This window comes from Monocercomonoides exilis (assembly GCF_001643675.1).
Source record: "Monocercomonoides exilis strain PA203 chromosome Unknown scaffold3-2548433, whole genome shotgun sequence".
Classification (NCBI taxonomy): domain Eukaryota; phylum Preaxostyla; order Oxymonadida; family Polymastigidae; genus Monocercomonoides; species Monocercomonoides exilis.
In genome coordinates, this window is record NW_027150548.1 from 1,942,010 (window position 1) to 2,215,664 (window position 273,655).

Sequence of the window (273,655 nt, forward strand, 5' to 3'; positions counted from 1 at the left end):
TTCACATTGTTTCGACTTTTTTGGAAAAGAAATAAAAAAAGAAAAACCGTTTGATGAACGGGATGAATGAAATGAAAAACACAAGATGATAATTTAAGAAATTGAAGAAAAAAAAAGGAAATAGAAAAAGAAGAATTGCATTTGGAGAAAAAAGTGAAAAGGATATTCAGAAAAATTAAGAATGATGACGATGAAACAAGTGATGAATTTGACACCTTTGAACGTGAAAATGGAAAAAGAAAAGTGAGAAGAGTTATTGATTTGAGTTTTGTTTTTTTTTTTTGATGTGTTTTTTACTTTTTTTCATTTCAAAAAAATTTTTATTAGCAAATAAAAATAAGATTATAATCAATATTTTATTTGAATGAGCGTAGTGAAACAAAAAAGGGAAATTGGATTTACAAAATTGAGAGATTTGATGAAATCTTTCCAGTATCATCAAATCAAAAATCGATTAGTTCGCATTGTTACAATTTTTGCTGATGGAAAATGCCATGTTTCCTACGATGTTAATCGAAATGAATTCTCTCGTTCATCGATAAACCGAGCCGTTCCTATTGTTGAAAAGTGCAGAACCGTGGGAAAAGTTGGTCAACCAGAGCTTTTCACAAAAGAAGAAATAGAAGTGATAACCGGAGTGATCAGAATTGAATGCATGACAGGAGTGAGTTATTCTGTTCATCAAACGAAACAACTGGTTTGCATAAATTTTTTTTTATCAAAATATTTTTTTCTAATAGCAATTGAAGATAGAGTCATTTCTATCTGATAGAAAAATTCGAAGTGGAGAGGAAGAAGATCAAAAAGTTAATATTTCAAAATCAACTCCGTATTCCTTTATCAAACGCAATCCAGATCTCAAAACATCCATTCCTCATAACGTTGACATTCAACGTTTATCAGTGTCTCACAAACAGTCTCTTCAACCTTTCTTCTCTCAACTTCAATCACTTCATAACCCTCACAAATACTCTCCTTCTCTCATCTTCAACACCTACGAATCCTCTTTTCGTCTCTTCGACTCCACAAAACAACTAGCCATTCATCTTTCAAACGTTTGAGTTGGGTTTTCAAAAGCTTTAATCAACATGCCAAACTTCACTTTTGTGGTTGCAGCTGCTGCAGACAGTTATTCTTTGATAAGTATCGTTTTATAGCCTTCAAAGAAAATTCTAGCCGAAATGCGTATGATGCTCAGCTCAACAATAAATATTTTGGTAGATAACGATGGATGAATGACCGAACAATATAAAGAAGATATGCATAAGAAGTTCTCCTTCCGGGAATCGTGGAAAGACGAACTTTTTTGAACAAAGATGAAGAAAAATGCCTTTTTCTGCTGGACTCTTATTCATCGAGAGCTCAGCCCGACATTTGGTGGAAATTCGCTGATGCTTCCACAGACGTGGTAACTTTCATCCCTCACAGCACACGCCTCACTCAGCCTCTCGACAGGGGAGTATTTACCGTCTTCAAAAAATGTTATAACACAAAATACGTCGTTACTTCTTCTTTATCTGTCTCTCTTCGAAGAAAAGCAATTGCAGATGCACTTTCTCAGGCTCTACAAACAGCATTATTGCCTGGAGCAATTGTTTCATCGTTTATTAAAAGTGGTGTGTTATCAAATCAATAGAATGCTATTCTTTCCACATTGCATGATGAGCCTTCTGTCACACTTAAGAAAAAGAACCACAGATTTGATTTTCATGGGAAAATTACAACCGACAAAGATTTTTGGACAAATGGAGAAATCAGAAGAAAATGAAAGAAGAGAAGATAATAAATGATGATTATGAAAAAATTGTGGAAAAAAAATAGTTTGAGGATGAAAAACCAATGAAAAGGAAAATTCCACAAAAAATAGTGTTTAATGATGATAATTCTGGAGATGAAAGAAAACAAGAAAATTTCAGAAAAATCATCAAGAGAGAGTTGATTGACAATATTTATTACTAGTGTCCTTTTTCTGAAAAATAGCAAACATGCTTTCATGAATGAAGAATTTTTTATTTTACCATTCCCATAAAAAAAAATATCGGGATAAAAAAACTACCCTATCATATTGATTTCTGTTTCTAATGATTGATATTTCAGTTTCTTTTCATCAAATGATACTAATCATAATAGGTCTGAAGTATCATAACAAAAGAAGCCCATTCTGTAATATTAAAGGAAATTTTCGTTTGAACAAATGATTTTTTAGAAGATAAAACTGAAGATTGTTTGACAACAAAATTGGAAAAAATAAATGATTTTCCAATTCTTTGCAGGAATAGAAAGGATGATAATTCTAAAAAATTTGAAAAAAAAAGAGAAATAAATATTGATGAATACTTGTGAACAAAGAAATTTCTTTGAAAACTGTTTGGTTTAAATATCTGATAATCTCAACATAATATTCAAATAAATGTTGAAAATCCTCTTCTCAAATAATTTTCATATTTTGAAGCAAATTTCTGAAATATTTCAATTGCAAGATTCATTCTCTTTCTCTCCATTCACTCATCTCTCTTTCTTCTCTACCCCCAACAACCTATCCACTTCTCTCTTTGCCTTCAACACATCTTTTCTTCACCAAACACGCTCTTCCTCAAATGATCCTGTGAAGGAAATTGGAAATGAAACTCACAGAAAATCACCTGGAAGGTTGACTTCTTTTGACATGAACAGCCATCGCTTTGAATGGTGCGAATGGAATGATTCAAATGGTGGAAGTGATTTTGGTGGAGCACTTAAAGTGAATCGCACAAATGCCAATCTCACAATCACTTCTTGTTCTTTCAACAAATGCTCGACAACGAAGGAAGGATCAGCGTTGTTTTGTAATGCTTTGTTAAAAATTGATATTTCAAAATCTAATTTCACAAGCTGCTCAGCTGCTCATGGAGGAGCTGCGAGATTAGATAATCCACAATCATCTTCTGTTTGGACTTTCTCAGAAAACAGAGTTGAAAGTTGTTCAATAACTGATTGGTGTGGAACTGGTTGGTATTTTGCTCTAAATTATAATCAGTTAAATTTTCAATTCCTGTTCACCAAATGCAAGTGCATCGCAAATTCTGGTGGCGATTCTGCTGGTTCTTTAACATTCAATGATCCTCCAACCAATAAGCCAAACCAATTTTTAGTTAATGAGTGCCAATTTATAAACAACAAATTGACAAGTTCAACTTCAACTCTTGGTGGTGCAGGTATTTATTTGGATGTCACTTATTCCTGGATGAATAGTATGAAATTCATAACTTTCTGCTTCTTCGATGGCAACACTGCCACTAATGGCAGAGGAAATGATGTATTCTTCAGTGGTAATGCCATCACTCAATCTCCGTTTGAAAATTGTGGTTCAACAACTCCATCAAAAAGAGTGTGGAATCAAGGAACAGCTGATAACCCTGCGTATAATGGCTGGCTCCCTCTCGTTGCCCAGAACAAAATCGTTTCTAACAGCGGAACTGATGTCGATGTCTGTGGCAGGCCCCAGCAGACCCCATGTGCCACCATCGAGTATGCCCTCACTGGCTTCATTTCCCTCCTCCAAGACGCCTCCCTCACCCTCCTCTCCTCAACATTTGTTCCAACTCAAACACTCACTTTCAGCGCTGTCGACACTAAAATCACAGGAAATGGCACAACTACCACCACCATCGCCTCCAGTGGCATTCCTCAACCACCAAACTCACATTCCCAGTCATCACAATCAACATCATCATTTTCATCATTTTCATCATTTTCATCTGCATCTTCTTCGCCAGATCCATCTGCCTCGTCTGCCCTCTTCCAACAGACCCAGGGCTCCCTCACAGTCTCTGCCCTTGCCATCGCCCACAACTCCTCAAACCAAATCACCCCCATCCTCTTCCACCTCTCCCAAAACTCCCCTTCCCTCAACCTCAACACAACCACCATCACCGGAACAACCTCCACACCAATCAAAACACCCCTCTTCTTCCTCACTGCTGGCTCCCTCTCCCTCAACCACACAGCAATCACCAGTCTCACCCTCAACAGCCAAAGCATCTTCCACCTCACCTCCCTCACAAATCCCCTCACCCTCAATTCCTCCAACATCACTCACATCACCTCCACAGCCACCCCTACCAGCTGTGTCCTCTCCTCTGCTTCCTCCCCTGCCCTCTCCCTCTCCCTCGCCAACTGCACCATCACCAGTATCAACTCAGAACAGTTGAGCCAACAAACTGCCACCAATGGCGGGTGCATCTCATTCGCCTCATCTTCCACTGCCAACACATTTTCTGCGAGGAACTCCACCTTCTCCAGCTGCTCTGTGAGCGAGGATACAAGTTCTGGAGGAAGAGGCGGCGCTCTCATGATCGAGTACAAGGATGATTCAGAAGTGTCATCCACAACCTTTTCCATCACCAATATCGTGTTTTCAGCCAACAAGGCCAGTGTCGGAAGAGATGTGTATTTTGTGTGTGAATCTCTTGTCGCTTCTGTGAAAGAGCCCTTGTTTGCCTTCATGAGAAGCATCGATCAACAAGACAACTCGGTTGTTGGACACGACAGAACAGAAGCATTCGGAGATTGGAATGTCAATTTGTTTATATTTCTCAACGGGCATACAGCTGACAATGAATATGCGAATGATCATCTTGGTATCAAAGCAATGAATTGCTGGCTATCAAAGATGCCCTGCAAGAGGACACAAAATGCGATGTGTCTTCTGGAGAAGGTGCAGATCATAAGGCAGAAATCATTTCATCAGCTGACTTGTCGGTGAATTTATGTGCAAATGAGGACAAAGTCGAAGAAATTTGAAGAGAAGGCACAAACACAAAAAATAAGAAATTGCCTCTAAAACACTTTTGATGGATTAATCATCACATGGCTGCTGTAAATTCTGTTATTTCATAGAAATTTTCTTTGAACATGTCTTTCCTTGAAATCGCTTTCCTTCATCGTCTCATCTTTGATTGTTTGTAGAAGGCTCGCAACAATGTTAAAATCTGAAGAAGAACATCCAACATGGTCAAAAGGCCTCCTTTTTTATTGAACGCCATCTGATAGACTTTTCTAGGCTAAATATTGAATCATTTCGTTGCTGTGTTAGGTCTGGCTGAAATTCTACACAAGAATGAATTTTCATTTTGCGATTATGAATAGAAAATTGATGGCAATGTTTGACTTCGAATTCCACGGGAGTTGCATCAGAAGAAAATTGTAACATTTTTGTTGTTCCTTGAAGAAGGCGTTGAAGATGAACAGAACAAGAATGAAAAGACTGATTTTGGCCCAAATAGACTTTTTATCACAAATAACTTGAATGGAAATATAAATTATACAGTTTTTGATATGTTGAAAGGAAGAAATGCAAATGAAACAATTTTTGGCTCATGTGGTATTTCTGCTCACGGAAAATACATAAATATTTCCGAATGAGGATGCTCTGCCAAAATGTCAAGCGAGAGGGAGCGGCAAAATAGTCAAAGATCGATGAATAAGACGAAGAAGATGAATAAGACGAAGAAGGCGAAGAAGAAAGTACAGAAAGGAAAATAAAAATGGAAACAGAGAAATCTTTGAATGATCAGATGATTTTTTTGAAGAAGAATATGAGAAGGCTCCATATGACATTGTCGACTGAATATAATATCTTATTTAACAAGTTGACTTCACAAGGAGATAATAATCCAAATTGCAATATTTATGATTGATACTTTCAAGTCAACAAACTTAATAATATTCCCTCAAAGCCAATTGACTCCCTTTTTGTGATATTCCTGCCTTTCCCTTCGCAAACTGAAAATGATGCTGTTCTGTCAACGCTAAAAGTTCAAATGAATCAAAATCCTAATGATGATGTCAGCAAAGAAGAAGGTGAAGAAGAAGAAGAAGAAGAAGAAGAAGAAGAAGAAGAAGAAGAAGAAGAAGAAGAAGAAGAAGAAGAAGAAGAAGCAGGAGGAGGAGGAGAAGGAGAAGAAGGAGAAGGTGAAGAAGAAGGAGAAGAAGAAGAAGAAGAAGACGAAAAAGAAGATGCAGTTGAGAAATGCGAAAACAGTCGAACGATATTTATGATGTTGAGAATAATTTGTATGAAGTCGTTGATTGGCCAAAACGGCTCGCTTGCTGTATAAATTTCAGATTGGTTCGAAAAACTCAATCACAATATTTGTGACAAACAGATTGTGGAAATCAATCTTGCTGTATTTCTTCAAAGGCAATAAACTTTCTTTTTGCGATTTCCTCTCCTTTCCCCTCAAAAATAGAAAATGAAGATATATCTCAATTTCCATTCCTTTCCAATTTTCCTCTTCCATTCAGCTCGCAAAATCATCAAAAAATATCAATCCCTTCCTTTTCTTCATCTTTCCCATCCTCTTCCATAAAATCTTCTCCTCTCAAAAAATATCCCTCTTCTAATCGAATATTTCACAATTGTCATCTTCTCTGTTTCGCTTTTGCCCTTTTTTCTTTCTTTTCAAAATCCATTTCTCCCATCAACAATAAACACCTTCCTCATCATCCTCAACCACTTCTCTATATATTTACTACATTTTCTTCTCCAAATCTCCACTTGCTCTTCTCCACCTTTTTGTCTCAGAATTTCTTCCTTTCAAAAATCTCTCTCGAAATATTAACATTCCAAAAAAACATTCAACTCCCACCCCCTGCCACAAATAATCCTCTTCCATCTCTTCTCTGCCCCATATCCCTCATGTTCATGTTATTGACAAGATAAACGAGATATATTTCTTTTGGTGGTTGAGAATATTATTAAAGGAGATGATCATGCCAAAAACAGAAAAAAACACCTCTGCACATCCACCACAATGTGTACGGGCTGAAAAGGCCCTCCAGTGAGATATTCAATGTATTTTGTGGAGAAGGATGCAATGCTGTATTCAACCATTCTGAGACTGAAATGAAGAGATTGATTTTTTGAATGATGATGGCTGTGGAAATGAAGCTGTTTGGCAAAATACAGTCGAAGAGCAGTTTGGTCTTTATTTATTTTTATTTATATGAATATTTATCTGTTGAATGTTTTTGTGTTTCTTTCAGGGCGGGAGGTGGAAATGAATGAAAATGAACGAAATGTTTATATCTCGTTATGCAGGGTGAACATCGAGTTGGGAGAGCGAATTCATATGGAAAGTGCCCAGGGTGAAGGGATTGGGGAGGGAATTGGAGATGATATTTTCAGACGAAAAACAGGACATTTTTCAATGATGAGAGTGGAATTTGAGCCAAATATATAAATTTCACATTTTCAGAAGGACCAGAAATCGATGCACTTGATGGAGAAACAACTGATGGAAAGGACGATTTGCGAATCAGATGATGAAACATTCGAAAAAGGAAGGAATTATGAATTTTTATTGGAGGGAAACAGTTGCCAATTGGATAAAATAGAGTTATTGACTTGAGCATTGGTTCTGAAGGTTTGATATTGTTATTTTTTGAAGTAATTATTATTTTGTTTTAAGAATGCTGAAAGAATGAAGGATTGCATGACCTTGAAGAAGAAGAAAAGTTGGGAAGAAAAATGAAATGAAGATTGATGAAATTAAAGATTAATAGAAGATGCCTGACATTGGGCTTTGGCGAAGAATTATTTTTGAGGAAAGAAGATTTTTTTGAGAAAGAGGGGAAGTGAAAGAAGAAAAGATGGAATGAAAAAGAGATTGACCTATGTTTCCAATTTTTTGTTGGAAAGAGAGAAAGAATCAAATTGAAATTGTTATGAATTCAAAGGATATAAAACGCCAGAAGAAGACAAAAACCTGAAGAAGAGAATTTCAATGAATTTCTCCGTTGACATTAATTGGCTCTCATCTTCTCAATTTTCAACAATTAATAATCTCATTCAATTCATTCATCATCATTACCATCTTCTTCTTCTTCTTCTTCAAACACATCAACAACATATAATACAACAAATTCCTCAACATGTACTTCATCTGATTGGATTTCTTCACGATCTGTTTCATCATCAGGGATCATGAATGAAATGAAGAAGAAGAAAGAAATATATTGATGAAGGAAAACATAACAAATAAAAATGAGAAAAAGAAGAATGAAAGAAGAGGAGAAAGAGAAAGAGAAAGCGAGTGAAGAGATTATTTTGAGAGGGGATTCAGAAAGAAAATGGAATTGAGAAAATGAAAGAGGGTTTTTTGAATGAAAGGAAGAAGATGAATGAATTTCAAATATGAGTTGGAAATTAAATTTGAGAAGAGAAGGAAGGTTGAACAGCACAAAAGAGATTATTTTAATCAGAAAAGGAAGATGCTTGAGAAGCGGGAAAAATTGAAAATCAGAACAACAAAGAAGACAATACGATGAATTAAAGGAGAAATCAAAAGTTATGAAAAAAGAGAGAAAAGAAGGAAAGAGATGAGAGGAGATGATAGAGAAAGAAAAAAATAAGAGATGGAAGAATGAAAAACATTTAATTGAAAAAATTAGGAGAGAAAAGCCAAAACCTGTAGTTTTTATCAGTGTCATCATCCGTGTTTTTATTTCACACTCTTTTTGCTGGTGTTGTTGAACCGCAATTCTCAAACGGAGATTGAGCGATTGCATTGCCACTGAAGAACACGTCGTTTCCCCTTCCATTTGTTGCGGAATTACCATCGAAGAAACAATAAGTGATGAATTTCATACTATTCATCCATGAATATGGTGGAAGGAAGCAAATTGCAGCTCCTCCATAATTGGCAGAGGCAGTCAGATTGTTGTTAATAAACTGACAATCATTGATTAAAAATTGACTTGGCTTGTTTCCTGGAGGATTATAAAATGTTAAAGAACCAGCAGAATCGTTACCAGAATTTGAGATGCACTTGCATTTGGAAAACAGAAATTGAAAATTTAACTGATTATAATTTAGAGCAAAATACCAACCAGTTCCACACCAATCAGTTATTGAACAACTTTCCACTCTATTTTCTGAGAATGAATAAACAGAATTTGTTTGAGGATACCATATTGCAGCTGCTCCTCCATGAAGCGCAGAACAATTTGTGAAATTGGATTTTGTGATATCTATATTTAGCAAATATGCACATAATAACGCTCCGCCTTGGCCATTCCCTGTGCATGAACATTTATTGAATGAACAGGAAATGATTGAGAGATTTGCATTTGTGCAAATAACTTTAAGTGCGCCTCCGTCACTTGATCCACTGCTTGAATCTTTCCATTCGCACCATTCAAATTTATGGCTGTTTAGATCAAAAGAAGCCTGTCTTCCAGGTGATTTTCTGTGAGTTTCATTTCCAACATGTACAACAGCATCATTTGGTGAAGAGCGTGTTTGGTGGAGAAAAGAAGTGTTGAAGGCAGAGAGAGAAGTGGCAGGGCTGTTGAGGTTGGGGAGAATGACTCCATCGATGGGGTTGTGGGTGTGTTTGAAGATGGTTGAGTGGATGGAGAGAGATGAGTGAAGGGAGAAGGAGGGGATTGAATTGATGTTGGTGTTGGTGGAAGTGGAAGAAGTGGATAAGGTGGTTGAGATAAAAGGATTGAGTGAGTGTGAATGAAGGGATGGAAGTGATAGAGGGGATTGGGGAGATGAGATGTTGGAGAAGAGGGTGTTTGAGAGATGGAGATTGAGGTGGATTTGGAGGTGGGGATGGGATTGGTGATGGATATGGAGAGGGGAAGGGGAAGAGAAAGAGGAAATGGAAGGGGAAAGGGAAGGGGAAGGGGAAGAAAAAGAAGATGATGAGGATGAGAAAGATGAAGGAGAAGGGGAAAGGGAAGGAGATGGAGAAGGGGATGGGGAAGAGAGGGAAGAAGGAGAAAAAAGGAAGGGCTGGACGAGGGAGACGAATGAGGAGAATGAGGAGTGGGAGATGGAGAAGGAGGCAGGGATTGGGGAGTGGGGATCTGGGAGGAGATTGTTTGGGGTGGAGAAGAGAGGGAAGGAGAAGATGGCAGGTTGGTGGGTGATGAGGGAGAAGTTTGTGAGGGCGATGGAGGCATGGGCAGAGAGGAAGAGGGGGCAGTGGTGGTGGTGGTTGTTGTTGGTGAGGGAAGGTGGGTGGATGGTGCAAGTGGAGGAGGAGATGGAGGCAGCGGAGTGGTGTTGGGCAGTGAGGAGTGGACAACCAGCGAGGGGGATGAGGTTGAGATGGGTCACACACAAGGAGGTGTTGATGAGGGCGAGGCTTGTCTGAGCACCACAGATGTGATTTCCCGACGCATATTCCACCTTGTCTGGGTGAGCGCCTCTGATGATGCTGTTTGCGATGTCTTCTCCATGAACGAGATTTATGGTGAGGAATGCAGCGAGTATTTGAGCTAATGCTGTGATCCTAATCATTTTCAAACTGCAGTGCAATTTCATATCTCCTCGCAAATAACCATAATTCTTTATGGTTTTATTTCTTTTGAAGTATTTTGAACGTTGTCAAGCAACAATTTAATTCACAATAATTTCAATAAGCAGAATTGGATGGATGATAAAATCATGATTTTTCATTTTAATTAAATAATTTTTTTGAGAAGTGAGGTGTTAATTCATTGTTCAAAAACAGCTTGAAAATCGATATTTTTCATTTTCACATAATGAACATTTGTGAAGTCGAAGAACCAGTTATTTCAACAGCGTTAATTGGATCTGAAAAAGTAAGAAAGATAATGTTTCAGTTAAAAATATCTGAAATCTCATCTTAGACTTTTGTGTTTAACATTTGCCACATAGCCATCATTGTGTTCGTTTGGAGGAAAAAAAAATTGTACAGTGATTTTTGAGTTTATCAAAAAAGATATTATACTATCAGTGTATAACAATCACCATTCAAGGAAAATGAATAATTGCTTTTTGAATAGATTTTGTATTTGATTAAAGAATGTCTCTTCATTTTGTGCAAATTACAAATTTGATAACTTTTGTTCAACTATTTTTTCTTAAAAGGGTAATTTATAAAAAAATCCTTTTTTTTCTGTTTTTTGTTTTTTGATATTTCAGAAATATTTTTTTTTTCCAAAAAATCATTATCATAATAACATTTTATCACAATTGCAAAAAAAGCGAACGTTATAGATGAATTCATTGAAACTCTGAAATAATCAAAATCCATTTCACTCAATTATTTGTTATTATAACCATCTTGAAAGGAACAGAAACTTCTTTTTGTTCAACATTTAGTATTTTGATTGAAACATCAAAAACGAAAACATTATCCTTTTAAATCTTTTTATCAATATTTTTTGTTTAAGGTTTTTCAATCGAAATACAAAAACATGGAAGAATAAATATTGCTTAAAGCTTTCAGATTAAAAAAGCTTTTTCTTCATTGAATGTGGATGAGCATTTCAAAAATAAAATGTCAAGTGTTCTTGTTATTGTTCAAGTGCTGGAACACACACACATTATTTCTTAAAAACGACAATCTATTATCTTTTTTCATTTGAGTGATATTATGAAATCAAATACACATAATATTATTCAATTTCGAAAGAAATTAATTCAATTTCGGAATTAATAATTCAAAATCGAAAATATATAATTCGAATTGGAAAATGAAAAAAAAAATACAAAAAATTGATTTATTGATTGTTTCAATTTAAAAAAAAACAGTTTTCTTTGAGTTATAATACTTGAAAAAGAAGAAAATAACATGAAATTTTCTGAAATCCATTCTCGAGATAAATTAAAAAATTCCGTCAAAAATGAAATTCGAAATTGAAATGTTATTTTTCGAAATCGAATTAATAAATTGAGAAATTGATTTATTAATTTTCGATTTTGAAATATTAATTCCGAAATTGAATTTTCAAATTTCGAAAATGAATTATTTTTTTCAAATAAGAATTATTTTTGGTGTTTATGGTTCGTATATTATTTTTGCATTCTCGATAATGGACATCGAGAAGTGATTGCACTTTTTGTTAAATAAAATTACATAAATGCATCTTTAACGTTCATTTTCATGTAAATTGCAAAACATAAAATATGGAAATGAAAATATTCCATGTATTAACAAAAGATAATTATGAATTTAACACTCCGGAAAATGTGATGATTTTAATAATTATCATACACATTTGGCTAATTTTTGTTTTGAAAAGTTCCTTTTGATTAATATTCAGATAAAAAAATTTTTAACATTTTCATCAATTTTCTGTTCCTGCTTACAGATATCGCACAAAGTACTGGACTAGATCGATTTCACAATAACTACAAGAGGAATAATTCTGACAATTTTCCTCAAAATACATCTCATGAATGCAAAGTAAATTGATAATCAGACTTTTATTGACTTATCGATTGAATGCAATTAATAAGAATTTTTTAAATCTCGGAGAAATAGGATTTTGAGTTTCTCCGAGATTTTAATTATCATTTTTTTCTGAGCATAAATGAAGCTTCTTCGAAGGTTTTGTATATCAGATGAGTTTGTATTGTTGAGATGTATTTTGAGGAAAATTGTCAGAATTTTACCTCTTGTGGTTATTGTGAAATCGATCTTGTCCGGTATTTTGTGCGATGTCAGGTATTTTATGCGATATCTGTTCGTTACTTTTCTGAAATGGAAAAAGTGGCATTGTCAAGTTTTTATTTTCATGATAGCGAAATTTGGTGAGCAGGAACAAAAATTTGATCAAAATATGAAATCTTTATTCTATTTGAGAATTGAACAAAATGAATTTTTCAAAAAAATTTTGAAACATGCAATTAACATTTGGTGGAAAATACCGTCTATCAAGCTATTTAGCTCAACGAATGAAAGAAAAGTTTCACTCATATCTTTGTTTGACTTTTTCTGATTTCAATATATTTTGGATTTATATCTTTGAAACACATATTATTGATATTCTTCAAAAATGCTTATTTTCCTCACATGCATATAAAAAAAAACACATTTTTCACATTTTTCTAATCATAGTGAGTTTATCGAAAGCACATTATATTTCAATGAAAATGCTTGAAGTCACAAAAATTTCACATTCACAAAAAAGGAAATTGTTCTTTTTTCTTTTCTTATCATTTCTTTCCTTATCATTTCTTTTTTTTTTTCTTTTCTTTTTCTTTTCTTTTCTTTTCTTTTCTTTCGTTTTTTTAACTTCTGAATTTATCTCATTATTATTTTTAAATGTTTATTTTTCATTTTCATTTCATTAATTTTTTCACATGTCATTCTTCTGTGATTCTGCTTTGCTCATCTTTTCTCTCTTTCTCTTTCTCTTTCTCTTTCTCTCTCTCCCTCTCTCCCTCCTTTTTTTTTTTTTTTTTTTTTTTTGTCATTGTTGAATCTTTGTCCAAATTCAACTAGCACTGCAAATTACATGGATGATCTTTTTAAATAATAGAATTCATTCAAAGTTTTTAATAATTACTTTTTTCTTTATTAGACTTATAAAAAATTGAGCTGCAACGGTTGATGCAAACTGTTTATGATGCTGAAATAAAAGAGATACATTTTTATAATAATTAACTTTGAGACGAAAACCAATGATCAGAATTTGAATGAAAGAGTGATTTCAAAAAGGATCAGCCAGTTACTGATCCTTTTTGAAATCAGACTTTCGTTCGAGTTTTAATCAAAAAATCTTTCTTTAAAGGGATTTTGAAAAAAATGAGTTGAAATTGATAACACTTATTGTTTATGAAGTTGTTATTGCAATAACAGGTAAATGCAGAAAATAGGGGTACCTAAATTTTTTCATTGTTTTGTTATATATAGAAATAAAAATCTAATTCACATTCATTCATGTGCTGCATATAAGTGACACATCAAATAAGAAAATTATGAAGGAAAAATGAAACAAACAATATCATATTCAAATTTATTTTCTAGTTTTTTTTATGTTATGTTCCAAAAAATAAATTTTTAAAAAAGGAAAATTTGAATTATTACCGTCAAATACCTAGAAACAGGACGTTCTATCATGCTTTTCAGTGGTGTGACATTTTAAGAATATTTTGAAGTTGTGGATAACCGTGATGCTTCAAAATTATTTTTTTGTTAATATTCTGGGTTTCTTTTTTTCATGATTTATTCATTGATGCACACTAATTTTTCTCCAAACCTAAAAAATCGTTATTATTTATCTTTTAAATAGCATGTGGCTCGATTATTATGCAGGATGAATGATTAGCTTTAAGATTTTTAGGTACCCCTATCTTCTGCTCTTACACAATAACAAATTTTTCCACAAATCCCATTGAGTTTATATTTTTGATCAAAACTCGAACGAAAGTATGATTTCAAAAAGTATCAGCCAACTTTTTGAATTATTGTTCCTAAATAGTTTCCCAAATGCAACTTTTTTCTTTTTAAATTTTCTTTACAGTTTTCCCCCGTATTGTGTTATTGAAAAGTATTCTTCCACAAATTTTAATTTCAAGAATTTTTTTTAGCTAAATTTTTAAAAAGAAAATATATACATGACTAAATTTCCTTTAACAGTCGTTGTAAAACAAATAATAATTAGCCATGCTTCCACAAGACCCATACTGACATTGAATCTATTCCATCCAATTCGCTGATTCTATTCTCAAGAGGGAAAAAAGGGCTGATTTGTTTTTCTTGATCAGACGTAAATTTTGAAATATTCTTTGACTTGGAGCAATTTTCAGTATGCGAAAGTCTCTGTCCTTTTTCACCAAAAACAAAAATTTCATCTTGCAATGAAGTTGATATTGGTGTTTGCCATCTTTCCTTTGCGGCTGGCTCTGAGTCAATTTTCAGGCATATCAGCTTTTCCAGCAAAGGAGGAATGACAATATGATACTGCTCTAAAGAGCTCAAGTTAACTTCACAATCCAGCTGAAAGCCACAAAATGGAATAACTTTTAGCAACTCGTCTATTCCTTCATCGCACCCTGTATTTTCAATTAGTTTTTTTTCTTTTCCCCTTTTGAAGCTTTCAGATGATTCATGCTCTTCGATTGACTTAGCAGATTTTAACTCTCTTTCTTCTCCTGACGAATCGCTTAGATCATCTTCAGCAGCTTCTCTTGTTCCTGTTTTCTCTTCCTTTTCGCTGTCATTGAAGTCCTTTTGCTTCTTTTGTTTGCCTTCTGCATTTCCTTCTTTTTCGCACAAGATTCCTCCAACGTCCACAAAATGCTCTCTGAAATAGTTGAAAGCAGGATCAGTGGCAGAAAGAGAAGCAAAATCAAAGCAGATTCTCTTCTCCAGCGATAATACGAGGATGTCCGTGTTAACTTTCATCGATGAACTTAAAATTGAAACGTATTCAATTTTGGAGTTGTTCAAGAAAAAGATAACAAGGAATAAAGAAATAAAAACAGGCAAAGAAATTTGAAAATCATTTTCATTTTCTCACTTTTCAGTTTTTATTAATTTAACTTTTGCAAACTTCAAAAACTGGAATAATTGATCAGTCAAAGCATTGTCGTACACCACATCGCATGCAACATACAAAACTGGATTATTGTGGAGATAATCAACATCATTCTGATTCCAGTTTAAAGAATTAATGTCGCCTTCCGGATGCTCACATAAATTTACTGAATAATTCATTTGTCAAAAAAGGTTTTAATAAAAATTAAATTTACGTTATATTATCAAAACTATAAACATTCAAACTTCCTTTGTTCCAATCCAACTCTTTCACAAAAATATGATCCTTCTTCACAAATGGTTTACCTGAATTATGCCGGACATTTTCCACAATTATTGGCAAGCACTCTTCAACAACTTCTATAATACGATGCAAATGAACAAAAGTAATTATATTTCAAAATTATTTATCCACAAACCAGTTGCATAGACACGGTTACAAAAAGATGATAGAAATAACGATGGAATTCCAACTCCACATCCAAGTTCAACTGCACACGGAATGCTAAAACAAGGATTGTTTTTTTGTATTGAGTTTATAATGCAAAAAATCCAATCAACGCAATAAAGGCTGCCTCTCCAAATCTGAAGTCCAACTTTTGAAAGTGGAGTAGATCCGCAATGGAGAATTATATATCTCTCATTTCCAGTAAAAGTTTTTTGTTCTTTTCCTTTTCTATTTCTTCTTGATGTTATTATATCTTTTTACAAAAAATAAAAGTTTAATATTTTGACAATGAAAATCATACCCCCATCCTCATCTACAAGAAGATTTTCACCATCTTGATGCTCACGCAAAGGAATTTTGATATTTATTTCTGTTGATAAAATATCAAAACCTTTTGATTCGTGCTTTTGAAAAGCAATTGGAGCAATATCACGATGAACCTCTAAAAAAATAAAACATCAAGTTATTAAACAATGAAAAGTTAACATCCATACCAGATAGTACATATTCTGCTTTGATATTAGAGCTAGGAAGCGTACACATGTTATCAATTCACATATTTCAATTCATTGATCTTTCAATTAATTAATTTTTTGTTGGGCGAAGATTATTTGATCCTGCTATTGCAATTTGAATGGCTGAGTTTGACCACACTACCGCACTAGCGATGCTGCGGCAATCAATATCAGACCTGGCAACTAATTATAAACCTCCAGAAGAATGGAAAACAACACTTTCTTTGTTAAGTCAATTAAATAAACTCATTATTGATTCACTGTTTGTTTACATTTCTTAACAACATAGAGTTGCTAATTTCGTAATTTAATTCCAGTTCGATCAAACAATTAGACGATCTCACGCTTAATATTTGGATTGATTTTTTACATAATTTGAATAGCCTTGTTTCTTTGGTAAACATTCAAACATTTTCGCAATCATTCACTTACCATTTGTTTATTTATTTATAGATTACTGCACAGGAGAATTGTGGAGTCATTGGCTCACTCGTTTTAACAACAGAAATTACACTCAAACTTTTATATCATGCAGCTCGCTTTGTATGCTATTATTCTAACTATATCCTTCGTAATCTTAAAATACTATGTGCATGATCTATTATATGTTGCTTTTTAGATGGGGCAAAGTTCCATGAACATGGTTAAACACAGTCGAGAAATTGCAAATTTGGTCACGTTTCTCGATTCGCTGAAAGAAACTTCAGGGCGTTGCACAAACATTCTTGTTGAAAAATCTGAAGATCCAAGGTCTGAAAATTGTTATTATATTTAACTTCACGCTTTTTAAAATAAATGTTTAAAAATTCAATTCTTTCAAATTCTTCACACCTGAAAGGGTTCCTCCATCTGTAGCTGGAATGATCATAACATCTATTTCAAATGTCATCCGATCGAATCCGAAAATGACTATTTCTGTTATGATGCTTCCTCTACTCCAGACTCTGGTTTGCAAACACAATAACTTAATTTAATATTTCATTCAAATTTTGATATAACTTTTTTAATATTTTTTTTTTAATATTTTTTTTCTGAAATTTATCAAAAATAAATAAATAAATCTTCTGTTAATTGCACATCACATTCAATTTTGCATTGAAATGCTAATTTTTTATTTTTTTCATTTCTAAAGGTTAAACGACATCCTTCAAGAGAGCCTGATTCTGCCTCCTATTTTTTTGATCTTCGCCTGTGCTTTTATCATTTTTCAAAGTATGTTAATTTATTTCATAGAAAACAACGTATTTTTTTTCAAATTTGTTTTTGCTTATCTTTTTTACAAAATGAAAAATAATATTTTTATTTTTTAAAACGTAATTTATTTTTTCCTTTTTGATCAATCCTATATATATTTATTTACATCCTCCCCACACCCTCCTTCTCCAATCCTTCTTCTCCTCTCTCCCTCTTTTTCTCTAACCTTCTCTATTCTTCTTCTCTCTCTCTCTCTCTCTCTTTCTCTTTCTCTCTTCCTCTCTTCCTCTCCCTCTCTCTTATTTATTTATTTATTTATTTAATTTTTCTCTTTCTCTTTAACTTTCTTTCTCTCTCCCTTCTTTCTTTCTTTCTTTCTTTCTCATTCAACCAGACTCGAAGAAACCAAGCAGATAGCACACCAGTCCCAGCCGTATTATCAGGCAGTGATGGCAGCCAAAGTGATGGCAGGAGACAAAATGGCTCAGTCAATCCCGCTCATTCAGCCTGTCCATACGAATCAAGCGCAATTGCCAGCTTCTCAACAATCACAGCAACAACAAGAGAAGGAGAAAGAGGAGAAAGAGGAGAAAGAGAAAGAAAAGGAGAAAGAGAAAGAGAAACAAGAGAAACAAGAACAAATGAATTCAAATTCTTCTTCTTCTTCTTCTTCTTCAATCAGAATGGAAGTAGAACCAACATCAACAATCGATGATTCGATGAAGCAGTCATCATCTGAATATCCACAAAGGGAGAATATGAAGGGAAATGCGATGGAAATAGAAGAAGGAGGAGGAAGAGAAGGAGAAAGAGAAGAAGAAACAGCAATCTCTAAAAAGAAAGCAGACATTGAGGCGAAAGTACTGCTGAAGAGGATTTTGAGGGAAGTGAGTGCAAACACAGTGGCTGAGATCTTGGCAAGGGAAGAAGAAGAAGAAGAAGGTGAAGAAGGAGAAGGAGAAAAGGAAGAAAAGGAAGGAAAAGAAGGAAGAAGGAGAAGCAGAAGAAGAAAAGATAAACCATCATCATCATCTTCTTCTTCTTCAACAGCAGAGCAAAAAGAGAATTTTGTGTATTTGATGAAGCTTCTGATGAAAAGAGAAGAAAACAAAGGAAGTGGTAATTCAATGCGAAATGATGATTTTTCAATGAAAGATGGGGCGAACGAAGAGAAAACAGGGTTTGATGAAGAAGTCGTGAAACAAGCTATTTCTGCATTGAAAGATTGCTCTCTTTCTTCTTCTTCTTCTTCTCTTTCTTCTTCTCTTTCTTCATTAAATTCTTCTTCTTCTGTTTCTTCTTCTATTTCTTCATCTTCAACAAATCTAAGGAAGATGTTATTGTCTCAATATACATCATCATCATCTTCTTCTTCTTCACCTTCTTCTTCAATTTCATCTTCAGCTTTATCTTCAGAAGAAGAGAAAGAAAAAGGAGAAAAAGAAAAAACCGAAAAAGAAGAGCAAAAAGCACAAATGCTTCGAATTTGGGGTGTTTTGATGAAATTGAAAGGGATTCTCAATGAAAATGCAGAAGAAGCAGAGAAAGTGAGGAAGAAGAGAGAGAGGTGGAAGAGGCAGCTGAAAGAGAGGAAACAAACAATGAGAAGGAAAGAAGAAACTTTTGGGTTGTTTTTGGAGGAAGAAGGAGAAGAGGGAGAAGGAGAAGGAGAAGGAGAGGAAGGAGAAGGAAAGGAGAAAGAAGAGAAGGAGAAGAAGATAGGAAGAGAAGAAGAAGAAGAAGAAGAAGAAGGGAAGAAGAGAAAGAGAGAAAGAAAAGAGGAGGAGGAGGAAGAAGAAGAAGAGGAAGAGGAAGAAGAAGATGATGATGAAGCAGATGATGAAGATCTTTCGTTGGATGAGGCAGAGAATGAGCTGGTGGAAGAATTAGAGAGAGAAATGACAGGAGAAGTTAAAGCAACATTCAAAAGGAGAAAAATAGATGAGATGGAGAAAGAAGAAGAAGAGGAGGAAGAAGAAGAAGAAGAAAAGAAGAAAAAGAAGAGGAAAATGGAAGAAGAAGAAGAAGAAGAAGAAGAAGAAGAAGAAGAAGAAGAAGAAGAAGAAGAAGAAGAAGGAAGAAGAAAAGAGAAGGAAGAGAAAAGACTTGTTGATATGCAGGAGAGAGAGAAAGAGAAAGAGAAAGAGAAAGAGAAAGAAGAAGAAGAAGAAGAAGAAGAAGAGAAAGTGAAGAAACAAGAAGCAGCGTTGAAGGCAATTGAAGAAGAGAAAGAGAAAATAAAAGAAAAAGAAAAAGAAAAAGAGAAAGAAAAAACAAGTTATGAAGAGAAGCTGAAGAGAGAAGAAATAAAAAGAGAGAGAAAGAAGCTAAAAGAGAACGAGATGGAGACGCACATTTTGCTTCGGATGGTTTATTCTTACTTCAACATCAAATACATTTATGAACCTTTTTCTCAACCTCATCCTCTTCCTCTTCCTCATTCTCTTTCTCTTTCTCTCCAAAACGACTTCACTTTCTTGTCTACATTTTCGTTTGCTTCTTCTTCTCCTGCTTTTCCTCATCCCGTTGTTGCTTTACCTCCTCTTCCTCCTCCGCCTTCTTCTTCTTTTTCTTCTTCCTCTTCCTCTTCTTCTGCTCCTCCTTCTCTCTTCCCTATCATCTCTTCCCTCTCTTCTTCTTCTTCTTCTTCTTCCTCACTTAATTCTTTCTCCAACCTCACCACCTCCCCGTTTCTCTCTGCTTCTGATGCTTCTTCTCTCCCTTCCTCCTCCCTCACTCACGCCTCCTTCCCTTCTTCTTCTTCCTCTTCTTCCTCTTCTTCCTCTTCTTCCTCTTCTTCCTCTTCTTCCTCTTCTTCCTCTTCCTCCTCTCCTTTCTCCTTCTTCTTCCCCTTCTCCTTCACCGAGCCCTCTGACCGCCTCCTCCTCCTCAATGAGCGTGTCAGCTCTGCCATCGTCCGCAGCGCCGTCTCTCTCCCACTCGATTCTCCATTCAACATGGAGCTCCTTTCCCTCATCATTTGTGGGTTTTCTCATCCGCTTCTGGGGATAGATGAAGAGAAAGAGAGGCAGAAAGAGAGAGAAAGAGAGAAAGAGAGGGAGAGGGAGAAGATGAGGAAGATGTTGGAGTTGGCGCAGATGAAGAGAGGAGGAGGAGGAGGAGGGAGTGAAGGATCAAATATGTTTATTCCTTCTTTTTCTTCTTCTCTTTCTTCTTCTTCGTCTTCTTCTTCCTCCTCCTCCTCTTCTTCTTCTTCTTCTCTTTCCACCCTCAAGCTTCCACCCGAAGTTGAAGCAAAAGTGGCGTATGAAGCAGAGCAAAGAAGAAGCCTTGCTTTGAAATGGCTGTTTGCCGAGTTTGTGAAAGCAGCCGAAGAGAAAGAGAGAGAAGAAGAGGAAGAGGAAGAGGAAGAAGAGAAGGAGGTGATGATGGTGATGAGGGAGGTGGAGAGGAGGAGGAGGAGGAGGGAGAGGAGGGAGGAGAGGAGAGCTGCTGGAGATGATGATGAGGAGGAGGAGGAGGAAGAAGAAGAGGAAGAAGAAGAAAGTGAAGAAGAAGAAGAAGAAGAAAAGAAGAAGAAGAAGAAGAATAGCTCCAGTGTGAATGAAACAGAAGCAGAGGGAGAAGCGAGAGAAGAGAAGAGAAGAGAAGAAGAAGACGAGCTGGTGAAGGAAATGATGCCGAAGATGCATAAAGACTCTTCTTCTTCTTCAATGAATTCTTCGATTAACCGATTTTTGTCTATGTTTGACAGGAAAAGAGAGGAAGAGGCAGCGAGGGAGACAGTTAGAGAGCTGAAGAGGATGATGGAGGAGAGGAAGAGGAAGAGGGAGGTGAGGAGAAGGAGAAGAGAAAAGATGGTGAGGAAGATGGCAGAGAAGGAGGGAAGAAGTGAAATGGATGAGAAGGAGGAAGAAGAAGAGAAAGAGAAAGAGAAAGAGAAGGAAGAGGAGGAAGAAGATGATGATGATGAAGATTGTTCAATAGATCATGTGTTATATACAGCAAATCTGATGTTAAAAACTCCACTTTCAACAACTCCTTTATCTTCTTCCACTTCATCATCATCTTCTTCTTCTTCTTCTTCTTCTTCTTCATTGACAACTTCTTCACCTTCCTCCTCTCCTTCTTCTCCCTCATCTCTCCCCCCCTCCTCTCTCCGCATCCTCTCCACCGCGCTCTCCCCCTCCCCCTCCTCTTCTTCTCTCACCCGCCACTTCCTCTCCACCCGATTCACCCCTCTCCTCTCCCTCATCCTCCACGGCTGGTCTGTGCAACTTCCTCTTCTGCTCAATGGGAAGATGCAGCAGCCGCACCGAATCTTCCTCTCTCTGCTGACGATGCTGCCGTCTTTGCCCCGGCCAGCGGTGTGTGTGGTGAGGAGGATGCTGATTGGAAGCTATGGGCATGTGGACGATGGGTGTGTGTGTGGGGTGGTGGAAGGGTGGGAGGAGGGGAAGAGGTGGAGAGAGAAGAAGAGGAGGGAGAGGAGGAGGAGGAGGAGGGAGAGGAGGGAGAAGATGAGGAGGTTGGGGATAAGGGGGAGGAATAATGTATATAGATACGGAAGATATAGAGATGAAGAGGAAGAAGAGGAAGAAGAAGAAAATGAAGAAGAAGACAAAGATTTTGACTTGATTCGCAACATCACGTGGTTCAATACGATGCAAGTACACATCCACAACATTCTTTCTGCTTCTCTCCGTTCGCATGGAAATCTCTTCTCTTCCATCCACAAGCACTTCTTCCTCAACAAACCACACAAAAATCTTCTTTCTTCGCTTATGCTTCCTCATTCTTTTTCATCATCATCATCTTCTTCTTCTTCTCTTTCTCCTTCTCTTTCTTCCTCCTCTTCCTCCTCTTCTTCCTCTTCTTCCTCTCTCTCCTCCCACACCACCCTCCTCCTCTCCAACCAGCCCGTCCCTTCACTCGAAGTCTACGGCCTCTTCCTCCTCCGCAGCTTGGTTGAATCACACCCCCTCCACCGCTTCTCCTTCTTCTCGCTCCTCCTCCACTTCGCTTGCCATTCCCCTCTTTCTTTCTCTTTTCTCTTCCATCCGAATTCTTCATTTTACACAGCGCAGCCACTCACACACGAATTCTTTCTGTCTGCTCCTACTGCTGCTACTGCAGTTGTTATGTCTTCTTCTTCTTCTTCTAATTCTTCTTCTTTAAATAATAATAATAATGCTAATGAAGCACAAGGAGCATTAGGATTATCAAAAACATCTTCTTCTTCTTCTTCTTCTCTTTCTTCTCTTTCTTCTTCTTCTTCTTCTCAATCACTTGGCAGAGAAGCAGCACTCAAGGCGATGATGCACAAATTCCTTCCATTGGAGAATTGGAAGGAGCTTGTGGTGAATTTTGTGGTGAACGTGATGGAAGAGATATGTGTGAGGTATGAGGAGGAGAGGAAGGAGAGGGAGAGGAGGAAGGGGGAGAAGGAGAAGGAGAAAGAAAGAGAAAGAGAGAAAGAAAAAGAAATTATCAATGAAAATGAAGGCAATAAGGAAGAAGAACAAGGAGAAGAAGAGGTTGATAATCAAGAAAACAAACAAAGTTTGAATGAAACCGAAATAACTAACGAAAATGGAATGGAAAAAGATACAGTTCAAAAACAAGAATCGGAAAATATCAATTCATCATCATCATCATCATCATCATCACTTCATCCTCATTCATCTTATTCACTTCCTCCTCTTTCTTCTTCTTCTTCTTCTTCTTCTTCTTCTTCTTCTTCTTCTTCTTCTTCTTCTCTCCCTCCTCTCCCTCCTCTCCCTCCTCTCCCCCCCATCTCCGACATCTTCGATGCTCCATTCCACGCCTTCCTCTCTCTCATCGTGGCCGACCCGCCCCGCCTCCCCCTCCTCATCCGCCTCTACCTCCTCTCCTCCCCCCCTCTCCGCTCTGCCATCCTCCTCCATCCTTCCATCAAAGAACTCGCTATTGTCGTTCAGCAGCACATGGAATTCTTCAAAGACACCGTTTCCCGCTCACAGCCCTTGGCTTACCCGCTGCTTCTTCGCTTGACTTCGCTGGTGTACCCGCATCAGAGCGTTCCGTATCTGCTGAGAGAGGCGCTGGAGAAGCTGAGGAAACAGCTGGAGGAGTCGGGAACGGTTATAGATGCATAGAAATGAAGATATAAATAATAAACATTTTGTGATAGATCAAAAAGAACGAAAACTTCAAGTGTCAATAGATATTTTTGAAGCTTCATTGTTTTAAATGAGCATGTTATATGAAGTATTGAAGTCGTAGCGATTCTTCTTTCTTATTTATACGGAACTAATTGCATTTAAAGTATTTATGACAAAAATTTTTAAATTTTGTCATGTTTTAATAATTTTTATTTTTGATCATTTCGCAAAGGGCACTTCAATGTTATTTTCAAATATTACATGAAACTCCGTTAAAAGGATATATGTTTGAATGAAATGTTTTTATGACTTGAAAGTTGTGGACCAAAAATAACAGAATAAAACAGCAAAAATTGAAAAAAACTTGACAAAAGCTAAACATTGCTTTTTTAAATGTAATTAAAATATAGAAAGTCTATGCATTAATAATGAAGTTTAAAAAACGAAATAATTCTAAGTTCATTGAAATATTCGATTAATAGCATTTTGTTAATATCTTATATAATACGCGCTAAATACTTATAAAATTATAAAAATAATAATAGAAAAAATTTGTTTAGTTAAAGAAACATTAATATTTCACATATATAATGATATTTATTAAGAATTTTTAACATGAATTTGTTCAAATATTATAATATATGGGTTAAATAAATTACCGTCTGCGACCATTGATCAGTATCATTCTACAAAAATGGTATACTCCTTCGATAATAAGTTTTTGTTTCTGTAAAATTGTTTGGTTTTATTTTGATGCATGAATTGTAGGCAATTGATTTAGTTGCTGGAGGAAGATCCAAGGTCACAAAGAAGACCCGCACAAACTCAAAAAACCCATACATGGCCATGCTCATTAAGGTTGGAGTTAATATTACAACAATATTTAATATAATTTTAATTTTAATATTTTGCAATTATTCAGTTGTACACATTTCTCGCAAGACGTACTAGATCTAAGTTCAACAAACTTATTCTTCATCGTCTGATTAAATCAAGAACAGTTCGTGCTCCAATGACCGTGAGCAAAATTGCTCGTTTGATGAAGAGACAAAAGAGAAAGACCGCTGTTGTTGTTGCAACTGTCACTGATGATATTCGTCTTCTTGATCTCCCAAGATTGCGTATTGCTGCTCTTCGCTTCACGCAAACAGCACGTGCACGCATCATCAGAGCTGGAGGTATTTGCATGACCATTGACCAACTTGCCATGAAATACCCAACAGGCAAAAACACTGTCCTTCTTCGTGGACCACTCAAGGCACGTAAATCATACAGATACTTCGGACAAGCAGCTGGTCTTCCACACTCACACACAAGACCAAGAACACTCTCGAAGATTTCAGAGAGACAAAGAGGTTTCAAGGGAAGCAAGTAAATGCCTTTATCTTGTCAAACTTTTGCATTTTTTCATCTTTATGGCATTTCATTATGGATCATCCTCGTCATTTAATGTTTCTCAAATAACAGAATAAGCTCTTCAAAATTTTTCTCTATTCTTTGTTGAGGCCATATATAAAAAATAAAATTTAAAAATCAACATATTGTGGGTGTTGATCAATGTGTTCTTGAAAAGCTATGAGTTCGTTTTTATTATTTTGTTTGTCAGGCTTATTGATCGAATATTATTGCGAAAGTTATGATAGATTTCGAGAAAGCGAAATGAACATGAACAATTGTCTCGCAGATAGTGCAGAATTTTCTATTTTGCTGAATTCTTTTATCAACGATGAAAAAGATTTCGTGCAAAGTGAGAAACTGCTTAACAATTCTGCATTATTATGCTTTAAGAAAAACAATGTTTCCTTTTCAAAAAACGAAAAGAAGAGTTCTTCATTTCTTTTTCAATTAGCAAATACGTCTTTCTGTCTTTCTTTATTTACTGTTGAACAACCAAAAAATGGAGCGATTTGTTATGCACACGATGCTTCTTCTTGTTATTTAGATTCGTGTCGTATTATTCTTACTTCAAAAAATCCACCATTAACATCAGCATGCGGAAAAGTTTTGTTATCGAATGTTTCATTGGCAAACGAAATTCTAAAAAATTCACCAAGTGTTTATCCATCTATGGTAAAGGAAATGTTGGTTGCAAATTATTATGAAACGGGTTCTGTGACTATTGAAAAGTCTCAATTTTCCAATTTTGTTGCAAGCTTTTCATCTGCTTTTGCAGCTACTTCACTTTCTTCTGAAGTATCTATTTTATCGTCTCAATTTTCGAACATTTCTGTTGCAAATAAAGCGAGTACAGATGGCTTTGTAGACATTTATCGGGGATGTTACTCGAATCAGGAGGTTGTTCTCGCACATAACACTTTTAATGGAGTAACCAATCCATTTTATGGTACAATTGTCACTGGAATTAAAAAACATCCGTTCTATTTTGAATCGAAGAATAATACGTATTTTTCTTGCGTTCATGCAGATACAAATAATACAATGAATGCTAAATCTGGGATTACGTCTTCAGTTACAACGTTGGGACTACCCGTTATGAATGCATTTGAAATACATTACATAATGACAAGGGCGACCGTCAACACGCGAAATGAGACGCGCGGGCAGGTGCTATTTCAAGATGACGAGTTTGACAATTGCAGAGGCATCGACAAGCATGGTGGTGCCATTTATGTGGATGACTCTGAAACCGTGTTCACAGTTCTGCGCTCAAAGTTTTCCGGGTGCTCCACAAACAAGAGAGGAGGAGGTATTTATTCTATCCTTGTGGCTGAGATGATGATCATGGAATGCCAATTTGCCAACTGTGAAAGCGGAAAAGAAACCAATTCTGTACATACAAGCTCAGGCGGAGGGGTGTATTGCTATTCGCACCAGTCGTCTGCTGTGCTGGAAAGCTGCGTGGTCAGCCAATGCACAGGCAAGTTCGGTGGCGGCTTTGACATTCAGGGAATGGAGGATACGCTGAATGGAGTTACAATAAATAACTGCGAGTTTCTTGGCTGTTCAGCGTCTCCATACAGTTCAGGTGGAGTCGAAGTCGGAAACACGAAGAAAGGAACAAAAATCACGGAATGCACATTTCGGGGTAACACTGCGTATACAAACGGGGGAGGACTGTATGTAAAGACGAGCACGTGGATGAAAGAGGCAACTGATGGACAAACTCCAAAGTTTATTACGTTTTGTTTCTTCCATGAAAATAAAGCCGATGAGAAGGGACACGATATTTTTATCAGAGGAGAGGATGTTACAGCAACGCCTTGCTACTCTTCGTTCTCGACAACAGTCGATGGAACAGGAGAAGGACGTTTTTACATCTTCCGCAGCAAAGCTGACCAGGAGAAGAAAGACGAATGGCTATTGCTTGGCATTCTTTCGAGGTTTGTTGATCCTAATAACGGTGACGACGCTGATCCGATGTGCGGGATTGACAAAGAGACCGCCTGCCAATCCATTTCGGAAACGATTGCTAAGACACACCAAACAGAAGAGCAGAGACTGAAATTGGTGAGCACACAATTTGCACCAAGCGATACGATTGCAATTGGCTCAAAGGTGATAGTGATAAATGGAATGGACAGAGATAATACGATTTTATCTGACGATAACATAACTGCGACTTCTTCTGTGCAGTCAAATGCGGCATCTACTCATCTGCTGTTAACCGTTGATGAAGGATCGCTAACAATAGCAACGCTGAAGATTGAGCACGTGCAGCTTACGGCTTCCATTGTCGCAGTTACAAATGCGAATGGAAGATTGTCCTTTCGAAATGTTGAGATTACTTCACAACAGCAATCGTCTTTATCACTGGAGCGGAACTCTGATGCTTTGCGTTTATCGACGGAGAAATTAATGAGGCATCGGGGAATTAATCCAAGATCTTCGGATGTATTTACAGCACCTTTGTTGGAAGTTTCTGGTGGAAAAATTGTTGTTGAAGATTGTCTCATTCATTCTTTTAATTTGAGAGATACTTCACTTTTCAGTTTTCTGAATCCAACAAATGTTGGAACCGATTTATCTGCTTCGAAGACAAAGGCAAATGCTGTTTCTTTGACTTCATTTACTGTTCAGGGAACAACTTTTACTGATATTCACAGACTTTCTCCAACAACAGATGCAAACGCTGACTCTGCTTCATCTTCAGGCGAAGTTCCTGCAATCTTCCACCTCCAAAACATTAAAGTTCCTATCTCTTTGAAGGATGTCATCATAAAGGAATGCTCATCTTACGTAATTGTTGGCTCTTATGCACTGCTCTCAAATTGTGCATCCGTTACAATAGATCGCTGTCTTTTCAATGGAACTTCGCAGAAATCTGGTGGCAAACTTACAACATCAGAAGAAAACTCAATTAAATCTTCTCATGTGGGAAGTCAAATGTTGCTTGATCCAAAAGAAGAACTTGCCAATGCCGAAGCTGAAGGAAGTGTGCGCGAGGTGTGCGGATGGGAAGGTTCTGTTGTCCTTCTTGTGTCGTGTACAGGGTCTGTCACAAACACAGAAATGACTTTGTGCAAAGACGGGGCTCTGAGCATCAAGGGCGGTTCAGTGGTGCTGAAAGGCAATGATTTCCACGATAACGATCCGGGTGTCGCAAATTATCCGTCTGCCCGAAGGAACGTTGTGTGTTCGGGTGATGCTTCATTTGACCTGCAAAGCGTGGGCGGAGGCGACGGAGCTGGGGAAAGTGTGTCTCATTGGATTCTCGATTTGGGGTGCAATATGAAAGGGATAGCCTCTTCGTGTAATTCGACTCTGTTCGTTCCCGTTTTGAAATCAGTTGAGCGAAAATACAAATCTTCCGGCGCGAATGAACAGAAGTTGAATGAGGAAAATAGGGGCAATGAACTTTTTTCAATGGCATCTACAGGCATCAAGCCTCCTGTTGCTGAAGCGTCACCACGATATGAGCTGACATTCAAGGGCAAAGACTTAGACCCGTGCAACTTGACCTTCAATGTGATTGTTGATGATTTCGAAGACAACGGAGCATCTGCTGTGTATGTGACTGAATTCCAGTTTTTGAAGTTTGTTGGCGAGGAAGAGGCGATCGGTACAATCGACCCTAATTTAATCGACAACAGGCCAGAGCGGGCTGAGATTCGGGCTGAAATTGTGTATGTGAATGCACTTGGTGTGAAGCACTTTACTGACCCGATTGTTCTGATTGCTCGTCCTCCGAAGAAGTCGAAGACGGGACTGATTGTTGGGCTGTCTGTGGGAATTCCTGTGCTTGTGATTGTTGTTGTTGTGTGCATAATAATAACAGTGTGTTGTGTTAAGAAGAAGAAAGCTAAGAAGCACGAAGAAGAAGAAAAGAAGAAGAAGCACCTCGAAATGGTTGCTGAAGCAGAAAGGCAGCCAGCGAATGAGAATAAGCCAGATTCTTCAAGTGAAGGAAGCAGTAGTGCATATGAAAGGCCTGCTTACATGGTGTCAGATTCCATTCCGGCCTCAGAAAAAGTGGATGAAACAGAGAACATTTCTGTCCTTGCGCTTCCTGCTGAGACAGCGCTCCCAGAAGCATCTGCAAATGAGGTTGCAGTTCAGGAAGTGGTGGATTACCTTCCAGCAGAGCCACCGATAGATGTGGATGAACGTTAAAAATAATTGTTAAAAAAAAAAAGAGTGAAAATTAAAGTCTCACTGCTATATTCAGTCCACTTGATTATTCGAATGTTCCTGCTTAGGAATAGCAGGAAATTCTTGGCTGTTCTCATAAATATTGTTTGTTTGTTTGTTTGTTGAAACAACCGCAGTAACTGCTTTGTTTTTTGTGTTGGAAAAAACAGCATAATTTGTATTTCATGTTTTTGTTGTGGATAAAATAATAATTTCTCTTCTGACTTGAATTGCTGAGATTTTTGAGTTTTGAACTTTGCTTTTGTTCTATTTTCTTTTATCAAACGTTTTGTTAATTTTTACAATTCTGCGAATAGTTAACGTTTTTTCCAACAATTTGCGATTGTTTTGTATGTATTGAATGATTTGAGCGATTGACTCATCGTTTTACTTTATTGAACCTCCTTGTATCCGAGCTTGTTTATGCATGGATACTTCTTTGAAAATTTTTGATAGGAAATACTTTCAAAATAATTTTTTCACAATTTTAAACTTTAAATGAAAATAATTCACATAATTATAATTTATCACTTGTGTTATTCTAGAAGAAATGTCCCAAATGACGAAATTTCAGTTTCATTGGAATCAAATATTTAATTTTTATAAATTTTTGCAGTTGATCTGTCAAAAATATCACACAATTTCATGTTTGTATTTAAAAAAAAAATTTATTATGAATTAAAAAAATTGTATTACGGTCAAAATTGACAAATTTATAACGAAATACATGAATAAATGACAACATTCAATGAAATTGAAAATTAAACATTTGCATCTTTTCAAAAAGAATGGTTCATTTGGTGAAAAAAGAAAGATAGAATATTTGTGGGGTGATTATTTTTGAAATCGTAACTTTTTTCTGGGTGTTTATAATCATGAGTATTCATTTGCATTTGTAAAATGATTTTCTTTCTTAAGAAGTCTGTTATCTCTAATTTCAAAAGTCATTGTTTGACTAAAAAAAAAATAGCGCAGTCATTATAAAAAAGATCTTTCTCTTTTCAGAGTTCATATATGAATGCAATCCAAATCAGATATAATCACATCTGTTTTTGCATAACTTTTTGTGACTATATCCGATTGTGATTATACAGATATCGCACAAAATACCGGACATCGCACAAAATACCGGACAAGATCGATATCACGATAACTGCAGGAGGAATAATTCTGATAATTTTCCTCAAAACACATCTCGTCAATACAAACTCATTTGAATAACAAGACTTCACTTCAGCTTTATTTGTGCTCAGAAAAAATTAATTTTTGAAATCTCGGAGAAATAGAATTTTGAGTTTCTCCGAGATTTCAAAAATTAATTTTTTCTGAGCACAAATAAAGCTGAAGTGAAGTCTTGTTATTCAAATGAGTTTGTATTGACGAGATGTGTTTTGAGGAAAATTATCAGAATTATTCCTCCTGCAGTTATCGTGATATCGATCTTGTCCGGTATTTTGTGCGATGTCCGGTATTTTGTGCGATATCTGTATATGATGATGCTCAACACAGAAAAAAATAAAAATTTATTAATTAATTAATAAAATTTGGTTCGTATTTTTAATTTTTGAAAATTTATCATTAAAACGCATTTTTCACTTGCGAAATCAATTTTTTCATTAATACACATTATTTAGACTTTTTTTAACATAATTTTGAAAAATAAAAAATTGAAAATTTTGATCAAAAAATCGATATTACATTGAAAAAAGCACACATGATAATATAAAATGTGATTATTTATATTTAGCCCTGTGATTATATGCGATTGAAAATGAATGAAAAAAAAAAAAACATCGGTGCATTGAAAATTTTGACTAAAACCGATGTTGATTTTATAAGATGAGAATATATCCCGTTAAGACTGTTTTCCACTTTTATATTGTTGATTTTTCTTTTTTGAAGAAAATAAAGTTGCAATTTTTTTATATTTTTCTTTCGAATATTGAAAGACAAAAGATTAGTGACATTGAATCGTAAAAGATAACGCTCTCAAGGCAAAAGTTAAATTTTGTTGTTTCAATAGAAATAATTGTTGATAAAAGAAAATTTTATTCATATAAATTTCAAACAAAGAAAATCAAACACATTGTTGAAATGTTTGTGAAGCTTTTCCATTTCTATTCTTTTAATGCAATTCCAAAAAAACAAAATCATTCATTTCAAATGAATAATTTGTTTTGTTTGCAAGCATGGACATTCCGTTTTTATCAAAATGAAAACGACTTATTTAATTGGTCAGTGCAAACACAATTTCAAACATCAATCAATATTGCAGATGAAGTGTTTTTATGAATTTCAAAGATAATTTTGCAAAATGATAAACAGCAAAATTCTTTCATCAAAAGTCATAAATGAAATGATTTTTCTGGAAGAAATAATAAAGTCATTCTTCAATTCTCTTTCACCAGTTGTATTCTAATGAAGTTGTTCTTTCACAAATAAATGAAATTAAAAAAAAATTCAAAATTTGGAAATACTGAACAAAAAAGAGTCCAAACTGAAAAACGAATATTAATTATCATTTGAACATTTTTCGATTTCTTGTTGAATTTTGCGCTTTCAGTTTCCCCAGAAATATAAAATTTTTGTAAATATGATTTTTTCGCTTTTTGATGAAAACGCGAAAATGAAACAAAATGAAATTTTAATTATTGATTCAAAAATTCATTTCTATAATTTTTTTTTATTTTCATTTTCATTGCAGATAACACAAGGCAATTTCTTTTCATCAAAAAGAATAATTTGAAGGAAAAATGAAACAATTTGAGCAATTTCATTTTCTTAAATATTGCAAACTGCAAAAGCTCTTTCAACAAAATCAATCCATTTCAAAGCATCTTTTTCATTCTTCGATTTCCTTCCGTTTCCATCTCCCACTTCTATTTCTTCCTTCTCACTCACTCAATTCATTCATCTCAACCACCTCTTCCTCTTCTTCCACTTCCACTTTCACCAACATCAACATCAATTTAATCCCCTCTTTCTCCTTTCATTCATCTCTTTCCATCCACTCAACCATCTTCATCCACACCCACAACCCCATCGATGGCGCCATTCTCCCCAACCTCAACAGCCCATCCACTTCTCTCTCTGCCTTCAACACCTCTTTTCTCAGCCAAACACAATCTTCATCAAATGATCTTGAAAAATATATTGGATCCGAAACTCAAAAATTGAAATTAGAAAGAATGTACTCATTCAACCTGAATAGCCATTGTTTTGAGTGGTGTGAATGGAAAGATTCAAATGGTGGAACTGGCCATGGGGGTGCGCTTTATGTTGAATGCACAAATGCAAATCTCACAATCACTTCTTGTTCGTTCAATAATTGTTCAATAGATGGATATTATGGTGGAGCGTTATACAGTTGCGGTTTGCAAAATGAGAATATTGCAAAATCAAATTTCACAAACTGTTCGGCACAAAATGGAGGAGCAATTTGCATTGATGGAAGAGAATCATCTTCCATTTATTCATTTTCTGATAACAGAGTGGAAAGTTGTTCAATAACAAGTACAATTGGAACTGGATGGTATTTTTTTATTGGTGATTTTTCTTCAAACGGTCAATTTTTGTTCACCAAATGCAAGTGCATCTCAAATTCTGGTGGTGATTCTGCTGGTTCACTCACATTTAATGATCCACCAGCTAACAAACCAAACCAGTTTTCAATTAATGAATGTCAGTTCATCAATAATAAATTAACAAGTTCATCAACATCATGGGGAGGTGCTGCAATTTTCTTCTATTCAACTTTTTCCTGGATGAATGGAATGAAATTCATCACATTCTGTTTCTTCGATGGCAACACTGCCACAAATGGCAGGGGAAACGATGTGTTCTTCAGTGGTAATTCCATCACTCAATCTCCATTCCAGCAATGTGGCTCAACGACTCCATCAAAAAGAGTGTGGAATCAAGGAACAGCTGAAAACGCTGAATATAATGGCTGGCTTCCAATCATCAATCAGAACAAAATCGTTTCTAACAGCGGAACTGATGTCGATGCCTGTGGCAAAACACAGCAAAGCCCATGTGCCACTGTGGAGTATGCTCTCGGATGCGTTGCTCCCTTCAGCGATGCATCCCTCTCTCTTCTCGTCTCCACTTTCACTCCCACAAACACTCTCACTTTCAGCGCTGTCGATACTAAATTCACTGTATGCTATACTATTTTTCCAATTCTCAAATAAAATTCTTCTAATTCTGATGGCTTTTCATTTCACTTTGCATTCATGAATTTTCATCTTCTTTTCAACAGGAGCACATATCACCACTTTTCTTTCATTGAGCAAAATCAGCACAGATTATATTATTTCTTCTTTATTTCTTCGACATTTTCCATTTGATTTGGTTTTTCTATCGAATAAAAATAAAGCTCGTTGCTAAATGGAATCATCCGTTTTCCTTTCTTCAAAAATAATTTCTTCAAGCACATTCGAAGGTTTTCCACAAATTATAATTTCCTCACATTTCCTATTCAATTGTCAATCTGTTATTCGTCCCATTTTTTAATAGAATTATCCTTCGATTATTGATTTTCCTAAAACAACTGCTTTCTCTCCTCATTTCATCTTCTGTGATATATTGAAGGGGCATGACGTTGTGAAATCTGCCGAAGACCATTTTGGAACCCATCCATTTCACAAAAGGATTTCTTCAATTCTTTTTCTTTTTCATCTGTGTCTCCTTCATTCACTGAAAAAAGGGGAAAAGCATCCTCCTTTTCTGATTTCGCTCCGTCTGATCGGCTTTTCATGGAAAATTTAGTGCCTCTTCTATTATCATATAACTTCAGCTGATATTCTGTGTAAAATAGATATTTCTTTTTGTGCCTCTGAATTCACATCGATGATGAGGTCTGGCGTTGAACTCGGGGGGAGTTGAATGAATTTGAATAAACATTATTTTTACCGATCATTGAAGAAGGCGTTGAAGAATACGATGAAAATGAAATGAATGAATTTGTTCAAATTGCCTTTTTTTCATCACGAAAATCATGAATGAAACATGAAATGAAGAAATATTTGGTGAACGGTCGTTGAGAGGAAGAAAAGTGAATGAAGCAATTTTCGGTGAAATTTTCTTGTGCTTCCAATTGAACAGTTTAAATGCATCATAAGGTCGATGATCTGATTCAACTCCAAGTGAGTTATTATGGCATTAAAGAAGCAGAAGATAATGGTGAAGATGGCATAGCTGATGGGAAAGAATAAAACGTGGAAGATATTATAGAATTTGAAGAAGATGAAGAAGATGAGAAGATTGAGAGATGAGCAATCAGTCAAACAACTTTTCTGAAGAAGATGATGAAAATGACTTGTATGATGTTGTCAGTTGGTTAAACGTCACATTTGATAAGTTGATTTCAGAAGGAATATAAAACCCCAATCACAAATTATATTGGCCAATTCGAATTTATTTGTCAATGAAAACTGATATCTTCAGTTCATTGGCAAACTTTGTGTGGTTTCATTGTCTTTCTCTCCAAAACCAAAAAATAATGATGTTCGTCCATTGGCTCTGAAAAAATATGAACGATATAAATATCTGTTGAAGATAATTGAAAGAAGAAGAAGAAGAAGGTGAAAAAGAAGAAGATAAAGAAGAAGAAGGTGAAGAAGGTGTAGAAGATGCTGAAGAAGAAGATTGTTTTGCTTGTTTTGATGTTGATGATGATGAATGAGATGACAAAGACGACGAAGACGAAGAAAATGAAAAAGAAGGAGAAGGAGTGTTGTGTGTTGAATATCTCTGTCGGAGAAATGGAAGCTTGGGGATTGCATTTCTCCGAATGAGAATGTTCTCATAAGCTTATTTTGGAATTCGTGGGAAGACGATGATGGGTTGAAGGAACTAAAAGGCAAGGAAAAGAGACAGACATTGAAGGAAGAACACGAAGTTGCAAAAGTAGTTGAAGGAGTCGAAGGAGTTGAAAAAGAAATGATAAGAAAAAGATGAGGAGGAGGAGGAAGAAGAAAATGAAAAAGAAGAAGAAGACGAAGAAGAAGACGAGGAAGAGGAAAAAGAAGAATTGGAAGAAGACGGTGATAATGAATAAATTGATGAGTTGATTGAAGGTTGAGATACGCGAAAATGAACGATAACAAATAAAAACAAAATGTTTCTATGAAATCATTTTTTCTTCATCCATTTTTGTGTGTTCTTCTTGCAAACAAAATCCTTCAACTCATCCCTCTTCATCCACTCATCCCTTTCCATCCATACTCAGAACCCTATCAATGGTGCCATTCTCCCTTCTCTCAACAACCCATTCACTTCTCTCTCTGCATTCAACACTTCCTTTCTCCACCAAACACGATCTTCACCAAATGCTGCTGTTGTTCATGTAGGAACTGAATCTCAAAGAAAAACACTAAAAAGACTGACTGCTTTTGATCTAAACAGCCATCGCTTTGAGTGGTGCGAATGGAATGATTCAACTGGTGGAGAAAGTTATGGTGGCGCGCTTTCTGTTTCTTGTGTAAATGCAAATCTCACAATCACTTCCTGTTCATTCAACAATTGTTCGATCACAGGCGATTATGCTGGTGGAGCGTTATACAGTTACTGTTTGCAAAATGAGAATATTTCAAAATCCAATTTTTCAAACTGTTCTGCTCCTCATGGAGGAGCAAATTGTATTGGTGGGTCACAAACAAATTCTGTTTATTCATTCTCAGATAACAGAGTTGAAAGTTGTTCAATATCTGGCTGGTGTGGAACTGGTTGGTATTTCTATATTGGTGATTTTTCTTCAAACGGTCAATTCTTATTCACCAAATGCAAGTGCATCGCAAATTCAGGTGGCGATTCTGCTGGTTCACTCACATTTAATTATCCTCCAGGCAACAAACCAAGTCAGTTTTTGGTTAATGATTGCCAATTCATAAACAACAAATTGACAAGTTCGTCATCTTCATGGGGAGGAGCTGCTCTATGTTGCACAGCAACTTATTCCTGGATGAATGGAGTAAAATTCATCACATTCTGTTTCTTCGATGGCAACACTGCCACAAATGGCAGAGGAAATGATGTGTTCTTCAATGGCAGCAGCATAACCCAATCTCCATTCGAGAATTGCGGTTCAACAACCTTAACGAAAAGAGTTTGGAATTGTGGAACAGTTGAAAACACAGAGTATGTTGGCAGGTTTTGGCTTTTCCTTCAAAATTCTCCAATGAAATGTCTTTCTAACTTCCGTCTCTTATTTTTCCTTTCTCTATTTTCTCCTCTCCTTGCATTCTTTCTTTTCTCTCAAATTTGATAGTTTATTTCTTGAATCTTGTCATTCACCCTTGTTTGTTATATCACTTCTCAAAATTACCCTCCATTTATCCAAATACTTTTCTTCCCAAATTCAACATTCAACTCGAATCTCCTCTTCGAAACATCTTCTCTCTTTAACCCAAAAATCTCTTCAACCCTCTCAATCTCATTTCCATCAAGCATGAATCCGAGATCAAGAACTTCTTTCTCTTTCTTTTTCTTATTTTTATTTGTAATTTTTTCCTTCATTAATATATTTCCTTGTTTCCTTTTCATTTCTCTCTTAATCTCTGATGATGAAACAGATCATGAAGAAATTCAAAATAGATGATGTGAATGAAGAAGATGAAGAAGTAGCTGTGTGAAATGTTGTTGATGTTTTTGAAGAAGAGGAAGATGATGATAATGAATAAATGACATGAAATGTTTAATTGTTGAAAATTGAGAAGATGAGTGTCAATAAATATCAACGGAGAAATTCATTGAAATTCTCTTCTTCTGGATTTTGTCTTCTTCTGGCAAATAATATCCTTTGAATTCATAGCAATTTCAATTTGATTCTTTCTCTCTTTCCATCTGAAAATAGGAAAGATTGAGCGATCCCTTTTTCATTCCATCTTTTCTCCTTTAACTTCCCTTCTTTCACAAAAAATCATCTTTCCTTAAAAATAATTCTTCGCCAAAGGTTAATGCCAGGCATCTTCGAAATATCTTGAATTTCATCTGTCTGTCTGTATTTTTCCTTCCCAACTTTTCTTTTTCTTCAAAGCCACCTAATCCCTCATCCTTTCAGCATTCTTAAAACAAAATAATAATCACTTCAAAAAAAGAAACAGCAAACCTTCAGAACCAATGCTCAAGTCAATAACTATATTTTATTCAGTTGGCAACTGTTTTCTTCGATTCAATTTCATTATTCCTTCCGTTTTCAAGTGTTTCATCATCTGATTCCCCAACCATCCTTTCCATCAGTTGTTTCTCCATCAAATGCAGCGATTTCTTGCTCTTCTGAAAAATGTGAAATTCATGCATTTTGCTCAAATTCCATTTTCATCATTGAAAAATGTCCTGTTTTTCGTCTGATAATATCATCTCCAATTCCCTCCCCAATCCCTTCATCCTGGGCACTTTCCATATGAATTTGCTGGCTCAACTCCATAGCCACCCTGCACAACGAGATATAAACATTTCATTCATTTTCATTCTTTTCCACTTCCTGCCCTGAAAGAAACACAAAAAACATTCAACAGATAAATATTCATATAAATAAAATAAATAAAGACCAAACTGCCCTTCGACTGTTTTTTGCCAAACAGCTTCATTTCCACAGCCATCATCATTCACAAAATCAATCTCTTCATTTCAGCCTCAGAATGGTCAAATTGCAGCACTGAATGCATCTCCACAAAATACATTGAATATCTCACTGGAGGGTCTTCTCAGCCAGTACACATTGTGTTGCCTGTCAGGATGTGTTTTTTCTGTTTTTGGCATGATCATCTCCTTTAATAATATTCTCAACCACCAAAAGAAGTATTTGATGTCTATCTCACCAACACAATGCATAGGAGAGATAAGGCGCATACAAGTGATGGAAGAATATTTTTTGTGGCAGGAGGTGGGAGTTGGGTATTTTATGGAATGTTAACATTTCGAGAGGGGTTTTTGAATGAAAGAAAATCTGAGACAAAGGGGTGTGGAAGAGCAGGTGGAGATTCGGAGAAGATAATATAGTAAATACATAGAGAAGTGGTTGGAGATGATGAAGAAGGTGATTATTGTTGATGGGAGAAATGGATTTTGAAAAAAAGGAAAAGAGGGCAAAAGCGGGAAAGAAGAGGGAAATTGAGAAATGTTCATATGAAAAGGGGGTAACTTTTATGAGAGGAGAATGTTTTATGGAAGAGGCCGAGAAAGATGAAGAAAAGGAGGGGATCGATATTTTCTGATGATTTTGGGGGTTGAATGGAAGAAGGGAATGGAAAGGAAAGGAAATTGAGAAATATTATCATTTTCTATTTTTGAGAGGAATGGAGAGGAAATTGCAAAAAGAAATTAAATTGCCTTTGGAAAAATACGCAATGTTGATTTCCATAATCTATTCTTCACAAATATTGTGATTGAATTTTTCAAACCAATCTGAAATTTATACAGCAAGCGAGCCATTTTGGCCAATCAACAACATCACGCAAATTATTCTCAACATCATAAATATCGTTCGACTGATTTCACAATTCTCAACCCTTTTTTCTTTTTCCTCTTCTTCTTCTTCGCCTTCTTCCTCATTAACAGACTTTTCAAACTGTGCAGCATCTTCTTCAACGGAATCAACGATTGATGAGCACACGCCAATCAACTTTTTCCCAGAGTCGTTTTTTTCAACTCCTTCGCATCTCAAAGAAACTCCTTTGTCTTCTTCCACTCCATCCACACCTCCTTCAATCATCAACTGAACAACTTTTGTTTCTCCTTCTCCTTCTCCTTCACCTTCTCCTTCTTCTTCTTCACCTTCTTCTTCATCTTCATATTCCTCTCAAAATTTTCTGCTTCATCTTTGTCAATCTGTTTCTTCCTGCTGGGTCAGAGCATCGACTTTCTGATGCATTTCAGTTGTGCAATCAGCAGCTCTGCAAAATTGAACGAAAAATAGCTTCATTCACTTTTCTTCTTCTCAGCGTCCATTCACCACATACTCCATCATTTCATGTTTCATTCATGATTCCTACGAAGAAAAAAAGGCAATTTGAACAAATTCATTCATTTCATTTAAATCAACTTTTTCTTCAACCTCTTCTTCGATGAACGAATTTAAAATATTCCTATTTCCATTTCATTCATATTCCTGTTGAATTCATCAAGAGGCATTAAAATCTGCTCAAATAGGAAACGCAAAAGAAATGTTCATTCTGACATAGAATTTCAGCCGGACATAACACGGTAGTGAAATGGGATATTTTGATGCAGAATAGTCTGTCATTATGCATGCAACAGAAAATAGAGATTGCCTCTGACTTTTTTTCATTTGGAAGTTGAAAGAATTCACCGAAAACTGAAAGAACAGGACAGGATAGGATGTTTGGAGCGAATGATTATGAGGATGACCTTCGACAACTTTCACAACGTCATGTGCCTTCAATGGAACGAGAGGATGATTAAACGAGGAGAACATAATTTATTTGAAAACAAATAATTGAAGGACAAATCTATTAAAAACGTGGAACGAATAACAGATTGACAATTGAATCAGAAAGGTGAGGAAATTATAATTTGTGGAAAACCTTCGAATGTGCTTGAAGAAATTATTTTTGAAGAAAGGAAAACGGATGATTCCATTTAGCAACGAGCTTTATTTTTATTCGATGAAGAAGAAAAATTAGATGAAGAAATTTTGAAGAAATATTTATATTTGAGCCAATAACAGACTTCTCGAAACACAAGTGATGATATGTTCTCGTGTTGAAAAGAAGATGAAACCTCAAGGAGTTTTCGATAACATGGATTATATTCAATATTAATAAATGGAAGAAATTTTAATGAAATTAGAAATAGTCCATAATTTCCTGTGATTTATGTATTTGGGGCACGGAATGTGAGTGTTTGAAGAGGAACAAATATTGAGGTGAGGAGGGTGAGAGAGGCGTCTTGGAGGAGGGAAATGAATCCGGTGAGGGCATACTCGATGGTGGCACATGGGGTCTGTTGGGGCCTGCCACAGATATCAGCATCAGTTCCATTGCTGGCAACGATTTTGTTCTGGGCAACGAGGGGGAGCCAGCCATTATATTCAGCATTGTCAGCTGTGTTGCTGTTCCACACTCTTTGTGTTGGAGTTGTTGAGCCACATTGCTGGAATGGTGATAGGGTTATGCTACTTCCATTAAAGAACACGTCATTTCCTCTGCCATTTGTTGCGGAATTGCCATCGAAGAAACAGAATGTGATGAATTTCATTCCATTCATCCAGGAATATGTGTCTCTGAAAAATATTGCAGCACCTCCCCATGATGTTGATGAACTTGTCAATTTGTTATTTATAAACTGACAATCATTAACCAAAAACTGACTTGGTTTGTTGCCTGGAGGATAATTAAATGTTAGAGAGCCAGCAGAATCTTTTCCAGAATTTGAAATACACTTGCATTTGGAAAATAAGAATTGGCAAGTTGAAGTCATATTATTGAGCCAGAAATACCAACCCGTTCCACACCAATCAGTTATTGAACAATTTTCCACTCTGTTTTCTGAGAAGGACCAATCGGAAGTGGATTGTGGATAAGCAATGCAAGTTGCTCCTCCATGTGCAGCTGTGCAACTTGTGAAATTGGATTTTATAATGTCAATTTTCAGCAGGTTATCGCAACGTATTGCTCCACCACTGTATCCACCTGTGGTTGAACAATTGTTGAAGGAACACGATGTGATTGTGAGATTGGCATTTGTGCAACTAACTTTAAGTGCGCCTCCATGATCACTTCCTCCATTTGAATCATTCCATTCACACCATTCGAAGCGATGGCTATTAACATCAAAAGAAGTCAATCTTCCAGGTGATTTTCTATCAGTTTCATTTCCAATATACACCTTTGCAGCATTTGGTGAAGAGCGTGTTTGATGAAGGAAAGAAGCATTGAAGGCAGAGAGAGAAGTGGATGGGTTGTTGAGGTTGGGGAGGATGGCTCCATCAATGGGGTTGTGGGTGTGGATGAAAATGATTGAGTTTGAGGATATTTTTTGCCGGAAGAACACGCAAAAATAAAAGAAGAAAACCATAAAAAACGATTTTAGCGAAACTTTCTGTTCTTAATTGTTATCATTTGTCTTTATCATTTCCAGCGTGAAAATTTTCATCGATTCATTGCATGTTCTTCAAACTTCTCAAAAACATATCATCCAACTTCTTCATCATCCACTTCATCAGATAAATTTCTTCATGATCTGTTTCATCATCAGAGATCATGAAAGAAATGATGAAGAAACTAAGAAATTTATTTATCAATGAAATATCCAGAAATAAGAATTAGATGAAAAAGTATGAAAGAAGAGCCGAAGTTGAGAGTAATTGAAGGGACTGCATTGAGAGGGGATTCGGAAAGGAAATGGAATTGAGAAGATGGAAGAGATATTTTTGGAAGAAAGAGGAGATCTGGATGGAAGTTGAATTTGCGAAGAGAAGGAAACAGCAACTAATTCAGAGAAAAATATTTGGATTAACAGAGGATAAATTTGAATAAAGAAACAACAACAAGCAAGTCAGGGTGATGCAATTCAGAAGAAATTATAAATATGATTAACGAGAGAAAAGAAGGAATATGAGGAGAAGCGGGGGGAAAAAATAATTGGAAAAGAAAATATAGTGAGAAAAACTTTTTGTTAGAAGAATTAGTTAAGAAAAGATGAGAGAGCCAGCCATTGTACTCGGTATTATCAGCTGTTCCTTGATTCAACACTCTTTTTGTTGGAGTTGTTGAGCCACAATTCTCGAATGGAGATTGGGTGATGGAATTACCATTGAAGAACACATCGTTTCCTCTGCCATTTGTTGCGGTGTTGCCATCGAAAAAGCAGAATGCGATGAATTTATTTCCGCTCATCCAGGAATAAGTTGCTGTGCAACACAGCGCAGCACCACCATAGGAAGTTGAAGTTGATGTCAATTTGTTGTTTATGAACTGGCAATCATTAACCAAAAACTGGTTGGGCTTGGTTCCTGGAGGCCAATGAAATGTGAGAGAACCAGCAGAATCACCACCAGAATTTGAGATGCACTTGCATTTGGAAAACAGGAATTGGCCAGATGCAGACAAGTCATTTAGCAAGAAATACCAGCCAGTTCCGCACCAGTTTGTTATTGAACAACTTTCCACTCTGTTTTCTGAGAATGAATAAACAGAATTTGATTGTGGTAAGCCAACGTAAGCAGCTCCTCCATGAGCAGCTGAACAACTTGTGAAATTGGATTTTGCGATATTCACATTTAACAAATATATACAATATAACGCTCCTCCATGATCGCTTGTTGAACAATTGTTGAATGAGCAAGAAGTGATTGTGAGATTTGCATTCGCGCAATTTACATAAAGTGCACCACCACGACTTGACCCACCAGTTGAATCGTTCCATTCACACCATTCAAAGTGATAGCTATTCAAACTAGAAAAGGACAATCTACTTAAATTCTTTCTTTGAGATTCAGATCCAATATATTCACCAGGATCATTTGATGAAGAACGAGTTTGATGGAGGAAGGATGTGTTGAAGGCAGAGAGGGAAGTGAAGGGGCCATTGAGGTTGGGGAGGATGGTACCATCGATGGGGTTGTGGGTGTGTTTGAAGATGGTTGAGTGGATGGAGAGGGATGAGTGAAGGGAGAAGGAGGGGATTGTATTGATGTTGATGTTGGTGGAAGAGGAAGAAGAGGAAGAAGTGGTTGAGATGAATGAATTGAGTGAGTGTGAGGGAAGAGATGGAAGAGATGGATGGGATTCGGATGAGGAGATGTTTGAAAAGAGAGTATAGGAAGAGTGAAAAGAGAAATTTTAAAAATTCTTTTGTGTATGTTTGTGTTAAAGAAAATGAAATTGCTCAAATTGCTTCATTTTTCCTTTGAATTATTCTTTTTGATGAAATGAAATTGACTTGTGTTTTCTGCAATTAAAATGAAAATAAAAAAAAATTATAGAAATGAATTTTTGAATCAATAATTAAAATTTCATTTTGTTTCATTTTCGCGTTTTCATCAAAAAGCGAAAAAATCATATTTACAAAAATTTTATATTTCTGGGGAAACTGAAAGCGCAAAATTCAACAAGAAATCGAAAAATGTTCAAATGATAATTAATATTCGTTTTTCAGTTTGGACTCTTTTTTGTTCAGTATTTCCAAATTTTGAATTTTTTTTTAATTTCATTTATTTGTGAAAGAACAACTTCATTAGAATACAACTGGTGAAAGAGAATTGAAGAATGACTTTATTATTTCTTCCAGAAAAATCATTTCATTTATGACTTTTGATGAAAGAATTTTGCTGTTTATCATTTTGCAAAATTATCTTTGAAATTCATAAAAACACTTCATCTGCAATATTGATTGATGTTTGAAATTGTGTTTGCACTGACCAATTAAATAAGTCGTTTTCATTTTGATAAAAACGGAATGTCCATGCTTGCAAACAAAACAAATTATTCATTTGAAATTATTAATTTTGTTTTTAATTGATCGTTTATAAAAAGAAAGGAAATGGAAAAACAATGCAAATATTTCAACAATGTGTCAGGCTATTATTGTTTGAAACTCAAATAAAAAAAAATTTATTTATACTATTATTCATTGTTTCACATGAAATTATTCCTTTCCATTGAGAGGATAAATTTCATTTATATTGATATCTCAAACATTTTGTCTTTCAATTTTTCAAAAGAAATATCAAAAGAGTATTTCAACTTTTTTTCCTTTCAAAAAAGAAGTTTAATTAATCTCAAAGAATATTCCCATTCTTTGTTTATTCTTCAACTTTTTGTTTAAAATTTGTCACTTCAAACATTCACATTTCCAGAATCAATGTCTGAAAAACAATTGAAGGATAACACTGAATTATTGATAATTGAAATGATTTCAAAGATAATCACCCAATATTGAACTGTTGTTATCAACAACAAACAACCTTGACAACGGAGAATATCACTCTTTTCGTTCAAAAAGAGAAAAAGATTTTGGCCTTCACAATGGATCATTTGAAGAAGAACACACAAAAAATTATTTCAAAAAGCTTCTAACAAGATTAAAAATGTGATAATGAATATTTGACCCTGTGACTATATTCGATGAAAAGATGGTTCAGAAAAGGTGATGATAAATATTAATTGAATATTCATGAAATGATAACTGGAATGAAAATAATTAATTCATATTTTTTTATTCAGTTGAAAAAAATGATTTGGTGGAAATATCTTCGAATAAACTCATATATCAATCAAAACATCACTGGATTGTTTCGACAGAAAATTGAGAATCCATTATTTTTGAAAATCCATTGTTCATTGCTTTACAAAAAAAGGATTCAAATAATACAGAATTTAAACGAATAAACGAAGAAATTATCAAAATCAGTGAAGTTCTTCAATACCAAAAATTGACATTCAGAATTTCATTATTTTCAGTCAACAACAATGATTTTTAAGAGGAAATAATTTTGAATATCAAGTTATTGTGGAGCTTGGCTTTTAATTCGTTTCAAAATGATAAATTAATAATTGTTTATAATAATCAATTTTTCATTTTCTGGTTGCAAAATAATAATTATTATTAAGGCATTTGAAGAACAAAACAAAAGAAGGCTGTTCACAAATAAAACAGGTGTTTTCGATTGAACAAAAGATTATTCAGAAAACAAAACAGATGATAGCTTGACAATAAATGCGGTTAAAATAAAAAACTTTCTATTTCTTTGTTGGAATAGAAAGAATTTCAATTTTAAAAAGATTTGATAAAATATGAAACAAAAAGAAATTCATATTTGCAATCATAGAAATTTCTTAAAATATTGTTTTGAAAAAATAATTGTAAAACTCAACATTATATGCAAATAAATGCTGAAAATATTCATTTTGATAAAATTTCATATTTTGAAGCAAATTCTCGATATTTTTCAATTGCAAAATTCAATCTCTTTCTCTCCATTCACTTCTCTCCCTTTCTTCTCTTCACTCAACAGCCCATCCACTTCTCTCTCTGCATTCAATACCTCTTTCCTCCACCAAACTCGATCTTTACCAAATGATCCTGTTGTATATGAAGGAAATGAAACTCACAGAAAATCACCTGGAAGGTTGGGTATTTCTGAATTGAACAGTTATCTTTTTGAATGGTGCGAATGGAATTATTCAAACAGCGGATCTTCATCTGGTGGTGCACTTTATGTTAACTGTACATATGCTAACCTCACAATAGCATCTTGTTCATTCAATAATTGTTCTTGCACAGGAAATGGTGAAGGAGGAGCAATATTCTGTCGATACTTGTTGAAAATCAGCATCATAAAATCCAATTTCACAAGTTGCTCGGCTGCACATGCAGGTGCTGCTTTTGTTGGCTGGCCACAATCCAGTTCTGTCTGGGTATTATCAGAAAACCGAGTGGAAAATTGCGAAATAACAAGTTGGTGTGGAACTGGTTGGGAAATAGTGCTTGACAATATGTCATCAAACGGTCAATTCCTGTTTTCGAAATGTGTCAGTATTGCTAATACCGGAGGTGATGCAGCTGGTGCAGTCACATTTAATTATCCTCCACCAGTAATGCCTCTTCAATATTTGCTCAAAGAGTGCCAGTTCATCAACAACAAATTGACAAGCACTTCAACTTCCTATGGTGGTGCTGGTATTCATTGCACCAGAACATCAAATTGGATGAGTGGAGTAAAATTCATCACATTCTGCTTCTTCGATGGAAACACCGCAACAAATGGAAGGGGAAACGATGTGTTCTTCAGTGGTAATGCAATCACCCAATCTCCATTTGAAAATTGTGGATCAACAACCCCAACACAAAGAGTGTGGAATGCAGGAACAGCTGACAATGCTGAATATAATGGCTGGCTCCCCCTCATCGCCCAGAACAAAATCGTTGCCAGCAATGGAACTGATGCTGATGCCTGTGGCAGACCCCAACAAACCCCATGTGCCACCATCGAGTATGCCCTCAACGGCTTCATCTCCCTCCTCTACGACGCCTCCCTCACCCTCCTCTCCTCAACATTTGTTCCAACTCAAACACTCACTTTCAGCGCAGTTGATACAAAATTTACTGGAAAAGATGTATTTTTTCAGGTTCTCATATAAATTCTTTCATTTTCCATATCATAGAAAAATTCATAAGCTATCATAGCTTTTTCAATTGGAGTATATATCATCATTATTTTTTTCAGAAATCCATACCATCAACAAGACATAAATTTTTCTTCGTCATTACCTCATCTAATTTTTCTTCTCCATCAACTACAAATTAAGCTCATGAAAAAAGATTCATTGCTGTCGTATCTTCAAAATACATTTCTTCAAGCATAGCAACAATCTCTTCAAAAATATCTGTTTCTTTTGTTTCACTGATTCCAACTTGCCTGTTGGCTGTCGAAGCTCTTATCTCATTGAATTGTCCTTCAAATATCGATTTTCCAATAAATCGCTTTATCTTTGTTTCATCTTCGATGACTCATTAAAAGTGTATCGCATTGTGAAATCTCTCGAAGATCATCGAAATAATCGTTAATTATAAATGTTGTTTTCTGTCTTGTTCTTTCTGTTTTCTGTAATTCTTTTAATCTCAAAATAAATAATGTAGATTCGATCTTCATGGGTTGTGCACCAGAGGATCAACTTTTCTTGGCTTAATATAGTTCTCTCATTTTCATCCTACTTCAGCTGGCATTCTATGTCAGAATGAACATTTCTTTTGTGTTTCAGAAAAGAAAATAAAAGATAACGCTTGGCCCTGAATTCGAGGGGAGTTGAATGAATTTGAATAAACATTATTTTTACCGATCATTGAAGAAGGCGTTGAAGAATACGATGAAAATGAAATCAAATAAATTCGTTCAAATTGCCTTTTTTCATCATTAGAATCGTGAATGAAAAATGAAAAGAAGGACAATTTTGCGATTGATCTGCCGAGCAGAAGAAAAGAGAAGGAAATAATTTTCGTTTCAATTTTGTGGAGCTGTATATTGGAGCGTATGAACACAATAGAAGGTCGATAGCCTGATCCTACTCGTTGAAAGTGAAAACGTTATTGAAGGAGCTGAAGAAGAAGAAAATGACAAAATTGAAGTTGGAGGAGTTTGGGGGAAAGGACAAGACGCAGAAGAAATAACAGAATTTGAAGAAGATGAAGAAGACGAGAAGATTGAGAGACGAACAATTAGTCAAATAACATTTCCGAAGAAGATGATGAAAATGACTCGTATGATGTTGTCAGTTGGTTAAACGTCACATTTGATAAGTTGACTTCGGAAGAAATATAAAAACTTCGATCATAAAAAATATTGGCCAATTCGCATTTATTTGTCAATGAAAACTGATATCCTCAGTTCATTGGCAAACTTTGTGTGATTTCATTGCCTTTCTCTCCAAAAACAAAAAATTATGATGTTTGTCTGTTGGCTCTGAAAAAATACAAACGATATAAATATCTGATGAAGATATTGACAAAAAAGAAGACGCAGATGAAGAAGCGGCAGAAGAAAAAGAAAACAGAGAAAAATTTGGAGGAAGAGTCAGAATATAATGCAGAAGAAGATTGTTTTGCTTGTTTTGAGATTGATGGTGACGGATCAGTTGATAAAGACAAAGAAGAAGAAGAAGAAGAAGAAGAAGAAGAAGAAGAAGAAGAAGAAGAAGAAGAAGAAGAAGAAGAAGAAGAAGAAGAAGAAGAAGAAGAAGAAGAAGAAGAAGAAGGAGGAGGAGGAGGAGGAGGAGGAGGAGAAGAAGAAGAAGAAGAAGAAGAAGAAGAAGAAGAAGGAGGAGGAGGAGGAGGAGGAGGAGAAGAAGAAGAAGAAGAAGAAGAAGAAGAAGAAGAAGAAGGAGGAGGAGGAGGAGAAGAAGAAGAAGAAGGAGGAGGAGGAGGAGAAGGAGGAGGAGAAGAATAAGAATAAGAAGAAAAAGAAGACGAGGAAGAGGAAATAGAAGAATTGGAAGAAGACGGTGATAATAAATGAATTGATGAGTTGATTGAAGATTGAGAATTGTGACGATTATAAAAATCGAACAACAAAGGAGATGTTCGTAGAAATCGTTAATTTCTGGTTTTTCAACTCAGAGTTCATCTGGCAAACAAAAACTCTCCAAATATTTTTCGCATTCATCTCAACCATCTTCCTCCACACCCACAACCCCATCGATGGTGCCATTCTCCCCAACTTCAACGCCCCTGCCACTTCTCTCTCTGCCTTCAACACCTCTTTTCTTCACCAAACACGTTCTTTGTCAAATGCTCCTGTTGTGCATGTTGGAACTGAATCTCAAAGAGTGAAACTTAAAAGATTGGATTATTTTGATCTGAACAGTCATCGCTTCGAATGGTGCGAATGGAATGATTCTAATAGCGGAAGTGCCTGGGGAGGTGCACTGATAGTTAACTGCACAGACGCAAATCTCACAATAGAATCTTGTTCTTTTCGCAATTGTTCAACGACTGGGGAAGCAGGAGCGTTATACTGTGGGCAACTATTGAAATTAAACATTGAAAAATCCAACTTCACCAGCTGTCAAGCTATGCATGGAGGAGCAGTCACTTCTTGGGCTCCTCAATCAAATTCTGATTGGTCATTCTCAGAAAACAGAGTGGAAAATTGTTCAATAACATACTGGTGCGGTACTGGATGGTTCTTTTACATTGGTGATTTTTCTTCAAACGGTCAATTCCTGTTTTCCAAATGCAAGTGTATCGCAAATTCTGGTGGAGACTCAACGGGTGCTTTAACATTTCAAAATCCGCCAAGCAACAAACCTAGTCAGTTTTCAATTAATGAATGTCAGTTCATCAATAATAAATTGACAAGTTCATCGTATTATGGAGGTGCTGCAATTTTCTTCTATTCAACTTTTTCCTGGATGAATGGAATGAAATTCATCACATTCTGTTTCTTCGATGGCAACACTGCCACAAATGGCAGGGGAAACGATGTGTTCTTCAGTGGAAGCAGCATCACCCAATCTCCATTCCAGCAATGTGGCTCAACGACTCCATCAAAAAGAGTGTGGAATCAAGGAACAGCTGAAAACGCTGAATATAATGGCTGGCTTCCAATCATCAATCAGAACAAAATCGTTTCTAACAGCGGAACTGATGTCGATGCCTGTGGCAAAACACAGCAAAGCCCATGTGCCACTGTGGAGTATGCTCTCGGATGCGTTGCTCCCTTCAGCGATGCATCCCTCTCTCTTCTCGTCTCCACTTTCACTCCCACAAACACTCTCACATTCCGTGCCCCAAATACAAAAATTTATGAAAATGATGAATTTTTTCTGTTTTCATCAGAATTTCTTCCATTTATTAATTTTGAATATTTTCCATATCAGAGAAATATCCTACACCTATCATCTTCTTTTCAATACGAGAACATATCATCGCTTATCTTTCATTGAGCCCAAAATCAGCCCAGATGAAAATATTTCTTCGAAATTTCTTCATCCAATTTCTCCTTTTCATCAAATGAAAATTAAGCTCATGAAAAAAGAATAGTCTATTTCTTCTCTTCAACATGCATTTCTTCGATCATATCAGAAAGTTCTTCAAAAACATTTATTTTCTCAACTTTCCGATTTCAAAATTTTCGTATCAAATAAGAGCAAGAATCTCTATAATTTCTCTTCAAATATGCCTTTTCCTCTCGATTCCTTTTCTTCTTCATTTCATTTTCTGCAATTCGCTGTTGCTTCGTAGCTGTGTAATCAGTCGAAGGCTATTTTCAAACTCATTCATTCCAAACAAAAATTGCTTTTATACCATTTCCTTTTCACTTCATATGCTTGAGTTTAAAAATAATATAAGTCAGAATTGATTCAGTTGTTGATAACGTGCAAACTTTTCTTTGCTTTGTGCAGAATCACTTCCGTGGAAATATAACTTCAGTTGATATTTTGTGAAAGAATGAATAATCATTTGTGCTTCTGAACGAAATGAAAGATGATGCTTGGCCCTGGATTTAACGGGAGTTGAATGAAACGTAAAAATCAACATTATTTTTGTAGATCATCGAAGAAGGAGTTGAAGAAGAAGTTGATTTGAATGAAATGAATGAATTTGTTTAAATCGCCTTTTTTCATCAAGAGAATCGTGAATGAAAAATGAAATGAAAGCATTATTGGTGAACGTTCGTTGAGAGGAAGAAAAGTGAATGAAATAATTGTTAGTTCAATTTGTCTGCGATTCCATTTGCACAGCTTAAATGCAACAGAAGGTCGATGATCTGATCCAATGCAAAGTTAGTGAATATGGCATTGAAGATGTTGGAGATATGGTAAAGATTGCACAGTCTGTGGGAAATGACTAGACGCAGAAGAATTTGAAGAATTTGAAGAAGATGAAGAAGACGAGATGAATGAGAGATGAACAATCAGTCAAATAACATTTCTGAAGAAGATGATGAAAATGACTCGTATGATGTTGTCAGTTGGTTAAACGTCACATTTGATAAGTTGATTTCAGAAGGAATATAAAACCCCAATCACAAATAAAATTGGCCAATTCGCATTAACTTGTCAATGAAAACTGATATCCTCAGCTCATTTCCCAACTTTGAGTGGTTTCATTGTCTTTCTCTTCAAAAACAAAAAATAATGATGTTTGAATACTGGCTCTGAAAATACAAAAGGTATCAAAAGAAGATGAATACGAAGATGAAGAGGAAAAGGAAGAAGTTGAATAAGGTGAAGAATATGTTGCAGAAGAAGATTGTTTTGCTTGTTTTGACGTTGATGGTGATAAATCAGACGATAAAGAAGAAGAAAATGAAGATAATGAAAAAGGAGGGGAAGGAGAAGGAGAAGGAGTGTTGTGTGCAGAATATCTCTGTCGGAGAAATAGAAGCTTAGGGATTGCATTTCTCCGAATGAGAATGTTCTCATTGGTTTATTTTAGAATTCATAGGAAGAAGAAGAAAAATTGGAAGAAGAAGAAGGTGATGATAATGAATGAATTGATGAGTTGATTGAAGGCTGAGATTTGAGAAAATGTATAATTACAAATAAAATCTGAGTGTTTCGATGAAATTTCTATTTTTTCTCTTCTTTTCTTTTGTTTTCTTTTGACAAATAAGATCCTCCACCTTATCCTTCTATATCCGCTCATCCATCTTCCTCCACGCTCACAACCCCATCGATGGAACCATCCTCCCCAACCTCAACAGCATATTCACTTCTCTCTCTGCCTTCAACGCTTCTTTCCTCCACCAAACACGTTCTTCATCAAATGGCCCTATTGTGCATGTTGGAAATGAAACCAACAGAAAGAAACCTGGAAGATTGTTTGATTTTGATCTAAACAGCCATCGCTTTGAGTGGTGCGAATGGAAAGATTCAAATGGAGGAAACGATCATGGAGGCGCACTTAAAGTTAGTTGCACAAATGCAAATCTCACAATCGCTTCTTGCTCATTTCACAATTGTTCAACCACAGGTAATTATAATGGCGGAGCATTGTATTGTAATCGTTCGTTGAAGTTAATTATCATCCAATCCAATTTTACAAGTTGCTCTGCATTACATGGAGGAGCTGCAGAAATAATATATCCTCAAACAAATTCTGTTTGGTTATTCTCAGAAAATAGAGTGGAAAGTTGTTCAATATCTGGCTGGTGTGGAACTGGTTGGTATTTTGCTCTAAATAATAATCAGTTAAATTTTCAATTTCTGTTTTCCAAATGCAAGTGCATCTCAAATTCTGGTGGTGATGCTGCTGGTTCTTTGACATTTGCAAATCCACCAATTAATAAACCAGAGAAATTTTTGGTTGATGATTGCCAATTTATTAACAACGAATTGACTGCTTCTTCCACATATGGCGGCGCTGCAATTTTCTTCTATTCAACTTATTCCTGGATGAATGGAATAAAATTCATCACATTCTGCTTCTTCGATGGCAACACTGCCAAAAATGGCAGGGGCAATGATGTGTTTTTCAGTGGAAGCAGTATCACCCAATCTCCATTTGAGAATTGTGGATCAACAACCCTATCGAAAAGAGTGTTTAATAATGGAACAGCAGACAATGAAACTTTCAATGGCTGGCTCCCCCTCATTGCCCAGAATAAAATTGTTGCCAGCAATGGAACTGATGCTGATGTCTGTGGCAGACCCCAACAGACCCCATGTGCCACCATCGAGTATGCCCTCACCGGCTTCATTTCCCTCCTCCAAGACGCCTCTCTCACCCTCCTCACCTCAACATTTGTTCCTATTCAAACACTCACTTTCAGCGCAGTTGATACAAAAATCACTGGAAATGGCACAACTGCCACCACCATCGCCTCCAGTGGCATTCCCCAACCACAAAACTCACATTCACACTCATCACAATCAACATCATCTCTTTCCTCATTTTCATCATTTTCATCTGCATCTTCTTCACCAGATCCATCTGCCTCGTCTGCCCTCTTCCAACAGACCCAGGGCTCCCTCACAGTCTCTGCTCTCGCCATCGCCCACAACTCCTCAAACCCCATCACCCCCATCCTCTTCCACCTCTCCGGTAACTCCCCTTCCCTCAACCTCAACACAACCACCATCACCGGAACAACCTCCATAACAATCAAAACACCCCTCTTCTTCCTCACTGCTGGCTCCCTCGCCCTCAACCACACAGCAATCACTCATCTCACCCTCTACAGCCAAAGCATCTTCCACCTCACCTCCCTCACCGCTCCCCTCACCCTCAACTCCTCCAACATCACCGGCATCACCTCCACAGCAACTCCCATCAGCTGTGTCCTCTCCTCTGCCACCTCCCCTGCCCTCTCCCTCTCCCTCGCCAACTGCACCATCACCAACATCGACTCAGCTCCACAAAACCAACAGACTGCCACCAATGGCGGGTGCATCTCATTCGCCTCATCTTCCACTGCCAACACATTTTCTGTGAGGAACTCCACCTTCTCCAGCTGCTCTGTGAGCGAGGATACAAGTTCTGGAGGAAAAGGCGGCGCTCTCATGGTTGAGTTCAATGAAGGCTCACAAGTGTCATCCACAACCTTTTCCATCACCAATATCGTGTTTTCAGCCAACAAGGCCAGTGTCGGAAGAGATATGTATTTTGTGTGTGAATCATTTGTCGCTTCTGTGAAAGAGCCCTTGTTCGCCTTCATGAGAAGCATCACTCAGAAAGACAACTCGGCTGTTGGACATGACAGAACAGAAGCATTCGGTGATTGGAATGTCGATTTGTTTATATTTCTCAACGGGCGTACAGCTGACAATGAATGCGTGGATGGTCATCTTGGCATCAAAGCAATGAATTGCTGGCTATCAAAGATGCCCTTCAAAAGCACACAAAATGCGATGGGTTTTCTGAAGAAGGTGCAGATCATAAGGCAGAAATCATTTCATCAGCTGACTTGTCGGTGAATTTATGTGCAAATGAAGGCAAAGTCGAAGAAAGTTGGGGAGATGGCACACAAAATTGAAGAAAACATCTCATATGTGCATTTGATGAAATCAACATTGCTTGTCGGGCATTTATTCTCTTCTTTCATAGAATTATCCATTAAATATGCCTTTTCAAATAAATATGTTTCCCTCATCGTTTCATCTTCTCCGACATATTGAAGGCGTGTGACGTTGTGTAACCTGCCGAACGCTATTTTTGAGCTCATTCATTTCATAAAAGAATTGCTCTAATACTCTTTCTTTTTTATCTGCGCCTCTTTCAGCTTCCAAATAAAAAAAGGCAAAATCGTCCTCCTTTTTCGATTGCAAGTCTGCTGCTCTGCTTTTCTTGATTCGAAATCATATCTATTCTTATTTAATTTCGGCTTACCTTCCATCTTAGAATAAATATTAATCTTGGCTTTCTGAAAAAAGGTTTAGGCAAGTTTTGGACTTAAATTTGAGGAAAGTTGAGCAATTTAAAAATTGCAATATTTTTGTTTCTCCTTGAAGAAGGCGTTGAAGAAGAACAGAACAAGAATTAAAAGACTGATATTGACCCAAATAGACTTTTTATCACAAATAACTTGAATGGAAATATAAATTATACAGTTATTGATATGTCGAGAAGAAGTGAAGAAATTGAAGCTATTTTTGTCTCATGTGGTATTTCTGCTGACTGAAAATGCATAAAATTTTCCAAATGAGGATGCTCCGCCCCAATGCGAAGTGAGATGGAGCGGCAAAATAGTCAAAGATCGATGAATAAGACGAATAAGGCGAATAAGGCGAAGAAGATAGTAAAGAAGGAAAATAAAAATGGAAACAGAGAAATCTATGAATAATCAGATGATTTTTTTTTGTAGAAGAATATGAGAAGGCTCCATATGACGTTGTTGATTGAATATAATATCTTTCTTAACAAGTTGACTTCACAAGAGATAATAATCCAAATTGCAATATTTATGACTGATACTTTCAAGCCTATAAACTTAATAATATTCCCTCAAAGTTAATTGACTCCATTTTCTGTTAGCGAAGGGAAAGGCAGGGATCCCACAAAAAGGATGTTGTTCTGTCAGCGCTAAAAATTCAAATGAATCAAAAGCCTAATAATGATACAACAAAGAAGACGAAGACGAAGACGAAGAAGGGGAAGAAGAAGGGGAAGAAGAAGGTGAAGAAGAAGAAGAAGAAAAAGAAGACGACGACGATGATGAACGAATCAAATACGTTGATTGAAGGTCGAGATTTGCTGAGGAGAATGATAACAAATAAAAACAGAGTGTTTCGATGAAATCATTTTTTCTTCTTCCATTTTCGTTGATCTTTTTGCAAATAAAATCCTCCAATTCCTCCTTCTCCATCCACTCATCCCTCTTCATCCATGCCCACAACCCCATCGATGGAGCCATTCTCCCAAACCTCAACAGCCCATCCACTTCCCTCTCTGCCTTCAACTCTTCTTTTCTTCATCAAACACGTTCTTTACAAAATGATCCTGTAAAGCATATTGGAACAGAATCTCAAAGAGCGAAACCTGGTAGATTGTCCTTTACTGCTTTGAATACCTACCTCTTTGAATGGTGCGAATGGTATAATTCTAACAGTGGATCAAGCGATGGAGGTGCACTTTATGTTATTTGCACAAATGCAAATCTCACAATTACTTCTTGTTCATTCAATAAATGTTCGTGCACTAATGGATACAGTGGTGGGGCATTGTTCGCTCAAAATTTATTAAATGTCAATTTCGCAAAATCCAATTTCACAAGTTGTTCAGCTGTTCATGCAGGAGCTGCTTATGTTGGGTATCCGCAAACAAATTCTGTTTATTCATTCTCAGAAAACAGAGTGGAAAGTTGTTCAATATCTGGCTGGTGTGGAACTGGTTGGTATTTTGCTCTAAATAATAATCAGTTAAATTTTCAATTTCTGTTTTCCAAATGCAAGTGCATCTCAAATTCTGGTGGTGATGCTGCTGGTTCTTTAACATTCAATGCTCCTCCAGGAACCAAACCAAATCAATTTTTGGTTAATGATTGCCAGTTCATCAACAACAAAGTCGAAAATCCAACTTCATATGGTGGTGCTGCGTTGTGTTGCACAAGAACATATGATTGGATGAATGAAGTCAAATTCATCACATTCTGCTTTTTCGATGGCAACACTGCAACTAATGGAAGGGGGAATGATGTGTTCTTCAATGGCAGCAGCATCACCCAATCTCCATTCAATCAGTGTGGATCAACAACCCCAACTAAAAGAGTGTGGAATCAAGGAACGGCTGACAACGTTGAGAAAAATGACAGGTTTTGGCTTTTCTTTTCATATTTCTTCTCTTTTCCTGTTATCTTCTCTTTTCCATCCATTTTTGCTTTTTCTATTTTCTTCTCTTTCGTTAATATATTTTTTGATTTCTTCTGCATTTCATCATCTTCCCTTGTTTCGTGTTTTGAATCTCAAACATCTTCCACTGTTCATCCAAATCCATTTCTTCATATTTCTTTCTCTTTCCATCTCTTCACAAATCCAACTTCCTGCCACATTCTCCTCTTCCTTCCATATTCTTCCTTTCATTCACGCATCTTCTTCCTTTCTTCCAAAAATGTCTTCAACCCTCTCAATCTCATTTCCATCAAGCATGAATCCGAGATCAAGAATTTCTTTCTCTTTCTTTTTCTTATTTTTATTTCTTATTTTTTCCTTCATCAACACATTTCCTTGTTTCCTTTTCATTTCATTCATGATCTCTGATTTCAACGCAGAATGTGAAGAATTTCAATCAGATGAAGTGAATGAAAAAGAAGAAGAAGAAGAAGCTGTGTGAAATGTTGTTGATATATTTGAAGAAGAAGAAGAAGAAGAAGATGGTAATGATGAATGGATTGAATGAGATTATTAATTGTTGAAAATTGAGAAGATGAGAGACAATGAATATCAACGGAGAAATTCATTGAAATTCCTTCTTCTGGATTTCTTCTTCTTCTGCAGAGGAGAAACTTCTGAATCATTTTTCACTTTCAGCTCAATCCTCTTTCTCACCAACAAAAAATACAAAGCACGCGTCAATCCCTTTTTCATTCCATCTCTTCTTCTTTCACAAAAAATCATCTTTCCTCAAAAACTATTCTTCTCCAAAGCCCAATGCCAGGCATCTTCGAAATATCTTGAATTTCATATGTCTGTCTGTATTTTTCCTTCCCTGCTTTTCTTCTTTTTCTTCAAGGTCATGCAATCCTTCGCTCTTTCAACATCCTGAATAAAACAAAATTATAATCACTTCAAAAAAATAACAATATCTAACCTTCCAAACATATTTTAAAGTCAATAACTCTATGTTATCCTATTGGCAACTGTTTCCCTCCAATAAAAATTCATAATTCCTTCCTTTTTCAAGTGTTTCATCATCTGATTCCCCAACCGTCCTTTCCATCAGTTGTTTCTCCATCAAATGCATCGATTTCTGGTCCTTCTGAAAAATGTGAAATTCATGCATTTTGCTCAAATTCCATCTTTCTCATCATTGAAAAATATCATTGTTTTTCCTCTGATAATATCATCTCCAATTCCCTCCCCAATCCCTTCATCCTGGGCACTTTCCATATGAATTCGCTCTCCCAACTCGATGGTCACCCTGCACAACGAGATATCCCGCTTTCATTCATTTTCATTCTTTTCCGCCTCCTGCCATGAAAAAAACACAAAAACATTCAACAGATAAATATTCATATAAAGAAAAATAAATAAAGACCAAACTGAGCTTTGACTGTTTTTTGCCAAGCACACTCATTTCCACAGCCATCATCATTCCAAAAATAAATCAATCTCTTCATTTCAGCCTCAGAATGGTCAAATTGCAGCACGGAATGCATCTCCACAAAATACATTGTATATCTCACTGGAGGGTCTTCTCAGCCCGTACACATTGTGGTGGATGTCCAGAGGGGTTTTTTCTGTTTTTGGCATGATCATCTCCTTTAATAATATTCTCAACCACCAAAAGAAGTATTTGAGGTTTATCTCATCAACACCATGAACATGAGGGATATGGGGCAGAGAAGAGATTGAAGAGGATTATTTGTGGGAGAGGGTGAGAGTTGAGTATATTTTTGAATGTTAATATTTCGAGAGGAGATTTTTGAATGAAAGAAATTCTGAGACAGAGGGATGGAGAAGAGCAGGTGGAAATTCGGAGAAGATAATATAATAAATATTTAGAAAAGTTGCTGAGGATGATAAAGAAGGTGATTATTGTTGATGGGAGATATGGAATTTGAAGAGAAAGAAAAGAGGGCAAAAGCTTGAAAGAAGAAGAAAAATGAGAAATGTTCATATGAAAAGGGGGTAACTTTTATGAGAGGAGAAGAATGTTTTATGGAAGAGAATGGGAAAGATGAAGAAAAGGAGGGGATTGATATTTTCTGATGATTTGGGGGGTTGAATGGAAGAGGAAAAACGGAAAGGAATGGAAATTGAGAAAAATCAACATTCTCTATTTCTGAGGGAATGGAGAGGAAATTGCAAAAAGAAATTCAATTGGCTTTGGAAATATACAGCAATATTGATTTCCGCAATCTGTTCGTTACGCATTTTGTGATTGAATTTTTCAAGCCAATCTGAAGTTTATACATCAAATGAGACGTTTTGGCCAATCAACAATTTCATGCAAATTATTCTCAACTTCATAAATATCGTTCGACTGTTTTCGCATTTCTCAACTGCATCTTCTTCTTCCTCCTCATCGTTTCCTTCTTCTTCTTCTTCGTCGTCTTCTGATAATCCTCCTTCATTCAATCAACCATCTTCCTCATTTCTCGATTTGCAAACACAAAATTCGCCTTCTCACATTTCGCCTGTTTATTCAGCGACAAGCACGCCTGTTATGAATCGCATAGCCAAAAACACGCAAAATCTTCTTCACTCAACCATTTCTTCTTCTTTTTCTTCTTTAACTTCAACCTCTTCCTCTTCTTCGTCTCTTTCATCTCCTTCTTCTTCTTTGACTTCGTTCTTCCTCATTCATGCACACATTTGTACGGCATCTATCTTCATTTCAACAATTGTGATCCTTCTTTTATTCTTCAACATCTTTTTCAACAAGCAACAAAAATGATACTATTTTTTCATTTCGTTCAACTCCCCTCGAATTCAGTGCCAGGCGCCATCTATCATTGCTGTTTGGAAAGATACAAAGAAATACTTATTCAATCAATGAATATCAGCAGAAATTATAGGGCAACGGAAATGATTCTATTTTTAGCCGAGAAAAGCTGATCAGAGGCATGCAATCAGCAAGAAAATCGTTTCTGATTTTTTCATTTGGAGGCTGAAGCATCTGAAGCGAAAATGAAAGGACAATGAGGCTATTATTGTTTGGAATGGCTGGGTTTCAAAAATAGCCTCCGATAGATTTCGTAGGCACGAAGCAACAGCGAATTGAGGAAAGTGAAACGATGAGGAAGAAAAGGAATTTTGAGGAAAAGGCGTATTTGAGGGGAAATTTCAAAGAGGTGGTTGCGATAATCGGATACAAGCATGTTGAAATATGAACGCTGAGGAAAATATAATAATTGAAAAACCTTCGAATATGATTGAAGAAATGCTATTTGAGAGATGAAATAGATGATTCCTTAAGGCTACGAATTTAATATTTATTTGATGAAGAAGGGGAAATGGATGAAGAAATGAAAAAGAAGTGTTTTTTTCTGGGCTGATTTTAGACATCTCGAAAGACAAGCAATGATACATATTTCAGTTGAAAAAGCGATGAAAGCTCAAGGATTTTTCTATGAAATGGAAAATGGAAGAAATTCTGATGAAAACAGAAAAAATACATCTTTTCCAGTGATTTTTGTATTTGGAGAACGGAATGTGAGAGTGTTTGTGGGAATGAAAGTGGAGACGAGAAGAGAGAGGGAGGCATCGCTGAAGGGAGCAACGCATCCGAGAGCATACTCCACAGTGGCACATGGGCTTTGCTGTGTTTTGCCACAGGCATCGGCATCAGTTCCACCATTTGCAACGATTTTGTTTTGGTTGATGATTGGAAGCCAGTCATTATACACAGCATTATCAGCTTGTCCATTATTATACACTCTTTGTGTTGGAGTTGTTGATCCACAATTCTCAAACGGAGATTGGGTGATATCACTTCCGTAAAAGAACACATCATTCCCTCTGCCATTTGTTGCGGAATTGCCATCGAAGAAACAGAATGTGATGAATTTATTTCCACTCATCCAAGTGAAGGTGTTTGTGCAACACAGTCCAGCCCCTCCATAATTTGCAGAAGCAGTCAATTTGTTGTTTCTAAACTGACAATCATTGACTGAAAATTGATTTGGTTTTTCTTTCGGAGGCCAATGAAATGTGAGAGAACCAGCAGCATCGCCACCAGAATTTGAGATACACTTGCATTTGTTGAACAGAAATTGACAGGCTGAGGTCATATTATTGAGCCAAAAATACCAACCGGTTCCGCACCAACTTGTTATTGAACAACTTTCCACTCTGTTTTCTGAGAATGTCCAAACAGAATTTGATCGTGGACTTGTAGCATGGACTGCTCCTCCATGAGCAGCCGAGCAACTTGTGAAATTGGATTTTGTGATATCAATTTTTAACAAACTATTGCAATATAACGCTCCGGCATGATCGCTTGCCGAACATTTGTTGAACGAGCAAGAAGTGATTGTGAGATTGGCATTGACACAATAAACCTTAAGTGCACCTCCATCGCTTGACACACCATTTGAATCATTCCATTCGCACCATTCAAATTTGTGGCTGTTCAGATCAAACGAAGTCAATCTACCAGGTTTCGCTCTTTGAGTTTCGGATCCGTTATATCTTACAGGATCATTTGGTGAAGAGCGTGTTTGGTGAAGGAAAGAAGCGTTGAAGGCAGAGAGGGAAGTAGAAGGGCTGTTGAAGTTGGGGAGAATGGCTCCATCGATGGGGTTGTGGGCATGGATGAAGAGGGATGAGTGGATGGAGAAGGAGGAATTGGAGGATTTTATTTGCAAAAAGATCAACGAAAATGGAAGAAGAAAAAATGATTTCATCGAAACACTCTGTTTTTATTTGTTATTATTCATTTTCGCATATCTCCTTCTTCAATCAACGTATTTGATTCGTTCGTCATCGTCGTCTCCTCCTTCTCCTATTTCTACTTCTTCACCTTCTTCTTCACCTTCTTCTTCACCTTCTTCTTCACCTTCTTCTTCACCTTCTTCTTCACCTTCTTCTTCCCCTTCTTCTTCCCCTTCTTCTTCACCTTCTTCTTCCCCTTCTTCTTCACCTTCTTCTTCACCTTCTTCTTCTTCTTCTTCTTCCCCTTCTTCTTCACCTTCTTCTTCACCTTCTTCTTCACCTTCTTCTTCACCTTCTTCTTCACCATCACCTTCTCCTTCTTCTTCTCCTTATACTCCGTCTTTTTCTTCATCTCCTCCTTCGCTTTCATTATCATCTATGTTATCTTTCTTGTCTTCATCTTCAAATTAGTGTGTGCAATAATATCATCTGCAATTTCCTTATGACAAAGAGAAACCACAGATTAATTTTCATGTCTTTCTCTTCTCTTTCCTTCTCCATCTCCTTCATTTTCATGTGCTTCTTCATTTTCATCATCATCATCTTCTTCTTCAACTCCTCCAACTTTTTCAATGCTATCTTCACTCACTTGGAGTTGAATCGGAATATCACCTATCTGTTGCATTCATACGCTCCAATCAACAGAGACGCAAAATTGAACTAATAATTATTTCACTTGCATTTCTTTGTCTCAACAATCAATCACTGAACTAGTCTTCATTTTTCATTCACAATTTTGATGATGAAAAAAGGTAATTTGAACGAATTGATTTCATTTCATTCAAATCAACTTCTTCTTCAACTCCTTCTTCAACGAGCAGCAAAAATTATGTTTATTCAAATTCATTCAACTCCCATCGAATTCAGCTCCAGACCTTGTCTTTCATTCTTACACAGAAAGACAAAAGAAATATTTATTCAAATAATGAATATCAGCAGAAATTATGATACAACGAAATGGAAGTAACTTTTAGAGGAGAATAGGCTATTAGCAGCGCAAAATAAAAAAAAAGTGAGGTTGATTTTTCCCTTTTTCATTTGGAAGTTGAAAGAATTCACAGAAATTGTAAAGAACAGGACAGGATAGGATATTTGGGGTGAATTGGTTACAAAATAGCCTTCAATTGAATTCACAACTTCAAAACTGGAGCAAATTGTTGAAAATGAAACATGAAGAAAAGCATTTTTGAGGAAAAGGCGTATTTGAAGGGAAATTTCAAAGAGATAGTTGAGCGAATCGGATACAAGCATGTTGAAATATGAACGCTGAGGAAAATATAATAATTGAAAAACCTTCGAATATGATTGAAGAAATACTATATGAAAAGAAGATATAGATGATATAAAGCAACGAGCTTTATTTTCATTGGATGCAGAAACTAAAATAGATGAAGAAATATCGAAGAAATATTTTTATTTGAGCTGATGTTAAGGATTTTGAAAGAAAAGTATTGATATATGATTTAGTTGAAAGTGATATGAAAGCTTAAGAAATTTTCTATGATATGGAAAAAATCACAACAAGATGAAACGTTTGAGGAAATTACAAGGAGATTAGAAAAGCGTCATCATTTCCAGTGATTTTTGTGTCGACTGCTCCGAAGGTGAGTGTTTGAGTTGGGACAAATGTTGAGGAAAGGAGGGTGAGGGAGGCGTCTTGGAGGAGGGAAATGAAGCCAGTGAGGGCATACTCGATGGTGGCGCATGGGGTCTGTTGGGGTCTGCCACAGGCATCAGCATCAGTTCCGCTATTAGAAACGATTTTGTTCTGGGCGATGAGGGGGAGCCAGCCATTGAACACATCGCTTTCAGCTGTATTTTTATTCCACACTCTTTTCGATAGGGTTGTTGAGCCACATTGCTGGAATGGAGATTGGGTGATACTGCTTCCACTGAAGAATACATCGTTTCCTCTGCCATTTGTGGCAGTGTTGCCATTGAAAAAACAAAATGTGATGAATTTTACTCCACTCATCCAAGTGAAGGTATTTGTACAGCACAGCCCAGCTCCACCATATGTGGTTGGATTTTCGACTTTGTTGTTTATAAACTGGCAATCATTGATTGAAAATTGACTTGGTTTGTTGCCTGGAGGAGAATTGAATGTGAGAGAACCAGCAGAATCACCACCAGAATTTGAAATGCACTTGCATTTGGTGAATAAGAATTTACCATTTGATGGAAAATCACCAATCCAGAAATACCAACCAGTTCCACACCAGCCAGATATTGAACAACTTTCCACTGTGTTATCTGAGAATGAATAAACAGAATTTGATTGTGACCCACCAATACAATTTGCTCCTCCATGAGCAGCTGAACAATTTGTGAAATTGGATTTTGTGATATCAATTTTTAACAAATTTCCGCAGAACAATGCTCCTCCTTCCCAGCCACCTGTGCAAGAACAATTGTTGAATGAACAGGAAGTGATTGAAAGATTTGCATTTTCACAAACAACATAAAGTGCACCTCCACGATTTGACCCACCAGTTGTATCATTCCATTCGCACCACTCAAAGAGATAGCTATTCGGGTTGAATGAGTACATTCTTTCTAATTTCAATTTTTGAGTTTCTGATCCGTTATATTTTACAAGATCATTTGGTGAAGAGCGTGTTTGGTGAAGGAAAGAAGAGTTGAAGGCAGAGAGAGAAGTGAATGGGCTATTGATGTTGGGGAGGATGGTGCCATCAATGGGGTTGTGGGTGTGGAGGAAGATGGTTGAGCGGATAGAGAGAGATGAGTGCAGGGAGAATGAGGGAATTGTGTTGAAATTTGTGTTGATGGAAATGGAAGTGGAAGAAGAGGAAGAAGTGGTTGAGATGAAAGGATTGAGTGAGTGAGGGGGAAGGGATGGAAGAGATAGAGAGGATTGGGGAGAGGAGATGTTGGAGAAGAGAGTATATTAAGAGTGAAAAAAGCCATATTAAAAGAGCTTTCGTGTTTGTTTATGTTTGAAGCCAAGTTATTGTTCATGATATAAAAATCATATTAAGTGTTTTCATTCAATTATCGTTCTGTCTGATTGTATTTTCTGTGATGAAAGCTCAAAAATTCAATTGAATTGTTGTTCATTTCTCGTTTCAAATTATTGATTTTGCTTCATTTTCATAAGTATTTTTTTTTTTCATTAATGCATTTGAAAAATAAAAAGACCATATTTTTTTTTTGAAAAATGCACAAATCAAACGATTGATTATCAAAACAAAACAGTTTCATCATTTTATGAAATTTATTTTCATTCATGAAAAGAACATCAAAAAAAGATTTCATTGTTTAGTGAATAAACATTTTGCATTTTCTTTGTATTTTCCAATAAAACTTAACAAATCTGATTCACCTTTGATTGAATTGAACGGTTAAGTTTTTCAAAGATGAATTCAATAATTTCAAAAAAAGAATATTCATTATGAATTGGGTTGTTGATTTTCTGAGGATTTTATTTCATTGAATATGGTTTTTGTAAAAAAAAACACATTTATGAACATTATTTTGGAGAAGGGGAAAAAAAGAAAAATTGATTCTTTGTTTTATAACAGTTGAGCAAATAAATATAGTCTCTCCCTTTCATTTGTTTAGTAATTCAACTTCAAAACCCATTCAACAACAAAAACATTTTCTCGTCAATTCTTGAATGAAATAGTTGCAATGGTTTATCTCTTTCGCACAGAATTATCTTATTTTCTTTTCTTCAAATTTTTTCGTTTTTTCTCTTTTCTCACTTTCAACACCATTCAGTTTTTTTGAATGTTTTTGAATTTAAATATGGGGGATGATATGGGTGATTATTTTGATATGTCCAAAATTTTTTGAAAAGTTCCTTTTGTTTGATTTTCAAATAAATTTAAAATTTCATATTTCGATCAAATTTCTGTTCTCTCTCATGAAACTTCACAAAAATAGAAATAATACCAATGTCAAGATTTTGTTTTTATGATAGCGTAATTTTGTGAGAGGGAACAGAAATTTTTTCAAAATTTGAAACTTTTATTTAATTTGAAAATTAAGTAAATGGAACTTCTCAAATAAATTTTGACATATCATATTTTTTCTATCAAAATTTTTTAGAAAAAAATTTGTATTGCGAATTATTAAATAAATCCCAATATATTAGATGAATTTTGAATAGATTTTTCTTATTCAAATAAACTAGGTTTATTCAAATGAACTCATGTTTATTCGAATAGATCGAGTTTATTTGAATAAACTGAGTTTATTTAAGATAGACTGAGTTCATTCGAGTAACGAAAAAAAAAGATGAAAAACAAAAATTAAAAATGAATAAAAAATTGATAGCAAAAACATTCAAATATTATTTGCACAACAACAATGCAGTTTTGGAAATGTATTTTGTTATTTTAGTCAAATTAATTCAAAGATCAAAAGGATCTAAAAGTTAATAAAACCGTCAAAATCCTTTTGCACTAATAAACGATTCAAAACGCATCAATATTGCATCCTTTGATTGTTGGACCTTCAATGTATGTAATCCACCTGTTTCAGCATGCGTTTAAAATTGAAAAAAAGAAGAATTTCATGAATTATGAAATGTTTAGCATTTTTTTAATTATCGCAAATAATGCTAATTGAAATAATGCTGAATAATGTGTTTGATTGTGTCAATGAATGTGCAAACAACTTTATTTCTGCTCTGCTTGGGCTAATAGCATTAAAAGACTTGAAAAAACAACCGGACAATATTTGTAATTGACATTATTTTTTTATAAAAAATAATTAAATCAAATAAGCTTGTCTTCATTATTTCATTGAATAATGAACAGAGTTCAGCCGCTTTTCTCTTGCTATTTGTCTGCGCTTCTCCAGCAGACATTCCTTTTTGCGTTAGAGGTTTCCCGTTTGAAATATGCGAAATGTTATTCTTCTAGTTTTAATCCATCGAATGTGGAGTCCACGTTCTAACTGCATCACATGAGAGCAGCATTGATTTGACAAATGTTTCAATGAGTAATATGGAACTTATGGGCAAAAGCATTGTGTCTGTGCTGGAGCAGGGCGAATTGCAAGACGAGCCACAGGAATTGAATGCAGGAGAAGACCTAGCAGTGAATCTTAGATGCTGCACACTCCATTCGCTTCTCCAAAATGCTCCATCTGAGCCCTCCATCATCAGCTGCATTGGTAGCGAGCCTTGTAGCGTGTCTGTGCAAAACACATCGATGAAGAACTGTAAAAGCAGCCAAAGTGAAAGCGGTGGAGGAATGATTATGAGTCTAAGCGAAGGAGGTTTTTTTGAGTGCAGTTTTTCAGCTATCTCTGGATGTTTCTGCTCAGCGACCGGCAGAGGAGGCACTATATTCCTGGATTGCTCTTTGATCACAAGAGATGTCCTGCTTCCTTCCCTGTAAAAAAACACCGCATTCATGGAGAACAAAGCATTTGTGGGAAGAGACGTGTATGTGAAATGCGCGAATGCGAAAACTCAAACAGGAGCTGAGCTGTTCGATCTTGATTTCAGAGCGCCGTTTGTCAGGGAGTTTGCGATGTGTGGATGCGCAGCACCTGACTATGCTGATGAGCAAGATCTGTTGCTGCTTGTGGTTGTGTATCAGAGCGAGACAATATTTGCATCTTCAACAACGGACAACGCTTCTGATTCGCAGCAGCGTGGCGCAATGAGCGAACCGTTCATTTCCTTGAATGAAGCTCTGCCCCACATCATTCCTTCAGTTTACAGCAGTTTTCTGATTGACAAAAGCGCTGAGGTGACAGGGGAAGCAAGCGCTTGCGATGTTTGGCTCAAGTCGCTGGATGAAGAAGGAGAAAGAGGGAATGTTGTGCTGAACAGCAGCATCGGAAGCAAGACGAAAAGCCTCGTTTCGTGCTCATCGAGAGTGAAAATGGAATTTCTCACGTTTTTGTTTGGAAGCGCATTTTCTTCTTCTCATTCCAGCTTGTTATTGCTGGCTGATGAAAACTTGTCTATTTCAGACGCAGCATTTTCTCAAGAAGATTCGAATGGAAACTCTGAAATGAAATTGAATTGCTCCATCATTCTCGTTGAGAATGGCAGATTATCGATCAATGGATGCACTTTTTCTTTCTTTAGTCTCAGTTCTTCGTACCTGGCAGCAAGAGGTGTCCAATATTGCTCATATATGAACTTGAACATTTCTGACATGAATTCAAGTGCGTTATTGGACTTCCGCAATCTTGCAAACCTGTTCATGTCTCAGGTGCTTATTTTCAGGTGTATTTTTGATCGATCCCCTCTCGTCCTTCGCAATTACAAAGATTCACAGCTTCAGAACATTCAGATGAAAGGCACTTAGAGCGGATCAAACGTGATTGTGCTTTCCTCAGATAGTTCTGGAGGCCATTCAAACATCCAATACTATCATTCGGAATTCGATGCAATATCTGTGCTGTCTGGTTCTTGGCATTCAATAAAATGCCAAGATTCAGATATTGAGATCATTCTTGGCTATTTCAAACACAATGCTTGGAGAAGGATGTGCAGTGAGCGTGACATAGAATGTTTCGTCATTCCATTTGAAGCAGTCTTCATTTCAAAACGTAACTAGAGATTCGCTTTGTCCGTGTTGCTTGGTTGCTTCATCTTCATCTTTTTTGCTGGAATTGGAAAACTGCTCGAACAAAAAGTGTGTTTCCACATCTGAAAAAGGGAGCATTGAAGCGTTGGCAGATTTGACGGATGTAAACTTATCTTCATGTTCATTTGATGGAGCAACAAGCGCACCAGAGTTGAGAGCGAGCGATGATCGATCAGAAGAGCTGTGCCAGTGGATTAGATCAATGGTTGATCTTCAGAATTGCTCGTGAAGAATATTAGACACGAGCATTGTCAATTCATCTAAAGGAGGGCTGTCTGTATCAGGCGGAAGCATTTCCATCCAATTTGTATTATTCACCAACAACAGACCGAATGTTGCATGCTATCCACACATGAGGAACTTCATCGCCTGCTCTGTCCATGCGCTTCTGAATATTGAAAGTTCGAAAGTCGGGGATGGCTTTCTTCCAAACACCTCGATGTGGATTTCCACCAGTTTGAGAACATTGGAAAAATGGCTTCAGAAAGAGCATCCCGTTCCTCATTCAACAGCTAAATTCAGTGATATCTTTCCAGTAAGGTGACACCCTTGCAGTTGATCTTGCTGGTTCCTTGCTTCTGCATTGCGACTTGGCTCTCCAGGTTGATTCCTTCGATTGAATGGTTCACGAACTCCAGGTGTATCCGCATCTGTCAGAAGAGCTAGCAGGTGAAATAGAGAATCATGAAGCCATTCCTGCATCAATTGTTTCAATGCATCTGAGAAAACAGAAATATCTGCAAAGATCTTGTTTGGAAAGATTGATTCTCTTTCATGACGGAGTCATTCATCCTGAAGAACAGAACTAAATCTGAGCTAAAGGGAGATGGAAAACTTGTTGAAGGAGGGAAAGAAAGAAAAATCATTTTTGCCAATTGTTGAGATTGTGTGTGTTGTATTTGTTGTGCTTCTGCTTGTAATTGTTGCTATTCTGGCTGTTCGATGGAAGAAGGTGAAGAATGAAGCAGATGATCTGAAAGAGATTGTGAATGATAACATCAAAAAGGATCCTAAGGCATTTGAAATGGTAACGATGGAGACATTACTAGTAGAGCAGTGGAGGAGAGCAGTCAAGGAGGTAGAGAAGACTTATTAAGAGAGGTTTGAAAAAAGAAATCTATCAATGAAAATGAAATATGTCCAGTCAATGGAGAAAGTGGCAAAGATGAAAGCTGCATCAACCTGTCGACTCGACTGAGCGCTTCAGAATTATAAACTTAATTTGCTGTAGATCACCCCACGAACATCAAAAGAAACAAATTTTTGTTAAAGATATTTAATTACGTGATGATCACATTTTTTGTTAATGAGAAAAAACAGGACATAAGAATGATAACAAAATGATATTTGCATGCATTTCTATCTCTTTTTATCAAATAAAATCATCTTTAAACATATCTGAAATTTTATTTATGAAAAAGGAAAAATCTCAGTTTTTAAGATTTTTCATTTTTTTGTTGATAAAGTGAAATATGAAACGTATTAATATTATCATAAGTGTTCACTATTTTTTCATGAATTATTTATTTAAGTGTATCGCACTTTATTCAAGTGTCACTTCAACCATTTAAAATAACATGACCTCATTTAAGAAAAACCCAGTTCATTCAAATAAGTTGAATCTATTCAAATGAAAAAAATCTATTCACAATTCATCTATTATCTACCATTTGCTTGAAATTTTGCTATGAACAAATCTCAAACATTGGCAAAATAAAAAAAATTGAAAAACATTTTTCATTTGAAATAAATAATAATATTATTATTATTACGAACAGCCTTTAAAATTTCAATTCCTTTAAAAAAAATTTATGATTTCATAAACAATCACCCATATGTTAATTCAATCTTTTTCATTGAAAAAATTTGATTTAACATATGGGTGATTGTTTATGATAGGAAAATTTAAATGAATTTTGATCATTATTTGAAATACGAGTGAAGCCACAAAACATAATGTTGTGATATAATTGACAACTATTTTTAAACATGAGAATCCTATTTTTTGCAATCGAAGAGAGTTTAGAAAATTGAGAAATATTCAATATTTTTATGATTTGTGCTTTAAAAGCTTAAAAGTCAAAATTTTCCCTCAAATAAACACGTGTCAAACATAGATAATGAAAGATTCATTGTGTTTAAGGTATAATTAAAGTGTTCGTCACATAAACTTTCGAAAAAAAATGAAGTTCTCAACAATAACAGAAAAACAAACAAGTGAGACTTTTCGAAAATATAAATCCTAATGAAAAAAATATTTTTTTTCTCCTTTTAAAAAATTCAATTTCGGTTTTTCTGTTTGGTAAAAATTATAAGAAATTTAAAACTTTGATAAATAAATTTTCAAATGAATAAAAAAAAAAAAACATAATTATAGCTCTTGAAAACAAAAAATTTCCATATTAAGATTTAAAACAAAATAAAATGTCGATTTTTAGTGATCAGAAAATATTTCTTTGAAAAGAATAAACATCAATCTTTTTCTTCTTTTTTTAAACAAATACTTGCACACGTATTAATATATATGAAAAATAAAAAACATAAAAACAAAACAAAACAAAACAATAAAAAAAATTATTCAGTTAAAAAACTGATATGTCGATCTTTTGACGCTCGAGTGCCTCTTCTTCCTGCTGTTCTTCATTCATCGATACAATAGAAGCTTCTGAGTTTTAAATTATTCATTTCAGAATTCAATGAAAAAAAATATAATATAATATAATATAATACAATAAAATAAAATATTTCAAAAAAGAAAAAGTTTCAAAATATTCAATAAAAGATAGTTAACTATAAATGCTTCACACCATCAGAAAAAAAAGAGGATAATTTTACTGGGGTTGCAAGTACTTCATGTTCTGAATCCATTTTTGAAGGATGAAACTTGTCAGAAGGCAAAGGTGATGCCACAGAGGAAACCAAAGAAGAGTCACATTGCTCTGTCTGATTAAATGAATACTGAAGAGGAAAAGAGGAGCTTGTTAAGGGTGATGAAGTCAATTGTGGCGAAGAAAGAGAATTTATCGAATGAATTGGAGAAGAAAGAGCGCTGTGAAAGGACAAAGAAGAAGAAGACGAAGATGAAGAAGACGAAGAAGAATTTGATTGTGAAATGCTGTTATTTTGACGTGAAAAAGAAGAAGGCTGCGATTCCTTTATCGGTGAAAACAGGCAAAAGGAAGAGCTTGACGATGTGGACAAAGGAGTCAAGGGAAGCAAGCTGAGACGAGCTGAAGTGGCTTGTGGCTGTTTGTCAAATGAGGTGAATGGTTCTTGGTGCTCATTTGGCTGACTTAGCAAATTCTTGATGTGAGCTGTGAAAGGCGTGCTTTCAACAGAAGAAGACGGATCTTCAACTTTGGGAAGCATCTGAGAAGATTTGAAAGGAGTTGACAAGACTTCTGCTTTTGGAGCCTCGCCAAGCCACTTCACGCTGTGTTCTTCAGAAACAAGAGAAGAAGCGCTTTTTATTGGGCTCGTAGATTTTTTGTCAAAAGAAGTGGAGGATGAAGAATTTGACGATGAGAGCAAAGAAATGACATTTGTGTTGGTTCCTTCAGCAAGCTGGTCCTTCTTCATCCAACTGGGCATATCCCCTGCCTTTGCCAGAGCTGATGAAGTGTTCCCAATCGAAGAAAAACTGTTTGAATTTGCTGCTGAAGACAAAACATTTGCCGATGAAGTCGAAACAGAAATTGGTGTTTGAATGAATCTATTGCTGCTTGTTTGATCATTCAATTTCAAAGATAATCTTCGTGAAAGAGAAGATTGAAACTTGCTATTTGCGTCATTAGGGGATAAATGATAGACTAAATTGAAATTCACATTGAAAATAGCAATATAAATATTTATTATTGCAAGTTAATTCGAAATTCAAAAAATATAAAAAAAAATAAAAAATTCAAATAAAAAAAAATTAAAATATGCAACTTGCACACGGTGCCGACGAGGGTCATTAAGAGGATAAATTCTTGATATTCTCCGTGTTGAAAACGCGGACTTTGAAATTTGCTTCCACAAGCCATCTATAATACAGTCTGATTCGAAACGTGAGTTTTCATCATTCCTGCGAATAACACGAAAATAAAAAATAATTCAAATGATTCATATTTTCTTTTGTTTTTTTTTAGCAATGAAATAAAATTGTCACACTGCTCGATGTCGGACATTGCCCGCATGATTGCATTTGGAGATGTTAATACTAATCGCTGTTTTTCAGGTGTGTGTGGTTCAACACTCATTTGATTTTTGAGTTGTTGCTTTTTCAATTCTTGCCTTTGCATTGGCAATCTCTTTTCGTTTGGTTTTTTCTGTGTATATTTTGGAATTTTAAAATTATGTAATTTCAGGTTTCGTGATTGATCATGTTTGATTGTAAGATCCTTCTTCTGCTGTTGAATTCTTTCAGAAAGTGCTGGCTTTGATTTTAGAATGGAAAAAGAAGTTTGTTGTGCAGTTTTAGTACCCAAAGACGAATTTTGTTTCTCTTTCCGAATGATTAAATTATTTGTTTGTTTAGAAGAAATGGATCTTCTGTTTGATTGCACAGTATTGTGATTAGTAACCTTTGTTAAAGATATTGGAGGTTGCTTCTTAATTGATTTTGATTGCGTTGGGAGAGTTTTTTGATCCATTTTTTTTATAATTTTGCTCGTATGAATAAATTGTTTAGAAGGAGGCGGTAATAAAGAAACAGATGGTTTGCCAGGAATTGAAGATGGTAATTTTGTGTTGGATTGTAATTTTTTCGATGCTACTTCTGAGTTTTCCAACATTTCTCTTTCAAAATGCAAACAGATGAAAAATTAATAAACATTAATAAAAAACACAATTACATTAATGAAACCTCGAGACATTTCGAGTTTGTGATTTTTCTACCTGCTTTTGCTTGCGCCACAACTCAAGCATTTCTCTTCGCGACAATGTCATGCTCTTTTTCTTCAAATTTGATCCTTTTTCATAAAATGTTATATATTCAAGATCAATATTTTCCAAAAAAAATATAGATTTTCTTTCAAATTTGCATGGGCCATTATAAAGATTGTTTTGCCATTTTTTGTCCTTATTTTTTACAAATATTTTTTGTTTATTTAATGAAAATTTTGCCTTTTTTATCATTTTGCTTCAAAAAGACAAATTCGTTAAGCGCATTGGTCATGGCGCTTTTGGATTTGTATCGCTTGTTAGACATGTTCAGACTAGAAAAAAATATGTTTGGAAAGAAATGCCTTTCGAGAAAAAATCGGAAGTGATTCATATTCGAAAGGAAATGGTTCTTCTTCAAAAACTGAAATCTCCTTTCATTGTAGAATACATTGATTCATTTATTTCTGGATCTTCGTTATTCATTGTTATGGAATATTGCGATAAAGGAGATTTGAAGAGATATATTCGAGATGCCAAAGAAAGAGGATTGAAACTAACGAAAGAGGTTTTCATCAACTTGTTTTTATAAAGAAAGGCTAGTGTTTTTAAAATTTTCAATGTTTGCAGAAACTATGGGATTTTTTGTCACAAATTACCTTGGGCCTTGATTTTCTTCATAGTCATCATATTGTTCATCGTGATTTGAAGCCTGCAAATATCTTTTTGTTTGGGGATTTTAACATCAAACTGGGTTTGTTTCCTTATGCAAGCGTTCTTATTGAAGACTTTTTTTTCGATGGGGAAATATTTATAATGAAAATTGAACAGGTGATTTTGGATTGGCAAAAGAGCTTGAAAGTTCTGATTCTTTGACTCATTCTCGCGCTGGAACACCGTTTGTTAATTTTTTTTCAAATTTGTTCTTGATCTACCTATGTCATATGTTCGTGCGTATATTCTATAATTTGACGTTTGACAGGTACTACATGTCCCCTGAGCAATTTCGAAGAGAAGAGTATTCAACGCCCATCGACATCTGGTCGCTGGGTGTGATTTTGTATGAGCTTGCGACACTTCGTCATCCTTTTCCTGCAGATGACGAAGCATCGCTCGCACGAAAAGTTCTGAATGACCCACTTCCTCCTTTTGACACAGAAGGCGCTTATTCTGAATCCTTTCACAAAGTGCTTATTCAGATGCTAGACAAGGTTTGTAATTCTCCTTTTTGTTTATCTCTTTTATCATTCTCGTGCATTTTCATTATGACCTCTTTACATCTTTTTCTTCATTGATGTTCTCTTTCCCTCTTTTTCTTTCTTTTTCTTTTTCTTTTTCTTTCTTTCTTTTTTTCTTTTTTTCTTTTTTTCTTTTTTTTCCCTCTTTATTTTTATTTCCTCCATTTGTTTATCTGTTTCATATTTGCAACGAACTTCTTTGATCATTACAGGATGCTCAAAAAAGACCAACAACTGGAGACATCTTAACAATCCCAGAGGTACAAGAGCGAGTTGCCTCTTCTCGTGCAAATTTTTCAGTGCGTTCTCATTCAATTTTTGCACATCAACCAAAATTGGGAGGAAACTTAGATGAAATGAAAGTTGATGACAACGAAGGCGAAGAAGACGATGATGATAACGAGGAGGAGGAGGAGGAAGAAGAAGAAGAGGAGGAGGAAGAAGAAGAGAATGAAGAAGAGAATGAAGAGGAGGAAGAAGAAATAGAAGAAGAAACAAATAATAAGGGCTTGAAAAAAGACACTCACAACATAGTGTTCCCATATCCTCAAAAGCCAAAGGTTCGTATTCATCAAAAGCAAAAGAAGATGTCTGGGGATGAATTGTGTGACACATTTGGTGAGCCTGAAAAGTTGCCTGGGTCATTTTGTGAAGAAACTCTGCCTCTTCTACCACCGTTGAGAGAACAGAGGGAAGAAGGTGGGGAAGGGAAGAGAGGAGCAGCAAAACATCGTCTTCTTGGTAGGCATAATGGCATTCGGAATTTTGGGAAAGGGAATGAGAAGGAGAAGAAGGATGATGCTCGTTCATCGCAACCACAATCTCATTTTCCTTCAGATTCCCTCCATTCACCCACTTCTCCTCCTCATTCCTCACCATCTTCTCCTTCATCATCATCATCACCATCATCTGCTTCAAATTCGTTGAATATTGGGAGTCAGCCTCATTTTGAACATCCATGCAGCAGTGCTTCTGTTGTGATTCAACAAGAAGAATGCAAACAAATTCCTCTATCGTCGTCGTCGTCGTCGTCGTCATCATCATCATCATCTTCATCATCATCATCTTCTTCTTCATATTCCTCTTCATATATGATCTCGAATTCGAGTAGTTGTGATTGTGATTGCAATTGTTCATCGGCCAGCCAGCCATCTGCATCGCAGTTGTTTCTGTCTGGCAGCACACAGTTTGAGAGTATCTACCACACGCCGATGCTGTCGAAGATTCCCTTTGGAAGTGCTTGTGAAGGATCTGATTGCTCTTGTGTGCAGATGCCTTTTACGCCTCCACATCCTTCAGACACACTGCCTCTTCCTCCTCTTCCACCTCTTCCACCAACCCTCCCTCAACCTCCTCCGCCACCTGCAATGTTATCATGCATGATGAGGCATCCACTCAGAGGAACAGATTGTTCTGAGACACGTCAATTTTCTTCTTCTTCCGCAACAATTATATCTGCAGATGGTTCTGCTATTTCGAGAGAGAATTCGCTTTCTTCACCCAACACACACCACGCAAACACCCCTTCGTTCACTGTTACATCTCCATCTGTTACTATCCTTCAGCCATCTGTCGGAACTTCCTCGTCTCCTCAATCTGAAAAATCTTCTTCTCTCTCACCTTCTTCGCATTCTTCTCCTTCGTTGCGTTCACCTCCACCTCCTTTTCCTCCTCCTCCTCCACCGCCGCCACCACATCCTCCACATCCACCATCTTCGTCATCGTCGTCACTTCCACCACCTCCTCTTGATCGTCTGAATCAACCACTTTGCATGCCTTCGTTTCGTTCTTCGCAAAATTCTGTTAATTCAACAATTTCAGCAGTTCAAAGCGGATTTTCTTTACTCGAATCTCCAAATGTTTGTTCTTTGCAACAGCGTGGTAATTGCTTATCGTCATGTCCTTCGTCGTCCTCTTCCTCTTCTTCCTCTTTAATTGATGAAGATCCGTTGATTGAGTGCGAATTTTGCCATAACACAGTTCGCTTCAACGATTACATCGAGCATCTCTCACAGTTCCATCCAAACATAGCTGGCATCACCTCCACACTTTCTCATCATTCAACGACCTCATCGTCGTCCTCATCACCTTCTTCTTCTTCATTTTCCTCCTCCTCTCCAAATTCTAATGCAACCAACGCTCTGCATGCTGCTAGCTATTCTCCTTCCACTGGAGACTCGTCTCGTCTGGCACATCTCGCGCCATCCACAACATATCCAACTTACTCACCTTCTTCTCATTCCTCTCTTTCATTTTCTCCTTCTTTGGACTCTCTCAGCCACTTTCACCTTCGCGACCAGCAACGCACTGACTCTTCTTTTTCCTCTTCTTCTCCATCATCCTCATATCCTTCGACATTCTTCTTCAATCCCCTGTCTGAATCTCACGCTCTGCCACAGACGATAAAAGAGCAGATTGGCATTCTGAGGACGGCAAACAGCAGAGTAGGTCTGATTGGCTCGCTGAATGCACTGTTAGAGGAGGTAAGTGTTGCAGGAGAGGAGATACTGAAGCAGGTGGTGGAGGCAGGGATAGTTGCGGACATGGCTGGGGTGCTGCGGAAGTACTCACAGAGGGATAGCATGGACCGGGAGATCTGTGCCATGTGCTGCCGAGTTCTTTCCGTTGTGCTGGAGAGGCAGAAAAGGTCAAGTCAGGCAGCTGTGAAGGGAGAGGTGGTGGAGTCGATGGTGAGGTTGATAGAGGAGAAACTTGGGGGAGATGTTGAGAAGGAGTTTGTGAATGTGCTTTATGTGCTTTCGCGAGTGGGAAGTGGAGTAGCAGAGGAGATGGTTGGTGCGAATGTGTTGCCGTGTCTAGTGGGGTTGTTGAGACAGAGGAACCGAGCGATTGTGCGGAGGAGTGTAACTACGCTTTCGAATGTGATAATCAAAACTGGGTTGCTTGTGGAAGCAAGTGAGCCACATCCTCACCGGGAGGAAGTAGAGGCAGTGGGCGGAGTGGAGGAGTTGATGAGGCTGTTTTCTGGATCTGCAAGCATGCAGGTGAAGGAGTATGCGGCTGAGTGCATCTGCGAGCTGATGCGGGGTGTTGTTCTGGAACAGCGGATGATTCCTGTGGTGGCGTCGCTGAAAGTACTGTGCTTCTCGCAGGAGACGGTGAGTACGAACGACATTGGGGCATTGTGTTCGCTAGCAACTCATCGAGGCTTGTGAAATTGTTTTTTATTTCCCACTGTTTTATTGATAAGTTTCTTAATCATCTTTCAATTTTCTTTTTTTTTTTTTTGTGTGTGTGAACTTTTAATTTGTTTATTGCGACTGTTTTGCATCCACATATCATTCAGGTAATCACGAAGAGCTGCTGAAAGACGATTTCCTCGAGAATCTTATATCTTTTATTGTGTATGCATGCTATTTCTTCTTTTGAAAAGTTGAAATCACATTTTAAAATTTTTTGTCGATTTTTTCTTTTCATTTTTCTTCTGACTGTTTGAAAAGTGTATGCACGAAGCATGAGTTTGTGTGTGCTGCAATTGATTTTGTGATTATGATGTTTAAGAAGGGAGAAAGCAGCACTCGGGGTGCGATAACAAGATTGGCTCCGAACGTGGTGGAGGAGCTGCTTCATAGGGACGATGTGAACATCCAAACACGGTGCATCCTGTTGAAATCGCTTTTTGAGAGCGCAGATTCTGAAGAGATGGGTTGATGCTTTTGCAATGATTCATGGGTTAGCGATTTGTGTGAGGGAAGAAAAAACGTTAAGTTGAAGTGTTTTTCTGGAGCTTTTTGTTTGCGATTGAATTGCTTCAAGAAATTGAATTTGATTTTTGCTTGGGTTTCATATTTTGTGAGAGCAATTTTTGATGTTTGCGTTTTGAGAAACAAAAAAAAAAACAATGTTTTTGCGAAAACGATATTGTGTTTGATATTAGATAACCGATTATTTAGAGCAATGATTTGCGGTTCACTGAATGAATTGCAAACAAAAAAGCTGAATCAAACAATCTTGCTCAATTCAAAAATGGTTTTAAAAATGTAATGTTGTTCAAGCTTTAAAAAAAAAAGAAATCTCCTTCAAAAATTTATTTCTTACATATTTTCCAATGCAGATTCAATAAAGAAGAACGAAATAGAAAAAATATTGAAATGAAGAAAATGAACTCGATAAACCAAAGCGATAATTTTTGAAATCATAAATTGTTCATTATCTATGAAAAATTGAATTAAGAAAAATAATTCCAAAATGAACTTTAAAATTTCACTTGTTGCTATCTGAACAGTTTAGAAAATTCAAACATAAACGAACACTAAATATTCTTTCAAAAGACAAAACGTCAAAATTGCATCCTATTCACCTCACGCTGTGTAATTGAATCGCCCAGAAACAATTATTCAAAGAAAACTGGAAAATGGAATTTAATATTTTTTTAAAATTATTAACTTCTAATCTGTATTCAACTATTATGAAGTCATTGTGAATTCATGCTTCATAAGGAAAATTCAACTTTTTTCTTTTTTCATTATTAATTCACACAACTCACAATCCCATCGATGGAACCATCCTCCCAAACCTCAACAGTCCATTCACTTCTTTCTCTGCCTTCAACTCTTCTTTCCTCCACCAAACACGCTCTTCATCAAATGATCCTGTTGAATATATCGGATCCGAAACTCAAAAAAAGGAATTAAGAAGATTATCCTTTACTGCTTTGAATAGCTATCGCTTTGAGTGGTGCGAATGGAATGATTCAACTGGTGGATCTTCATCTGGCGGTGCACTTTATGTTTATTGTGCAAATGCCAATCTCACAATCACTTCCTGTTCATTCAACAAATGCTCAAGTAACGGATACGGTGGAGCGTTATATTGTAATCTTTCGTTGAAGATTGATATCGCAAAATCCAATTTCACAAGTTGTTCTGCTTTACATGGAGGAGCAAATTGTTTATCTACTCCACAATCAAATTCTGTTTGGACGTTCTCAGATAACAGAGTGGAAAATTGTAAAATAACAGATTGGTGTGGAACTGGTTGGTTTTTTGCCATCAGCACCTTATCTTCAAACGGTCAATTTTTGTTTTCTGAATGCAAGTGCATCTCAAATTCAGGTGGTGATTCTGCAGGCTCTCTCACATTTCATTGGCCTCCGAATAGCAAGCCCAACCTGTTTTCAATCATTGAGTGTCAGTTCATCAATAATATGTTAACTTCATCATCCACTTATGGCGGAGCAGGAATATACTTTGATGGAACTTACTCTTGGATGAATGGAATAAAATTCATCACATTCTGCTTCTTCGATGGCAACACTGCCACAAATGGAAGAGGAAATGACGTGTTCTTCAGTGGTAATGCCATCACCCAATCCCCATTTGAGAATTGTGGCTCAACAACTCCAACTAAAAGAGTGTATAATAATGGACAAGCTGATAATGCTGAATATAATGGCTGGCTTCCAATCATCAACCAGAACAAAATCGTTTCTAACAGCGGAACTGATGTCGATGTCTGTGGCAGGCCCCAACAGACCCCATGCGCCACCATCGAGTATGCCCTCAACGGCTTCATTTCCCTCCTCCACGACGCCTCTCTCACCCTCCTTTCCTCAGCATTTGTTCCTTCTCAAACACTAACTTTCGAAGCGGTTGACACCATAATCACTTTGACAATGAACTTTTTCTAATTTCTATATTATTCCTTACATTTTCTTATTTTCACCATTTTCCATATCATAGAAAAATTCATAATCTTTCAAAGCATTTCATTTGAGGAATATATCATCACTTATCTTTCATAGAGCCCAAAATCAGCACAGATTATATTATTTCTTTGTCATTTTTTCATCCAATTTCGCTTCTTCATCAAATGAAAATAAAACTCGTTGCTAAATGGAATCTTCCCTTTTCCTTTCTTCAAAAATAATTCCTTCAAGCATATTCGAAGGTTTTCCACAATTATAATTTCCTCACCTTTCCTATTCAGATGTCAACCTGATATTCGTCCCATTTTTTATATAGAATTATCCTTCAATTATTTGTTTTCAAATAAATTATGTTCTCCTCGTTTAATCATCCTCTCATTCCATTGAAGGCAAATGACGTTGTGAAATTTGTCGAAGGTCATCCTCGTAATCATTCGCCTCAAACATCCTATCCTGTCCTGTTCTTTATGTTTTCGGTGAATTCTTTCAACTTCCAAATGAAAAATGTCAGATTCGATCTTTATAGATTGTGCGCCCAATGTCGGCTATTCTTGGTTTGATATTGAATCACTTCCATTGACATATAATTTATACAGATATTTCGTTATAGAATAAATAATCCTTTTCCGTTTCAGAAAAGAAAATAAAAGATGAGGTATGGTGCTGCATTTAACAGGAGTTGAATGAATTTGAATAAACATTATTTTTGTTGATCATCGAAGAAGGGGTTGAAGAATACGATGAAAATGAAATGAATGAATTCGTCTTGACGGTTTTTTTTCATCACGAGAATCGTGAATGAAAAGATGGATAATTTTGCGATTGATCTTCCGAGATGAAGAAAAGAAAATGAAACATTTTTTGGTTCAATTTGGTGACTCCTCTGAATTGAATGGTATAAATGCATCAGATGGTTGATTCCTCGATGCAACGCAGCGTGAGTAAAAATTACACAGAAAAATGAAAGGAAGAAGAAGGCAAAGAATTTGAGGAAGAGGATGAAGGAGAAGGAGAACCACTACGATAATGAGGAGCATATGTATTGATGATGATGATGATGCTGATGATGATGATGATGATGAAGATGTTGAAGAAGGTGAAAAAGATGTTGAAGAAGAAGAAGGAGACTACGATGATGAACGAAAAGAATAAGTTGATTAAAGGTTGAGATTTGCTTATGAAAATGATAACAAATGAAAACAGAGTGTTTCGATGAATTTTCTATTTTTTCTCTTCTTTTATTTTTGTGTGTTCATATTACAAACAAAAGTTTCCAACTCCTCCCTTTCCGTCCGCTCAACCATCTTCAAACACACTCAAAACCCCATCGATGGTGCCATCCTCCCCAACCTCAACAACCCATCCACTTCCCTCTCTGCCTTCAACACCTCTTTTCTTCACCAAACACGATCTTCATCAAATGGCCCTATTGTACATGTTGGAACAGAATCTCAAAGAGCGAAACCTGGAAGACTGACTTCGTTTGATCTGAACAGTCATCGCTTTGAATGGTGTGAATGGAATGATTCAAATGGACAAAATGATTATGGTGGTGCTCTTAAAGTTGTTTGCGAAAATGCCAACCTCACAATCACTTCTTGTTCATTCAATAATTGTTCAACAAATGTATCCAATGGTGGAGCGATATACACTTACTGTTTGCAGAATGTGAACATCACAAATTCCAATTTTTCAAACTGTTCTGCCACTCGCGGAGGTGCAATTTGCATTGATGGAAGACAATCATCTTCTGTTTATTCGTTTTTAGACAACAGAGTTGAAGGTTGTAAAATAAATGGTACTGTTGGAACTGGTTGGTATTTTTATATTGAAGATTTTTCATCAAATGGTCAATTCTTGTTCACAAAATGCAAGTGCATCTCAAATATCGGAGGTGATGCAGCTGGCTCATTAACATTTTCTTATCCTCCACAAAATAAACCAAATCAATTTTTAATAAATGATTGTCAGTTTATGAATAATAAATTGACAAGTTCATCAACACGAGGTGGCGCTGCAATGTTTTTCAGAGACACATATTCTTGGATGAATGGAATAAAATTCATCACATTCTGCTTCTTCGATAGCAACACTGCAACTAATGGCAGAGGGAATGATGTATTCTTCAATGGAAGCAGCATCACTCAATCTCCTTTCCAGCAATGCGGTTCAACAACTCCAACAAAAAGAGTGTGGAATGCAGGAACTGCAGATAGCAGTGTGTACAATGGATGGCTTCCAATCATCGACCAGAACAAAATCGTTTCTAACAGCGGAACTGATGCTGATGTCTGTGGCAGACCCCAACAGACCCCATGTGCCACCATCGAGTATGCCCTCACTGGCTTCATTTCCCTCCTCCAAGACGCCTCTCTCACCCTCCTCTCCTCAATATTTGTTCCCACTCAAACACTCACTTTCTATGCAGTTTACACAAAAATCACTGGAAATGATGAACATTTTCTAATTTCATTAAAATTTCTTCCATTTTTCACAAAATAGAAAAATCCTTGAGTTTTCATCCCGTTTTCATTTGAAGAATATATCATCACTTGTTTTTTCATATATCATAAACTCATATCACATAAAAACATTTCTTCGATATTTCCTCTTCGAATTTCTCCTTTTCATCCAATGAAAATAAAGTTCTTTGCTTCAAAGAATCATCCGTTTTCCTCTCTTCGATCATATCAGAAAGTTTTTCAAAAACATCAATTTTCATCAGCTTTCTTATTCCAACTTGTTAGTATCCAATTGGAGCAAGAATCTCATATAATTTCTTTTCAAATAAGCCTTTCCCTCTAAATTCCTTTTCCTCTTCATTTCATTTCCAACAATTTGCTCCAGTTTCGTAGATGTGTAACCTGCCGAAGTCTATTTAGGAACCCAGTCATTCCAAACAAAAATCGCTTCAATGCCCTTTCTGTTTTCACTGCAAATGCTTCAGCTTCCAAATGAAAAAAGTCAAACCTATCTTCCTTTTTTTTTTTTATTTTGCGCTGCTAATAGCCTATTCTCCTCTAAAAATTACTTTCATTTCGTTGTCTCATAATTTCGGCTGTTATTCCGCGATTAAATGAATATTCTTTTTGTGTTTCCAAATTGATGCTGAAGGCGAAGCGTGCTGTAAAGTCTGAGGGTGGTTGAATGAAATGAAAAAATCAAGATTATTTTTGTTTTTCATCGAAGAAGGCATTGAAGAAGAATACGAATTTGAAGATGGTGCACTTGATAGGAAAGGACAAGACGCAGAAGATATTGAAGATGTTGAAGAAGTTGAAGAAGAATACGAAGAAAATGACGAGGAAAATGACGAGGAAAATGACAAATAAGGTGAAGAAGAAGAAGGGGAAGATAAATATTTATGGTGTTTGAGAAATATATAAAAAATGCAAAAATGTTTCCGCAGAAGGAGGATGGTGTTATGTGTGTTGTCAGTTGATTATAAAAAACTTTTTCGATAGGTTGATTTTGGTTGAAAAAGAATTTCATAATCTCCATTATTGTATTGGACAAATTGATGCGACGTATCAAAATCGGTAATCCACGAATCAGTGGTTGATTTTGAGTGATTGTCAAACACTTCTTGGCTCAAACAGGAAATGAAGTTGAATAATTGTCGCTTAAAATACAAACAAAATAAACATCTGATGAAGATATTGGCAAAGAAGAAAATGAACACGAGCACGAAGACGAAGACTAAAAAGAAGAAGAAGAAGAAGAAGAAGGGGAAGAAGAAGGTGAAGAAGAGGGTGAAGAAGACGAGAAGATTGAAAGACGAATAATCAGTCAAATAATATTGTCAAAAAAGATGATGAAAATAATTTGAATGATGTTGTCAGTTGGCAAAATATAACATTTGATAAGTTGATTTCAGAAGGAATATAAAACCCCAATAACAAATAATATTGGCCAATTAGCATTTATTTATCAATGAAAACTGATATCCTCAGTTCATTTGCAAACTTTGTGTGGTTTCATTTCCTTCTCTCCAAAAACAAAAAATTATGATGTTTGTCTGTTGGTTCTGAAAATACAAAAGGCATCAAATGAAGATGAATACGAAGATGAAGAGGAAAAGGAAGAAGTTGAATAAGGTGAAGAATATGATGCAGAAGTATGTTGTATTGCTTGTTTTGAGGTTGGTGTTGATGGATCAGATGATAAAGACGAAGATAAAGACGAAGAAAATGAAAAAAAAGGGTAAGAAGTGTTGTGTATAGAATGTGTCTGTCGGAGTTATAGAAGCTTTCAGATTGCATTTCTCTGAATGAGAATGTTCTCATTGGCTTATTTTGGAATTCATGGGAAAACGATGATGGTTGAAGGAATTAAACAGCAAGGAAAAGAGGAAGAAAATAAAAAAGATGAAAATGAAGAAGACGAAGATGAAGCAGCAGAAGGCGAAGACGACGAAGAGAGTGGAGAAGAAGAAGAGGTTAATGGAGTTGAAGAAGTTGAAGAAGGCGAAGAAGACGAAGAAGAAGCTGTGTGATGTGATGAAAATGAATGAACTGATGAGTTGATTGAAGGTTGAGATTTGCGGAAATGAATATAAATAAAAACTAAGATTTTCGATGAAATCATTTTTTCTTCTTTCATTTTTGTTTGTTTTTCTTGCAAGCAAAATCCTCCAATTCAACCATCTTCCTCCTCACCCACAACCCCATCGATGGTGCCATCCTCCCCAACATCAACAACCCATCCACTTCTCTTTCTGCCTTCAACACTTCCTTTCTCCACCAAACACGTTCTTTATCAAATGATCCCGTTGAATATATTGGTTCTGAGTCTCAAAGAAAGGAATTAAAAAGATTGCCCTTTACTGGTTTGAACAGCTATCTCTTTGAGTGGTGCGAATGGAATGATTCAAGCAGTGGATCAAGTGACTGGGGTGGAGCACTGCATGTTTCTTGCACGAATGCAAATCTCTCAATCAGCTCTTGTTCATTTTTCAACTGTTCGAGCGGCGACGAAGGAGGAGCCTTATTCTGTCAAAATTTGTTGAAAATCTCTCTCACAAAATCCAATTTCTCGAGCTGTTCAGCTGCTCATGGAGGAGCAGTCACCTCATGGTATCCGCAATCAAATTCTGTTTGGACATTCCAAGATAACAGAGTCGAAAGTTGTTCAATAACTGATTGGTGTGGAACTGGCTGGTATTTTAGGCTCGAAAGCATGCCTTCTAATGCTCAATTCCTGTTTTCCAAATGCAAGTGCATTGCTAATTCTGGTAAAGATTCTGCTGGCTCTTTAACATTCAGTTGGCCTCCACAAAATAAACCAAATCAATTTTTAGTTAATGATTGTCAGTTCTTAAACAACAAATTGACATCAACTTCAACTTCATGGGGAGGAGCTGCGCTGTGTTGCACAGCAACTTATTCCTGGATGAATAGTATAAAATTCATCACATTCTGCTTTTTCGATGGAAACACTGCCAAAAATGGCAGAGGGAATGATGTGTTTTTCAATGGTAATTCCATCACTCAATCTCCATTCCAGCAATGTGGCTCAACAACCCAAGCAAAAAGAATGCAGATTAATAAAACTGCAGATTATCAGACTTTCAATAGCTGGCTTACTCTCATTTTTTCTTTCTTTATCATCGCCTCTCATCTCTTTCCTTCTTTTCTCTCTTTTTTCATATTTTTGATTTCTCTTGTAATTCATCGTATTGTCTTCTTTGTTGTTCTGCTTTTCAATTTTTTCGCTTCTCAAGCATCTTCCTTTTCTTATCCAAATAATCTCTTTTGTGCTGTTCAACCTTCCTTCTCTTCTCAAATTTTATTTCCAACTCATATTTGAAATTCATTCATCTTCTTCCTTTCATTCAAAAAACCCCTCTTCCATTTTCTCTATTCTATTTCCTTTCCAGTTCTCCTCTCAAAACACGCTCTTCATTCTCATTCTCTTTCTCTTTCTCCTCTTCTTTCATTCTTCTTCTAACTCTTGTTTTTATTTCTGATTATTTCCTTCAGCCGCAAAATTTCTCCGTTTCTTCATTTCGTTCATGATCTCTGACGATGAAACAGATCATGAAGAAATTCGATCAGATGAAGTGAATGAAGAAGAAGAAGAAGCGTGTGAAATGTTGTTGATATATTTGAAGAAGATGATGATGATGAACGGATTGAATGTGATTATTAATTGTTGAAAATTGAGAAGATGAGCGTCAATTAATGTCAACGGAGAAATTCATTGAAATTCTCTTCTTATGTTCCTTTTTCTTCTTGCAAACAATAGCCTCTGAACATTTTTCACTTTCAGCTCAATCTCTTTCTCTCTTTCCATCTAAAAATATGAAAAATTGAGCGTTCCCTTTTTCATTCCATGCCTTCTTCTTTCACTTCCCTTATTTCACTCAAATTATCTTTCCTCAAAAATAATTATTTGTCAAAGCCCAATGCCAAGCATCTTCGAAATATCTCGCATTTCATCTGTCCTTCTTTATTCTTCCTTCCCAACTTTTCTTCTTCAAAGCCATCTAATCCTTCATTCTTTCAGCATTCTTAAAACAAAATAATAATTACTTCAAAAAATAACAATATCAAACCTTCAGAACCAATGCTCAAGTCAATAACTCTATTTTATCCAATTGGCAACTGTTTCCCCTCAATAAAAATTCATAATTCCTTCCTTTTTCGAATGTTTCATCATCTGATTCGCAAATAATCCTTTCCAGAAGTCATTTCCCCATCAAATGCAGCGATTTCTTGCTCTTCTGAAAATGTGAAATTTTTGATTTCTGCTCAAATTCCATTCTCATCATTGAAAAATGTCCTGTTTTTCGTCGGAAAATATCATCTCCAATTCCCTTCCCAATCCCTTCACCCTGGGCACTTTCCATATGAATTCGCTCTCCCAACTCCATAGCCACCATGCACAACGAGATATCCCGCTTTCATTCATTTTCATTCTTTTCCACTTCCTGCCCTGAAAGAAACACAAAATACATCAAAAGGCAAATATTCATATAAATAAAAATAAATAAATGTCAAACTGAACTTCGACTGTGTTTTGCCAAACACCCTCATTTCCACAACAATCATCATTCAAAAAATAAATCAATCTCTTCATTTCAGTCTCAGAATGATTGAATACAGCACGGAATGCATCTCCACAAAATACATTGTATATCTCACTGGAGGGTCTTCTCAGCCCGTACACATTGTGGTGGATGTCCAGAGGGGTTTTTTCTGTTTTTGGCATGATCATCTCCTTTAATAATATTCTCAACCACCAAAAGAAGTATTTGATGTTTATCTCATCAACACCTTGCACAGGTGGAATATGGGGCAGAGAAGAGATGGAAGAATATTTTTTGTGGCAGGGGGTGGGAGTTGCTTGTTTTTTTGAATGTTTATATTTCAAGAGGGGCTTTTGAATGAAAGAAATTCTGAGACAAAGGGGTGGGGAAGAGCAAGTGGAAATTTGGAGGAAAATGTAGAAAATATGTAGAGAAGTGACTGGGGATGATGAAAGAGGACTGATTGTTGATTGGAGATATGGATTTTGAAAAGAAAGAAAAGGGGTTAAAGTGGAAAAGAGGAGGAATATTCTGAAGTGTTCAAATGGAAAGGGGTGTTTTTTTATGAGAGGAGAAGGTATTTTGGAAGAGATGGGGAAAGATGAAGAAAAGGAGGGGATTGATATTTTTTGATGATTTTGCGAGCTGAATGGAAGAGGAAAATTGGAAAGGAATGGAAATTAAGAAATATTTTCATTATTTGTTTTTGAGGGGAAAGGAGAGGAAATCGCAAAAAGAAAGTGAATTGACTTTGAAGAAATACAGCAAGAGTGATTTCCACAATCTGTTCGTCACAAATATTGTGATTGAATTTTTCAAGCCAATCAGAAGTTTATACATCAAGTGAGACGTTTTGGCCAACCAACGACATCGCACAAAGCGTTCTCATCATCTTTCTCAGTAATGCCAGTTGACTGATTGCACACTTCTCTGTCACATCATTTCTTCTTCCTCCTCATCGTTTCCTTCTTCTTCGTCTTCTTCTTCGTCGTAGTCTTCTGATAATCCTCCTTCATTCAATCGATCATCTTCCTCATTTCTCGATTTACAAACACAAAATTCGCTTTCTCACAATTCACTTGCTTATTCAGCGACAAGCACACCTGTTATGAATCGCATGGCCAAAAACACGCAAAATCTTCTTCAGTCAACCATTTCTTCTTCTTCTTCTTCTTCTTCTTCTTCTTCTTCTTCTTCTTCTTCTTCTTCTTCAACTCCTTCTTCGATGAACATCAAAAATGATACTGTTTTTTTCAGTTCGTTCAACTCCCATCGAATTCAGGGCCAAGCCTCATCTTTCATTCTTACTCAGAAAGACAAAAGGATTATTCATTCTTTCACAGAATAACAGCTGAAGTCATCTGCCAATGGAAGTGATTCTCCACAAAGCAAAAAATAGTTTGCACGTTATCAACAACTGAATCAATTCTGGCTTTTTCATTTGGAAGCTGAAGCATTTGAAGAGAAAGAAAAAGGGCATTGAAGCGATTTTTGTTTGGAATGAATGAGTTTGAAAATAGCCTTCGACTGATTACACAGCTACGAAGCAACAGCGAATTATTGCAAATGAAACGATGAGGAAGAAAAGGAATCGAGAGGAAAAGACTTATTTGAAGGGAAATTTCAAAGAGGTTGTTGCACTAATCGGACGCGAACAAGTTGAAATCGGAATGTTGAGGAAATTAATGTTTTTGAAAAACTTTCTGATAAGATCGAAGAGAGGAAAACGGAAAATTGCTTTCAACAATGAGCTTTATTTGCATTGGATGAAAAGGAGAAATTCGAAGAGGAAATATCGAAGAAGTGTTTTTATCTGGGCTGATTTTAGACTTCTCGAAAGACAAGCGATGATATGTTCTCGTATTGAAAAGAAGATGATAGGTGTTGGATATTTCTCTGATATGGAAAATATTCAAAATTAATAAATGGAAGAAATTCTGATGAAAACAGAAAAAATACATCTTTTCAAGTGATATTTATATTTGGAGAACGGAATGTGAGAGTCTTTGTGGGAGTGAAAGTGGAGACGAGAAGGGTGAGGGAGGCATCGCTGAAGGGAGCAACGCATCCGAGAGCATATTCCACTGTGGCACAGGAGCTTTGCTGTGTTTTGCCGCAGGCATCGACATCACTTCCATTGCTGGCAACGATTTTATTCTGGTTGATGATTGGAAGCCAGTCATTATACACAGCATTATCAGCTTGTCCATTATTATACACTCTTTTTGATGGGGTTGTTGAGCCACAATTCTCAAATGGGGATTGGGTGATGCTGCTTCCATTGAAAAACACATCATTTCCTCTTCCATTTGTAGCCGTATTGCCATCGAAGAAACAAAATGTGATGAATTTTACTCCATTCATCCATGAATATGGTGGAAGGAAGCAAATTGCAGCACCACCATAATTGGCAGAGGCAGTCAATTTGTTGTTTATAAACTGGCAATCATTGATCAAAAACTGACTTGGTTTGTTATTTGGAGGGTAATGAAATGTTAAAGAACCAGCAGCATCACCACCAGAATTTGCGATGCACTTGCAGTTTGTGAACAGGAATTGGCAAGTTGAGGTCATATTATTGAGCCAAAAATACCAACCTGTTCCACACCAGTATGTTATTGAACAACTTTCCACTATATTATCGGAGAATGTCCAGACAGAATTGGATTGAGGATACCTGATGCAATTCGCTCCACCGTGTTCAGCTGAGCAGCCCGTGAAATTTGATTTTGTCATATTGATTTTCAACAAGTAATGGCTGTATAATGCTCCTCCGCCACATTCTTTTCCTGTGCAATAACAATTGTTGAATGAACAAGAAGTGATTGTGAGATTTGCATTGGTGCAAACAACTTGAAGTGCCCCACCAGATGAAGAGCCACCATTTGAATCATTCCATTCACACCACTCAAAATGATGGCTGTTCACATCAAACGAAGTCAGCCTACCTGGTCTCTTTCTATCAGTTTCATTTCCAATATGAACCACAGGATCATTTGATGAAGAGCGAGTTTGATGAAGGAAAGAAGCATTGAAGGCAGAGAGAGAAGTGGCAGGGCTGTTGATGTTGGGGAGGATGGCACCATCGATGGGGTTGTGGGTGTGGAGGAAGATGGTTGAGTGGATGGAGAGGGATGAGTGAAGAGAGAAGGAGGGAATTGTATTGGTGTTGGTGTTGGTGGAAGAGGAAGAAGAGGAAGAAGTGGTTGGGGTGAATGGGTTGAGTGAGTGGGAGGGAAGAGATGGAAGTGATAGAGGGGATTGGGGAGAGGAGATGTTGGAGAAGATGGTGTTTGATGAATGAAAAAAGCCATATTAAAAGAGCTTTTGTGTTTGTTTATGTTTGAAGCCAAATTATTGTTCATGATATAAAAATCATATTTGAAGTGTTTTCATTCAATTTTCATGCAAATCTATTTTGTTTTCTGTGATGAAAGATCAAAAATTCAATTGAATGATTGTTCGTTTCTCGTTACAAATTATTTATTTTGTTTCATTTTCATAAGTATTTTTTTTTTTCATTAATGCATTTGAAAAACAAAAAAACCATATTTTTTTTTGAAAAATGCACAAATCAAACGATTGATTATCAATACAAAACAGTTTCATCATTTTGTGAGATTTATTTTCATTCATGAAAAGAACATCAAAAAAAGATTTCATTGTTTAGTGAATAAACATTTTGCATTTTCTTGGTATTTTCCAATAAAACTTAACAAATCTGATTCACCTTTGATAGAATTGAACATTTGAGTTTTTCAAAGATGAATTCAATAATTTCAAAAAAAGAATATTTATAATGAATTGGGTTGATGATTTTCTGAGGATTTTATTTCATTGAATATGGTTTATGAAAAACACATTAATGAGTATTATTTTTGTAGAAGGGGAAAAAAATTGAAAAATTGATTCTTAGTCCAATAACAGTTGAGCAAATAAATTTTGTCTATCCTTTTTATTTGCTTTGAAATACAACTTCAAAACCCATTCAACAACAAATACATTTTTTCTTCAATTCTTTAATGAAATATTCACAAATTTTTGTCTCTTTCGTACAAGATAATCTTATTTTCTTTTCTTCAATTTTTTTTTCATTTTTTCTCATTTTTCATTTTCAACACCATTCAGTTTATTTGATTGTTTTTGAATTGAAGCAAAAAGACAAATGACAAACGATTGCCAAAAGGGAACGAAAACAGAGAATTTTCAAATTGATTGAAAAACCGATAGATAATTACAATTCAGATTTTCTAAATTATGCAAAATTATTTTTGAATATTCGGCTTGAATGTTATTCAGGTGAAGATAAATAAAGGATATTATTATCGAATTTCTTTTCCAACTCACTTTGCAACTCAAAAATAGATATGAAAAAGAAATTTGAAAATATTCCTGATGTTAATATTCATTTTCGTAATATTTTATGAGTTGGAACTGAAATTTGATTGAAATATTAGGTTTTCATTTTCGAAAGAAAAATTTGAACAAATGGGTTAAACAAATGAAAAATTGGAATTCATTTTGATTTCGTCTGATAAAAGCCAACATGTATTTGAATTTGTGTTGAAATGCTTTCATTAATTAAAAGACATATTGATGATCACGTTTTCATCATAGTTTTCAAAAACTGTGAAATGAGATTATTATAGCGGGGAAAAAATATGGTTTAACTTTAGATGAATTGAAAATAAAAAAAAACTCCTATTCATGTTTCATTATCTTTTCATCAAAAATGGACAAAAAGAACGAGAGTTGGCTCAAAATGAACCAAATATAAATTATTTATTCAAAAGATCTTGTTCATAATCATTGAAGCGTTTGAGCAAAAACAAATAATGTTCAAATGTTTGATTAGAAATATTGACTGGAAAAAATCTGTAATTTGTCATTAACGTATTGTGCCTTAAAATATGAAATGAAAAGTTGTTGATCAATTTTGTGAAACACAACGTTAAACGATAAAACAACAAGAAAAATTTTTTTTTGTTTTTGAAATATCAGCATCATTCAAGATAATATTCAAAAATTGTTCATGAATCAGAATAAAAACTTCATCTTTGAAATCAAATGGATAGTTTGCAGTGTTATCATTTTTTATTTTGATAGCATTTATTCCAATTTGATGATAACAGTCTTTTCCATTTGAAGAATTGAATATTCAGCTTTCCTCATGATATTACACAATTTTCTTTATTAATGAAAAAAAGAATTCATGGTTAAAATAATTCATTAATGCACAAATTCTGTACGAATCAAATTCTTAATGATACAATCATTGTTATAATCCTTTATTTGGGTGATTCTTTTTGAAAAGTCACTAATGTTTAATTTTCTAATACTTCAAAATTTTCATATTTTGCTAAATACTTTGTTAACAAATATCAAACTTCACATTAATAGAATCTATCACTTGATAATGTTATTTCAAACATTCTTGAGGAGATTTGTGAGCTGAAACTGAAATTTGAGCAAAATATGAAATTTTTGAAGCATTTGAAAATTAAACATTTGTGACTTTTCAAAAAGAATCACCTATTTAATTGTAATTTTGTCATAAAGCAAAGTGCGTTTTTCTTTTGAAAAGTCGCAAATATTTAATTATCAGGTTCATTGAAATTTTGCATTTTATCATTAATTCTTTCAATTGAAATGTCATAAAGAACCCTTTAACAAATTGTGATTTAAAAAATTTCCAGTATTTATTAATGTTTATTTCAGTCAACTTAGACAGATCGATTGTTTGAATTCAAGTTGAAAAATCAAATTTCGATTAAATTGAAAATTGAATATTGCCGACTTTTCAAAAAGAATAACACAAATGAGCTTATCAAAACGGACTCGAGAATAAAAAAATACTCGTGAAAAAAAATTGAAAACTCAATTGAAAAACAAATTAATGAAAAACATTTCAAGAACAAAAGAAGTTTAAAAACAATATGATAAAAATGTTTAGTTTTATTATCAAAAAATCTTTGAATATTCAATTCTGCTTTTTTATTTAAAAAGAATTATTTGTGTTTTCAGAAATAGATTTCATCATGTTTAAATATTTTTTTGACTGAAATGTTTTTATTAACGATTTCTGCTGGTTTGTTAAGTTTTGATATTTTGATGATCAATAATAAATCTTCCATGAGTTTTTGGCAAGGTTGAAAAATTAATTTCATTTGGATGTTTTTCAATCAGAAAACACAAGAAAAAATAGAGGCTCAAAGAAAATAAAAAAATACAATTTCACAATAGAATAACTTTTTATAAAAAAAAACTTGAATGAAGACACATTGATGTGGCTGAAAAATAAATGAAAAAATGAAATCAGTTCAAAATTCTGATAATTCGTTTTTGACTCTTGAATGTTTCAGAGTGATAAACTTTGTGATAGAAATAGCTCAAAAAGATTGAAAATGAGTCGATAACAGAGAGATATTTTTGTGTGAAAAAGAAACAAACTATTCAATAAAAATAACATTTTATACCCTATATTATAATTTTTGATTATCTTTTGAAATAACAAATAAAAGAAAAACAGAGAAAAAATGTTTTGAAAGCGAAAAACAAACAAACAAAAAATATTCATGAAACTCTGAAATGTGAAATCAACAAACATATTCAAAGTCATCGGCACAAAATGTTCATTGGAAGATAAGAAAACAAAGTTGTTTTGTTCTTATCATCAATGGAGTTCTTTGTAAGGAAAAAAGGCAATGAGAATGCTTAATGATAATTCATGGATTTGTTCCAATGGATATTTAAAAAAAAATATATTTGTGGTTTCTATCGAATAAAAAATTATTCCTCAAATAACTTACACATTGAAAAACACATCGCACATTTCGCGCTCTCTCCCTCTTTCTTTTCCTATTCCATCGCATGCTCATCCACGTGCAACCTTCCAAAGAAAATAACTCATTGTCGTAACATGTTCTTTGTTTTTCATTTTCAATCTGATTAGAAATATTGAACGAAAAAGTTTGTTCAACTCAAACAAATTTCTGTAATGTATCTGTTATTGCATTCTTTCTCCATCCACTCAACCATCTTCCTCCACACTCCCAACCCCATCGATGGCGCCATTCTCCCTTCCCTCAACAGTCCATCCACTTCTCTCTCTGCCTTCAACACCTCTTTCCTTCACCAAACACGCTCTTCTCCAAATGATCCCGTTGAATATATTGGAAATGAAACTCACAGAGAGAAATTAAAAAGATTGTCCTTTATTGAATTGAACAGCTATCTCTTTGAGTGGTGCGAATGGAATAATTCAAATGGAGGAAATGATTATGGAGGTGCTCTAAAAGTCAACTGCACGAATGCCAATCTCACAATCACTTCTTGTTCATTCAATAATTGTTCAACAAATGGATCCAATGGTGGAGCGTTATACAGTTACTGTTTGCAAAATGAGAACATTGCAAAATCAAATTTCACAAACTGTTCGGCATTGCATGGAGGAGCAATTGCTATAGATGGTCGACAATCATCTTCCGTTTATTCATTTTCAGACAACAGAGTTGAAAGTTGTAAAATCACAAGTACAATTGGAACTGGTTGGTATTTCTATATTGGTGATTTTTCTTCAAACGGTCAATTCCTGTTCACCAAATGCAAGTGCATTGCTAATTCTGGTGGTGATTCTGCTGGTTCTCTCACATTCAATTGGCCTCCACAAAACAAACCAAGTCAATTTTTGATCAATGATTGTCAATTCACAAATAACAAACTGACTGCTTCTTCCATATATGGAGGTGCTGCAATGTGTTTCCTTCCACCATATTCCTGGATGAATGGAGTAAAATTCATCACATTCTGCTTTTTCGATGGCAACACCGCAACAAATGGAAGGGGAAACGATGTGTTCTTCAGTGGTAATGCAATCACCCAATCTCCATTTGAAAATTGTGGATCAACAACCCCAACACAAAGAGTGTGGAATGCAGGAACAGCTGACAATGCTGAATATAATAGCTGGCTCCCCCTCGTTGCCCAGAACAAAATCGTTGCCAGCAATGGAACTGATGTCGATGCCTGTGGCAGACCCCAACAGACCCCATGCGCCACCATCGAGTATGCCCTCAACGGCTTCATTTCCCTCCTCCAAGACGCCTCTCTCACCCTCCTCAGTTCAACATTTGTTCCAACTCAAACACTCACCTTCAGCGCGGTTGACACAAAAATCACTGGAAATGGCACAACTGCCACCACCATCGCCTCCAGTGGCATTCCCCAACCACCAAACTCACATTCACAGTCATCACAATCAACATCATCAAATTCATCCTTGTCATCATCATCAACATCTTCTTCACCAGATCCATCTGCCACTTCTGCCCTCTTCCAACAGACCCAGGGCTCCCTCACAGTCTCTGCCCTCGCCATCGCCCACAACTCCTCAAACCAAATCACCCCCATCCTCTTCCACCTCTCCGGTAACTCCCCTTCCCTCAACCTCAACACAACAACCATCACCGGAACAACCTCCACACCAATCAAAACACCCCTCTTCTTCCTCACTGCTGGCTCCCTCTCCCTCAACCACACAGCAATCACCAGTCTCACCCTCAACAGCCAAAGCATCTTCCACCTCACCTCCCTCACAAATCCCCTCACCCTCAATTCCTCCAACATCACTCACATCACCTCCACAGCCACCCCTACCAGCTGTGTCCTCTCCTCTGCTTCCTCCCCTGCCCTCTCCCTCTCCCTCGCCAACTGCACCATCACCAACATCAACTCAGAACAATTCAGCCAACAGACTGCCACCAATGGCGGGTGCATCTCATTCGCCTCATCTGCCCCTGCCAACACATTTTCTGTGAGTGACACAGCCTTCTCCAGCTGCTCTGTGAGCGAGGATACAAGTTCTGGAGGAAGAGGCGGTGCTCTCATGATCGAGTACAAGGATGATTCAGAAGTGTCAACCACAACCTTTTCCATCACCAATATCGTGTTTTCAGCCAACAAGGCCAGCGTCGGAAGAGATATGTATTTTGTGTGTGAATCCCTTGTCGCTTCTGTGAAGGAACCCTTGTTCGCCTTCATGAGAAGCATCACTCAGAAAGACAACTCGGCTGTTGGACATGACAGAACAGAAGCATTCGGTGATTGGAATGTCGATTAGTTTATATTTCTCAACGGGCACACAGCTGACAATGAATATGTGAATGATCATCCTGGTATCAAAGCAATGAATTGCTGGCTATCAAAGATGTCCTGCAAGAGGACACAAAATGCGATGGATCTTCTGAAAAAGGTGCAGATCATAAGGCAGAAATCATTTCATCAGCTGACTTGTCGGTGAATTTATGTGCAAATGAAGGCAAAGTCGAAGAAAGTTGGGGAGATGGCACACAAAATTGAAGAAAACATCTCATATGTGCATTTGATGAAATCAACATTGCTTGTCGGGCATTTATTCTCTTCTTTCATAGAATTATCCATTAAATATGCCTTTTCAAATAAATATGTTTCCCTCATCGTTTCATCTTCTCCGACATATTGAAGGCGTGTGACGTTGTGTAACCTGCCGAACGCTATTTTTGAGCTCATTCATTTCATAAAAGAATTGCTCTAATACTCTTTCTTTTTTATCTGCGCCTCTTTCAGCTTCCAAATAAAAAAAGGCAAAATCGTCCTCCTTTTTTGATTTCGCTCCGACTGATCAGCTTTTTTCGACTCGAAATCACCTCTATTGCTATTTAAATTTGGCTACATTTTGTAATAGAATGAATAATCCTTTTGTGCTTCCGAAAAGAAAATAAAAGATGACAATTGGCCCTGAATTCGATGGGAGTTGAACGAACTGAAAAAAACAGTATCATTTTTGATGTTCATCGAAGAAGGAGTTGAAGAAGAAGAAGAAGAAGAAGAAGAAGAAGAAGAAGAAGAAGAAGAAGAAGAAGAAGAAATGGTTGACTGAAGAAGATTTTGCGTGTTTTTGGCCATGCGATTCATAACAGGTGTGCTTGTCGCTGAATAAGCAAGTGAATTGTGAGAAAGCGAATTTTGTGTTTGTAAATCGAGAAATGAGGAAGATGATCGATTGAATGAAGGAGGATTATCAGAAGACTACGACGAAGAAGAAGACGAAGAAGAAGGAAACGATGAGGAGGAAGAAGAAATGATGTGACAGAGAAGTGTGCAATCAGTCAACTGGCATTACTGAGAAAGATGATGAGAACGCTTTGTGCGATGTCGTTGGTTGGCCAAAACGTCTCACTTGATGTATAAACTTCTGATTGGCTTGAAAAATTCAATCACAATATTTGTGACGAACAGATTGTGGAAATCACTCTTGCTGTATTTCTTCAAAGTCAATTCACTTTCTTTTTGCGATTTCCTCTCCTTTCCCCTCAAAAACAAATAATGAAAATATTTCTTAATTTCCATTCCTTTCCAATTTTCCTCTTCCATTCAGCTCGCAAAATCATCAAAAATATCAATCCCCTCCTTTTCTTCATCTTTCCCCATCTCTTCCAAAATACCTTCTCCTCTCATAAAAAAACACCCCTTTCCATTTGAACACTTCAGAATATTCCTCCTCTTTTCCACTTTAACCCCTTTTCTTTCTTTTCAAAATCCATATCTCCAATCAACAATCAGTCCTCTTTCATCATCCCCAGTCACTTCTCTACATATTTTCTACATTTTCCTCCAAATTTCCACTTGCTCTTCCCCACCCCTTTGTCTCAGAATTTCTTTCATTCAAAAGCCCCTCTTGAAATATAAACATTCAAAAAAACAAGCAACTCCCACCCCCTGCCACAAAAAATATTCTTCCATCTCTTCTCTGCCCCATATTCCACCTGTGCAAGGTGTTGATGAGATAAACATCAAATACTTCTTTTGGTGGTTGAGAATATTATTAAAGGAGATGATCATGCCAAAAACAGAAAAAACCCCTCTGGACATCCACCACAATGTGTACGGGCTGAGAAGACCCTCCAGTGAGATATACAATGTATTTTGTGGAGATGCATTCCGTGCTGTATTCAATCATTCTGAGACTGAAATGAAGAGATTGATTTATTTTTTGAATGATGATTGTTGTGGAAATGAGGGTGTTTGGCAAAACACAGTCGAAGTTCAGTTTGACATTTATTTATTTTTATTTATATGAATATTTGCCTTTTGATGTATTTTGTGTTTCTTTCAGGGCAGGAAGTGGAAAAGAATGAAAATGAATGAAAGCGGGATATCTCGTTGTGCATGGTGGCTATGGAGTTGGGAGAGCGAATTCATATGGAAAGTGCCCAGGGTGAAGGGATTGGGAAGGGAATTGGAGATGATATTTTCCGACGAAAAACAGGACATTTTTCAATGATGAGAATGGAATTTGAGCAGAAATCAAAAATTTCACATTTTCAGAAGAGCAAGAAATCGCTGCATTTGATGGGGAAATGACTTCTGGAAAGGATTATTTGCGAATCAGATGATGAAACATTCGAAAAAGGAAGGAATTATGAATTTTTATTGAGGGGAAACAGTTGCCAATTGGATAAAATAGAGTTATTGACTTGAGCATTGGTTCTGAAGGTTTGATATTGTTATTTTTTGAAGTAATTATTATTTTGTTTTAAGAATGCTGAAAGAATGAAGGATTAGATGGCTTTGAAGAAGAAAAGTTGGGAAGGAAGAATAAAGAAGGACAGATGAAATGCGAGATATTTCGAAGATGCTTGGCATTGGGCTTTGACAAATAATTATTTTTGAGGAAAGATAATTTGAGTGAAATAAGGGAAGTGAAAGAAGAAGGCATGGAATGAAAAAGGGAACGCTCAATTTTTCATATTTTTAGATGGAAAGAGAGAAAGAGATTGAGCTGAAAGTGAAAAATGTTCAGAGGCTATTGTTTGCAAGAAGAAAAAGGAACATAAGAAGAGAATTTCAATGAATTTCTCCGTTGACATTAATTGACGCTCATCTTCTCAATTTTCAACAATTAATAATCACATTCAATCCGTTCATCATCATCATCTTCTTCAAATATATCAACAACATTTCACACGCTTCTTCTTCTTCTTCATTCACTTCATCTGATCGAATTTCTTCATGATCTGTTTCATCGTCAGAGATCATGAACGAAATGAAGAAACGGAGAAATTTTGCGGCTGAAGGAAATAATCAGAAATAAAAACAAGAGTTAGAAGAAGAATGAAAGAAGAGGAGAAAGAGAAAGAGAATGAGAATGAAGAGCGTGTTTTGAGAGGAGAACTGGAAAGGAAATAGAATAGAGAAAATGGAAGAGGGGTTTTTTGAATGAAAGGAAGAAGATGAATGAATTTCAAATATGAGTTGGAAATAAAATTTGAGAAGAGAAGGAAGGTTGAACAGCACAAAAGAGATTATTTGGATAAGAAAAGGAAGATGCTTGAGAAGCGAAAAAATTGAAAAGCAGAACAACAAAGAAGACAATACGATGAATTACAAGAGAAATCAAAAATATGAAAAAAGAGAGAAAAGAAGGAAAGAGATGAGAGGCGATGATAAAGAAAGAAAAAATGAGAGTAAGCCAGCTATTGAAAGTCTGATAATCTGCAGTTTTATTAATCTGCATTCTTTTTGCTTGGGTTGTTGAGCCACATTGCTGGAATGGAGATTGAGTGATGGAATTACCATTGAAAAACACATCATTCCCTCTGCCATTTTTGGCAGTGTTTCCATCGAAAAAGCAGAATGTGATGAATTTTATACTATTCATCCAGGAATAAGTTGCTGTGCAACACAGCGCAGCTCCTCCCCATGAAGTTGAAGTTGATGTCAATTTGTTGTTTAAGAACTGACAATCATTAACTAAAAATTGATTTGGTTTATTTTGTGGAGGCCAACTGAATGTTAAAGAGCCAGCAGAATCTTTACCAGAATTAGCAATGCACTTGCATTTGGAAAACAGGAATTGAGCATTAGAAGGCATGCTTTCGAGCCTAAAATACCAGCCAGTTCCACACCAATCAGTTATTGAACAACTTTCGACTCTGTTATCTTGGAATGTCCAAACAGAATTTGATTGCGGATACCATGAGGTGACTGCTCCTCCATGAGCAGCTGAACAGCTCGAGAAATTGGATTTTGTGAGAGAGATTTTCAACAAATTTTGACAGAATAAGGCTCCTCCTTCGTCGCCGCTCGAACAGTTGAAAAATGAACAAGAGCTGATTGAGAGATTTGCATTCGTGCAAGAAACATGCAGTGCTCCACCCCAGTCACTTGATCCACTGCTTGAATCATTCCATTCGCACCACTCAAAGAGATAGCTGTTCAAACCAGTAAAGGGCAATCTTTTTAATTCCTTTCTTTGAGACTCAGAACCAATATATTCAACGGGATCATTTGATAAAGAACGTGTTTGGTGGAGAAAGGAAGTGTTGAAGGCAGAAAGAGAAGTGGATGGGTTGTTGATGTTGGGGAGGATGGCACCATCGATGGGGTTGTGGGTGAGGAGGAAGATGGTTGAATTGGAGGATTTTGCTTGCAAGAAAAACAAACAAAAATGAAAGAAGAAAAAATGATTTCATCGAAAATCTTAGTTTTTATTTATATTCATTTCCGCAAATCTCAACCTTCAATCAACTCATCAGTTCATTCATTTTCATCACATCACACAGCTTCTTCTTCGTCTTCTTCGCCTTCTTCAACTTCTTCAACTCCATTAACCTCTTCTTCTTCTCCACTCTCTTCGTCGTCTTCGCCTTCTGCTGCTTCATCTTCGTCTTCTTCATTTTCATCTTTTTTATTTTCTTCCTCTTTTCCTTGCTGTTTAATTCCTTCAACCATCATCGTTTTCCCATGAATTCCAAAATAAGCCAATGAGAACATTCTCATTCAGAGAAATGCAATCTGAAAGCTTCTATTTCTCCGACAAACTTATTCAACATGTTAAAAGTCTTCTCATTCTTTTTCATTTTCGTCGTCTTTATCATCTGATCCATCACCATCAACCTCAAAACATGCAATACAATCTTCTTCTGCAACATATTCTGACACTTCCTTCTAATTTTTTTTCTTCTCCACCTTCTTCGTCGACTTCGCCTTTATCTTCGTCGTAATCATCATCATCTTCTTCTTCACCTTCTTCATTGTTTCCTTCATCACCTTCTTTTTTTTCTTCTACTGCTTCTTTATCTTCGTATTCATCTTCACTTCTATCTTCATCAGATATTTATATCGTTTGTATATTTTCGGGCCAATGGACAAACATCATTATTTTTTGTTTTTGAAGAGAAAGAAGAGGCAACCACACAAAGGCAGTCAATTTACTTGAGAAAATCCAATTTTATAAAGTTGCATCAATATGTCCATCACTATAATGGAGATTATGAAATTCTTTTTCAACCAAAATCAACCTATCGAAAAAGTTTTTTATAATCAACTGACAACACACATAACACCATCCTCCTTCTGCGGAAACATTTTTGCATTTTTTATATATTTCTCAAACACCATAAATATTTATCTTCCCCTTCTTCTTCTTCACCTTATTTGTCATTTTCCTCGTCATTTTCCTCGTCATTTTCTTCGTATTCTTCTTCAACTTCTTCAACATCTTCAATATCTTCTGCGTCTTGTCCTTTCCTATCAAGTGCACCATCTTCAAATTCGTATTCTTCTTCAATGCCTTCTTCGATGAAAAACAAAAATAATCTTGATTTTTTCATTTCATTCAACCACCCTCAGACTTTACAGCACGCTTCGCCTTCAGCATCAATTTGGAAACACAAAAAGAATATTCATTTAATCGCGGAATAACAGCCGAAATTATGAGACAACGAAATGAAAGTAATTTTTAGAGGAGAATAGGCTATTAGCAGCGCAAAATAAAAAAAAAAAAGGAAGATAGGTTTGACTTTTTTCATTTGGAAGCTGAAGCATTTGCAGTGAAAACAGAAAGGGCATTGAAGCGATTTTTGTTTGGAATGACTGGGTTCCTAAATAGACTTCGGCAGGTTACACATCTACGAAACTGGAGCAAATTGTTGGAAATGAAATGAAGAGGAAAAGGAATTTAGAGGGAAAGGCTTATTTGAAAAGAAATTATATGAGATTCTTGCTCCAATTGGATACTAACAAGTTGGAATAAGAAAGCTGATGAAAATTGATGTTTTTGAAAAACTTTCTGATATGATCGAAGAGAGGAAAACGGAATATTGCATTCTACAATGAGATTTATTATCAATCAAAAAAAAAAAAAAAAAAAAGAAAGAAAGAAAGAAAAAGAAAAAGAAAAAAAAAGAAAGAAAGAAATAATAAGATGAGGAAATTGAGAAGAAATATTTTTATATGAGCTAATGTTAAGGATTTTGAAAGAAAAGTATTGATATATGATTTAGTTGAAAAAGCAATGAAAGCTCAAGAAATTTTATATGATATGGAAAAAATCACAACAAGATGAAACGTTTGAGGAAATTACAAGGAGATTAGAAAAGCGTCATCATTTCCAGTGATTTTTGTGTCAACCGCGCTGAAGGTGAGTGTTTGAGTTGGGACAAATGTTGAGGAAAGGAGGGTGAGGGAGGCGTCTTGGAGGAGGGAAATGAAGCCAGTGAGGGCATACTCGATGGTGGCGCATGGGGTCTGTTGGGGCCTGCCACAGACATCAGCATCAGTTCCGCTGTTAGAAACGATTTTGTTCTGGTTGATGATTGGAAGCCAGCCATTATATTCAGCATTATCAGCTTGTCCATTATTATACACTCTTTTAGTTGGAGTTGTTGAGCCACAATTTTCAAACGGAGATTGTGTGATGGCATTACCACTGAAGAACACGTCATTTCCTCTTCCATTTGTGGCAGTGTTTCCATCGAAGAAACAGAATGTGATGAATTTTACTCCACTCATCCAAGTGAAGGTGTTTGTGCAACACAGCGCAGCTCCTCCGCGTGAAGATGATGCACTTGTCAATTTATTATTTATGAATTGGCAATCATTAACCAAAAATTTCTCTGGTTTATTTTGTGGAGGAGTATTGAATGTGAGAGAGCCAGTTGAATCGTTACCAGTATTTGCAATGCACTTGCATTTGGAAAACAGGAATTGGCAAGTTGAAGTCATATTATTGAGCCAGAAATACCAACCAGTTCCACACCAGCTGGATATTGAACAATTTTCCACTCTGTTTTCTGAGAAGGACCAATCGGAAGTGGATTGTGGATAAGCTATTTCAACAGCTCCTCCATGTAAAGCGGAACAATTTGTGATATTGGATGTTGTGATGTTAACGTTTAACAGATAAAAGCAATCTAATGCTCCACCATTGTGTCCTTTTGCCGAACAATTGTTGAACGAACAAGAAGTGACTGTGAGATTTGCATTTGCACAATCGATACAAAGTGCACCTCCACGACTTGTTTCACTTTTTGAATCATTCCATTCGCACCATTCGAAGAGATAGCTATTCAATTCAGTAAAGGATAATCAACTTAATTCTTTTCTTTGAGATTCAGATCCAATGTATTCAACGGGATCATTTGATGAAGAGTGTGTTTGGTGAACAAAAGAAGCATTGAATGCAGAAAGAGAAGTAGATGGGCTGTTGAGGTTGGGGAGGATGGCACCATCGATGGGGTTGTGAGTGTGGATGAAAATGATTGAATTGGAGGATTTCACTTGCAAGAAAAACACACAAAAATGAAAGAAGAAAACCAGAAAAATGATTTCTCCGAAACTCTCTGTTTTTCTTTGTAATCATTTGCCTTCACAATTTTCAACAATTAATCATCTCAGTTGTCTCTTCTTCTTCTTCTTCTTCTTCAAACATATCAACAACATATCACACAATTTCTTCTTCGACTTCATCATTCACTTCCCAATTTTTAATTCTTCATCAATTGCATCAGTGTGAGAGATAAAAAGAAAAATAAAGAAGAAACGAAGAGTATTATTTGAGCAAGAATTTTTTGTTATGAAGATGAAAATGTGTTTTATGTGAGAAAGGGAAATGAAGGCAGGCAAGAAAACTCACACAAAGCCAGAGAAGATATTTATCGTCTGGAGTTAGAGCGAAATTGACTTCAGTTTTTGAGATTGGAGAGGAAAACATTTTGTGGAATCTTTCTGAAGCCGCATGGCTTCTGTGGAATTTTTGCTTTTATCCAACAGAATGGCAAATGACAGCAACTGCAGCATTTTCCATTTTTGAATCGATCTTTTCACATATTCCACATTTTATTCATCTGATGCAAGACAATAACGATTATTCATTCATCATCAGCATAGCTTCTTCTTCATCTTCTCATTTCAACTCAACTTTTTAAGAAACCCTGTTCCATCTGTTTCCATCACTCGAGAACGGCGAGCTTTTGTTGCTGGTTGATCTTTCTGATCCGAATTTGGATGTTGTGTTTGTGGATCCATTGGAGCTGTTGTATGACGCGAAAGCCTATTTCAAAAAGCTTCTTGTGGCCGGGGCAGCGCAGCAGTCGTCTCTTCGCTCGGCACCTTCTTCTTCTTCGTCTTCTTCAACAGGAGCAACACGCCGATCAACTTCGCCATTCCGGAGGCGGAAAAGCGACGAGAAGAAGGCAGCAGGAGATGATCAGCCATCATCTTCATCAGCGCCTGCGATTGACCCTTCGGATGCGTCGGCTGTGGCTGCGTCATACACATCGACAGGAGCGATGGACGATATCGAGAGGCGGCTGCGGATTGTGGTGCCAGAGGCGGCTGGGGTGTATGGGCGGCACATGCCGCTGTCGCTGCAGCTGCTGCTGTCGCCGCGGGCGCTGCAGACGCTGCGGGGATATGTTGTGGCTCGGCGGGCGGTGCTGTATGGGGGTGTTGTATGTGCATACGATGTGGCACTTTCAGCGATGCTTTCGGTTCCGCTGGTGGCTCCGCTTCCTTCGCTTGCAGCGTCGGTGGGCACGAAGTCGGGGAGCAAGCGGATCTTTGCAGCGGCAGATGTGAATGCGTTCCCGTCGATCTACGATCTGTTTGACCCGTCGCTGCTTCCGTCGGCGATAGCGCGGCTGGTGTCGCGATCGCCGCAGTCGAGGCGTGTGGTGGTGAAGCTGGACGACGAAGTGATGGGGCGAGGGATTGCAGTGTGTGAAGTTGGGGGGATTGTAGAGAAAGGGTTGTCGGCAGCGGGGCTGAGGATGGAGGATGTGGTTCTGTCACCAGCAGCGATTGCGCTGGCGGTGCTGGAGGAGCGGGAAGAAGCAGAGGAAGGAGAAAAGGGAGGCAAAGAGGGAGAAGAAAAGGGAGAAGAAAAGGGAGAAGATGGAAGGAGAGAGGGAGATGATGGGAATGAGGAGAAAGGCGGGTATCCGACAGCGCACAGAGAGTTTGTGGAGAAAATCAAAGAGAACCAGGGGAAGCTGGAAGAAGCGATGGCACCGCTGGTTGTGGAGGCGCTTGGGCTGAGTGGGCTGAGGTTTGTGAAGGCAGAGACTGAGGTGGGTGCAGACAAGCAGCATTCAGTTGAACCCGAAGTGCGCAGTTCTTCTCCATCTGATGGCATCCAACAGGAGAACAGGAGAGCAGCAGAAGAAGCAGCAGACGGGTCTTTGGGTTTAGCTTCAGATGGAAGAGAAGAAAATGTGGGGAAAGATGAGGAACAGGTGGAAATGGCTGCGAATGATTTGGGGATGAATGAGGAGTCAGGGAAAGAGGGTGGTTCCATTGATTTGGAGAAGGAAGAGGAGGAAGAAGAAGAAGAGGGGCAGATTCTGGATGTGGAATCGCTGCTGAGTGTTCCTGCGCACCCGGAGTGTGTGACGCTGGTTGACGAGAGTGCGTATGGGAGCTGGCGGGACTATCTGGTGACGATGACGGTGACGGGGGCGCTGGTGGAGCTGTGTGCGGAGCGGGAGCGGATTGTGGGGAAGCCTGTTGTGGAAGGGATGATACAGCCGGACGGGACGATGAGCATCACGTTTATTGGGGAGAGGCTGTTTGGGAGGAGAGAGAAGAGAAGAGAAGGGGGTGTGGGTATAGGTGTGGGTATGGGGGTGGGTGGAGGTGGATGTTTGGCATCGGATGGAGTGTCGTTGCATTTGAGCTCGGACAGGCAGAGAGAGAGGATGGACGAGTTTGTTGCGATAGGGGCGGTTGTGCCGCAGGAAAGTGTGCCGTCGATCGCTCTGCGGGATGCGACGTATGCGATTGGGCAAGTGTGCCACGGGAAAGGGATGATTGGGGTGTTTAGTGTTTCGTATTGTGTGTTTGTGGACGAGTGGGAGTCGCTGCGGATGTGTGCGGTGGATCTTTCGGTGGGCCCGCTGGCAGCGTCGTCGGCGTTCCGGTGGATGTCGTATCTGCTGCAGGGGGGCATCGAGATTGCGTCTGAAACTACCTCCTTCCGCGCCGCGGCGGCACTGCTGCTTTGCATGTGCGTGCTCCGTCCTCTGATTCTGCGCATTCTGCCTGTGCTCGGCCTCAGGGCTGTTCGAGCGGAGCACACAGGTCGACCTCGCCGCGCCAGGTGGCAGGTGTGCAGAGAGTGTCTCCTCAGGCGGTGTGTGGCTCAGCAAGCGCCTCTGCACAGGCGTGTGCCTGCCTCTCTCCAGCGGCGACACGCAGCTTTGTGATAGTGCAGCCGTTCTACCAGCCGGAGCTGTCGCGTGTGCCGCACGGGCAGTTCTTTTCGAACTGCCGGGAGCACAACATCACGTTTGACTTTGAGGGGAAGTGCGGTGTTCTGTTCCAGCTGGCCGGGCATCTCATTGCGGGGGTTGTGGGGTTTGTTGCGTGCGAGCGGTCGGTGGAGCTTGCGGCGCGGACAGCAGCGCGAGCGCTGGAGACGGTGGCAGTGCAGATGCTGCACTGTGCGTTTGTTTCTGCGCTGAGCTGGGAAGAGAAGAAAAGGATGGAAAAGCGGGTGTATGGAGAGAACGGGGCTGTGGCAAGAGGGACGGCGCTGGGGAGGCTGGCTGGGCTTGGGGGTGGGCTTGTGAAAAGCGCGCGAGAGAAAGGAGACTTGGCAAAGGCTGGTCTTAACGACCGGTCGCGCATCGGCGCTGCAGTTCCTCTGAAAGTTCCGTTTGGCCAGCTTCAAGTTTGCTTTCTTTTCTTATTTTTCTTTCTTTCTTTGAAATTGTATTATTATTGTTGTTGTTGTTTATCTTTTTTATTTTTATCTTTTTTTCATTTCCAGAGAGCAATAAATGGAATTTGGCGTTTTCTCGAGATGAAAGATGAAGAGAGAATGAAACAGAGCAATGCCATGCGGAATCAGGAGAGATGAAGGCAAGAAAGCGAACAATTCATACGAATCATTTGTTTTTTTTTTTTACAAAATGTTTCAAAGCCGAATGCGGGGAAATGCATTTCATTTCATGTAATAATTTTTGTGAAATTTCTTTCTATTCATTCATTTCCTTTTTTTTTCATGACATTTCATTTTCAAAATAAATAAATAAATAAAGCGGAAGCGTAACACCTTTGCACAAAAATATTCATATTTTTAGGTGTGTTTCTCATTATGATTTTTTACTAAAAAAAGTTAACGAACCATTGTTTGGATGCTTTGATGAATTAATATTGAAACGAAATTTTTTGCTTTATAAATTTTGTTCCACGCAAAATTTTCTTTTATTTTTCTTAATTTTTTTTTCTTTGTGTCTATTTTTCTTGCATGAGAATGTTAGATTAACAATGATAAGGTTGTGGAAAAAGTTTGGAGCAAATCTTTGTTTTTTTCATAAATGCAAAAATAATGCCCCTATAAATGGGGCAAAATTCGAACATTTATGAATAAAATAACTATTTGATCCAGATTTTTATGTTATCATTTCATTACAAGTCTTTCGCTCTCAGGCTTAAAAACACATAGAAAAATTATGAAATAGAAAAAATAATTAGAAATTATTGAGTGGAACGAAATTCATAAAGCAAAAAAAATTCATCTCAAATGTGTTTGGTTGTGAAACATAATTTCCTCGTTGCCAAAAGAGCAGAAGAGCTTAAAAAAATATAATTTTGAATCTTTTTGAGGCAAATGCGCGAACGAGTCAGAAAGACGTGAATAGATGGAGCATAAACAGTTGAAATGAGCGGAATGCCGTTGAACATCAGAGCAAAAATGGAGCAGTGACATTGGAAGGCAGTGCGCTTAATGGGTACTTGTGGGACGATAGCTCGGAGAGTGTAATTTGTGACTTCTTGAAGAAAGCAGTGCTTTGAGCAGCTTTTTAAAGGATTGTGGATGCAGATTAAAAAGCACATAGCAATGTTGATCTAAGGAACTGTGAAACTGTGGAGCTGTGAAGCAAGGAAAGAAAAAAGGAATATCGACAGAATCCGTCAAAGTGGGAACAAATTGGCGATGTGCTGCCACATCCTATGGTTCGGATGGAATTTTGCCATTTTTCCGGGCAGTATCAGGGTTGATGCGCCGTTCGTTAGTAAGCTCTTACAGCTGAATTTCTCGATTTTGTGCTCCGTTGAAGGAATCTTTCTGGAGACAGCTGCTTGAAATTTGGCATGTTGCATGAGGACAGACATTGGGGAGGAAGGCATAAGTGATGAAAATATAGTTGTAGAGCATGAAGGTTGATCTTTGCTGCATTGTTCTGGATTTTGACATCCAGCAGAAGTTCAGTTTGGAGTTTGGCAAGTCTGATAAGTGGCAAAGAAGAGCAGAAAAAGCATTTTTGATTTATATCAGTTAGGCTGGTTGCGAGATGGGGCATTCAGTTGAAGTGTGAATTCGCATTTACAAATGATTTATTTGTTATATTTATTTATATTTATATTTTTAGTGGCTTGCTCCGCCATCTTCTTTTTCAAAGAAAGACATTCTTGAAGCAGGCCGTGATATTTTTTTGAAGTGCCGAATTCCATGAAGAATGTGTTTCTTGAATGCAAGCGCAAATGGATAACCAATTCCTTGCTTCAGTTTTGAGGAATATGTACCACAAGAAGAAAAGATATAACGCATCGATAAATTATTCAAGAAATTTCAGCAAAAGATGCATATATATGTTTTCATATTGAATTTGACAGTGAATGAGGTTGACAGATCTCAAATAAAGCATGCTGCAGAAATTTTGCATTTGAACAAAATTTAGAAGGCTTATATAAATAATCAATAATAAACGCTACAAATTTATTCATATAATCTTTCAATGGAGAGGAAAATGAGAGGAGGAGGAGGAGGAGAGAAGGGGTGGAATATGATCAAGAGGCAAAAGAGGATAATTGTGAAGGTGAGTGCAGAGACTGTGAGGGAGCCCTGTGTTTGTTGGAAGAGAGCAGACGAGGCAGATGGATCAGGCGAAGAAGATGTTGATGATGATGAGGATGACGATGAAAATGATGATGCTGATTGTGATGACTGGGAATGTGAGTTTGATGGTTGAGGAATGCCACTGGAGGCGATGATGGTGGCAGTTGTGCCATTTCCAGTGATTTTTGTGTCAACCGCGCTGAAGGTGAGTGTTTGAGTTGGAACAAATGTTGAACTGAGGAGGGTGAGAGAGGCGTCTTGGAGGAGGGAAATGAAGCCGTTGAGGGCATACTCGATGGTGGCGCATGGGGTCTGTTGGGGCCTGCCACAGACATCGACATCAGTTCCGCTGTTAGAAACGATTTTGTTCTGGGCAATGAGGGGGAGCCAGCTATTATATTCAGCATTGTCAGCTGTATTGTTATTCCAGACTCTTTTTGTTAAAGTTGTTGATCCACAATTCTCAAATGGGGATTGGGTGATGCTGCTTCCATTGAAAAACACATCATTTCCTCTTCCATTTGTAGCCGTATTGCCATCGAAGAAACAAAATGTGATGAATTTTACTCCATTCATCCATGAATATGGTGGAAGGAAGCAAATTGCAGCACCACCATAATTGGCAGAGGCAGTCAATTTGTTGTTTATAAACTGGCAATCATTGATCAAAAACTGACTTGGTTTGTTATTTGGAGGATTATAAAATGTTAGAGAACCAGCAGAATCACCACCAGAATTTGAGATGCACTTGCATTTGGTGAAAAAGAATTGACCATTTGACGGAAAACCGCCAACATTAAAATACCAACCAGTTCCACACCAATTTGTTATTGAACAACTTTCCACTCTGTTATCTGAGAATGAATAAACAGAATTTGATTGTGGATTGTAAACGAACACTGCTCCTCCATGCTTCGCTTGACAACTTGTGAAATTGGATTTTGAAATATCAATTTTTAACAAAACATTGCAATACAACGCTCCTCCATGATCACTGGTTGAGCAATTGAAAAATGAGCAGGAAGTGATTGAGAGATTAGCATTTGTGCATTCTACATAAAGTGCTCCACCACGACTTGACCCACTGTTTGAATCATTCCATTCGCACCATTCGAATCTGTGGTTGTTCTCATCAAATGAAGTCAGTCTTCCAGGTTTCACTCTTTGAGATTCAGTTCCAACATGCACAACAGCAGCATTTGGTGAAGAGTGTGTTTGGTGGAGGAAAGATGTGTTGAAGGCAGAGAGAGAAGTGACAGGGCTGTTGAGGTTGGGGAGAATGGCACCATCGATGGGATTGTGAGTTGTGTGAATGAGAAAATCAATATGAAAAGGGGAAAGCTATTCTGAAACAACAGCAATGATAATGACATTGCTGATGCTCAATCATGATGGAAAAAACAATTTTTGTTTTGAATTAATTTTTTCGTTTTTCGAGTTTTCTTTTTCGAGAGCCGTTTCTGAATGAATGAGCAATGCAATGGGAGAAAAAGAAAAGGATGCTTATATGATGTTCTGTTTTGCTCGAAGTTCTTTTGCATTTGTTTGTGTTTGGAACGACGAAATTATTCATGGCCTGGAATGTGTCGTTTTTTGTTTTCTATCACTCAGAAAGTTATTTCGTCATTTGCGTTTATCACAATGAAACAAATTGAAGATTGGTGAAGCATGCATTCTATTCTCAAATTTCTTTTTGATCTTTCTTTGGTTCACCGTTGTTTTGTGCTCATTTTTTCTTTTTTAAAAAAGCATATTCTTGTTGAAGATGAGCCGACTTCGCTTGAATGAAACCTGTTCATTTGAATAAAAAGCACCTGTTCGCATTTCATCAAGTGTTGACTGTACATCATTTTCTTATATATTTATAATATTAATTTTTTTTTCAAAGAAAGTTTCACATTTGTTTCTCCAGTGAACTGCAGATCATCAAAAGATAAAATTTTATAAACTATTTTTGAAGAAAGTCATTTCATAATCAAAAAGTTTCACAGTTCTTTTCACTTGATTTTTTCCCCCTGATTTTTATCGCATGACAAAGATGTGAACAATAATTATTTTCAATCACTTTGGTTGAATTGCTGATATACCAGGGGGAAAAAATAATAACTGTGATTTCATCCTTAATAAAATGACAAATACTCGAAAATCAAATGATAAGCCGAATGGAACAGGGCTGGAAAGCAAGAAGATAAGGTATCTTCAAGTTTCAAAGCAATGCTCAACAGCAACATTTATGGGGGGAAAAAAAAGAATGTTATTCCATTCAACTGTTCATTGCCAATTCAGTTTCATAAATAAAGATGAACGAAACTCTTGATTTATTCTTTCAAAAACCATTAAAACATGCAAGTATATTTTTGTATTGACAATTTGCTTCCTTCACTTTTTCTGTCCTCTTCTAAGATCCATTTAATAGGCTGGCTTCGGTGCAGACAAGAGTTGCATTCAACTCAATGCTTTGAAATTTGACATATGTGCGCGTACTTCCAAACTTTTTATCTTTTATATTTCAAAAAAAAAATGCAATAACAGAATGGCCATGTGCATAAATGATCAATATTTACTTACCCAAAGAAATGAAAACATCCAAACATGCATCTGGCAATCCCATCTGTTGTGCTCAAACAAGCTTCGCCCTCATCAACACCTCCTTGTGTGTGACCCGTCTCAACATCATCCCTCTCAGCGGTTGTCCACTCCTCACTGCCCAACACCACTCCGCTGCCTCCATCTCCTCCTCCACTTGCACCATCCACCCACCTTCCCTCACCAACAACAACCACCACCACCACTGCCCCCTCTTCCTCTCTGCCCATGCCTCCGTCATCCTCACAAACTTCTCCCTCACCATCCATCAACCAGCCTTCCTCTCCTTCCCTCTCTTCTCCACCCCAAACAATCTCCTCCATAATGCCCACTCCCCAATCCCTGCCTCCTTCTCCATCTCCCGCTCCTCCTTCTCCTCCTTCATCTCCCTCATCCAGCCTTTCCTTTTTTCTCCTTCTTCCCTCTCTTCCCCATCCCCTTCTCCATCTCCTTCCCTTTCCCCTTCTCCTTCATCTTCCTCATCCTCATCCTCATCCTTATCCTCTTCTTTTTCTTCTCCTTCCCCATCCCTTTCTCCTTCCCTTTCCTCTTCCTCTTCCCCTCTCCATAACCATTACCAATCCCATCCCCACCTCCAAATCCACCTCCATCTCCATCTCTCAAACACCCTCTTCTCCAACATCTCCTCTCCCCAATCCCCTCTATCACTTCCATCTCTTCCTTCACACTCACTCAATCCTTTCATCTCAACCACCTCAACCACTTCCACTTCTACCAATACCAACATCAATTCAATTCCCTCATTCTCCCTTCACTCATCCCTCTCCATCTACTCAACCATCTTTATTCACACTCACAATCCCATCGATGGTGCCATTCTCCCCAACCTCAACAGCCCTGCCACTTCTCTCTCTGCCTTCAACACATCTTTCCTCCACCAAACACGTTCTTCATCAAATGGCCCTATTGTGCATGTTGGAAATGAAACCAACAGAAAGAGACCAGGAAGACTGACTTCATTTGATGCAAACAGCCATAAATTTGAATGGTGCGAATGGAACGATTCAAATGGAGGAAATGATTGGGGTGGAGCACTAAAAGTCAACTGCACTAATGCCAATCTCGCTATCACTTCTTGCTCATTTCACAATTGTTCATGTTCAGGTAATACTGCAGGTGGAGCGTTATGTTGTGATCGTTTGTTGAAAATCTCTCTCACAAAATCCAATTTCACAAGTTGTTCGGCCACTCATGGAGGAGCTGTTGTAATATATACCCCACAATCAAATTCTGTTTATTCATTCTCAGATAACAGAGTGGAAAATTGCTCAATCACAAATTGGTGTGGAACTGGTTGGTATTTTAATGTTGGCGGTTTTCCGTCAAATGGTCAATTCTTTTTCACAAAATGCAAGTGCATCTCAAATTCTGGTGGTGATTCAACAGGTTCACTCACATTTTATTATCCTCCAACCAATAAACCAAATCAATTTTTGGTTAAAGATTGCCAGTTCATAAACAACAAAGTCGAAAATCCATCCTCCTACGGTGGTGCTGCGTTGTGCTGCACAAGAACGTCAAATTGGATGAGCGGAAATAAATTCATCTCGTTTTGTTTCTTCGATGGCAACTCCGCCACAAATGGCAGAGGAAACGATGTGTTTTTCAATGGCAGTTCTATAGCCCAATCTCCATTCCAGCAATGCGGATCAACAACTCCAACACAAAGAGTGTGGAATGCAGGAACAGTTGAAAACACAGAGTATGTTGGCAGGTTTTGGCTTTTCCTTCAAAATTCTCCAATGAAATGTCTTTCTAACTTCCGTCTCTTATTTTTGCTTTCTCTATTTTCTCCTCTCCTTGCATTCTTTCTTTTCTCTCAAATTTGATAGTTATTTTTTTCTGAATCTTGTCATTCACCCTTGTTTGTTATATCGCTTCTCAAAATTACCCTCCGTTTATCCAAATACTTTTCTTCCCAAATTCAACATTCAACTCGAATCTCCTCTTCGAAACATCTTCTCTCTTTAATCCAAAAATCTCTTCAACCCTCTCAATCTCTTTTCCATTTATCAAATATCCAAAAACAGGATCTTATTTTTTCTTTCTCTTTCTCCTCTTCTTTCATTTTCTGTCATACTTTTTCCTCTCTTTCTTATTTCAGAATATTTCCTTCAGCGGCAAAAGTTCATCTTTTTCTTCATTTCATCATGATCTCTGATGCAGATATCAAATGTGAAGAAATTTATCTGATGAAGTGGATGATGAAGAAGTTGGATGATATGTTTTTGACAAGTTGAAGAAGAAGAAGATGATGATGATAAATGAATAGAATGAGTTGATTGAAGATTGAGAATTGTGAAGATAAATGAAGACAAGCAAAAATGAAGATGTTCGCAAAAATAGTTAATTTCTGGTTTTTCATCTTTTCTTCTGCTTTCTTTTGACAAATAAGATCCTCCAATTCCTCCCTCTCCATCCACTTAATCCCTCTTCCTCCACACCCACAACCCCATCGATGGCACCATTCTCCCCAACCTCAACAGCCCATCCACTTCCATCTCTGCCTTCAACATTTCTTTTCTTCACCAAATACTCTCTTCACCAAATGATCTTGTAAGATATAACGGATCCGAAACTCAAAAATTGAAATTAGAAAGAATGTCCTCATTCAACATGAATAGCTATCTCTTTGAATGGTGTGAATGGAATGATTCAAATGGTGGGTCAAGCGATGGAGGTGCACTTAAGGTTTATTGTGTCAATGCCAATCTCACAATCACTTCTTGCTCGTTCAACAATTGTTCAACCACAGGAAATACTGTAGGTGGAGCATTATACAGTTACTGTTTGCAAAATGAGAATATTGCAAAATCCAATTTCACAAGTTGTTCAGCTGCTCATGGAGGAGCAATTTGTATTGATGGACAACAATCATCTTCCGTTTATTCATTTTCTGATAACATGGTGGGAAATTGTTCAATAACAAACTGGTGTGGAACTGGTTGGTATTTCTATATTGGTGATTTTTCTTCAAACGGTCAATTCCTGTTCACCAAATGCAAGTGTATTGCAAATTCTGGTAAAGATTCAACCGGCTCACTCACATTTCGCTGGCCTCCACAAAATAAACCAAATCAATTTTTGGTTAATGATTGTCAGTTCATCAATAACAATCTGACTGCTTCTTCTTCTTATGGAGGCGCTGCTATTTATTATCATTCAACTTATTCCTGGATGAATGGAGTAAAATTCATCACATTCTGTTTTTTCGATGGCAACACTGCAACAAATGGCAGGGGGAATGATGTGTTCTTCAGTGGTAATGCCATCACTCAATCTCCGTTTGAGAATTGTGGTTCAACAACCTCAACACAAAGAATGTAGATTAATAAAACTGCAGATTATGAGACTTTCAACAGCTGACTCACTCTCATTGAATCCTTCTCATATTTTTTCCAATAAAATGTCTTTTCATATTCCTTCTCTATGTGAAGAAATTTAATCAGATGACGTAAGCGTGATGATGACGACGATGAAGTTATGTGATATTATGCTGACATATTTGAAAAAAAATTCTGATGATGCATGAATTGCATAAGATGGTTAATCATTGGGGATTGAGAAGACCAACGAAAGCAAATAAAAACAGAGAGTTTCGCTGAAATCGTTTTTTTTTTTTTTTTTTTTCTGGTTTTTCCTTCCATTCTTGTATCTTTTCGGGCAAACAATACCCTCAGAATCCATTACACACTTCTCTTGGCCGTCTTCCTTGAGCCAGCAAGAAATAGGAATCTTATGTCAATCCCTTTTTCATTCCATCGCTTCCACTTTCGCTTCACTTCTTTCACAAAAAATCTTCTTTCCTCAAAAACTATTCATCGCTAATGCCCAATGTCAGGCATCTTCATAATGTCTCGAATTTCACAAATCTTCTCTTTTCTCTGTCCTTCTTTCATTTTCCTTCTCTACCATTCCCCGCTTTTCCTCTTCTCACTTCAAATATTTATTGCTATTTTTCTTCTTCTCCAAGATTACTCATCATGTCACGTTTTTTCATTTTTCCTTTCGACAGCCTGAATCAGTATACATTTCAAAAGCCACAAAAATTAATCAAAATATCACAAAATGGCTGCAAGCCTCAAAGGCGCATTGACAATTTTCTTATCCTATCATATTTATTTGTTTGAAAGGGCCAAACTTCCTCCAGACACAATGTGTGCCTGCTTCAATCTTTTTATCTTGTTTCTTCTTCTGTGAGCTGGCTTTGGATGCGAATGCAATGATCTTCCGTTTCAAGCCATTCTGTTTGCTCCAAAACTTACACCTCGTTCTTGAGTTGTTTGTTCGTTTCCAAAACAACTTCAACAGATATTTGGATGAATGATCGTTTCGTTGCGAAAAGCATAAATATTACTTGTGATGATTGAATTTTTTGTTCCCCAATAAATATGATGGCTTGGTGGTAATTAGTTTTATTGTCATTGTGTGAATGGCGCTTCTTCCATGAAATATATTTTTTTAAAAAAAAATTGCTCGCAATGTGTCTGAATTTCTGGTCACCATCTCGTCTTATTTGGCTTTTATCAAAATGGAAAAAATTGTGGGTTGAAGAAAAAAAACAAACTATTCTCTCAATTTATAAAGGCCTATTATTATCCAATCTGCTTCAATTGCTTGTTTTATTGAAAATCTTTATTCTGGATTGGTGGGGAAAAAATAAAGACTGAGTTTTCATCCTCAAAAACAAATAATCAATCGAATATTCATTGTTTCTTCTTTGATTTTTTGTGAATATTTGAACAACTTTTAAAAATGTTTGTGATTTTCAAAAATAATGAAAATTTTTTTATTTTCTCACCAAGAAAAATTCTTATTCAAAACAATTATATACTCCAAAGATGAATAAGGCTTCAGTACATGTCATGAGAATTATAAGTTACGAATAAGATTTTTTCATCACAACTGTAACTTATTCGTTATAAATTCAGTTTTTCCAAACATGGGGACATGTTTTTTGCAATAAAATTTTTTCTTTCGAAAAACTTTCAATCTTTGAAAAATCAACACCCCGAAAAAAGTTATGATTTCAAATATAATCACCCACATCTTATCAAAGAAAATTAATCATTTCCATTTGGGGGAAAATATGGATTTTCAAGCATTTTTTGCATAAAGCATCAAAACTTTGCTTCTCCACAAACTTTTCACAACTCGCTTTTATTTTTGAATCAATCTTATTTTCACACCTGCTTATTAACATCGTTGCTGAATAAAAATGTTGAAAAAAGATGTCTTTTTTTTTCTTTCACAAAAATGATTTTGTCATTTCATTTCAATATTTTTGAAAACGAAAAACTTATCCATGGTGAATTTTATTTCCAGTATTATCACACGAAAATACCTGGAATTTCGTATTTTTTTCCATACTGTAACTTTCATTTGTAACAGTTCTTTTTTTAATATTCAGATGAATATAACCTTTTTATTAACGAATTCAAAAAAGATCAAACAATGATTTCATCAAACACTTTTTATAATTATGATTTTTAATGTTATTATTTTAGATAAAAAGTGTTTAATCATGGAAATTCTATTTGGATTCATAAAATATTGAATGAATTTCAAGAAAATCATTTTCATCTGAAAATGAAAAAAGGATAATTTCTTCACTTAATGACTTTTTTGTTATTAAATAAGGAATATCAGATATATTCAATAACAATAAAAAATAAAAATAAATAAAACACCATGGATAAGTTTTTCGTTTTCAAAAATATTGAAATGAAATGACAAAATCATTTTTGTGAAAGAAAAAAAAAGACATCTTTTTTCAACATTTTTATTCAGCAACGATGTTAATAAGCAGGTGTGAAAATAAGATTGATTCAAAAATAAAAGCGAGTTGTGAAAAGTTTGTGGAGAAGCAAAGTTTTGATGCTTTATGCAAAAAATGCTTGAAAATCCATATTTTCCCCCAAATGGAAATGATTAATTTTCTTTGATAAGATGTGGGTGATTATATTTGAAATCATAACTTTTTTCGGGGTGTTGATTTTTCAAAGATTGAAAGTTTTTCGAAAGAAAAAATTTTATTGCAAAAAACATGTCCCCATGTTTGGAAAAACTGAATTTATAACGAATAAGTTACAGTTGTGATGAAAAAATCTTATTCGTAACTTATAATTCTCATGACATGTACTGAAGCCTTATTCATCTTTGGAGTATATAATTGTTTTGAATAAGAATTTTTCTTGGTGAGAAAATAAAAAAATTTTCATTATTTTTGAAAATCACAAACATTTTTAAAAGTTGTTCAAATATTCACAAAAAAATCAAAGAAGAAACAATGAATATTCGATTGATTATTTGTTTTTGAGGATGAAAACTCAGTCTTTATTTTTTTCCCCACCAATCCAGAATAAAGATTTTCAATAAAACAAGCAATTGAAGCAGATTGGATAATAATAGGCCTTTATAAATTGAGAGAATAGTTTGTTTTTTTTCTTCAACCCACAATTTTTTCCATTTTGATAAAAGCCAAATAAGACGAGATGGTGACCAGAAATTCAGACACATTGCGAGCAATTTTTTTTTAAAAAAATATATTTCATGGAAGAAGCGCCATTCACACAATGACAATAAAACTAATTACCACCAAGCCATCATATTTATTGGGGAACAAAAAATTCAATCATCACAAGTAATATTTATGCTTTTCGCAACGAAACGATCATTCATCCAAATATCTGTTGAAGTTGTTTTGGAAACGAACAAACAACTCAAGAACGAGGTGTAAGTTTTGGAGCAAACAGAATGGCTTGAAACGGAAGATCATTGCATTCGCATCCAAAGCCAGCTCACAGAAGAAGAAACAAGATAAAAAGATTGAAGCAGGCACACATTGTGTCTGGAGGAAGTTTGGCCCTTTCAAACAAATAAATATGATAGGATAAGAAAATTGTCAATGCGCCTTTGAGGCTTGCAGCCATTTTGTGATATTTTGATTAATTTTTGTGGCTTTTGAAATGTATACTGATTCAGGCTGTCGAAAGGAAAAATGAAAAAACGTGACATGATGAGTAATCTTGGAGAAGAAGAAAAATAGCAATAAATATTTGAAGTGAGAAGAGGAAAAGCGGGGAATGGTAGAGAAGGAAAATGAAAGAAGGACAGAGAAAAGAGAAGATTTGTGAAATTCGAGACATTATGAAGATGCCTGACATTGGGCATTAGCGATGAATAGTTTTTGAGGAAAGAAGATTTTTTGTGAAAGAAGTGAAGCGAAAGTGGAAGCGATGGAATGAAAAAGGGATTGACATAAGATTCCTATTTCTTGCTGGCTCAAGGAAGACGGCCAAGAGAAGTGTGTAATGGATTCTGAGGGTATTGTTTGCCCGAAAAAGATACAAGAATGGAAGGAAAAACCAGAAAAAAAAAAAAAAAAAAAAAAAAAAAAACGATTTCAGCGAAACTCTCTGTTTTTATTTGCTTTCGTTGGTCTTCTCAATCCCCAATGATTAACCATCTTATGCAATTCATGCATCATCAGAATTTTTTTTCAAATATGTCAGCATAATATCACATAACTTCATCGTCGTCATCATCACGCTTACGTCATCTGATTAAATTTCTTCACATAGAGAAGGAATATGAAAAGACATTTTATTGGAAAAAATATGAGAAGGATTCAATGAGAGTGAGTCAGCTGTTGAAAGTCTCATAATCTGCAGTTTTATTAATCTACATTCTTTGTGTTGAGGTTGTTGAACCACAATTCTCAAACGGAGATTGAGTGATGGCATTACCACTGAAGAACACATCATTCCCCCTGCCATTTGTTGCAGTGTTGCCATCGAAAAAACAGAATGTGATGAATTTTACTCCATTCATCCAGGAATAAGTTGAATGATAATAAATAGCAGCGCCTCCATAAGAAGAAGAAGCAGTCAGATTGTTATTGATGAACTGACAATCATTAACCAAAAATTGATTTGGTTTATTTTGTGGAGGCCAGCGAAATGTGAGTGAGCCGGTTGAATCTTTACCAGAATTTGCAATACACTTGCATTTGGTGAACAGGAATTGACCGTTTGAAGAAAAATCACCAATATAGAAATACCAACCAGTTCCACACCAGTTTGTTATTGAACAATTTCCCACCATGTTATCAGAAAATGAATAAACGGAAGATGATTGTTGTCCATCAATACAAATTGCTCCTCCATGAGCAGCTGAACAACTTGTGAAATTGGATTTTGCAATATTCTCATTTTGCAAACAGTAACTGTATAATGCTCCACCTACAGTATTTCCTGTGGTTGAACAATTGTTGAACGAGCAAGAAGTGATTGTGAGATTGGCATTGACACAATAAACCTTAAGTGCACCTCCATCGCTTGACCCACCATTTGAATCATTCCATTCACACCATTCAAAGAGATAGCTATTCATGTTGAATGAGGACATTCTTTCTAATTTCAATTTTTGAGTTTCGGATCCGTTATATCTTACAAGATCATTTGGTGAAGAGAGTATTTGGTGAAGAAAAGAAATGTTGAAGGCAGAGATGGAAGTGGATGGGCTGTTGAGGTTGGGGAGAATGGTGCCATCGATGGGGTTGTGGGTGTGGAGGAAGAGGGATTAAGTGGATGGAGAGGGAGGAATTGGAGGATCTTATTTGTCAAAAGAAAGCAGAAGAAAAGATGAAAAACCAGAAATTAACTATTTTTGCGAACATCTTCATTTTTGCTTGTCTTCATTTATCTTCACAATTCTCAATCTTCAATCAACTCATTCTATTCATTTATCATCATCATCTTCTTCTTCTTCAACTTGTCAAAAACATATCATCCAACTTCTTCATCATCCACTTCATCAGATAAATTTCTTCACATTTGATATCTGCATCAGAGATCATGATGAAATGAAGAAAAAGATGAACTTTTGCCGCTGAAGGAAATATTCTGAAATAAGAAAGAGAGGAAAAAGTATGACAGAAAATGAAAGAAGAGGAGAAAGAGAAAGAAAAAATAAGATCCTGTTTTTTGGATATTTGATAAATGGAAAAGAGATTGAGAGGGTTGAAGAGATTTTTGGATTAAAGAGAGAAGATGTTTCGAAGAGGAGATTCGAGTTGAATGTTGAATTTGGGAAGAAAAGTATTTGGATAAACGGAGGGTAATTTTGAGAAGCGATATAACAAACAAGGGTGAATGACAAGATTCAGAAAAAAATAACTATCAAATTTGAGAGAAAAGAAAGAATGCAAGGAGAGGAGAAAATAGAGAAAGCAAAAATAAGAGACGGAAGTTAGAAAGACATTTCATTGGAGAATTTTGAAGGAAAAGCCAAAACCTGCCAACATACTCTGTGTTTTCAACTGTTCCTGCATTCCACACTCTTTGTGTTGGAGTTGTTGATCCGCATTGCTGGAATGGAGATTGGGCTATAGAACTGCCATTGAAAAACACATCGTTTCCTCTGCCATTTGTGGCGGAGTTGCCATCGAAGAAACAAAACGAGATGAATTTATTTCCGCTCATCCAATTTGACGTTCTTGTGCAGCACAACGCAGCACCACCGTAGGAGGATGGATTTTCGACTTTGTTGTTTATGAACTGGCAATCTTTAACCAAAAATTGATTTGGTTTATTGGTTGGAGGATAATAAAATGTGAGTGAACCTGTTGAATCACCACCAGAATTTGAGATGCACTTGCATTTTGTGAAAAAGAATTGACCATTTGACGGAAAACCGCCAACATTAAAATACCAACCAGTTCCACACCAATTTGTGATTGAGCAATTTTCCACTCTGTTATCTGAGAATGAATAAACAGAATTTGATTGTGGGGTATATATTACAACAGCTCCTCCATGAGTGGCCGAACAACTTGTGAAATTGGATTTTGTGAGAGAGATTTTCAACAAACGATCACAACATAACGCTCCACCTGCAGTATTACCTGAACATGAACAATTGTGAAATGAGCAAGAAGTGATAGCGAGATTGGCATTAGTGCAGTTGACTTTTAGTGCTCCACCCCAATCATTTCCTCCATTTGAATCGTTCCATTCGCACCATTCAAATTTATGGCTGTTTGCATCAAATGAAGTCAGTCTTCCTGGTCTCTTTCTGTTGGTTTCATTTCCAACATGCACAATAGGGCCATTTGATGAAGAACGTGTTTGGTGGAGGAAAGATGTGTTGAAGGCAGAGAGAGAAGTGGCAGGGCTGTTGAGGTTGGGGAGAATGGCACCATCGATGGGATTGTGAGTGTGAATAAAGATGGTTGAGTAGATGGAGAGGGATGAGTGAAGGGAGAATGAGGGAATTGAATTGATGTTGGTATTGGTAGAAGTGGAAGTGGTTGAGGTGGTTGAGATGAAAGGATTGAGTGAGTGTGAAGGAAGAGATGGAAGTGATAGAGGGGATTGGGGAGATGAGATGTTGGAGAAGAGGGTGTTTGAGAGATGGAGATGGAGGTGGATTTGGAGGTGGGGATGGGATTGGTAATGGTTATGGAGAGGGGAAGAGGAAGAGGAAAGGGAAGGAGAAAGGGATGGGGAAGGAGAAGAAAAAGAAGAGGATAAGGATGAGGATGAGGATGAGGAAGATGAAGGAGAAGGGGAAAGAGAAGGAGATGGAGAAGGGGATGGGGAAGAGAGGGAAGAAGGAGAAAAAAGGAAAGGCTGGATGAGGGAGATGAAGGAGGAGAAGGAGGAGTGGGAGATGGAGAAGGAGGCAGGGATTGGGGAGTGGGCATGTGAGAGGAGATTGTTTGGGGTGGAGAAGAGGGGGAAGGAGAAGATGGCAGGTTGGTGGGTGGTGAGGGAGAAGTTTGTGAGGATGACGGAGGCATGGGCAGAGAGGAAGAGGGGGCAGTGGTGGTGGTGGTTGTTGTTGGTGAGGGAAGGTGGGTGGATGGTGCAAGTGGAGGAGCAGATGGAGGCAGCGGAGTGGTGTTGGGCAGTGAGGAGTGGACAACCGCTGAGAGGGATGATGTTGAGACGGGTCACACACAAGGAGGTGTTGATGAGGGCGAAGCTTGTTTGAGCACAACAGATGGGATTGCCAGATGCATGTTTGGATGTTTTCATTTCTTTGGGTAAGTAAATATTGATCATTTATGCACATGGCCATTCTGTTATTGCATTTTTTTTTTGAAATATAAAAGATAAAAAGTTTGGAAGTACGCGCACATATGTCAAATTTCAAAGCATTGAGTTGAATGCAACTCTTGTCTGCACCGAAGCCAGCCTATTAAATGGATCTTAGAAGAGGACAGAAAAAGTGAAGGAAGCAAATTGTCAATACAAAAATATACTTGCATGTTTTAATGGTTTTTGAAAGAATAAATCAAGAGTTTCGTTCATCTTTATTTATGAAACTGAATTGGCAATGAACAGTTGAATGGAATAACATTCTTTTTTTTCCCCCCATAAATGTTGCTGTTGAGCATTGCTTTGAAACTTGAAGATACCTTATCTTCTTGCTTTCCAGCCCTGTTCCATTCGGCTTATCATTTGATTTTCGAGTATTTGTCATTTTATTAAGGATGAAATCACAGTTATTATTTTTTCCCCCTGGTATATCAGCAATTCAACCAAAGTGATTGAAAATAATTATTGTTCACATCTTTGTCATGCGATAAAAATCAGGGGGAAAAAATCAAGTGAAAAGAACTGTGAAACTTTTTGATTATGAAATGACTTTCTTCAAAAATAGTTTATAAAATTTTATCTTTTGATGATCTGCAGTTCACTGGAGAAACAAAAGTGAAATTTTCTTTGAAAAAAAAAAAAATTAATATTATAAATAAATAAGAAAATGACGTTCAGTCAACACTTGATGAAATGCGAACAGGTGCTTTTTATTCAAATGAACAGGTTTCATTCAAGCGAAGTCGGCTCATCTTCAACAAGAATATGCTTTTTTAAAAAAGAAAAAATGAGCACAAAACAACGGTGAACCAAAGAAAGATCAAAAAGAAATTTGAGAATAGAATGCATGCTTCACCAATCTTCAATTTGTTTCATTGTGATAAACGCAAATGACGAAATAACTTTCTGAGTGATAGAAAACAAAAAACGACACATTCCAGGCCATGAATAATTTCGTCGTTCCAAACACAAACAAATGCAAAAGAACTTCGAGCAAAACAGAACATCATATAAGCATCCTTTTCTTTTTCTCCCATTGCATTGCTCATTCATTCAGAAACGGCTCTCGAAAAAGAAAACTCGAAAAACGAAAAAATTAATTCAAAACAAAAATTGTTTTTTCCATCATGATTGAGCATCAGCAATGTCATTATCATTGCTGTTGTTTCAGAATAGCTTTCCCCTTTTCATATTGATTTTCTCATTCACACAACTCACAATCCCATCGATGGTGCCATTCTCCCCAACCTCAACAGCCCTGTCACTTCTCTCTCTGCCTTCAACACATCTTTCCTCCACCAAACACACTCTTCACCAAATGCTGCTGTTGTGCATGTTGGAACTGAATCTCAAAGAGTGAAACCTGGAAGACTGACTTCATTTGATGAGAACAACCACAGATTCGAATGGTGCGAATGGAATGATTCAAACAGTGGGTCAAGTCGTGGTGGAGCACTTTATGTAGAATGCACAAATGCTAATCTCTCAATCACTTCCTGCTCATTTTTCAATTGCTCAACCAGTGATCATGGAGGAGCGTTGTATTGCAATGTTTTGTTAAAAATTGATATTTCAAAATCCAATTTCACAAGTTGTCAAGCGAAGCATGGAGGAGCAGTGTTCGTTTACAATCCACAATCAAATTCTGTTTATTCATTCTCAGATAACAGAGTGGAAAGTTGTTCAATAACAAATTGGTGTGGAACTGGTTGGTATTTTAATGTTGGCGGTTTTCCGTCAAATGGTCAATTCTTTTTCACCAAATGCAAGTGCATCTCAAATTCTGGTGGTGATTCTGCTGGTTCTCTAACATTTTATAATCCTCCAAATAACAAACCAAGTCAGTTTTTGATCAATGATTGCCAGTTTATAAACAACAAATTGACTGCCTCTGCCAATTATGGTGGTGCTGCAATTTGCTTCCTTCCACCATATTCATGGATGAATGGAGTAAAATTCATCACATTTTGTTTCTTCGATGGCAATACGGCTACAAATGGAAGAGGAAATGATGTGTTTTTCAATGGAAGCAGCATCACCCAATCCCCATTTGAGAATTGTGGATCAACAACTTTAACAAAAAGAGTCTGGAATAACAATACAGCTGACAATGCTGAATATAATAGCTGGCTCCCCCTCATTGCCCAGAACAAAATCGTTTCTAACAGCGGAACTGATGTCGATGTCTGTGGCAGGCCCCAACAGACCCCATGCGCCACCATCGAGTATGCCCTCAACGGCTTCATTTCCCTCCTCCAAGACGCCTCTCTCACCCTCCTCAGTTCAACATTTGTTCCAACTCAAACACTCACCTTCAGCGCGGTTGACACAAAAATCACTGGAAATGGCACAACTGCCACCACCATCGCCTCCAGTGGCATTCCCCAACCACCAAACTCACATTCCCAGTCATCACAATCAGCATCATCATTTTCATCGTCATCCTCATCATCATCAACATCTTCTTCGCCTGATCCATCTGCCTCGTCTGCTCTCTTCCAACAAACACAGGGCTCCCTCACAGTCTCTGCACTCACCTTCACAATTATCCTCTTTTGCCTCTTGATCATATTCCACCCCTTCTCTCCTCCTCCTCCTCCTCTCATTTTCCTCTCCATTGAAAGATTATATGAATAAATTTGTAGCGTTTATTATTGATTATTTATATAAGCCTTCTAAATTTTGTTCAAATGCAAAATTTCTGCAGCATGCTTTATTTGAGATCTGTCAACCTCATTCACTGTCAAATTCAATATGAAAACATATATATGCATCTTTTGCTGAAATTTCTTGAATAATTTATCGATGCGTTATATCTTTTCTTCTTGTGGTACATATTCCTCAAAACTGAAGCAAGGAATTGGTTATCCATTTGCGCTTGCATTCAAGAAACACATTCTTCATGGAATTCGGCACTTCAAAAAAATATCACGGCCTGCTTCAAGAATGTCTTTCTTTGAAAAAGAAGATGGCGGAGCAAGCCACTAAAAATATAAATATAAATAAATATAACAAATAAATCATTTGTAAATGCGAATTCACACTTCAACTGAATGCCCCATCTCGCAACCAGCCTAACTGATATAAATCAAAAATGCTTTTTCTGCTCTTCTTTGCCACTTATCAGACTTGCCAAACTCCAAACTGAACTTCTGCTGGATGTCAAAATCCAGAACAATGCAGCAAAGATCAACCTTCATGCTCTACAACTATATTTTCATCACTTATGCCTTCCTCCCCAATGTCTGTCCTCATGCAACATGCCAAATTTCAAGCAGCTGTCTCCAGAAAGATTCCTTCAACGGAGCACAAAATCGAGAAATTCAGCTGTAAGAGCTTACTAACGAACGGCGCATCAACCCTGATACTGCCCGGAAAAATGGCAAAATTCCATCCGAACCATAGGATGTGGCAGCACATCGCCAATTTGTTCCCACTTTGACGGATTCTGTCGATATTCCTTTTTTCTTTCCTTGCTTCACAGCTCCACAGTTTCACAGTTCCTTAGATCAACATTGCTATGTGCTTTTTAATCTGCATCCACAATCCTTTAAAAAGCTGCTCAAAGCACTGCTTTCTTCAAGAAGTCACAAATTACACTCTCCGAGCTATCGTCCCACAAGTACCCATTAAGCGCACTGCCTTCCAATGTCACTGCTCCATTTTTGCTCTGATGTTCAACGGCATTCCGCTCATTTCAACTGTTTATGCTCCATCTATTCACGTCTTTCTGACTCGTTCGCGCATTTGCCTCAAAAAGATTCAAAATTATATTTTTTAAGCTCTTCTGCTCTTTTGGCAACGAGGAAATTATGTTTCACAACCAAACACATTTGAGATGAATTTTTTTGCTTTATGAATTTCGTTCCACTCAATAATTTCTAATTATTTTTTCTATTTCATAATTTTTCTATGTGTTTTTAAGCCTGAGAGCGAAAGACTTGTAATGAAATGATAACATAAAAATCTGGATCAAATAGTTATTTTATTCATAAATGTTCGAATTTTGCCCCATTTATAGGGGCATTATTTTTGCATTTATGAAAAAAACAAAGATTTGCTCCAAACTTTTTCCACAACCTTATCATTGTTAATCTAACATTCTCATGCAAGAAAAATAGACACAAAGAAAAAAAAATTAAGAAAAATAAAAGAAAATTTTGCGTGGAACAAAATTTATAAAGCAAAAAATTTCGTTTCAATATTAATTCATCAAAGCATCCAAACAATGGTTCGTTAACTTTTTTTAGTAAAAAATCATAATGAGAAACACACCTAAAAATATGAATATTTTTGTGCAAAGGTGTTACGCTTCCGCTTTATTTATTTATTTATTTTGAAAATGAAATGTCATGAAAAAAAAAGGAAATGAATGAATAGAAAGAAATTTCACAAAAATTATTACATGAAATGAAATGCATTTCCCCGCATTCGGCTTTGAAACATTTTGTAAAAAAAAAAAACAAATGATTCGTATGAATTGTTCGCTTTCTTGCCTTCATCTCTCCTGATTCCGCATGGCATTGCTCTGTTTCATTCTCTCTTCATCTTTCATCTCGAGAAAACGCCAAATTCCATTTATTGCTCTCTGGAAATGAAAAAAAGATAAAAATAAAAAAGATAAACAACAACAACAATAATAATACAATTTCAAAGAAAGAAAGAAAAATAAGAAAAGAAAGCAAACTTGAAGCTGGCCAAACGGAACTTTCAGAGGAACTGCAGCGCCGATGCGCGACCGGTCGTTAAGACCAGCCTTTGCCAAGTCTCCTTTCTCTCGCGCGCTTTTCACAAGCCCACCCCCAAGCCCAGCCAGCCTCCCCAGCGCCGTCCCTCTTGCCACAGCCCCGTTCTCTCCATACACCCGCTTTTCCATCCTTTTCTTCTCTTCCCAGCTCAGCGCAGAAACAAACGCACAGTGCAGCATCTGCACTGCCACCGTCTCCAGCGCTCGCGCTGCTGTCCGCGCCGCAAGCTCCACCGACCGCTCGCACGCAACAAACCCCACAACCCCCGCAATGAGATGCCCGGCCAGCTGGAACAGAACACCGCACTTCCCCTCAAAGTCAAACGTGATGTTGTGCTCCCGGCAGTTCGAAAAGAACTGCCCGTGCGGCACACGCGACAGCTCCGGCTGGTAGAACGGCTGCACTATCACAAAGCTGCGTGTCGCCGCTGGAGAGAGGCAGGCACACGCCTGTGCAGAGGCGCTTGCTGAGCCACACACCGCCTGAGGAGACACTCTCTGCACACCTGCCACCTGGCGCGGCGAGGTCGACCTGTGTGCTCCGCTCGAACAGCCCTGAGGCCGAGCACAGGCAGAATGCGCAGAATCAGAGGACGGAGCACGCACATGCAAAGCAGCAGTGCCGCCGCGGCGCGGAAGGAGGTAGTTTCCAGACGCAATCTCGATGCCCCCCTGCAGCAGATACGACATCCACCGGAACGCCGACGACGCTGCCAGCGGGCCCACCGAAAGATCCACCGCACACATCCGCAGCGACTCCCACTCGTCCACAAACACACAATACGAAACACTAAACACCCCAATCATCCCTTTCCCGTGGCACACTTGCCCAATCGCATACGTCGCATCCCGCAGAGCGATCGACGGCACACTTTCCTGCGGCACAACCGCCCCTATCGCAACAAACTCGTCCATCCTCTCTCTCTGCCTGTCCGAGCTCAAATGCAACGACACTCCATCCGATGCCAAACATCCACCTCCACCCACCCCCATACCCACACCTATACCCACACCCCCTTCTCTTCTCTTCTCTCTCCTCCCAAACAGCCTCTCCCCAATAAACGTGATGCTCATCGTCCCGTCCGGCTGTATCATCCCTTCCACAACAGGCTTCCCCACAATCCGCTCCCGCTCCGCACACAGCTCCACCAGCGCCCCCGTCACCGTCATCGTCACCAGATAGTCCCGCCAGCTCCCATACGCACTCTCGTCAACCAGCGTCACACACTCCGGGTGCGCAGGAACACTCAGCAGCGATTCCACATCCAGAATCTGCCCCTCTTCTTCTTCTTCTTCCTCTTCCTTCTCCAAATCAATGGAACCACCCTCTCTCCCTGACTCCTCATTCATCCCCAAATCATTCGCAGACATTTCCACATGTTCCTCATCTTTCCCCACATTTTCTTCTCTTCCATCTGAAGCTAAACCCAAAGACCCGTCTGCTGCTTCTTCTTCTGCTCTCCTGTTCTCCTGTTGGATGCCATCAGATGGAGAAGAACTGCACACTTCTGGTTCAACTGAATACTGCTTGTCTGCACCCACCTCAGTCTCTGCCTTCACAAACCTCAGCCCACTCAGCCCAAGCGCCTCCACAACCAGCGGTGCCATCGCTTCTTCCAGCTTCCCCTGGTTCTCTTTGATTTTCTCCACAAACTCTCTGTGAGCTGTCGGATACCCGCCTTTCTCCTCATTCCCATCACCTCCCTCTCTCCTTCCATCTTCTCCCTTTTCTTCTCCCTTTTCTTCTCCATTTTTGCCTCCCTTTTCTCCTTCCTCTGCCTCTTCCCGCTCCTCCAGCACAGCCAGCGCAATAGCTGCTGGTGACAAAACCACATCCTCCATCCTCAGCCCCGCAGCATCCAACCCTTTCTCCACAATCCCCCCAACTTCACACACTGCAATCCCTCGCCCCATCACTTCATCGTCCAGCTTCACCACCACACGCCTCGACTGCGGCGATCGCGACACCAGCCGCGCTATCGCCGACGGCAGCAGCGACGGGTCAAACAGATCGTAGATCGACGGGAATGCATTCACATCTGCCGCTGCAAAGATCCGCTTGCTCCCCGACTTCGTGCCCACCGACGCTGCAAGCGAAGGAAGCGGTGCCACCAGCGGAACCGAAAGCATCGCTGAAAGCGCCACATCGTATGCACACGCAACACCCCCATACAGCACCGCCCGCCGAGCCACAACATATCCCCGCAGCGTCTGCAGCGCCCGCGGCGACAGCAGCAGCTGCAGCGACAGTGGCATGTGCCGCCCATACACCCCAGCCGCCTCTGGTACCACAATCCGCAGCCGCCTCTCGATATCGTCCATCGCTCCTGCCGACGTGTATGACGCAGCCACAGCCGACGCATCCGAAGGGTCAATCGCAGGCGCTGATGAAGATGATGGCTGCTCATTCTCTGAAGATTTCTTCTCTTCACTTCTCCGCCTCCGGAATGGCGAAGTTGATCGGCGTGCTGCTCCTGTTGAAGAAGACGAAGAAGAAGAAGGTGCCGAGCGAAGAGACGACTGCTGCGCTGCCCCTGCCACAAGAAGCTTTTTCAGATACCCCACCACGTCTGCCGGCAGCTCCACAGGAGACACAAACACAACATCCACATTCGGATCAGAAAGATCAACCAGCCGCGAAAGCTCTCCGTTCTCGAGAGATGGGAAAAGATGGAACAGTGTTTCTTCAGCTGAGGAGTTGAAATGAGAAGAAGAAGAAGGAGAGGACGAAGAGGATGAAATGGAGGGATTTGTGGGATCTGTAGTCAAAGACTGAGAGTATTGTGATTGAGAAAGAAGCTCAGGTGAAATGTCAATGTTCTTCACAAGCTTTAGATCAACAGGTTTGTGCGTGTCTATTGAACGCCTAATTCGTTCGTCCCAGCCCAGTGATGGCAGATGAATGTGAACTCGTTTGCTCTGCTTGACAATGTCCCATTCTTCGCACAGCTTTCTCTGCAACTCCAGACACTTCTCCTCCCGCTCTGCTTGTATCTCCTCCAGCTTTTGCAGGAACCATTGTCTTGTCTGAAATGTCTTCCACCTTCTTTGAATGACTGTAGCTGCCTTTCCTTTCGGTGATTCTCGATGATATCGGCACCTTGCCAGCCACATCCGCACCACTGACTGGATGGCCGTGGCTGCTTTGTCTTCTCTCTTTCCTTGTTTGAAGCGCTGCCCAGGCTGCCTCAGACACGCTTGCACTGCATCGATGTTCACAAGGCAGCTCAGCATTTGCTCTTCTTTCAGACGGGCATATTCAATGCGAGCGGAACGATGTGTTGCAGGAGACGATTGAAGCTGAGAAGAAGCAGATGAAGGAGAGGAAGCAGGTGAAGTGACTGTTGATGTGGAAGAGGAAGAGGAAGAGGAAGAAGAAGGAGTCAAGGCACTTGGCGATGAAAGAACAAACCATTCGCTTAGAGCAAAATCAGCAATCTTCTTTCCATCGACAAACAGAAGGTCCAATGCATTATCTTCCGCCCAGTCCTCGAATTGGATCAACGCCTCGTTGATTCTTGACCAGTAATCTTTGTATGTGCGGGCAAAGGACTCGAATTCAGGAGTGTTAATGACAGTTCTTCCCTTTTTCATAACAATGTGATGCAGAGAAAACTCATCCATAAGCGCCATGTATCCTCGCTGTTGAACAGGTTCTGTTTCTGTTCGAAATGAATCTTCTTGATTCTTTGTTCCTTCTTCATCTTTTGGAAATTCTTCTTTTTGTTCTTCGGAATGATGAAAATTTTCATTTGTAGCAAATTTTGATGAGGTTTCAGGTTGATGAAAATCAGTGGACGATGCTGAAGAAGGTCTCTCCGTTCTTTTATTTGTTATTTCTTCGTTTAAATCGTTGTTTTGTTCATCTTCTTTATGAAATTCGTTTTCAGCTATGGATGTATCAGCTTTTTTAATATCTTCCTCTTTCACTGATTGGGGTTGAATGTTAATAATTGCTGTTGATTGTTTTTTTGACAGCTCAGCTTGCCTCCGTTTCCTCTCTTCGTATCTTTGCACCATTGCTGCTGTAACTCTTGGCTTGTATCTGTGGTCAGGAAGTCCCCCCTGTATTGGATGATCGCTTTCAACTGGAGTGGCAAGATCAAGCATTCCAAGTGGAGCTTTCACTATAGAATTTATTGGACGTTTAGGCCTAACTAATTTCGTTCCATCTTGAGCTTCTACAACGCAAAATTTCTCTTCCCTTTTATGTACTTTCATGTGAGAAGTGATTATTGATGGAGTTCTATTAAAGGAGATAGAAGAATAAAACGGTGTGGTTAGAACTCCATTTTGATTGCGATAAGGCACTTTTGTTTTGTTTTTGTTTTGACTCATCAATGATGAAGAAGGAAAACCAACTTTACACAAATGCTTAAATAAAGAAGAGTTAATGAATTTAACTATGTGTAATTAAAATAGAACAAATAAAAAAATATATACATAAACAAATTAATATACCTATAAATTAAAAGCTTCTATTTATAAAGATATTGCTTGCAGAAAATAACGTTTGATCAAACTTCCCTATTGTACTTGAATTATGTTAATATTTACTTTTTTATTTACGTATGCATGTTGCCAGTTTAAATGTGATATAAGTCAACGACTTTTAGTGCGACATTACAACGTTACAAACTGTTTAAATATGCTTACCGTGTGTAGTTATGAACTTATTTTAAAAATTTTTATAATATTCACTCTCATATACGAATACTTTTGATTCATGTGGCTTATTAGGTAAACGAAGAAAAGAATGAAAATGATGTTTTGGTAAATGATATACTTACATATTTTGAAAGCTACGCCTATCGTGACAAACTCCTTAATTTGCCTTCTCCATTTCAAGATCAATCAGTTGATATCATTAAAGGTTTAAAGGATATTCAAGGAAATAAGTATAATAGGATAATTCCATTTTATACGGAAGTTGCAGAAGTTTTGAGAAAAATGAGAGACGGAAATACTCAAGTTCAATTTCCTTGTACCCAACCGTTTTCATGGATTTTCCCATTTGGTTTGTCAGTCGAAACCGACATTAATAATTCTTCAAAGAAACCAATATTACGATTTGTTAAGCATTCCCTTTCTGGAATTACGAATAAAGCAATTAGTGAATATCAACAGCCTCAATTGGTGAATAAAATTATAACCAGAATTGTGATTCAAGATGAAGATGAAAACACTAAAGAAACAGCACTAGAAACAATTGCAAAGTGGGCAGATGAAAATATTCCGTTTTCGAGAACACCAGGCGGAAGATTAAATTATGCTATTGCAAAATACTGGTCGACAAGGCCTTTGTCTTTATTCCCAAGTTTACCGAGTTTCAGTGTTACTGTGTGGTACCTTGAAAACGATGATGACCTTGAAGAAGAAGCAAAGGAGACGGTAGTTTCGTTCTTTGGTTTCTCAACAGTTGATGTTAAAGATATTGAGGAGTTATGTCCAATGAAAGATGCTGAAAAAGAAAAAGCGTTTAAAAATGGAAAAGTGAAAGAACAAGAAGAAATTTTGAAAAATAACAAGGAAAATCAACGCGATGATCATAATAAGGTTATAAAGGCAAATCAGAAAACAAATAAAAGAGCAAAAATACCAACTGTTTTTGATTTAATTCGTGAAGAGCGTTTCAACCGGATCACATCGCAAAGCACAATCCCATCAAACAAAACGAAGCAATCACAAACAAAAGCGCTTGGCAACGATCTTCCCAAATACACTGTTATCCACAACGGGACGACGATCCGCGGGTACAAAGTGAGCGACACCAACATCGGCATTCTGTCTATTGAGTCATTTCAGTCTGAAGATGAGATCCAGCGGAAAGAGCTGGCAAAGGGCATAGCCGACACGCTCAACAAGCTGAAGCAGGACAACGTGGCGAAGCTGATCATCGACCTGACGAGCTGCGACGGTGACGACGTGGCGCTGGGCAACGGCATGCTGCGGATGCTGTTTCCTTCTGTCTATCCAGTCTATGGTGCTGTTGATATACCAAATACAGAGCTGAATGCGAAGGCGATGGAGAAGCTGCGGAAGGAGAACGGGGTGCAGCTGACCGACACGTTCACCATGCTCGACGCAGGCGATGTGTTTGCGAACAAAGTAGAGCAGACAGAAAGCGGACAAGGCGTCACCCGCAGCAGGCAGTGGACAAAGACGTTCTCGATCAACTACGACAAAGTCGATCCGTTTCCGGATGTGCTCAACTCGATGAACTGGCTATGGAAGAACAAGCGCCCGTTTGACCCGAACAACATCATCGTTCTGACAGACTCGATGTGCGGCTCTGTCTGCACGCTGGTTGTGAAGCACATGAGAGAGCTGCATTTGGCAAAGATGGTGTCTTTTGGGGGAGATCCGCTGAACAAAGGAATTCCGCTGGACTTGGCTTCGGTGGGAGCGGGCTATGTGCTGGATTCTGATGAGTTTGAGAGTGTTCTTAAACAGTCAGCAAAAGAATCGAGTTCAGCTGAAGAGGCTTCTAATTCATATTCTTCTTCACTTTCTTCTTCTTCTTCTTCCATCTCATCCAGTCAATCAGCACACAACTTCTCTCCTCTGCTTGGAGCATCTTCCATTTCATCTTCCCTTCTTTCATCCAATTCATCTTTTCCCAAAACCAGATCAGCCCTTCCTTCTCCGTTTCTCCGAAAGACTGCGAAGCTGACGATGACCATCACAAATCAGCACAGCCACGACAGCAGCACGCCTGATGACTCATTAGAGTTCAAAATATGCGATCCAGACGTCACACTGAACTTCTATCCATCTCCGGACGACGATGAAGACGAAGGACGAGTGCTGCTCAGCGAGAGAGTGAAAGGAGTGTTCGACCGCTGCTTTGAATGGCAGGTGAAGGAGACGCATTATGAGTGTGCCAATGCTGAGGGACACAGAGAAAACGAGGTGTGGGGAAGGCCCTGCAATGCAAGCACAAACACGTTTGATGAAACAAAATGTGTGTTTGCAAGGTGTGCAGATGGGTATTATCTGAGCAGTGAGACGAAGAAGTGCGAGCTGATTCCGAAGTTTCCATGGGAAGATATGGAAGTTGATGATTCGAAGAAGAAGATATCAACAGCTGCTTCTGTTGTCATCGCAGTTCTTTCTGTTCTGGTTGTAGGGGGAATCATAGCAGTTGTAATTTTCATCATCTGGAAGAAGAGGAAAGAGAGTGCGCATATTCGATACAGAAACATGGGGATGAACAAAACATCTGCTCCAAGGGCACCGAAAAAGCAGCCCACTCAAATTGAGATGGATTTGGATGAGGCTTCGACTTATGAGGAGCCGGACACTTTGTCAGTTGGAGAGTCTAAAAAAGAAGAGGAAAAGAGAGAGACAGAAAAAACGGAAAAAACGGAAAAGGCAGAGGAGTTTAAGATGTGAGCAATCGGCTCTTTGTTATTTTGGACTTTTTGATGAAAATGTGTATTTTTTCTTTTTTTGTTGGTTGATTATAAAATGATTATTTGTATCATTATTTATATACAATTGAACGCTTTATCTTCAATTCATTTCTATTTTTATTACCTTCATTGTTGGATATTTTGTAATTTATCTTCTTTTTCTGAGGCATCTCAACTTTGAAACTGAAATTTTGTTTGAATATTTTGAATAATAACAATTGTTAAATGAATTATTACCCCATCTTCTCAATTAAAAACAATTATAAAAAAAAAGTGAAGAAATATTATTTGGTAAGAAAATGATTTGACTTGAAGAGTTCGAAACGTGAGATGAATTATAAAGAAAGAATGAGAATATTCCAGTTGAAATTGAAGCAAAAAATGATTAAAAAAGGCTGTGAGATGAATGGAGTGTTTGTGAACAAAACAAAATTCAAAAATCCAGATTTGCATCAAAAGAACAATTTTCAACAAATCTTTTTCAGATTTTTCAACTTAAATACAGAAAGAGAGAAGAAGTGAATGTGAATGAATTTAACAACACAAGAATTGTTTTTATATGAGAAGTTCCGCTTTTCTTTAAAAAAATCATTAAAATTTCAAGAATTCCAATAATTTTTACAAATTCCCTTTTCATTCGTTCTGCTGGCACAGCAATGCAGTTCCCCTCAGCACCCAATGTTGAGGTGGCTCAGACGTCGGCAGTGTCACTGCAGTCACAAAGTTCGTTGAATGCCCTGTTGTTGACAACACACCATATCTCGCGCCTGTCTTATACAAAGGAGCTGCATAGAGTGTTGGCGGCGGAGTGTATCCCTTCTGAGGCAGGAAGTGGAGCACAGGCATCGTCGCATACATTTCACCCGGGCGCGATTCTGCCAGCTTCATCTCGTTGTCGTCCCACCGCCCAGCCTCCATAAACAGGCCATGAACATACACCCCGTCAGATGGCGGTGCTGTGATCGCCTCGGCTGGCTCCTTCAGCGCCTGGAACTTGAAGCGGAGGGTGTCGATGGGGTACTTGTACTTCCTGGCGTATGTCTGCAGGATGGCGGTGAGGAAGCCCTGCGGGAAGAAGAACCCGCTGAACCAGTAGCAGTTTGGCATGCCTTTGGTCAGCCACGTGCGGAAGAAGGCAACTCTGTCACAGAGATCGTCCACCCACGAGGCCAATGGCTTCAGAGAAGGATAAGCTGCGTCTGCCCAAGCGGTTGGCACAACGCCTGCAAGAATTGCGTTGTATACATCTTCAATCGCCTGGGACATCACAACAAGCCCCGCAATTGCTCTCTCCAGTTCTCTCAGTGAAGCAACAATAACGTTGAGGAGGTTGTTGAACCTGACCATTTCCTGTGACAGCACAATCGAAAGAGAAGAAGGCGGAGCTGCTTCTGTTGCGTCTTCTATGAGAGTTCCATCTTCTGAATTGCTCAGTTCAGGAAGGGCAGCGCTTGATGCTGACGATGTGAGCTGTGGAAGAACACCAGGAATAGCTTCGCTCTTCTCCAAAAGCGGAGGCAGTTTGCTGAGAATTGCTTTGCTTGTTTCCAAAACTTCATCATCGGATGAACGACCAGCTGGTGCTTCTTTCTCTTCTTTTTCTTCTTCTTCCTCTTTGGTTTCTTCTCCTTTTCCTTTTTGCTCTTTCTTTTCTTCTGTTTGTTCTTTGTCTTCTCCTTCGCCTTCTTGTGCATTTGCTGCAGCTGCTGCTGTCTTCTTCTTCTTCTTCTTCTTGGAGACTGCAGCATTGCTTCCACCTGATGATGCGCGTCTTGGCTGCATCAGAGCGATCGACTGAATAATTCTGCTTGCTTCTGTCAGCTGCAGCTGAAGTTCTGCGTTGTCGTGCATTCCAAACACAGACGGATCTTCGGTCGATGGGAATTGATCGGCAAATTCGATTGCCTCAGTGTATGTCTTCAGATCGTCGATGATGTATCTGTCGTGATTGACGCTGTTCGGGTTGGTAGAGCCGAGATTGAAGGGATCTTTGAATGCAATTTCTTCTGTGTAGAAACGACTGAGCATAGCTCCTAATGTCCTTTTGTCCCAATCGTCTGTCACTCTTCCTCCATAGTTCACAATGCCTGTCATGTATTTGAGTGCTTTCCACGGAATTGTGTGTCCATCCACACTCACTCCAGAAGTCAATGGAGTTGCTGAGGAAGAAGAAGCAGATTCTCCTTCTTTCTTTTTCTTTGAGGATGTTGTATCGTCAATGTTGGCAGCATCATTCAAGTACATCTTCAAGTGATTGACTGAAACTTCAAAGTCGCTGTCGCTAAACTCGTACACGATGTTCCATCCCAACGGACCATACTTTCGTCTTTCTTGAATAAGAGAGTGGAAGAAAGCAAGGCCAAACAGCAATCTTCTCCACACAAACTGCTGTTTCGGGCAGCCTTGTTCATACAACGTTGGCGAAAGAGTCCTCAGAGATCTCAGAATGTTGTTACGAACACCCTTTGGCGGTTCATTTGTAAGCTTAATACCATTTTGCAGCACAGCAATAGGAAACGCAGAAGTTGGCATTGCGCTCAGCCAAAGTCTGAAGTTCGTGTTAGACGGTGCTCCTTCATTTGTCTGGTACGAAAGACAGATGCGTTCGAGCTCAGGCATCCACGATGCCGCCAAATGGCAGTTCTGCAGGAACACCCACGAGCCTTTCATAGCTGCCTCCTTCAGCATCTGCACAGCAATTGGCCCTTGCCCTTGCCCAAGTGACAGAAGCTGCAGCCGATCTTCGAATCCTTTCGACTGCGCAAACCGCACAACATGCTGTGTTGGGTCAGCACCTGTGGACAAGATGAAGATGATTGGTGTGGAGCGAGACGAGTCTCTATGAGCTTTTTCGAGATCCATTGCAGGAGAGCGAATGAATGTGTCACCGAGTGTGATTCGCACATACTCCATCGTACAGACAGTCAGAGAGCGAGGAGATATCACCCTCACAAACAGCAGCCGCTGGAAGTCGTTCCACTTCACTTGGTGTGAAGCAGATGGTATCATAGAGGCAGTCGGTGTTGGCTGGTTCAGCCATTCCTTCCATGCAGCAATTGATTCTTCAGATTCTGTCATTGCAGCACAGATGCCTCCATACACCTCGTCCCAGTGGAGATCCAACATTGTCAGCTCTGTCCAGCACTTCCAGTCGATCTCTCCTTCAAACGGAAACGCTGTCAAAGTAGAAGATGAGGCAGATGAACCAGACGCCGCAGCAGCTGTCGATGGAGGCATAAACGATGGAGGCAGAGGATGTGCTCTTTGTTGTGTGGATGAGGCATTTGTTGTGCCTACTGATGCAAGTGCGAGTGTGGGCCCTCTCATGTACACGTCCCACTCCTTCGGCGAAATCGTCTGATCGCGTTTTCTGATCTGCGCAGCCATCACAAACGAGAAGAGCAGCCGGTGCTTCTCAAACAGCCCTCTGCAGATGTTCGTGTAGATAAGCTCCGTGAGTGCGTCTATCAGCGATTTCAGTCTTTCTTCGAGTGTGGGTGAAGGAGGAGTCTGAGTCAATGACAAACCAAAGATGTTCTTGAAGTACTGAAGAGAGTACTGATACATCGGATCCAGCTGCGCAAGATCCACAATGGCGAAATAGAGCACAGAGCCGCGGATTGCCATTGGGCGATACTCATTTCTTGCTGCCATCAGCTGCTGTTCTGTCACTTCAGCATCCTTCACACGCTCCATAATTTCTGTTGATGTCTTCTTTGACTGTTCAAGCGTCTCAATCAGAGAGAGATCGTCCAGAAGCGTCTGCACTGTGGTTCCTTTCAGCAGCGCCAGGATTTTCGCTTCGGTCTGAACAAGCAGCTTCGCATCGGCTGCCATGTCGCGCACAAGTTTGTCTTTCGCTTCTTCCAGCTCAGCTTTCTCGTTCCTGACAACATCTGCAAGCAACTGGTCTTCTAAACCTTGTGATGTGACTGTGAAGTTGATGATGCTGACTTTTATTGAGACATCAGGAAGATAATGAGGATTGGCCAGTTTTGTGGTGATGTACAGATAAAACTGTGGATTGTAATCAACATCCTGATTGGCCAGGCGAATGATTGTTCTTCCGCCTTGTTTCACCGTCTGTTGAAGCAAAAGAGGAGACAGCTGAGGATCAAGTGTCTCTCCCACATCTTCCAGCAGGATAGGCTGTCCAACTCTGATGGCATTTGTCAATGTTCTCAGGAAGTTTGGCTCACCAGGCCGCATCACACGTATCTTCCTCTCTTTCTCTTTCTCTCTGATCCATCTGTTCGCCTGCCCTTGTGGGTCAATCATCAAAGGCCACCGGCGTGTCTGTGAGACCATCACAGCATTCTCCACTGAAAGTGGATCAGATGGCAGGCTCTGAATCTCCCAATCTCTAATTTGCACTGGAGAAGATAGCACTTTCTCTAGTTGGAAGTCTGCATTCACAGGAATTCCAAGCTCATTGCAGTCTTCGATCCACCCTTCGATCAAGTCGTGTCTGTATGATGCTGTGAATGGACCGATATATGCTAAGCAAGCAGCTGATAGCAATGAATCGCCCAAAACAAGCTTTTTCTCTGCTCTTGCCTGTTCCAATGAAGCAGCCCATCTTTCTCCTTCATCCCCAAGTGCAGACACCAATTGTGTTGCATTCTGGAATCTTCTTTCCGTCTGTGCAATCATATTTTCTGTCTCCGCGCTTTCTGCTTTCTTTGTATCGAACTGGTTCTTCAGCGCTGCCAGTGCCGCCTCCACATCCGCCAGCTGCTTCTGTTTCACTGCTAACTTCGCTGTCAGATCAGCCAGTTTGTCCTGTGCCTCCTTCGCTGCCTGCTTCTTTGGCTCGATTATCTTACTGACACGCGCAAACTCCACAATGGCCACAATCCACTGGCAGATGTTTGCAGCAGCCTTTGAAACAGACTCCACTTTGTCTGGCTTGAACTCGGGGTCTTCGATGAATGGGCGCATCTTCTTGTCCATTGCGCCATCGATCTCGTTGATGTCGTAGTTCACCAGCATCTGGATGAAGTTCGCCTGACTCAGCAGCTGCCGAGAATTGTCCCAGTCGGGTTTCTTGTTGAACAGGATGCACACAGCAGTCATCACTCTCTTCACAGCCTCAGGTGGATTCGCAAACGTCTTCACTTCTGTCACAGCTGCCTTTGAGAGTGACTCCAGCGCCTTGTTTGCTTCTAAATAAACTGGCATGATTTTGTCGAGCTCAACTTGCGCGTCGTCGGCAAGCGCTTTAGCTTTGTCTGCTTCCACACGCACAACTGCCTCTTCTGCTGTGACAGTCGCACGGATCTCTGCGGTTTGCGTCTGGTCCTTTAGAATCTTCTCCATCAGCTGCTGAATTTGTTCATGTTGCTCGTGCAAGATGGGTTCCATCTTCTTCAGCTCTTCTTGCATGTCAGCAACAGATTTCTTTGTTTCAGTCAATGTGTTGCAGCCATTTTCGTATTTTGCAATTCTTTCATCCAATGCATCGTTTCTCTCTTTCAAGAAACGGAACATGAGAGTTATCAGCTCAAGGAACAGAGTTGGAGTGATGTATGTCTTTCTCTTCATCTCCTGGAAGAACAAGTCAGATGCCTCTTCAACAGATGAATGCACTCTCACACACATCTCAGCCACTTGATCAGCAATCGAGTCTCCGCCAAGTTGAGGTGAATCTTCAATAAACCGAAGCGCCACTGACTTCAGTGCAGTGCCTGGCCAGTTGGCGACCCAGTCGATTGTGCAGCAGTTGACAAGTGAAGGGAACATTCTGCAGCGTCTTCTAAAGGAGTCACCAACAGGAGACATGCATAGCACAATGTGCAGATTGTCTCTCACTCTCTGCACAAGATATTGCATTGCTGCATCTGGAGCTTCGGGTACACTTTCTCCTTCTTTCGCGCATTGACGCATCTTTGAGATGGCTGCCTCTCTTTGTTGTGCATCATACAAGTTGGGTACTTCTCCGCTCGAGAGGATTCCATTTATATCTTCCAAGAACGATTCTTGTACAATCTGTGCATCGCTCAGCAGAAACACAACAGGTTTTCCTTCAACTCCGGCAATATCATACAGCTTCCTCAGATCCTCTCGAAATTCTGGCGTTCCATAGTTCTTTGCAAGTGTGATCTCAAAGCAATCATATCCTTCAATAAACGCACCAAGACGAGTAAGTGACTGTTTTCCACAGCCACCAACACCCACAAGAAGAGCATTTCCGCGAGGCTGTCTGATAATACGAGTGATCCTGGCAATGTGCTCCACTGCCTCCATAAAGAAGACAAGATCCATTTCCTTCGTCTTTCGTGTGATGCACTCCAAGTTGAAATCTGCCAGGGCGTGTCCCAACTGTGTCTGTAGCTTGCCCAAGTCGGTGATCTCTTCATACGGACGATCATCAGAATTCATCTTGCCCAGATCTGACCACAGCGCAAGTGGTGGCTGTTTCTCTGTAAATCCGCCTGCTGGTGATTTAGACTTTGCGGGTGAAGGTGTTTGAGGAGGAGCAGCAGAAGAGGCTGAAGCTGAGGCTGATGATGAAAGAGTTCGTAATGCCATTGGATCAATGCGCTTTCCAAACACTTCATCGACTTTCCAGTTGATTCTGAGATATTGTTTCGCCAATTCGCAAATTCTGGTTGTGAAGAGTAATCTGTCATCATCATTAGTCAGACGATCTGCAAACACCCTGAGTGATTCGTGTGCCCAAAGACGAGCAAATGACTCTTCGTCTTTCAAACCATCTGGCTGCACTTGTATGATTCCCTGAAATACTTTGCTCAAATCACGCAAGTTGAACACATAATGCGATTTAGAAGGCGTTGGACGCAGTTCAGAGAGAGCAAAGTTGTACAAATCGATCGATGCTCTTACAATGGAAGGTGCTGTTTCCTTGATGCCTGGCTGGAAGGGCAGTCCAGTGATATACCCCATCAAGATGCTGTTGAAGATGACATTCAAAAACTTCTCTGAAGGCTGCGGGATGCACAGCTGAGTAAACAGCGCTGTCAGTCTCTCGCTTACTTTGTTCCTTCCTCCACCTGGTGGCCCACACGCAGCTGTCGTTGCCACTCCCTTGATGGCACGGAACTGCAAAGCGGTTCTGTCGTACCATCCGCCCGTGCTGATCATCTGCCTCAGCAGCTCCAGCGGAGGCTGCGATCCGAATGTGTCTGGGGCAGGCATGTTGAAGTCATCAATGAACAGAACAACGGTCGTTCCTGGTGCAGCGGCAAAGTGGTCTCTTCTGTTCATCAGCTTGTTTTCAATCATCGCTTGAGTTCGGTTGCTGTTGGTCTGCGCACTGAAGTTGATAATAACTGGCTGCCTCGACTTCTTTTCCCTTGTTCTTTCAAACAAGTCGTATGCAATCACTGATTTCCCTACACCTGTGTCTCCCACAAGAAGAGTTGGCGTGGATGTGTCTATCAAAACATCCATCAGATATGAAAATCGAATTGTGTTGATTGTTGGAACGAGAATGTTGAAATAAGGAATTCCTGGCTTGTATGTGTATTCAGGCACCTCCCATGTGGTCAGCTTCCTCGTTTCTGGATCAGGCACCACATCAAACACTGACTCAACACCGGGCAAATATACTGACTCAATTCCTCTTCTGACTGCTGCATCGAACTTCTCGTGCTCGCTTTCGTGCAAAGAGCCTCCTAACCCCCAAACAACACCGAAGAAGAACAGAGTTCTCAGGCAGCCTTCAAACTCAGCCAGATCGTGAATGGCTTTTGGCCCGTTGCTTCCTTCCGCTGCAATGGCAGAGAGCATCGCAGACATTTTTGCGCGTTCGTTGTCGACTTCTCCTTCTTCGTCTTCTTCGTCCTGTGATTTTTGTACATCAAAGACTGGAATGAAGCCGAATGCTGGGACGAAGTGGCTCTTCATGATGTTGATAACGTTCTGCACTTTGTTCAATCGCGGCTGATGGATGCTCTCTTTCATCTCTTCCGTCGCAGCCAACAGAGGGTCAAGGAACGAGTCAAATAGATTGTACAACGCACGGCGTCTGGCATCGTCCCAAATGGTTGGAGGGAGCGAATTGATCCAGCTCATCACAGCAGCTCGCCAGGGCAGGTTGATAGGATCGATGTACACCATACCGCAACGAGAGACAGTGGCAGGCGACGCCACATCCAAATTCTCAACCTCAAACAGCAAAGAAACAGTTGGTGTCAGCTTGATACGCTTTCTGTTTGGTAAGCAAAGTGTTTTAGAGTCATCCAGCACTGTGTTCAGTGATTCAACCCAGAGTGTATCGACTGGCCCATCAAACAGAATCCACTTCTTTGTGGGAGAATCGTCCATCACAACAGAAGTCACAAAGTATGATAACAATCCTTCTTTCCATTCCTGTGTGAGCTCGCTGAAGCAACCGAACATTTCGTCAATGGAAATCGCCTTCGGATTCATTTGTTTTTGAATGATTGTCTGGAAGCGCTGGTCAGCAGAACCGATTTCCTCTCTCAGACGTGTCATCGACTCAGCCAGGATATCTCTGCAGACTGTTTTTCCTCCTCTTGTTGGTCCCACTAGCATCACACCGTGTCTCACTCCAAGTGTGTCAAAGAGCTCAATCGTCTTGTGCAGCTGGTCAGGAAGCAGCTGAAGATGCCTCTCTTCGCAGACAGTGCGCAACATCATCATCAGCTCACCGTAGTCGTTCGGAGGAACAACCACGTCTGGGAACAGATCGCTAACAATAGCCTGGAACAATGGCACATCTTCAGCAAGGAATTTGGGCAAGTTGCTTTCTTTCATTGCACGAATGAGGATAATGTCTTCGGTGAGATGTGGATTGTCTCTTCGAAGCTGGCCAGCCATCACCAGCACAGATTTCACTGCTCTCATACCGAAATCGTAATGTTTCTGTTGTGAAAGCTGTTCGGATGAAAGTTTGTACAATTGAGTCATCTTCTGTGAAAGAGATTTGGCTGTCTTGAATCCCTCTGAGAACAGCATAATCTCCGCAATCAGCGCATAATCTGGAATCATCATAGAAACTGGCCTGAAAAGAGACTTCAAGTTATCTGGCAGTTCTGTTCTGCCTGCGTATCCAGGGTTCATTGTGATGAACACAGCACAGTTCGGGTTAAGAGGAATCATCGTGCCTTGGAAGCTGAACGGAGACTGATTTGCCTGCAGTGCATTCTGAATCTCTCTGATCTGCTGAGCAACCACAGACAGCACTTCAATATCGATACGGTTGAACTCATCAAAGCAGAACCAGGCACCTGCTTGGCACATTCCAGAGAACATCTGCTCCATCGTGTCCACATTCAAACCGTCAGAGCAGTTGAATACGATACACTGCCGCGCCACTGCTTTTGAGAGATCTTTGCATGTTTCTGTCTTTCCTGTACCAGCAGGGCCAGCTGGAGCACCACCCAATTTGAGATGGAGCGCAGATGTCAGAGTGATGTAGCATTGATCAGTCAGTGGTGTAATCACAAGACGAGGTGTACAGCCGAGATATTCAAACCCGTAGTTGAATGTGGAGTTGGTCTGCCTCACATAGCAGTTTCCTTCCAGAATGGCCACTTGATATTCCCCTGTGTCTTTGCCTCCAGACGCGTCCTTCTTTGTCTTGCCTTTCTTCGTTCCTCCGCTGATTCCTGCTGCCTGCTGCACGAACTGCGAAACAGCAGCATTGAGTGATTTTGAAGGCTTAACAGCTTCCCAGTAATATCTCAGCCTCTTTTGCCAGTCGAAGTCTGACGTTGAAGACACGCCATCACGCACCATTTCCTCCACAATGTCTCTTGCATGCACATCTACCACAATCAATGCCCCTACGCTCACTCTCTGCAGAGTCGTCAGCTTGCCTCTCACCACCTCCGTCAGCGCCTCCAGCTGCTGCTCGCACCGCTGCTGCAGCTTCTTCAGTTCTTCAATTGGCTTTTCTGCATTCAGCGCCTGCTCAACCTGTGCTGTCCAGACAACCTGTGACACAGCCAGCACCAGCTGCGCTTTTGTCTGAAGAATCCACTGTGATCGAGGCATCATGCCATGTTCGCGCAATGCTTGTCCCATGAGTGAATGAAGCGTCTTTGTCATCGACGTCTCAACAGCTTTCATCCACACTTCAACTGGCTTCGAACGAGGATTCACTTTCTCGTCTCCAAACGATACGACTTCGCCTTCGGAGGATATCATTGCGATGATCTCCATCTTCCTTACATCCTCAGGTGATGAGAAATCTAATGTTTTGATGTTGTCGAACAGCTTGTTCATGAAAGGCATTACGTTGATTGGGTTCTTTCCTTCCTTCAGAATTTCCAGCAAATCGTCGTTTGGCAGGAAGAAGAACCTTCCAAACGCGTTTCTCTTTGTGTTCAGCAGTCCATTCAGCGCGACTTGTATTTCGTCCATCGTTGCGTTGTGCTGTCTGAATATCGAAGCTAAGCCAGGCTGCTGGGTCACTCTCAGTGCAGATGGGTACTCATTCACACCAGACATGAAGTCGTGCCAGAACTTGTTGCATTCGTGGAATTGTTTGGAGTAGTCCTTAAGAAGCTCATCTCCTTCAAACACAACTTCCAACGACAGCCATTTTTGCTGGAATCCCAGCCACAAATCGAGCAGCTCGGCAAACAGAGCCAGTTTGTTCACCCAAAAGTCCACTTGTTCTTTGATGTGGCCAACGTGGCGTGATCCCTTGATGGTTGCCAGCTGCACCTGAGAATCATCTAATTCTCTCATCAAATCGTCCACTTCCACCAAAAGGAACGAATCCTGGTGGAATGGCTTGGCATGCAACTCCAGTTTGTTCCACTTGTCAATCACTCCGTGCAGAAGCTCTGTCAAAACAGCTTCGCTCGAAGCTTCATCGCTAATTTGTGCTAATTCACTTCTTTTCTCAATCGCTCCAATGGAAAGCAGATATTGCAGTGTAAACTCATTCTCATTCGCATCGGTTGAAATACCAAGAGCTTCTTTGATCTTCACCCAGTGGTGTGGCTTCAGATCTTTGTTTCTCAATGCCAGGATGACTGGAAACGCCTGTGTCATCTCGACAATCATCGCCTTCGCCTTCGGAACAACATTGTTTGGAGGCAGCTCTCTCTCCAGTCTGTTGTTGATCTTCTGATATTTCGCAGTGGTGATGTTGATCTCGTCTGGGTTGAGTGTGCTGAAAGGAGCTTCTCTCCATCCGCGCATCAGCTGCTGCCACTCTCCAATCGACGTCCACAGAAGCACACGCAGTTCAGACTCTGTCTTCGCTAAATTCAGATCTTCGTATTTATCCTCTTTCACATTGAACAGCGCTTGGTACTCAGCGTTCTTCTGAACCGTCTGCTCAATCTTCTCCACTTTCTTCTGCAGCACAATCACCTGCTTCCTCATCTGATCGAAGTATCCTTCATCGACCTCTTCTCCTGTTGTTGGCACTTGCACAAGCGATGGGTCGTTTATTTGTGTTCTCAATGAAGAAATCTCTTTGTGTGTCTCTTCCAATCTCTTCGTCAGCTTGTTCGCAAAATGAGTCAATTGCTCTTCTTTAGCTGTCTCCGTCTGCAAAATAAGCACTCTCAATTGTGTATGCCCTTTCTCAAACAGCTGCAGGTTTGCCTGGTCGGTGCTGTTGATCTCAATCCCGTGTGTCCGCATCTGCCCATACAGCGCCATCACGTTGTCAAACCGGAACTGCACCTGCTCTTGCCCGTTCTGAGCGACGGCTAAATGCGACAGCACATCCGCATACTCTTCCACCGACTCTGCCCGCGACGAGAAAATCAGCTGCGTCTTGCGCATCTCGTTGTACAGGTGTGTTCGCAAGTCACCTGCAAGTGTTGGCAGCAGATCTTGAACCATCTGGATGCATTCTTTAATTGGCGGGAGAAGCGTCTCTTTGAATGGCAGTGTGCTCATTTCCAAAGGACCAACACGGAACGACTCGCCAATCGCTGCTACGTCACTCAGCTGTGCCTGATAGCGGTCGAGTTGGTCGGCAAACCACAAGGGGGAAGGAATGAACTGAACACTTTCAGAGGCAAAGGGAGGCAGAGAGCGGAAAGAGCCGTAGCTGCCTGAGACGGAAGAGGAAGAAGATGAGCCAGAGGATGAAGATGAAGTGGCTGTTGGGATAGAAAGAAGCAAGTCTTCTCTCACTTTCATCCATTGGTGTTCTCTTTCTCTCTCTATCTGCTCCAGTTGCTCTGCCGTCAGCTTCTCCTCCTCCTCTTCTCCTTCTCCTTCTCCTTCTCCTCCTTCTTCCTGCCTTCCATTCTCTTCTCCTCCATTCACGCTCTTCCTTCCTTTATTCTGAGATCCATTCTTATTGTTATTATTATTATTATTTTCATTTCCTCCTTCTTCTCCTTCTGAACTATCATCTCCATATCTCCTGCTGTTAATCTTGCAGTATTCAGTAAGCACCATCATTTCTCTCTGTGTGATATTTCCTCTCAGCGCATCAATGAACGGCACAAACAGCTTCGCATACCTCACCGACCGCGAATATGCTCTCGAAATGGCTTGTCTGATTTCCAAACGAAGTGTTGCAAAGAGCCTGTCGTCTTGGCATCTTCCGTCCATCAGCTGTGCTATTGACTCCACTCCACTGCCTTGTCCTCCTCCTCCTCCTCCACCACTGCCTCCTCCTGCTGCACTGGCTAATGCGACCCCGCCTCCTCCACTTCCTCCGCCGCCAGCAGCAGAAGAAGCCGAAGACGAGTCATTCAGCGCCAATGACGTGTAAGTGCGGAACTTTGGATTGAGCAAGAGACGTTCGATAGAACAAGCATCAAGAAGGAAAGTGGTGACTTGGTCTAAGACGCACTGCTCCATCTCGTCACACGACGGGGAGAAGGCGACGGTGGAGGTGAGGTGGCTGTTCTCGTTGCCTTCGTCGTTCGGCTGGAGAATCAGGTTTGTGCGTAGAAGGGGGACGAATTCGCCTTCAGAAGAAGATGTTGAGCTGGAAGAATTGGTGTTGATGTTGTTGTCTGATGAAGTGGAAGAAGAAGAAGATGATGATGATGATGAATTTCCATCAGAAGAAGCAGATGAAGAAGATGAAGAAGATGAAGAAGAAGAAGAAGTTATGTCATCGTCAACAATCGGAGGGGCAGGTTCAGAAGCAAAAGTGGAGAAATAAGGAATCACAAACGGACGCTGTGGAGATGAACGTGAATTGCCAGCATTTGCATTTCTGTCATGTTCTTGTTTCTGCATCATCATCTGTTGTTGTTGCTGTTGTTGTTGTTGAGCCAACTGCCTTGCTGTTGAAGCAGAAGAAGCAGCAGCCGAGATAGAAGCTGATGAAGGTGTGCCTGGACGAGACGAAGATGTTCCGTTCGAATTGAATTGAGGCTGTTGAAGTGGCTGCAAATGCTTCGCTGAGCCCATCCGCCTTGGCCCAGGCCTTCCTCTGCTTGAGGGACGACCAGAGGAAGAAGAAGAAGAAGGCTCGCTCGGAACATTTGGATTAGAAAAGGCAGAAGAAGGAGAAAGATTAGCATTTCCTCTCTCTATTTCACCTCCTCCTCTGTTGTCCAACGGCTCCAACACAGCACGTGACTTCGCGCTTCTTCTCTTCATCCCTCCAGCTGCCTGGTTCCTCTTCTCCTCCTCCATCTTCTCCCTCACAATCTGCTCCTTCAGCATCTCCGACTCCTCCTCATTGCGCCTTCTGATTAGCACCTCTTTCACCTTTGCGAGTGAGTCCATCACAGGCGGCCGTGGCATTTGTGCTCCTTCGCAGCGCTGCAGGGCAACGAGCAGGTCGTATGTCGCCTGCAGCACAAGATGATGCAGCACATCCAGCAACATAAAGTCGATCTCTCGGATGAAGTTGGTTAAGCGCATACATTCCTGTCGTCGCGCTGCCATCTTCGTGTAACTCATTTCACCTGCCAACGCTTCTTCCAGCGATTTCCCTCCGCCTTCTCCTCCGCCATCTCCTCCTGCTCCTCCGTCTTGCCCTGCTCCGCTGCCACCAGCTCCCCCACTTCCACTTCCTCCTCCTCCTCCCAATGAAAGAGGCTGAATACGCGACGGTTTCAATGCTCTTGTCACTCCTCTGCTGACTGACTCGTGTTTGAGGAATCCCTTCAGCTCCATCACGTCGTGGCAGGCAGTGCTCACAAAGTCGACGATCTGCTCCGCAAACACACTCAGCTTCCTTCTGAACACCGCGCTTTGCTCCTCCCTCTCCCTCACAAACTCGTCCAGCGTGTAGATGTGTCTCGGCTGCACGCGGAACATGCGGGTGTCTTTGAAGGCAAGGCACTGCTCGCGGATGAGGCTGAGCGCAGCGCGGAGCGGCTGCTGGTGGAGAAAGTGTGTCTGGATGAGCGCCTTGTGTGCCTCGAGCATCCTCCTCCGCCGCACAAACGACTCCCACGCGCAGAAGGAGCGGTACATGCGGTACTCCCGGAACGTCTGGATGCTCATCACCAGGTTGTAGAAGTGGCGCTCCTGCTCCCAGTCCTCCAGAGACGTGAAGTCGACACTCCCGTGCGAAAAATGCGTCACGCCTTTTGCGGACACCGTGTAATAGTCGTCTGGATCGATGTCGTTGTATGAAATGATGATGAGATCATACGGATTCAACGAATCAAACGGCCCGCAGCCTGGTTTGGCATATACAAAGTCGAGCTTGGTTTTAAAATTCTTCATGCTTTCCACAAAATTTATAACATTTTGCCCAATTTGTGTTTGTGGATGATACTCTCCTTTTCTACGTGTCAACTGATCTTCCTCTTTGCGATCAATCGGCTCATTTGATAAAGCAGAATCATGACGGTCAGAAGAAGAAATTGAATTTGGTGAAGAATTTCCCAAAGTTTGTGAAGTGTTTTGAGAAGACAAGGCACGAGAAGTTGGTGAAGATTGACGTGTTCGATAAGTCGTGGATTCAAGTGGTGCAAGTCGAGCAGTTCCCAGAGGGGTTCTTCCAGTAAGTTGAAGTGAGCGTGATGTAGGAAATCCACGAGACGACATTGATCCAAGTCCACGAGTTGAATCAAGTGTTAATTGCCTTGAGCTCATTTGTGCTTGCGCAAGTTTAGGTTGACTTAGTTGCAAAGCAGGTACAGAGTAATGAGGTCCGGATGAAGGCCTTTGTCCCTTTGTTGACGATGGTCGTATTGGTCCAGTTCCGCTAGATAATTGACCAAGAGGAGGAAGATGAACTTTGGTAACTGGTTGTGCATAAAGTCGTTGTGCTAATGAAGTAGGATCAAGCGGTTTTTGAGCAGCAATTCTTTCTTCGATGGTACTCTTTTTCAGAGCACGACTAATTTGAGTTGATTTGCTCATCTCAACGCTTGAGATCAAAATATGGTTGTATTTTTTAATGAGTAAAGAGGTTCACATGCTGGAAGTATATGTTAAGGTATTATAAATATATTCGTAAAAACAGATTTACTGATCATATATACCTTTACAAAAAATTATATTCATGTCTGATGGAATTGAGCGGGAAAGAGAGAAAATCGATCATGCAATTAAAGTTCAAACAAAAATTGAGCGTTTATTAAAGCAGGCAAGCTTGAAATACAAAGTTGATGTTGAAGATATTGCTCCAATAAAGCCCACATCAAAGCCTGCTGCATCTCCTCCATTCAAATCTCGAGTTGATAAAGAAAGACTTCAAAGATATTTGACACGTAGATCAACTCCACCGAAAAAACGATCGTTACCTCCTTCAACTCACGTTCAGCAGGATCCTCATCATTATCCATGGGAAACTTGGAAACAAGAAAATGAAAGCGATTTGACTTTATCCGAAAGCATGTCTACACAATTGGCAATGCTTAAACAATCAAAAGAAAATATAGGACAACCAAAACTTCAATCTTCTTGTAGTGTTGAATCATCAGAACATGAATCTACTCACAATCAATCATCAAGCCATTCATCTATACCGAATAAAGTTGATGATTCTTCTTCAACCCTTTCAGCTTCAAACGATCAAGAATCATTTTCTGATGAAGAGGCTTCAGATTTCACTTCACAAACTCCCATTTCACATCATGATTTTTATTTGCCTTCTTCTTTGCTGTCTTACGCAGATCATTTCAATCCTCTTCCAATTAATCACATAAGCGATTTCAGATTTATGGTACTGAGATATCCTAGCGAATATGGAAAGATGGGCATGGCTAGCAGAATGAAAACTCAAAGGAAAAAGTTTGAACATAAAAGAAAAATTGAGAGAGAAAAGGAAATTTTGAAGAGAGAAAAAGAAAGAAGAAGTGAAAGACTGAAGGAAGACAAGAACAAAATGAAGAGGAAAAAAGAAAATAATTGGAAAGAAATGAAATGGAAAGAGTATTCGAAAAATGAAGATGAGTTTAAAGATATGGAAGAGTTTGTGGAAAAGGAAATTGAGCGAATGAAAAAAGAGATTGAATTCGGTAGAAATTCTGGTTTTAACCGTTCTTTACATACAAATTTTCATCATTCAACTTCACCATCAATGCATGATGATGAACTGACACTTAGATCCATGTTGATCAAATCACCAAAAAAATCGCAACTAATAACAGATTCTGCAGATTATGATGTTGAATTGAGACGGCTTTTAACTGATGTTTAAGAGCAATGAATAAATTTTCCTTTTTGTTTTTTAGTGTTATGAATCTATATTCTCTTTAATGAAAAGAATAAAATGGCTTTTTTATTTCTATTATCAAAGTCAAGAAAAGTTGAAAACAATTTTTAAATGTGTAATGATGCAAATTCATAGATTTATTAAAAGATTCGTGCGGTTTTTAACGGTCGTAAAGTTTTATTTCAAATTTTAGAAAGAACTCTTCGTCGTTTACGTAAACTTTTTCACAAAACAACTCAATTTTATTTGGAAGTGATTTCCAAACTTTCTTTCAAAATGCAAAGCATGCATATAAAAGAAAAAATCTTTTTTTAACACGTTCCAGATTAGTTTTGAACAAAATAATGTGGAAGTCCAATTTAAGAAATCCGAAATTGGAACTTTCACAGCTATTCGTTTTCTGTTCACACAATTTAATTATTTAAACTTCAGTGATATTTTTTAAAGTGGATGTTATACAGTTTTTTTGTATTTTTTCATTTTTGAAATGTTTCAAGTATTTAATTATCAAGTATTAAACAATTGGGTTTTTGATCAATATTCGCCACAAACTCTTGAAACATCACTTTCTTTAAAACAAAAACAAATTTGAAGTCTCAATTCAACTTTGTTCACATTATGGAGTGATTTATATTATTGTGACAAATGCAACTTTCATGTTGGAATGTTTAACAAAACCTTAAAATTGAAACTTTGATTTTTTATGAAAAAAAAAAAAAAGAAAGAAAACAATAACGGGAATTCTTCAAAAGAACATCTGTTCTTTTATATTTAAAAAAAATGTTTTCGAATTAAAGAAGTTCACAAAATATATTATGACCGTCCGTTTTAAAATCAAATTTTTAATAAAAAATTATTATTTTATTGACTAGGTCGAAATAATAATCACATTTATATTGAAATATTCCCAATCCAATATTCAAAATTTCACGAAAATAGAAATTTCTTTAAATGAAATCATTTATTTCCTTTCTTGTGAGATTGAAAAAATGGGAACTTCATTTATTATCAAACACAGAGTTTTTGTCTTTACAGATAAAATTTTTTAAAACAACAAATGTTATAATTTTTGACCAATTTTATTTAAACTTTCTATTTTCTTTTTTGTCTTCTGGGACAAAATCCTCTCTTTTTTGAAAAAACAACACTTTGTTCCAAACTTTTTATTCTTTTCATTTCAAAATAAGTCAAGCATTCTCAAGCAAAAATGTTTCGAAAAATTAAAAAAATGAGAAATTTGGGTGATTATTAAAAAAAATCACAACTCTTTTCTAAGTGTTTGTTTTTTTTAAGGCAGATTATCATCGGAAAGAGATTATGTATTCAAATGGAAAATTCTTCACTCATATTTCAAAAAATAAATCTTATTGCCTAAACAAAAATGAAGATATTATTCATAAACCTTTTCATTTTTCAATGTTCCTTTGTTGATTATTGAAGGAAATTCTCTGTCCGAAAGTTTTGAAAGAAAAAATTTGATTTCAAAAAAAAAAAAAAAATCACACATTTGTTCGAAGAATCTGAATGGAACACAATACATCAAGTGAAAAAAATCGTCACAAATGCACTTTATCATATTAACAAACAAAATTGAAAATTTCACATTTGAATCAAATTTCTGTTCCCACTCACGAAACAAGACAAAAATGAAAGTCGAAACTTGTCAATACTGTGCAAGGCTTGCAGATGAAGCTTTTTGAAGAAGAACATAAACTTGATCAGAACATGATTGTTTTATTTTTTATCAAAAGCAAACAAAAAGAATTTTTCAAAAGAAATATACCATTAATGAATGATTATCAAAATGAAAAAAAAAAAATCCACATAGATTTTGTAACTTCAAAAATAGATTTTTTTTTTTTTTTTTTTTTTTTTTTTTTTGTATTTTCTGTGAAAAGTTACTTCACATTCAATCACAATAAAATATAGTCACAAAAAGGTGTGAATAACACGATGTGAAGATATCCGATTTTGGTTGTATTTGAAAAAAAGAGATTGCAACAGAATGTTCATTTCATCAACTTCATGGAATCAATATTTAAACAGTTTTATAATTTTTATGATAAAAATAAAAATATGAGTCAAATTTTTTTGAAATTTTATTTGACAATAGAAAATGCTGATTCTTGAATTTTCGTTAAATATATATTGCTGAACGCTGAAAAATGATAATATAGAATTTTAAGAATTTTTTCACACATTCATCTCGACAAATGGCTTTTGAAGCGATTGTTAAACATCAAATATATATGAAAGAAATTAATTTGACAAATAGCAAAAAAAGTTTTTAATAATCTTAGAACAGAATCAAGATGTGATTTTAACGATAATCACACGTATTAGAAAAGATAGTTGAACAAAAGTTATCAAATTTGTCATTTGCACAAAATGAAGAGACATTCTTTAATCAAATACAAAATCTATTCAAAAAAACAACAAATCATTTTTCTTGCAAGGTAATTGTAGTACACTGGAAAAATAACAACTTTTATTGATAAACTCGTTTGTCACTGTGAAGTTTTATCTCGTAACGATCACAATGATGGCTGTGTGGCAAATGCCAAATAAAATAGTCAAAGATGATATTTCAGATATTTTTAACTGAAACATTATCTTTCTGACTTTTACAGATCCAATTAACTCTGTTGAAATAACTGCTTCTTCGACTTCAAAAATGTTTGAAATGTGAAAATGAAAAATATCGATTTTCAAGCTGTTTTTGAACAATGAATTAACACCTCACTTCTCAAAAAAATTATTTAATTAAAATGAAAAATCATGATTTTATCATCCATCCAATTCTGCTTATTGAAATTATTGTGAATTAAATTGTTGCTTGAAAACATTCAAAATACTTCAAAAGAAATAAAACCATAAAGAATTATGGTTATTTGCGAGGAGATATGAAATTGCACTGCAGTTTGAAAATGATTAGGATCACAGCATTAGCTCAAATACTCGTCGCATTCCTCACCATAAATCTCGTTCATGGAGAAGACATCGCAAACAGCATCATCAGAGGCGCTCACCCAGACAAGGTGGAACATGCATCTGGCAATCCCATCTGTGGTGCTCAGACAAGCCTCGCCCTCATCAACACCTCCTTGTGTGTGACCCATCTCAACATCATCCCCCTCAATGGTTGCCCACTCCTCACTGCCCAACACCACTCCGCTGCATCCATCTCCTCCTCCACTTGCACCATCCACCCACTTTCCCTCACCAACAACCACCACCACCACCAATGCCCCCTCTTCCTCTCTGCCCATGCCTCCATCGCCCTCACAAACTTCTCCCTCATCACCCACCAACCAGCCTTCCTCTCCTTCCCCCTCTTCTCCACCCCAAACAATCTCCTCCCAGATCCCCACTCCCCAATTCCTGCCTCCTTCTCCGTCTCCCACTCCTCTTTCTCCTCCTTCATCTCCCTCATCCAGCCTTTCCTTTTTTCTCCTTCTTCCCTCTCTTCCCCATCCCCTTCTCCATCTCCTTCCCTTTCCCCTTCTCCTTCATCTTCCTCATCCTCATCCTCATCATCTTCTTTTTCTTCTCCTTCCACTTCCTCTTCCCCTTCCATTTCCTCTTTCTCTTCCCCTTCCCCTCTCCATATCCATCACCAATCCCATCCCCACCTCCAAATCCACCTCAATCTCCATCTCTCAAACACCCTCTTTTCCAACATCTCCTCTCCTCAATCCCATTCATCTTTTCCATCTCTTCCTTCTCACTCACTCAACCCATTCACCTCAACAACCTCTTCCTCTTCTTCCACTTCCTCTTCCACCAACACCAACACCAATTCAATCCCCTCCTTCTCCCTTCACTCATCCCTCTCCATCCACTCAACCATCTTCCTCCACACCCACAATCCCATCGATGGTGCCATCCTCCCCAACCTCAACAGCCCATTCACTTCTCTCTCTGCCTTCAATGCATCTTTCTTTCACCAAACACGCTCTTCATCGAACGCTGCTGTGGTGCATGTTGGAAATGAATCTCAAAGAGTGAAACTTGGAAGACTGACTTCATTCGATTTAGACAGCCATCGCTTTGAATGGTGCGAATGGGAAAACACAACTGGTGGGCCAGATCGAGGAGGAGCGCTTTATGTGGATTGTGCAAATGCTAATCTTGCAATCATATCGTGTTCATTCAACAATTGCTCGTGCAATTGGGATGGCGGAGCATTGTTTTGCAATAGTTCGTTGAAGTTAACCATCATGCAGTCCAATTTCACAAGTTGTTCAGCTAAATATGGAGGAGCGGTCACTTCATGGAATCCACAATCAAATTCTGCTTATTCATTCTCGGAAAACAGAGTGGAAAGTTGTTCAATTTCAAATTGGTGTGGAACTGGTTGGTATTTCTTGCTAAATGACTTACCTGCATCTGGTCAATTCCTGTTTTCAAACAACAAATGTATTTCAAATTCTGGTGGTGATGCAGCTGGTTCTCTCACATTTCATTACCCTCCAACCAATAAGCCAAATCAATTTTTGGTTGATGATTGCCAATTCATAAACAATAAAGTTGAAAATCCATCCTCCTACGGTGGTGCTGCGCTGTGTTGCACAGCAACTTATTCCTGGATGAGCGGAAATAAATTCATCTCGTTTTGTTTCTTCGATGGCAACTCCGCCACAAATGGCAGAGGAAACGATGTGTTTTTCAATGGCAGTTCTATAGCCCAATCTCCATTCCAGCAATGCGGATCAACAACCCCAACAAAAAGAGTGCATAATTACGGAACAGTTGAAAACTCAGAGTATGTTGGCAGGTTCTTGCTTTTCCTTCAAAATTCTCCAATGAAATGTCTTTCTTACTTTCGTCTCTTATTTTTGCTTTCTCTATTTTCTCCTCTCCTTGCATTCTTTCTTTCCTCTCAAATTTGATAGTTATTTTTTTCTGAATCTTGTCATTCATCCTTGTTTGCTATATCGCTTCTCAAAATTACCCTCTGTTTATCCAAATTCTTTCCTTCCCAAATTCAACATTCAACTCGAATCTCCTCTTTGAAACATCTTCTCTCTTTAACCCAAAAATCTCTTCAATCCTCTCAATCTCTTTTCCATTTATCAATTATCCTAAAAATCAGGGATTTATTTTTCTTTCTCTTTCTCCTCTTCTTTCGTCTTCTTTCATTCTTCTTCTTCTCATTTTAATTTATGTAAATTTCCTTCAGCTGCAAAAGTTCATCTTTTTCTTCAATTCGTTCACGATCTCTGATGCAGATATCAAATTATAAGAAGTTCAAAATAGACGAAGTGAATGATGAAGTGGAAGAAGAATTTGAAGAAGAAGATGATAATGAATGAATTGATAAGTTGATTGAAGGAGGAGAATGATGAAGATAAATAAATTAACAAATACCGAGATATTTGATTTTCCAATTTTTTCTGGTTTTTTTCTTTCATTTTTGTTTGTTTTTCTTACTAACAAAATCCTCCAATTCAACCATCTTCCTCCACACTCACAACCCCATTGATGGAGCCATTCTCCCCAACTTCAACAGCCCATTCACTTCTCTCTCTGCCTTCAATGCCTCTTTTGTTCACCAAACACGTTCTTCATCAAATGCTGCAGAGGTGCATGTTGGAAATGAAACTCACAGAAAATCACCTGGAAGATTGACTTCGTTTGATCTGAACAACCACAAATTTGAATGGTGCATATGGGAGAATTCAACTGGTGGTAGTGATCATGGAGGTGCACTTAAAGTTATTTGCACAAATGCAAATCTCACAATCACTTCTTGTTCATTTTTCAATTGTTCAAGTGGTGATCATGGTGGAGCATTGTATTGTAATCGTTCGTTGAAGACTGTCATTACAAAATCAAATTTCACAAGTTGCTCAGCTGCTCACGGAGGAGCAAATTGCATTGCTAATCCACAATCAAATTCTGTTTGGACATTCTCAGAAAACAGAGTGGAAAATTGTTCAATAACAGATTGGTGCGGTACTGGATGGTTCTTTTACATTGGTGATTTTTCTTCAAACGGTCAATTCCTGTTCACCAAATGCAAGTGCATTGCTAATTCTGGTGGTGATTCTGCTGGTTCTCTCACATTCAATTGGCCTCCACAAAACAAACCAAGTCAGTTTTCAATTAATGATTGCCAATTTATTAACAACGAATTGACTGCCTCTGCCAATTATGGAGGTGCTGCAATTTGCTTCCTTCCACCATATTCATGGATGAATGGAGTAAAATTCATCACATTCTGCTTTTTCGATGGAAATACTGCCAAAAATGGCAGAGGAAACGATGTGTTTTTCAATGGCAGTTCTATAGCCCAATCTCCATTCCAGCAATGCGGATCAACAACTCCAACACAAAGAGTGTGGAATGCAGGAACAGTTGAAAACACAGAGTATGTTGGCAGGTTTTGGCTTTTCCTTCAAAATTCTCCAATGAAATGTCTTTCTAACTTCCGTCTCTTATTTTTGCTTTCTCTATTTTCTCCTCTCCTTGCATTCTTTCTTTTCTCTCAAATTTGATAGTTATTTTTTTCTGAATCTTGTCATTCACCCTTGTTTGTTATATCACTTCTCAAAATTACCCTCCGTTCATCCAAATTCTTTTCTTCCAAAATCCAACATTCAACTCAAACTTCGTATTCAAATATCTTCTTCTTTTCATTCAAAAAATCTCTTCAGCCCTCTCAATCTCATTTCCATCTAGCATGAATCCGAGATCAAGAATTTCTTTCTCTTTCTTTTTCTTATTTTTATTTGTTATTTTTTCCTTCATTAATATATTTCCTTGTTTCCTTTTCATTTCTCTCTTAATCTCTGATGAAGATGCAGAATGTGAAGAAAATCAATCAGATGATGTGAATGAAGAAGAAGAAGAAGAAGCTGTGTGAAATGTTGTTGATGTTTTTGAAGAAGAGGAAGATGATGATAATGAATAAATGACATGAAATGTTTAATTGTTGAAAAGTGAGAAGATGAGTGTCAATTAATGCCAACCGAGAAATTCATTGAAATTCTCTTCTTCTGGATTTTGTCTTCTTCTGGCAAATAATATCCTTTGAATTCATAGCAATTTCAATTTGATTCTTTCTCTCTTTCCATCTAAAAATATGAAATATTGAGCGATCCCTTTTTCATCCCATCTCTTCTTCTTTCACTTCCCTTCTTTCACAAAAAATCATCTTTCCTCAAACATAATTCTTTGTCAAAGCCCAATGCCAAGCATCTTCGAAATATCTCGCATTTCATCTGTCCTTCTTTATTCTTCCTTCCCAACTTTTCTTCTTTTTCTTCTTCAAAGCCACCTAATCCCTCATTCTTTCAGCATTCTTTAAAAAAAAATAATAATAATTACTTCAAATAAATAACGACAGCAAACCTTCTAAACATATTTTAAAGTCAATAACTCTATTTTATCCAATTGGCAACTGTTTCCCCTCAATAAAAATTCATTATTCCTTCCTTTTTCGAATGTTTCATCATCTGATTCGCAAATAATCCTTTCCAGAAGTCATTTCTTCATCAAATGAATCGATTTCTTGCTCTTCTGAAAATGTGAAATTTTTGATTTCTGCTCAAATTCCATTCTCATCATTGAAAAATGTCCTGTTTTTCCTCTGAAAATATCATCTCCAATTCCCTTCCCAAACCCTTCATCCTGGGCACTTTCCATATGAATTCGCTCTCCCAACTCGATAGTCACCCTGCACAACGAGATATAAACATTTCATTCATTTTCATTCTTTTCCGCCTCCTGCCCTGAAAGAAACACAAAAACATTCAACAGATAAATATTCATATAAAGAAAAATAAATAAATGTCAAACTGAACTTCGACTGTTTTTCGCCAAACACACTCATTTCCACAGCCATCATCATTCAAAAAATAAATCAATCTCTTTATTTCAGTCTCAGAATGGTTGAATACAGCATGGAATGCATCTCCTCAAAATACATTGTATGTCTCACTGGAGGGTCTTTTCAGTTCGAGCACATCGTGGTGGCTGTCCAGAGGTGTTTTTTCTGTTTTTGTCATGATCATCTCCTTTAATAATATTCTCAACCACCCAAAACAGTATTTGATGTCTATCTCATCAACACCAGGCACAGAAGTTATATGGTGCATACAAGTGATGGAAGAATATTTTTTGTGGAAGGGGGTGAGAGTTGAGTGGTTTTTTGAATGTTAATATTTCGAGAGGGGTTTTTGAATGAAAGAAAATCTGAGACAAAGGGGTGGGGAAGAGCAGGTGGAAATTTGTAGAGGAAAATGTAGAAAATATATAGAGAAGTGATTGGGGATGATGAAGGAGGGCTTATTGTTGATTGGAGATATGGATTTTGAAAAGAAAGAAAAGAGGGCAAAAGTGTGCAAGAAGAAGAATATTCTGAAGTGTTTATATGAAAAGGGGGTAACTTTTATGAGAGGAGTAGATATTTTGGAAGAGATGGGGAAAGATGAAGAAAAGGAGGGGATTGATATTTTCTGATGATTTTGTGAGATGAATGGAAGATGGAAAATTGGAAAGGAATGGAAATTGAGATATATCTTCATTTTCTATTTTTGAGGGGAAAGGAGAGGAAATCGCAAAAAGAAAGTTTATTGCCTTTGAAGAAATACAGCAAGATTGATTTCCACAATCTGTTTGTCACAAATATTGTGATTGAGTTTTTCAAGCCAATCTGAAGTTTATACATCAAATGAGACGTTTTGGCCAATCAACGACTTCATACAAATTATTCTCAACTTCATAAATATCGTTCGACTGTTTTCGCATTTCTCAACTGCATCTTCTTCTTCTCCATCTTCTTCTTCGTCGTCTTCTGATAATTCTCCTTCATTCAATCGATCATCTTCCTCATTTCTCGGTTTACAAACACAAAATTCGCCTTCTCACAATTCACCTGTTTATTCAGCGACAAGCACGCCTGTTATGAATCGCATGGCCAAAAACACACAAAATCTTATTCATTCAAATATTGCTTCTTCTTCTTCTTCTTCAACTTCAACTTCATTCTTCCTCATTGATTCGGACATTGAATCAGCATCTATCTTCATTTCAACAATTGTGTTCATCCTTTTCTTCTTCAACGCCTTCTTCGACGAATATCAAAAATATTCCTATTTCCATTTCATTCAGCTCCCCTCAAATTCATCAAGAGGCATTAAAATCTGCTCAAATAGGAAACGCAAAAGAAATGTTCATTCTGACATAGAATTTCAGCCAGACCTAACACGGAGATGAAATGGGTAATATTGATCCAGAATAGCCGAGCATCAGGCATGCAACAGAAAATAGAGATTGCCTCTGACTTTTTTCATTTGGAAGCTGAAAGAATTCACCGAAAACATAAAGAACAGGACAGGATAGGATGTTTGGGACGAATGATTATGAGGATGACCTTCGACAAATTTCACAACGTCATTTGCCTTCAATGGAATGAGAGGATGATTAAACGAGGAGAACATAATTTATTTGAAAACAAATAATTGAAGGACAAATCTATGAAATAAGTGCGTCTGCAGCGGATGAAAAAGGTGAAGTGAAAATGGAAAAAGAAATTGAAGGTTTTGAAGAGATTGTTGATAAGATTGAAGAAATGCATTTTGAAGAGAAGAATAATAGAAAGCATTCCTAAAAGCAACAAGCAGAATTTGCATTTGATGAAAAGGAGAAATTGGATGAAGAAATTTCAAAGAAATATGTTTTATGTGATCCGGTGTTAGACTTCTCAAAAGAAAAGTGATGATATGTTCTCTTGTTGAAAAGAAGATGAAAGCTCATGAATGCAAAGTGAAATGAAAAGCCATCAGAATTAGAAGGAATTTATATGAGAACCTGAAAAAATTCATCATTTCCTGTGATTTTTGCATCAACTGCGCTGAAAGTGAGTGTTTGAAGAGGAACAAATGTTGAGGAAAGAAGAGTGAGGGAGGTGTCTTGGGCATCTGTCATGCGAACAAGAGCATGTTCTATTGTTTTGCATGGACTGAGTTGTGTGATTCCGCAGAGATCGGTGTTTGTCCCATTATTTGACACGATTTTGAATGTTGTGACGAGAGGAAGCCATCTGTTGAACTCAACATCATCAGCAGTTCCTGCGTTCCACACTCTTTGTGTTGTGGTTGTTGATCCACACTGATTGAATGGAGATTGGGTGATGCTGCTGCCATTGAAGAACACATCATTTCCTCTTCCGTTTTTGGCAGTGTTGCCATCAAAGAAACAGAATGTGATGAATTTGAACCCGCTCATCCAGGAATATGTTCTTGTGCAGCACAGCGCAGCACCACCGTAGGTGGTTGGATTTTCGACTTTGTTGTTGATGAACTGGCACTCTTTGAGCAAATATTGAAGAGGCATTACTGGTGGAGGATAATTAAATGTGACTGCACCAGCCGCATCACCGCCAGTATTTGCGATGCTGACACATTTCGAAAACAGGAATTGACCGTTTGATGTCATATTGTCAAGCACGATATCCCAACCAGTTCCAATGTTGCTACTTATTGAGCAATTATCCACTCGGTTTTCTGATAATACCCAAACAGAACTGGATTGGGGCCAGCCAACATAAGCAGCACCTGCATGTGCAGCTGAGCAACTTGTGAAATTGGATTTTACGATGTTGACGTTTAATAAATATCTGCAAAACAACGCCCCGCCAACATCACCACTAGAACAATTGTCGAATGAACAAGAAGTGATTGTGAGATTTGCATCCACACAATTAACATAAAGTGCACCGCCATATTCATTTCCACTGCTTGAATTTTCCCATATGCACCATTCGAAGCGATGGCTGTTAACATCGAATGAAGTCAGTCTTCCAGGTGATTTTCTGTGAGTTTCATTTCCTACATATACAACAGCAGCATTTGGTGAAGAGCGTGTTTGACTGAGAAAAGATGCATTGAAAGCAGAGAGAGAAGTGAATGGGCGATTGAGGTTGGGGAGGATGGAACCATCGATAGGGTTGTGAGTGTGGAGGAAGAGGGATGAATTGGAGGATCTTATTTGTCAAAAGAAAGCAAAAGAAAAGATGAAAAATAAGAAAAGATCAACTTTTGCGAACATAAACGTTATTGTTTATCTTCATTTATCTTCGTAATTCTCAATCTTCAATCAACTCATTCTATTCATTTATCATCTTCGTCTTCTTCTTCTTATGCATCATATCGCATAGCTTCTTCTTACTCTTCATTTTCGTCTTCTTTATTTTCTTCCTCTTTTTTATCATTTTCATCATCTTCTCCTTCTCCTTCTCCTTCTTCTTCTTCTTCAACTCCTTTAGCCACTTCATCTTCTTCATTCTTTATCTGCCTCTTTTTCTTGCCTTTTAGTTCCTTCAACCATCATCGTCTTCCCATGGATTCCAAAATAAGCCAATGAGAACATTTTTATTCGGAGAAATACAATCCAAAAGCTTCTATTTCTCCAACAGGCATATTCAACATGTTAAACGTCTTCTCCTTCTTCTTCTTCGTTTTCTTCGTTTTCTTCGTTTTCTTCGTCTTTGTCATCTCATTCATCACCATCAACCTCAAAACAAGCAATGCAATCTTCTTCTGCAACATATTCTGACCCTTCCTCCCAATTTTTTTTCTTCTCCACCTTTTTCTTCAACTTCACCTTTATCTTCGTCGTAATCATCATCATCTTCTTCACCTTCTTCATTGTTTCCTTCATCACCTTCTTTTTTTTCTTCTGCTGCTTCTTCATCTTCGCATTCATCTTCACTTGCATCTTCAACAGATATTTATGTCGTTCATATTTTTTCATAGCCAATGGACGAACATCATTATTTTTTGTTTTTGAAGAGAAAGGCAATGAAACCACTCAAAGTTGGAAAATGAACTGAGGATATCAATCTAATTGACAAATAAACACTAAATTGCCAATATCATTTGTGATTGGGGTTTTATATTCCTTCTGAAATCAACTTGTCAAATGTTATATTTTGCTAACTGACAACATCAAACAAGTCATTTTCATCATCTTCTTCAGAAATGTTATTTGACTGATTGCTCATTTCTCAATAATTTCTTCATCTTCTTCAAATTCTTCAACTTTTTCTGCGTCTTCTTTCCCACAAACTGCTAAATCTTCAATTTTGTCATTTTCTTCTTCTTCAGCTCCTTCAATAACGTTTTCACTTTCAACGAGTAGGATCAGGCTATCGACCATCAAATTCCTTTAAGCTGTACAATCAGCAGTACCACAAAATTTCTCAGAAAATTATTTCATTCACATTTCTTCCTCTCAACGACCGTTCACCACATACGCCATCATTTCATGTTTCATTCGCAATATCGGAAATGAAAAGCCATCTGTACAAAATCTGTCTTCTTCAACAAACATTTCTTCATAAATGCCTTTGCATTCTTCTCAAGAGTTTTCGTTTCACATTTCGCCTTTCACTTGTCGAATTCATCGAGAATGCGATGAGATAGAGAAAAAGCAGAGGAAGCATCACAAAAAAGAGGAGCAGACTTTTGCTTTGGAAAAGGAAAGGGAAAGAGGTTGGAAGAAGAATGAAGAACAGATGATTTTTGAGAAGTCGGTGCAAAATGAAGGAGAAACAAGGAAACACAAGAGAGAAATGAATGAGAGAGACGATTCAGAACCATTTCTTAAGAGAAAGAAGGGCAGAAAGGAGTTTTGGAGTGGAATTGAATGAAAAGAAAGTTGAAGATGAAAGAAACGAAGCCACACAGCAAGATCGCTCTTCTGATGAAATATCTTCATATCATCTGTGATTGACAAATTTAGAAGAAATATTTTTATCTGAGCGGATGGTAAGGATTTTGAAAACATAAGCGATGATATTTTCTTCAGTTGAAAGTGATATGAAAGCTCAAGAAATTTTATATGATATGGAAAATGGTGAAGATTAACAAATGGAAGGAAATTATAAAAAAATCAGAAAAACTTTATCATTTGAAATGATTTTTGTATCGACTGCTCTGAAGGTGAGTGTTTGAGTGGGAACAAATGTTGAGGTGAGGAGGGTGAGGGAGGCGTCTTGGAGGAGGGAGATGAAGCCAGTGAGGGCATACTCGATGGTGGCACATGGGGTCTGTTGGGGTCTGCCACAGACATCAGCATCAGTTCCATTGCTGGCAACGATTTTGTTCTGGGCAATGAGGGGGAGCCAGCCATTGTACACTGCATTGTCAGCTGTTCCTGCGTTCCATACTCTTTTTGTTGGGGTTGTTGAACCACAATTTTCAAACGGAGATTGTGTGATGCTACTGCCATTGAAGAACACATCATTTCCCCTGCCATTTTTGGCAGTGTTGCCATCAAAGAAGCAGAATGTGATGAATTTATTTCCGCTCATCCAGGAAAAAGTTGAATAGAAGAAAATAGCAGCACCTCCATAATACGATGAATTTGTCAATTTATTATTGATGAATTGACAATCATTTACTAAAAATTGATTTGGTTTATTTTGTGGAGGAGAATTGAATGTGAGAGAACCAGCAGAATCTCCTCCAGAGTTTGAGATGCACTTGCATTTGGAAAACAAGAATTGGCTTGCTGAGGTTATATTATACACATTAAAATACCAACCAGTTCCAATAGTACCATTTATTTTACAACCTTCAACTCTGTTATCTGAGAATGAATAAACAGATGATGATTTTTGACCATCAATACAAATTGCACCTCCGCGAGTGGCAGAACAGTTTGTGAAGTTGGACTTAACGATGTTCACATTTGACAAATATTTGCTGTATAATGCACCACCAGCATAATCGCCTGTGATCGAACATTTGCTGAATGAACAAGAAGTGATTGTGAGGTTGGCATTTTCGCAAACAACTTTAAGAGCACCACCATAATCATTTTGTCCATTTGAATTATTCCACTCACACCATTCAAAAAGATAGCTATTCAATTCAGGAAAAGCCAATCTTCCAGGTTTCAATTTATGAGTTTCAGTTCCAATATGCTCAACAGGTTCATTTGGTGAAGAGCGTGTTTGGTGGAGAAAGGAAGTGTTGAAGGCAGAGAGAGAAGTGGATGGGTTGTTGAGGTTGGGGAGGATGGCACCATCGATGGGATTGTGGGTGTGGAGGAAGATGGTTGAGTGGATGGAGAGGGATGAGTGAAGGGAGAAGGAGGGGATTGAATTGGTGTTGGTGTTGGTGGAAGAGGAAGTGGAAGAAGAGGAAGAGGTGGTTGAGATAAAAGGATTGAGTGAATGTGAGGGAAGTGATGGAAGAGATGGATGGGATTGAGGAGAGGAGATGTTGGAGAAGAGGGTGTTTTATGAATGGAAAAAGCCATATTAAAAGAGCTTTCGTGTTTGTTTATGTTTGAAGCCAAGTTATTGTTCATGATATAAAAATCACATTTGAAGTGTTTTCATTCAATTTTCATGCAAATCTATTTTGTTTTCTGTGATAGAAGCTCAAAAATTCAATTGAATGATTGTTCGTTTCTCGTTTCAAATTATTTATTTTGTTTCATCACAATGATTCTATTTTCATTTTAGAAGATGGAATCAAAAAGACCATTTTTTTAAAAAAGCATGCTCATCAAACTCTTGATATTTGAAAACGAAAACAAACATCTTCATGTGAAATTTTAACAACAGTTTTAAAAGACTTTTTCTTTCTTATTGATTCCTACACCAAAAATTATTCAAGATCGAAAAACTTTAATTCAAAATCGAAAAAGTTTAATTCTACATCGAAAATGAAGTTAATAAGTTCAGAATTTCAATTTAAGTCAAAACCAAAAAAATTCTATTGAAACAGATGTTAATTGCAACAAATGTTAATTTATTGGAAATGTTTTTCTTTCGTTTTTAACAAATGTTTTCTGCGATATAGACTGATTTCAATCGATTCTTTTCTCATTTTGATTATTGAAAATGATATATTTTATCAGTTTCCAATGCAACAAATAAAGTTCAAAACATTTCGTTTTCAATTAATGAAATAAATTTTTGTATTATTTTGTGCACAAAACAAGATCATGAACTATTTTATCACTTTTATTTTTCGAAATGTGTTGATTTTTTCGAAAAGTTCCTTTTGTTTAATTTTCAAAGAATAAAAATTTCTTATTTCATTCAAATATCTGTTCCTGCTCACCTCATTTTCCTGTCAAGTGAATAAAATATTGACAATGTTTTTATTTCTATTTGAGTGAGGTTTCGTTCGTTGGAACATAAATTTGATTGAAAAATGAATTTTTACTTCTATTTGAAAAATAAACAAAAGGAACTTTCCAAAAAAATTAAGACATATAATTACTTATTATATACTGAGCACATGTGAAAAATAATAAAAAATTCAATTTTTTTGTTCTCACGCTATTGAACACAATCAAACACTAAAACAAAGATCATTAAATATTTTTCAAATTGAAATTGATAAATTTCTCAGATCAATAACTGAAAGATAAGAAACTGATATGATTCAGAATTTTTATATTTTTTTCAAATTTTTTGATAATAAAGAATTTTCGATGTTGAATTAAAGTTTTTCGATGTTGTTTAAAACTTTTTCGATCTTGAATAATTTTTGGTGTATCAGTTCAAAAAAAAAAAAAAAAAAAAAAAAAAAAAAAAAAATTTTTTTTTTGTAATTGAAATGATCTGCTGATCCTGGCATTTTTGTTTGATACGAAAAAAAAAAATCAATATTTTTGCTTTTTTCATCCAAAACAATATTTCCATCAATGGAAAATATTGTCCACTCACTTTCTTTTTCATCATTATTTCAGTAACTTTTTCGTTTGATATCGTATCCAAAGCTGTCACCTTTAAAAAATAAAACATATCGATCACAATTATTATTAAGGTGACTCTGAGTGAAAAAAATGTTTCAAAACAATATTTCTCATCAGAGTCAACATTTTCCATCTCATCTCTAATCTTTTTGCATTCTTTCTGTTCATCAATAAATTCTTTCTCTGATATATTTTTCTCAATGAAAGTTGAGCATGTGGGCTTTTCTTTAACATCTGCACTGAAGGAGCTTCAAAAAACTTTGCCAGACCCTAATACGATAGTCCAGACAACGCACAACGTTTTTCAAATGCATTATGTTTTTGAAAATGAACCAAGACAAATCGAAATGCTTGTGGAATGGAACTGACAGCTGCATTTCATTTCAGTGGATGATTCTTTTTGAAATCATAACAGTGCTTTCTTTTAAAGGATTATCAGATGGTGTTTTTTCGTTGGCTTTTTTCACATTGTTGTGCTGTGTCTGATGTCTACCAACAATCCGTTTAGCAATAGTTTGAAAATCTGGAAAGACAACGAACTGGGATTACAATTTTGAATTTGAAAAGTGCAAATTAAAAATCAAAAAAGTTGCAAAAGAATTCGAAAGTTTATAAAACATGAAAAATTCAAAAAAACACGAATTCGGCTTTATTTCAAAAAAATATTATGAGGTCATTATTGTAAGATTGTGTTATTCTTTTTGAACAGTAATAAATGTTAAATTATCGTGCTGTTTGAAATTTGGTTTTTTTTCATGAATTCTTGCAATTTGTCTGTCAAATATAACTCTCAAACAAATTGGAACAATAAAAAAAATCCGACATCCTATAATTATCTTTCTGGTCAAATTCAACCGATTGGGAGTTGGAACACATTAGAAAACATTTCTCATTTCAATAAATTTGAATATTTAACACACGCGACTTTTCAAAAAGAATAACGCCTATTGGGGATTAAAATTGTAATCAAAACTTTAAACGAAGTGAAGATTATTAAGAAAATTCATTGCCAAAGTGAATCAATGAATCATCGAAATGTGAAAACCTTTCCATAAGAGTCAAAAGCTCATATTTGATGGAAAAGAAAGACAGTGATGGTTTTAAGAGGTTTTGTCACTTTTCAACGTTCATTTATCTATATTCAAAGTGAATTGTCAAACAGAAATTATTGAAAAGAAATTTATTCCATTTCAAAAAAGATCAATTGAATTTTGCAACAGAAAACTTTCTATTTGTGGAAGGAAATACTTGTGTTTTGTGCTTCAATAACTCGTTGAACAAGTCTCATTAGAACACAAAGTTTTGCAATATTTTCAAAAGGATTATTTATTGTAATGAAATCCAATTATTTTGATATTTGAAAAAAGAGTATTTTTTCCAAAAACATAAGAAAAACAAATTTAATCATTAAATGATGTTTTTCGGATTTTCACAAAAGAAACAACAAATATTTTCAATTTGAAAAAACTGTGAACTTTTTTTATTTTTCATTCTGTTCATGAAATTGAATGAAAAGCATTTTCCATAATGTCATTCAAAAGAATGCCACACCATTTTTAAATTTGAAATCAGTGTGAAGATTCCTGAAATTTGAAAAACCTTCAAAAAATTGATTTATTTTGAAATTCGATCAAAAAAACAATGTTTTTTTTTGGGATGATTAGCAGTAGGTTCAATTACAACTTGAAATTTGCTGAATTCCATCATCATGAAATGTTTCGAATTTTCAATAAAGAAATGATTATTTTGTTAATTGAATATTGATTGGTGAAAGAAATGAGATAATTGAAAAACAGGGAAAAAGAGAGAGGACCAGTAATTAAATAAATAAATAGGTGACATATGAACAATCAATTCACTTTCATTTATTAGAAATCTCTTCAAAGAAACTTCAAAATCATATTTGACACTTTCTTCAATGAGGATTTTCAATCTTTAATTTGTAAATTCTTTTATTAAAAGTTTTTGATTTTTTTGGATAGAAACTGTAATAATAAGAATAAATATGTTTCGTTCATAAAGATTAACATCATATTTGAAACAAAATGACGATTTTTATTTTCAAGATACTTGCGAAAAACAATTTCATTCTTGAAATGAAGATTTTCTTTCTTTGAATGTTTTTGACATGGGAAAACAAGAAGAATGAAAAATATGATTTTGAAATATTCTCCATTTACTGAAAAAAAACAAGTGTTTGTGTTATTTTCAGTTTCAAATTTCCAACAGACTTTTCTTTTTTGTTGCAAAGAACTCAAATGACTGATTTGAAAACTGAGAAGCAGTTTGAGATGATGATTATTTTTGACAAAACTCTTGAATTCAAATAAACTCATTTTATTCAAAAATGGTGGGCTTTTTTCAAATTCAGACTGAAATTTGTCCTGAAAAACATGTGATGAAAATAAATCTCTGAAAAATATCCATCATTGAAGCTTTTGACTGGTTTTTTTAATGATTAAAAAAATATTAATTTTTAACGGTTCTAATCTTTTTGAATTTTAAATAAAATTGCAACAAAACATCATCAAATTGAGCTTTAAAGACAAAAATCAAAAATTGAATTTGTGAGTTGAATGAATGTTTCGCAAATATTTTTGTGTCTATTTTGAAGAAGACGCAGATGGTGCGATTATTATTTGGTTAAATAACTCCACAAAGGGAAATTGAAAAGCTCTGAAAAATTTCATTGTCTAATATACAAATAGCTGCAAAAGTGCACTTTACGAAGCGCGGAAGATTATTATCTTGCATTCCTTTTCTTCTTCTTCTATATCCTTTTCTCCATCCTTTTTGCAACGTTCTCTCTCACCCTCCCAATGCTCTCACAACTCCATCGATGGAGCCATCCTTCCAAACCTCAACAGCCCTTCCACTTCTCTCTCTGCCTTCAACACCTCTTTCCTCCACCAAACACGCTCTTCATCAAATGATCCCGTTAAATATATTGGATCTGAGTCTCAAAGAAAGGAATTAAAACGATTGCCATTTACTGCTACGAATAGCTATATATTTGAATGGTGCGAATGGAATAATTCAAATGGAGGAAGCGATTGGGGTGGATCACTGAAAGTTAGTTGCACAAATGCAAATCTCACAATCACTTCGTGCTCATTCAATAATTGTTCCTGTAATGGAAATGGTGGAGCATTGTTTTGTGAAAGTTTGTTGAAGATAAACATCACCAAATCATATTTCTCAAACTGCTCTGCAGTTCATGGAGGTGCTGTCAACACATGGTATCCGCAAACGAATTCTATTTATCACATTTCGGAAAACAGAGTGGAAAATTGTTCAATAACATACTGGTGTGGAACTGGTTGGTATTTCTGGATTGGCGATTTTCCATCAAATGGTCAATTCTTTTTCACCAAATGCAAGTGCATCTCAAATTCTGGTGGTGATTCAACAGGTTCACTCACGTTTCATTGGCCTCCGAATAACAAGCCCAACCTGTTTTCAATCGTTGAGTGTCAGTTCATCAATAATAAGTTAAGTTCTTCTTCCACATGGGGCGGAGCCGGAATATACTTTGATGGAACTTACTCTTGGATGAATGAAGTCAAATTCATCACATTTTGTTTCTTTGATGGCAACACTGCGACGAATGGCAGAGGGAATGATGTATTCTTCAATGGAAGCAGCATCACTCAATCTCCTTTCCAGCAATGCGGTTCAACAACCACAACAAAAAGAGTGTGGAATGCAGGAACTGCAGATAGCAGTGTGTACAATGGATGGCTTCCAATCATCAGCCAGAACAAAATAGTCTCAAATGGTGGAACTGATGCTGATGCCTGTGGCAAAACACAGCAAAGCCCATGTGCCACAGTGGAGTATGCTCTCGGGTGCATTGCTCCCTTCAGCGATGCCTCCCTCTCTCTTCTCGTCTCCACTTTCACTCCCACAAACACTCTTACATTCAATGCAATTGACACAAAAATCACTGGAAATGATGAACTTTTTCTGATTTCTTTATTATTCCTTCCATTTTCCATTTCATAGAAAAATTCACAAGCTTTCATTTTCTTTTCAACAAGAGAACGTATCATCACTTTTCTTTTGAGAAGTCTCACATCGGATCGCATTAAACATATTTCTTCGTCATTACCTCATCTAATTTTTCTTCTCCATCAAATGCAAATAAAGTTCTTTGCTTTTAAAAAACATCTATTTCCTTCTTCAAAAAGATATCTTTCGATAATATCAGCAATTTCTTCAAAACTTTCAATTTCTTTTGCCATTCCCATTTCTCCTTTTTCATCCGCTGCAGACGCACTTATTTCATAGAATTATCCTTCGATTATTTGTTTTCTTATAAATTTCTATTCCTCTTCTCATTTAATCATCATCTCGTTCCATTGAAGGCACATGACGTTGTGAAATCAATCGAAGATCATCCTCATAATCATTCGCTCCAAATATCCTTTTCTGCCTTGTTCTTTCTGTTTTCTGTAATCTTTCAACTTCCAAATGAAAAATGTCAGATTCGATCTTTATAGATTGTGCACCCAATGATCAACTTTTCTTGGTTTGATATTGAATCACTTCCATTGACATATAATTTATACAGATATTTCGTTATAGAATAAACAATCCTTTTCCGTTTCAGAAAAGAAAATAAAAGATGACACTTGGCCCTGAATTTGACGGGAGTTGAATGAAATGGAAATCACAATATATATTTTTCACTTATTGAAGATGGTGCTGAAGAAGAAGATACAATGAAATGAAATCAATTCGTCCAAAAAGCCTTTTTTCATCATGAGAATAATGAATGAAAAATGAAATAAGATGAGCTCAACAATTGATCAATCGAGATGAAGTGAAGAAAATGAAGCAATTTTCTGTTAAATCTAGCATCTCTGCTGATTTAGATGAATGGATGCATCAGAAGTTCGATTGCCGATAGAGAAGGAAGTGAGATGAATATTGCAAAAACAATGCAGAAGTTGAAGAACACCAAAAAGGAAGAAAAAAAGGCGGAAACAAAGGAGAAAAAGGTTAAGATCACAACGAAGAAGAATGAAAATAAAAAAACGAAGAAGACGAAGAAAAAGGCAAAGAAGAAGGCAAAGAAGAAGAAGTGAAATAGGTGTAATATAGCCCAAAGGCAGAAAAAGGCTGGATTGTTTGAGAGGATGAATTGGATGGGGATGAAGAAGAAAGTGAAGAAGAATATGAAACAGAAGAAGAAGAAGAAAAAGAAAAATGAAGAAAAGAAGGCATTGAAGATAATCTTGCTTGTTTTGATGTTGAAGATTGTGATAAATTTGATGATGAAGAAGAAAGAAAGAAGAAGGAAGAAGATTTCGGAGAAATAGAACCCATCGGAGAAATACAATCAATATTTCCGTTTCTGTTTTTCCCTTTCCTCTTTCACAGTCCAATCATCAATCATCAATCCAATTTTCTCCTTTTCCCTCCTCCTCTCTGAATATTCTTCTTCTTCTTCTTCTTCATATTTCTATTGTTCTTCTGCTATTTCTCTGCTTATTTCTTTCTCATCTCCATTTGATCCATTTTCTTCTTCATTTCTCAACTCTCCCAAAAAATTAACATTGCTCATCAGACAGCAAACATTTGGGTGTGGCTGAGTCAAACGAAGATAATCATCCGAATGGAGACATGAAACAGACTGTGATTGAAGATGACGATGAGAAGGAAGATGATGATGTTGATGGAGGAGAAAATGAAGATATCCATGATGGTGATGAAAATGCTGAGGAAAATAAAAGCGAAGAAGATGAAGAGGAGGATGAGGAAGAGGAGGAAGAGGCAGCGTGCCTGAAGAGTGCGGAGGCGGAGAAGGCATCTGCACACAAGAGCAATCAGAGCCTTCACAAGTGCTCCAAAAGGGGGATCTTCGACAGCATCTGCGTGTGGTAGACACTCTCAAACTGTGTGTTCTGCCAGATAGAAACAATTGCAATCACAATCACAATCACAATCACTCGAATTCAGATTGACATATGATATGTGAAGAGGAATATGAAGAAGAAGAAGAAGGCGACGATGATAGAGGAATCTGTTTGCATTCTTCCTGTTGCATCGTGACAGAAGCATTGCTGCTTGGAAGCTCAAAATGAGGGTGACTCCTAACATTCAATGAATTTGAAGCAGATGATTGTGTAGATGGTGAAGAAGGAGGAGAAGGAGGAGAAGGAGGAGAAGGATGATGCTCATTCATCATATTCCCTCTTTTCATGCAATTCCGAATAAAATTGTTCCAACCAGAAGACGATTCTTTGTCGCTCCTCTCTTCCCTTCCCCTCCTTCTTCCCTCTGTTCTCCCAAAGGTGGCAGAAGAGGCAGCGCTTCTTCCCCACAAAATGATCCAGGCAACTTTTCAGTCTAACCAAATGCGTCACATAATTCATCCCCAGTCATATTCTTTAACTGCTTTTGTATGTTCCTTTGGCTTTTGAGGGTATTGGAATGCTTTGTTGTGTATGTCTTTCCCCAAGCCCTTATCATCTCTTTCTTCTTTTATTTCCTCTTCTTCTTCTTTATCATCTTTTTCTTCTTCCTCGTTATCATTATGATCGTCTTCTTCGCATTCGTCGTTGTCAATTTTCATTTCATCTGATATTTCCTCCCAATTTTTGGTTGATGTGAGAGAATTGAATGATAACGCTCTAAAAAATTGGAATGTGAAGAGACAACTGGCTCTTTCAATTTCTGTGATTGTTAAGATGTCTCCTGCTGCTCGTCTTTGCTGCACATCCTGAAGCATTCAAATAAATCATCATGGATATCACATTGAAGGAGCGAACAGCTAAATGCAGATGAAGTTGCAGAAGCAGAAGCAGAAGCCGAAAATGAAGAAAAACAAGAGAGAGATGGAGAGTTCGCTCAGTCAGAGACATTCACAAGAAATTCACTCACATGTTAGGAGAACACACGTTGCGATGGAGAAATCTCTCGAAGGTCATCTCTGTTGTCATTCGCCCTCCCCAAACAAGAATTGCTTCAATATTATTATCTTTTCGTCTGTGTCTCCTTCATTCACTGAAAATGGAGGGAAAGGCATCCTCCTTTTCTTGTTGCATGTTTGTTTCCCTTCTTTTCTTGCCTCATCATAACATCTCTTCCATTTTCATTTATTTCAGCTGCTATTCTGTGTTTGAATAAAGATTCCTTTCGTCTTTCTGAGGAGGAATGAAATTCAAAGTCTGGCGCTGAATTCGATGGGAGTTGAATGAAATGGAAATCACAAAATATATTTTTCAATTATTGAAGAAGGCATTGAAGAAGTTGATTTGAATGAAATGAATGAAGTTGTTCAAATTGCCTTTTTTTCATCACGAGAATCGCGAATGAAAAATGAAATGAAAGCATTATTGGTGAACGTTCGTTGAGAGGAAGAAAAGTGAATGAAATAATTGTTAGTTCAATTTGTCTGCGATTCCATTTGCACAGCTTAAATGCAACAGAAGGTCGATGATCTGATCCAATGCAAAGTTAGTGAATATGGCATTGAAGATGTTGGAGATATGGTAAAGATTGCACAGTTTGTGGGAAATGACTAGACGCAGAAGAATTTGAAGAATTTGAAGAAGATGAAGAAGACGAGATGAATGAGAGATGAACAATCAGTCAAACAACATTTCCGAAGAAGATGATGAAAATGACTCGTGTGATGTTGTCAGTTGGTTTAATGTCACATTTGATAAGTTGACTTCGGAAGGAATATAAAACCCCAATAACAAATAAAATTGGCCAATTCGCATTAATTTGTCAATGAAGATGGATATCCTCAGTTCATTTGCAAACTTTGTGTGATTTCATTGCTTTCTCTCCAAAAACAAAAAATAATGATGTTTGTCTGTTGGATCTGAAAAAATGCAAAAGACATAAATATCTGATGAAGATAATTGCAAAGAAGAAGAAGAATACGAAGATGAAAAGGCAGCAGAAGAAAAAGAAGATTGAGAAAAAGAGGACGAAGGGTCAGAATATAATGCAGAAGAAGAGACTGTTTTGCTTGTTTTGACGTTGATGGTGACGAATGAGATGATTAAGACGAAGAAAATGAAGAAAATGAAAAAGAAGGAGAAGGAGAAGGAGAAGGAATGTTGTGTGCGGAATATGTCTGTCGGAGAAACAGAAGCTTTTGGATTGCATATTTCCGAATGAGAACGTTCTCATTGGCTTATTTTGGAATCCATGGGAAGACGATGATGGTTGAAGAAACTAAAAGGCAAGGAAAAGAGGCAGATAAAGAAGGAAGAAGATGAAGCTGCTAAAGGAGTTGAAAGAGTTGAAAAAGAAATAAAAGAAAAAGATGAGGAAGAAGAAGAAGAAGAAGAAGAAGAAGAAGATGATGATGATGATGATGAAGTTAATGCTGAATGATCAGAGTTCAACACAATGACTGCTTTCGCAAACAAAATTCTCGCAGCAGCAGATATGAAAAAAAAAAACGAAAGAAGAAAAAGAAGAAGGGGCATCTGAGAGAGAAATGGAATGAAATGAGCTCGATGATGCTCTTTGGACGAGCTGGGCGGCAAAGGCGAGCAAGACTCATTTGAAGAAAATACAGGCATAATGAACAGATTCAAATTTCATAACAGACAACTGCAGCAAGAGAAGGAAGATTTATTTTATGTTGCAACATGAGAATTTTATGGTTATTTGAACAACAAATTCTCAAATACGAAGAAGGAGTTCTTTCCATCAGTCAAACTTAAAAAATCTCGTCAATGAAGAGATTGGAGGAGAAGAAGAAGAAACCATATAATCCGCAAAAATGCAACTTGAAATGGATTGTCACCAGGAATGACGCTCAACATAAAAAATGCTGTTTGCTGGAATGGAAAAATGATTTAAAAAATACATAAAAATAATTAGTTTTCCATTGATTATCAAAATTCCTCAAAAGAACACATACACCCTCTCTATTGCAAAAGTAGAAGATTGCCCAATCACTGATGCTGCCATTCTCCTTTTCCATTGTTTCCCTGTGCTCCTTTCTCCATCATCCTTTTTTCTCCTTAAATATCCTTCTTTCTATGTTTTCATCCATTTTTTTTCCTGAAAAAAATATCTCCGAATTTTATTCTTTCCAATAACTGTCCAATTGTTGTCATTCCATTTCGCTCTCATCAAAATGCTTTGAAATTGAATTTATTTTCATCCCCTCTCCCAACTGAATACAAAAAATCTGCAATTCACATCTGCTGATTGTCTCTCGGCATAGCTCTCTTCTTATGATCTCCTCAGAAAAGCAAAGGAATGGCCATTTATATAATTTATCAGATTCTTGCACTCTGAGAAGGCCACAGATGGAAACATCTTTAAAATGAACAAGAATAATAAAAAATGCAAACATCAAACTTTTCATTCATTATTTTGGAAAATGAATTTCCTTCAAAGATGCTTTTCATAAAAATCATCTCGCCCAATTCCATCATCAATTCCCCGCCGTCGCTGTCTCGTACCAACGCACAAAATAATATCGCCTATCCTGCAGAAAATATTCGTTTGCCGATCTATCATCTTTCCAATGGTTAATTTTGCTCAAAGAAAACAACTCGATCAGAACATCCATAACAATAAACTTGAAAAGTTAAATCATTGTTTTTTCTGTGAAATATCTTGCTAAAAATGTCATTATTCAGTTTGATGGTGTGAATGCTTATATTTTTATGACTATTTTGCGTTTTCTATTTTTTTGTTGTTTCCGCCTTTGAAGGATGTTCTTGTTGAATGTGAATGGGAAATTCGGGATGGTTTCTGTGTTTCTGTGGATTTGCAAAAATGCAGGAGAAGGGCGCATTGAAAGCACTCACTGGTTTGAGAGCATTGTTTCCCTTGAATTTGTGATGATTGGGATGATTTCTCTCTATCTCTCTTTCTTTCTTGATAAATTTTGAAGAATAGATAAATGTGATGGCACACGACGAGAAAGAACAGAAACAGGAAATGGAAGAAATGCATGGGACAATAGGCAAAATGGAAGAAGAAGAACAATTTATGTCTGCTCTGATGCCTGAAATGCTTGACAAAACGAAAATGAATAATAACGAATGAAGAAAAGAAAAACGACAATGGAAAATTCTATGTTGCTGTTAAAGCATATGAACTGTTGCAAAGAGCTGAATGGAGCAAGGATTGGTCGTTTTGTCAATCCTTCACTGAGTAGAAAAATTGGAAAGATGATTGTTGATGAAGAAGAGAAGGATGAAAAATCACTGATTGTCCTTTTCGAATGATGTTTTTCATCGCATGATTGACTTTGCAATTTGTTGAAAAATAGCTTGAATAAACGTCAAAAAGCGGAAAGGACTGTTTTGAGGTTGTGTGACGCTGATAAATAGAATGTATTATTTCACTTGTTTCATAATTGATGATTGCAATATTTTTTTTTATTTTTTTGTGTTGATTAATTTAGGTTTCTTCAAAATGATGGCATTGAACGAGACGTCATCAGAAGCGCCTCGGCCACACTGAGCTTGGCATTGTTTGCTTAATTGAGGATATTTTTTGTGAACAGATGATTCAATGAAAAATATTTGGAAGAGACCGTTGCAGAGCGGCTGTGCTTGGCGAGAGAGGCGACCAGAGAATTGGAAAAGAAAGGGAAAAGAAGTGGCTTTGGAATAGGATTGTTGGAGGAAGAAAACAAAATGAGAAGAAGAACAAATGAGAAGTTGAGGAGATGAGAGGGGAAAAGAAGAAAGAGAACGATTGAGTTTTAATTGGAGTGGTAACAAGAAGATAAAGAAGAAGAATTTGAAAATATTGGGGTTTTCTTTTCAAAATGAAAAGTCGGAGCAACAATTCAAAGTCAGCCAATGACTTGTGGATATGCAGCTTAATTCATGAATTGCAGTTTATCCATCTCAAATTTTGTGTAACAATTTTCAATTCCTTCTGAAGTCAATTTATCAAATACGATATTTTTTGCCAGTCAACAACATCATACAAAGCATTCTTAACTTCTTCACAAGTATCATTGAAAAAAATGAATTTATGCAGATGTCTTTTTTCATCTGAATTGTAAAAGGAAAATGAAAAGAAGGATTACTTAGCGATTGATAAGCCGAGAAGAAGAAATGCTAATGAAACAATTTTCAGTTGAATTTGTCAAAAATTGCTGATTGAACAGCTTGAATATTTGAATGCCAAAAGTATGATCCAATGCGAAGTGAGATGAATCATCAAAAAAGAAGAAGGAAAGATCAGCTGAAATTAAACAACAATAGATATGATTTCGAATCAAGAAAAGCGGAGCAGCAGGCTTGCAATCAAAAATGGTGGACGACTTTGCCTTTTTTGTTTGGTAGATGAAAGAGGCTCAGATGAAAAAAGCATATTATCGAAACAATTCTTGAACGGAATAAATGATTGAAATGATGTTCTTCTTCAGATCACACAATGCCAAATGCCTTCAACGAGAAATCAAAGATGAGACGATGAAGGAAAGTTATTTAGAGGAAAGACATGTTCAAAGAAAAATTCTATGAAACAACAGAATTTACAGAAGATATATGGTGATTAATCAATCAAATGCAAAAATGAGATGTTTTCTTCAATTTTGTGTGCCATCTCCCCAACTTTCTTCGATTTTACCGTCACTTGCACATAAATTCACAATTTGTCTGCTCATTCAATAATATTTGCCAACGTTCTTCACCTTCTTCAGAAAACCCATCGCGTTGTGTGTCCTCTTGCAAGGCATCTTTGATAGCCGACAATACATTGCTTTGATGCCAAGAATGTTTTCCACGCATTCATTGTCAGCTGTGTGCCCGTTGAGAAATATGAATAAATCGACATTCCAATCACCGAATGCTTCTGTTCTGTCGTGCCCAACAACCGAGTTGTCTTTCTGAGCGATGCTTGTCATGAAAGTGAACAAGGGTTCCTTCACAGAAGCGACAAATGATTCACACACAAAATACATATCTCTTCCGACACTGGCCTTGTTGGCTGAAAACACGATATTGGTGATGGAAAAGGAGGATTCTGACACTTGTGAGCCTTCATTGAACTCAACCATGAGAGCACCGCCTCTTCCTCCAGAACTTGTATCCTCGCTCACAGAGCAGGTGGAGAAATTTGTGTCACTCACTGAAAAGGAGTTGGCAGGGGCAGATGAGGCGAATGAGATGCACCCGCCATTGGTGGCAGTCTGTTGGCTGAATTGTTCTGAGTTGATGTTGGTGATGGTGCAGTTGGCGAGGGAGAGGGAGAGGGCAGGGGAGGAAGCAGAGGAGAGGACACAGCTGGTAGGGGTGGCTGTGGAGGTGATGTGAGTGATGTTGGAGGAATTGAGGGTGAGGGGATTTGTGAGGGAGGTGAGGTGGAAGATGCTTTGGCTGTTGAGGGTGAGACTGGTGATTGCTGTGTGGTTGAGGGAGAGGGAGCCAGCAGTGAGGAAGAAGAGGGGTGTTTTGATTGGTGTGGAGGTTGTTCCGGTGATGGTGGTTGTGTTGAGGTTGAGGGAAGGGGAGTTATCGGAGAGGTGGAAGAGGATGGGAGTGATTTGATTTGTGGAGTTGTGGGCGATGGCGAGGGCAGAGACTGTGAGGGAGCCCTGGGTCTGTTGGAAGAGGGCAGACGAGGCAGATGGATCTGGTGAAGAAGATGTTGATGATGATGACAAGGATGAAAATGATGATGCTGATTGTGATGACTGTGAATGTGAGTTTGATGGTTGAGGAATGCCACTGGAGGCGATGATGGTGGCAGTTGTGCCATTTCCAGTGATTTTAGTGTCAACTGCGCTGAAAGTGAGTGTTTGAAGAGGAACAAATATTGAGGTGAGGAGGGTGAGAGAGGCGTCTTGGAGGAGGGAAATGAAGCCGTTGAGGGCATACTCGATGGTGGCACATGGGGTCTGTTGGGGTCTGCCACAGACATCAGCATCAGTTCCACCATTTGCAACGATTTTGTTCTGGGCAATGAGGGGGAGCCAGCCATTGTACACTGCATTGTCAGCTGTTCCTGCGTTCCATACTCTTTTTGTTGGGGTTGTTGAACCACAATTTTCAAACGGAGATTGTGTGATGCTACTGCCATTGAAGAACACATCATTTCCCCTGCCATTTTTGGCAGTGTTGCCATCAAAGAAACAGAATGTGATGAATTTTACTCCATTCATCCACGTGAAAGTTGAATAGAAGAATATGGCAGCACCTCCATAATTGGTAGAGGCAGTCAGATTGTTATTAATAAATTGGCAATCATTGATTGAAAACTGATTTGGCTTATTGGTTGGAGGATCATAAAATGTGAGAGAACCAGCAGAATCTCCACCAGAATTTGAGATGCACTTGCATTTGGTGAACAAGAATTGACCGTTTGAGGTCATGTTATTGATCCTAAAATACCAACCAGTTCCACACCAGTTTGTTATTGAACAGCTTTCAACTCTGTTTTCTGAGAATGAATAAACAGAATTTGATTGTGGCCAGCCAACATAAGCAGCTCCGCCATGCAATGCCAAACAACTTGTGAAATTGGATTTTACGATGTTGACGTTTAATAAATATCTGCAAAACAACGCCCCGCCAACATCACCACTAGAACAATTGTCGAATGAACAAGAAGTGATTGTGAGATTTGCATCCACACAATTAACATAAAGTGCACCGCCATATTCATTTCCACTGTTTGAATTATTCCATTCGCACCATTCGAATCTGTGGTTGTTCTCATCAAATGAAGTCAGTCTTCCAGGTTTCACTCTTTGAGATTCAGTTCCTACATGAACAACAGCAGCATTTGGTGAAGAGCGAGTTTGGTGGAGAAAAGAGGTGTTGAAGGCAGAGAGAGAAGTGAATGGACTGTTGAGATTGGGGAGGATAGCACCATCGATGGGGTTGTGAGTTGTGTGAATGAGAAAATCAATATGAAAGGGGGGAAAGCTATTCTGAAACAACAGAAATGATAATGACATTGCTGATGTTCAATCCTGATTGGAAAAAACAATTTTTGTTTTGAATTAATATTTTCGTTTTTCGAGTTTTCTTTTTCGAGAGCAGTTTCTGAATGAATGAGTGATGCAATGGGAGAAAAAGAAAAGGATGCTTGTATGATGTTCTGTTTTGCTCGAAGTTCTTTTGCATTTGTTTGTGTTTGGAACGACGAAATTATTCATAGCCTGGAATGTGTCGTTTTTTGTTTTCTATCACTCAGAAAGTTATTTCGTCATTTGCGTTTATCACAATGAAACCAATTGAAGATTGGCGAAGCATGCATTCTATTCTCAAATTTCTTTTTGATCTTTCTGTGTTTCACCGTTGTTTTGTGCTCATTTTTTCTTTTTTAAAAAAGCATATTCTTGTTGAAGATGAGCCGACTTCGCTTGAATGAAACCTGTTCATTTGAATAAAAAGCACCTATTCGCATTTCATCAAGCGTTGACTGAACGTCATTTTCTTATTTATTTATAATATTAATTTTTTTTTTTTTCAAAGAAAATTTCACTTTTGTTTCTCCAGTGAACTGCAGATCATCAAAAGATAAAATTTTATAAACTATTTTTGAAGAAAGTCATTTCATAATCAAAAAGTTTCACAGTTCTTTTCACTTGATTTTTTTTCCCCGATTTTTATCGCATGACAAAGATGTGAACAATAGTTATTTTGAATCACTTTGGTTGAATTGCTGATATACACCAAAAATAATTCTAATTCGAAAAAAAATAATTCAATTTCGAAAAAAAATAATTCAAATTCGGAATTTATTAATTCAATTTCGAAAATGAATATTTCAATTTCGAAATCCATCAAAAACTGAAATTTTTAATTTTTCTCGAGAATGGATTTCTGAAAAGTTCAAGTTATTTTTTAACCAATCAAATTATATTACTTATAGAAAACTGTTTTTTTATTGCAACAATCAATCAATCAATTTTTTAAAAATTTTTTTCATTTTCGAAAATCATCACTCAAATAACGATAATTTTATAAAAAATTCATTCTAATGAATAACCAAATAAAAATCATTAAATTTTCAATCACATTTATTGAATTATTTCATCACAATAATGTGATTGTTTCATTGGCAAAATTTTGAATAATATCGGTTTTAAACATGAAAATGAATTTCTTTCCTTTTCAAATTAACTTCAATCAATAAATCTTCATTCAAAATGAAAGAAAATTTTTTTATGAAAATGCATCATTTTTCAAATATTGATAAACAAAATTTGCTGATGAGATATTCGCAATGGAGCGAATCTACAAACGCAAGGAGCAGGTTTGCTCCTCAATAATGAGAATTAATCACGATTTATGTGTGGTTTAAGATCTAACTTCGCCAATACTCAAATTCAAAGTTGATCCTAATTGTCCGCAAAGAAAATGAAGCAACAACCTGTTATTATGAAACATAGAGACGGAGATGGAAAAGAATCAGATCTATATTAGAAACTGGAAAGAGAGGAAAATATTATTGAAAAACTTACTAGGATCTGAGCATGAAATACATCATCAGGAATAGAAGAGAGTGCAAAGCTGATAAAGTCTAACAGCGAACCGCGCATTTTGAAGATTTAATATCAATAACAGAAGCTGAAAAACATAGTGAGATAATTATTAAAATTAGAAAAGCGTTGTGCCACATTACAATTTCAGAAATTGAAACCACGAAAAATCGTGAGATATTTAAACAAAATGAAGATATGATATTTTTTAGACTTTTTTAAAGAATAAAACTACATAATATTTTTTATTTATTAGGATTAAGAACCGCGCTTCGCAGCGAGATGATAAAAGAGATAGAAATCTCTGAAAATCGATTGGCTTTGCAAAGGAAATATTGACAAGCTGTATTACGAAACAATATTAAAACTGAATAAGTGAAATATCATCAATTTATAATTCGAAATGATACGTTTCATTATAAGAGAAATTATCACATAAGGGAAACCGCTAAATATTACTGGACTGAGAGAAAAAAGAAATTTGTGGATCGTCGCGAGATTATTGTGGAGTAACAAACCACTGAAGATCAAAAGAGTTAATACAAAGAGAGAGCTGAGTTTGCTGATAGATAAGGATAGAGAAATAAATTGAGAGAAATTGTGATTTGATGATACGGTAAGAAACAAAACACTTTTGCGAGATATGTGCAGATATAGAGACTGCGAAATTTCGCGAGAAAATCGAAGAGGTGAAATTCGCGAAGAATCGCGAGGAGAAGACAGAGAATGAGACTGCTGAAGACCGCGAGAGGCGGATACAGAAATAAGCCGCATAGTATGGAGTGATGAAACTCGGAGAAGACTCCACCTACCTCAGCTAAAATTCTTATGGACATACTCAGCTGGACTTAGAAGAAACGGGACGATGCACTTAGAGTGAAGAAAGTCGCAGAGATATTTCAAACATTCGCACCGAGAAGACTTGATTCAATTTCAGACACGATTACTCCGGTGCACTGCGGAACTATTTATAAACTATCCTCTCTGAGAAGGAAGAGAGAGAAAGAAATGCAAGAAGATGAGATAGTGCAAGTCCATCTGTTCCTGAGAAACATCGGATTGTCCTCTAAAGAGATGAGAAATGAGGACTTGAAGTAACCCCCAGGAGACGTTATGGGAGTTATAATGGAAGAGAAAATATTCCATGAAAGTTCCTCTTTTAAGCATGGCGAGAATACGTCGGAGCGAAGGACATATCAGCAGTAATACTGAGAAATCAGAAGTGTGAAAGAGATTCGTGGAGGGCACTTCGAAGATTTTAACAATTCTTGGATAAAGAAAGAATAGATGAAACAGATCCCTCACAGAGAAAGATACCAAATGGATTGTGGCAGAATTTACTGAAACGCTTTCAAATACTAACCTGTCTTGTGGAGTGATTTATCAGACAGTTCGAAAAGTACTAAATTCTATTAATCTATTCAGAGAGACTAAGATTGATGTGAAAGACATAGAAATATTTCTTAAAACCTATGTTGGGGAGAAGCAAAGAAGAGGCAAACGATACAAATCGATGTGGGATTTGACAATCATCACGAAGTGGGCCGAAACCACCTACGACGCAAAGGACAAACGAACACTCCAGAGGAGAGCCCTCATCCTCACCATGATCTTTGGAGCGTTAAGGCCAGCTGAGCTGGAGAGATTGAGAAATGAGTGTTCCATATTGAAAGGGAATACAGCATTAATGGAAGTGCAGATAAAGATAACAAAAAGGAAACTATTACAATCGAAATTAACGAACATTCAAACGCACTCATCGATTCAGAAGAAATGCTCCAACATTGGTTTAATTTCACCAGGATAACCTTTTAAGTTGAACATGTGTGGTTAATATAAGAGAAGGTCAGCCTGCAAATATGCAGAGAATAACAGAAGAGTTTGAAGCTATTCAAAAAGGGTATGAAATACACCATCCTTTGACCGTGTTCTCGATAAGACATAAAGTTATAATACACATATCAAGATGAAAAGGTTTTGATTGGAAAGCGAGAAATACGCACGCAAGAGGGGAGCAAGGATTAAGAGTGGACCGAAAACTTGAAACATTTAACGAGTTCAAGATATGTTATGGATCCTGTTGACAATCGACTTTCAAGAACCCCCTATTGGAGAAGAAGAAAAGTTGGATATAAGAAGAGGAAGGAAGGATATGTGAACCGAGAAAGCAAATTCAGAGATGAAAAATTGCACCAAATATATATACATATATTTATCAGAAGCTGGCGGAGAAGAAGATATGAGAAAAGGAAAAAAGTTAAAGAGACTAGATTTACCGAGTTGAGAAGAGAGAAAGCAAAGATAAATAGCTCAGTCACAGAACTCCTCATCCCGACCACCCTAATGTCGGAGAACACCCCTCATAATTCCCAGCAGCGGAAGCGAGCGGACTGGAAGCAAACACACTGCCTAACAGAGAAAGAAGGGCACAGACAGGAGGAAGCATGGAGTAAGATATCTGGATTGGATGATAAAGAACTCAAGATAAACGAATTCCCGGTCGAGAACGCCTCGGAAACACCCCATGAAAAGGAGGGAGTAGAGACAGGAGCCGCACCTTCATCCGCAGACTCTCCAAACATCCGCCGCACGATGACGTGCTAGGCAGGAGGGTTTAAGATCAGAGGAGAAGAAAAAGAAAGGGATTTCGAGACTCATTATAAAGGAGCAAACCTGCTCCTTGCGTTTGTAGATTCGCTCCATTGCGAATATCTCATCAGCAAATTTTGTTTATCAATATTTGAAAAATGATGCATTTTCATAAAAAAATTTTCTTTCATTTTGAATGAAGATTTATTGATTGAAGTTAATTTGAAAAGGAAAGAAATTCATTTTCATGTTTAAAACCGATATTATTCAAAATTTTGCCAATGAAACAATCACATTATTGTGATGAAATAATTCAATAAATGTGATTGAAAATTTAATGATTTTTATTTGGTTATTCATTAGAATGAATTTTTTATAAAATTATCGTTATTTGAGTGATGATTTTCGAAAATGAAAAAAATTTTTAAAAAATTGATTGATTGATTGTTGCAATAAAAAAACAGTTTTCTATAAGTAATATAATTTGATTGGTTAAAAAATAACTTGAACTTTTCAGAAATCCATTCTCGAGAAAAATTAAAAATTTCAGTTTTTGATGGATTTCGAAATTGAAATATTCATTTTCGAAATTGAATTAATAAATTCCGAATTTGAATTATTTTTTTTCGAAATTGAATTATTTTTTTTCGAATTAGAATTATTTTTGGTGTATATCAGCAATTCAACCAAAGTGATTCAAAATAACTATTGTTCACATCTTTGTCATGCGATAAAAATCGGGGAAAAAAAATCAAGTGAAAAGAACTGTGAAACTTTTTGATTATGAAATGACTTTCTTCAAAAATAGTTTATAAAATTTTATCTTTTGATGATCTGCAGTTCACTGGAGAAACAAAAGTGAAATTTTCTTTGAAAAAAAAAAAAATTAATATTATAAATAAATAAGAAAATGACGTTCAGTCAACGCTTGATGAAATGCGAATAGGTGCTTTTTATTCAAATGAACAGGTTTCATTCAAGCGAAGTCGGCTCATCTTCAACAAGAATATGCTTTTTTAAAAAAGAAAAAATGAGCACAAAACAACGGTGAAACACAGAAAGATCAAAAAGAAATTTGAGAATAGAATGCATGCTTCGCCAATCTTCAATTGGTTTCATTGTGATAAACGCAAATGACGAAATAACTTTCTGAGTGATAGAAAACAAAAAACGACACATTCCAGGCTATGAATAATTTCGTCGTTCCAAACACAAACAAATGCAAAAGAACTTCGAGCAAAACAGAACATCATACAAGCATCCTTTTCTTTTTCTCCCATTGCATCACTCATTCATTCAGAAACTGCTCTCGAAAAAGAAAACTCGAAAAACGAAAATATTAATTCAAAACAAAAATTGTTTTTTCCAATCAGGATTGAACATCAGCAATGTCATTATCATTTCTGTTGTTTCAGAATAGCTTTCCCCCTTTCATATTGATTTTCTCATTCACACAACTCACAACCCCATCGATGGTGCTATCCTCCCCAATCTCAACAGTCCATTCACTTCTCTCTCTGCCTTCAACACCTCTTTTCTCCACCAAACTCGCTCTTCACCAAATGCTGCTGTTGTTCATGTAGGAACTGAATCTCAAAGAGTGAAACCTGGAAGACTGACTTCATTTGATGAGAACAACCACAGATTCGAATGGTGCGAATGGAATAATTCAAACAGTGGAAATGAATATGGCGGTGCACTTTATGTTAATTGTGTGGATGCAAATCTCACAATCACTTCTTGTTCATTCGACAATTGTTCTAGTGGTGATGTTGGCGGGGCGTTGTTTTGCAGATATTTATTAAACGTCAACATCGTAAAATCCAATTTCACAAGTTGTTTGGCATTGCATGGCGGAGCTGCTTATGTTGGCTGGCCACAATCAAATTCTGTTTATTCATTCTCAGAAAACAGAGTTGAAAGCTGTTCAATAACAAACTGGTGTGGAACTGGTTGGTATTTTAGGATCAATAACATGACCTCAAACGGTCAATTCTTGTTCACCAAATGCAAGTGCATCTCAAATTCTGGTGGAGATTCTGCTGGTTCTCTCACATTTTATGATCCTCCAACCAATAAGCCAAATCAGTTTTCAATCAATGATTGCCAATTTATTAATAACAATCTGACTGCCTCTACCAATTATGGAGGTGCTGCCATATTCTTCTATTCAACTTTCACGTGGATGAATGGAGTAAAATTCATCACATTCTGTTTCTTTGATGGCAACACTGCCAAAAATGGCAGGGGAAATGATGTGTTCTTCAATGGCAGTAGCATCACACAATCTCCGTTTGAAAATTGTGGTTCAACAACCCCAACAAAAAGAGTATGGAACGCAGGAACAGCTGACAATGCAGTGTACAATGGCTGGCTCCCCCTCATTGCCCAGAACAAAATCGTTGCAAATGGTGGAACTGATGCTGATGTCTGTGGCAGACCCCAACAGACCCCATGTGCCACCATCGAGTATGCCCTCAACGGCTTCATTTCCCTCCTCCAAGACGCCTCTCTCACCCTCCTCACCTCAATATTTGTTCCTCTTCAAACACTCACTTTCAGCGCAGTTGACACTAAAATCACTGGAAATGGCACAACTGCCACCATCATCGCCTCCAGTGGCATTCCCCAACCACCAAACTCACATTCACAGTCATCACAATCAGCATCATCATTTTCATCCTTGTCATCATCATCAACATCTTCTTCACCAGATCCATCTGCCTCGTCTGCCCTCTTCCAACAGACCCAGGGCTCCCTCACAGTCTCTGCCCTCGCCATCGCCCACAACTCCACAAATCAAATCACTCCCATCCTCTTCCACCTCTCCGATAACTCCCCTTCCCTCAACCTCAACACAACCACCATCACCGGAACAACCTCCACACCAATCAAAACACCCCTCTTCTTCCTCACTGCTGGCTCCCTCTCCCTCAACCACACAGCAATCACCAGTCTCACCCTCAACAGCCAAAGCATCTTCCACCTCACCTCCCTCACAAATCCCCTCACCCTCAACTCCTCCAACATCACCCACATCACCTCCACAGCCACCCCCACCAGCTGTGTCCTCTCCTCTGCTTCCTCCCCTGCCCTCTCCCTCTCCCTCGCCAACTGCACCATCACCAACATCAACTCAGAACAATTCAGCCAACAGACTGCCACCAATGGCGGGTGCATCTCATTCGCCTCATCTGCCCCTGCCAACTCCTTTTCAGTGAGTGACACAAATTTCTCCACCTGCTCTGTGAGCGAGGATACAAGTTCTGGAGGAAGAGGCGGTGCTCTCATGGTTGAGTTCAATGAAGGCTCACAAGTGTCAGAATCCTCCTTTTCCATCACCAATATCGTGTTTTCAGCCAACAAGGCCAGTGTCGGAAGAGATATGTATTTTGTGTGTGAATCATTTGTCGCTTCTGTGAAGGAACCCTTGTTCACTTTCATGACAAGCATCGCTCAGAAAGACAACTCGGTTGTTGGGCACGACAGAACAGAAGCATTCGGTGATTGGAATGTCGATTTATTCATATTTCTCAACGGGCACACAGCTGACAATGAATGCGTGGAAAACATTCTTGGCATCAAAGCAATGTATTGTCGGCTATCAAAGATGCCTTGCAAGAGGACACACAACGCGATGGGTTTTCTGAAGAAGGTGAAGAACGTTGGCAAATATTATTGAATGAGCAGACAAATTGTGAATTTATGTGCAAGTGACGGTAAAATCGAAGAAAGTTGGGGAGATGGCACACAAAATTGAAGAAAACATCTCATTTTTGCATTTGATTGATTAATCACCATATATCTTCTGTAAATTCTGTTGTTTCATAGAATTTTTCTTTGAACATGTCTTTCCTCTAAATAACTTTCCTTCATCGTCTCATCTTTGATTTCTCGTTGAAGGCATTTGGCATTGTGTGATCTGAAGAAGAACATCATTTCAATCATTTATTCCGTTCAAGAATTGTTTCGATAATATGCTTTTTTTCATCTGAGCCTCTTTCATCTACCAAACAAAAAAGGCAAAGTCGTCCACCATTTTTGATTGCAAGCCTGCTGCTCCGCTTTTCTTGATTCGAAATCATATCTATTGTTGTTTAATTTCAGCTGATCTTTCCTTCTTCTTTTTGATGATTCATCTCACTTCGCATTGGATCATACTTTTGGCATTCAAATATTCAAGCTGTTCAATCAGCAATTTTTGACAAATTCAACTGAAAATTGTTTCATTAGCATTTCTTCTTCTCGGCTTATCAATCGCTAAGTAATCCTTCTTTTCATTTTCCTTTTACAATTCAGATGAAAAAAGACATCTGCATAAATTCATTTTTTTCAATGATACTTGTGAAGAAGTTAAGAATGCTTTGTATGATGTTGTTGACTGGCAAAAAATATCGTATTTGATAAATTGACTTCAGAAGGAATTGAAAATTGTTACACAAAATTTGAGATGGATAAACTGCAATTCATGAATTAAGCTGCATATCCACAAGTCATTGGCTGACTTTGAATTGTTGCTCCGACTTTTCATTTTGAAAAGAAAACCCCAATATTTTCAAATTCTTCTTCTTTATCTTCTTGTTACCACTCCAATTAAAACTCAATCGTTCTCTTTCTTCTTTTCCCCTCTCATCTCCTCAACTTCTCATTTGTTCTTCTTCTCATTTTGTTTTCTTCCTCCAACAATCCTATTCCAAAGCCACTTCTTTTCCCTTTCTTTTCCAATTCTCTGGTCGCCTCTCTCGCCAAGCACAGCCGCTCTGCAACGGTCTCTTCCAAATATTTTTCATTGAATCATCTGTTCACAAAAAATATCCTCAATTAAGCAAACAATGCCAAGCTCAGTGTGGCCGAGGCGCTTCTGATGACGTCTCGTTCAATGCCATCATTTTGAAGAAACCTAAATTAATCAACACAAAAAATAAAAAAAAATATTGCAATCATCAATTATGAAACAAGTGAAATAATACATTCTATTTATCAGCGTCACACAACCTCAAAACAGTCCTTTCCGCTTTTTGACGTTTATTCAAGCTATTTTTCAACAAATTGCAAAGTCAATCATGCGATGAAAAACATCATTCGAAAAGGACAATCAGTGATTTTTCATCCTTCTCTTCTTCATCAACAATCATCTTTCCAATTTTTCTACTCAGTGAAGGATTGACAAAACGACCAATCCTTGCTCCATTCAGCTCTTTGCAACAGTTCATATGCTTTAACAGCAACATAGAATTTTCCATTGTCGTTTTTCTTTTCTTCATTCGTTATTATTCATTTTCGTTTTGTCAAGCATTTCAGGCATCAGAGCAGACATAAATTGTTCTTCTTCTTCCATTTTGCCTATTGTCCCATGCATTTCTTCCATTTCCTGTTTCTGTTCTTTCTCGTCGTGTGCCATCACATTTATCTATTCTTCAAAATTTATCAAGAAAGAAAGAGAGATAGAGAGAAATCATCCCAATCATCACAAATTCAAGGGAAACAATGCTCTCAAACCAGTGAGTGCTTTCAATGCGCCCTTCTCCTGCATTTTTGCAAATCCACAGAAACACAGAAACCATCCCGAATTTCCCATTCACATTCAACAAGAACATCCTTCAAAGGCGGAAACAACAAAAAAATAGAAAACGCAAAATAGTCATAAAAATATAAGCATTCACACCATCAAACTGAATAATGACATTTTTAGCAAGATATTTCACAGAAAAAACAATGATTTAACTTTTCAAGTTTATTGTTATGGATGTTCTGATCGAGTTGTTTTCTTTGAGCAAAATTAACCATTGGAAAGATGATAGATCGGCAAACGAATATTTTCTGCAGGATAGGCGATATTATTTTGTGCGTTGGTACGAGACAGCGACGGCGGGGAATTGATGATGGAATTGGGCGAGATGATTTTTATGAAAAGCATCTTTGAAGGAAATTCATTTTCCAAAATAATGAATGAAAAGTTTGATGTTTGCATTTTTTATTATTCTTGTTCATTTTAAAGATGTTTCCATCTGTGGCCTTCTCAGAGTGCAAGAATCTGATAAATTATATAAATGGCCATTCCTTTGCTTTTCTGAGGAGATCATAAGAAGAGAGCTATGCCGAGAGACAATCAGCAGATGTGAATTGCAGATTTTTTGTATTCAGTTGGGAGAGGGGATGAAAATAAATTCAATTTCAAAGCATTTTGATGAGAGCGAAATGGAATGACAACAATTGGACAGTTATTGGAAAGAATAAAATTCGGAGATATTTTTTTCAGGAAAAAAAATGGATGAAAACATAGAAAGAAGGATATTTAAGGAGAAAAAAGGATGATGGAGAAAGGAGCACAGGGAAACAATGGAAAAGGAGAATGGCAGCATCAGTGATTGGGCAATCTTCTACTTTTGCAATAGAGAGGGTGTATGTGTTCTTTTGAGGAATTTTGATAATCAATGGAAAACTAATTATTTTTATGTATTTTTTAAATCATTTTTCCATTCCAGCAAACAGCATTTTTTATGTTGAGCGTCATTCCTGGTGACAATCCATTTCAAGTTGCATTTTTGCGGATTATATGGTTTCTTCTTCTTCTCCTCCAATCTCTTCATTGACGAGATTTTTTAAGTTTGACTGATGGAAAGAACTCCTTCTTCGTATTTGAGAATTTGTTGTTCAAATAACCATAAAATTCTCATGTTGCAACATAAAATAAATCTTCCTTCTCTTGCTGCAGTTGTCTGTTATGAAATTTGAATCTGTTCATTATGCCTGTATTTTCTTCAAATGAGTCTTGCTCGCCTTTGCCGCCCAGCTCGTCCAAAGAGCATCATCGAGCTCATTTCATTCCATTTCTCTCTCAGATGCCCCTTCTTCTTTTTCTTCTTTCGTTTTTTTTTTTCATATCTGCTGCTGCGAGAATTTTGTTTGCGAAAGCAGTCATTGTGTTGAACTCTGATCATTCAGCATTAACTTCATCATCATCATCATCATCTTCTTCTTCTTCTTCTTCTTCTTCTTCTTCCTCATCTTTTTCTTTTATTTCTTTTTCAACTCTTTCAACTCCTTTAGCAGCTTCATCTTCTTCCTTCTTTATCTGCCTCTTTTCCTTGCCTTTTAGTTTCTTCAACCATCATCGTCTTCCCATGGATTCCAAAATAAGCCAATGAGAACGTTCTCATTCGGAAATATGCAATCCAAAAGCTTCTGTTTCTCCAGAAGACACATTCAACGCACAACACACCTTCTCCTTTGCATTCTTCTCCTCCTCTTTCTTCTTCATCTTCTTCGACACTTTTATATTCTTCCTCTTCTTCTTCGTCTTCGTTGTCTTCTTCTTCGTCAACATTTTCTCCTTCTTCTTCTTCTTCACCTTCTTCACCTTCTTCAGCCTCTTCCTCCAATTTTTTCTCCATCTTTTATTCTCCTGCTGCTTCTTCTTCATCTTCGCATTCATCTTCACTTGCATCTTCATTTGATGCTTTTTGTATTTTCAGAGCCAATGGACAAACATCATTATTTTTTGTTTTTGAAGAGAAAGCAATGAAACCACTCAAAGTTGGAAAATGAACTGAGGATATCAGTTTTCATTGACAAATAAATGCGAATTGGCCAATATTTTTTATGATCGAAGTTTTTATATTTCTTCTGAATTCAACTTATCAAGGATGATATTTTTGCCAACTGACAACATCATACAAGTCATTTTCATCATCTTCTTCAGAAATGTTATTTGACTAATTGTTCGTCTCTCAATCTTCTCGTCTTCTTCATCTTCTTCAAATTCTGTTATTTCTTCTGCGTTTTGTCCTTTCCCCCAAACTCCCCCAACTTCAATTTTGTCATTTTGTTCTTCTTCAGCTCCTTCAATGCCATTTTCACTCACTGTACATTGGATCAGATCATCGACCTTCTATTGTGTTCATACGCCCCAATATACAGCTCCACAAAATTGAACTGAAAATTATTTCATTCACTTTTCTTCAACTCAGCAGATCGATCGTCAAATGTTTCTTCATTTCATTTTTCATTCAAGATTCTCGTGATGAAAAGCCATTTGTTCAAATTCGTTTCGTTTCGTTTCTTCTTCTTCTTCTTCAACGTCTTTTTCAACGAGCAATAAAAATTGTGATATTATTTTTGTTTCAATAAACAACCCTCGAATTCAGCGCCAGGCCTCATCATCGATGTCAATTTGGAAACACAAAAAGAAATATCTATTTTATCACAGAATATCAGCTGAAATTATATGATAATAGAAGAGATCCTTAATTTTACACGAAAAGCCGATCAGATGAAGCGAAACCAAAAAAGGAAGATGCTTTTCATTCATTTTTCAGTGAATGAAGGAGGCACAGATGAAAAGATAACAACATTGAAACAATTTTTGTTTGGAACAAATGATTGAGGTGATGTCTTTCTTCAGATTTCACAATGCCAGGTGCCATAAAGGGAACGAGAGGATGATTAAATGAGGAGAACATAATTTTACAGAAAACAAATGATCGAAGGATAATTCTATGAAATGAGAGCCTCTGCAGCTGACAAAAAAGGTGAAGTGAAAATAGCAACAGTTATTGAAAGTTTTGAAGAGATTGTTGCTATGCTTGGAGAAATGCATTTTGAAGAAAGGAAAACGGATGATTCCATTTAGCAACGAGCTTTATTTTTATTCGATGAAGAAGAAAAATTAGATGAAGAAATTTTGAAGAAATATTTATATTTGAGCCAATAACAGACTTCTCGAAACACAAGTGATGATATGTTCTCGTGTTGAAAAGAAGATGAAACCTCAAGGAGTTTTCGATAACATGGATTATATTCAAAATTAGTAAATGGAAGAAATAATAAAGAAATTACAAAAAGTCCATCATTTCCAGTGATTTTTGTGTCAACCGCGCTGAAGGTTAGTGTTTGAACGGGAACAAATGTTGAGGAGAGGAGGGTGAGGGAGGCGTCTTGGAGGAGAGAAATGAAGCCAGTGAAGGCATACTCGATGGTGGCACATGGGGTCTGTTGGGGTCTGCCACAGACATCAGCATCAGTTCCATTGCTGGCAACGATTTTATTCTGGGCGATGAGGGGGAGCCAGCCATTATACACAGCGTTATCATCTTGTCCATTATTCCACACTCTATTCGTTAAGGTTGTTGATCCACAATTCTCAAATGGAGATTGGGTGATGGCATTACCACTGAAGAACACATCATTTCCTCTTCCATTGGTTGCTGTATTTCCATCGAAAAAACAAAAAGTGATGAATTTATTTCCGCTCATCCAGGAATAAGTTGCTGTGCAACACAGCGCAGCACCTCCCCATGATGTTGAATTTGATGTCAATTTGTTGTTTATGAACTGGCAATCATTAACCAAAAATTTCTCTGGTTTGTTGCTTGGAGGGTAATGAAATGTGAGAGAACCAGCTGCATCACCACCAGAATTTGCGATACACTTGCATTTGGTGAACAGGAATTGGCTTGCTGAGGTCATGTTGTTGAGCACGAAATACCAACCAGTTCCAACAGTACCATTTATTTTACAACCTTCAACTCTATTATCTGAGAATGAATACACAGAAGATGATTTTTGACCATCAATACAAATTGCACCTCCGCGAGTGGCAGAACAGTTTGAAAAATTGGACTTAACGATGTTCACATTTGACAAATATTTGCTGTATAATGCACCACCAGCATAATCGCCTGTGATCGAACATTTGCTGAATGAACAAGAAGTGATTGTGAGGTTGGCATTTTCGCAAACAACTTTAAGAGCACCACCATAATCATTTTGTCCATTTGAATTATTCCACTCACACCATTCAAAAAGATAGCTATTCAATTCAGGAAAAGCCAATCTTCCAGGTTTCAATTTATGAGTTTCAGTTCCAATATGCTCAACAGGTTCATTTGGTGAAGAGCGTATTTGGTGGAGAAAGGAAGTGTTGAAGGCAGAGAGAGAAGTGGAAGGGCTGTTGAGGTTTGGAAGGATGGCTCCATCGATGGAGTTGTGAGAGCATTGGAGGAGAGAGAGAAAACGTTGCAAAAAGGATGGAGAAAAGAATAAAGAGGAAGAAGAAAAGGAATGCAAGATAATAATCTTCCGCGCTTCGTAAAGTGCACTTTTGCAGCTATTTGTATATTAGACAATGAAATTTTTCAGAGCTTTTCAATTTCCCTTTGTGGAGTTATTTAACCAAATAATAATCGCACCATCTGCGTCTTCTTCAAAATAGACACAAAAATATTTGCGAAACATTCATTCAACTCACAAATTCAATTTTTGATTTTTGTCTTTAAAGCTCAATTTGATGATGTTTTGTTGCAATTTTATTTAAAATTCAAAAAGATTAGAACCGTTAAAAATTAATATTTTTTTAATCATTAAAAAAACCAGTCAAAAGCTTCAATGATGGATATTTTTCAGAGATTTATTTTCATCACATGTTTTTCAGGACAAATTTCAGTCTGAATTTGAAAAAAGCCCACCATTTTTGAATAAAATGTGTTTTTTTGAATTCAAGAGTTTTGTCAAAAATAATCATCATCTCAAACTGCTTCTCAGTTTTCAAATCAGTCATTTGAGTTCTTTGCAACAAAAAAAGAAAAGTCTGTTGGAAATTTAAAACTGAAAATAACACAAACACTTGTTTTTTTTCAGTAAATGGAGAATATTTCAAAATCATATTTTTCATTCTTCTTGTTTTCCCATGTCAAAAACATTCAAAGAAAGAAAATCTTCATTTCAAGAATGAAATTGTTTTTCGCAAGTATCTTGAAAATAAAAATCGTCATTTTGTTTCAAATATGATGTAAATCTTTATGAACGAAACATATTTATATTTATAATTACAGTTTCTATCCAAAAAAATCAAAAACTTTTAATAAAAGAATTTACAAATTAAAGATTGAAAATCCTCATTGAAGAAAGTGTCAAATATGATTTTGAAGTTTCTTTGAAGAGATTTCTAATAAATGAAAGTGAATTGATTGTTCGTATGTCACCTATTTTTTTATTTAATTACTGGTTCTCTCTCTTTTTTCCTGTTTTTCAATTGTCTCATTTCTTTCACCAATCAATATTCAATTAACAAAATAATCATTTCTTTATTGAAAATTCGAAACATTTCATGATTATGGAATAAAGAAAATTTCAAGTTGTAATTGAACCTACTGCTAATCATCCCAAAAAAAACATTGTTTTTTTGATCGAATTTCAAAATAAATCAATTTTTTGAAGGTTTTTCAAATTTCAGGAATCTTCACACTGATTTCAAATTTAAAAATGGTGTGGCATTCTTTTGAATGACATTATGGAAAATGCTTTTCATTCAATTTCATGAACAGAATAAAAAATGAAAAAAGTTCACAGTTTTTTCAAATTGAAAATATTTGTTGTTTCTTTTGTGAAAATCCGAAAAACATCATTTTATGATTAAATTTGTTTTTCTTATGTTTTTGGAAAAAATACTCTTTTTTCAAATATCAAAATAATTGGATTTTATTTCAATAAATAATCCTTTTGAAAATATTGCAAAACTTTGTGTTCTAATGAGACTTGTTCAATGAGTTATTGAAGCACAAAACACAAGTATTTCCTTCCACAAATAGAAAGTTTTCTGTTGCAAAATCCAATTGTTCTTTTTTGAAATTGAATTATAATTTCTTCAATAGAGTTTTTATCCGAAATAGAGGGTTTTTGGTGATCAAGTAACATCAAAATGGAAAAATCATAATTAGAAATATGTGGGTGATTATTTTTGAATTCATATGTTCTCTATCTAAAATTTTCTGTTTGAAAATTCACATTGAATATAGATAAATGAACATTGAAAAGTGACACAACCTCTTAAAACCATCACTGTCTTTCTTTTTTATCAAATATTGGCTTTTAACACAATTGAAAAAATTTTCACATTTCAATGATTCATTGATTCACTTTGGTAATGAATTTTCTTAATAATCATCACCCCCGAAAAAAGTTTTGATTTTCAAATTAATTATCCATATGAGTTATTCTTTTTGAAAAGATGCGTGTGTTTGTTTTTCAGATTCATTGAAATGAAAAATGTATTCTAATGTGTTCCAACAATCAATCTGTTGAATTTGACCAGAAAGATAATTATAGGATGTCAGATCTTTTTTATTGTTCCAATATGTTTGTGTGTTATATTTGACAGACAAATTGCAAGAATTCATGAAAAAAACCAAATTTCAAACAGTACAATAATTTAACATTTATCACTGTTCAAAAAGAATAACACAATCTAATAATAATGACCTCATAATATTGGTGATTATTCAAGAAATCATATTTTCCCATACAAAAAATTCGTTTCAAAATTTTCTCTTGAATATGAATCAATGAACTTTGAAAAGTGAAAATACAAATTAAAAATATTTTCATCTTCATTTCAGTTCAAACATTTGCTTTTGAAATGGTTTTCATGAAATTTATCAATAAAATACTAAATCTCTATTCAATGACAAACAACCTTTGAAAAATCAACACCCCGAAAAAAGTTATGATTTCAAAAATAATCACCCATATTTCAGTTCAAACTCACAAAACTTCGTTAAGAAAAAAATTGAAACTCATAATAGCTGTTGCATTTATTCTGGTGAAGTTTAGCGAGTAAAAACAGAAATCTGATAAAAAAATGTTATTTTTATGTGGTGTGGCTGATCCTTTTTGAAATCACACTTTCGTTCGAGTTTTGTCAAAAATTTAATCTCAATGGTATTTTGAAAAAATGAACTTAAACTGTTAATACATGTTGTTCATGATGTTGTTATCGAGGAAACAATTTTTTTTCAAAAATCCCGTTGAGATGAAAATTTTGATCAAAATTCGAACGAAAGTGTGATTTCAAAAAGGATCAGTCATGTTCTATTTTGTTTGAAATATGAATTTTTGAAAAATAAAATTATTCAATCAAATGAAAAGCGAATCAGATTTATTATATTTTTAAAAAGAAAATTCTGAGAATAGACAATATTTTTATTCACAAAAAATTGAAATCTTTTAAGGAAGTTTCTTTCTCAAAAAATAAAAAATAAAAAAAATTCACAAAAAAATAAAATGCTTTGTTTTTAAAAGACAAGCGTTTCAAAAGCATATTTTTCAAAAAAAGAAACATGGTCTTGTTGTTTTTCAAATGCATAAATGGAAAATAAAAAAAACAATGTGTTGAAACAACATTATAATATTGAAATGAGAATTGATAGATTATTTGGCATTATTTTTTATGCTTTTATTGAATAAAATACAACCAGATAAAATGTGAAAGTTATTAAAAAAACGCTTTTTCCATGTTCCTAAAAATCTTCATTGTTCCAAGCATAAACATAAAAGTTGTTTCAATGAAACGCATCACATTCCTAACTTCTTTTCATTTATTCGACTTCTTTCTCGATCCATCCAACCCTTCCATCCATTCCCTCACACTCACTTTATCCATTCACATCAACCACCTCTTCCTCTTCTTCAACTTCCACCAACACAAACATCAATACAATCCCCTCCTTCTCTCTTCACTCATCCCTCTCCATCCACTCATCCATCTTCCTCCACACCCACAACCCCATCGATGGTGCCATCCTCCCCGACCTCAATAGCCCCTCCACTTCTCTCTCTGCATTCAACGCCTCTTTTCTTCACCAAACACGCTCTTCTCCAAATGCTGCTGTTGTACATGTTGGAACCGAATCTCAAAGAGCGAAACCTGGAAGACTGGATTCCTTTGATGCTAACAGCCATAAATTTGAATGGTGCGAATGGGAAAATTCAAATGGTGGAAGTTCCTGGGGAGGTGCACTTTATGTCAACTGCACAAACGCAAATCTCTCAATCGCTTCTTGCTCATTTTTCAAATGTTCTACAAATGGAACAAATGGTGGAGCGTTATACAGCATATATTTATCAAATGTGAATATTGCAAAATCCAATTTTACAAACTGTTCTGCTCCTCGTGGAGGAGCAATTTGTATAGATGGACAACATTCATCTTCCGTTTATTCATTTTCTGATAACATAGTGGAAAATTGTTCAATAACAGATTGGTGCGGTGCTGGATGGTATTTCTTTATTGGTGATTTTTCTTCAAACGGTCAATTCTTGTTCACCAAATGCAAGTGCATCTCAAATTCGGGTGGTGATTCTGCTGGTTCTCTCACATTCAATTGGCCTCCACAAAATAAACCAGAGAAATTTTTGGTTAATGATTGCCAGTTCATAAATAATAAATTGACAGCTTCTGCAAATTATGGAGGAGCTGGGTTGTGTTGCACAAACACCTTCACTTGGATGAGTGGAGTAAAATTCATCACGTTCTGCTTCTTTGATGGCAACACTGTAACTAATGGCAGAGGAAATGATGTGTTCTTCAGTGGCGATGCAATCACTCAATCTCCATTCCAGCAATGTGGTTCAACAACCACAACAAAAAGAGTGTGGAATGCAGGAACTGCAGATAGCAGTGTGTACAATGGCTGGCTTCCAATCATCAACCAGAACAAAATAGTCTCAAATGGTGGAACTGATGCAGATGCCTGTGGCAAAACACAGCAAAGCCCATGTGCCACAGTGGAATATGCTCTCGGATGCGTTGCTCCATTCAGCGATGCCTCCCTCTCTCTTCTCGTCTCCACTTTCACTCCCACAAACACTCTCACATTCCGTTCTCCAAATACAAAAATTAATGGAAAAGATGTATTTTTTCTGTTTTCATCAGAATTTCTTCCATTTTACATTTCATAGAAAACTCCTATAGCTATCATCTTCTTTTCACCAGAAGTTTAATTTTTTCAAAAAGCATAACGTCAGCTCAGATAAAAGCATTTCTTTGTCATTTCTTCATCTAATTTTTTCTTTTCATCAAATGCAAATTCCGCTTGTTGCTTTTAGGAATGCTTTCTATTATTCTTCTCTTCAAAATGCATTTCTCCAAGCATAGCAACAATCTCTTCAAAACGTTCAATTTCTTTTGCCATTTTCACTTCACCTTTTTCATCCGCTGCAGACGCACTTATTTCATAGAATTATCCTTCGATTATTTGTTTTCAAATAAATTATGTTCTCCTCGTTTAATCATCCTCTCATTCCATTGAAGGCACATGACGTTGTGAAATTCGTCGAAGGTCATCCATATAAAAATTTACTCCAAATAACGTCTTCTGCCCTGCTCCTTCTGTTTTCGGTGAATTCTTTCATCTTCCAAATGAAAAAAGTCAGAGGCAATCTCCTTCTTTTAATGAATGTCTTCTGATCTGCTATTCTGTATCAAAATATCCCATTTCATTGCCATGTTATGTCCGGCTGAAATTCTATGTCAGAATGAACATTTCTTTTGCGTTTCCTATTTGAGCAGATTTTAATGCTTCTTGATGAATTTGATGAAGTTGAATAAAATGAAAATAGGAATATTTTTAATTCGTTCATCGAAGAAGGCGTTGAAGAAGAAAAGGAGGATCACAATTGTTGAAATAAAGATAGATGCTGTTTCAATGAGCGAATGAATGAGGAAGAACGAAGTCAAAGAAGAAGGAGAAGGAGAAGAAGAGAAAGAATCAATATTTGACTGAAGAAGATTTTGTGTGTTTTTGGCCATGCGGTTCATAACAGGCGTGCTTGTCGCTGAATAAGCAAGTGAATTGTGAGAAGGCGAATTTTGTGTTTGCAAACCGAGAAATGAGGAAGATGGTTGATTGAATGAAGAAGGTTTGTCAGAAGACGACGAAGAAGAAGAAGACGAAGAAGAAGATGCAGTTGAGAAATGCGAAATCATTCGACGATATTTATGATGTTGAGAATAATTTGTATGAAGTTGTTGGTTGGACAAAACGTCTCGCTTGCCGAATAAATTTCAGATTGGCTTGAAAAATTCAATCGCAAAATGTGTGACGAACAGATTGTGGAAATCAATCTTGATGTATTTCTTCAAAGTCATTTTCCCTCTTTTTGCAATTTCCTCTCCATTCCTCTCAAAAACAGAAAATGATAATATTTCTCAATTTCCTTTCCTTTCCATTCCAATCTTCCATTCAGCTCACAAAATTCTCTGAAAAATATCAATCACTTCCTTTTCTTCATCTTTCCCCGTCTCTTCCAAAATATCTTCTCACCTCCTTTCTCCTCTCATAAAAGCGCTCCTCTTTCAAGCCTTTCAACATTTCTCATTTTCCCTCTTCTCATCGGCTTTCACCCTCTTTTCCTTTTTTTCAAATTCCATATCTCCAATTTGTCTCAAATATCTTCCTCATCATCCCCAGCCACTTCCTTATATATTTTCTCCATTTTCCTCTACAAATTTCCATCTGCTCTTCTCCACCTTTTTGTCTCAGAATTTCTTTCATTCAAAAACCCCTCTCGAAATATTAACATTCCAAAAACCACTCAACTCCCACCCCCTGCCACAAAAAATATTCTTCCATCACTTGTATACCCCATATATCTCCTGTTTCAGGCGTTGATGAGATAAACGAGATATATTTCTTTGGATGGTTGAGAATATTATTAAAGGAGATGATCATGCCAAAAACAGAAAAACCACCACTGAACATCCACCACGATGTGTACGGGCTGAAAAGGCCCTCCAGTGAGATACACGATGTATTTTGTGGAGATGCATTCTTTGTTGCATTTTGACCATTCTGGTGCTGAAATGAAGAGATTGCTTTTTGAATGATGATGGCTGTCGAGATATGCATTCTGGCAAAAAACAGTCGAAGTTCAGTTTGACATTTATTTATTTTTCTATATATGAATATTTATCTGTTGAATGTTTTTTGTGTTTCTTTCATGATAGGAGGTGGAAATGAATGAAAATGAATGAAAGCGGGATATCTCGTTGTGCAGGGTGGCTATCGAGTTGAGCCAGCAAATTCATATGGAAAGTGCCCAGGATGAAGGGATTGGGGAGGGAATTGGAGATGATATTTTCAGACGAAAAACAATGATGTTTTTCAATGATGAAAATGGAATTTGAGCAGAATACATAAATTTCACATTTTTCAGAAGAGCTAGAAATCGATTCATTTGATGAAGAAATGACTTCTGGAAAGGATGATTTGCGAATCAGATGATGGAACACTTGAAAACGGAAGGAATTATGAATTTTTATTGGAGGGAAACAGTTGCCAATAGGATAACATAGAGTTATTGACTTTAAAATATGTTTAGAAGGTTTGTTGTTGTTATTTATTTGAAGTAATTATTATTATTATTTTTAAGAATGCTGAAAGAACGAAGGATTAGATGGCTTTGAATAAGGAAAGCAGGGAAGAAATAAAAATTTTCACAACAGCAACAAATATGCACCGATTCTTAGAACTTCAATTCGGATGGCGAACGACAACTTTTTTGAGAGGGCCTTTCATTTTTTGTTTGTGAACCCAGATCAACTCGGATGAGAAGTCGAAGGGATGAAAAAAGCGAATTAAAATTGCATGTTCAGCTGAATCGACAGGAAAACGTTGTGAAAATTCATCAGTCGAAAATTTCACCTTCATCAATGCCATTCCATCTGATAGAGCGCCAATTGCAACAGAAACATTTCAATGGTCAATGACTGTTTCATTCAACACACAAAATGTTTTATATGCAGCACTTTTAATTTTGGTGATTCTCGTTTTGCTGAATATTCTGCTGGAAATACTGCAGACTTCTTCTCATATGGCTCAACTTTTCAAAAGCCACTCCAACAGAGAGAGGAATTTTATTCACAATATCTGCTCATCTTCTTCTTCATATTTTATTGCTGACAGCCGTATTTGACAATCTTCTTCTGCATCGTCTTCGTCTTCTTCCTTCTTTGGGATACGAAATGAGTGTAAATTGAGTGAATTTGCACAAAATCCATTCCTTTTGAGCATTGCTCGAAAAGATATTGCTTTTGGAGATTCTTTTTTGGAAAATGTTAATAGCCTTTTACTCAACGTCGATGAATGAAACAAGGAGAAGATGGCTTAAGAATAAAAAAGTTACACAGAGAAGACAAGGAAATCAGCCCAACAGAAAAGAGAGACAAGTCACTTTTCACAGAAATGGATTTGGCACTTTCTTTTCACTGAGTGTTTTTTTGGAGAATTATTATCATGTTCTGACAGAACAACTATTTTATTCACAATTCAATTTGTGGGACATTTGAAGCAGAAGGCAGACATTGAATATCAAATGGCATTTGTTTCTTCAAAATCTTCTTCTTCATCTTCATTGGCAATTCAATCAACTCTCCCACTTACTGATTTATTCTTCAACATTTCATCCTTCTGTCAATTCAGCTGCTGGTTTCTCGTTCATTGTTCATCTCTCTTGAAGCTCATCTCTTTCGAACAAAATCATCATTGTTCATCTTCTTCGTTACCGTTTTCCAAAAACACATTTTGTTTCAAATTCTTCTCGACAAACCGTCAACAAACATTAAACACTCCACAACTGATATTTCTTCGTTCTTCTTGTTATTCTATCATCTCCATCAAAAAAAGCATGATAGTTTCAAACAGAATTTCTTCATTTTCGTCTTCATTTAGAATGTCTTTTAAAACAGAAAAATTGGAGAACAAATGGGAAATGGCAAAGGAAGACTATTCAATTGAACATATCGATCATTTGCATCAAAGCTGTGAATACATTCGCAACGTCTTTTCAATTCATTCTCAGCAAGCCAAAATGAAAAGTTTAATATTTGAATGAATGCATTGTTTTTGTATTGGGCTTGAGAAAAAAGGGGGTTTGGAAGAATAGATTTTAAGAACATTTCATGAGTTGAAGAAAAATGGAGAGAAAAAAAACAATTTTGAGCGAAGATTAAGGGATATCAGTTAAGGAAAGAGAATACGGATAGAAAATGATTGATGAATGAAGAAATATTTATTTATGTGATAACAAAGCAGGTGAAGAGGAAATTCAATTGAAGAATAACTTTTGGATGATATTGTGAGAAAAGAATGTGAGTGAGATATCTTCTCTTTCTCCATCAATTGGAAAAAGCAGAAGAAAACAGAATGATGAAAGAAAAAGGAAGAGAAAGAGAAAGAAATGGAATTTGAGTGAAATTATGAAGAATTGTATTTTGAGATGAAATGAATGAGACAAGTGTCCTTATTCAAGAAGAAGAGATAAAAGGAATGAAGAGAAGAGCGAAGGAAGACAATGGAGAAGAAAAGAATAAAGAGATATGAAAAACTGAACAAAAATGAGAAGAATTTGAAGAGCAAAAAAATCTGATTGACTTGTTCAGCCATTCCCATTCTGAATTGGAGCATTGGATTGTCTTCTTTTCCGCCGTGCTTGCTGTTGCGTATGGTACTCGTAAAGTTGACATCTGCATCCTCCATTAAGGCTATCGTCATCATTGCTGCTTAATCTTTTTCAAGAAAATTCATTTCGTTCTTCATCTTCATCATTGTCTTCTTCTTCTCATTTATTGGTGCCAAATAAATATTAGGGAAAAAAAAGCAGACAGAATTTGTGAATGATGAAGCTAACAAACAAACAAAGGCAGAAATGGACCTATGATGAATGGAAAGTGTGAAAAATGTCATTAGATTGAATATTGTGGAGGAAAAATCAGTTGTTTCTTCTGCATTTTGAATCACTCGAAATACATGAAATGACTCTGTCAAAGCACCGAAGTACAAAAAAAACAGTTTTTTGAAACAGAAAATTTCTTGTTGACAATTAATCATTGAAATTGCATTTATTGGAAGAATTTCTATGAAATAAGAAGAGAAATGATAAAAATGAGCAAAAGAGAGCAGGTGAAAAAGAGAAAATGGTTATTGTTGAAAATGAAGATGATTCAAACGAAGAAATACATTTTGAGAGACGAATAATAGAAAGCATTCCCAAAAGCAACAAGTGGAATTTGCACTTGATGAAAAGGAGAAAATAGATGAAGAAATTTTGAAGAAATATTTTTTTCTGGTCTTTCGTTAAGGATTTTGAAAAAATATTTAACTTCTTATGAAAAGAAAATGAAAGCTTGTGAATTTTTCTATGAAATGGAAAATGGAAGGAATAATAAAGAAATCAGAAAAAATACATCTTTTCAAGTGATATTTATATTTGGAGAACGGAATGTGAGAGTCTATGTGGGAGTGAAAGTGGAGACGAGAAGAGAGAGGGAGGCATCGCTGAAGGGAGCAATGCACCCGAGAGCATACTCCACAGTGGCACATGGGCTTTGCTGTGTTTTGCCACAGGCATCGACATCAGTTCCACCATTTGCAACGATTTTGTTCTGGTTGATGATTGGAATCCAGCTGTTGAATTCAGCGTTTTCAGCTGTATTGTTATTCCACACTCTTTTAGTTGGGGTTGTTGAGCCACAATTCTCGAATGGGGATTGAGTGATGTTGCTTCCGTAAAAGAACACATCGTTTCCCCTTCCATTTATTGCTGTATTGCCATCGAAGAAGCAGAATGTGATGAATTTTACTCCATTCATCCACGTGAAAGTTGAATAGAAGAATATGGCAGCACCTCCATAATTGGTAGAGGCAGTCAGATTGTTATTAATAAATTGGCAATCATTAACCAAAAATTGATTTGGTTTATTTTGTGGAGGCCAATTGAATGTGAGAGAACCTGTTGAATCACCACCAGTATTTGCGATACAGGAACAATTTTTGAACAAGAATTTTGCATCAAATGGCATATTATCGAGAGCAAAATACCATCCAGTTCCAATATTGCCTTTTATTGAGCAACTTTCAACTCTGTTTTCTGAGAATGTCCAAACAGAATTTGACTGAGGACCAGCAATACAATTCGCTCCTCCACGGTCAGCAAAGCAACTTGTGAAATTGGATTTTGTGATATCAATTTTTAACAAATTTCCACAATATAACGCTCCACCAGCAGCATTACTTGAAGAACAATTGTGAAATGAACAAGATGTAATTGTGAGGTTGGCATTTGTGCAATAAACATCAAGAGCACCACCATTATTATTTCCTCCGCTGATTGAATTATTCCACTCACACCATTCAAAAAGATAGCTATTCAATTCAGGAAAAGCCAATCTTCCAGGTTTCAATTTATGAGTTTCAGTTCCAATATGCTCAACAGGTTCATTTGGTGAAGAGCGTATTTGGTGGAGAAAGGAAGTGTTGAAGGCAGAGAGAGAAGTGGATGGGTTGTTGAGGTTGGGAAGGATGGAACCATCGATGGGGTTGTGAGAGCATTGGGAGAGTGAGAGTGAACGTTGCAAAAAGGATGGAGAAAAGAATAAAGAGGAAGAAGAAAAGGAATGCAAGATAATAATCTTCCGCGCTTCGTAAAGTGCACTTTTGCAGCTATTTGTATATTAGACAATGAAATTTTTCAGAGCTTTTCAATTTCCCTTTGTGGAGTTATTTCATTAAAAAAACCAGTCAAAAGCTTCAATGATGGATATTTTTCAGAGATTTATTTTCATCACATGTTTATCAGGACAAATTTCAGTCTGAATTTGAAAAAAGCCCACCATTTTTGAATAAAATGTGTTTTTTTGAATTCAAGAGTTTTGTCAAAAATAATCATCATCTCAAACTGCTTCTCAGTTTTCAAATCAGTCATTTGAGTTCTTTGCAACAAAAAAAGAAAAGTCTGTTGGAAATTTAAAACTGAAAATAACACAAACACTTGTTTTTTTTCAGAAAATGGAGAATATTTCAAAATCATATTTTTTATCCTTCTTGTGTTCCCATGTCAAAAACATTCAAAGAAAGAAAATCTTCATTTCAAGAATGAAATTGTTTTTCGCAAGTATCTTGAAAATAAAAATCGTCATTTTGTTTCAAATATGATGTAAATCTTTATGAACGAAACATATTTATATTTATAATTACAGTTTCTATCCAAAAAAATCAAAACCTTTCTATTTAAGAACCCACAACTATAAGATTGAAAATCATCTATCAAAAAAGTTACAAATAATGATTTTGAAGTTATTTTGAAGATATTTCTAATAAATGAAAGTGAATTGATTGTTCGTATGTCACCTATTTTTTTATTTAATTACTGGTTCTCTCTCTTTTTTCCTGTTTTTCAATTGTCTCATTTCTTTCACCAATCAATATTCAATTAACAAAATAATCATTTCTTTATTGAAAATTCGAAACATTTCATGATTATGGAATAAAGAAAATTTCAAGTTGTAATTGAACCTACTGCTAATCATCCCAAAAAAAACATTGTTTTTTTGATCGAATTTCAAAATAAATCAATTTTTTGAAGGTTTTTCAAATTTCAGGAATCTTCGCACTGATATCAAATCTAAAAATGATGCATCATTCTTTTGAATGACATTATGGAAAATGCTTTTCATTCATTTTCATGAACAGAATTAAAAATGAAAAAAGTTCACAATTTTTTCAAATAAAATATTTTTGTTGTTTCTTTTGTGAAAATCCGAAAAACATCATTTTATGATTAAATTTGTTTTTCTTTTGTTTTTGGAAAAAATACTCTTTTTTCAAATATCAAAATAATTGGATTTCATTACAATAAATAATCCTTTTGAAAATATTGCAAAACTTTGTGTTCTAATGAGACTTGTTCAATGAGTTATTGAAGTGCAAAACACAAGCATTTCCTTCCACAAATAAAAAGTTTTCTGTTGCAAAATTCAATTGATCTTTTTTGAAATGGAATAAATTTCTTTTCAATAATTTCTGTTTGACAATTCACTTTGAATATAGATAAATGAACGTTGAAAAGTGACAAAACCTATGAAAGCCATCTTTGTCTATCTTTTCCATCAAATATGAGCTTTTGACTCTTATGGAAAGGTTTTCACATTTCAATGATTCATTGATTCTTTTTGACAATGAATTTTCTTAATAATCATCACCCCCGAAAAAAGTTTTGATTTTCAAAATAATTTTGAACATGAGTTATTCTTTTTGAAAAGATGCGAGTGTTTGTTTTTCAGATTCATTGAAATGAGAAATGTATTCTAATGTGTTCCAACAATCAATCGGTTGAATTTGACCAGAAAGAAAATTATTGGATGTCAGATTTTTTTAATTGTTCCAATTTATGTGAGTGTTATATTTGACAGACAAATTGCAAGAATTCATGAAAAAAAACCAAATTTCAAACAGCACGATAATTCAACATTTATTACTGTTCAAAAAGAATAACACAACCTAATAATAATGAACTCATAATATTGTTTTGAAATAAAGCCGAATTCGTGTTTTCTTTTTTTTTTTTTTTTTTGAATTTTTTAATGTTTTACAACCTTTCGAATTCGAATGCAACTTTTTTGATTTTTAATTTGCACTTTTCAAATTCAAAATTGTAATCCCAGTTCATTGTCTTTCCAGATTTTCAAAAAATTACTATGCAGATTGCTGGAAGACATCGGACACAGAACAAAAATGTGATTTAATCCAGGGGCAAAACACCATCTGATAATTCTTAAAAAGAAAACACTGTTATGATTTCAAAAAGAATCATCCACTGAAATGAAATGCAGTTGTCAGTTCCATTCCACAAGCATTTCGATTTGTCTTGGTTCATTTTCAAAAACATTATGCATTTGAAAAACGTTGTGTGTTGTCTGGACAGTAGTATTTGGGGCTGACAAAGTTTTTTGAAGCTTTTTCAGTGCAGATGTTTAAGAAAAGCCCACATGCTCAACTTTCATCGAAAAAAATATATCAGAGAAAAAATTTATTGATGAACAGAAAAAATTCTAAAAGATTAGAGATGAGATGGAAAATGTTGATTCTGATGAGAATAATTGTTTTGAAATATTTTTTTTCTCAGAGGAACCTTAATAATAATTGTTATCAAAATGTTTTATTTTTGAAAGTTGACAGCTTTGGATACGATATCAAACGAAAAAGTTACTGAAATAATAATGAAAAAGAAAGTGAGTGGACAATATTTTCCATTGATAGAAATATTGTTTTGGATGAAAAAAGCAAAACATATTGATTTATTTATTTATTTATTTTTGTATTGGTGATAATTTTTGTAATCATAACTTTTTTTCGAGTGCTGTTTTTTCAAAGGTTGTTAGTCTTTGGAAAGGAATATTATTTTCAGATGCTAAATACAGTACAACTGTTTTAAAAACAAAAATTTTTGCACAAATAAAGATGATGATGCCTTTTATTAGTCTTTTCACTTTTCCATGTTCTTTTGCTAATATTTAAGGAAAATTTTCGTACCGAAATTTTTGAATGAAAAAATATGATTTCAAAAATAATCACACATATATATCTAACAAGAATGAAAGCATTAACAGTTTATTTCAATAACAATTTCCTTTATTTTTTTCTTTTCATATTTTAATTTATTTTTTTATTTATTTTTTTCTTTTTTTGAACTGATAGAAATCAATTAGAAAGAAAAAGTCATTTAAAGCTGTTGTTAAAATTTCGCATGAAGATGTTTGTTTTCGTTTTCAAAATTCAAGAGTTTAATATACAGATTTTTTAAAAAAATTTGGTCTTTTTGTTTTCATCTTCATAAATGAAAATATAATCATGAAAATGAAGCAAAATAAATAATTTGAAACGAGAAATGAACAATAATTCAATTGAATTTTTGAGCTTCTATCACAGAAAACAAAATAGATTTGTATGAAAATTGAATAAAAACACTTCAAATATTACTTTTATATCATTAACAATTACTTAGCTTCAAACATAAACAAACACAAAAGCTCTTTTAATATGGCTTTTTTTCATTCATAAAACACCATCTTCTCCAACATCTCCTCTCCTCAATCCCATCCATCTCTTCCATCCCTTCCCTCCCACTCACTCAATCCATTCATCTCAACCACTTCTTCCACTTCCATCTCCATTTCCACCTCCACCAACATCAATACAATCCCCTCCTTCTCCCTTTATTCGTCCCTCTTCATCCACTCAACCATCTTCATCCACACCCACAACCCCATCGATGGTGCCATTCTCCCTTCCCTCAACAACCCCTCCACTTCTCTCTCTGCCTTCAATGCATCTTTTCTTCACCAAACACGTTCTTCATCAAATGCTGCTGTTGTATTTGAAGGAAATGAAACTCACAGAAAATCACCTGGAAGACTGGATTCCTTTGATGTGAACAGTCATCGCTTTGAATGGTGCGAATGGAATGATTCTAATGGTGGATCAAGTGTTGGCGGTGCACTTTATGTTGCTTGCACGAATGCCAATCTCACAATCACTTCTTGCTCGTTCAACAATTGTTCAAATACAAATCATGGAGGAGCGTTATATTGTGATTATTTGTTAAAAGTTGATATCGCAAAATCCAATTTCACAAGCTGTTCAGCTGCATATGGTGGAGCAAATTGCATCAGGTATCCGCAAACAAATTCCGTTTGGACATTCTCAGAAAACACAGTGGAAAATTGTTCAATATCTGGCTGGTGTGGAACTGGCTGGTATTTTGGGGTTGGTGGAATGCCATCAAATGCTCAATTCCTGTTTTCCAAATGCAAGTGCATCTCAAATTCTGGCGGTGATTCTGCTGGCTCTCTCACATTCAATAATCCTCCAGGAAACAAACCAAGTCAATTTTCAATCAATGATTGCCAGTTTATAAACAACAAAGTCGAAAATCCAACCACATATGGTGGAGCTGGGCTGTGCTGTACAAATACCTTCACTTGGATGAGTGGAGTAAAATTCATCACATTTTGTTTTTTCAATGGCAACACTGCCACAAATGGCAGAGGAAACGATGTATTCTTCAGTGGAAGCAGTATCACTCAATCCCCATTTGAGAATTGTGGCTCAACAACTCCAACAAAAAGAGTGTATAATAATGGACAAGCAGACAATGCAGTGTATAATGGCTGGCTTCCGATCATCAACCAGAATAAAATCGTTGCCAGCAATGGAACTGATGTCGATGTCTGTGGCAGACCCCAACAGACCCCATGCGCCACCATCGAGTATGCCCTCACTGGCTTCATTTCCCTCCTCCAAGACGCCTCTCTCACCCTCCTCAGCTCAACATTTGTTCCTCTTCAAACACTCACTTTCAGCGCAGTTGACACAAAAATCACTGGAAATGATAAACTTTTTCTGATTTCATTTAAATTTCTTCCATTTTCCATTTCGTAGAAAAATTCTATACCTATCATCTTCTTTTCAACAGGAGTACATATCATCGCTTATCTTTCATCGAGCCCCAAATTAACCCAGATGAAAACACTTCTTCTTCATTTCTTCATTTATTTTCTCTTCTTAATCAAATGCGAATTACGTTCGTTGCTTTTAGGAATCATATGTTTTCCTTTGTTTAATATCCATTTCTTCAATTATATCAACAAGCTTTTCAAAAATATCTGTTTCTCTTACAATTCTAATTCCAACTTCCTGAACCGATCAGTGCAAGAATCTTTTGCAACTTCCCTTCAAGCATGGGTTTTCCAAAAAATCGCTTTTCATCATCGTTTCATTTTCCTCTCGTTCCGATGAACAAAAAGCATTGCGAAATCTGAAGAAGTCCATCCCCGCAATCATTCGTTCCAAATATCCTTTTCTGCCCTGCTTTTTCTGTTTTCTGTGAATTCTTTCAGATTCAAAATAAATAATTCAGATTCTATTTCTATTTTTTATTGCGCACTTTGTGGTCGGCTTTTCTCGATAGGATTTAAAATCATTTCCGTTGCTGTGTTAGGTTGGTTGAAATTCTATGTCAGAATAAATATTTCTTTCGTCTTTCTGAGTAGGAATGAAAGACAAGGCTTTGCACTGAATTCGATGGGAGTTGAACGAACTGAAAAAAACAGTATCATTTTTGATGTTCATCGAAGAATGCATTGAAGAAGAAAAGAAGGATCACAATTGTTGAAATGAAGATAGATGCCGTACAAATGTGTGCATGAATGAGGAAGAATGAAGTTGAAGTTGAAGAAGGGGACGAAAGAGACGAAGAAGAGGAAGCAATATGTGACTGAAGAAGATTTTGTGTGTTTTTGGCTATGCGATTCATAACAGGCGTGCTTGTCGCTGAATAAGCAAGTGAATTGTGAGAAGGCGAATTTTGTGTTTGCAAACCGAGAAATGAGGAAGATGGTTGATTGAATGAAGGAGGATTATCGGAAGACGACGACGAAGAAGAAGACGAAGAAGAAGATGCAGTTGAGAAATGCGAAAACAGTTGAACGACATTTATGATGTTGAGAATAATTTGTATGAAGTTGTTGATTGGCCAAAACGGCTCGCTTGCTGTATAAATTTCAGATTGGTTAGAAAAATTCAATCACAAAATTTGTGACAAACAGATTGTGGAAATCAATCTTGCCGTATTTTTCCAAAGGCAATTGAATTTCATTTTGCGATTTCCTCTCCATTCCCCTTAGAAACAAAAAATGGAGATATTTCTCAATTTCCATTCCTTTCCATTCCCTTCTTCCATTCAGCTCACAAAATCATCAAAAAATATCAATCACTTCCTTTTCTTCATCTTTCCCTGTCTCTTCCATAAAACATTCTCCTCTCATAAAAGTTACCCCCTTTTCATATGAACATTTCTCAATTTCCCTCTTCTTTCCAGCTTTTGCCCTCTTTTCTTTCTTTTCAAAATCCATTTCTCCAATCACCAATCAGTCCTCTTTCATCATCTCCAACCACTTCTCTATATATTTACTACATCATCTTCTCCAAATCTCGCATGTTCCTTCCCCACCCCTTTGTCTCAGAATTTCTTTCATTCAAAAACCCCTCTTGAAATATTAACATTCAAAAATATACTCAACCCCTACTCCCTGCCACAAAAATTAAACTTCCATCTCTTCTCTGCCCCATATCCCTCATGTGCCTGGTGTTGATGAGATAGACATCAAATACTGTTTTGGGTGGTTGAGAATATTATTAAAGGAGAGGATCATGAGAAAAACAAAAAAAACACATCCTGACAGCCACCACGATGTGTACGGGCTGAAAAGACCCACCAGTGAGATATATGAAATGTTATGTGGAGAAGGATGAAACGTTGCATTCAACCATTCTGAGACTGAAATGAAGAGATTGATTTTTTGAATGATGTTGGCTGTGGAAATGAGGCTGTTTGAAAAAAAACAGTCGAAGCGCAGTTTGGTCTTTATTTATTTTTCTTTATATGAATATTAACCTATTGACTGTTTTTGTGTTTCTTTCAGGGCAGGAGATGGAAAAGAATGAAAATGAATGAAATGTTTATATTTCGTTGTGCAGGGTGACCACCGAGTTGGGAGAGCGAATTCATATGGAAAGTGCCCAGGATGAAGGGATTGGGAAGGAAATTGGAGATGATATTTTCAGACGAAAAACAATGATGTTTTTCAATGATGAAAATGGAATTTGAGCAGAATACATGAATTTCACATTTTTCAGAAGAGCTAGAAATCGATGCATTTGATGGAGAAACAACTGATGGAAAGGATGATTTGCGAATCAGATGATGGAACACTTGAAAACGGAAGGAATTATGAATTTTTATTGGAGGGAAACAGTTGCCAATAGGATAACATAGAGTTATTGACTTTAAAATATGTTTAGAAGGTTTGTTGTTGTTATTTATTTGAAGTAATTATTATTATTATTTTTAAGAATGCTGAAAGGATGAGGGATTAGATCGCTTTGAAGAAGAAAAAGAAGAAAAGTTGGGAAGGAAGAATAAAGAAGGACAGATGAAATGCGAGATATTTCGAAGATGCTTGGCATTGGGCTTTGACAAAGAATTATGTTTGAGGAAAGATGATTTTTTGTGAAAGAAGGGAAGTGAAAGAAGAAGAGATGGGATGAAAAAGGGATCGCTCAATATTTCATATTTTTAGATGGAAAGAGAGAAAGAATCAAATTGAAATTGTTACGAATTCAAAGGATATTATTTGCCAGAAGAAGACAAAATCCTGAAGAAGAGAATTTCAATGAATTTCTCCGTTGATATTTATTGGTTCTCATCTTCTCGATTTTCAACAATTAAACATTTCATGTCATTTATTCATTATCATCATCTTCTTCTTCTTCAAATATATCATCGACATTTCACACAGCATCTCCTTCTTTATCATCATTCACATCATCTGATTGGATTTCTTCACATTTGATATCTGCATCAGAGATTAAGAGAGAAATGAAAAGGAAACAGAGAAATTGTACAACCGAAGGAAAAAAATAAAAAATAAAAAATAGAAGAGGAAAGAGAAAGAAATTGTTAATCTCGGATTCATTCAAGATGGAAATGAGATTGAGAGGGTTGAAGATATTTTTGGGTTTAAGAGAGAAGATGTTTCGAAGAGGAGATTCGAGTTGAATGTTGGATTTTGGAAGAAAAGAATTTGGATGAACGGAGGGTAATTTTGAGAAGTGATATAACAAACAAGGGTGAATGACAAGATTCAGGAAAAAAAACTATCAAATTTGAGAGAAAAGAAAGAATGCAAGGAGAGGAGAAAATAGAGAAAGCAAAAATAAGAGACGAAAGTTAGAAAGACATTTCATTGGAGAATTTTGAAGGAAAAGCAAGAACCTGCCAACATACTCAGCGTTTTCAACTGTTCCTGCATCCCATACTCTATTTGATTCTGTTGTTGAGCCACAATTTTCAAACGGAGATTGTGTGATGGCATTACCACTGAAGAACACGTCATTTCCTCTTCCATTTGTGGCAGTGTTTCCATCGAAGAAACAGAATGTGATGAATTTTACTCCACTCATCCAAGTGAAGGTGTTTGTGCAACACAGCGCAGCTCCTCCGCGTGAAGATGATGCACTTGTCAATTTATTATTTATGAATTGGCAATCATTAACAAAAAATTGACTTGGTTTATTTTGTGGAGGATTATTGAATGTGAGAGAGCCAGTTGAATCGTTGCCAGAATTTGCGATGCACTTGCAGTTTGTGAACAAGAATTGAGCATTTGATGGCATTCCACCAACCCCAAAATACCAGCCAGTTCCACACCAGCCAGATATTGAACAACTTTCCACTGTGTTTTCTGAGAATGAATAAACAGAATTTGATTGTGACCCACCAATACAATTTGCTCCTCCATGAGCAGCTGAACAATTTGTGAAATTGGATTTTGTGATATCAATTTTTAACAAATTTCCGCAGAACAATGCTCCAGCATGATCACCGGTTGAACAGTTATTGAATGAACAAGAAGTGATTGTGAGATTTGCGTTTGTGCAAACAACATAAAGTGCACCTCCATAGTTATTTCCACCAGTTGAATCTTTCCATTCGCACCACTCGAAGCGATGGCTACTTGCATCGAATGAAGTCAATCTACCAGGTTTCGCTCTTTGAGATTCTGATCCAATATATTCAACAGGAGCATTTGGTGAAGATCGAGTTTGATGAAGAAAAGAAGCATTGAAGGCAGAGAGAGAAGTGGATGGGCTGTTGAAGTTGGGGAGAATGGCACCATCGATGGGGTTGTGGGTGTGGATGAAGATGGTTGAGTGGATGGAGAGAGATGAGTGAAGAGAGAATGAGGGAATTGAATTGGTGTTGGTGTTGGTGGAAGAGGAAGAAGAGGAAGAGGTGGTTGAGATGAATGAATTGAGTGAGTGTGAAGGAAGGAATGGAAGTGGTGGAGGGGATTGGGGAGAGGAGATGTTGGAGAAGAGGGTGTTTGAGAGATGGAGATTGAGATGGATTTGGAGGTGGGGATGGGATTGGTGATAGATATGGAAAGGGGAAGGGGAAGAGGAAATGGAAGGGGAAAGGGAAGGGGAAGGAGAAGAAAAAGAATATGATGAGGATGAGGATGAGGAAGATGAAGGAGAAGGGGAAAGGGATGGAGAAGGAGAAGGGGAAGGGGAAGAGAGGGAAGAAGGAGAAAAAAGGAAGGGCTGGATGAGGGGGATGAAGGAGGAGAAAGAGGAGTGGGAGACGGAGAAGGAGGCAGGAATTGGAGAGTGGGCATTATGGAGGAGATTGTTTGGGGTGGAGAAGAGGGGGAAGGAGAAGATGGCAGGTTGGCGGGTGGTGAGGGAGAAGTTTGTGAGGGCGAGGGAGGCATGGGCAGAGAGGAAGAGGGGGCATTGGTGGTGGTGGTGGTGGTGGTTGTTGAGTGAAGGCGGGTGGATGGTGCAAGTGGAGGAGGAGATGGATGCAGCGGAGTGGTGTTGGGCAGTGAGGAGTGGACAGCCACTGAGAGGGATGAGGTTGAGATGGGTCACACACAAGGAGGTGTTGATGAGGGCGAGGCTTGTCTGAGCACCACAGATGTGATTTCCCGATGCATGTTCCACCTTGTCTGGGCGAGCGCCTCTGATGATGCTGTTTGCGATGTCTTCTCCATGAACGAGATTTATGGTGAGGAATGCGACGAGTATTTGAGCTGATACTGTGATCCTAATCATTTTCAAACTGCAGTGCAATTTCATATCTCCTCGCAAATAACCATAATTCTTTATGGTTTTATTTCTTTTGAAGCATTTTGAATGTTTTCAAGCAACAATTTAATTCACAATAATTTCAATAAGCAGAATTAGATGGATGATAAAATCATGATTTTTCATTTTAATTAAATAATTTTTTTGAGAAGTGAGGTGTTAATTCATTGTTCAAAAACAGCTTGAAAATCGATATTCTTCATTTTCGCATTTCAAACATTTTTGAAGTCGAAGAAGCAGTTATTTCAACAGAGTTAATTGGATCTGAAAAAGTCAGAAAGATAATGTTTCAGTTAAAAATGTCTGTAATATCATCTTAGACTATTTTATTTGACATTTGCCACACAGCCATTATTGTGATCGTTACGAGATAAAACTTCACAGTGACAAACGAGTTTATCAATAAAAGTTGATAGAACGCAGTGAGACAGGATTTGCTCCGAAATAATGAGTATTGGTCACGAATTATTGGCGGTTTAAGTGAGAACTTCGCCCTCCCAAATATGACGTGGAAAAAAGGGAGAGATGAAAATATTGACAATACCATGTTAAATAATAAAAAGAATATAATGAATTGTCCGAATCACTTCACCGCCAACTTCGCCTTATCGCTTTGGTCACGAAGACCAGAGGGCAGGGGACATAGCCCCTCGGAGCTGTCTCCTGCAGTCCGTGCAGGGATCTGGAGAGGCGAGTGTTCCAAAACGGAGCAGAAAGAAAAACCATACTCGCTTTCGCGAGGCGTGGAAAAGAAAACTGCGTGCCCTTTGCTCTGCCTCCCGCTCTTCTGCTGCAGTAACAGAGCAAGTTCGCTCGCCACACTCTGTATGGACCAGTCTGACTCTTTTCTTTGCACTTTCTTACCATGAATAAAAGAAGTAAGGTTCTTCTTAACGGTCTCACTAGCTTTCCTGTTTGTAAATACAGGTTCTGGGTGCGCTTAATATCCCTGGACGGTTTCTCTTTTCCTATCTCCTCTGCTATCTCGCCACTTTTTCCTCGTCCTATACTTCACCATATGTTTCTCTCTCATCTCGCACCCAGCCGCTCTGAGTCTCTCCATCCGCGTTAGTATTATTTCGGAGCAAATCCTGTCTCACTGCGTTCTATCAATTCGCAATAGAGCGAATATCCGAACGCAAGGAGCAGGTTTGCTCCTCAATAATGAGTTTTGAAATCCCTCATTCTCTTCTCTCCTCTGATCTTAAACCCTCATAACTAGCACCTTGTCGTGCGGCAAATGAACAGAGGGACTGCGGATGAAGGTGCGACCCCTGTCTCTGCTTCCTCCCTTTCTTGGGGTGTTTTCGGGGTTTCATTGATCGGTTACCGGATGTTTCTGTGATATTAACCATTTATCCTGCACTTTACTCTCCGCGTTTTTTCCGATCAGTTTCCAGCTTCTTCTGCAAAGCAGTTTGTCTGCCCTCCGTCTTCTCCATAATGCTGTGGGGAATTATGGGGGATATCTCTTCACCTTTTAGAAGTTGTGCTAAATGGCTCTCATGCTGCGACCTCTTCTCTCGAATTGACCCTCGTCTCTTCGATCTCTTTCTCTTGCTCATATCCACTTCTCCCTCAGCTTGTGATGTTTCTTCTGTGTTCTCCTTTGTTCCTGATTCTGTATTCTCATTTGAGATCTCTTTTCCTTTGCTGTCCTTCTCCGACTTTTCGCCCTTTTCAGCAAGGGGTACTGGGCCTCCGATTGTCTCCAGGATCCATCTCGTGTCCTGAACTGGTAGCACGGTGTAATACTCCTGGGCTACTCTAGAGCCTGGCGCCCATCTCGCGTTCGCATTAGTTGCTTTCCAATCTGCCGCTTGTTGTCTTGCCAAATGTGTTATCACAGCGTGTCTTATCGAGTACGCGGTAAATGTGTAGGGCATTCCGTTCTCTCTCAAGACAGCCACTAATTCTTCTTTAATCCTCTGCAAGTTTGCAGGTTGCCTCTCCCTGATATCGAACCACACATGTTCGTCTCAAAAGGTTATCTTTGTATAACCCATCCAACGTTGGAGCGCTACCACAGCATCGATGCGTGGATTTGGATGCTTATTTATAATAACCTTTACCGTCTCTCCCCCTGATGTATTTGTTTGTACTTGCATCTGGACTAACTCGTCTTTAAATATCGTTGAAACACTTCTCATCCTCTCCAGCTCTGCTGGTCTTAACGCACCAAATATCATAGTTAAAATGAGAGCCCTCCTTTGGAGGGTCTGCGGGTCTTTCATATCGTGAGTGGCTTCAGCCCATTTCGTGATGATTGTCAAGTCCCACATCGATTTGTATCGATTGCCTCTTCTTGGTTTCTCCCCAACATAGGTTTTTAGAAATATTTCAATGTCTTTCACATCAATCTTAGTCTCTCTGAATAGATTAATAGAATCTAGTACTTTTCGAACTGTCTGATTAATCACTCCACTGGACAGGTCAGTATTCGAGAGTGTTTCGATGAACTCTGCCATAATCCATTTTACATCTTTTGTTGTGAGAGGGTCAGTGTCATCCATACTCTCTCTATCTAGAAATTGCTTGAATCTTCGCAGCGCTCTCCACGTATCTCTTTCGCTCTTTTGATTTCTAAGTATTGCTGCTGCTATCTCTTTTGCTCCAACGTGTTCTCCCCATGTTAAGAAGAGGTCTCTCCCCTGAATATTCTCTTCTCCAGTATAACGCTTATAACCTCTCCTGGGGGTAATTTCCAGCCTTCCTTCCTTATCTTCGCTCCCGGTATCATGCACTCCTGAAAAGTCCCCAGGGTCTTTATCGAATGCCCAGGCTGCAGTAGCGGGGTCCAGGTCTGCCCCCGCCAGGCTGGTAGAATCAGAATCGTCAGATCCCTCTGAGCTTCGTTCATCTTCTCTTTCATCACTCGTCCAATGTTTCTCAGGAACGTGTGGACTAGCGCTATGTCGTCTTCTGGTGTTCCTCTCTCTTTCTTCCTTCTCACGGAGGATAGTCTCCAAGTACTTCCGCAGAGCACCGGCACAATCTGTTCTAAAATTGTATCTAGTATTCTCGGTGCGATTGTCTGAAATATCTCTGCGACTTTCTCCCCCCTCAGTGCATAGTCCGGTTTTTTCTAAGTCCGGCTGAGTGCGTCTATCAGCATTTTAGCTGAGAAATGCAGAATCTTCTTCAATTTTCATTACGCTGCACTATGCGGCTTCCTTATGTATCCTCCTCTCGCGGTCTACCGTGATCTCCTGCTCAATATTCTCCTCGCGATTCTTTGCGGATTTCACTTCTTCAGTCTTCTCGAAAAGTTTCGCGGTTACAATGTCTGCACCTATTTCGCAAAAGTGCACGATTTTTTATCGTATTATCGATTTACAACTTCTCTCAATCTCTTTCTCCATCATTTTCTCGTAGTAAACTCAGCTTTCTCTTCATTCAAATTCTTTCTATTAAAAACAATTTGTCACTCCTCGATTATCTCGCGACAATCCACAAATTTCTTTTTTCTCTCAGTCCAGTAATATTTAGCGGTTTCCCTTATGTGATAATTTCTCTTATAATGAAACGTATCATTTCGAATTATAAATTGATGATATTTCACTTATTCAGTTTTAATATTGTGTCGTGACACAGCTTGTCTATATTTCCTTAGCAAAAGTCAATCTATTTACTGAGTATTCTATCTCTATCGTCTTCTCGCTGCGAAACGCTGTTCTCTGCTCTATCTCTTCTCATAGTCTCGGTATTGAACGCGGTTACTCACTCGTCTCTTAGTCTCGCGGAAAAGCATGTCTTTCTATTCTCTCTCTTTTCTCATGATCTCGAGCTCGAACTCGGTTTGATTCTTTGTAACTCTCTCCCGAATATGCACAGCTTCATTTCAAATAATTATCTTGTAACTGCAATGAAATTATCCTTTTATTAAAACATTGCTGTAATATATGTATCGATTATTACAAATATCCTTGCATAATATAAATATAAATATTTCGTCACTGTATTTATATGTATCTCGCGTAACTGCTCAGCTCTTTTCACAATAAATCTTCTTTTCATATCAAGCAGATTCTCTATTTATCCCTCTCTCGCTTCAATTCTCTGCACCTCTTTTATTTAATCAAATCATGATCTCGCGGTAAAGTGCGGCTCTCTCTTCTCTTTCTGTCTCGCGGCAAAGCGCGGCTCTCTTTTTTTTCTATTCAATTTTAGTCTTACGATTAATCACGATTATGTTCATTGTATTTATTTCGATACAATGATTTGTCTCATTTTAATTATATATATTCAAACTGTAATCAAATTATTATTGCTATATAATCACTTCTGAATTAATTCACATCTCGCGGCTATGCGCGGATCTTCTTCCTTACAAATTCCATCAATATTCTGTTGTTTCTCGTTGGTTTTGTTTAAATTTGAATTCCACAGCATTATATGAATATATCTCTTCAATATTGTATATATTTATTATATTGTTTCGAAATTTCATTAGACAGGAAATTCTTTCTCCAAAATAATCTCTCTGCAATTTGTGGATCTATCCTTTTTAATTCTTGCGATATCAAGCACTTTCTTAATATATCGATATCTTGCTTCAATACGTTGTTCTTATTCCAAATAAATAAACAAAATAATGTGTAGTTGTATTCTTTTTTAAAGCCTATAGAATATCATATCTTCATTTTGTTTAAACATCTCTCGATTTTTTATAGTTTCTGTTTGGACAATTGTCTCGCTGCACAATGTGGCTCTAATTCCAATAATTATCTCACAGAATTTTATAGCTTCTGTTCTTGATAAAATCTCTTCACAATGTGCAGCTTGCCGTTCGACATCTTCGGCTGTGCACTTTCTTCCATTCCGGATGATAAATTTCATGCTTAAATCCTGGTAAATTTTTCACTAAAATATTCAACTTTGACCAGTGTTAAATTTTGATCTAATTCACTTCCATCGCCGTCTCTGTGTTCTATTGTAACAGGTTGTTGCTTCATTTTCATTGCGGACAATTTGGATCAACTTTGAATTTGAGTATTGGCGAAGTTAGATCTTAAACCGCCCATAATTCGTGACCAATACTCATTATTGAGGAGCAAACCTGCTCCATGCGTTCGGATATTCGCTCTATTGCGAATTGTTATTTTTCCAGTGTACTACAATTACCTTGCAAGAAAAATGATTTGTTGTTTTTTTGAATAGATTTTGTATTTGATTAAAGAATGTCTCTTCATTTTGTGCAAATGACAAATATGATAACTTTTGTTCAACTTTCTTTTCTTATACGTGTGATTATCGTTAAAATCACATCTTGATTCTGTTCTAAGATTATAAAAACTTTTTTTGCCATTTGTCAAATTAATTTCTTTCATATATTTGATGTTTGACAATCGCTTCAAAAGCCAATGGTCGAGATGAATGTGTGAAAAAATTCTTAAAATTCTATATTATCATTTTTCAGCGTTCAGCAATATATATTTAACGAAAATTCAAGAATCAGAATTTTTCATTGTCAAATAAAATTTCAAAAAATTTTTCCCATATGTTTATTTTTTCATTAAAATTATTAAACTGTTTAAATATTGATTCCATGGAGTTGATGAAATGAACATTCTGTTGCAATCTCTATTTTTCAAATACAACCTAAATGGGATGTTATCACATCGTGTTGTTCACACATTTTTGTGACTATACCTGGTTGTGATTGTATGTTATGTGACTTTTCACAAAAAAAAAAAAAAATAATAAAAAATTCTTTTTTGAAATAATAAATCTAATGAGGATTTTTTTTTTCATTTTGATAATCATTCAAAAATGGCAAATTTCTTTTGAAAAATTCTATTTGTTTGCTTTTGAAATAAAATAAAACAATCATGTTCTGATCAAGTTTGTGTTCTTCTTCTAAAAACTGCATTTGCAAGTCTTGCACAGTATTGACAAGTTTCAACTTTCATTTTTGTCTTGTTTCGTGAGTGGGAACAGAAATTTGATTCAACTGTGACATTTTCAATTTTGTTTGTTAATATGATAAAGTGCATTTGTGACGATATTTTTTCACTTTATGAATTTTGTTTCATTCAGATTCTTCGAACAAATGTGTGATTTTTTTTTTTTGAAATCAAATTTTTTCTTTCTAAAATTTTGAACAGAAAATTTCCCTTTGAAATCAACAAAAGAACATTGAAAAATGAAAAGGTTTATAAAAAATATCTTCATCCTTGTTGAAGTGAAAAGATTGATTTTTAAAATAGGTGTGAAGAATTTCGCATTTGAATACAAAATCTCTTTCCAATGATAATCTGCCTTTAAAAAAACAAACACACAGAAAAGAGTTGTGATTTTTTTAATGATCACCCAAATTTCTCATTTTTTTAATTTTTCGAAACATTTTTGCTTGAGAATGCTTGACTTATTTTGAAATGAAAAGAATAAAAAGTTTGGAACAAAGTGTTGTTTTTTCAAAAAAGAGAGGATTTTGTCCCAGAAGACAAAAAAGAAAATAGAAAGTTTAAATAAAATAGGTCAAAAATTATAACATTTGTTGTTTTAAAAAATTTTATTTGTAAAGACAAAAACTCTGTGTTTGATAATAAATGAAGTTCCCATTTTTTTCAATCTCACAAGAAAGGAAATAAATGATTTCAGATAAAGAAATTTCTATTTTCGTGAAATTCGAAAAGTTGGATTGAGAATATTTCATTATAAATGTCATTCTTATTTTGACATAGTCAATAAAAGAATAATTTATCATTAAACATTTGATTTTTTTTACGAATGGTAATATTTATTTTGAGTTCTTCTTTAATGCGAAAACATTTTATTATAATTTTCATTTAAAAAAAAAAAAATAAATAAATAAAATAAAAAAACACAAGTATTTCATTATCCTCTTTGCATTTCGCGTTTCAACATCATTTGCATTGAAATCTCATGTTTGCTTCCAATCCATTTTTTCATTGCCTAACCTTTCACTTTATTATGTTTTTTTCCGTTTCAGCTCATAGCCAGCCATTTGCAGTTCACAGCAAGAAGAAGGCAAAGACGAAAAAAGGTTAATTTGTTTCTTCGTGAAATGGCACGGCTGCTGCACCCGTTTGCACAAATAAGAGAATTGAGGAAGTTCATATGCCCCACATTCCCCTGAGAATGTATACAAGGAACAACTCTTTTCCCATTGCTCTTTTCCCCATTCGCTTATCAACATTTCTGCTTTTGAAATCCATCCATCTTTTATTCTCATCGTTTCATATTCCAAATCGTTTCTCAGATAAAACAAAAGAAATGAAGTTGTCTTTGCCTCTTTCTTTGATTTTTCTTCGCCTTCGGCTGCATTTGATCTCTCATCGCTTCGAGCTGCTTCAAGCTCTTCCTTTTTCTGTTCTCTTGTTTTGCAACATCCAGCATCCTCTCTACAAATCGCTTCATCAAACTCTTCCTTCATTTCCACCTCATCTGAACTGCCTCCGTAACAAAGCATCTGGATTTCCTCGCTTCCAAACTCAACTTTTTCCACTGCTTCGTCATTGCACATCAGCCACTCATCTTTCTTCTTTTTCCCATTTTTATAAAAAGTGGGTATTCGAACAAGCGAAATGTAGTGTCCGTCTTCGTTTGTGCCTGAGTGTAGGATAATTGCACTCAGGTGATACAAACGGTTGCAAGAAGAAGAAGAAGAAGAAGAAGAAGAAGAAGAAGAAGAAGAAGAAGAAGAAGAAGAAGAAGAAGAAGAAGAAGAAGAAGAAGAAGAAGAAGGAGAATGAGAATGGGATGGAGGAGGAGGAGTAGAAATTGGCGTTGTTGAAGACAAAGATGGGGAAGTTGTTGCAATTGGCTCCGATAACTTTGTTGAAGCTTCTTCTTTTCTGCTCGCACGCTCAATCAATTGCTCAATCTGGCTGCTGTACGAATAGTCAGATAAAACCAACGAATGCAAATAGAGAAACAGCGGCGTAGCTTCAAAATTGTTCTTTTGCATCCGTGGGGAAATCAACTTCTTTTGTTTGTTTATCTCTTTGGCGCCTTCTTTTCCCTCTTCTTGTCGCTTAACTTGCAGCTTCAAGTTCTTTCTTCTTTTTCTCTCTTCTTTCAGCCGCTTTCCTGCTTCACAGTCCAAATCCGAAGGAAGCTCACAAAATGCGTTCATGTCAATTTCCTGCGGGTAATAGAACTTCGAAGTGTCTTTCGTCATCTTATGTGTCTTCGCATCAAATGTCCATCTGTTCAGATGGAAAGCGAGAACGGGAGGAAGACAAGCAATAAATGAATGCTAAAAGGGAAATGGAGTAGAAACAGATGTTGTTTTCAGTTCAAATATTTATTATGACAAAAAAAAAATAATTTAAAAAAACGATCATTGCATTTGTTAAGCAGATTCTTTTCATTGAAAAAAAAATCAACACTTTAACAAACTCTTTTGGCGTCCTGCTTCTTTCCCTTGATTACAATTCCCGATTCTCCGACAAAATCAACATCTCTAAACGTCCAGAAAAGCGCTTCTTCAAGTGTGCGATGATTGCTGACAGTAACTCTTTGGAATAATTTTTTATAAAATTCATATAAAATATACAATAATATGCCAATATCTCACACGAGATGCTGTAAAACTTTTCCCAAACGCAGGTGGAAATGGATTCTCCCTTCGACAGAGGCTGCACTCGCGTAATCGTCGTGCCTCTCATCAGCTTCTTCAGCCCTCCATTCAAATTTGTGCTCTTTTGAAAAAAATGTGGGGGAAAAAACTTATAAATGAAAGCAATCGTTAACAAAAATTCATATACTTTCAAGTCCCTTTGGAGAAGTTTCAAAACATTCAGAAAAAAAATATTTGCATCTTGTTGTCTCAAGGCATCATCATCTTGAAAACCCATTGCTTTCGTAATGCGATTTGTTGAGCATCTGAAAAAAATTTTCATCACTGATCATAAATTGAGATACGTATGCTGCGAAATTCAGCAAACAATTTCTTTGAACTCATTTTTCGAAAAAGATCTCGAAGCTCATTAGCAAGAGTCCCTCGTTTCGAATAACTTTGCAAAATAATCTTTCGTTTGTTTAAGAATTGCACAATGAAATAATTATTTCAGATCTCATTTAATTAAGCACGTACCTCTCTGAACAACATGTTGTGATACAAACATTGAAGAACAGCATTCATGTAGCAGGTGCAACCTTGGTTTTCCAGTCCACAATACCTTTCTTCATTTTTGTGCGATTTTCTTTTGAGCATTTTTCACGCTCGACAGTTTTATAAATTCAAATGAAAAACGAGAATTATGTTCAAATCACTAATAAAGCCGTATAATTCCACAAACAAGAACCACAACAAACAGGAAAAATCGAACAGATATCGTGCAAGACAATGAGCCGATGCAACAGTGGTATTTTTCAAATATCTCTGACAGATGGCTCTTAAACAAGCATTGACTCATCCCTTAATGAAACAAATCTGCATTTACAATTTTTTTCACATTTTTCGAGGAGCAAAATTTTATGTTCAAAATTAAAATATCAAAAAACATCTTAACAAAGCCATATTTTTAGAAAAAAAAATCGAACAAATAAAACTTTTGTGAAATAAACCCAATTCGATCAAAAGTATATTCGTATTTTAACAAATTAATATTTATCGTTTAACGCCCGAATATTGTGTTACGCACGATTTATCGCTCATTTTGGCATATAATATACTAGTGTATTGCAAAATCTGGGATTGCAAAGGTGATTAAAATTATCAGAGAAGTGAAATCCTGTTTTTATTGTTATGGAGCAGTTAAACAGTGCTTATGAAAGTAATTTGCCTCCAATAAAAAGTCCAATAACATCAGAGAAAAGTGTTATAAACTCTAAAAAAGGTGACTTTTCTATAGACCAAACTGCAAATTGTGAAAGTTGTGATAGTCAAGAAGATGATGGCTTGTCAAAATCGAAACAAAATTCCAGTGGAAGTGAACTGTTTGTGTGAGTAATTGTGCTTTTTCTATTTTGCATTGATTTTTTCAATCTTTTTTTCTTTTTTTATTCATTGCAGAACAGAAGAACCAGAATATTTGAAAAGGTCAAGGTGGCAAAAAAGCAGAAGTGCATTGGTCTTCGACGATGACTCCCCCAAAAGATATCATGAGAATACATTCGAAGCCAATGCAGAAGCTTCTGAAAGGCAATGCGCAGCATCAGAGATTTTTTCGCTGTGCTCAAATTCGTCACTCAAACAGACGCCTCAATTGATGGACGAAGTGCAAGTGAGCCATTCAATCTCAAAATTTGATGGATGCGAACAAGATAATGTGGAAAAAGCAAAGTCTCTGCCAAATCACAGCAGAACAAAAACCAGCACTCAAAGCGTTCAGACAACGCTTTTGCGATATTTTAAGCCGTTGAACATAAAAATTGAAGCGGGAGTTAATGCCGTGTTAGAAGCGAAAAAGAAAGTGAAAGAAACTTTGACAACTCGGAAAAGTGATTCGAAGGGGGAATTGGAAGAAGAAGAAGAAGAAGATAATTGCACACAACTGACATATCTTGATGATTCTGAAGAAACGAGCAAGAATTTATCGACATGCAATCAAACACAAACGAAACCTGGTCACACTTTGCTTTCACGAGGACTCCGAGACATCAGCAGCGCAATGACTGAAGAGACACCAGGTTTCTCTTCTAATTCAGGGCGCCCTTCGAAGAAAAGAAGAACGGCTGATCAGTTGGGCATGCTGGAGGCAAGCTATTCTGATGCTGTGGTGTCTTCAGTCAGAAAAGCCAAGCTGAAAATAGGAGCTTTCGATAAAAAACAGAAGCAATCGGCAAAACCAGTGCAAAAGATTATGAGGCCGAAACCGAAAAAACTTGTCTTACAGGAGCTTTCGATGCTTGAACTGGTACAAAATTGTGATGCGTCTTCATTTGCTTCGATTCCTCCAATTAATACCAATTATTCATCTGCTTCTCTTCTCTCTTCTTCTTCTTTTCCATTTTCTCCTTCTTTTCCTTCTTCTTCTTCATCTTTTTCTTCTCCTTCTTCTCCTTCTTCACCATTAACTCCTTCCACTCCCTCCACCCCTCCCTCTCCAATCTTCCCTCCTTCTTCTCCTCTGCCAATTTCGCCCATCCGCCGCACCGTTTCGCTGGGCGAGCGCATCGAAATAGCTCTTTCGCAGCAGCTGCCGTTGCAAAACAGCCAAAGCGATCACAAGGAAGGAGAAGAGGAAGAAAAAGATGAAGAAAAAGATGAAGGAGAAGACACAAAAGGACAGAAGATAAAGAAGATAAAGAAAAAGAAGAAAAAGAAACAAACAATCAAAGAAACGACTCCTCATAAATCAATGCCTTTTTCACAGAAATCATCAAATGTTGAAAAATCGGCTTCTTCTTTGAAAAAAGCGAAAGAGAAGAAAAATGGCAAATTATTGGAAAACATTCAGAAAAATGAGAAAAAGAAAATGTTATTGATGAAGAAAAAAAGCAGTTTGAATGAAGATTCAGAAGATTCAGAGACAGAACACAAAAGAAAGAGAATGAAACTCGAAAAAGGAAAAGAGGAAAACAATGAAGAGAAAAAAGCTGTTGATGATGATATTTCTTCGAAAGCATCAGCTTTCAAAAGAAATATGGCCAAACGGAATTCTGATGTTAAAAAAAGAGAATTTGAAGATGTGGAAGAAGAAACAATGGATAATTTAGTATTTAACAATGATGAACAACAGGGAAATGAAGAAGAAGCAGAAAGATCAGGAATTGAAAATCATAAGAAACAAGGGAGAAAACCGAAGAAGAAGAAGAAGAAGAAGAAGATTGCATTGATGAAGAAAAGCATTCATATTAAAAACGAAAGCATTGAAGACACAAAGAAAGGAAATTTCGATGAGACTCATAACTCAGAAAATTCCAATGATTTTCCACATCTTTTGCCTTTGGATGAAGGAAAAGAGAATTTTAACAGAGAAAAGAAAAAAAGAGAGAGAAAGACATCTCTGTTTCATTCAGCAAAGTTGATGAAGGCGAAGAAAAAGAAAGAGGTGTTAAGTTCGAATGATATGCACAAAAATGAAGAAGATGAAGAAGAAGATGATGAAGATGAAAAAGAAGAAAACAAAGAAAAAGATGAAGAAAAAGGAGAAAAAGGAGAAAAAGGAGAAAAAGAAGAAAAAGACAAAGAAAAAGAAAAAGAAAAAGATGAATCTTCAATGAAAAAGAAGCGGAAATGGGAAAGGAAGCAATTTGAGAAGATTAACATTGCAACTCGTTCAGCAAAAAGTGGAACAGAAACAGAAACAGAAAAAAAGAAGGGAATTCAATCAAAAAAGAAAAATTTGATCAAAAAGGAGAAGAAGAAAGAAGATGAAATAAAAAATATATTGGAGAAAGAAGAAGTTGAAGAAACGCAGGAAAAACCAGAGAAAGAAGAAGAGAAAGAAGAAGAAGAGAAGAAGAAGAAGAATAAAACAGAAGAAAATTCTGTTATCATTTTTGATGCAGAAAAAGCAGCGAAGCTCAAACGAATCGCCACGAAAATGCTTGTTTATCAAACAAAAATGCGACTCATGAAAGATGTTCTTGAGGCAGATGAGGTTGTCAAAGAAGCTGAGCTGAAAGCGAAAAAGGGGAATAAATCGCGTTTGCCATTGAAAGAGAAGATATTTTTCTTTGAAGACGCAAAAGAACAGTTTCCTTTGAGTGTGAAATCGGAAGGAAATTCTTTGATACAGCTGCATTTGAATGATATTTCTCAATCAACTTCTTCCTCTTCCTCTTCTTCTTCTTCTTCCATCGGTTCACCAGATATTTCAACCCACCAGCTCACATTATCCAAACTATCCAAAAGACACACGATTTGGCAGCATCTTTCGTCAGAAGTGTCAAAAGAAGCAGAAAATGTGATGTCTGAACGGCGCTATCGGCGCATTCAGTTGCAGAAGCTTCACAAATCACTCGGTCAGTTCTTTGAGCAGAAAGAGCATTCGTTTGAGGAGCAGAGGAAGGAGATATGCGGTGCGATTGCGTCGATGGTGAGGGAGTTCTGGAGAGAAGCAGAAGAATACGTGGCTTTGAAACACGCTGTGCGCAAAGAGGAGGCGCTGTCGCAGGTGAAGACGCAGTCGTTTGAGTCGTTTGTGAGGCAGATGGAGTCGTGGAGCAGCAACATCGCCGCTCATATGGAGGGGGAAGAGGAGGAAGGAGAAGAAGGAGAAGGAGGAAGAGAAGGGCATTTGATGGGAGATGAAGAGGGAAAAAGAGGAAAAGACAGAAATGAGCTTGATGCACTGCAAAAGGATGCAGAATTGCCACTCGAAGAATTGTTAAAGAAAATGTATAATTCTGCATATTTGGATTATGACAGAGGAAATGAAGAAAATGAAATGGAAATTGGAGACAGATTTGTTGAAGAAACAGAAAAACAAAGCGAATTAACTTCAACTTTGGAAGAAAAAGAGGAAAGTTTGATGAAAAAGAATGAAACTTCTATGATGAGCATGGAAGATGGAAATGAATCTCAAATGCAAAGAGAGGAAAAACAAATAGAAGAAGATGATTCTGATGAAAACAAAGCAGAGACTGAGAAAGTTGCAACTCAATTAACTGAAAATTCATTCACCACAAATCCTTCAGAAGCAAATGAATGTGTGAAAGAAAGTGGAACATCGCAAACATCCTCATCTCCATCCAAAACAACATCTGAATCCAACTCCAGCAACCAATTCCAACTTTCCTCATCATCCTCATCCTCTTCCTCCTCCCCCTCCTCATCTTCCCCCACTCCCACCATCTCTATTTCTCCGAACAATTTCTCCGAAGAAGATTCCGATCTCCCCCCAACCGCCCCTTCCTCCCCTCACTCAATGATCCTCCGTGTGAGTGCCACTGCAACAGATGCAGCGCCCACCGGGTGCACACTCGCCTCTTCCAATGTGCACACACCCGTTCCCTTTCTGCTGAGAGGCCCAGGGCCACTGCGCGAGTACCAGCAGATTGGGCTCGACTGGCTGGCGACGATGTACGAGAAAGGGCTGAATGTCATCCTGGCTGACGAGATGGGGCTGGGGAAGACGGTGATGGCGATTGCGCTGCTGGCACATTTGGCGTGTGAGAAGGGGATTTGGGGGCCGCACTTGATTGTCGTCCCTTCGTCGGTCTTGCTGAACTGGGAGGTGGAGCTGAAGAGATGGTGCCCGGCGTTTAAGATCCTGTCTTACTACGGCACAGCGGCAGAGCGGAAAGCAAAGAGAGAAGGCTGGTCGCGGCCTAACTCCTTCCACGTGTGTGTAACGTCGTACAAGCTGGTGACACAAGATTACCGTGTGTTTCGGTCAAAGCAGTGGTGCTACCTCATCCTGGATGAGGCGCACAACATCAAAAATTTCAAGACGCAGCGCTGGCAGATGCTGCTGCGGTTCAATACGCAAAGGCGGCTGCTGCTGACAGGTACTCCCCTCCAGAATTCAGTCATGGAGCTGTGGTCCCTGATGCACTTCCTGATGCCAGACGTGTTCCGCTCACAGAGCGAGTTCAAAGAATGGTTTGCGAACCCTCTTTCTTCCGCTGGAGACGAAAACGGAGATGTCGACAGGGCGATTGTGGCACGGCTGCACAATGTGCTCCGCCCGTTCATTCTGAGAAGACTGAAACAAGATGTGGAGAAGCAGCTGCCAGCCAAGCACGAGCATATCGTCATGTGCCCCCTCTCCTCCAGACAGCGCCTGCTGTACGAGGAGTTCATGGCAGCGTCAGAGACAAAGCGAATCTTGGCGTCCGGAAACTACATGGGCCTGTGCAATGTGCTGATGCAGCTGCGCAAAGTGTGCAACCATCCGAATCTGTTTGAAGCGCCGCCTGTTTTGTCGCCTGTGGTGCTCCCCCCGCTCAACATCGATGCAACTGAAGACAGACAAAAGTCAATAAGGCGATTAAACGATGAGAATGAAGAGGAGATTTCTCCATTTGACTCAGATAGCATTCAATCTCTGACGAAGCATGCCCCTTCTTTTCCGCTTTGTGCATTCACCATCCTCTCTGACTCGCCTGTCCGCTCGTTCTTCACTCATTTCCCTCTTCTCCATTTGGATTCTCTTCACTTTCATTTGACTCCTTCTTCTCTTCCTCTTCTTTCTCCTTTGGCTTCTTCGCCTGCACAGCCTTATCTGATTGAAGAAGCAGATTTCGAAGCTCAAAAGGAAGAGCAAATTTCTTCTTCATTTCAACAGAATCCCTTTTCTATTGAGAGAAATATCAAAACACCTGAATATTCTTATTCTCTTGTTCCTTTCGCTGAAGATCAATTTGCTTCTCCTGTTTCTCCTTCTCCTTTCTCTCCTTTCTCTTCATATTCTCCTTCTCCTTCTCCTTCTTCTCTTTCTTCTTCTTCCCATTCATTTCCCTCTGATTCCATTTCCTCCCCCTCAAATCCACTAAATTCTCCTCTTCGCCACACCCAATTAAATCAAATAGAATATTCCTTTCCCTCTCAATATCTCTTTTTTGATGACAACACACTTCTGAAGCAGATGCTGTCACAGCACATTCACCCTGTTTTGGCTGCCCAGTTTTCATCGGCGCTTCGTTTCGCTTCGTTTTCATTCAGTTCCGCTCTTCGCGCGATGGAGGCATTTGACATCAATCCATTTGCGATTTCTTCAATTTTTGATTCAAACAAATCAAAATTAACAGATTATTCACAATCACTTCATGTTTCTTCTTCTTCTGCTTCTGCTTCTTCTTCTTCTGCATCAACTTCATCTTATTTCCCTTCGCCTCCTCAATATTCGCCTTTATCTCCTCAATATTCATCTCCTTCTCCTCTTCCTTCTCCTTTTTCAATATTTAATTCTCCTTCTCCTTCTCCTTCTTCTTCAACTTATCCGCTTCAACAACCTCATCATCAGTATTCCCTTCAATCAAATTCTTCCTTCCAAAACTATTCATTTCCTCCTCCTCCTCTTTCTTCTTCTTTTTCCTCTCCTTTTCCTCCTCCTCTTCCTCCTTTTATTTCCACCTCTCTTTCTCTCCCCTCCGCAGCCTCTTTTCCTCGTCTCTTCGCTCTCCTCACCCTCACCTGCCGTGATGTTGCCCAGCAGAATGCATTTTCTCCTCTTTCTTCTCCTTTTTCTCTTCCCGGCGCTTCTTCGCTTCCGGGCTCAAAGGCAGTTGCAAATCGAATCATTGAACTGGGAAACGAAGCAAACAAGCAGCTGCAGAACGTGATTGATAGGGTAGACAATGAAATTGTGAACACGAGAAAGAAAGGGCTGAAGAAGTATTTGGAAAATAGAGAGAATTCAGCTGGTGGGAAAGAAACGGCTGTGAAAGGGAGAAGTTTGTCAAAAGAAAAGAAGAAGAAGAAATGGATTCCGAGTGTTAATCTGAAGAAAGGAGGGAGGAAGAATCAGAAAGAAGCATTTTCAGAAGGTGTATTTAGATTATCATCATCATCTTCTTCTTCTTCTTCTTCTTCTTCTTCTGCAGCTGGATTGCTTCAAATGAATGAAGAAAACACAGTTTTCTCGTTTGAACAGCAAGAAATTGAATTCCCCCTTCCTCTGAAACAAAGTTATTCTTCATTTGCCCAAGAGAAAACGAGCAAGATTCGCTCTTTGCAAGCCGAAAAAGCGAAATTAACAGAAATTCTGAATGAAAATCGGATGAGGTGTTCAGAAGAGAACGTGATGCCTGTTGTGAGTGATGCGTGTGTGATGCTGCTGAGAGGAGGGCTGCCTTTGGCGGTGAATTCAAAAGGAAGGGAAATCCATTGGGAAACAGAAAATGAAGAATTTGATGTGAAAAATGAGGTTTGTGAAAGGGGAAATGAAGATAAAGAGGAGAAAATGATAAGAGATAAAGAGAAAGAAAATGATGATGATTCACAAAAGGAAGAAGCGAAGAAGAAATTACCAAAGCAGAAAAGAGCAAATTATAAAGCCAAAATATTGAAAGATGAAAATGAAGAAGAAGATGATGAAGATGAAGAGAAAGAGAAAAAGATTATTTCTATTAAAAAATCTAAAGCGAAAAAGGTTGGTAATAAAAAGAATGAAACAGCTGAAGTGAAAAGAAAATCCATCAAACAAAAAGAAGAAGAAGAAAATGAAGAAGAAAATGAACCTTCGAAAAAGAAAAAGATAAGAAAATTGATTAAAGACGAAACAGATGCTGAGAATGAAGAAATAAAAGAGAAAGAAATGAAAAATTCTTCTCAGTTTTCAAATTCACTTTCAATTTCTTCTGAAAAATCAAAGAAAAAGAAATCTTCGTCAGCTTCTTCTCCAACTATATCTCCTTCGCCTTCTTCTTCTTCTTCTTCTGATAATCCTTCTTCATTCGATCAATTACCTTCCTCATTTTTCGGTTTACAAACACAAAATTCGCCTTCTCACGCTTCACCTGTTTATTCAGCGACAAGCACGCCTGTTATGAATCGCATTGCAAAAAACACACAAAATCTTCTTCAGTCAAATATTGCTTCATCATCATCATCTTCTTCTTCTTCTTCTTCTTCTTCAAAAATATCATCTGTAATTCAATCAACTCCTCAACAAGAAGAAAATGAAGAATCTCTTTTTGCAGCTTCAGATTGGGCGAAGATTGTTGAAAGAGCGAAAAAGAATTCAAAAACAGCTGGTGCTGTTATTTATGGAGATATTGAGCCATCAAGTGATCTTATGGAGAATACCCTTTTAACTTCTGTGTCTTCTTCAGAGAAAATGAAAAATACAAAAAATAACTCGTTTTTCACAAATTCTTCAGAAATGCCAAAAGAAGAATTAGACAGCCTCAGCCATTCAGTTTATGCAAGCCCGATTTATATGGATGATTCTGATAAATATTTTGAAACGAATTCTTCAATTGAAAATTCTTCACAAACAAATAAACTTTTCGGCGAAGATTATCAGGAAATGAAGGAAAAATCACAAACAAAAGATTTTTCTTCGACTTCTTCAACGTCAGAATTTTCTCAACGTTCTGGTTTGCCTTCATCTTCACCAATTCGTCGCTCTCAGGTTGAAAAATTAGTTAGATCAAATTCTGCTAATCTTTCTGCTTCAAAAACAATAACACGTTCAAATTCAATGAACACTAAAAAGCAATCAGAAGAAGACGAAGCAAAAGGCAAGCCGGATAAAATTCAATTAAGAAAGACATTATCTTCTCAAAGGCTCAAAATGGAAAAAGTTTATGAATTGCGCAGCTCAGAACACACTGAGCAGTCAAATCTTGTAGCATTAAGTGGACATTTGTGCTGTGGTTGCTTGCTTTCACGTGATGGAAGGACAATTCATCCACAATTTGCTCATCTTCACGAGAGAGTCTGCACGCGAATGAGATGGTCGAATGTGGAGTTTGATGAAGAGATGCAACAGTCAACAGAACAAATTAATGAACAAAATGAAATTATCAATGAAAACAACACGAAAAAGAAAGATTTGTCAAAGAAAAAATCTTTTTCATCAAAAATTGTTCGATCAAATTCAAAAGCATCACCACAAAATCTTCATTCTTCCTTTTTATTCTACTCTTCTCAAACTTCTGCTTCAAATAAAAACAAGGAATATTCCAAAGAAATTATAGAAATCCAATCTCATCCAGCGTTTGATTGCACCAACATTCTTCTCAATCTTGTTTCTCTTCCTTATCAATCGTATTTGTCATACGCCCCATTTTTCCTCAGTGAATGCGTTGTTCATCAGCCAAAAGCTGTTGCTTCACCAATCATTTTAAATCCTTTTTCAAATTCTATATCATCATCATCATCATCATCATCATCTTCTTCTTCTTCTTCTTCTTCTTCTTCTTCTTCTTCTTCTTCTTCTTCTTCTTCTTCTTCTTCTTCTTCTTCTTCTTCTTCTTCTTCTTCTTCTTCTTCTTCTTCTTCAATTTCTGATTATTCTTGTTCATCGCTGTGTGTATCATCTGCCTCTCAAAAATCCATCAACACATTCTCTCGTTTATTCATTGAAGCAACTCCTGTGTCACTTGCGCCTCAATTGTGTGTTGAGCAGTCAGAAAAGGGAGGATGGACTGTTGGAACTCTTCCTGTCACTCGAGTAAGTGGAGGTGTGTCAAATAGTTTGATAGAGAAACATATTGATTCAGATGGACATAACGAAAATCAATCTGAAAATGCATTAGAATCAGAAATCAATGATAACATTAACGGTGCTTTTGGAGCTTGGAATTCAATTGTTGCACAAAATAACCACAAAGAATTGACGAATAATAAATCAAAAGTTTTATCTAACGTTCATTGTGCTTCATTGCCTCATTCTTCTCAATTTAAAGAGAATTTTTCACTTTCTCAGATATCTTCTTCTTCCTCTCCGATTTTATCATCTTCAACATTAGAAGACTTAATACCGCATTGTTCTTTATCGTCTAAGGAAAATACTCCAATGCACATGTATTCATCTTCATATCCTTCGATCCATTCAACTTCAATCAACAACTCTTCCTCATTTGTCAATCCCGACGACTCAATCAGTCAAGAATGGACTATTCCTTTTGCCCAAGCTGTTCGCACAAGACAAGCTTTGCAGTTTCCTCCGTCTCATCTTCTCGAACACGACTGTGGCAAACTGCAGTGTCTGGCAGTGCTTTTGAGCGAGCTCCGCAAAGGCGGCCATCGCTGCCTGATCTTCACGCAGATGTCTCGAATGCTCGACATTCTGGAAGGATTTGTGTCTCATCACGGATATCGCTATCTTCGCCTGGATGGAAGCACACCAATTGACAAAAGGCAATCGCTGATGGAGCTGTTCAACAGCAACTCGAAGATATTCCAGTTTCTGCTGTCAACGCGCTCTGGAGGGATTGGAGTGAATCTGACTGGAGCAGATACTGTAATCTTTTATGATACTGATTGGAATCCCGCGATGGATGCGCAGGCAGAAGACAGAGCACATCGCATTGGCCAGACAAGAGAAGTGCATGTGTATCGCTTGATTTCGACGGCAACGGTGGAAGAGAACATTCTGAAGCGCGCCATTTGGAAGAGGAAAGTGGAAGCAGCTGTCACAAGAGAAGGAGACTTTACTTGTTCAAACCTTGTTCGTGCTCGTGATGTTCGAAGCTATTTGGGTGTTGGTGAGAATGAAGAAAAAGACCGTTCAAAATTAGAAGATCAACTTTTTGATCATTTGAAAGGGGATAATGTGAATGCAACAAAAGCGAATGAAATGCAACGCATCGGAATTGACTCAAAGAAAAGAAAAGAAGGATTTGGCCCTTTGTCTGGAGGCGCAAGTGAGATGCAGATTCTTTCGCTGGATGAAATAAAAGGTGTTTTTGATAAAGAAATTGAAGAAGATAACCAAAAATTAGAAGAAGAAGAAGATAATGATGATGAAGAAGAAATAATAGATTTTTCAAAAGAAGAGCAAAGATTCAGCACACAAGATATGGATGGCCAAGGAGAAGTGGCAGATATCATTAACGAATCAAAAGAGATTCAGCAGATGATGAATGAAGTTGAGGACGATGAAGATAAACAGGCAGCTTTGAATGCCCAGCGTGAAATATTGAGGGACAAATCGCTGTTAACGAACGACTTTGACGAGCATTTGCTTGCCTCGCCTGGAAACATGCCTGCTTCTCCGTCTGCTTCTTTGACGCCTCGAATTCTGCGAACTCCGAATGCTTTTCAAACACCTGTGTCATCTGCTGATTTTGCAACAATTTCCACTCCTGAGCCAATTCAGTCACAGGAAATTTTGACGCAAAACGAAGAATTTCAAGCAATGGAATCTGGATTTACTCTGTTACAGCGATACGCTATACGCTATTTAAGTAGAGAAGAAGATGAGTTATTTGAGATGGATTTGCTAAAAGAAACTCAAAAAATGAAAGCCGAGACAGAAAAACATCAGAAAAAGATACAAGAGCTAATTTTAAAAAATGACAAGACAAAAAGGCAAAGATAATATCAAACGTTAGTCATGCTTTATTTATTTGTAATCTTGTTTCAGTTATTTTGGCATTTGTGTAATTTAATCATTTTCAAGTCCCATATCAAAATTGTTTTTTAAATTATTTTTTTATTTTATTTTCTAAAAGCTATTTTAAAGGAATTTCTAAACTTTCATATTTGATTCTTGATAAAGTTTTATGTTTGAATCTTCTGATGCGGAAGAGGACACGAGTTGGACCAAGGATTGGTGGTTTCGGGAAAATCATAGAGAATTCTTTGATTTTAAGCAATTTCAAAAATTCTACAAGAATAAAATGAATTTACAGCAAAACAAAGATATTTCTTGTTCTTCTACAAAAACTCAAAGACATGATAGAAAGTGCCTCGATGTTGTGTTTCAAGATCTTCCTCAGGAATATAATCAACGATATCGATTGAATCATGCGGTTATCGCATCTTTAAAGGAAAAGAACGAAGATAAAATTGAGATATTTAGACAACTTAGCCTTTACGAAGACTTTTTACAAAAAGATCGTTTCCAGAAAATCAGAAAAATTATTGAAACAAAGCAGCAATTACCCATTAGAGAAGCTCGTGACGAAATACTTCGAAAGGTTGAAGAAAATGATGTTGTGATCATTGCTGGTGATACAGGATGTGGAAAAAGTACACAGGTTCCTCAATATTTGTTGGAAGATGGCTACAATCACATTGTTTGCACGCAACCTCGCAGAATATCTGCAGTTTCTTTGTGTAAGAGAGTTCAAATGGAAACATTTAACACTTTTGGGAACTCTGTTGGATTTTCAATTCGATTTGAAACATCAAAAACGAAAGATACTCGGATTGTTTTTGCGACAGAAGGTGTTTTACTAAGACAATTTGAAAGTGACACACTTCTGAACGATTACAATCTCATAATTATTGATGAAGTTCATGAACGTCATCTCACATGCGATTTTCTGTTGTCAATTTTGCGCTCGCTTCTTCAGAAAAGAAATGAAATCGATGAAGAAGATTTCGAGCAGCTTGGAATATCTTCTTCAATTGCTTCTCATGATAATAACTCTAAAAATTCGTTGATTTATTCTTCTGCATCTGATCCAATTACATCGCATCATCAACATCAAAGCTGTAAAATACCATTTGTTCGCACTCGGCGTGATCTCCACGGAAGATTAAAAGTTATTTTGATGAGTGCAACAATATCTCCAGAAAAGTTCTCTCGCTTCTTTGGTGGAGCACCTGTTGTGCTTGTCCCTGGGGGACTGTATCCAATCAAAGTGGATTATATTGGTGAATCGCTTTCTATTCAATCTGAAAGGGAGATGGAAGGCACACAAGGAAAAAAAGTTATAAGTGTGATGTCATGGAGAATGTGAGATCATTCCTTTTTTTTTTCAAATTATTTTTGTGGAAAATATCATTTTTGATTTGATGTTTGAATATTTTTATTTATTTATTTATTTTGTCTTTCGTTCCACTTTATTCAGCATTCATTTGTTTTTTGTATATTATTCATTTTTATTCATTAATAAAGAGCCACCTTCATTCAATTCCTTGTCAGTTCTCCGACTGCTCAAAAAAATCGAAAAAGAATATCCTCTTTCAGAGAGGGGTGATGTTCTTGTGTTTGTTTCAGGGCAGCAGCAAATTATGGAGCTTCTTCAAGCTGTTCGAGTTGCTGGTGGGGAATTTCGAAGAAATATGGTGAATGATGGAAAGAGGGGAAAAGATAAAACAAGTGAAAGGCAATCTTCAAGATCATCTGAATATTCAAGCAGAGATCATTATGAAAGAAACGGTAGCGATGATGATAAATTTGATGATAGAGAAGAAGCAAAAATGAACGAAACAGGTGATGTTAGCCCGTTTGACTTGCCTTCAACCCAAAAAGCTATCTTTCTTTCTCCAATTTGGATCATTCTTCCGCTGCACTCATCCTTAAGCATCGAAGAGCAGGATAAAATATTCATTCCTTCGCCTCTCTTCACACGAAAGTTGATTGTATCCACAAACATTGCTGAGACGTCAGTGACAATCGATGGTGTGCGCTTTGTGATTGACAGTGGTTTGGAAAAGCAGCTGCAATTTGATGCAACAACGCACATTTCTGCACTGAAAGAAGGATGGATTTCACGAGCATCTGCCGAGCAGCGGAAAGGGAGAGCTGGCAGAACTGGGCCTGGAAAGTGTTTTCGGTTGTACAACAAAGAACAGTTCGGGCGGATGAGAGCAGAAACAGTGCCAGAGATTCTGCGCATCCCTCTTACGTCTCTTGTGTTGAAGATTGTGTCTCTACAGCTGGGCGATCCTCGGAGCTTTGAGATGATGGAGAAGATGAGAGAGGATCTTGTGGAAGGAGCACTGGTGCAGCTGAAACGAATGGGTGCAGTAAAGATTATGGATGTGTACTCAAAGGAAGAGAGAGAAGGAGAAGAGGATAAACAAAAAACGAATGAAGAAGATTCGAAGAGTAAAAAATTACCTCCAACGGATGAAAAGAATATGATTGTCGAAGAAAATACGTGTCAGCAAGAAGTTGTTCCTTCTGTTTTGGGTTCAATTATCTCCAAACTGCCAATTGAACCACAGTTGGCTAAGCTTCTTGTGATTGGATGTGTTGTCGGAAAAGCAATGCAATCCGGAAAATCAATTGCAAAGAAGAATGATTACGGTTCAGATTGTGATGATGATGAAAAAGACGAATCCGTTCGTTCTTGGAAGCATATAAGTGATTCTGATTCATTCGATGAACCGCAAAACTCTTCAGATCATAAACGTCACAGAAATAAGCACTCTTATTATTCACAACATGAACATGAACAAAATGAACTTAGCGAGGCAGATGATGAGTCAGATAAGCCTTCTCGCTTTGTAGACATTCTGCTAAATGCAGCTGCAATGATGAGTGGGCAATCACCATTTTTGAATCTTCAGCTGAAAGGAGATTCAGCCTCGCGTGCTACGTCGGTTATTCCTCCTTCTCTTTCATCTTCTTCTCATCAGGCTTCTTTTTCTGCCTCTTCAACGACTGCGCAAAATTCAGCAGCTTCTGCTTTTGCTGATGAACGAGGTGAGCCATTTGTGCTGCTTAAAGTTTTGGATGAATGGGCAGAGTTGAAAAAGAAAAAGCAGCGTAGGGCTCATAATCATAAACACAGTCAGCATTCTTCTCACGGGACAAAAGAGAAACGTTCTTCACGATGGGACAAACAACAACCAAATTCTACAAACGACAAAAATGAACTAAACGATAGTAACAATCCAAGTGATCTAAAACCAATTCTCCACAATATTCCTCAGAATCCCACGGACTGGTGCAGATTTTATAGCATTGAGCAGCAGCGCCTTTTCGAGGCTCTTCGTTTGAAAGCGCAGTTCGTACAAATTCTTGGAGAGTGTGGAATGATTGATGCTTCTCCTTATCTTTCTCATCAGCCACAAAGCACATCTGTAGAGGAAGCTGGATTAAGCATTTTTCAAGCAGAAATGCGTACTAAAGAGGAGAATCCTCTTCAGTCAATAAGACAAAAGCTGCAAGAGATGCGAAACAAAGAATTTTTGAAGTCTCATTGGAGCCAGTTCGATACAAAAGTGAAGCGAACGTTGTATGAAAAGGAAAAAGAAAATGAAGAATCAAATCAAAGCTCCGAGCTGTCTTCATCTGAAACCAATCACAAGCATCATCTTAACAAAACAATTCATTCACGAAATCGAAAAAGAACACTGGAAAGCGAAGAAGAACTCACATCTTTTGATATCTCAATCGATGTGAATAAAGTACATCCATTTTCGCTTTCTTCTCTGTCATCTTCTGAGCAATCGTTGCTGTTATTTGTGCTTTCTCTTGCACTATATCCTCAACTTGCTTTCCCCGATCCTGCCAATCAAATACGACATCCACATGAGTGGATATTCCATGCTGTTTCTGGTGTAACAGTGATTGATAAGCAACTGATGCTAATTCGGAAATGTGTAACTGACATCGACTCCGAACTGGAAAGGATGAAAAACGAAGAAATGAAATCAGAAGAATGCAATGAAATGATTTCTCTATCTTCCTCAGATTCATCGGCTTCATCTGATTCTTCTGCTTCTGAACAAGCAAGTACCTCATCTTCCGCAGCATCCGTTAGTCCATATGGAGCTGTTGCTGCTGGTTCGGTTGTCGCTTTTATTCATCCATCTAGCTCTATCCTTTCTCAAGCAGCTCAATCAGGGATTGTTTCAAATGGAATCAAAAAAGTGCAGATATTTTCTTCTTCCTCCTCCTCTTCATCTTCAATTTGTACAAGCAGAACATCGGAAATGAGTTCTTTTCCTCAAAATGCAACTGATTCTTCACCTTCGTATCCATCTGCTTTCACTATTTTTTCACAATCAACATTTGCATTCAGCAAGCTTCTAAAGACAAGCAAGGCATTTTTGATTAATCCTTTCAAGGTTCTTGCTCCGCAAACACTGTTATGTGGAGCTCATTGTATTGATACTGATGAAACAGGGGAGTGGCTTCTGGTGGATGACGCTATTCAGCTGCATTTTGATAACGCAGATGATTTGCTTTCGATGCTCCTTTCAACCATCTACATCAGATGGAGCATCGAAGCTGCGTTGGCAGACTCGTGTGGCAAAAAGGAGGATGAAAAAAAAAAGCAAGCTTCTCAATCGTCTTCATTTGATTCTTTCTCTTCACCTCTTTCTTTAATGTCAGAAGACGAATCTGTTGAGCTACCTGAATTTCTTCCTTTGCAGACGGATGAGCCTTCTTCTCAGCAAAAGCCTTTTGAATCATTAGATCGATCACGGTCAGTTGGAAGTCCGCTTCCATTGGAGCTTGCAGCAGATTCTACTCTTCCACAAATTCTCAGAACATTGGTGGAGCGATATAACTCCACTTTCGATTCAGAACAAGCTCTTTCCAGTTATGACTTGAATGAAGGCTTGGAGTTTCCTTCAGATACTTCTTCAAGTCACTCTATCAATCTTTCTGAACAATATGCCCTCAATGCAAAAAGTTCAATTCAGCACAAGAACGCTTCAAAGCAATCAGAAAAATTTGTTACAGAAATGTTGCGCTTTGTCCATAGGAACCCAAAATGTACCGTTAGAGTGCTTCCTGACTGGGAAGTGGCAGCACATTTTGGATGGACTCCGGATGTGTTTGGAGATGTGGCAGCAAACAGCTGCAGTTTGTCAGATTCAGATTCTGAAGAAAGTCAAACAGGCTATGAAGATGAAAGCATCAGAGGAGTGGGAAATAAAGATCCTAGGAGAAGTACAATAAAGCATGAAAGAGCATCGTCCAGAAAACGGATGCTTGCGAGGCAAAAAAGAAAATTGATCAACAGATCGAGCAACTTAAGGAAGAAAGGTATTCAAATTACTTCATATCTAAGATGGGGATCGATACAGCAACTTCATTCATCCCTTGAAAGTGGAGCGCCGGCACGGAAAGTCCGAGTGTTTTCATCTCAGAACCACAAAGAGAGTATCAAAACGCAAAAGAAAAATGATGCAAAAAATATCACCTCAAAGACTGAAGATTTGATGAATACTTCATCTGCAATTCGAAAACTAATATTCTACAAATGGAAGTGCCCGCAGTGCAGTGAAACTTTTCGTTTTAATCAAGAACAGATTGATGATCATCTTCTCAAACACGATCAAATCTCAAATTCTTCAAGTGAATCTGGAAATGATGAAAATCATAGTTGCAAGCCAATGTCAAAGGGAAAGTTTTGGAAGTGTTCCCAATGCGATTTTTCTGGAAATATTTCTTCTATTGAGATACTACGTCACAAAAAAATGCACAATTTGGATTGATGAAATTTTCAAATCAAATAATAAATCAAATTCTTGATCAAATCCATTTTTTGATATAAAATAATCAAAAGTTTATTATTTCACATCTTCCTTGTTTCAAAATGTTTATCATTCATTTTCTTTTATAGTCGTGATTTATTATTAGATGGAACAACAAGTTCGAAGAGTTTCTGGTCCGTTAAGCAAATTTGCAAGAGATTCAGTTCGTTTTTGGAATCGTTGCACAAAACCAGATGCTAAAGGTTATATATATATAATATGTTTATAAATATATATATATCAATTTATATAATTGTTTTTGGTTTTCAATAGAATTCTCCAAAATTGCATTGGCAACAGGAGCCGGTTTCCTTGTTCTTGGATTTGTTGGATTCTTCGTTCGTCTCATTTTCATTCCTATCAATCACGTTCTTGTTGGAAACAAATTATAAATATTGAACTAATTTTGACATGTCATTCAATTTGCGTTTCATATTAATTGGAATTAAAAACTATGAGCTTTTATAATGATTTGTTTATATCTTAACTTGAAAGGGCTTGAGGAATTTTCTCAAATTTCACATAAACAAGTTATTATTGATACACAATTATTGATTTAAGTTTGAAAAAATATATGATAAACAAAGCATTTTTCGAGGGAGCGGAGGAGTATGGCCAAAAGGCTCAAACACCTCAAAACACATCGACCTCACAAAAAATGCTTATTCACAAAAAGTGCACAAAAAATAAATTAACACATGAATAAGACAAAACTCAACAAATTTAATATCTGTACTCTTCCTTCTTGTATGGCCCTTCAATTTTGACGCCAATGTATTCTGCTTGGGCAGGTGTAAGAACTGTTAATTTTGCGCCCAATTTTGGAAGATGAAGGCGTGCTACTTCTTCGTCAAGAATCTTTGGAAGTGTGTAGACATCAACAGCTTTGAATTCACCACGGGCAATTCCAATTTGAGCAAGTGTCTGATTTGTGAAGGAGTTGGACATCACAAACGATGGGTGGCCATTGGCGCATCCCAAATTCATCAAACGACCTTCTGCAAGGAGAATGATTGAATGTCCATCAGGGAATGTGAATTTGTCAACCTGAGGCTTGATGGTTTCTCTCTTGACACCTGGCCATGCAATAAGCTTTCCAACTTCAATTTCGTTATCAAAATGACCAATGTTTCCAACGATGGCCATATGCTTCATTTTAGACATATGTTCAGCTGTGATGATATCTCTGTTTCCAGTGCAGGTCACATACACTTCTGCAATTGGCAAGGCATCTTCAACTGTCATCACTTGGTATCCACTCATGCATGCTTGCAATGCGCAAATTGGATCAATTTCTGTAACAATAACGCGTGCACCTTGTCCACGCAATGACTCTGCGCAACCCTTTCCGACATCACCATATCCACACACACATGCAACTTTTCCTGCGAGCATCACATCAGTAGCACGTAAGATTCCATCAACACATGAGTGACGGCATCCGTAAACGTTGTCGAATTTTGATTTTGTAACAGAATCATTCACATTGACGCATGGGATCAACAATGATTTTGAAGCTTTCATGGCATATAATCTGTTAACACCTGTTGTTGTTTCTTCACTGATACCGCGAACTTCGGGAACAACTTTATGGAACCATCCTTTTCCGTTTTTGTCCCAAACCATTCTGATAGCTTTGAACAGGCATTCTTCTTCTTCGTTTTCTGGTTTTGAAAGTGTTGATTCATCATCTTCGGCTCTGTATCCTTTGTGGAGGAAAAGGGTCATGTCACCACCATCATCGACAATTTGCTGTGGTCCAAGACCTCCTGGGAACATTGCAGCACTTGCGGTGTATTGCCAGTATTCTTCCAGAGATTCGCCTTTACGTGCAAATACATTCACACCTTTTGATGCAACATATGCTGCTGCTGCATCGGTTGTGGAGAAGATATTGCATGAGCACCAACGGACAGTTGCTCCAAGTGCTTTAAGTGTATCGATCAAAACAGCTGTTTGAACTGTCATGTGAAGACTTCCACTCAATCTAACGCCTTTCAATGGTTGATCCTTGGCATATTTCTCACGTGTTTGCATAAGTCCTGGCATTTCATGTTCTGCAATTGTAACAATGCGCTGTCCAAGATCTGCAAGTCCGATATCAGCAACAACAAAATCACTCATTTTTATTTTTGATCTGATATATAATTAAACAAACAATTACCATTAATTAGAATATTGAAATAATCCAAATTTTTAATAATAATGTTGAAAGAGAAGTTTTCTTTTTCTTTTGAATTATTTTGAGTGGGCTTAGCACATACAGAAAATATTAGAATTCTTGAATTGTCCAAATGCAAAAATTTACTTATACAGATATCGCATAAAATACCGGACAAGATCGATATCTCAATAACCGCTAGAAGAAAAATTCTGACAATTTTCCTCAAAATATATCTCATTGATACAAACTCAATTGATATACTGGTCTTTCCAAACAGCTTCATTCATGCTCAGAAAAAAATGATTATTAAAAACTCGGAGAAACTTAAAATCCTATTTCTCCGGGATATAAATCATTAATTTTTTCTGAGCACAAATGAAGTTGCTTTAAAAGTTTTGTATATCAAATTCGTTTGTATTGATGAGATATATTTTGAGGAAAATAGTCAGAATTATTCCACTTGTGGTTATTGAGAAATCGATCTTGTCCGGTATTTTGTGCGATGTCCGGTATTTTATGCGATATCTGTATTCAAATATTTAGTGAGTCACAAATCCGGGACATATTACAAATCCGGGAAAGTGCATAAATTTCATGTTTGATAAAACTTTTCGCTCATCCATTTGTTTCAAATTACATAAATGAATCATTTGAAGTTAAAAGAATTGCTTTTTTTATATTACACTGTTCGAAAAAACCCTTTATCTTCAGATTTCGTGTTTCAAAAAAATCTGAAGATAAAGGGTTTTTTCGAACAGTGTAATATAAAAAAAGCAATTCTTTTAACTTCAAATGATTCATTTATGTAATTTGAAACAAATGGATGAGCGAAAAGTTTTATCAAACATGAAATTTATGCACTTTCCCGGATTTGTAATATGTCCCGGATTTGTGACTCCCTATTCTGATATTGATAATCATCACTCTTTCAATTAACAAATGTTCATTTAGCTTTCAAAATAACGAACAATAAAATTGAATATTTGAAGGGCAATAAGTTGTTTTATAAAAAATTTTTTCATGTTCTTTAGTGACAAATCAGATATTTTTTACAGATTCTTGAATAAGACCGTATATTTTTTCTTTGTAATTGTTTGAATTGTTTTTAATTTCCTCGACTTACATGTTTTCTGATTTTTGCTCTCTGATGAATTCAGAAATTTAAAAGATATTAATTCTTTCGAAGCTAATTTCCATAACGATATGTGTGATTATTATCGAAATTAGATTTTGACTATCAAAAATTTCGAGAAGAATGATTGTTATGAATAATCTAAAATTAATCCAAAAAAGTGATGGATTCATTTTATGACGCATCTTCAATTTGTTTCAGTCATTATAGGGCTTTTGAAATGATTGATAAACAATTCACATTTGAATAAAAATTATAAATCCAACGACAATGAATTTTCATTATTACAAACACTCCGATAAATGTTATGTTTTCAAAAATAATCACCAATATCAAGCTGATTTAAAGTCAGAATATTTTGAACTCCAAATGTGTGAGAATGATTTTTGAAAAAATTTTTTTAACCATTCAATCGTGTTTGTTCATGCTTTGTTTGCTGGATCCGCGAAATTCATTTTGCATCATGCAGCGATATGTTCGTATCCAAACGATTTTTTAACATTCGCACATCTTCCACTCATCGCTCATGATTGTGGTTTCAGACTTCATATGGGTGATTATTTTTGAAGTCATTTCCTTTTTCGAGGTGCTGATTTTAAAAAGATCTTTGGAAAGGGTGGACTCAATCGAAACATTTATATGCATCCATTTTTGTGTCTTTTAATTTTTAACTAAAAAACAATTAAATTATTGATTAAAATGAGTATTTATTCGTTGTTATTCATTAAATGAAACAATGAAAAAAAATTCAATTTAATATATGTGTAATTCTTTTTGAAAAGCTGCAAATGTTTAATTCACTTTAATATCAAAATTTTCATATTTTGCTCAAATTTTTATTAACATTCACGAAACTTTCCTTGAATGCATGAAATAGCATTATCCAGAAATATATTCCATATTAGTGTAATTTGGTGTTCGCTGACAAAATTTTCATAAAAATATGAAAATTTTGAATTAAAAGAAAATTAAACACTTGCAACTTTTCAAAAAGAATTACGCATATGTCCAAATTTTTTTGTTAAGTTCCTTTTGGATAATTTTCAAAGAAAATTAAAAATTTCATATTTCAATCAAATTGATGTTCCCACTCACCAAATTTTGCTGTTATAAAAACAAAATCTTGACAATGTAATTATTTCCATTTCAGAGAAATTTGGTAAGTGGGAACAGAAATTAGATCGAAATAAGATATTTTTATTCTTTAAAAAATTTAACAAAAGGAAGTTTTCAAAAAAAAAAAATTTGTTATCAAAAACATAAATGTTGAAAATTTTTCAATACCAAACATTTTTTGTTAGAATCAAAAAATTTATATTTCGCTGAAAATATGATAAATCAATCTCAGATTTCAAAATAAATTGGATTGTCAAATTTAAAAATATGTATTGTTGATTACACAACAAAACGGGCAAAGGGCTACTTTTAGGGTACCTAAAAAATTTAACATAACCTTTATGAAAAGGCTAAATGTTTTCGAGTGAACTTTCATCAACACTCTTTGGTGTTGACAATATGTTTTATTAATCATTAAACTTTTTTAGGGTTTTCGTTCTCAAAAACAACTGACCCCTAATTGAAATTTTGAATAACTTTTTTGTGAAATTAATTAAATAACAATAAAAAGACATTTTTAGGTTTTAAATTGCGAATATTATAGCTATTTCCAATTGTTTGGGTTAAAAATAACTCAATTTACGTATTTAAATGAAGTTTGAAAAAAGTCTCGTAAAACTCAAGATTATAATAAAAAAACATTCAATCATTTTCAGTTTTGATCAATTGGTTATTACAAACTTAATATATTTGAAATATCTCCACATTGCATTTTTTGGCTATTTATTCATGGATTTAACGAAAAAATCGGGTACCCTTAAAGAAGCATCTTGCCACAAAACGTTTTGTGACCTCACTTGTTTCACATTTGAAATTATATTTTGTTTGGATTTTGTGATCAGAATACACAAATATAAAGTTCATTTATTTTCAATAAAAATGCTTGCAGTTTCATATTTTCTCCTCTAATTATAATTTTTCGATTTCAACTATTCTGTCTTTGAAATGAGTTTTTTTTGTCAAAAATGAAAAAATTAATTTGAATAATTTTTGATAATTTTATTATTTTTATTATTTTTTTATTTATATTTGCAATATTTATTTTTGTTTTATTTAAAGATGTTAATGCTCTTCTCATAATAATTTTCTTATTCATTTATTATTAACATATGTTAAATTTATAGAAAATATTTTTTAGAATTGCTTGCAAATAATTTAATAAAAACTTTTATGGAAAATATATTTTTCAAATTTCCATTAAACAAAATATATGGATTGTAAATGGATTGATTCAAAAAGCAAATTCAATTTTTGTAAATCATATTGAGTACACGTGAGAGAAACGAATGCGAACAAGACATAAATTGATATCCACATGCACAAAAGCAAACAATTTTACAATATTATCAACGATTCATAAGATTTCCTCTTCGATTTTCCCTTCACATTGCATTTCTCCCCTCTCCACCAATTAAGCCTTCATTCATATTCATTCCAATCAAATTGCATCACAGTTTGAAAATGATTAGGATCACAGTATTAGCTCAAATACTCGCTGCATTCCTCACCATAAATCTCGTTCATGGAGAAGACATCGCAAACAGCATCATCAGAGGCGCTCGCCCAGACAAGGTGGAACATGCATCGGGAAATCACATCTGTGGTGCTCAGACAAGCCTCGCCCTCATCAACACCTCCTTGTGTGTGACCCATCTCAACCTCATCCCTCTCAGTGGCTGTCCACTCCTCACTGCCCAACACCACTCCGCTGCATCCATCTCCTCCTCCACTTGCACCATCCACCCGCCTTCACTCAACAACCACCACCACCACCACCACCAATGCCCCCTCTTCCTCTCTGCCCATGCCTCCCTCGCCCTCACAAACTTCTCCCTCACCACCCGCCAACCTGCCATCTTCTCCTTCCCCCTCTTCTCCACCCCAAACAATCTCCTCCCAGATGCCCACTCCCCAATCCCTGCCTCCTTCTCCATCTCCCACTCCTCTTTCTCCTCTTTCGTCTCCCTCACCCAGCCTTTCCTTTTTTCTCCTTCTTCCCTCTCTTCCCCTTCCCCTTCTCCATCCCCTTCTCCATCCCTTTCACCTTCATCTTTCTCATCCTCATCCTCATCCTCTTCTTTTTCCTCCCCTTCCCCTTCCCTTTCCCCTTCCATTTCCTCTTCCCCTTCCCCTTTCCATATCTATCACCAATCCCATCCCCACCTCCAAATCCATCTCAATCTCCATCTCTCAAACACCCTCTTCTCCAACATCTCCTCTCCCCAATCCCCTCGATCTCTTCCATCCCTTCCCTCCCACTCACTCCATCCTTTCCTCTCAACCACTTCTTCCTCTTCTTCCACTTCTACCTCCACCAACATCAATTCAATCCCCTCCTTCTCTCTTCATTCATCCCTCTCCATCCACTCAACCATCTTCCTCCACACCCACAACCCCATCGATGGTGCCATTCTCCCCAACCTCAACAGCCCTGCCACTTCTCTCTCTGCCTTCAACACTTCTTTCCTCCACCAAACTCGATCTTTACCAAATGATCCTGTTGTACATGTTGTAAATGAAACTCAAAGAGTGAAACCTGGAAGGTTGACTTCATTCGATGAGAACAGCCATAAATTTGAATGGTGCGAATGGAACGATTCAAATGGTGGTAGTGACCATGGAGGTGCACTTAAAATTATTTGCACAAATGCAAATCTCTCAATCGCTTCTTGTTCATTCAATAATTGTTCAACCACAGGCAATACTGCAGGTGGAGCCTTATTCTGTCAAAATTTGTTGAAAATTTCTCTCACAAAATCCAATTTCACAAGTTGTTCAGCTGCTCATGGAGGAGCAGTCACCTCATGGTATCCGCAATCAAATTCTGCTTGGACATTCCAAGATAACAGAGTGGAAAGCTGTTCAATAACTGATTGGTGTGGAACTGGTTGGTATTTTGGAATCTATAGCACGCCTTCAGATGCTCAATTCCTGTTCGCCAAATGCAAGTGCATATCAAATTCTGGTAACGATTCTGCTGGTTCTCTCACATTTAATCGTCCTCCACAAAATAAACCAAGTCAGTTTTCAATTAATGAGTGTCAGTACATAAATAATAAGTTAACTTCTTCTTCCTCATTTGGAGGAGCTGCCATTTATTTTCATTTAACTTTTAATTGGATGAATGGAATGAAATTCATCACTTTCTGTTTCTTCGATGGAAATATAGCTGCAAATGGAAGAGGAAATGATGTATTTTTCAGTGGCAATTCCATAACACAATCTCCGTTTGAAAATTGTGGCTCAACAACCCAAGCAAAAAGAGTGTGGAATAACAATACAGCTGATAGCAATGTGAACGATGGCTGGCTCTGGCTTTTCTTTTCATATTCTTCAATGGAATTTCTTTCTTTCTTCTATCTCTTATTTTTTCTTTATCATCACCTCTCATCGCATTCCTTCTTTAATCATTTATTCCAAACTTTTGATTTCAACTGCATTTTGTCATTTTTCCCTGTTTGTTATTTCGCTTCTCTAGCATTTTTGTCTGTTTATCCAAAAACATTTCTTTGTTTAGGCAGTTCTTTTTTCTTTTCTCAAGCTCAACTTCCAACTCAAATATCAAATCCAAATATATTCTTCCTTTCTTCCAAAGATATCTTCAATCCTCTCAATTTCATTTCCATTTAGCATGCACCCTAAATCAAGTATTTCTTTTCCTATCCTCTTCCAATTTTCATTTGAAATTTTTTCCTTCATCAATGTATTTATTTGTTTCCATTTCTTTTTTCTCTTTATTTCTAATGCTGACACAATTGATGGAGAATTCAAAATGGATGAAGTGGATTTTGAGGAAACTGTTGTGCGACATGTTGCTGGAGTTTTGGAAGAAGACGAAGATGATGAAGAAGAAGATGATGAATAAATAGAACAAGTTGATTGATAGTTGAGATTTGCGGATACAAATGTTAACTATAAAAAAAACAGGGAGTTTCTCTGAAATCATTTTTTCTGGTTTTTCAACTTTGTTTCCGTGCTCTTCTGACAAGCAGAATCCTCCAATTCCTCCCTCTCCATCCACTCAACCATTTTCCTCCTCATTCACAACCCCATCGATGGAGCCATTCTCCCCAACCTCAACATCCCCTCCACTTCTCTCTCTGCCTTCAATGTCTCTTTCCTCCATCAAACACGCTCTTCACCAAATGATCCTGTGAAATATAACGGATCTGAATCTCAAAAATTGAAACTAGAAAGAATGTCCTCATTCAGCCTGAATAGCTATCTCTTTGAGTGGTGCGAATGGAATAATTCAAATAGCGGAAGTGATTGGGGTGGAGCACTTTATGTTTATTGCACAAATGCAAATCTCACAATCACTTCTTGTTCATTCAATAATTGTTCAAATACAAATCACGGTGGAGCGTTATACAGTTACAGTTTACAGAATGTGAACATCGCTAAATCCAATTTCACAAACTGTTCGGCACTACATGGAGGCGCAATTTGTATTGATGGTCAAAAATCATCTTCTGTTTATTCATTCTCAGATAATAGAGTTGAAGGGTGTAAAATAACGGGCATTTATGGAACTGGTTGGTATTTCTGGATCTATAACATGACCTCAGCAAGTCAATTCCTGCTCACCAAATGCAAGTGCATTTCAAATTCTGGTGGTGATTCTGCTGGTTCTCTCACATTTCATTACCCTCCACAAAACAAACCGAGTCAATTTTCAATCAATGATTGTCAGTTTAGAAACAACAAATTGACAAATGCATCTTCTACACGCGGAGGTGCAGCGATGTGTTTTTATCCTCCATATCCTTGGATGAGTGGAGTTAAATTCATCACATTCTGTTTCTTCGATGGAAACACCGCTTCTAGTGGCAGGGGAAACGATGTGTTTTTTAATGGAAGTAATATCACTCAATCTCCATTCCAGCAATGCGGCTCAACAACTCCAACAAAAAGGGTGTATAATAATGGACAAGCAGATAATGCTGAATATAATGGCTGGCTTCCGATCATCAACCAGAACAAAATAGTATCAAATGGTGGAACTGATGCCGATGCCTGTGGCAAAACACAGCAAAGCTCCTGTGCCACAGTGGAGTATGCTCTCGGATGCGTTGCTCCCTTCAGCGATGCCTCCCTCTCTCTTCTCGTCTCCACTTTCACTCCCACAAACACTCTCACATTCAATGCAATTGACACAAAAATCACTGGAAATGATGAACTTTTTCTGATTTCTTTATTATTCTTTCCATTTTCCATATCAGAGAAATATCCAATTCCTATCATCTTCTTTTCATCAGAAGTTTATTTTTTTCAATCAATTTTTAATCTCCGCTCGTATAAAAACATTTCTTCTTCTTTTCTTCATCAAATTTCACTTTTTCATCAAATGAAAATTCCGCTTGTTGCTTTAAGGAATCATCCGTTTTCCTCTCTTCTATCATATCAGAAAGCTCTTCAAAAGCATTTATTTCCTCAGCATTCATATTTCAACATGCTTATATCCGATTCACTCAACTGCCTTTTATTATTGCACTTCAAATATGCCTTTTCCTCAAAATCGCTTTCTCTCTTTGTTTCATCTTCAATGGCTCATTAAAAGTGTATCGCATTGAGAAATCTCTCAAAGATCAACCATATAATAATTTGTTCCAATAAACATCTTCTGTCTTGCTCTTTCTGTTTTCGGTGAATTCTTTCAGCTTCCAAATTAATAATTCAGATTCAATTTCTATTTTTTATTGTGCACTTTGTGGTCGGCTTTTCTCGATTCAAAATAACATCACTTCCGTTGACATATAACTTCAGCTGATATTCATTAATTGAATAAGTATTTCTTTGTATCTTTCCAAATCGCAACGATAGACGATGTCTGGCATTGAATTCGATGAAAGTTGAAGGAAATGAAAAAAAAAAGCATCGTTTTTGTTGCTCATTGAAGAAGTCGAAGAAGAAGTTGATTTGAATGAAAAGACGAATTTTTTTCTCATCAGAATAATGAATGAAACATAAAATGATAGCATATTTGGTGAACGGTCGTTGAGAGGAAGAAAAGTGAATGAAATAATTGTTAGTTCAATTTGTCTGCGCTTCCAATTGCACAGCTTAAATGCAACAGAAGGTCGATGTTCCGATTCAACTCCAAGTTAGTGAAAATTGCATTGAAGTAGTTGGAGAAGAAGAAAATGGTGAAGTTGAAGATGGCACAACTGGTGGGAAAGGACTAGATGAAGAAAAAGATGAAGAAGAAGATAAGATGAATGAGAGATGAACAATCAGTCAAATAATATTTCTGAAGAAGATGATGAAAATGACTTGTTTGATGTTGTCAGTTGGTGAAGTATCGCATTTGATAAGTTGATTTCAGAAGGAATATAAAACCCCATTCACAAATAATATTGGACAATTCGCATTTATTTGTCAATGAAAACTGATATTCTCAGTTCATTTGCAAACTTTGTGTAGTTGCCTCTTCTTTCTCTTCAAAAAAAAATAATGATGTTCATCCATTGACTATGAAAATGCAAACAATATAAATATCTGATGAAGATATTGGCAAAGACGATGACGAAGACGAAGAAGAGGCAGAAGAAAAAAAAGAAGGTGATGAAGGAAATAATGAAGAAGGTGAAGAAGAAGACAAAGAAGAAGGAGAAGAAGTTTTATATGTTGAATATTTCTGTCGTAAAAACAGAAGCTTTCAGATTGCATTTCTCCGAATGAGAATGTTCTCATAAGCTTATTTTGGAATCCATGGGAAGAAGAAGATGACGATGGGATTATTAAATTAAACAGTATGAGAGAGAGAAAGAAAATGAAAAAGAATACGTAGTCAAAGAAGAAGAAGAAGAAGCAATATTTGACTGAAGAAGATTTTGCGTGTTTTTGGCCATGCGATTCATAACATGCGTGCTTGTCGCTGAATAAGCAAGTGAATTGTGAGAAGGCGAATTTTGTGTTTGCAAACCGAGAAATGAGGAAAATGGTCGATTGAATGAAGGAGGATTATCAGAAGACGACGAAGAAGACGAAGAAGAAGATACAGTTGAGAAATGCGAAATCAGTCGAACAACATTTATGAAGTTGGGAATAATTTGTGTGAAGTTGTTGATTGGCCAAAATGTCTCATTTGATATGTAAATTTCAGATTGGTTTGAAAAATTCAATCACAATATTTGTGAAGAATAGATTGTGGAAATCACTCTTGATGTATTTCTTCAAAGTCATTTTCCCTCTTTTTGCGATTTCCTCTCCATTCCTCTCAAAAATAGAAAATATTAATATTTCTTAATTTCTTTTTCTTTCCATTCCACTTTTCCATTCAGCTTACAAAATCATCAGAAAATATCAATCCCTTCCTTTTCTTCATCTTTCCCATTTTCTTCCATAAAATCTTCTCCTCTCATAAAAACATACCCCTCTTTTGATCTAACATTTCGGAATATTCTTCTTTCAAGCTTTTGCCCTCTTTTCCTTTTTTTCAAAATCCATTTCTCCCATCAACAATAATCACCTTCCTCACCATCTCCAACCACTTCTCTATATTTTTACTACATTTTCCTCTACAAATCTCCACCTGCTCTTCCCCACCCCTTTGTCTCAGAATTTCAATCAATCAAAAACCCCTCTCGAAAAATTAACATTACAAAATATACTCAACTCCCGCCCTCTCCCACAAATAATCCTCTTCTATCTCTTCTCTGCCCCATATCCCTCATGTGCAAGGTGTTGATGAGATAAACATCAAATATTTCTTTTGGTGGTTGAGAATATTATTAAAGGAGATGATCATGCCAAAAACAGAAAAAACCCCTTTGGACATCCACCACGATGTGTACGGGCTGAAAAGACCCTCCAGTGAGATGTACAATGTATTTTGTAGAGATGCATTCTTTGTTGCAATTTGACCATTCTGGTGCTGAAATGGAGAGATTGATTTATTTTTTGAATGATGATGGCTGTGGAAATGAGTGTGCTTCGCAAAAAACGAGTGAAGTGCAGTTTGTTCTTTATTTATTTTTCTATATATGAATATTAACCTGTTGAATGTTTTTGTGTTGTTTTCAGGGCAGGAGGTGGAAATAAATGAAAATGAATGAAATGTTTATAACTCATTGTGCAGGGTGACCACCGAGTTGGGAGAGCGAATTCATATGGAAAGTGCCCAGGATGAAGGGATTGGGAAGGGAATTGGAGATGATATTTTCAGACGAGAAAAAGGATTATTTTCAATGATGAAAATGGAATTTGAGCAGAAAACGTAAATTTCACATTTTTCAGAAGAGCAAGAAATCGCTGCATTTGATGGAGAAACAACTGATGGAAAGGATTATTTGCGAATCAGATGATAAAACACTTGAAAAAGGAAGGAATAATGAAATTGAATTGAAGAAAACAGGTGCCAATTGGATAAAATATAGATATTACCAATAAAAAAGTTTGGAAGGTTTGTTGTTATTATTTATTTTTTTGATGTGATTATTATTTTGTTTTAAGAATGCTAAAAGGATGAGGGATTAGAGGCTTTGAAAAAGAAGAAGAAAAGCAGGGAAGGAAAAATAAAGACGGACAGATGAATTTCAAGATATTATGAAGATGCCTGGCATTAACCTTTGGCGAAGAATTATTTTTGAGGAAAGATGATTTTTTGTGAAAGAAGGGGAAGTGAAAGAAGAAAAGATGGAATGAAAAGGGGATTGACGCGTGCTTTGTATTTATTGTTGGAGAGAGAGAGAAAGAGATTGAGCTGAAAGTGAAAAAGGATTCAGAGATTTCTCCTCTGCAGAAGAAAAAGGAACATAAGAAGAAAATTCGATTGAATTTCTCCGTTGGTATTAATTGACACTCATCTCTCATTTTTCAACAATTAATCATCTCATTCATTCCATTCGTCATCATGATCTTCTTCCTGTTCTTTAAACACATCAACAACATTTCACACAACTTCTTCTTCTTTATCGTCATCCACTTCATCTGATTGGATTTCTTCGAATTCTGCGTTGAAATCAGAGATCATGAATGAAATGAAGAAACGGAGAAATTTTGCGGCTGAAGGAAATAATCTCAAATTAAAATGAGAAGAAGAAGAATGAAAGAAGAGGAGAAAGAGAAAGAGAATGAGAATGAAGAGATTATTTTGAGAGGAGAACTGGAAAGGAAATGGAATCAAGAAGATTGAAAATATTTTTTGAATGAAAGGAAGAAGATGAACGAATTTCAAATATGAGTTGGAAATAAAATTTGAGAAGAGAAGGAAGGTTGAACAGCACAAAAGAGATTATTTGGATAAGAAAAGGAAGATGCTTTAGAAGCGAAAAAATTGAAAAGGGAAACAACAAAGAAGACAAATCGATGAATTACGGGAGAAATCAAAAGTTATGAAAAGAGAGAGAAAAGAAGGAAAGAGATGAGAGGAGGTGATAGAGAAAGAAAAAATGAGAGATGGAAACAGGAAAAGCATTTCATCGGAGAATTTGGAAGGAAAAGCTAGAATCGGTCATTTTTATCAGTGTTATCAGCCGTATTGTTGTTCCACACTCTTTGTATTGGGGTTGTTGATCCACAATTTTCAAATGGAGATTGTGTGATGGAATTACCACTGAAGAACACATCATTCCCCCTGCCATTTTTGGCAGTATTACCATCGAAGAAACAGAATGCGATGAATTTTACTCCACTCATCCAAGTGAAGGTGTTTGTGCAGCACAGCCCAGCTCCTCCATAATTTGCAGAAGCAGTCAATTTGTTATTTATAAACTGACAATCATTGACTGAAAATTGATTTGGTTTTTCTTTCGGAGGCCAATGAAATGTGAGAGAGCCAGCAGCATCGCCACCGGAATTCGATATACATTTGTTGTTTGAAAACAAAAATTTGCAAGTTGATGTCATATTTTCGAGCCAGAAATACCAACCAGTTCCACGCCAATCAGTTATTGAACAACTTTCAGCTTTGTTTTCCGTGAATGACCAATCAGAATTTGATTGAGGACCCCAAGAAGTGACTGCTCCACCATGAGCAGCTGAACAGCTGGTGAAGTTTGATTTTGCAGTGTTAATATTCAATAGTTGCCCACAGTATAACGCTCCTGCTTCCCCAGTAGTTGAACAATTGAAAAATGAACAAGAAGTGATTGTGAGATTTGCATTTGTGCAAGAAACAGAAAGTGCGCCACCATAACTTTCTCCACCAGTTGAATCATTCCATTCGCACAATTCAAATTTATGGCTGTTCTCATCGAATGAAGTCAATCTACCTGGTCTCTTTCTATCAGTTTCATATCCAATGTGTTCAACAGGGGCATTTGATGAAGAACGTGTTTGATGAAGAAAAGAAACATTGAAGGCAAAGAGAGAAGTGGATGGGCTGTTTAGGTTGGGGAGGATGGCACCATCGATGGGGTTGTGGGTGTGGAGGAAGAGGGATGAGTGGATGGAGAGAGAGAAGTTGGAGGATTTTGTTTGCAAAAAGATCAACGAAAATGGAAGAAGAAAAAATGATATCAACGAAACACTCCGATTTTTTATTTGTAATTATTCATTTTCGCAAATATCAGCCTTCAATCAACTCATCAATTCATTTATCATCATCACCTTCTTCTTCTTCCAATTTTTCTCCTTCTCCTTCTCCTTCTCCTTCTCCTTCTCCTTCTCCTTCTCCTTCTCCTTCTCCTTCTCCTTCTCCTTCTCCTTCTCCTTCTCCTTCTTCTTCTTCTTCAATTTTATCATCATTATCATCATTTCAATCTTCTTTTTCTTTTTCTTTTCTTTTTTTTTCCTTCTTCTTCTCCATCATTATCCTCATCATTATTTTCTTTATCTTCGTCTTCTTCTTCGTTTTCTTTGTTGCATCATCATTAGGCATTTGATTCATTTGAATTTTTAACGGTGACAGAACAGCATCATTTTCAGTTTGCGAAGGGAAAGGCAGGGATCTCACAAAAAGGCAATCAATTGACTTTGAGTGAATATTAAAAAGTTTATAGGCTTGAAAGTGTCAGTCATAAATATTGCAATTTGGATTATTATCTCCTTGTGAAGTCAACTTGTTAAATAAGATGTCATATTCAGTCGACAACGTCATATGGAGCCTTATCATGTTCTTCTTCAAAAAAATCATCTGATTATTCAAAGATTTCTCTGTTTCCATTTTTATTTTCCTTTTTTTACTATCTTCTTCGCCTTATTCTTCTTATTCGTCAAATTCGTCTTATTCATCGATCTTTGACTGTTTTGCCGCTCCCTCTCGCTTGACATTGGGAATGAGCATCCTCATTCGGAAACATTTATGCATTTTCAGTCAGCAGAAATACCGTATGAACCAAAAATTGTTTCATTTGCATTTCCTCCTCTCGACATATCAATTACTGAATGGTTTATATTTCCATTCATATTATTTGTGGTAAAAAGTCTATTTGGGCCAAAATCAGTCTTTTCATTCTCGTTATGTTCTTCTTCAACGCCTTCTTCAAGGAACAACAAAAATGTTACAATTTTCTTCTGATGCATCTCCCGTGGAATTCGAAGTCAAACATTGTCATCAATTTTCTATTCATAATCGCAAAATGAAAATTCATTCTTGTATTGAATTTCAGCCAGGCCTAACACAGCAACGAAATGATTCTATATTTAGCCAAGAAAAGTCTGTCAGATGGCGTTAAATAAAAAAGGTGGACTATTTTGCCATATTGGATGTTCTTCTTCAGATTTTAACAATGTTACAAGCCTTCAACATGCGATCAAAGATGAGACGATGACGGAAAGCGATTTGGAGGAAAATTCATTTTTGAAAGGAATTTCTATGAAAGAAGAGAATAAATGTCCGACAAGCAATGCAGATTTCATCAAATGCACATATGAGATGTTTTCTTCTGTTTTGTGTGCCATCTCCCCAACTTTCTTCGACCTTGTGGTCACTTGCACCAATCCACCGACAAGTCAGCTGATGAAATGATTTATGCCTTATGATCTGCACCTTCTTCAGAAGCCCCGTCGCATTGTGCGCACTCTTGTAGGGAGTCTTTGATGTCCAACAATACATTGCTTTGATGCCAAGATGACCATCCACGCATTCATTGTCAGCTGTATGCCCGTTGAGAAATATAAACAAATCGACATTCCAATCACCGAATGCTTCTGTTCTGTCATGTCCAACAACCGAGTTGTCTTTCTGAGTGATGTTTCCCATGAAGATGAACAAGGGTTCCTTCACAGAAGCGACAAATGATTCGCACACAAAATACATATCTCTTCCGACGCTGGCCTTGTTGGCTGAAAACACGATATTGGTTATGGAAAAGGAGGATTCTGACACTTGTGAGTTTTCATTGAACTCGATCATGAGAGCACCGCCTCTTCCTCCAGAACTTGTATCCTCGCTCACAGAGCAGCTGGAGAAGGTGGTGTCACTCACTGAAAAGGAGTTGGCAGGGGCAGATGAGGCGAATGAGATGCACCCGCCATTGGTGGCAGTCTGTTGGCTTTGTGGAGCTGAGTCTATGTTGGTGATGGTGCAGTTGGCGAGGGAGAGGGAGAGGGCAGGGGAGGTGGCAGAGGAGAGGACACAGCTGGTGGGGGCGGCAGTGGAGATGATGTGGGTGATGTTGGAGGAGTTGAGGGTGAGGGGAGCGGTGAGGGAGGTGAGGTGGAAGATGCTCTGGCTGTTGAGGGGGAGACTGGTGATTGCTGTGTGGTTGAGGGCGAGGGAGCCAGCAGTGAGGAAGAAGAGGGGAGTTTTTATTGTTATGGAGGTTGTTCCGGTGATGGTGGTTGTGTTGAGGTTGAGGGAAGGGGAGTTTTGGGAGAGGTGGAAGAGGATGGGGGTGATTTGGTTTGAGGAGTTGTGGGCAATGGCGAGGGCAGAGACTGTGAGGGAGCCCTGGGTCTGTTGGAAGAGGGCAGACGAGGCAGATGGATCTGGTGAAGAAGATGCAGATGAAAATGATGAATATGATGAATTTGATGATGTTGATTGTGATGACTGTGAATATGAGATTGGTGGTTGGGGAATGCCACTGGAGGCGATGGTGGTGGCAGTTGTGCCATTTCCAGTGATTTTTGTATTTGGAGCACGAAATGTGAGAGTCTTTGTGGGAGTGAAAGTGGAGACGAGAAGAGAGAGGGAGGCATCGCTGAAGGGAGCAACGCATCCGAGAGCATACTCCACTGTGGCACAGGAGCTTTGCTGTGTTTTGCCACAGGCATCGGCATCAGTTCCACCATTTGATACTATTTTGTTCTGGTTGATGATTGGAAGCCAACTGTTGTATTCAGCGTTTTCAGCTGTTCCATTATTATACACCCTTTTTGTTGGAGTTGTTGAGCCGCATTGCTGGAATGGAGATTGGGTGATATCACTTCCGTAAAAGAACACATCGTTTCCCCTTCCATTTATTGCTGTATTGCCATCGAAGAAGCAGAATGTGATGAATTTTACTCCACTCATCCAAGTGAAGGTGTTTGTGCAGCAAAGCCCAGCTCCTCCCCATAAAGATGATGAATTTGTCAATTTATTATTGATGAATTGGCACTCATTGATTGAAAACTGAGTTGGTTTATTTTGTGGAGGCCAGTTGAATGTGAGAGAGCCAGCTGCATCACCACCAGAATTTGCGATGCACTTGCATTTGGTGAACAAAAATTGGCAAGTTGAGGTCATATTTTCGAGCCAGAAATACCAGCCAGTTCCACACCAATCTGTTATTGAACAACTTTCCACTCTGTTTTCCAAAATGTGATATTTAGAATTTGATTGCGGAGCGTACACTTCAACTGCTCCTCCATGCCTCGCTTGACAGTTCGAAAAATTGGATTTTGCGATACTGATTATCAACAAATGTGCACATAACAAAGCTCCTCCGTCCCAGCTTTCTGTGGCCGTGCATTTGCTGAATGAGCAAGATGTGATTGTGAGATTTGCATTTGCACGGTCAACATTAAGTGCCCCACCATGACCACCTCCGCTATTTGAATTTTCCCATTCGCACCATTCAAATTTATGGCTGTTCTCATCGAATGAAGTCAACCTTCCAGGTTTCACTCTTTGAGTTTCATTTCCAACATGTACAACAGGATCATTTGGTAAAGATCGAGTTTGGTGGAGGAAAGAGGCGTTGAAGGCAGAGAGGGAAGTAGAAGGGCTGTTGAGGTTTGGGAGGATGGAACCATCGATGGGATTGTGAGTGTGGTGGAAGAGGGATGAGTGGATGAAGAGAGATGAATGAAAGGAGAATGAGGGGATAGTATTGGTATTGGAGTTTGTGGAAGAAGAAGTGGTTGAGGTTGTTGAGGAGGCAGAAACGGATGAGTTGAGTGAGTGAGAGGGAAGAGATGGTTGAAATGGATGGGATTCGGATGAGGAGATGATTGAAAAGAGAGTATAGGAAGAGTGAAAAGAGAAATTTTAAAAATTCTTTTGTGTATGTTTATGTAAAAAAAAAAATGAAATTGCTCAAACTATTTCATTTTTCCTTTGAATTATTCTTTTTGATGAAAAAAAATTGCCTTGTGTTTTCTGCAATGAAAATGAAAATAAAAAAATTATAGAAATGAATTTTTGAATCAATAATTAAATTTTCATTTTGTTTCATTTTCACGTTTTCATCAAAAAAACGAAAAGATCGCGTTTTCAAAAGTTATTTATTTCTGAGAAAACTGAAAACACAAAATTCAACAAGAAATCGAAATAAACCAATGATATTAAATATTCGTTTTCTGGCTTGAACTCTGGATAACTCGAAATTATTAAACCTTTTTATTTTTTTTCATTTCTTTTTTTGTGAAAAAAAAACTTCATTTGAATTCAACTGGTGAAAGTGAGTTGGAAAATGACTTAATTATTTCATCCTGAAAAATCATTTCATTTTTGATATTTGGTGTGAATATTTCCACTGTTTATCATTTTGCAAAATTATCTTTGATATTCAAGAAAAACACTTCATCTGTGATATTGATTGATATTTGAAACTTTGTTTCCTTCATCCTGTCAAATAATACGTTTTCATTTTGATTCGAATTGCAAGCACATGCTTGTGAACAAAACAAAATATATTAATGAAGTGTGTGATTTTTTTTTCTTTTCTTTCTTTCTTTTTCTTTTTTCTTTTCTTTTCTTTCTTTCTTTTTTTTTTTTTTTAAAAAAAAAAGGAAATAGAAAAAACTTAATGAATGGTTCAACAATGAGGAAAACTTTTATTGTTTGAAATTCACATAAAAAAAATATATTTTAATTGGATATTTAATTAATACAGAAGATAATAACTTTTTCCAGTGGGAATGTTAACTTCATTCTATTAGATATCTCAAACATTTTTTTTCAATTTTTCAAAAGAAATTTCAATAGAGAATTTCAACTTTTTTCTTTCAAAATAAAAAAAAGGACAATATTGCAGTGGGATGTCATTATTTGTTTATTTTTCAACCTTTGTTTGAAATATTTGTCACTTCAAACATTCGCATTTCCAGAATCAATGTCTGAAAAACAATTAAATGATAACACTGAAAGACTGATTATTGTTATGATTTCAAAAATAATCACCCAATATTGAACTGTTGTTGTCAACAACAGACTACTGTGATAATGGAGATTATCACTCTTCTCATTCAAAATGTGGAAAAGATTTTGGCCTTCACAACGAATCATTTGAAGAAGAACAGACAAAAAATTTTTTCAAAAAGCTTCTCACAAGAACAAACATTGTAATAATGATTATTTGTTCCTGTGATCATTTTCGACAAAAAGATGATTCAAAAAATGTGATGATAAATTATAATTGAATATTCATGAAATGATAAATGGAATGCAAATAACTATTTTTCTTTTTTTTATTCAGTTGAAAAGAATGATTTGGTGGAAATATCTTTTTTGATACTCACATATCAATCAAAACATCACTGGATTGTTTCGTCAGAAAATCGAGAATCCATTATTTTTGAGAATGTTTTGTTCTTGGTTTTTTTTTCAAATGATTCCAATGATACAGAATTGAAAAGTGAATAACCAAAGATTCTATCAGAATCAAAGAAGTTCTTCAATCCCGAAATTAACATTCAGAATTTCATTATTTTCAGTCAACAATGACTTTTAAATAAAAATCCTTTTGAATATCAAGTTATTGTCGAACTTGACTTTTGATTCCTTCCAAAATGAAAAATTAATAATTGTTTTTAAAAATCAATTTTTCATTTCCTGGTTGCAAAATAATAAATACAAAAACAGTGTCTGAAGTGATATAAATAAAGAAGTACATTCTCAATAAAATAGGTATTTTCGATTGAACAAAAGATAATTCAGATAACAATACAAAAGGTATTTTGACTATTGGGTTAAAAATAAATGATTTTCCAATTATTTGCAGAAATCAAAAGGATATTAATTCTAAAAAGATTTGACAAAAAGTGAAATTTTAAAAAAATGAATATTTTCCATCAATGATATTTCTTTGAAAATAGTTTGTGAAAAAATAATTGAAAATCTCAACATAAAAATACAAATTAACATTGGTGAAAATATTCATATGAAACAAATTCAAAAATTTTAAATAGATTTTTGAAAATTTTCAGTTGTTGTATTCTTTCTCTTTTTATATCTCTATTTCCATCCACTCAACCATCTTCCTCCACACCCACAACCCCATCGATGGTGCCATCCTCCCCAACCTAAACAGTCCATTCACTTCTCTCTCTGCCTTCAATGCCTCTTTCCTTCATCAAACACGCTCTTCATCCAATGGCCCTATTGTACATGTTGGATCTGAATCTCAAAGAAAAACACTTGGAAGACTGACTTCTTTTGATCTGAACAGTCATCGCTTTGAATGGTGTGAATGGATTGATTCAACTGGAGGAAATAATAATGGTGGTGCTCTTGATGTTTATTGCACAAATGCAAATCTCACAATCACTTCTTGTTCGTTCAACAAATGTACAACCACAGGGAATGGCCAAGGCGGAGCGTTATTGTGCGCATATTTGCTAAACATAGATATCACAAAATCCAATTTCACAAGTTGTTCTGCTTTACATGGAGGAGCAGCTGCAATATGGTATCCACAATCAAATTCTGTTTATTCATTCTCAGAAAACAAAGTTGAAAGTTGCTCAATAACTGATTGGTGTGGAACTGGTTGGTATTTTGGTCTCGATAACATGCCATCAGACGCAAAATTCTTGTTCAAAAATTGTACCTGCATTGCAACTACTGGTGGTGATGCAGCTGGTGCAGTCACATTTCATTGGCTTCCACCAGAAAAACCAAAACAATGCTTGCTCCAAGAGTGCCAGTTCATCAACAACAAAGTCGAAAATCCAACCACCTACGGCGGTGCTGCGCTGTGCTGCACAAGAACATATGATTGGATGAGCGGGTTCAAATTCATCTCATTTTGCTTCTTCGATGGCAACACTGCCAAAAATGGCAGAGGAAACGATGTGTTTTTCAATGGCAGTAGCATCATCCAATCCCCATTCAATCAATGTGGATCAACAACAGAATCAAAAAGAGTGTGGAATCAAGGAACTGCTGATGATGTTGAGTTCAACAGATGGCTTCCTCTCATAACAACATTCAAAATCGTGTCAAATAATGGAGCAAACACCGATCTCTGCGGAATCACACAACTCAGTCCATGCAAAACAATAGAATTCGCTCTTGTTCGCATGACAGATACCCTAGACGCCTCTCTCACACTCCTCACCTCAACATTTGTTCCTCTTCATACACTAACCTTCAGCGTGGTTGATTCAAAAATCACTGGAAATGATGGACTTTTTGTAATTTCTTTATTATTTATTCCATTTTCCAATTTTCTCCATTTTCTATATCATAGAAAAATACATGAGACTTCATCTTCTTTTCATTTGAAGTCTATATCATCACTTATTTTTTCATATATCATAAACTCATATCACATAAAAACATTTCTTCGATATTTCCTTTTCGAATTTCTCCTTTTCATCAAATGTAAATTCTGCTTGTTTCCTAAAGGAATCATCTCTTTCATCTCTTCAAAATACATTTCTTTAAGCATATCAGCAAGCTCTTCAAAAATTTCAATTTCTTTTAATATTCCCATTTCTCCTTTTTTGAGCGCTGCAGACGCACTTATTTCATAGAATTATCCTTCGATTATTTGTTTTCCTAAAACAACTGCTTTCTCTCTTTGTTTCATCTTCGATGGCTTGATGAAGGCGCATGACATTAAACGATCTCTCGAAGATCATCCATATAATAATTTGTTCCAAGTAATTTCTTCTGCTCTGCTCCTGTTTTCTGTAATCTTTCAACTTCCAAATGAAAAGCAGAGGTAATCTCTATTTTTCATTGTGCACTTTGTGGTCGGCTTTTCTCGATTCAAAATAACATCGCTTCCGTTGTAATATAATTTCAGCTGATATTCCGTGATTGAATGAATATTTCTTTCGTCTTTCTGTGTAAGAATGAAAGACAAGGACTGGAGCTGAATTCGAGGAGAATTTAAATGTAATGGAAATCACAAAATATATTTTTCAATTATTGAAGAAGGCATTGAAGAAGTTGATTTGAATGAAATGAATGAATTTGTTCAAATTGCCTTTTTTTCATCACGAGAATCGCGAATGAAAAATGAAATGAGGTCACAATCAAAAATTGACCATTGAGAAGGAAAGGAAATGAAGAAATTTTTGATTCTGTTTTGTGGTGCGTTTCATCGAGATGTATAAATAAACTTGATATGAGATCGTCTGATACAAATGAGAGAAAGCATCAGAGAAGAAGAAGAAGAAGAAGAAGAGAAAAAGATGACATAAATTTTGAAGAAGGTGAATATATGTGGTAAAAGAGAAATGTACAATCAGTTTAATGATATTTCTGAAGAAGATGATGAAAAGGGTTCATGTGATGTTGTTATTGAGATAAAATATTGTATTTGATAAGTGAACTTCATATTGGAAAAAAAACATAATCACAAAATATGTGGCAAACAGATTGATGCATACCAATTGAATTGGATGCCCATCGTTCATTGACTGCTCTTGAGTGGTCGCCTCCTCTTTCCCCTCAGAAACTGAAAATGTTGATTTCTTCAAATTCCTCTTCTTCATCTTCTTACAATCACACCCATCAGAGTTCAATCATTCTCTCCCTTCTCTCATCCTCTCATCATATTTTCTCTTCCAATCCACATCCTTTCCCATCTCTCCCACTTCTTTTGAATCTTCTCTCCCAAAACCCAGCTCATTCACACTCACTTCCCCCATCTCTCTGCACTTCATCAATCTCTTCATCAATTTCACCAAAACTCATCCATTCGCAAGTCCCCTCAAATCGTGCTGCTTCTGATCGCACTTGATAATTCCTGCTTCTTCCTTCAAACATCACTCGTTGTCTGTCTCCTATTCAAAATTAACACATTTCAAAAAAAAATTGAAAAAAATAAAAAATAAGACACACTTGAATGTTGTGTGAAAATGACTCAAACCAAGCAAACTCTTTTCAACTTCTTTTTGAGTCTCCTCCCTTTCCTTCTTTCTCCAACACACCTTTCAGCAGGCAAGCCACACAAATCAACACCAATTCCACTGAAAGGCCTCCATTCAGAATTACGTTCCATTGCAAACATTCCCCCAGAAGTCTTTCATCCTTTTCTTATTCGTTCTTCTTCTTTTCATCAAAATTCTTTTTCTTGTATCTTTTCCTCAGTGAAGAACGAAAATACAAGTCATTGTCCCTCAAGTCCTTTGTCTCTTCAAAGCATCCCACCAAATGCTTCAATGCCAAAATCACATCCCCCAACCCCAATCCCTTTCCATCCGCCATTTTCTCCATTTTCTTTTCAACAACCCACTTCACAAATCGCGCCCGTCTCTTCAAATCTCACGTCTTCCATTATTCCATCCATCCCTTTACTTTTCCCTTTTTGCTCCAGGTCCCTCAAATCGTTCAATCGCCCAAGCCCCTTTCAAAAGTCAATAAATAATTTCTTTTTTCAAAATAATTAAAAAAGAACAGATAAAATCGCCTGAATAGTGATTCAGTCATGCCCTGTGCACACCATAAAACATTTGTTGCTGGCCCTGTGCATTCGGAAAAATAAAGGTGAAGCAACAAATTGATTCCTTTTCGGAATGTTGGAGGAACATATGCTTCAAAAGAGTCAAAAATATCGATTAAAATACCTGAACGTGCACAATCATTAACTTATTCCTCTGCATCATTTTCATTCTTTTGCCTCAAGACAGGCAAGACGAAGGGCAGCAAAACATTCATTTATTGTTTGGTTTATTAATAAGGGTGTCCAACCTATAATAATATAAGTGAAGATTTTTGATAAATTATTTGCTGCAGCCAGAGCATGTTTGAGATACTTAGATGCACGTTTTCAGATGCACCCATGCGAGTTATAGCACTGCAGAAGGGCAATAATTTTGTTAACAGATGGAGGAGCGAGTGGCTGTTTTCCAATATTGTTTGCGAAAAGTGAATTGGTGGGTAAAATTGTATGAATATGAACTTAACTGTATATTGCAAATCATATGGCGCAATATCTGCTGTTATATTTTGTGAAAAATAACTCAAGCAAGATGCAGAAAAAGCTACGACAATTTCAGAAAGATCGAATTGAACAGCTTGTTCATTTCGAGGGAAATGTTGTGTGTACTTGACATATCTTTTGCGCAGGAATTGTTTTGCATGATTTTTTGGGGAAGGTTGGTTTCGTGGAAAAGGAAAGGGAATTGAGGGGTTGGATAATGGAGGAAACGAGCGGAGCGAGACACTCAGCAGGCCTCAACAACAAACGCATTGCCATTTACGCGAAACACGTTGGAAAACTATCAACAAAGATATGGCGTTGAATAAGTCTTTGAAAAAGAGTTGATTTCTTGTTTATTTGGATAATATAATCTTTCACTTGCATCATTATCGGTTTCATAAAGGATTTTCTGCTTTTGATGATGTTCTTCATCAGCCATTTGTTGTCCAGTTGTCTGTTTTTTATGTAGTAAGAGGCAATTTTGGAGAGCAAGAAAGACTGCTTGGCTGATAATAACCAATCCATTGGAGATGGGAAAATAATTCAAGGCCAAAAAGATGGTTTGATTTTTTTATTTCATTCATTTTTATTTAAAGGTGTTCTTTGAATAAATACAGATTGATCATGAACAGGAATTCCATGGAGAGAAACCTTTTAATCCTTTTTCAAAAGAACCAGAAGTTTTGAGATTATTCTGGTTTGGATTGCATTCGATGATGATATTCGTGACTTCAGCCATCTGTCATATATGATGCATAGCCTATCAATGCTTAACATGAGTTTGCAAGAGAGAGAAAAGCAATTTGTTTGGCTTATTTGTGAGAGTGTTCGGCAGAAGCGACTCTTTTATCTGGGCTGATGAGCTGACTGGGCATTCACATTCAGAACACATTCAGTTTTTTCTATCGCCCAACGTGACCTGGAAAAGCTGACATCTTCTATTTTTCTTCACCTTCGCTATCATTCTCAACAGTCTCACTTCAATAAATGATGTTCATTGCCAGAATCGACACATCAATCACATAATCATAAAATTCGTTATTTTCTTCTCCTTGCCTTTGAAATTTTTGCAATTGAAATCAGATTCTTCAATCGTCAATGCTTTCTTCGATTTCGAATTCTTCTATGCCAATATCCTCATTATGCATGAAGTTCATTTGAATTGTTGACATCATTGGACAAACATAATTTTCTTTTTCTGAGGGAAAAGCAGTTCAACCACGCAAAGTCAGTCAACGATTTGTGGACTTCCTTCTTTATCTCTTTGCATCTCTCTGACTTTCACATGTTTTGTGATGAAGATTGTTAATTTCATCTGAAATCAACTCATCGAATGATATATTTTTCTCAATCGACATTCCTCAAGTAATCATCAACATCTTTATTAAAAGGATTGAATTTTTTCACAATTCTCAATTGCTCCATTTTCATTGGTTTCATCATCTTCTCCTCCTTCTCCTTCTCCTTCTCTTTCTCCCTCTCCTTCTCCTTCTCCTTCTCCCTCTCCCTCTCCTTCTCCTTCTCCTTCTCCTTCTCCTTCTTCTCCTTCTTCTCCTTCTTCTCCTTCTTCTCCTTCTTCTCCTTCATCATCATCATCATCTTCTTCTTCTTCTTCACCTTCTTCATCATCTTCTTCTTCTTCAAATTTTTTTTTACACTTTTTTCTGGATCAGAGAACAGAACTTCAAACGCATTTATTCCATTCAATTCAACAGCTCCGCAAAATTGAACGGAAAATTGCTTCATTTCCTTTTCTTCGTCTCTTCAATCAATCAATAAAGGAGCTTTCTTTTCATTTTTCAATCACGATTCCTACGAAGAAAAAAAAGATGTCTTCACAAATTCATTCATTTCATTCAAATCAACTTCTTCTTCGATTTCTTCAACGATCAATAAAAATAATGTTGAATTTTACGTTTCATTCAACTCCCGTTAAATCCAGGGCCAAGCATCATCTTTCATTTCGTTCAGAAGCACAAATGATTATTCATTCTTTCACAAAATATCAACTGAAGTTATATTTCCACGGAAGTGATTCTGCACAAAGCAAAGAAAAGTTTGCACGTTATCAACAACTGAATCAATTCTGACTTATATTATTTTTAAACTCAAGCATATGAAGTGAAAAGGAAATGGTATAAAAGCAATTTTTGTTTGGAATGAATGAGTTTGAAAATAGCCTTCGACTGATTACACAGCTACGAAGCAACAGCGAATTATTGCAAATGAAACGATGAGGAAGAAAAGGAATCGAGAGGAAAAGGCATATTTGAAGAGAAATTATAGAGATTCTTGCTCTTATTTGATACGAAAATTTTGAAATCGGAAAGTTGAGAAAATAAATGTTTTTGAAGAACTTTCTGATATGATCGAAGAGAGGAAAACGGAAAATTGCTTTCAACAATGAGCTTTATTTGCATTGGATGAAAAGGAGAAAATAGAGGAAGAAATGACGAAGAAATGGTTTTATACGAGCGGAGATTAAAGATTGATTGAAAAAAATAAACTTCTGATGAAAAGAAGATGATAGCTGATGGATATTTCTATGATATGGAAAATGGTCAAAATTAATAAATGGAAGAAATTATAAAGAAATAAGATAAAGGTTATTGTTTTCAGTGATTTTTTGTATCAACCGCGCTGAAAGAAAGTGTTTGAGTGGGAACAAATGCTGAGGTGAGGAGGGTGAGAGAGGCGTCTTGGGGATCTGTCATGCGAACAAGAGCGAATTCTATTGTTTTGCATGGACTGAGTTGTGTGATTCCGCAGAGATCGGTGTTTGCTCCATTATTTGACACGATTTTGAATGTTGTTATGAGAGGAAGCCATCTGTTGAACTCAACATCATCAGCAGTTCCTTGATTCCACACTCTTTTTGATTCTGTTGTTGATCCACATTGATTGAATGGGGATTGGATGATGCTACTGCCATTGAAAAACACATCGTTTCCTCTGCCATTTTTGGCAGTGTTGCCATCGAAGAAGCAAAATGAGATGAATTTGAACCCGCTCATCCAATCATATGTTCTTGTGCAGCACAGCGCAGCACCGCCGTAGGTGGTTGGATTTTCGACTTTGTTGTTGATGAACTGGCACTCTTGGAGCAAGCATTGTTTTGGTTTTTCTGGTGGAAGCCAATGAAATGTGACTGCACCAGCTGCATCACCACCAGTAGTTGCAATGCAGGTACAATTTTTGAACAAGAATTTTGCGTCTGATGGCATGTTATCGAGACCAAAATACCAACCAGTTCCACACCAATCAGTTATTGAGCAACTTTCAACTTTGTTTTCTGAGAATGAATAAACAGAATTTGATTGTGGATACCATATTGCAGCTGCTCCTCCATGTAAAGCAGAACAACTTGTGAAATTGGATTTTGTGATATCTATGTTTAGCAAATATGCGCACAATAACGCTCCGCCTTGGCCATTCCCTGTGGTTGTACATTTGTTGAACGAACAAGAAGTGATTGTGAGATTTGCATTTGTGCAATAAACATCAAGAGCACCACCATTATTATTTCCTCCATTTGAATCATTCCATTCGCACCACTCAAAGAGATAGCTATTCAAAGCAGTGAAGGACAATCTGCTTAATTTCTCTTGTTGAGATTCAGATCCGTTATATTTCACAGGATCATTTGGTAAAGATCGAGTTTGATGGAGGAAAGAGACATTGAAGGCAGAGAGAGAAGTGGATGGGCTATTGAGGGAAGGGAAGAAAGAGAGAGGAGTGAATGGAAAGAAAGAGAATGAATTTTGCCATTGAATTAAATCGAGAATTTGCTTCAAAATATGAAAATTTCTCAAAATAAATAATTTTAGCATTTATTTGCATATGATGTTGAGATAATTAATTATTTTATCACAAACAATTTTCGATGAAATTTCTATGATGGCAAATATGAATTTCTTTTTGTTTCTCTTTTTGTTGAATCTTTTTAGAATTAATATCCTTTTGATTTCTGCAAATAATTGGAAAATCATTTATTTTTAACCCAATAGTCAAAATACCTTTTGTATTGTTATCTGAATTATCTTTTGTTCAATCGAAAATACCTATTTTATTGAGAATGTACTTCTTTTGTTTTGTCACTTCATATACTGTTTTTATATTTATTATTTTGCAACCAGGAAATGAAAAATTGATTTTTAAAAACAATTATTAATTTTTCATTTTGGAAGGAATCAAAAGTCAAGTTCAACAATGACTTGATATTCAAAAATATTTCCTTAAAAAAAGTCATTGTTGTTGACCGAAAATAATGAAATTCTGAATGTTAATTTTGGTATTCATATTTTTCTTTGAATTTGATAATTTCTTCGTTTGTTCACTTTTCAATTCTGTATTATTGGATCTATTTTTTAGAAAAACCAAGAACAAAACATTCTCATAAGTTTTTTGGTTTCATTCTTTTGTTGAAACAATCAAGTGATGTTTTGATTGATATGTGAGTTTATTCAATGATATTTCCACCAAATCATTCTTTTCAACTGAATAAAAAAATGAAAAATAGTTATTTGCATCCCAGTTATCATTTCATGAATATTCAATTAATATTTATCATCACCTTTTTTGAATTCTTTTTCAATCGAATGTTATCACAGGTTCAAATATTCATTATCACAATTTTTGTTCTTGTGAGAAGCTTTTTGAAAAAATTTTTTGTCTGTTCTTCTTCAAATGATTCGTTGTGAAGGCCAAGATTTTTTTCATATTCTGAACGAGAAAAGTAATATTCTCCGTTCTCAAGTTTGTCTGTTGTTGACAACAATAGTTCAATATTGGGTGATTATCTTTGAAATCATAACAATAATCTATATTTCAGTGTTATCCTTCAGTTGTTTTTCACATGTAGATTCTGGAAATGTGAATGTTTGAAGTGACAAATTTTAAACAAAAAGTTGAAAAAATAAACAAAGAATAGAAATACACTTCAAAACAATTATTCTTCTTTTTTGAGAAATGAAAATTGAAATTATTAATTTTTATAATTTTGGAATGATGAATGACAGGACGTTTGAGACATCAATAAGAATGAAGTTTATCCTCTCAATGGAAAGGACTCATTTTATATGAAACAATGAATAATAGAATACAAATTCTTTTTCCAAATATGAATTGCAAACAATGATAGCCTGACATATTGTTGAAATAATTGGAAAGTTATTCTATTTCCTTTCTTTTTATGCAATACCAAAAAAACAAAATGAATAATTTCAAATGAATAATTTGTTTTGTTTGCTAGTACTTTATGGATAATTTTTTTTTTGAAAACTTCCTTTTGTTTAATCTACAAATTAAATAGAAATTTCATATTATTATCAATTTTCTGTTCTAACTGATAAAACTTCACCAAAATGGAAACAGAACCTGAGCAATGTAATTATTTCCAAATGAGAAAAGTTACGTGAGTGGGAACAGAAATTTGTTGAAAAATTGATTTTTGTTTTTTTGAAATTTAAACAAAAAAAAGTTTTAATGAAAAATTGACAATATCATCTTTTTTTCATTGAAAAATACATTATCCTTGATTGGTCAATGCAAATACAGTATCAAATAACGATTAATATTACAAATGAAGTGTTTTGTTTTAGAATTTCAAAGATAATTTAGCAAAATGATAAACAGTGGAAATATTCACGCCAAATGTCAATAATGTAATGATTTTTTAAGATGAAATAATAAAGTCATCCTTTAATTCACTTTCACCATTTTATTCTTAAAAACTTGTTCTTTCACAAATAAATGAAATGAAAAAATGAAATGATTTATTAATTCCGAATTATCCAGTGTTCAAGCCAGAAAACGAATATTTAATAACAGTGGTATATTTCGATTTCTTGTTGAATTATGTGTTTTCAGTTTTCTCAGAAATAAATATCTTTATAAATTGCGATCTGTTTGTTTTTTTGAAGATAACGTGACAACGAAACAAAATAAAAATTTAATTATTGATTCAAAAATTCATTTCTATAATTTTTTAATTTTCATTTTCATTGCAGAAAACACAAGGCAATTTTTTTTCATCAAAAGGAATAATTCAAAGGAAAAGTGAAACAATTTGATCAATTTCATTTTTTTAAATATAGCAAACTGCAAAAGCTCTTTCAACAAAATCAATCCATTTTAAAACATCCAATTCATCATTCGATTTCCTTCTCGTCCCATCTCTCACTTCCATCCCTTCCCTCACACTCACTTTATCCATTCACCTCAACCACTTCCTCTTCTCTCTCTTCCACTTCCACAAACACCAACACCAATACAATCCCCTCCTTCTCTCTTCATTCATCTCTCTCCATCCACTCAACCATCTTCCTCCTCACCCACAACCCTATCGATGGCGCCATCCTCCCCAACCTCAACAGCCCATCAACTTCTCTCTCTGCCTTCAACTCCT

At 37.0% G+C, this 273,655-nt stretch overlaps 58 protein-coding genes across 58 annotated transcripts; 32 read left to right on the plus strand and 26 right to left on the minus strand.

Moving 5' to 3' along the window:
• Positions 1 to 3,666: 3,666 nt before the first annotated feature.
• Positions 3,667 to 4,020, minus strand: MONOS_15011 (uncharacterized protein; the record flags this gene model as incomplete). The annotated part of the gene is made up of 1 exon (XM_067867859.1): positions 3,667 to 4,020. One exon carries the CDS (start codon positions 4,018 to 4,020, stop codon positions 3,667 to 3,669), a length of 354 nt encoding a protein of 117 aa, XP_067735416.1.
• Positions 4,021 to 4,074: 54 nt separating this feature from the next.
• Positions 4,075 to 4,494, minus strand: MONOS_15012 (uncharacterized protein; the record flags this gene model as incomplete). The annotated part of the gene is made up of 1 exon (XM_067867860.1): positions 4,075 to 4,494. One exon carries the CDS (start codon positions 4,492 to 4,494, stop codon positions 4,075 to 4,077), a length of 420 nt encoding a protein of 139 aa, XP_067735417.1.
• A 1,307-nt stretch (positions 4,495 to 5,801) lies between these two features.
• Positions 5,802 to 6,098, plus strand: MONOS_15013 (uncharacterized protein; the record flags this gene model as incomplete). The annotated part of the gene is made up of 1 exon (XM_067867861.1): positions 5,802 to 6,098. One exon carries the CDS (start codon positions 5,802 to 5,804, stop codon positions 6,096 to 6,098), a length of 297 nt encoding a protein of 98 aa, XP_067735418.1.
• Positions 6,099 to 9,650: 3,552 nt separating this feature from the next.
• Positions 9,651 to 10,148, plus strand: MONOS_13787 (uncharacterized protein; the record flags this gene model as incomplete). The annotated part of the gene is made up of 1 exon (XM_067866522.1): positions 9,651 to 10,148. One exon carries the CDS (start codon positions 9,651 to 9,653, stop codon positions 10,146 to 10,148), a length of 498 nt encoding a protein of 165 aa, XP_067735419.1.
• A 4,260-nt stretch (positions 10,149 to 14,408) lies between these two features.
• Positions 14,409 to 16,306, minus strand: MONOS_14766 (putative methyltransferase-like protein 22; the record flags this gene model as incomplete). Its single annotated transcript, XM_067867596.1, has 6 exons — positions 16,230 to 16,306; positions 16,037 to 16,177; positions 15,707 to 15,988; positions 15,534 to 15,647; positions 15,304 to 15,454; positions 14,409 to 15,162 (listed from the first exon to the last, which is right to left on the minus strand). The coding sequence occupies exons 1-6, from the start codon at positions 16,276 to 16,278 to the stop codon at positions 14,409 to 14,411; spliced, it is 1,491 nt and encodes a 496-aa protein (XP_067735420.1). The 5' UTR covers positions 16,279 to 16,306.
• A 63-nt stretch (positions 16,307 to 16,369) lies between these two features.
• On the plus strand, positions 16,370 to 23,836 carry MONOS_14767fu14768 (uncharacterized protein; the record flags this gene model as incomplete). The annotated part of the gene is made up of 7 exons (XM_067867597.1): positions 16,370 to 16,512; positions 16,568 to 16,646; positions 16,704 to 16,793; positions 16,870 to 17,000; positions 17,089 to 17,197; positions 17,383 to 17,462; positions 17,839 to 23,836. The coding sequence occupies 7 exons, from the start codon at positions 16,370 to 16,372 to the stop codon at positions 23,540 to 23,542; spliced, it is 6,336 nt and encodes a 2,111-aa protein (XP_067735421.1). The 3' UTR covers positions 23,543 to 23,836.
• A 378-nt stretch (positions 23,837 to 24,214) lies between these two features.
• MONOS_14769 (putative 60S ribosomal protein L18-3) lies at positions 24,215 to 25,041 on the plus strand. The gene is made up of 3 exons (XM_067867598.1): positions 24,215 to 24,245; positions 24,317 to 24,406; positions 24,471 to 25,041. Exons 1-3 carry the CDS (start codon positions 24,243 to 24,245, stop codon positions 24,921 to 24,923), a joined length of 546 nt encoding a protein of 181 aa, XP_067735422.1. The 5' UTR covers positions 24,215 to 24,242; the 3' UTR covers positions 24,924 to 25,041.
• Positions 25,042 to 25,847: 806 nt separating this feature from the next.
• On the plus strand, positions 25,848 to 29,657 carry MONOS_14770 (uncharacterized protein). The gene has a single exon (XM_067867600.1). It carries the CDS (start codon positions 25,988 to 25,990, stop codon positions 29,117 to 29,119), a length of 3,132 nt encoding a protein of 1,043 aa, XP_067735423.1. The 5' UTR covers positions 25,848 to 25,987; the 3' UTR covers positions 29,120 to 29,657.
• Positions 29,658 to 31,719: 2,062 nt separating this feature from the next.
• On the plus strand, positions 31,720 to 33,441 carry MONOS_18537 (uncharacterized protein). The gene has a single exon (XM_067871565.1). The coding sequence runs from the start codon at positions 31,891 to 31,893 to the stop codon at positions 33,328 to 33,330; it is 1,440 nt and encodes a 479-aa protein (XP_067735424.1). The 5' UTR covers positions 31,720 to 31,890; the 3' UTR covers positions 33,331 to 33,441.
• Positions 33,442 to 44,687: 11,246 nt separating this feature from the next.
• On the plus strand, positions 44,688 to 47,844 carry MONOS_11916 (uncharacterized protein). Its single transcript, XM_067864492.1, has one exon. The coding sequence runs from the start codon at positions 44,992 to 44,994 to the stop codon at positions 46,240 to 46,242; it is 1,251 nt and encodes a 416-aa protein (XP_067735425.1). The 5' UTR covers positions 44,688 to 44,991; the 3' UTR covers positions 46,243 to 47,844.
• A 4,511-nt stretch (positions 47,845 to 52,355) lies between these two features.
• On the minus strand, positions 52,356 to 52,700 carry MONOS_11915 (uncharacterized protein; the record flags this gene model as incomplete). Its single annotated transcript, XM_067864491.1, has 1 exon — positions 52,356 to 52,700. The coding sequence occupies one exon, from the start codon at positions 52,698 to 52,700 to the stop codon at positions 52,356 to 52,358; it is 345 nt and encodes a 114-aa protein (XP_067735426.1).
• Positions 52,701 to 52,778: 78 nt separating this feature from the next.
• Positions 52,779 to 53,267, minus strand: MONOS_11914 (uncharacterized protein; the record flags this gene model as incomplete). Its single annotated transcript, XM_067864490.1, has 1 exon — positions 52,779 to 53,267. One exon carries the CDS (start codon positions 53,265 to 53,267, stop codon positions 52,779 to 52,781), a length of 489 nt encoding a protein of 162 aa, XP_067735427.1.
• Positions 53,268 to 59,334: 6,067 nt separating this feature from the next.
• Positions 59,335 to 59,700, plus strand: MONOS_11913 (uncharacterized protein; the record flags this gene model as incomplete). Its single annotated transcript, XM_067864489.1, has 1 exon — positions 59,335 to 59,700. One exon carries the CDS (start codon positions 59,335 to 59,337, stop codon positions 59,698 to 59,700), a length of 366 nt encoding a protein of 121 aa, XP_067735428.1.
• A 783-nt stretch (positions 59,701 to 60,483) lies between these two features.
• On the plus strand, positions 60,484 to 61,515 carry MONOS_11912 (uncharacterized protein; the record flags this gene model as incomplete). The annotated part of the gene is made up of 1 exon (XM_067864488.1): positions 60,484 to 61,515. The coding sequence occupies one exon, from the start codon at positions 60,484 to 60,486 to the stop codon at positions 61,042 to 61,044; it is 561 nt and encodes a 186-aa protein (XP_067735429.1). The 3' UTR covers positions 61,045 to 61,515.
• A 4,091-nt stretch (positions 61,516 to 65,606) lies between these two features.
• Positions 65,607 to 66,926, plus strand: MONOS_11911 (uncharacterized protein; the record flags this gene model as incomplete). Its single annotated transcript, XM_067864487.1, has 2 exons — positions 65,607 to 65,880; positions 66,085 to 66,926. 2 exons carry the CDS (start codon positions 65,607 to 65,609, stop codon positions 66,924 to 66,926), a joined length of 1,116 nt encoding a protein of 371 aa, XP_067735430.1.
• A 1,108-nt stretch (positions 66,927 to 68,034) lies between these two features.
• On the plus strand, positions 68,035 to 68,304 carry MONOS_16986 (uncharacterized protein; the record flags this gene model as incomplete). The annotated part of the gene is made up of 1 exon (XM_067869864.1): positions 68,035 to 68,304. One exon carries the CDS (start codon positions 68,035 to 68,037, stop codon positions 68,302 to 68,304), a length of 270 nt encoding a protein of 89 aa, XP_067735431.1.
• Positions 68,305 to 69,998: 1,694 nt separating this feature from the next.
• On the minus strand, positions 69,999 to 71,386 carry MONOS_11910 (uncharacterized protein; the record flags this gene model as incomplete). Its single annotated transcript, XM_067864486.1, has 3 exons — positions 69,999 to 71,017; positions 71,147 to 71,274; positions 71,361 to 71,386. 3 exons carry the CDS (start codon positions 71,384 to 71,386, stop codon positions 69,999 to 70,001), a joined length of 1,173 nt encoding a protein of 390 aa, XP_067735432.1.
• Positions 71,387 to 72,477: 1,091 nt separating this feature from the next.
• MONOS_11909 (putative plant dual-specificity MAP kinase kinase family domain protein) lies at positions 72,478 to 77,179 on the plus strand (the record flags this gene model as incomplete). The annotated part of the gene is made up of 7 exons (XM_067864484.1): positions 72,478 to 72,639; positions 72,702 to 72,825; positions 72,903 to 72,969; positions 73,054 to 73,282; positions 73,522 to 76,477; positions 76,617 to 76,674; positions 76,771 to 77,179. 7 exons carry the CDS (start codon positions 72,478 to 72,480, stop codon positions 76,979 to 76,981), a joined length of 3,807 nt encoding a protein of 1,268 aa, XP_067735433.1. The 3' UTR covers positions 76,982 to 77,179.
• A 1,297-nt stretch (positions 77,180 to 78,476) lies between these two features.
• On the plus strand, positions 78,477 to 78,959 carry MONOS_11908 (uncharacterized protein; the record flags this gene model as incomplete). Its single annotated transcript, XM_067864483.1, has 1 exon — positions 78,477 to 78,959. One exon carries the CDS (start codon positions 78,477 to 78,479, stop codon positions 78,957 to 78,959), a length of 483 nt encoding a protein of 160 aa, XP_067735434.1.
• A 1,230-nt stretch (positions 78,960 to 80,189) lies between these two features.
• Positions 80,190 to 81,479, plus strand: MONOS_11907 (uncharacterized protein; the record flags this gene model as incomplete). Its single annotated transcript, XM_067864482.1, has 1 exon — positions 80,190 to 81,479. The coding sequence occupies one exon, from the start codon at positions 80,190 to 80,192 to the stop codon at positions 81,477 to 81,479; it is 1,290 nt and encodes a 429-aa protein (XP_067735435.1).
• Positions 81,480 to 94,396: 12,917 nt separating this feature from the next.
• Positions 94,397 to 95,055, minus strand: MONOS_16046 (uncharacterized protein; the record flags this gene model as incomplete). The annotated part of the gene is made up of 2 exons (XM_067868955.1): positions 94,397 to 94,716; positions 94,758 to 95,055. The coding sequence occupies 2 exons, from the start codon at positions 95,053 to 95,055 to the stop codon at positions 94,397 to 94,399; spliced, it is 618 nt and encodes a 205-aa protein (XP_067735436.1).
• Positions 95,056 to 96,877: 1,822 nt separating this feature from the next.
• On the plus strand, positions 96,878 to 97,181 carry MONOS_16429 (uncharacterized protein; the record flags this gene model as incomplete). The annotated part of the gene is made up of 2 exons (XM_067869334.1): positions 96,878 to 97,092; positions 97,160 to 97,181. The coding sequence occupies 2 exons, from the start codon at positions 96,878 to 96,880 to the stop codon at positions 97,179 to 97,181; spliced, it is 237 nt and encodes a 78-aa protein (XP_067735437.1).
• Positions 97,182 to 99,600: 2,419 nt separating this feature from the next.
• MONOS_16428 (uncharacterized protein) lies at positions 99,601 to 99,819 on the minus strand (the record flags this gene model as incomplete). Its single annotated transcript, XM_067869333.1, has 1 exon — positions 99,601 to 99,819. The coding sequence occupies one exon, from the start codon at positions 99,817 to 99,819 to the stop codon at positions 99,601 to 99,603; it is 219 nt and encodes a 72-aa protein (XP_067735438.1).
• Positions 99,820 to 102,937: 3,118 nt separating this feature from the next.
• On the plus strand, positions 102,938 to 106,186 carry MONOS_16565 (putative IQ domain-containing protein H; the record flags this gene model as incomplete). Its single annotated transcript, XM_067869469.1, has 4 exons — positions 102,938 to 102,992; positions 103,255 to 105,459; positions 105,534 to 105,997; positions 106,097 to 106,186. 4 exons carry the CDS (start codon positions 102,938 to 102,940, stop codon positions 106,184 to 106,186), a joined length of 2,814 nt encoding a protein of 937 aa, XP_067735439.1.
• A 1,882-nt stretch (positions 106,187 to 108,068) lies between these two features.
• MONOS_15692 (uncharacterized protein) lies at positions 108,069 to 108,302 on the plus strand (the record flags this gene model as incomplete). The annotated part of the gene is made up of 1 exon (XM_067868585.1): positions 108,069 to 108,302. One exon carries the CDS (start codon positions 108,069 to 108,071, stop codon positions 108,300 to 108,302), a length of 234 nt encoding a protein of 77 aa, XP_067735440.1.
• A 2,265-nt stretch (positions 108,303 to 110,567) lies between these two features.
• Positions 110,568 to 111,078, minus strand: MONOS_16987 (uncharacterized protein; the record flags this gene model as incomplete). The annotated part of the gene is made up of 2 exons (XM_067869865.1): positions 110,568 to 110,668; positions 110,796 to 111,078. 2 exons carry the CDS (start codon positions 111,076 to 111,078, stop codon positions 110,568 to 110,570), a joined length of 384 nt encoding a protein of 127 aa, XP_067735441.1.
• A 67-nt stretch (positions 111,079 to 111,145) lies between these two features.
• MONOS_16988 (uncharacterized protein) lies at positions 111,146 to 111,430 on the minus strand (the record flags this gene model as incomplete). The annotated part of the gene is made up of 1 exon (XM_067869866.1): positions 111,146 to 111,430. The coding sequence occupies one exon, from the start codon at positions 111,428 to 111,430 to the stop codon at positions 111,146 to 111,148; it is 285 nt and encodes a 94-aa protein (XP_067735442.1).
• A 9,630-nt stretch (positions 111,431 to 121,060) lies between these two features.
• On the plus strand, positions 121,061 to 121,774 carry MONOS_16989 (uncharacterized protein; the record flags this gene model as incomplete). Its single annotated transcript, XM_067869867.1, has 2 exons — positions 121,061 to 121,182; positions 121,246 to 121,774. The coding sequence occupies 2 exons, from the start codon at positions 121,061 to 121,063 to the stop codon at positions 121,772 to 121,774; spliced, it is 651 nt and encodes a 216-aa protein (XP_067735443.1).
• A 2,407-nt stretch (positions 121,775 to 124,181) lies between these two features.
• Positions 124,182 to 124,499, minus strand: MONOS_16990 (uncharacterized protein; the record flags this gene model as incomplete). Its single annotated transcript, XM_067869869.1, has 1 exon — positions 124,182 to 124,499. The coding sequence occupies one exon, from the start codon at positions 124,497 to 124,499 to the stop codon at positions 124,182 to 124,184; it is 318 nt and encodes a 105-aa protein (XP_067735444.1).
• A 1,880-nt stretch (positions 124,500 to 126,379) lies between these two features.
• On the minus strand, positions 126,380 to 130,849 carry MONOS_11938fu15691 (putative IQ calmodulin-binding motif protein; the record flags this gene model as incomplete). Its single annotated transcript, XM_067864515.1, has 2 exons — positions 126,380 to 126,469; positions 126,569 to 130,849. 2 exons carry the CDS (start codon positions 130,847 to 130,849, stop codon positions 126,380 to 126,382), a joined length of 4,371 nt encoding a protein of 1,456 aa, XP_067735445.1.
• Positions 130,850 to 131,157: 308 nt separating this feature from the next.
• MONOS_11939 (uncharacterized protein) lies at positions 131,158 to 134,273 on the plus strand. Its single transcript, XM_067864516.1, has 2 exons — positions 131,158 to 131,285; positions 131,369 to 134,273. The coding sequence occupies exons 1-2, from the start codon at positions 131,172 to 131,174 to the stop codon at positions 134,021 to 134,023; spliced, it is 2,769 nt and encodes a 922-aa protein (XP_067735446.1). The 5' UTR covers positions 131,158 to 131,171; the 3' UTR covers positions 134,024 to 134,273.
• A 403-nt stretch (positions 134,274 to 134,676) lies between these two features.
• Positions 134,677 to 149,289, minus strand: MONOS_11940 (dynein haevy chain 9, inner dynein arm 5; the record flags this gene model as incomplete). Its single annotated transcript, XM_067864518.1, has 2 exons — positions 134,677 to 137,413; positions 137,465 to 149,289. The coding sequence occupies 2 exons, from the start codon at positions 149,287 to 149,289 to the stop codon at positions 134,677 to 134,679; spliced, it is 14,562 nt and encodes a 4,853-aa protein (XP_067735447.1).
• Positions 149,290 to 149,416: 127 nt separating this feature from the next.
• MONOS_11941 (uncharacterized protein) lies at positions 149,417 to 151,146 on the plus strand. The gene has a single exon (XM_067864519.1). The coding sequence runs from the start codon at positions 149,432 to 149,434 to the stop codon at positions 150,569 to 150,571; it is 1,140 nt and encodes a 379-aa protein (XP_067735448.1). The 5' UTR covers positions 149,417 to 149,431; the 3' UTR covers positions 150,572 to 151,146.
• A 2,385-nt stretch (positions 151,147 to 153,531) lies between these two features.
• Positions 153,532 to 154,163, minus strand: MONOS_11942 (uncharacterized protein; the record flags this gene model as incomplete). The annotated part of the gene is made up of 2 exons (XM_067864520.1): positions 153,532 to 153,847; positions 153,937 to 154,163. The coding sequence occupies 2 exons, from the start codon at positions 154,161 to 154,163 to the stop codon at positions 153,532 to 153,534; spliced, it is 543 nt and encodes a 180-aa protein (XP_067735449.1).
• Positions 154,164 to 160,390: 6,227 nt separating this feature from the next.
• On the minus strand, positions 160,391 to 161,029 carry MONOS_11943 (uncharacterized protein; the record flags this gene model as incomplete). The annotated part of the gene is made up of 1 exon (XM_067864521.1): positions 160,391 to 161,029. The coding sequence occupies one exon, from the start codon at positions 161,027 to 161,029 to the stop codon at positions 160,391 to 160,393; it is 639 nt and encodes a 212-aa protein (XP_067735450.1).
• An 8,933-nt stretch (positions 161,030 to 169,962) lies between these two features.
• On the minus strand, positions 169,963 to 170,364 carry MONOS_15382 (uncharacterized protein; the record flags this gene model as incomplete). The annotated part of the gene is made up of 1 exon (XM_067868253.1): positions 169,963 to 170,364. One exon carries the CDS (start codon positions 170,362 to 170,364, stop codon positions 169,963 to 169,965), a length of 402 nt encoding a protein of 133 aa, XP_067735451.1.
• Positions 170,365 to 171,940: 1,576 nt separating this feature from the next.
• Positions 171,941 to 172,201, plus strand: MONOS_15381 (uncharacterized protein; the record flags this gene model as incomplete). Its single annotated transcript, XM_067868252.1, has 1 exon — positions 171,941 to 172,201. The coding sequence occupies one exon, from the start codon at positions 171,941 to 171,943 to the stop codon at positions 172,199 to 172,201; it is 261 nt and encodes an 86-aa protein (XP_067735452.1).
• Positions 172,202 to 172,688: 487 nt separating this feature from the next.
• On the minus strand, positions 172,689 to 173,048 carry MONOS_15380 (uncharacterized protein; the record flags this gene model as incomplete). Its single annotated transcript, XM_067868251.1, has 1 exon — positions 172,689 to 173,048. The coding sequence occupies one exon, from the start codon at positions 173,046 to 173,048 to the stop codon at positions 172,689 to 172,691; it is 360 nt and encodes a 119-aa protein (XP_067735453.1).
• A 5,107-nt stretch (positions 173,049 to 178,155) lies between these two features.
• On the plus strand, positions 178,156 to 178,901 carry MONOS_16991 (uncharacterized protein; the record flags this gene model as incomplete). Its single annotated transcript, XM_067869870.1, has 2 exons — positions 178,156 to 178,453; positions 178,495 to 178,901. The coding sequence occupies 2 exons, from the start codon at positions 178,156 to 178,158 to the stop codon at positions 178,899 to 178,901; spliced, it is 705 nt and encodes a 234-aa protein (XP_067735454.1).
• Positions 178,902 to 183,821: 4,920 nt separating this feature from the next.
• Positions 183,822 to 184,355, plus strand: MONOS_16629 (uncharacterized protein; the record flags this gene model as incomplete). Its single annotated transcript, XM_067869524.1, has 1 exon — positions 183,822 to 184,355. The coding sequence occupies one exon, from the start codon at positions 183,822 to 183,824 to the stop codon at positions 184,353 to 184,355; it is 534 nt and encodes a 177-aa protein (XP_067735455.1).
• Positions 184,356 to 186,506: 2,151 nt separating this feature from the next.
• Positions 186,507 to 187,793, minus strand: MONOS_15379 (uncharacterized protein; the record flags this gene model as incomplete). Its single annotated transcript, XM_067868249.1, has 3 exons — positions 186,507 to 186,770; positions 186,891 to 187,076; positions 187,206 to 187,793. 3 exons carry the CDS (start codon positions 187,791 to 187,793, stop codon positions 186,507 to 186,509), a joined length of 1,038 nt encoding a protein of 345 aa, XP_067735456.1.
• Positions 187,794 to 191,344: 3,551 nt separating this feature from the next.
• MONOS_16992 (uncharacterized protein) lies at positions 191,345 to 192,186 on the minus strand. Its single transcript, XM_067869871.1, has one exon. It carries the CDS (start codon positions 191,732 to 191,734, stop codon positions 191,396 to 191,398), a length of 339 nt encoding a protein of 112 aa, XP_067735457.1. The 5' UTR covers positions 191,735 to 192,186; the 3' UTR covers positions 191,345 to 191,395.
• A 6,437-nt stretch (positions 192,187 to 198,623) lies between these two features.
• MONOS_10069 (uncharacterized protein) lies at positions 198,624 to 199,076 on the plus strand (the record flags this gene model as incomplete). Its single annotated transcript, XM_067862478.1, has 1 exon — positions 198,624 to 199,076. One exon carries the CDS (start codon positions 198,624 to 198,626, stop codon positions 199,074 to 199,076), a length of 453 nt encoding a protein of 150 aa, XP_067735458.1.
• A 15,900-nt stretch (positions 199,077 to 214,976) lies between these two features.
• On the plus strand, positions 214,977 to 215,673 carry MONOS_10068 (uncharacterized protein; the record flags this gene model as incomplete). The annotated part of the gene is made up of 1 exon (XM_067862477.1): positions 214,977 to 215,673. One exon carries the CDS (start codon positions 214,977 to 214,979, stop codon positions 215,481 to 215,483), a length of 507 nt encoding a protein of 168 aa, XP_067735459.1. The 3' UTR covers positions 215,484 to 215,673.
• A 422-nt stretch (positions 215,674 to 216,095) lies between these two features.
• Positions 216,096 to 216,554, plus strand: MONOS_18538 (uncharacterized protein). Its single transcript, XM_067871566.1, has one exon. The coding sequence runs from the start codon at positions 216,166 to 216,168 to the stop codon at positions 216,529 to 216,531; it is 366 nt and encodes a 121-aa protein (XP_067735460.1). The 5' UTR covers positions 216,096 to 216,165; the 3' UTR covers positions 216,532 to 216,554.
• A 117-nt stretch (positions 216,555 to 216,671) lies between these two features.
• On the minus strand, positions 216,672 to 217,548 carry MONOS_10067 (uncharacterized protein; the record flags this gene model as incomplete). Its single annotated transcript, XM_067862476.1, has 1 exon — positions 216,672 to 217,548. The coding sequence occupies one exon, from the start codon at positions 217,546 to 217,548 to the stop codon at positions 217,030 to 217,032; it is 519 nt and encodes a 172-aa protein (XP_067735461.1). The 3' UTR covers positions 216,672 to 217,029.
• Positions 217,549 to 217,641: 93 nt separating this feature from the next.
• MONOS_10066 (uncharacterized protein) lies at positions 217,642 to 218,175 on the minus strand (the record flags this gene model as incomplete). The annotated part of the gene is made up of 1 exon (XM_067862475.1): positions 217,642 to 218,175. The coding sequence occupies one exon, from the start codon at positions 218,173 to 218,175 to the stop codon at positions 217,642 to 217,644; it is 534 nt and encodes a 177-aa protein (XP_067735462.1).
• Positions 218,176 to 222,417: 4,242 nt separating this feature from the next.
• On the minus strand, positions 222,418 to 225,032 carry MONOS_10064 (putative Ubiquitin carboxyl-terminal hydrolase). The gene is made up of 6 exons (XM_067862474.1): positions 224,727 to 225,032; positions 224,578 to 224,660; positions 224,398 to 224,515; positions 224,210 to 224,331; positions 224,030 to 224,147; positions 222,418 to 223,886 (listed from the first exon to the last, which is right to left on the minus strand). The coding sequence occupies exons 1-6, from the start codon at positions 224,844 to 224,846 to the stop codon at positions 222,597 to 222,599; spliced, it is 1,851 nt and encodes a 616-aa protein (XP_067735463.1). The 5' UTR covers positions 224,847 to 225,032; the 3' UTR covers positions 222,418 to 222,596.
• A 187-nt stretch (positions 225,033 to 225,219) lies between these two features.
• On the plus strand, positions 225,220 to 236,668 carry MONOS_10062fu10063 (putative Helicase domino). The gene is made up of 2 exons (XM_067862473.1): positions 225,220 to 225,571; positions 225,648 to 236,668. The coding sequence occupies exons 1-2, from the start codon at positions 225,381 to 225,383 to the stop codon at positions 236,515 to 236,517; spliced, it is 11,061 nt and encodes a 3,686-aa protein (XP_067735464.1). The 5' UTR covers positions 225,220 to 225,380; the 3' UTR covers positions 236,518 to 236,668.
• Positions 236,628 to 242,340, plus strand: MONOS_10061 (putative Methyltransferase protein 13). Its single transcript, XM_067862472.1, has 2 exons — positions 236,628 to 237,863; positions 238,045 to 242,340. The coding sequence occupies exons 1-2, from the start codon at positions 236,702 to 236,704 to the stop codon at positions 242,328 to 242,330; spliced, it is 5,448 nt and encodes a 1,815-aa protein (XP_067735465.1). The 5' UTR covers positions 236,628 to 236,701; the 3' UTR covers positions 242,331 to 242,340.
• Positions 242,341 to 242,376: 36 nt separating this feature from the next.
• MONOS_10060 (putative transport protein Sec61 subunit gamma) lies at positions 242,377 to 242,840 on the plus strand. Its single transcript, XM_067862471.1, has 3 exons — positions 242,377 to 242,400; positions 242,459 to 242,572; positions 242,643 to 242,840. Exons 2-3 carry the CDS (start codon positions 242,476 to 242,478, stop codon positions 242,759 to 242,761), a joined length of 216 nt encoding a protein of 71 aa, XP_067735466.1. The 5' UTR covers positions 242,377 to 242,400; positions 242,459 to 242,475; the 3' UTR covers positions 242,762 to 242,840.
• On the minus strand, positions 242,765 to 244,511 carry MONOS_10059 (S-adenosyl homocysteine hydrolase 2). Its single transcript, XM_067862469.1, has one exon. The coding sequence runs from the start codon at positions 244,491 to 244,493 to the stop codon at positions 243,093 to 243,095; it is 1,401 nt and encodes a 466-aa protein (XP_067735467.1). The 5' UTR covers positions 244,494 to 244,511; the 3' UTR covers positions 242,765 to 243,092.
• Positions 244,512 to 247,731: 3,220 nt separating this feature from the next.
• On the minus strand, positions 247,732 to 248,895 carry MONOS_14961 (uncharacterized protein; the record flags this gene model as incomplete). The annotated part of the gene is made up of 1 exon (XM_067867805.1): positions 247,732 to 248,895. The coding sequence occupies one exon, from the start codon at positions 248,893 to 248,895 to the stop codon at positions 248,389 to 248,391; it is 507 nt and encodes a 168-aa protein (XP_067735468.1). The 3' UTR covers positions 247,732 to 248,388.
• Positions 248,896 to 249,894: 999 nt separating this feature from the next.
• MONOS_18539 (uncharacterized protein) lies at positions 249,895 to 250,461 on the plus strand. The gene has a single exon (XM_067871567.1). The coding sequence runs from the start codon at positions 249,902 to 249,904 to the stop codon at positions 250,409 to 250,411; it is 510 nt and encodes a 169-aa protein (XP_067735469.1). The 5' UTR covers positions 249,895 to 249,901; the 3' UTR covers positions 250,412 to 250,461.
• Positions 250,462 to 251,650: 1,189 nt separating this feature from the next.
• Positions 251,651 to 252,025, minus strand: MONOS_14960 (uncharacterized protein; the record flags this gene model as incomplete). The annotated part of the gene is made up of 1 exon (XM_067867804.1): positions 251,651 to 252,025. The coding sequence occupies one exon, from the start codon at positions 252,023 to 252,025 to the stop codon at positions 251,651 to 251,653; it is 375 nt and encodes a 124-aa protein (XP_067735470.1).
• Positions 252,026 to 258,915: 6,890 nt separating this feature from the next.
• Positions 258,916 to 260,958, plus strand: MONOS_14958 (uncharacterized protein; the record flags this gene model as incomplete). Its single annotated transcript, XM_067867802.1, has 1 exon — positions 258,916 to 260,958. The coding sequence occupies one exon, from the start codon at positions 258,916 to 258,918 to the stop codon at positions 260,101 to 260,103; it is 1,188 nt and encodes a 395-aa protein (XP_067735471.1). The 3' UTR covers positions 260,104 to 260,958.
• A 2,926-nt stretch (positions 260,959 to 263,884) lies between these two features.
• Positions 263,885 to 264,576, plus strand: MONOS_14957 (uncharacterized protein; the record flags this gene model as incomplete). Its single annotated transcript, XM_067867801.1, has 2 exons — positions 263,885 to 264,508; positions 264,565 to 264,576. The coding sequence occupies 2 exons, from the start codon at positions 263,885 to 263,887 to the stop codon at positions 264,574 to 264,576; spliced, it is 636 nt and encodes a 211-aa protein (XP_067735472.1).
• A 4,348-nt stretch (positions 264,577 to 268,924) lies between these two features.
• Positions 268,925 to 271,411, minus strand: MONOS_16993 (uncharacterized protein). Its single transcript, XM_067869872.1, has one exon. The coding sequence runs from the start codon at positions 271,077 to 271,079 to the stop codon at positions 269,865 to 269,867; it is 1,215 nt and encodes a 404-aa protein (XP_067735473.1). The 5' UTR covers positions 271,080 to 271,411; the 3' UTR covers positions 268,925 to 269,864.
• Positions 271,412 to 273,655: the final 2,244 nt, after the last annotated feature.

Bases quoted from the DNA above. Each gene is read 5' to 3' on its own strand.
- MONOS_14769 (XM_067867598.1), top strand. The intron at 24,407-24,470 runs GTTGGAGTTAAT...GCAATTATTCAG, and splicing joins ACATGGCCATGCTCATTAAG to TTGTACACATTTCTCGCAAG.
- MONOS_14770 (XM_067867600.1), top strand. From the start codon at position 25,988: ATGAATGCTAAATCTGGGATTACGTCTTCAGTTACAACGTTGGGACTA.
- MONOS_18537 (XM_067871565.1), top strand. From the start codon at position 31,891: ATGAAACAATTTGAGCAATTTCATTTTCTTAAATATTGCAAACTGCAA.
- MONOS_11916 (XM_067864492.1), top strand. From the start codon at position 44,992: ATGCTGAAAATATTCATTTTGATAAAATTTCATATTTTGAAGCAAATT.
- MONOS_11939 (XM_067864516.1), top strand. From the start codon at position 131,172: ATGTTAATATTTACTTTTTTATTTACGTATGCATGTTGCCAGTTTAAA. The intron at 131,286-131,368 runs GTGTGTAGTTAT...GTGGCTTATTAG, and splicing joins ACTGTTTAAATATGCTTACC to GTAAACGAAGAAAAGAATGA.
- MONOS_11941 (XM_067864519.1), top strand. From the start codon at position 149,432: ATGTCTGATGGAATTGAGCGGGAAAGAGAGAAAATCGATCATGCAATT.
- MONOS_16992 (XM_067869871.1), bottom strand. From the start codon at position 191,734: ATGGAGAAAAAATTGGAGGAAGAGGCTGAAGAAGGTGAAGAAGGTGAA.
- MONOS_18538 (XM_067871566.1), top strand. From the start codon at position 216,166: ATGACGTGGAAAAAAGGGAGAGATGAAAATATTGACAATACCATGTTA.
- MONOS_10064 (XM_067862474.1), bottom strand. From the start codon at position 224,846: ATGCTCAAAAGAAAATCGCACAAAAATGAAGAAAGGTATTGTGGACTG. The intron at 224,661-224,726 runs GTACGTGCTTAA...AACAAACGAAAG, and splicing joins ACAACATGTTGTTCAGAGAG to ATTATTTTGCAAAGTTATTC. The intron at 224,516-224,577 runs GTTTGCTGAATT...AATTTTTTTCAG, and splicing joins AAAATGAGTTCAAAGAAATT to ATGCTCAACAAATCGCATTA.
- MONOS_10062fu10063 (XM_067862473.1), top strand. From the start codon at position 225,381: ATGGAGCAGTTAAACAGTGCTTATGAAAGTAATTTGCCTCCAATAAAA. The intron at 225,572-225,647 runs GTTTGTGTGAGT...TATTCATTGCAG, and splicing joins AATTCCAGTGGAAGTGAACT to AACAGAAGAACCAGAATATT.
- MONOS_10061 (XM_067862472.1), top strand. From the start codon at position 236,702: ATGTTTGAATCTTCTGATGCGGAAGAGGACACGAGTTGGACCAAGGAT. The intron at 237,864-238,044 runs GTGTGATGTCAT...TCATTAATAAAG, and splicing joins ACAAGGAAAAAAAGTTATAA to AGCCACCTTCATTCAATTCC.
- MONOS_10060 (XM_067862471.1), top strand. From the start codon at position 242,476: ATGGAACAACAAGTTCGAAGAGTTTCTGGTCCGTTAAGCAAATTTGCA. The intron at 242,573-242,642 runs GTTATATATATA...GGTTTTCAATAG, and splicing joins CACAAAACCAGATGCTAAAG to AATTCTCCAAAATTGCATTG.
- MONOS_10059 (XM_067862469.1), bottom strand. From the start codon at position 244,493: ATGAGTGATTTTGTTGTTGCTGATATCGGACTTGCAGATCTTGGACAG.
- MONOS_18539 (XM_067871567.1), top strand. From the start codon at position 249,902: ATGAATGGAATGAAATTCATCACTTTCTGTTTCTTCGATGGAAATATA.
- MONOS_16993 (XM_067869872.1), bottom strand. From the start codon at position 271,079: ATGCTAAAATTATTTATTTTGAGAAATTTTCATATTTTGAAGCAAATT.